This window comes from Hyla sarda, chromosome 6 (genome assembly GCF_029499605.1).
Source record: "Hyla sarda isolate aHylSar1 chromosome 6, aHylSar1.hap1, whole genome shotgun sequence".
Lineage (NCBI taxonomy): Eukaryota > Metazoa > Chordata > Amphibia > Anura > Hylidae > Hyla > Hyla sarda.
The window spans coordinates 72,357,820-72,596,431 of NC_079194.1; the positions used below are offsets into that span (position 1 = coordinate 72,357,820).

At 43.8% G+C, this 238,612-nt stretch overlaps 2 protein-coding genes across 2 annotated transcripts; both read right to left on the reverse strand.

The window, feature by feature from the left end:
* Positions 1 to 24,304: 24,304 nt before the first annotated feature.
* SSTR3 (somatostatin receptor 3) lies at positions 24,305 to 43,207 on the reverse strand. Its single transcript, XM_056524122.1, has 2 exons — positions 42,212 to 43,207; positions 24,305 to 27,303 (listed from the first exon to the last, which is right to left on the reverse strand). The coding sequence occupies exon 2, from the start codon at positions 26,830 to 26,832 to the stop codon at positions 25,624 to 25,626; it is 1,209 nt and encodes a 402-aa protein (XP_056380097.1). The 5' UTR covers positions 26,833 to 27,303; positions 42,212 to 43,207; the 3' UTR covers positions 24,305 to 25,623.
* Positions 43,208 to 43,344: 137 nt separating this feature from the next.
* Positions 43,345 to 153,690, reverse strand: RAC2 (Rac family small GTPase 2). Its single transcript, XM_056524123.1, has 7 exons — positions 153,606 to 153,690; positions 100,159 to 100,230; positions 97,493 to 97,610; positions 94,583 to 94,645; positions 82,062 to 82,221; positions 74,609 to 74,741; positions 43,345 to 43,501 (listed from the first exon to the last, which is right to left on the reverse strand). Exons 1-6 carry the CDS (start codon positions 153,638 to 153,640, stop codon positions 74,611 to 74,613), a joined length of 579 nt encoding a protein of 192 aa, XP_056380098.1. The 5' UTR covers positions 153,641 to 153,690; the 3' UTR covers positions 43,345 to 43,501; positions 74,609 to 74,610.
* Between the last annotated feature and the right edge of the window lie 84,922 nt (positions 153,691 to 238,612).

A 238,612-nucleotide genomic window follows, 5' to 3' on the forward strand; every position in this document is an offset into this window, starting at 1 on the left:
ATATTTGCGAATATAGCACAATATATTCGCAATTACGAATATATATATATATATATTTTTTTTTTCACAGTACACATCACCGTGATCATCCCTCTCTGCTTCCAGCTTGTGTGGTGTAAAGAAGGCTCTAATACTACTGTGTGAGACTGGCGTGCAAATTTTCGCATATGCACATTTTTGTATATGCTAGTTTTCACATATGCAAATGTTTGAATATGCGAAAATAAAACGCCAATATTACGAATATGCAAATTTAGCGAATATATGAAGAATATTAATCCATATATTTGCGAAATATCGCGAATTCGAATATGGCCTATGCCGCTCAACACTAGGGGTGACTCCGTGATGCAGGTAAATCATAACAAAGCAATCTGCTCCATGGAAATCAATAGCGCTGTGCTTTCCATCTATGTGGATAATTGTCAATATTTACTACTACTGTGAATTCTGCCTTAGTTTCCATACAACTGTTCAGGTTCCAGGATCTTATGTGTAAACGTATGATTCTGATGTCCCAGGGTTTATATACCTCGTATCGCTTGTAAGTATATTTAATGATACTGATCCTGCAATGCTGTTTGGGGTTGGTAACTGAATTACTGTACAGAGTGGTAATAAATACCAGCCGCTAAAAGCCACTTATTGACACAGCAATGCTAGTGCAAACAACTGTGTGTGCGCAGCAACACAAGTAGTGCGGAATAATTGTGTCACCAGGCAAGGGCAGCTGTTAAATGATAGTATTATGTGCGTAATGTTCACAGTTGCCAAACATTCTAATGTAATTTACTGGGACACTTTGCTGCTGGGCAGATGCATCTTTGAATTGCATCATGTCAGGAACATCTAGGTGCTAAACTGCAATACCCAAATAAATAAAGAAAGTGGGGGGCTTTGTAAATGTATTGTTTCTTTACTTACTTTTAAGGAAAGTCTAACCTAAAAATAATTTTTTTGTAACCTACATTAGTCCAAAATTCTGCCCTAATTTCCTGATGTGTTTGTAGGGAAATGAGCTCAATTTTTCCCATACCAAGATTCACATCCCCAATATACTGAGTCAAATAATAAACACCTTTGTAGAGCGTCGGTGTATAGACAACAGCTATGTCTCCAAACCCCCCTTTACATACTGTATGAATGCTTGGCCAAGCCTTTATATGTTCTGAATTGAGAGAGCACTGTTGCCAAATTCTTTTGCCAGTGCTTTATTTCCCTCAAAACAAAAGAGTTAGGCAGTGGGAAGTCAACATTTCTGAAACTTCTGTGGAATAGAACAAATAAAACATACTCACCAAGCCCCATTTCCCCACTGCTCCTGTGCACCTTTGTATGGTCCCCCTGATCTTCTATCCAAGCACTTGCCGGCTCATCCTATCACTGGTCACAGACATGTCCCATCTCAGCCAGTGATTGGCTGAGCCAGCTTGTCTCAGAAGCAGGAAAAAAGGAGATGAATGGGGAATCAGAATGAGGGGAGGTGTGGGACTGGGGCTAGATAAGTGTTTTTTTTTTTTCTCCCTGCATCATATTATTAAAAAAAAAAAAAAAAAAAGGCTGGTTAATCCCTTTAAGCCCCTTCTCCTTCTGGTTGGAGATACAAGTGACTGTACCACCATTATAGAATCAGTAGGAGACAGTAGGAGAGCGCAGTGGAAGTAAAGAAGCTCATGACTGCAGGATCAGAGTATTGGTTTGTAGTCTGTAACCATGGAAACACATAGGTCTTCTTAGGAGTTGTCTGCATAAAATGTTTAAAAAACATATGTTTGCAAACTAGACTATTTACACTCATTTCAATGTTTTGTTTTAAATGAGCAATAATTGTCTATAAAGGTATACCTGTACATCAATAATTGTCTATAGAGGTATACCTGTACATCAATTATTGTCTATAGAGGTATACCTGTACATCAATAATTGTCTATAATGGTATACCTGTACATCAATAATTGTCTATAATGGTATACCTGTACATCAATAATTGTCTATAATGGTATACCCGTACATCAATAATTGTCTATAATGGTATACCTGTACATCAATAATTGTCTATAATAATATACCTGTACATCAATAATTGTCTATAATGGTATACCTGTACATCAATTATTGTCTATAATGATATACCTGTACATCAATAATTGTCTATAATGGTATACCTGTACATCAATAATTGTCTATAAAGGTATACCTGTACATCAATAATTGTCTATAATGGTATACCTGTACATCATTAATTGTCTATAAAGGTATACCTGTACATCAATAATTGTCTATAAAGGTATACCTGTACATCAATATTTGTCTATAAAGGTATACCTGTACATCAATAATTGTCCATAAAGGTATACCTGTACATCAATAATTGTCTATAAAGGTATACCTGTACATCAATAATTGTCTATAATGGTATACCTGTACATCAATAATTGTCTATAATGGTATACCCGTACATCAATAATTGTCTATAATGGTATACCTGTACATCAATAATTGTCTATAAAGGTATACCTGTACATCAATAATTGTCTATAATGGTATACCTGTACATCATTAATTGTCTATAAAGGTATACCTGTACATCAATAATTGTCTATAAAGGTATACCTGTACATCAATAGTTGTCTATAATGGTATACCTGTACATCAATAATTGTCTATAAAGGTATACCTGTACATAAATATTTGTCTATAAAGGTATACCTGTACATCAATAATTGTCTATAAAGGTATACCTGTACATCAATATTTGTCTATAAAGGTATACCTGTACATCAATAATTGTCTATAAAGGTATACCTGTACATCAATAATTGTCTATAATGGTATACCTGTACATCAATAATTGTCTATAAAGGTATACCTGTACATCAATAATTGTCTTTAAAGGTATACCTGTACATCAATAATTGTCTATAATGGTATACCTGTACATCAATAATTGTCTATAAAGGTATACCTGTACATCAATAATTGTCTTTAATGGTATACCTGTACATCAATATTTGTCTATAAAGGTATACCTGTACATCAATAATTGTCTATAAAGGTATACCTGTACATCAATAATTGTCTATAATGGTATACCTGTACATCAATAATTGTCTATAAAGGTATACCTGTACATCAATAATTGTCTTTAATGGTATACCTGTACATCAATAATTGTCTATAAAGGTATACCTGTACATCAATAATTGTCTATAATGGTATACTTGTACATCAATAATTGTCTATAATGGTATACCTGTACATCAATAATTGTCTATAAAGGTATACCCGTACATCAATATTTGTCTATAAAGGTATACCTGTACATCAATATTTGTCTATAAAGGTATACCTGTACATCAATAGTTGTCTATAATGGTATACCTGTACATCAATAATTGTCTATAATGATATACCTGTACATCAATAATTGTCTATAATGATATACCTGTACATCAATAATTGTCTATAAAGGTATACCTGTACCTCAATAATTGTCTATAAAGGTATACCTGTACATCAATAATTGTCTATAATGGTATACCTGTACATCAATAATTTTCTATAAAGGTATACCGGTACATCAATAATTGTCGATAATGGTATACCTGTACATCAATAATTGTCTATAATGGTATACCTGTACATCAATAATTTTCTATAAAGGTATACCGGTACAGCAATAATTGTCTACAATGGTATACCTGTACATCAATAATTTTCTATAAAGGTATACCGGTACATCAATAATTGTCTATAATGATATACCTGTACATCAATAATTGTCTATAATGATATACCTGTACATCAATAATTGTCTATAAAGGTATACCTGTACATCAATAATTGTCTATAAAGGTATACCCGTACATCAATAATTGTCTATAAAGGTATACATGTACATCAATAATTGCCTATAATGGTATACCTGTACATAAATAATTGTCTATAATGGTATACCTGTACATCAATAGTTGTCTATAATGATATACCTGTACATCAATAATTGTCTATAAAGGTATAACTGTACATCAATATTTGTCTATAAAGGTATACCTGTACATCAATAATTGTCTATAATGGTATACCTGTACATCAATAATTGTCTATAAAGGTATACCTGTGCATCATTAATTGTCTATAAAGGTATACCTGTACATCAATAATTGTCTATAAAGGTATACCTGTACATCAATAATTGTCTATAATGGTATACCTGTACATCAATAATTGTCTAAAGTGATATACCCGTACATCAATAATTGTCTATAATGGTATACCTGTACATCAATTTTGTCTATAAATGTATACCTGTACATCAATAATTGTCTATAAAGGTATACCTGTACATCAATAGTTGTCTATAATGGTATACCTGTACATCAATAATTGTCTATAAAGGTATACCTGTACATCAATAGTTGTCTATAAAGGTATACCTGTACATCAATAATTGTCTATAAAGGTATACCTGTACATCAATAATTGTCTATAAAGGTATACCTGTACATCAATAATTGTCTATAAAGGTATACCTGTACATCAATAATTGTCTATAAAGGTATACCTATACATCAATAATTGTCTATAAAGGTATACCTGTACATCAATAATTGTCTATAATGGTATACCTGTACATCAATAATTGTCCATAAAGGTATACCTGTACATCAATAATTGTCTATAATGGTATACTTGTACATCAATAATTGTCTATAATGGTATACCTGTACATCAATAATTGTCTATAAAGGTATACATGTACATCAATAATTGTCTATAATGGTATACCTGTACATAAATAATTGTCTATAATGGTATACCTGTACATCAATAGTTGTCTATAATGATATACCTGTACATCAATAATTGTCTATAAAGGTATAACTGTACATCAATATTTGTCTATAAAGGTATACCTGTACATCAATAATTGTCTATAATGGTATACCTGTACATCAATAATTGTCTATAAAGGTATACCTGTACATCAATAATTGTCTATAAAGGTATACCTTTACATCAATAATTGTCTATAAAGGTATACCTGTACATCAATAATTGTCTATAAAGGTATACCCGTACATCAATAATTGTCTATAATGGTATACCTGTACATCAATTTTGTCTATAAATGTATACCTGTACATCAATAATTGTCTATAAAGGTATACCTGTACATCAATAGTTGTCTATAATGGTATACCTGTACATCAATAATTGTCTATAAAGGTATACCTGTACATCAATATTTGTCTGCAAAGGTATACCTGTACATCAATAATTGTCTATAAAGGTATACCTGTACATCAATAATTGTCTATAAAGGTATACCTGTACATCAATAATTGTCTATAAAGGTATACCTATACATCAATAATTGTCTATAAAGGTATACCTGTACATCAATAATTGTCTATAATGGTATACCTGTACATCAATAATTGTCCATAAAGGTATACCTGTACATCAATAATTGTCTATAATGGTATACTTATACATCAATAATTGTCTATAATGGTATACCTGTACATCAATAATTGTCTATAATGGTATACCTGTACATCAATAATTGTCTATAAAGGTATACCTGTACATCAATATTTGTCTGCAAAGGTATAACTGTACATCAATATTTGTCTATAAAGGTATACCTGTACATCAATAATTGTCTATAATGGTATACGTGTACATCAATAATTGTCTATAAAGGTATACCTGTACATCAATAATTGTCTATAAAGGTATACCTTTACATCAATAATTGTCTATAAAGGTATACCTGTACATCAATAATTGTCTATAAAGGTATACCCGTACATCAATAATTGTCTATAATGGTATACCTGTACATCAATTTTGTCTATAAATGTATACCTGTACATCAATAATTGTCTATAAAGGTATACCTGTACATCAATAGTTGTCTATAATGGTATACCTGTACATCAATAATTGTCTATAAAGGTATACCTTTACATCAATATTTGTCTATAATGGTATACCTGTACATCAATAATTGTCCATAAAGGTATACCTGTACATCAATAATTGTCTATAATGGTATACTTGTACATCAATAATTGTCTATAATGGTATACCTGTACATCAATAATTGTCTATAAAGGTATACATGTACATCAATAATTGTCTATAATGGTATACCTGTACATAAATAATTGTCTATAATGGTATACCTGTACATCAATAGTTGTCTATAATGATATACCTGTACATCAATAATTGTCTATAAAGGTATAACTGTACATCAATATTTGTCTATAAAGGTATACCTGTACATCAATAATTGTCTATAATGGTATACCTGTACATCAATAATTGTCTATAAAGGTATACCTGTACATCAATAATTGTCTATAAAGGTATACCTTTACATCAATAATTGTCTATAAAGGTATACCTGTACATCAATAATTGTCTATAAAGGTATACCCGTACATCAATAATTATCTATAATGGTATACCTGTACATCAATTTTGTCTATAAATGTATACCTGTACATCAATAATTGTCTATAAAGGTATACCTGTACATCAATAGTTGTCTATAATGGTATACCTGTACATCAATAATTGTCTATAAAGGTATACCTGTACATCAATATGTGTCTGCAAAGGTATACCTGTACATCAATAATTGTCTATAAAGGTATACCTGTACATCAATAATTGTCTATAAAGGTATACCTGTACATCAATAATTGTCTATAAAGGTATACCTATACATCAATAATTGTCTATAAAGGTATACCTGTACATCAATAATTGTCTATAATGGTATACCTGTACATCAATAATTGTCAATAAAGGTATACCTGTACATCAATAATTGTCTATAATGGTATACTTATACATCAATAATTGTCTATAATGGTATACCTGTACATCAATAATTGTCTATAATGGTATACCTGTACATCAATAATTGTCTATAAAGGTATACCTGTACATCAATATTTGTCTGCAAAGGTATAACTGTACATCAATATTTGTCTATAAAGGTATACCTGTACATCAATAATTGTCTATAATGGTATACCTGTACATCAATAATTGTCTATAAAGGTATACCTGTACATCAATAATTGTCTATAAAGGTATACCTTTACATCAATAATTGTCTATAAAGGTATACCTGTACATCAATAATTGTCTATAAAGGTATACCCGTACATCAATAATTGTCTATAATGGTATACCTGTACATCAATTTTGTCTATAAATGTATACCTGTACATCAATAATTGTCTATAAAGGTATACCTGTACATCAATAGTTGTCTATAATGGTATACCTGTACATCAATAATTGTCTATAAAGGTATACCTTTACATCAATATTTGTCTGCAAAGGTATACCTGTACATCAATAATTGTCTATAAAGGTATACCTGTACATCAATAATTGTCTATAAAGGTATACCTGTACATCAATAATTGTCTATAAAGGTATACCTATACATCAATAATTGTCTATAAAGGTATACCTGTACATCAATAATTGTCTATAATGGTATACCTGTACATCAATAATTGTCTATAATGGTATACTTGTACATCAATAATTGTCTATAATGGTATACCTGTACATCAATATTTGTCTATAAAGGTATACCTGTACATCAATAGTTGTCTATAATGGTATACCTGTACATCAATAATTGTCTATAATGATATACCTGTACATCAATAATTGTCTATAATGATATACCTGTACATTAATAATTGTCTATAAAGGTATACCTGTACCTCAATAATTGTCTATAAAGGTATACCTGTACATCAATAATTGTCTATAATGGTATACCTGTACATCAATAATTTTCTATAAAGGTATACCGGTACATCAATAATTGTCGATAATGGTATACCTGTACATCAATAATTGTCTATAATGGTATACCTGTACATCAATAATTTTCTATAAAGGTATACCGGTACATCAATAATTGTCTACAATGGTATACCTGTACATCAATAATTTTCTATAAAGGTATACCGGTACATCAATAATTGTCTATAATGATATACCTGTACATCAATAATTGTCTATAATGATATACCTGTACATCAATAATTGTCTATAAAGGTATACCTGTACATCAATAATTGTCTATAAAGGTATACCCGTACATCAATAATTGTCTATAAAGGTATACATGTACATCAATAATTGTCTATAATGGTATACCTGTACATAAATAATTGTCTATAATGGTATACCTGTACATCAATAGTTGTCTATAATGATATACCTGTACATCAATAATTGTCTATAAAGGTATAACTGTACATCAATATTTGTCTATAAAGGTATACCTGTACATCAATAATTGTCTATAATGGTATACCTGTACATCAATAATTGTCTATAAAGGTATACCTGTGCATCATTAATTGTCTATAAAGGTATACCTGTACATCAATAATTGTCTATAAAGGTATACCTGTACATCAATAATTGTCTATAATGGTATACCTGTACATCAATAATTGTCTAAAGTGATATACCCGTACATCAATAATTGTCTATAATGGTATACCTGTACATCAATTTTGTCTATAAATGTATACCTGTACATCAATAATTGTCTATGAAGGTATACCTGTACATCAATAGTTGTCTATAATGGTATACCTGTACATCAATAATTGTCTATAAAGGTATACCTGTACATCAATATTTGTCTATAAAGGTATACCTGTACATCAATAATTGTCTATAAAGGTATACCTGTACATCAATAATTGTCTATAAAGGTATACCTGTACATCAATAATTGTCTATAAAGGTATACCTGTACATCAATAATTGTCTATAAAGGTATACCTATACATCAATAATTGTCTATAAAGGTATACCTGTACATCAATAATTGTCTATAATGGTATACCTGTACATCAATAATTGTCCATAAAGGTATACCTGTACATCAATAATTGTCTATAATGGTATACTTGTACATCAATAATTGTCTATAATGGTATACCTGTACATCAATAATTGTCTATAAAGGTATACATGTACATCAATAATTGTCTATAATGGTATACCTGTACATAAATAATTGTCTATAATGGTATACCTGTACATCAATAGTTGTCTATAATGATATACCTGTACATCAATAATTGTCTATAAAGGTATAACTGTACATCAATATTTGTCTATAAAGGTATACCTGTACATCAATAATTGTCTATAATGGTATACCTGTACATCAATAATTGTCTATAAAGGTATACCTGTACATCAATAATTGTCTATAAAGGTATACCTTTACATCAATAATTGTCTATAAAGGTATACCTGTACATCAATAATTGTCTATAAAGGTATACCCGTACATCAATAATTGTCTATAATGGTATACCTGTACATCAATTTTGTCTATAAATGTATACCTGTACATCAATAATTGTCTATAAAGGTATACCTGTACATCAATAGTTGTCTATAATGGTATACCTGTACATCAATAATTGTCTATAAAGGTATACCTGTACATCAATATTTGTCTGCAAAGGTATACCTGTACATCAATAATTGTCTATAAAGGTATAATTGTACATCAATAATTGTCTATAAAGGTATACCTGTACATCAATAATTGTCTATAAAGGTATACCTATACATCAATAATTGTCTATAAAGGTATACCTGTACATCAATAATTGTCTATAATGGTATACCTGTACATCAATAATTGTCCATAAAGGTATACCTGTACATCAGTAATTGTCTATAATGGTATACTTGTATATCAATAATTGTCTATAATGGTATACCTGTACATCAATAATTGTCTATAATGGTATACCTGTACATCAATAATTGTCTATAAAGGTATACCTGTACATCAATATTTGTCTGCAAAGGTGTAACTGTACATCAATATTTGTCTATAAAGGTATACCTGTACATCAATAATTGTCTATAATGGTATACCTGTACATCAATAATTGTCTATAAAGGTATACCTGTACATCAATAATTGTCTATAAAGGTATACCTTTACATCAATAATTGTCTATAAAGGTATACCTGTACATCAATAATTGTCTATAAAGGTATACCCGTACATCAATAATTGTCTATAATGGTATACCTGTACATCAATTTTGTCTATAAATGTATACCTGTACATCAATAATTGTCTATAAAGGTATACCTGTACATCAATAGTTGTCTATAATGGTATACCTGTACATCAATAATTGTCTATAAAGGTATACCTGTACATCAATATTTGTCTGCAAAGGTATACCTGTACATCAATAATTGTCTATAAAGGTATACCTGTACATCAATAATTGTCTATAAAGGTATACCTGTACATCAATAATTGTCTATAAAGGTATACCTGTACATCAATAATTGTCTATAAAGGTATACCTATACATCAATAATTGTCTATAAAGGTATACCTGTACATCAATAATTGTCTATAATGGTATACCTGTACATCAATAATTGTCCATAAAGGTATACCTGTACATCAATAATTGTCTATAATGGTATACTTGTACATCAATAATTGTCTATAATGGTATACCTGTACATCAATAATTGTCTATAAAGGTATACCGGTACATCAATAATTGTCTATAAAGGTATACCTGTACATCAATTATTGTCTATAATGGTATACCCGTACATCAATATTTGTCTATAAAGGTATACCTGTACATCAATAATTGTCTATAAAGGTATACCTGTACATCAATAATTGTCTATAAAGGTATACCTGTACATCAATAATTGTCTATAATGGTATACCCGTACATCAATATTTGTCTATAAAGGTATACCTGTACATCAATAATTGTCTATAAAGGTATACCTGTACATCAATAGTTGTCTATAATGGTACACCTGTACATCAATAATTGTCTATAATGATATACCTGTACATCAATAATTGTCTATAAAGGTATACCTGTACATCAATTATTGTCTATAATGGTATACCCGTACATCAATATTTGTCTATAAAGGTATACCTGTACATCAATAGTTGTCTATAATGGTATACCTGTACATCAATAATTGTCTATAATGATATACCTGTACATCAATAATTGTCTATAATGATATACCTGTACATCAATAATTGTCTATAAAGGTATACCTGTACATCAATAATTGTCTATAAAGGTATACCTGTACATCAATAATTGTCTATAATGGTATACCTGTACATCAATAATTTTCTATAAAGGTATACCGGTACATCAATAATTGTCTATAATGGTATACCTGTACATCAATAATTGTTTATAATGATATACCTGTACATCAATAATTGTCTATAAAGGTATACCTGTACATCAATAATTGTCTATAAAGGTATACCCGTACATCAATAATTGTCTATAAAGGTATACCTGTACATCAATAGTTGTCTATAATGGTATACCTGTACATCAATATTTGTCTATAAAGGTATACCTGTACATCAATATTTGTCTATAAAGGTATACCTGTACATCAATATTTGTCTATAAAGGTATACCTGTACATCAATAATTGTCTATAATGGTATACTTGTACATCAATAATTGTCTATAATGGTATACCTGTACATCAATAATTGTCTATAAAGGTATACCGTTACATCAATATTTGTCTATAAAGGTATACCTGTACATCAATAATTGTCTATAAAGGTATACCTGTACATCAATAATTGTCTATAAAGGTATACCTGTACATCAATAATTTTCTATAAAGGTATACCTGTACATCAATAATTGTCTATAATGGTATACCTGTACATCAATAATTGTCTATAAAGGTATACCTGTACATCAATAATTGTCTATAATGGTATACTTGTACATCAATAATTGTCTATAATGGTATACCTGTACATCAATAATTGTCTATAATGGTATACCTGTACATCAATAATTGTCTATAAAGGTATACCTGTACATCAATAATTGTCTATAATGGTATACTTGTACATCAATAATTGTCTATAATGGTATACCTGTACATCAATAATTGTCTATAAAGGTATACCGTTACATCAATATTTGTCTATAAAGGTATACCTGTACATCAATAATTGTCTATAAAGGTATACCTGTACATCAATAATTGTCTATAAAGGTATACCTGTACATCAATAATTTTCTATAAAGGTATACCTGTACATCAATAATTGTCTATAATGGTATACCTGTACATCAATAATTGTCTATAAAGGTATACCTGTACATCAATAATTGTCTATAATGGTATACTTGTACATCAATAATTGTCTATAATGGTATACCTGTACATCAATAGTTGTCTATAAAGGTATACCTGTACATCAATAATTGTCTATAAAGGTATACCGGTACATCAATAATTGTCTATAAAGGTATACCTGTACATCAATTATTGTTTATAATGGTATACCCGTACATCAATATTTGTCTATAAAGGTATACCTGTACATCAATAATTGTCTATAAAGGTATACCTGTACATCAATAGTTGTCTATAATGGTATACCTGTACATCAATAATTGTCTATAATGATATACCTGTACATCAATAATTGTCTATAATGATATACCTGTACATCAATAATTGTCTATAAAGGTATACCTGTACATCAATAATTGTCCATATAGGTATACCTGTACATCAATAATTGTCTATAATCGTATACCTGTACATCAATAATTTTCTATAAAGGTATACCGGTACATCAATAATTGTCTATAATGGTATACCTGTACATCAATAATTGTCTATAATGGTATACCTGTACATCAATAATTTTCTATAAAGGTATACCGGTACATCAATAATTGTCTATAATGGTATACCTGTACATCAATAATTGTCTATAAAGGTATACCTGTACATCAATAATTTTCTATAAAGGTATACCTGTACATCAATAATTGTCTATAATGGTATACCTGTACATGAATAATTATCTATAATGGTATACCTGTACATCAATAATTGTCTATAAAGGTATACCTGTACATCAATAATTGTCTATAATGGTATACCTGTACATCAATAATTGTCTATAATGATATACCTGTACATCAATAATTGTCTATAAAGGTATACCTGTACATCAATAATTGTCTATAAAGGTATACCTGTACATCAATAATTGTCTATAATGATATACCTGTACATCAATAATTGTCTATAAAGGTATACCGGTACATCAATAATTGTCTATAATGGTATACCTGTACATCAATAATTTTCTATAAAGGTACAGTATACATTATATCATTGTGTTATGATAGATCTGGATTGGAGCTATACACAAAAATAGGATATTTTCAAGGGTGTTTCATTTTGAAATGATGATGTTGGTTAAGTAACTAAAAACTAAGAAACTATAAAGCTGAAAGAATTAGATGGAAAAAGCTGTTATACTCCAAAATAAATGACAGATATCCGTATCTAGATGTAGTGGCCCCTATCGTGAGGGCTGGTGTCTATCTGTCATACAATTTAGGTCTGGATTTCCCTTTGATGCATCATTATGCAGGTACCTTCATGCTTTTATAGGAAACATTGTATGCATACTTCATCATTGCTGCTCCGTTCCTTATAAAGGAACATTCATCTCACCATAGGGACAGTGACACTTATTTATAGCCGCTGTACTTTATTGCTTTTGTTACAACAGATGTAGGTTGTATCCCAGGGAGATCTAATCGATCACTGTAGGTGCACAGATGGAAACTGCAATACTGAAGAAACCCAGAATATGTTAGGATCAGGATTAGGGATGAGCGAATCAAATCTGACTAATCCGAATTCGTTGAGAATTTCCCGAAAAATTTGATTTGCAACGAATGCAAATATCGCCTTAATTTGATCACGCAAATCGCTTCATTATACTCCATTTAGTGCGGTCCAGGCTCCAGGGCATCTATAATGGCAGATCCACATGTGAGGACATGGGGCAAGGAATCCTGGGAAGGCGGGAACAAGGGTCGGCGGTATGACCTTGAATCCCATGCAGCATGCAGCCTATCAGCAACCAGCCACCCCTGTGATGTCACAGACCTATATAATCGTCAGTATCTTGCGGTCAGTCACTTCAGCCCTTTATTGCAGAGATATAGAGAGAGGGAGAGACAGCAGTGTGTGTTGTACAGAAAAGCATTTTTTACAGCAGCGATTCACCTCAAGCCCAAATCCAGCCTAGAAGCACTGATAGGGAAGAAAGTGAGATTGAGAGAGAAATTACAATTTTTGGTTATAAGTATATCCTTATATGTAGTCTGAATACCTGAGCCTGCACACCAACACCAAGGTTTCTCAAGTGGCACAGGACCTAATACTAAACCTACCTGTGCCGAATGGGCAATACCAGGGGCCAGTGGGAAATTACAGCAGCATTAGGTCCGACTCAAAGCCTGATCCCAGTTCACTCCAATGCGGCTAAGCACACATACAGTGGGAGGAGGGAGGAAGGCTATGAGCCCCACCCAAATAACAGTGTGGATATTTATCTGGTGCAGGATGCCATTGTGGCCCTTGTAGTCTGCTGTAGGCATCCCCCATTGTATGCATTTTATGCTGGGGTTGTCCTTAGCAACGGACCACAAGGGCAGGATCTGCTCCCCCAGCATAAATGCACAACTGCATTTGGGGTTGAGCACCTCCGGGCATTTGAGACCACATTTTTTTAAATTTGTTGTTTAAATCTTATATTGGAGTTGTATAAACTCCTCATTTAATGTACCTTAATCACTATTGTAGGCAGCATTAAGGTCCACCTGGGAGGCCGGCAACATATCAGCCAATTGGGTGGGGCTTACAGTCTGGCTCCCTCCTCCCATTGCATATGTGCCCAGCCACACTGGAGGTAAACTGGGAGCAGGCTGTGAGTCAGACCTAATGCCGCTGTAATTGCCCACTGGCCCCTGGTATTGCCCATACGGCACAGATAGGTTTAGTGCTAGGTCCTGTGCCACTTGAGAAACCTTGGCATTGTGGTAGGAATATTGATGAGCTGGGTGGCACTGCAGCCAGCAGCACTGACGTCAGCGTACTAGTGCCAGTTAGCACCTCATTTGCATATACAAAAAATAGAAGATTATGGCCGAACGGCGCCGCAGGTCCGGGCACGGTAAGGATCAAACTGATCAGTGTCACCCGCACTACCAGCCAGTACCGCTGGTTAGTGGGGTGGGGGGAGAAAGCTGACAGTTTTCCTTTAAAAAGCCAGACTAGTCTTCTGAAAGCATATCCTTCACACGGATGACAGCTGTGCTCTGCAGGACAAATGGTACATTTGGATTCTGTCAATTATTATTAAATACATGTATCTTCTAACCCTAGACTGGAGATCCCGGATGAGAGATAGAAAACATGTACCAGCCTCTGTGACAATGAAAGGTATGATAAAATAAATATTAAAGGGGTACTCCGGTGGAAATTTTCTTTTTAAATCAACTAGTGCCTGAAAATTAAACATATTTGTAAATTACTTCTATTTAAAATCTTAATCCTTCCAGTACTTATCAGCAACTGTATGCTCCACAGAAAGTTATTTTCTTTTTGAATTTCCTTTCTGTCTGACCATAGTGCTCTCTGCAGACATCTCTGTCTATGTCAGGAACAGTCCAGAGCAGGAACAAATCCCCCTAGCAAATCTCTCCTACTCTGGACAGTTCCTAACATGTACAGAGGTGTCAGCAGAGAGCACTGTGGACAGACAGAAAAAAAAAAAAAAAAAAAAAAAAAAAAAAAAGAACTTCCAATGTATTATACAGCAGCTAAGTACTGGAAAGATTAAGATTTTTAAATAGAAGTAATTTACAAATCTTTCTGGCACCAGTTGAGTTAAAAAAAATAGTTTTCCACTGGAGTACCCCTTTAAGTCTGTTAGGCTTGTGTATTAGGAGCCAGCTTGTAAAACAATTATAAGATTATTGTTTTTTAATGCTTTTTAAACATTTAAAGGAGTAGGTTTACTGTATAATGAAAAGTAATGCAAAACACTTTCTGTATAATTTTCTTGTGGTTTTCAATATCTCAGCTGGCTGTCAATTAATATACACTTTCATTGTGTTTTTTGAGTGGATATCATTCTGTCCTGGTCAATACTCCTATTAAATGACAGAATTAAGAGATCTTTAAAACAGGAAATATTTCAAAAAATTGCATGACAAAATGTATTAGTATATGCAAATTATCACTCGTTCAGAGGGAAAGTAGCTTGCCCTCTAGAGCAGCGGAACCGAGGTCCAGATCCAGACCGCAGCCGCCAGTCATCCAGACCACCCACCGGTTCTCCTCTCATTCATTTGTATGGGTTTCTCTAAGACACCGATACAAATGAATATCCGCAGCCCGCAGCAAGGGAACACTCTGCTTCCTGCCCGGCCACCCGGCGCTTCTCCTATGATGCAGGCTGTGCATCATGGAAGTTGTAGTTTTCAGCAGCTTAAGAGTCACAGTAGCACAATTTATGTGGAGGCATGGTAGCATCAATAATTGTGGGGGCACAGGGGCATCAATAATTGGGGGGCACAGTGGCATCATTCATTTTGGGGGCACAGTGGCATCATTCATTGTGGGGGCACGGTGGCATGAATAATTGTGGGGCACGGTGGCATGAATAACTGTGGGGGGGCATGGTGGCATCAATAAATGTGGGTGTACTGTGGCATCATTCATTGTAGAGGCACAGTGGCATCATTCATTGTTGGGACAGAGTGGCATCATTCATTGCTTTATGGTACAGTGTTTGTCAAAATTATATTTGGGAACATAGCGTGTGGCAGTAATATACCAGGGATATAGCATATGGCAGTAATATATTCAGGGTTATAGCATGTGGCAGTAATATACCAGGGGCACAGTGTGCAGCAGTGATATATTCAGAGGCACAGTGTGCGGCAGTAATATATTCAGGGGCATAGCGTGCGGCAGTAACATACCAGGGGCACAGCGTGCGGCAGTATTATATTCAGGAGCACAGTATGTGGCAGTATTATATTCAGAGGGTACGGTGTGTGGTAGTATTATATTCAGGGGCACAGCGTGTGACAGTATTATATTCAGAGGCTACAGTGTGTGGTAGTATTATATTTAGGGGCACAGCATGTGGCAGTATTGTATTCAGAGGTACAACATGTGGAAGTATTATATTCAGAGGGTAGAGTGTGTGGTAGTATTATATTGAGGGGCACAGCATGTGACAGTATTATATTCAAGGGTACAGCATGTGGCAGTATTATATTCAGGGGCATAGCATGTGGCAGTAATATATTCAGAGGGTACAGTGTGTGGTAGTATTATATTCAGGGGCACAGCATGTGGCAGTATTGTATTCGGAGGGTAGAGTGTGTGGTAGTATATTCAGGGGGTACAGTGTGTGGTAGTATTATATTCAGGGGTACAGCATGTGGCAGTATTATATTCAGGGGCATAGCGTGTGGCAGTAATATATTCAGAGGGTACAGTGTGTGGTAGTATTATATTCAGGGGATACAGTGTGTGGTAGTATTGTATTCAGGGGTACAGCATGTGGCAGTATTATATTCAGGGGCACATCGTGTGGCAGTATTGTATTCAGAGGGTAGAGTGTGTGGTAGTATTATATTTAGGGGGTACAGTGTGTGGTAGTATTGTATTCAGGGGTACAGCATGTGGCAGTATTATATTCAGGGGCACAGCGTGTGTCAGCATTATATTCAGGGGCACACAGCGTGTGGCAGTATTATATTCAGGGGCACAGCGTGTGGCAGCATTATATTCAGGGGCACAGCTTGTGGCAGTATTATATTCAGGGATACACAATGCGGCAGTATTATACCAGTGGCAGACCTGAGTATGCAGACCCTCACTAAAAATAGTTTAGTACCCCTGCTCTGGAGTCACCTTATGGAGTTTGGAGAAGTTTTGCTTTTAAGAACTTTAAAATATGTCTGAGGATTTTAAGTGAAATCAGATTATCATCCACAAGGAAGAGTTACCCCTCTGAAGAAAGGTTTTTGGGGGTTCTTGCTCCTTGTCAGTTCTGAGTAGGACGCTGATTGCCTACAGAGAGGCCTTTGTCGTGGGACTAAAGGTTCCTACTTGTAGAGAAGTCAAAATCGGCATGTAAAGTCTTAAGGGCGTTGTGATGCCTCACTGGAAAAAAGCAAAAAATCCTCCTACAAAAGAAGGAGAGCTTGTGAGATCTTTGGTGCTCTCCTCCAGGAGAAACGTTATCCCTGCGGTCCTACCCTATTAGCATAGCCCACCATTCATAGACCTAAAATCAAATAGAAATAGCATAGTGCTTTGTTTTCTTAAAGGGGTACTCCGGTGAAAACCTTTTTTCTTTTAAATCAACTGGTGGCAGAAAGTTAAACATATTTGTAAATTACTTCTATTAAAAAATCTTAATCCTTCCTGTACTTATTAGCTGCTGAATACTACAAAGGAAATTCTTTTCTTTTTGGAATGCTCTCTGATGACATAACAAGCACAGTTCTCTCTGCTGACGTTATAATAATAATAATGCTTTATTTATTGTTGTCCTTAGTGGGATTTGAACCCAAGTCCCCAGCACTGCAAGGCAGCAGTGCTAACCACTGAGCCACCATGCTGCCCTTAGCGTTCATCTGCTATGCATGGTTGCTAAAATGGACAGAGATGTCAGCAGAGAGCACTTTGCTCGTGATGTCATCAGTGTTCCAAAAAGAAAGGAATTTCCTCTGTAGCATTCAGCAGCTAATAAGTACTGGAAGGATTAATATTTTTTAATAGAAGTAATTTACAAATATGTTTAACTTTCTGCCACCAGTTGATTTAAAAGAAAAAAGGTTATCACAGGAGTACCCCTTTAAGAGAGAAAATTACAACATTCAGACATGTTGCTTTTCCAGGAGGATGTGAAAATGTATGTGTCTCCAGCCATGAATCTCATTTTTGCTTTTGGATGCTATTTAGACCTTATGATAAATTGGGACAAATATGTTCTTCTTCCTTTGGATCCAATGACTCCAGCAACTACCACAAAAGTGCATCTGACACATTATTTAACCATCAGTTTGAGGAATCTGGAAGTCATATAATGGGACATTTCAAGTTCACAATGGCTTTTCTTAGCCGTATAATTTCAACATACAGTACTGAGGGATACCCCAGGAAACCATAGGTGAGGCAGAGGCTAAAGAGAGATTGAAAGCATTTTAATTCACCATATTTTGACTCTTTTTGCACCAAAATACAGGAACACATGCCCTGTGACAGATTTGTTTTTTACCAATGAGACAGGAAAAATGCAAAGCATGTTAATGATGGTAATTGTCTAATAAAAAAAAAAGTGTCAAGGAGCTGCTTAAGTGCCACCCTGTGGCACACCTCCTGGTTTGCCCTTACCTTCTAGCTCCTCCTTAATCTAGTACAGAGGTGTGCCAGGTTATGACACTTGAACAGCTTAGGCCTGCCTCCTTGACACCGGGTTTAGAAATAAAAATGTTCTTTTAAAGGTTTGGAAACCACTATTAGTTACAGGAAAGGTACAGTTTGCTTTTATACCTTAACAGCTATACAATGGTGTCTGCAGCTCAATGCAGAAAATACAGCTGACAGATTCCCTTGCATTTGTGTAATATATTATTACCTCTGTAGTGGAGCTACATGGGTATTAAACGCTTGCTGAATTGTTCAATCACAGATTATTGATGATCTTTGGGCTTCCTACCTGTGATCATTTTATTGTCAGTAAACCCTGCTAAAATAAAGGGAGAGTTCTAAGTAGAGAATAGAATTGTTTTAAATAAATCTAAATCTCTTTTGCCATAAAGATAAATAGGTCTAAACTGATACATCATGTGAAATAAACATTTTTGCAAATACAAATGATTGTCATAAATCAATTTTTTAAAGGCTGTCTTACCAATATAGGCTAGCTTCTCTTTTGGTTTTTTGCTTGTTGCCTTGGGATATGTCATGTAGGCGATTTTGCCTTCTGGTCAGGCATGCTCAGTCAGTTCTTCTCACAGCCAAATAGACAGAAACATATACAGCTGCTGCACTGCATAAAGTTCATTTACTTACTAATGTATATGGGAATGTGGCTGAATTTTCAATTACCAGGATGATGTAAATATACATTATGTACTGCTATAGCTTCTATACTACAAGCTGTAACACTAAATTTACTTGGCAGGAGGGAAGGGAGGAGGATATTACTCACTATAACAACACTCTGTAAGGAGAGCTTTACTATTATGAAAATGACCTTCTTCTGATGGATAACTCACATTATGCAACACAGGAAGGAGCACTAATGGCTGCTGGGAAATAAAGTTTAAAGCAAATAATGTGACAGTCATGGTGCTTCTTTTCACTAACTTTTTTTCAATGTTATCAGGAAAGCTGGGACAGCACTTCATCAGGGAAGGTAAACAGAGACACCAAAGTGAACTGCAGTGTCGGACCTGGGTTGCGCAAGGGCAGTATGCTGTGTTTTATTATTTTAGCTAACAGGCCCTAATTTATGTTCCATAAAATTTCATAACCCCTTTAAATGGGCTTAGCTGCAATGCCAGATGCAACCCATGGACTGAGGGTAATGTGGTTGCTTTGAGAAAAAATAAAACACCCTTTTTTAATAACAGACATCTCCTTTAAATGGGTATTCCCATCTTAACTTAAATAGTTTCTTTTTTTTAAATACATCAATTAAACAAATTAGCATTCTTCATTTTAACAGCTCATTGTCTAGGTGCAGACCACCACTCAACCAGTGTTAAAGCTGGTGTGTGTGTGTATATATATATACGTATATGTATATGTATAGGACTTACCCTAAAGAGACATTTCTTCAATATGGACTGTGATCTTGATGTGGGGGAAGGAACGTCTGGGAATATTAGTGAGGATTTACATGCAATAGCAGACAGCTCAGACTACAGAGCGAATACTGTTTGTAGTAGTTTTCAAGATCAGAACCTTTTATTGCATTTATCTAGCATGTGTCTGGAAAGTGGGATTGATGATGATACTCTTGAGAAATCATACCGCTCTGCCAACCCTGGTTTCTATCCTGTGGCCTCCTGTGTGGAGGCCCTGGATAGATTCCAAGAGTTGGTAGAGCGGGATCTAGTGAAATTAAGGGATAGGACTTCTTCTGTTAAAACTTATGACAACCTTAATAAATGTGAACGTAAAGCATTGAAAGACATTATGGATAATAAGTCCATTGTTATACGCAATGCCGATAAAGGCGGAAACGTTATTGTCTTGGACGCAGGTCTATATAAAAAACTTAATACAGAAATCCTATCCGATACAGACACTTACTTGAAGCTTAGAGGTGACCCCACTAAATCTTTTTAAACAGAACTTAAAAAAACGCTTAAGGAGGGTGTTGCCTTGGGAGCTATAGATGACAAATTGGAAGAATACCTCTTTGTAGCCAATCCCATCACACCGGTGTTTCACTCACTCCCCAAGGTGCACCTCCCCTGAGGCATTGGGTCCCTTGTGGAGCGCCTTGGGGAGTGGGTGGACCACTATCTCCAACCTCTAACAAAAATCACCCCCACCTTTATCCAGGATACGAAGCATGTCATTAATATCTTGGATGGAGTACAATGGAACCAGGGGTTGTCATGGGCAACGTGCGATGTTATTGGCTTGTATCCATCCATCCCTTGGAATAAGGGATTGGAGGCGTTAACCACACATATGGAAAGATTTAGTACATACTCCCCTGGTCTGAGGGAATTTATCACCATCGCCACGGAATTTTTGCTTAGGCATAACTATTTCGTGTTCGATGGTGATTTCTACCTTCAGACCAGGGGAGCTTCAATGGGAGCGAAATACTCCCCCTCCTTTGCGAACATTTTTATGTTCCAGTGGGAACAGATGTTCGTTTTCAACATTGACAACCCTTTTAGTAGCCACATACATTGGATCGGACGATTCATAGATGATCTCCTTATAATTTGGGGAGGGTCAGAGGAACAGTTCAAACAATTTGTAAAATATGTAGGCAGAAATGAACTCAACCTTAGATTCACCTACCATTTTGATAAAAAGGAGATTAATTTCCTGGACATCACAGTGGTGGGTGAAGGAGACCATATAGAAATACTCCCGTACAGAAAGGAGACAGCTACCAACTCGATACTGCTGGCTTCATCCTGCCACCCCAAACATGTCCTGGATAACATTCCCTTTGGGGAATTGTGTAGAGTGAAACGGAATTGTTCCAGTGACAGTAAATTTAGGGTGGCAGCATCAGAACTACATACTAGGTTTAAAAATAGAGGATACAGTGAGCATACCATTGACTTAGCTCAGGAGAAAGTCAGTGGTATCACCAGAAAGGAGTTAGTCACCTACTCTAGGAGAAAGCAACCAAGGAGAGGAGGATACAATATGGAGGGGATGGTAGGTAAAAACAAAAATAAATGTGTCACTAAACCTTATTTCGTAACACCATATAGCGTAAACTTTGGACAAATCAAGGGCATCATCAAAAAATACATACCAGTATTGGAATCTGATTCGATACTAAAAGAAATAGTGTCGGAGGGCATAGAAATAGTATCCAAAAAGGGCCCCTCAATAGGCTCAAAAATATCGCCCAGCTTGTTCCAGAGTAACAAATCGTCTAGTAGCAAACACAATTGGCTAAAAACTGTGGGAAATAGAAAATGTGGACACACAAGATGTCTCACGTGTGACCACATGGTAAACACTGACACGGTGACATCTTGCTCCACAGGTAACCTATATAAATTACGGGACTTCACAAATTGTAATACCAAGTCTATTGTCTATGTAGCCACCTGCACCATCTGCAAGATACAGTATGTAGGTTGTTCTAGCAATTCTCTAAAAATGAGGTTTAGAAAACATGTCTCTGATGCTAAAAGCAATATCACAGGTATGTCGATGTTATCCCGTCATTTTAGGGAGGCACACGGAGGAGATGTGACGGGTCTACGGGTATCTGGGGTAGAAAAGGTTATTTTGGGTCCGAGGGGAGGAGACCTTAGGAATAAACTTTATAACAGGGAGGCATATTGGATATTCCTCCTTGGTACGAGGCATCCCCTCGGTTTAAATAAAAGACTAGACTTAGCTCTCACCTGCCCTTAAACCCCAAATAGATAGTCATATTTAAATGTACTACCAACATAACTGAGAATGATACATATACATACTAGTAATCAAAAATAAACAAATAATAATAAAAAAATAATAACAAATAAAAAACGAAAAATATGATACTCTAGTTACTGTTCTTGCAGATGAGTGCTTTTACCTGGCTTTTCTCAAAATAAGTTATGAATCTATGATGTAAATGTTTACACTGTTTTTTAGAATAATTCTATTGTAACAACAAATGTTTTGGGCGCATCCAGGTGTGAACTTGTTCCAAAAAATTGGTGTTTCCCAATCCGATACTCCAGCTCCATGTTTTGTATGAGAACGATTTTATTATGATGTGTGTGGTCATGTGACCGCTATCTTGTGTATTTTAAGACGTTCATTGTGGTTATTTGTTACCTACGACTAAGCACTTCGGTGCGAAACGCGTCAGGCTTCTGTGTACTGCGTTATGCTGAAATAAAGTTCTGAGTTTTTACCTGCATACTACAGTCTTGTGCCGGACTATCTTCTTTGCTGCTATATATATATATATATATATATATAGAAGAAAAAGTCTTGTCCACAGCACTAAAATTCATGAAAAAAATGTGTGTTTTATTCCATAAAAGGTGTCAATACAACAGCGACGTTTCAGTCAGCTCAACCTGACCTTTCTCAAGCATGAGGTTGAGCTGACTGAAACGTTGCTGTTGTATTGACACCTTTTATGGAATAAAACACACATTTTTTTCATGAATTTTGGTGCTGTGGACAAGACTTTTTCTTCTGTTTGAAAGATGATCCCCTAACCAAGGATCCAGGAGCTGCGTGCACCCCCCTACGATATTTTTCTTCCATTGGTTGTGCTGTTCTTCTTCTACTACTATATATATATATATATATATATATATATATATATATATATATATGTGTGTGTGTATGTGCGTATGTGTGTGTGTGTGTATATATACACATATACACACACAGACACACACATCAGCCTGACCATCAATTTTACAGTGGAGTGGTAGACACCTAGACACCTAGCTGTTAAGGAAAGGATCAGGAAAAGGAGGCAATTCTTTCATGGAGATGCAAACTAATTAAAATCTTCAAGTTTTTGAGCAACTCAATGCTACCTTCTAGAGATTCTTCAAAACACATATTACTGATTCACTGCAAACCCTATAGTGGTCAATTAATTTTGCCATCTCCCTTTAACTTCTGTCCTTGTCCTCTGAATTGCCTCTTTCAATATTTGCATACTTAATGCATTGATGGTCAGCTGCATTCAATAAGATCTCAACAAACCAGGAGATTTTAATAAACTCTCCTCCACTTGTCCACAGAACGTATTCTCATAATTAGTGAAATCAGATTAGAACACAATAAACTATTTGTCCGGCTTTAGAAACCATATTTACTTTTCCAGGCACAAGGAAAACACTGACTGCTTAGGCCAAAGAGAAATGTCATGGGTCCTTATATTGACAGATTGCGTTTATGCGCCACAGAAATTCTTTCCTGTTTTGCAGCTAACTCATAGATTTCGGCCATGTGTTCTGGGTGGATAAAAATGGAGGCCAAATATTTTTTTGACAAGTGCAAAATAATTATCGATCTTTCCATCTCCTTTCTATCAATGTGAGAAAAATGCATTCATGTCATTGCTTGGCAAACTTTTTTTTAATTATGACAACTTTTTGTTTCTTTTTTAAAGTGGATTTCATTATGTAGAATATTCTACTGGCAGTAAGTGGAAAAAAAACACAAGATAAAAGAACATGAGAGGGGGTAGAGTGTGAATAGAGCTGGTGCTTTCTGCTAATAAACAGGCTTTTGCTGTAGCACAGATTCAAAACATATTATTAGTATTATTATTTTTTTATTTTTTACTTGCTCATTACCTTTTATAAATGCAGCATTAAATACAGAAAAAGTCACATTTCGGCAACATTGATCTCTGTTTGTAGCTTCTCCAAGTAGAAATGTTACAATGTTTGTTGTAGATAGACTATAACACAATGGTATGGGATTTTATGCGAAAGTTCTTTGGCTCTTTTACATCTCTGTCCCGCAGAGGTAACAATCTAAGACTCGCTAAAAATGTTATTCGCTGTCAGAAATTTATAAGCATAATCTTTTCTTTTTGCAGGCTTCTGATTCCTTTCATCCCTTCATCTCAAATGCTTGAACGTTCCGTCAAATACTTAAGAATACGATAAAATGGGATTATGTTTCAAGATGGTTTGCAAAGACCAGTTTGAAATTTAAAAATAAACTTTGGAAATTAATCCCAAATTGAATGTTCCAACATTTTGCTGATACAATTACTTATTTATAATGCGTAAGATTCTTTCTGAAGTTATGATTTCAAATGAACTGTTTCGAAAAGATAAAGTCCCAAGAGATTGTAGCTTTTACATTAGGTCATGTCATATTTGAAGGATTTGGAATAGCTTTTTACCACTTCAGACTCCAAGAAATATTGGTTGGCCAGAGAGTGGACATTCACAAATAACAAATGCCCAACATATTTTCTTTTTCAGAAGTGCCTAGTTCCTCCGATATAGTATTTTGCGAAGAAGGGCCAGCATCTTGCTGCAGTGATTCTTCAACTGCGGCTATCTGCCCATTCTCAGCCACCCCAATCACTTTTGGACTTTTTCTTTCTTCAGAGAAACCAGTAACTCTAGTCACTTCCACTTTTGCCCTGTTATCACTTCCATTCAGAACTGCATCTGCTACCCTCATGGAGGTCCTACAGAGAACACGTCTCAAGCCCCGCTGGAATGGACGAGCAAGTAGGGCATAAATAATGGGATTCAGACAGCTGTTAGCATATGAAAGAGCTACAACAAAAGAGAAAAGTCCGGCAAGCCTAGGATCTTCAGGTAGAGGCCATAGGAGGTTGATGATGTTTAAAGCATAAAATGGTAACCAACATAGTATGAAGGCAGTTACTGCAAGGGCAACCATCTTGGTAACTTTACGTTCAGGTCCCTGGCGCCGAGCTGGAGCCACTCTAACTCGATTACCAGATGATCTTAGCTGGGCCACAATAAGTATGTGACAAATACAGATGACAAGCAATGGGCAGAAAAATCCAAGTGCAGTAGTGTACAGGATAAAGCCAGTCCTCCATGCTTTCTCTGGCTCAGGCCAAGCAATATAACACATACCTGAATCTTTTGGAACGCCAGCAAACAAAACTACTGGGAGTACAACCAAAAAGGAGAGAATCCATACGGTGACATTGATACATTTTGCTACTTTGGGTCTTCTCCATTTTGCTGACTGTATAGGTCGAACAACAGCTAAGTATCTGTCTATGCTCAGCACAGTTAGGCAAAAAATGCTTGTAAATTGATTTACAGAATCCAGTGTCATTACTATTGTACAAACAGGTGAGCCAAAGGGCCAGTAAGATAGGGCATTTTGGGCAGCCAGAAAAGGAAGGCCCAACATAAAAAGATCATCAGCCAAAGCCAAATTTAAGATATAAAGAGCAGTTACTGAATTTGGTCCAGCAGGGCTTCTCCATGCCAGGTATATCACCAGGGTGTTACCCCACAACCCAACCGCACATACAACTAGGTAGACTAAAGGGATAAGTAAACCAGGAGCTCTATTTGGTGTAGAAGAGACATTGGCATACAGCGTTGTATTAATGTCAGCATAAGAAATTGAAAAGAAGCTTGTAGGAGATGTTGGAGTCATATTTGCAGGGAGATCAGAACATGTTTCTATTAAGAGTTCCTTTTGGCACCTTATGGGCACTTTAATATCTCTCCAACTCTTTGAGAAGTATTTACATATGTTGATGCAAGTTGCCACCTCATATTTTATAAATAGGAAAATGATAATGTAAAGGCATTAAGAATTTAGAAAAGGCTTTTGGTACTTGTTTTACTTATCTTCTTTAGATGTATTTTATATAGTCAAGTATATTTCTCTTTGGTTGGGCTTTGGCGTCTCTTAATTTTATTAGGTAGATAGAGCTTACTCTTATATCTCGTACATAATGATGCATTTGGTGACTTTCATTTACTTTATGGTTAAACGTTTAGTAAACCACCTGGTAAGCTATATCTGTCAGGAGTATTTCTTGTTTGAAGGTAGTCTCTTCAGTCAGGTAACTTTTCTATTGCTGCCTCTTTGCCAGGCACAACTTTCGCTGGAAAATCTGGGCTGTGACAAAAAAAAAAAAAATAATAATAATATATTATTGTTATTATTATTTAAGTACTAATTCTAAATTCCAATTCCATGCTAATAACTTGCCAGATTTCTGATGAATAAATAAAAAAATAAAATAAATCTGGTGAAATATAGTACCCAGTATAAGTCCAACATTTCACATTGGTATGTTTAACCTGTGTGATCGAAGCCTTCTCCAGGTGTATGGGAGCCCTTTGGCAAGAGATTAAGAGATTTAATTGGCATATATCATGTTTACCCAGATCACTATGGGCTCACTGCATCATTTTCAGGCACATGACTTTTAAAAAACAAAAAAGACAACATAATGTCATGTCAACAAAGGAATAAATAGTAGTGTCTCAGGGATTAGTCTAGAGACACATTTTTATGGGAATATACATATAAAAGGATGACTAAGGCCCTACAGGCCAAAACGCATCGTGTTACTTGAGTCCTTGTTGTTTCCCATGGCAACTGTATTTTCTTAATAAAAACGTTACTGTTCTACGAGTTGGCGCTGGACATTCTCTTCTTTTGTGTGTTACGTGTCCAAGTCCAGTCCGGGCGCATATGCAGGGGTGAGCTGGAATACACTGCCTTTACCTGACATATAAAAGGAGTATGAAATGAAAATCAATCTGCATAAATACAAAGTACAGGAAACAACATAGATTTTCATGTACTAGTCCTTTAAGAAAAAATGTTTTTGTTTCAAAATGTTGTCTTTCTTAAATGTTTGAATATGGGGTAAGGTGGGTGTGAACTTTATTCCAAAAAGGGGTGTAAATCCTAGGCTCCACAGGAATGAGCCTGATTCATGCCTCATCAGCGCAGAGTGCAGAGCCCATTTTACTCCCCCTCAGCCTGAAATTCACACCTCCCTGAGCCTGATTTACACCCATCAGCCTTATTCACACCCACCTGACCCCAGATAAAAAAAACATCAGCGTGTTTATTGTTTGAAACTGAAAAAAGCTCTAAAATGACTAGTACCTAAAAATCTACGTATGTTGTTCACTGTACTTTGTGTTTACGCATATTGATATTTCCACTTTGTACTCATTTTATGTGAATATAATCAAATTAATTTGTCTATAGCATAACCTCTGACATGCTACCTATCTATTTCTCTGCTGATGCGACTTATTATCTTATAATCTTTTTATGTTGTGTTTTTTAAAATCTAATGAATTTTAATAAATATATATTACATACAATGTGTTGGCAGAGAAAAATTATTTGATCCATCATGGCTGCCAAATATTCTGAATACTATGAATAGTCCCTGGCCCTGTCTTATATGAAGGATAGCCTTATGCTTATCCCATGCATGCTTAAATTCCTTTACTGTATTTGCAGTGACCACTTATGCAGGAAGGCTATTCCATGCATCCACTACTCTCTCAGTAAAGTCATACTTCCTCATATTACTTTTTACCCCTAAATGACCATGGATGTAAATTTTTACGTCCGTGACCGGCTCCCGATATGTGAAGCGTGCTCAGGAGCTGAGCACGCTTCATACCTGGCAGGTAGCGGTTGCTATCAGCCACCAGGACCCGCGGCTAATACCGGACATTGCCAATCGTGCGGATGTCTGGTATTGACTCTTTAGATGGTGCGATCAAAGTTGATTGCGGCAACCAAAACAGTTGGCAGTTAGCTCAGTGGGCGGTGAAATTGCGGCATCCCGGACATCTGAGAGGACAGCGGGAGGCTCCTTACCTTTCTCCTCACTGTCCAATCGGCATTCTATTGCTCCATGCCTGAGATCCAGGCTGGAGCAGCAGAGAACCGATAACAGTGATCAATGCTATGCTATGGCATAGCATTGATCAGTGTATGACAGTGATTCCCAACTGGGGTGCTGCGGGCTCCAGAGGGGAACATTTTTTGAAATGTAAATTTCCCTACTGGCGGAAGCGTCAGCATCATGCGTTGAGAGAGGTCAGCGTCAGCATCATCCGTCAGAGAGGTTCCTTTGTCGGGCAGAGAAGCGTCCACGTCACTGCAGCGACGGCGCTTCCCCGGTATCCCGCGTACCTTACAGAGCACATTCCAGCACACAAGTGAGGGGTTGGGGAAAATGGCACAAGGGAAGGGGATTAAATTGTAAGCAGGGCAGAGACAGAAGCAGGGAGGGGGTTTGATGGAAAGCAGGGGCGAAAGCAGGGGCAAAAGCAGGGGAGGTTGAATGAAAGCGGGAGGTTTGAATGAAAGCAAGGGGGTTGAATGAAAGCAGGGGATTTGAATGAAAGCATGGGGGGTTTAATGAAAGAGGGGGGTTTGAATGGAAGCAGGGGGGGTTTAATGAACACAGAGACAGAATCAGGGGTGGTTGAATGAAAGCAGGGGCAGAAGAAGGGGGGGTTTGAATGAAAGCAGGGGCAGAAGTGGGGGGCGGTTTGAATGAAAGCAGGGCAGAAGCTGGGTGTTTGAATGAAAGCAGGGGCAGAAGCAGGGGGGAATGAAAGCAGGAGCAGAAGCAGGGGGGGTTGAATGAAAGCAGGAGCAGAAGCAGGGGGGTTTAAATGAAAGCAGGGGCAGAAGCACGGGGGGGTTGAATGAAAGCGAGGCAGAAATGAAGGGAGTTTGAATGAAAGCCGGGGCAGAAACGGGGGGGGGGGGGTTGAATGAAAGCAGGGTCAGAAGCAGGGGGGTTTGAATGGAAGCAGGGGCAGAAACAGGGGGATGAATGGAAGCAGGACAGGAGCGGTGGGGTGAATGGAAGCAGGGGCAGAATAGGTGGGGTGAATGGAAGCAGAGGCTGGAGCGGTCGGGTGAATGGAAGCAGGAGCGATTGGAAGTGGAAGCAGGGGAAGGGCCAGTGGGGTGAATGGAAGCAGGAGCGGTGGGGGGAATGGAAGCAGAGGCAGGAGCGGTGGGGTGAATGGAAGCAGGAGCGGTGGGGTGAATGGAAGCAGGGGCAGAATCGATTGGGTGAATGGAAGCAGGGGCCGGAGCCGTGAGGGAATGGAAGCAGGTGTGGTGGGGTGAATGGAAGCAGGAACAGTGGGGGGAATGGAAGCAGGGGCAGGAGCGGTGGGGTGAATGGAAGCAGGGGCAGGAGCGGTGGGGTGAATGGAAACAGGGGCAGGAGCAGTGGGGTGAATGGAAGCAGGGGCAGGAGCGGTGAGGTAAATAAAAGCAGAGGCATGAGCAGTGGGGTGAATGGAAGCAGGAGTGATGGGGTGAATGGAAGCAGAGGCAGGAGCGGTGGGGTGAATGTAAGCAGAGGCAGGAGCGGTGGGGTGAATGGAAGCTGGGCCAGGAGCGGTCGGGTTAATGGAAGCAGGGGCAGGAGAGGTGAGGTGAATGAAATCAGGGGCATGAGCGGTGGGGTGAATGGAAGCTGGGTGGTTTACGGAAGCAGGGGGCTGGATGGAAGGAGGGGCAGGAGCGGTAGGGAAGCAGGGGCAGGAGCAGGGGGGGTGAATGGAAGCAGGATTTATTATAAAAACAGGGGCAGAAGCGGGGGTGGGGTTTGAATGTAAACAGGGGCGGGGTTTGAATGGAAGCAAGGGGGTGTTTGAATGGAAGCAGGGGTGGGTGGTTCGGTGGCTGCGGGTGAATGGAAGCAGGGGTGGGTGGTTGGGTGGCTGCGGGTGAATGGAATCAGTGGCAGGGGTGGATGGGTGGCTGCAGGGTGAATGGAAGCAGTGGGTGGCTGAGGGGTGAATGGAAGCAGTGGGTGGCTGAGGGGTGAATGGAAGCTATGGCAGGGGGGATAAAGGCAATGGAGCTAGGAGGCTGGAAGCAACGTGGGTGGGTGGCTGGAGGCATTTGGGTGGAAGGCTAAAGGCGTGAGTGCGTGGGTGGCTGGGGGCACTGTGTGTGTGAGGCTGCTGGAGGCACTGTGTGTGTATGTGTGTGTGTGTGTGTGAGTGAGAGGCTGCTGGCGACATTGTGTGCATGTTTCAGGCTGCTGGGGGCATTGTGTGTGTGTGTGTGTGTGTGTTTGAGGGTGAGGCTGTTAAGTACATTGTGTGCATGTGTGAGGCTGCTGGGGGCATTGTGTGTGTGTGTGTGTGTGTGTGAGGGTGAGGCTGCTGGGGACTAGAGATGTTGTGAATTGTTCGCCGGCGGGCGAACATATGTGAAGTTCGATTTGCCCCCTATACTTTAACATTGCGGTAAACTTTGACCCTGTGATTCAGAGTCAGCAGACACATTACAGCCAATCAGCAGCAGTCCCTCCCTTCCAGACCCTCCTACCTCCTGCACGGATGCCATTTTACCTTCATTTGGCATGCTGCAGGCTTAGAGAGTGGAGGGACCGAGAAGCTGCTCCTGCTGTAATAGGGAAAGCGATAGCTAGGTTGCTGCTATGTGGTGTATTCAGGGTCCACTTTACTCCTAAAGCACTAGTCTAACATCTGCTTTAAGGACAGCACCCAAAAAAGCCCTTTTTAGGGCTCAAATATCAGTCCGTTTGTCTTGCAACAACTGGAGGCACCCTGGTTGGGAGGGAACCGCTGGTTAAAAGGGGTACTCCAGTGTAAAACTTAAGTTCCTTCAAACAACTAACTACAGTATTAAAAGGACTATAAGTTCAGTCCGTGTGTCTTGCAACAGCAGGAGGCACCCTGGTTGGGAGGGGACCGCTGGTTAAAAGGGGTACTCCAGTGTAAAACTTAATTTCCTTCAAGCAACTAACTACAGTATTAAAAGGGCTATAAGTTCAGTCCGTGTGTCTTGCAAAAGCTGGAGGCACCCTGGTTGGGAGGGAACCGCTGGTTAAAAGGGGTACTCCGGTGTAAAACTTAATTTCCTTCAAGCAACTAACTACAGTATTAAAAGGGCTATAAGTTCAGTTCGTGTGTCTTGCAACTGCTGGAGGCACTCTGATTGGGGACCTCTGCTTAAAAGGGTAACTCCGCTGGCAACCTTTTTTGCTCATTGTCACACTAGTGCAAATCACATTTGGTGGGACAGTTGTTCAAATAAAAAAAAATATGTATACCTTTTTTGGCTGTGAAATAAAACCAGTGCTGCCTAAAGGGGGGCTCTAACTATATGCTGCCTAATATGGGGGAATCTATGTGCTGCCTAAAGGGGGATCTAAATATGTGCTGCCTAAAGGGGGCTCTATGTGCTGCCTAAAGGGAGACTCTAACTATGTGCTGCCTAATATGGGGGAATCTATGTGCTGCCTAAAGGGGGGCTCTAACTATGTGCTGCCTAACATGGGGGAATCTATGTGCTGCCTAAAGGGGGGATCTAACTATGTGATGCCTAAAGTGGGGATCTAACTATGTGCTGCCTAAAGGGAGACTCTACCTATGTGCTGCCTAAAGGGGGGCTCTAACTATGTACTGCCTAATATGGGGAATCTATGTGCTGCCTAAAGGGGGGATCTAACTACGTGATGCCTAAAGGGGGGCTCTATGTGCTGCCCAAAGGGGGCTAAAGCACGTTATTCCAAAGAATTTAGGAATAATAGGTGATTTATGCCCTTTATGGATTAAAACCAGACTCTGCATCAACTACATCATTTTCCATGGGAGTTTTGCCATGGATCCCCCTCCAGCATGCCACAGTCCAGGTATTTGTCCCCTTGAAACAACTTCTAAATCCCTATTGTGGCCAGAAAGAGTCCCTGTGGGTTTTAAAATTCATGTGGAAGTCCGCGTTCGCCGCTCGCGAACCGAAAATGTTATGTTTGCGACATCACTACTGGGGACATTGTGTGCATGTTTCAGGCTGCTGGGGACGTTTTGTGTGTGTGTGTGTGTGACAGTGGCCTTCACCTTAGCCCAAACTTTCATGCACTTGTCCCTAATCTCCAAATCTTCTAGAGCAGTAATGGTGAACCTTTTTGAGCCTGAGTGCCCAAACCGTAATGCACGCCAACTTTTTCCCCCCAAAGTGCCAGCACAGCAATTAAATCAGAATACTGAGGTTTAAGGTTTGAAAAAAACAACTTAGTTAGGCAGTATGTTCCCCCACATTAGGTTGTAGTTCCCCCACATTAGGTAGGATGTATGAGTAGAAGAAAAACCCGGTTCCAAGGCACGATCCACAAAGTCAGTCATATGGTGGTGATCAATAAAGTATTTATTTAGCCAGGGTGCAACGCATTTCGGGGCATGGGATCCCCTTCGTCAGGCAAATAGGCATAACATCATGTACAACAGACTGGTTCATTTTAAATAGACCTATTTGCCGCCAAACCGATGTGGCTCCGTCCAGTGGGCGTGGCCTCAGTGGGCGGACCTACAGCGCCAAAAGCCAATAGCAGTAAAATAGTAATAAATACAAACATTAAAAGTCATTACCGCATAAAACATATACACTGAATTTTAAAGGAAGAAAAAGGCGCACGCCGCCGAGCCTACGGCGCATGCGCTAGGATCCAAGGATAACAGATAGATGACGGCCGGAGTGTAAGTAGCGTACGGCACATGCGCCTGCCCGCAGCGGGTAGATATCAGAGCGCACGCGCACCCGGACCAGGACTTTTAATGTTTGTATTTATTACTATTTTACTGCTATTGGCTTTTGGCACTGTAGGTCCGCCCACTGAGGCCACGCCCACTGGGCGGAGCCACATCAGTTTGGCGCCAAATAGGTCTATTTAAAATGAACCAGTCTGTTGTACATGATGTTATGCCTATTTGCCTGACGAAGGGGATCCCATGCCCCGAAACGCGTTGCACCCTGGCTAAATAAATACTTTATTGATCACCACCATATGACTGACTTTGTGGATCGCGCCTTGGAACGGGTTTTTCTTCTACTCATACATCCTGCTACTGATCGGTCTGCTTTTCGCTGGATCCGATACCGGGAGGCTGCACCACTATCCTTTACGCGCTTGTGTAGTTGTGTCATTTACACACCCGTGCTAGGTGAGAGGACCACTGAAACAATTGTGTATCCTACATCCACCTACATCTACACTGCTTAGAACATACTGCCCTATGAGGAGCTCTACTTTTGTTTTATAGATATATGAAGTCTCACATTAGGTAGTCAGTATAGTTCCCCCGCATTAGGTTGGCAGTATAGTTCCCCCACATTAGGTTGTAGTTCCCCCACATTAGGTTGGCAGTATGTTCCCCCCACATTAGGTTGCAGATCCTCCACATTAGGTTGCAGTCTCTCACATTAGGTTGTAGTTCCCTCACATTAGGTTGTAGTTCCTCCACATTAGGTTGTTGTTCCCCCACATTAGGTAGGCAGTATGCTCCCCCACATTAGGTTGCCAGTATGTTCCCCCACATTAGGTTGCAGTCCCCCCCCCATTAGGTTGCAGTTCCCCCAGATTATGTTGGCAGTATGTTCCTCCACATTAGGTTGGCAGTATGTTCCCCCACATTAGGTTGTAGTTTCCCCACATTAGGTGCAGTATAGTTCTCCCACAGACATGCAGCCTTCAGCCATATACAATGCATGGCTGGAGGCTGTATGTCTGTGTACTGCCTCACAGTGCTCCGTCCTCCGCAGTGGTCACAATCTACTGCTATGGCAACAGGTCATAGCAGTAGGTCCCGGGACCGGAGGAGAGGTGGTCAGAGCATTAAAGCTGAAGTGTAGCTGGTAAATTACCATGCCCTCCTCCTCGATGCTATAATGCTCCGCTCCTCCGTTCCTATGGGCGCACGCATGGGACGTCACTGACATCCCTGCGTGCGCTACCTACCGGCTGCCCCTGCATTGTTTAAATTTAACGCGGGGCCGCAGAAAGGTAACCGGACATCCTTGTGTCACGAAAAGATCTTTCAGGACACAGGAATGTCCCGGTTTGCCCCACCTTGCGAACTATGGCCGCGTGCCCACACAGGGGGCTCGGCGTGCTAACTGTGGCACTTGTGCCATAGGTTCGCCATGACTGTTCTAGAGTGATTTCCCATTAAGTTAACATTTGGATCTGGAAAATGTATGTCATTTAGGGCCATGAAAAGGCTTAACAAACATATCTTATGGGGTGTGGGGCCAAGTTAGAAATTCTTAGTGAGACCACAGAGATGACTACTACAAAAAGAAAGAACCTGTGATATTTGCTATAAATGGGTCCCATGCAAGGAGAGTTTGTCTAAAATCTCCCTAGGTGTCTGCCAGTGTTTACCCAAGTGAATACACTGACCAATTTAAAGAATTCCTCCATATCTAAAAATATCAATTGTCCCTACCTTACAGGAATTTGGGAATGCCAGCTCCTTACTCTTCAGATGATTTAAATGGTTCCAAAGTAGGCGAGAATAGACAAGAAGGTTTGCAGGTGAGACTTGGGTTTGGGTCTGAATATTACATTTTCCTCATTACAGTTTATATTCAGTTTATAAAATGAATAAACTTTATAATTTCCAAAATGGAAGTCCTAAATATTACAGCCTCATCTGCAAACAATGTTCTCTTCCCTTTCTTATTCTTATTAATAGTAATAGTACAAATCCATATTCTCCAAATAACAGGCAAGGGGTTTTAGGGTCAAGTTAAAGAGGAGGTGGGACAAGGCATACCCCTGCTTGGTTCCCTTATGAAGGAGGAAAGTGTCATAGAGTATCTTGGTTATGCAATTTTGCTCAAGAAGGTTTTTCTTAAAGGAGAACTCCGGTGGGAAAAAAATATTTTTTAGATCAACTGGTGCCAGAAAGTTAAAAAGATTTGTAAATGACTTCTATTTAAAAATCTTAACACTTCTAGTACTTATCAGCTGCTGTATGCTACATAGAAATTTGTGAAGTTCTTTTTAGTCTGACAACAGTGCTCTCTGCTGACACCTCTGTCTATGTCAGGAACTGTCCAGAACATCAGAGGTTTTCTATGGGGATTTTCTTCTAATCTGGACAGTTCCTGACATGGACAGAGGGGTCAGCAGAGAGCACTGTTGTCAGACAGAAAAAAATTCACACATTTCTCTGTTTTATATAGCAGTTAATAACTACTGGAATGATTATTAAGTACTATATAAGATTTTTTATTAGAATAAATTTACAAATCTGTTCAACTTTCTGGCACCAGTTGATTTGAAAACATTTGTTTTCTACTTGTTTCCACTGGAGTTCCCCTTTAAGGTTCCCTTAAAAGGTCTAGAAAAGTCCTGTTATACTCAATTTATGCAGCACCATACCAAACTATTCTCTTGCACATTATTAAAGGGGTACTCCGCTCCTCAGCATTTGGAACAAACTGTTCCAAATGCTGGAGCTGGCGCCGGGAGCTTGTGACCTCATAGCCCCACCCCCTCCTGATGTCACGCCCCATCCCCTCAAACGCTGATCAGCAGAGTACCTCTTTAAATGTTTTTTTCCAGTGTCAAGCACCAAAGCAAATTCCTGCCTTCAAATGGTGCTGTACCCTATCCACGATAGTGAGAACTCTTATATTTGTTACCGCTGAGCAGTTCCTGAAGAAACACATTTAGGACTCCCATATATGTTGTCTGAAACCAACCCATAAAAATCTTCGATGCAGTTTTATATGCTGATTTATTAATGATATCAGATGATAGGGATAGAGTGACACTTTATGAGTTTTTTTTAAAGAAGTCGGGAACATCTGTGGAATGGAGTGGCAGGTTATAGTACTTGACTAAGGTATTCCAAATCTGATCAACTAAGACTTTAAAAAGCTTCCCAGAATCGCCATCTGGCCCTGGCCCTTTGTTATTATGTAGGTGTTGAATTGCATGTTTAACTCCTTCAGGACGAAGGGCGTACATGTACACCCTACGCCCGGTCCCGTTGTTTAAAAAGGGGTCACACCGCTACCCCGCATCACACCGGGTCGGTCCCGGCTGCTAACGATAGCCGGGACCCTGGGCTGATAGCAAAGTTGATCGCCATGTCTAAAAATGAAAGTAAACGCTTCCTGGCAGCTCAGTAGGGCTGATCGGGACATCGCAATAAAATTGCGATGTCCCGATCAGCTAGGACGTGAGTGGAGACCCCCTTACCTTGCTCCGTCATGCCCGATCGGCGTTTGATTGCTCCAAGCCTGAGCTACAGGCTTGAGCAATCGAGACCCTTTCTCGCTGATCCATGCAAAGCTATGGCTTTGCAGGGATCAGGGTGAAAGATCAGTGTGTGCAGTGTTATAGCCCCCTATGGGAGCTATAGCACTGCAAAAAAAGTGAAAAAAAAAAAGTTAACAAAGGTCATTTAACCCCTTCCCTAATAAAAGTATCCCATAAAAAAAAACTGTGTAAATAAAAATAAACATATGTGGTATCGCCGCATGTGAAAATGTCTGAACTATAAAAATATATTGTTAATTAAACCGCACAGTCAATGGCGTACGCGCAAAAAAATTCCAAAGTCCAAAATAGCGTATTTTTGGTCACATTTTATATCATTAAAAAAATGAATAAAAAGCGATCAAAAAGTCTGATCAATACAAAAATGGTACCGATAAAATCTTCATAACACGGTGCAAAAAATTAGTCCTCACACCGGCCCGTACGCGGAAAAATAAAAAAGTTATAGGGGTTAGAAAATGAGATCACTGCATAGAAACGGAAGCCCCCAAAATTACAAAATTAAATTTTTTCTTCAATTTTGTCGCACAATGAATTTTTTTTCCATTTTACCGTGAATTTTTGGGGTAAAATGACTAATTTCACTGCAAAGTAGAATTGGTGGCGCAAAAAATAAGCCATCATATGAAATTTTATGTGCAAATTTGAAAACGTTATGATTTTTAGAAGGTGATGAGGAAAAAATGAAAATGCAAAAATGGGAAAACCCTGCATCCTTAAGGGGTTAACCTCAGTAAAGTTCTAGAGAAATATAGGGTAAAGTAAAATTATCAAGACTTTTTGTAGACTTTTATGTTATCTGATCCCTCAGTGAGCTGATGTGTCACTGGACAGATTTGACTTCTTTTGCAGAGAGATTTGAGTGGGAGGCAGGGGGATGCAAGAAATGGATAAGTAAATAAAGAAGCACTTTTCTCTGATAAAATATATTGCATTATTACTTTACATTAAGTTTCTTACATTTACTTGTACTATGATTTATGCATAATGTGATGAAAGTACTGTGCCTATTTAATTCCTCCTACAAGCTAATACATTTTTTTTATATATATTTTAGTTACAGAAATGTTTTAGGTGGAATATTTAATATTATTCTGTTATCTTACATATCCCACAGAAATACGAGGAAGTTAACATTGGTGGTGCTCTGTGAAATTAGTGGTGGTGCTCTGTTAATTCTAATAATATTTTTGCTATAGGAATAGGTTAGGGTCCTAGCTCATGTTGATTTAATTTTGCCATAACTTTATAACAAGTAAGATAGTAACAAAATCCTTAAAGGGATACTCCGGTGGAAATTTTTTTATAAATCAACTGGTGCCAGAAGATTTGTAAATTACTTCTGTTAAAAAATATTTACCCTTCCAGTACTTTTTAGCAGCTGGATGCTTCAGAGGAATTTCTTTCTTTTTGAATTTCTTTTTTGGCTTGTCCACAATGCTCTCTGCTGACACCTCTGTCAGTGTCAGGAACTGTCCAGAGCAGCATAGGTTTGTCTGGACAGTTCCTGATATGGGCATCAGGTGTCAGCAGAGAGCACTGTGGACAAGATTAAAAAAAAAAACATTCAAAAAGAAAATTATTTCTTCTGTAGCATACAGCTGCTAAACAGTACTCGAAGGGTAAATATTTTTACATAGAAGTCATTTACAAATCTGTTTAACTTTTTAGCATCAGTTGATTTAAAATATATATTGATTTTCCACCGGGGTACCCCTTAAGGACAGTTGAGTTGGGATGCAGCAGCCAGATGTTTAGAGCCTCTGAAAACAAGGCAATGTGAGGATTACAGTACCAAGACAGGTTATCATAAAACTTGTTTTTTTTTAGTTTGGCAAAAAGACTTCTTACGGGTGATCTGATCATAACGTACAAATACAGTGGTCCCTCAACTTACAATGTTCTCAAGTTACAATATTTCCAGCATACAAGTACTTTTCTGGACCATTGTAACTTGAAACCTCAACATACAATGCTATGGAAAGTCCAGATCTGGGAAACGTGTCAATGGCTGGAAGAAGCGACCAATCAGAATGGGCATTTCACTGGTAAAACACCTGTATTACTGAAATGCATGCACTGACTGACTGCCTGGTAGCGCCCCCTACAGTACAGGGAAGTACTACATGTTCTGTACTACTCTTTACCTGTGCCAGGGTTAGCTGCTCCTTTGGATAACAGGTGCAGGCGGCTCCATTTTACATTTTTTTATGACACTGTGTGTACTGTACAGGACCCTGAAGAAGCTCCTGTCCTCTACATAGACACTGATTACAGCTCCCAGCAGATCTTTCTTACTTTTCTATGTAAGGACTTCCTTTATCTGTATTAGTTATCTATTTTTTTTTATCCTAATTTTTTCCTATTTTTGGATAACATTTTGGGGTTTCAGAGCCAACAAACACGTTTCCTTAGAGTTATGGTCTCAATATACAATGGTGTTAACATACAATGGTTGTCCCAAAACCAAGTAATGATGTAACTTGAAAGACCACTGTATAGAAATGGACAGTAGAGAGATCTTTCTAGTGGCCGGTAACCATGACAAGGGGACATCCTCTACGTCTAGAGAAAAGAAGGCTTCACCATCATCACAGATAGAGATTCTTAACTGTAAGAGCAATGAGCTTATGGAACTCCCTGCCACGTGATGTTGTTATGGTTAATGATTTGAACAAGGCCAATAGGGTCCTGCAAGCTTTCCATTAAAAATATAACATTACAAGCTATGGTTATTAGATTTCTGGAGGTTAGACATTGATTCAAGAATTCATTCTGATTGCCAAATTTTCCCCTAGTAGGAGCCAATTGGTATCTATCTGCATAAGACTTTTTTTGTGCCTTCCCCTGGATTATTTTAGTAAATTTAACTATGATACTTACATAATAATAGGACCAATAGGGTGTACTCCAGTCAGTTACTTGTCTTAGACTCTAATGCAGATTTGTGTTTATATTTCATACTGCATGCAAATTTTTTATTTTAAATCCAATATTTATCAATCTCCCTAAAACCAAAACAGTTTTTGCCCATTGCAACCAATCACAGCTCGGCTTTCATTTTACCAGAGATCATTAAGCTATGAAAGCTGAGTTGTGATTGGTTGTTATGGGTTGTTTTGGTTTCAGGCAGAATGATAAATCTGGGTCTTGGAGTCATCTATGACTTACGTGTAGAGTGAATAAAACATTTTATGTGAACATGTCAAGGATGGGTTAACAAAAAATAATCTGGCCGTTCACTAAATGACATGTGACAGCTCCATGGGCCAAACTTTTTCACAAAAATGGCCATCTTCTTGGGTTATGTTGGTTGCTATAGAAATGATCTTAGTAATTATATGATGGCGTTGTGAATTTCAATGGTAAATTATTAAAAAGAGAGAGTAGTATTCTCAAATAATAGCTTTTATAGAGGGTCTGGCTGCCAACTATGACCATATCAAGGACTGTATTTTAAGCTGGGATTTTCATGATCAGACTTGAAAATGTCATAATGGAATTCTTTTCCTTCTAGGTTTTTTTTTTTAGATATAAACTGGGATTGTTTTACATCACAAATTTCTAAAATTTCCAGATGAATACCCCCCCCCCCTCCTCCCTTTCTTTTAAATACTCCCATATGTGAGGGGTTTAAAGTCAGTGTTTTTGCCTTTTATATTAAGGCAACAGTGATATAATATTTTCAAAAAACATACCACACACTCTCTAGTACAAAGCACAATGGTGAAAATCCTTTAATCCAGTAGTGCAAGTATAATAAATGGGCACTTGGTTCGTATAATTTGAAAGAAGTAAATGTCTTATACTTTTCTATGTCCATCCACAATCCATCTCGTAAAACTCAGGCCCCATTGATGCTAAACTATTTATTTTAATTCTATACTTCAAAACATTTTTTTTGCAGTTTTTTCTACGAAGTCTAGTTTCCAGAGTACAGGTTATAAGTCATATTGGTATATTGTGATACTGGAAGGGTTAATACATTATATACATATATCCATACATTTTCTTTTTTTCTTTTTAATCTTTATCAGTAACTTGACATGAATTGCTATGTCCTATTCTCTGTGCCACTGTGTGACCGGACACTGATAATGAACTTCCTGACTTGCATTAACTCTTGTAGATTTGAGGACCTTATGTCCTTGTATAGAGACGTAGAGAAGAAGAGAATGATCAACATTGTCCTATGAATTGACATAAGCAAATACGTACAGTACATAATGTCATAGGGGAAAAGATAAAGACACAAAAAAGAACAATATACACTGTAAAGAAAAATCAAGGACAGTGACTAAGAGAGTACTGGGTGACGCAGAAACCCTGAGCAGTGTAGGTGAAGGAACAAAGTAACACACAACGTACCCTTGAAATACAATGGAGGGCGATGTAATGAGGTTCATGTACAACTTCATCAATCATACAAAGCCTATACACAGTCATTACACACTGTCCATACCGGTCTAAGTAGAGAGGCAAAGTCTATTCTGCACAGACATGAAGGTGACAACAGACAGGGGCAGATATTAACTTCCCAATAAACACATTCACTTAACAGGTAGTTTAATGCTATAAGCGAATGACAGAAATAAAGGGTGTGATGCCGTTTGTTGTGTCTCGGAAAACAATGAAATGCGTTAATACAAGTTAATAAGAACAGAAGGACAAAGATAGCTCGCCCTCGACTTTTCCATGCAGATGCACTGTGTAAAACAGCATAAACAATAATAGTCTGACACATATATATATATGCATATCATTCATGGTAAGGAGATTCCGTGCAGAATAGAGTTCTTCGCAGAAACATGCATAGTTACATCGATCTCAGGTGTTTCCTTGGCAGACAGGTAAATCTCTTAGGTTTATATCCCCCAGTGCAGGCTGATGTCTGCTTAACAGGTACATACCTACCTGTTCTAGCACTCAAGCCTCTTTGTATGGGACTAGAGACCAGCAGCCAGTTGTACGTCTCTATAGGTAGAGCAGATCTAGGTGTTGCTTGCAGCTCAGGACGACTTCGACAAGTCAGTCTCCCAGGTACAAGTGCGGATCTCAGGTGCTTGCTGCTTCTTTTTTCTCTCTTACAATCCCTACTCCTTTTTGCCCCCCTCTCTTTTAACCTGTTCAGTCTCCCTATCCATCTGTCTCTATCTCTCCGTATCAAGAATTTGTCTGTCAGTGGCATACAGGTTGCAAACCAATCAGGGGCTGAGAAGGTGGAGAGAGGGGGGAGTGAGTGGGAGTGAGGGAGAGAGAGAGCTATAAATACATAAGGGGAGAGAGGGATGGACAGAGCAAAAGACAGAATTTTAAAAGGAAATAAAGAAATTGGACAAAAATAATCAAGAATGCTATAGAGAACCTTTCCCCCTTTTATTTAATTTATTTTCTGCACATTGTAGCATTTATTGCCTTCATTTATAAGACACAATCTTTGCAAGCGGTGCTCATCCCTGCAACGAAAAAAAAGACTATTTGGTGAAAGCAGGATCCCATATCTGCCACCCTTTAAGTGCTAGAGACTCTCTCCGATTTGCCTGTTTCAGAGTGTCTCATTAAGTGGCAAACAATGGGTTAATGAGAGTCATACTGTGACCTCCCCCCCCCCTCCTTTTTACTGCGTCATTCCTCGCACTCATTCTCTGCCTCATTCATTTTTCCGCATGCATCCGTCGTACCCCATTCATCCCCTCTCCTCTGCTAACCCTTGCGCGCTGAACAGTCACATACCGATGCACCCGCATTCTACACAGTCACGTCAGACATCCCGGTGGACTGCAGACATATCATCACATATACTGTTCCCTCCTCATCTCACGGTCCGGCGAGCGAAATAATACGAATGTGAACGGAATAACGTCAGCCGACTTTATTAGACCCCTTAAAGTCAAATAAAGTCTTCACTCTAAGGCGTCTCATGTACAGGTATATACTATAAAGCAAATCCTATAAGACGTATTATTTCAATTCTTAACATACAGGAAAACTAATTTGGGGAAAGGTTTGAGGGGATCGACTGTAGAAGAAAAGCCCTTAATAATATAGGACAATGTGTTGGACAGAAGCAAGGACCACGTCTGTGTTTAGGAAGGGTGGGTGGGGGTCACAGGCAATAGGGAGGCCAAGCAAACAGAAGTGTTTGGCGTAAGGGACTACGTCATCGTCTTCACATACGAGCTGGGGATTCCTTTTTCTGCAATCCTGTGCAAAACAAAAGAAAGACAATTAGGGAAACAGCGCGGCTGAAGCCATATGAGCAGCAGGGGCTGCGTACGGTAGACGCTGTGCCCTCTGTATCTTATGTCACATGGGGAACGATGCCGGTGACAGGCAGTCATTCCTGAATCATTAGCATTTTGATAGCAAGGGCTGCATATCTGAATAATAAGAGAAAGGAAGGTATAAAAAAAATAAATAAATAAACACATAGAGATAGATAGGAAACAACCAACAATTGGGATTAAATTATAGTCTGATTGATAGATTAGAGCAGGGTTTTTAAACCAGTGCGCCTCCAGCTGTTGCAAAACTACAACTCCCAGCATGATGAGGTTTCAGGATGAAGACAACTTCGCTTCTTTACATCTGTAGAGCTGGAGGGTGCAATGCATTACATTGTGTACTGTTACATAAAGGACAGCGGTCCGGGCATGCTGGGATTTATAGTTTTGCAACAGCTGGAGGCACTTTTTTTTTGGGGGGGGGGACACTGTATTAGAGAATAGAAATTGTATCATAATTAGGTTTCTGGATGGAGACAACATCACTTCTTTGCATCTGTAGTGGTGGGTGCAATGCATTACATTGTGTACTGTTGCAAAACTACAACTCCCAGCATGCTGGGGGTTTTAGTTTTGCAACAGCTGGAGGCACACTGGTTGGAAAACACGGTATTAGAGAATATCAACTGCATCATGAGGTTTCAGGATGGAGACAACTTCACTTACTTCACTTGGGTACAGTGCATTACACTGTGTACTGTTGGAAAACTACAGCTCCCAGCATGCCTAGACAGCCAACAGCTGTACAGTTGTAGTCTTGCAACAGCTGGAGGCTCACTGGTTGGGAAGCATGGTATTAGAGAATATCAACTGCATCATGAGGTTTCAGGATGGAGACAACTTCACTTACTTCACTTGGGTACAGTGCATTACATTGTGTATTATTGGAAAACTACAGCTCCCAGCATGCCTGGACATCCAACAGCTGTACAGTTGTAGTTTTGCAACAGCTGGAGGCTCACTGGTTGGGAAACACTTTATTAAAGAAGAATAGAAATTGCATTATTAGATTTCAGGATGAAGACAAATTCACTTTTTTGCATCTGTAGAGTTGGTGGGTACAATGCATTTCATTGTGTACTGTTGCAAAACTACAACTTTTAGCACATTGTGCTGCCTGGGCCCAGGAGTAAATTGCTGCCCCCACCCAAAAAATAAATAAGTGTATATATATATATATATATATATATATATATATATATATATATATACTTTGCCATTGCATATCAGGAGGACATGATAAAAAAATGCAATTCTGTGGTTTTGTGTATATATATATATATATATATATATATTAACTTTCATGCCATTTAGCGAACAGGATTAATTATGTTATATTTTAATAGTTTGGACAATTACGCATGCAGCAATACCTAACATGTTTATTTTTATTATGTTTACATGTTTTTTATATGGAAAATGAGTAACGGGGGTGACTTGAACTTTTAATATGGAAGGGGTTAATGTGTATTTTTATTTTTTATTTTAAACCCTTATTAAACTTTTTTTCCTTTAACACTTTATTGGTCCCTTAGGGGACTTTTAGGAGGAATCAGTAGATTCCTCATACAGATCAATGAAGTTCCATAGAACCTTATTGATCTGTGTGTTCTGCAATCATTTGGTAGAGCCTGGTGCAGTTACGCTCTATCAAATGCAGAGCCAGGACTGGGACTGAAGGAGAGGTAAGCCCTCTGGCTACCTTCACAGTGGATCGCAAACCACCCCCACTAGACCACTAGGGATAGTTTAAAGGAGAACTGTGGCGCAACACTTTTCACTTTCCCTGGGCTGCAAAAACTAAAAAAACTAACAAACTGTTTAACTGTTTAACTGTTGCACCGATATCGGTGTCCCTGTCCTCCAGTGCTGGTCTGCTTCCTGCTTCTTGGATTCAGTGACTCATACTGCGCTCAGCAGGAAGAAGGCAGGGCCCAAGCTACTTACATGACAGTGCGCTCAGCAGGAAGAAGGCGGGGCCCGAGCTACTTACATGACAGTGCACTCAGCCCATTACCTGCTGAGGCGGGACAACGCTGCGGCCGGTGAAACACTAAGCGCAGTGTGACGATTCAAGCCCAGGAAGCAGACTAGCACCGGAGGAACGGGGCACTGATATAGGCTCAACAGGGGAACGTAGGAAGGTGAGTTAAAGTTTTTTTTTTTAAGTTTTTGCACCACAGTTCTCCTTTAAATCTCCCTTTAGTCTGTCAAAGCTGACAATGGCGATTTAAAGGGTCATTAGCCAACTGTGGCGACCGCTGCATGCTGGCTATTAGCGGCAGCCCCCAGCTATTGAAAACAACTGGGGGTCACCAGGTATGGAGCAGGCTCGAGTCAGGAGCCCGCTCCATACACCCTGAGTAGCACCATGACGGACTAGGTCCATCATGGGTCGCAAAGAATTAAAAAATCTTCTCGGGGTGGCAATTTGCCGCCCCTGTGAAGCTGCCGCCTGGCTCCAATGGACCCAGGGGGACCCATTGTAGGGCCAGCCCTAACTCTAAGCCTTTGGCTGTCCGGGCATGCTGGGAGCTGTAGTTTTGCGACAGCTGGAGGCACCCTGGTTGGAAAACACTGTATTAGAGTATATCAATTGCATCATGAGGTTTCAGGGTAGAGACAACTAGTGGGTGCAATGTATTACATTGCGTAAAAACAGTTGAAAAACAGCTGCAGGCACAGCTGGAGGCACACTGGTTGGAAGACACTGTATTAGAGAACAATTTATTTGGTTTCAGGATGAATACAACTTCACTTTTCCGCCTCTGTAGAGATGGTGGATGAAGTGCATTACATTGTGGACAGGCTATGACAGCATGTTGTCTATCATCACATCATGACAGTCTCTGTGAGCAACACATTGATAGACACATTGACGTGGAGCCTTTGACTGGGGTTGTTATTGAATCACTCCAAAGAGAAGGATTCCAAGAAATACATCATATAAGGACATTGCTTGCTTTGCAGTTCTATAATGTAACTGCTGCAGTCCCTATAGGAGTGAGAATTCCATCCAGTTCCATCTTAAATTCCTTATGTAATGTAGAGTCACTTCTTACAGTATCTCGTGTTCTGGAGTATATGATGTGTCCATTCAATACACAGAAGGCCTCTTGACATCAAGAGGTATCATGTAATACTTCAATTCTTCTGAGAGGGACATGAATTGCTCTGACGGCATTAGATATTGGTCCATGTAGTATATCTAGTCATTCTAGAGATCTTACATAAAAAGTACAACAGTTATTTACATGGATATGTATTACTGGTGGCCCCAGTGGAAAAATTTTACATGGAGGACCTTCTTCCTTTTTAAGAGCGGCCTCGACTCAAACCAGAAATATAATATAGTTCTCATCCAAAGCAGCTCTGACCAACAGAGGCATGGACTCCACAAGGTCTCTGAAAGTGTCCAATTGTATCTTGTAGTAGATCCTTTTCCCATCAAGTTTTATATTTTTGCAAAAAAAACAACAACTTTGTGAACTGGGAATCAAATAAGCCTCAAAACACGCGTGTAACCCTTCCAGCGTCACCTAGGAATATTCAAGTTTTAGGGTAAGGTCACACGTAACGGATCTGCAGCGTATTTTACGCTGCAGATCCGCTGGTTGCCCGACCCATAGTGTGCCTCCAGCTGCCCCCTGGCCTGCTCGCATTGGCAATCTGCCCCTCTGAGCAGCCACACATTTGGGAGTTGCAACAGGATTGGTGTCCTTTTTTTTGTATGAAAAGCCAAATATTGTCCTTTTTTGGGGGATCATGGGTTGTGTAGGTATAGGCCTGGCTGGAAGAAGCAGCAACACAGGTGATGGTGGATAGGTGCTAGTTGTGCCAGCAGACAACAGGCTGCAATGGATTGGTTGTAGTTGTAGTAGCCTGCAGACAGCAGGCAGTGGTGGACTAGTGGGAGTTGTAGTGTCCAGTGGACAGCAGGCAGTGGTAGACTGGTGGGAGTTGTAGTATCCAGCAGACAGCAGTGGACTGCTGGAAGTTATAGAACCCAGCAAACAGCTGACAGTGGGGGACTGGTGGAAGTTGTAGTAGTCAGCAAACAGCATGCAGTTGTGGACTATTGGAAGTTGTAGCAGCCAGCAGACAGGACAGCAAGCAGTGTTGGACTTGTGGGAGTTTTAGTAACCAGTGGACAGCAGGCACTGGTGGACTGGTGGGAGGTGTAGTATCCAGTGGACAGGACAGTAGGCAGTGGTAAAGTGGTAGGAGTTGTAGTTGCCAGCAGACAGCAGGGGTGGTGGTATTGTCTAATCAGTGGCACCTGGCATATAAGTTTTAAATTCCTCACTGATCCCTGCCTGATTGAAACATGAGTTTTTCCACATTGCTGGCAGAAAATCTTGTTCACTTAGGGTGAGGCTGCCTGCTGTGCTGAACACTCTCTCTGATGCTACAATAGAGGGTGAAAAAAACAGAACACCCATCGCAAACTAGGCAAGTTCTGGCCAACAAATCCATGGGATCTGGGCTTAGGTGCTTTTCAGAGAAAGTGTACATCCCTTTGGTGATGATTCATGTCAAGGTGGAATACTGGATGTAAAAACGTTGTCATCATGCATTCCAATGTGAAGATTCCGTTGCTGCTGCTCATGCCTCTTACAGGGGTAGTGCTCTCCGAGGAAGTGGAGCATTGACCAAAGGCAACACATTCCAAAGACTGACTAGCCTCACATTACTCCTCCTTATGACTAATGCTAAATGATAAGGAATTTACTGACAGCGTGCTGAATGTCATATTGCCAGACTTTTCCTCCTCCTGAGATGACCGAGAATGAGTCACCTAGTCCACACAGGACTTCTTTATTTCCTGAGACCACACAACACCCTGGAAGATAGTGACAACTTTTCCTTGCTGATGCTGATGCTACTATTACCATAAGACATCGGGTTGCTTCTGCTAACTGTACTAGGCCTGGGCAAATGGGTGGTGCTCAGTGCCCAGTGCCGAAAGAGCTGCTACTGCGACCGGCAGAGACCTGCAGAGACATTTTTTTTTATTTTTTTATTAAAAACATTTGGAGGTTCTTGTTATGTTTTGGGGTGATTTGGCAATTACCAAGTCAAATGGCAGAGAAACTGCCAGTCAACTTTCTTTCTCAATGTGTAATGCATATTTATGTAAAACCCAGGTAGAAATACTATATGTTTGATTAAACCCAGAAAACAAACATAACTAGGCATATTACACATTTACTTTAGTTTACTATAAACTATGTGGCCCAGATTTATCAAACTGTGTGAGAGAAAAAGTGGAGTGATTTTCCTATGACAACCAAGCTGTGATTGGCTGTTATGGGAAAATCACTCTTTTATTTCTGTGACACAGTTTGATACATCTGGGCCTGTGTGTATCTATGTTATTATACAGGTCAGCATAATGCTTTGCTTAGCTTGCTTTGTATTGTAATGTGATAGCAGTGTTCTGCTGTGACACTGCTGGGATCTGTAGTGCACCAACTGGACACAGTAATGCTGGTGACAGATCACTGTTTGAGGTCAGCCCATTGATCGACGTCATGCCCAGCTTGCTTTCTATTGGATTTGTGAAGATTTTCTGGGATCAGTAGTTTCTGTGCACTGTCTGCACATCTTTCTTTCCAAGATGATGCCCGCAGTGCATAGGGTTTTATAAGCCTCTTAAACCCACCTCTATGGTTGGCCTGGAAGCTGCATGTCACATACTGCAAGCAATAATTGAAAAACCTTGGGTCATGTTATCTTGCTGCTAGAAGCACTACCTTGACTTTACCAATGTGTCCCTAGTACTTCCTCCAATCATTTAGGTGGCAGAATGTCATGTTTTCCTCATCCCTTCTGCTAATAATAGCCCTGATGCCAGGCTTGCTCGAGCTGAGCAAGACCCGGTTCACTGGACTTGTTTCGCTAATCTCTAACAAATATATATGTATATGTGGAGCGGTGGTCTGCAACCTTGGCAGTGAGCTGTCAACAAAAGGAGGAAAGAAGCAGGAATGTCAGAAGAAGGATGCAAATTTGCTACATAATTGTATTTGCTAAATATTTATCTTGGCATGCTTTACAAGTTAAACTATGTTAAAGATGGGAAAGCCTCTTTAAGTACTGTAACTTGTGAGGTGCGGCCTCCATGTGTCAAAATGGGGGCTGGGGTTGTATTTGGTCTGCAACAAAGTTTAGGAAGTTAGTACACAACAAAGTATGATTGCAGGGATCATTTAGGACAAAAAACAAAACCATGAGGTAGAGGCCAATGTTTCTCCTCTTAGGGTAAACAATTCCTTACAGGCTGCAAATCTGGCAATCCTTTTATATACCTGGCAGCAGCTTCCTCCTCACCCATAACTCATACTTATGTTCTAAATAAATAGATTTATTTATTATATCTATTTTCTCATGACAGACACACACACACACACACACACACACACAGTAGTATACTGTATGATATCAATTATCTATTACACACCAATCACAGTTGTTCTGGTGGCTCCTTGTACTTAAAGGGGTACTCCTCCCCTAGACATCTTATCCCCTAGCGAAAGGATAAGGGATAAGAAGTCTGATCATGGGGGGTCCTTGCCAGCAACCGGGCGTTCTGAACATTTCGCCATGACGGCCCCCTCCATTCATGTCTATGGAAGGGGGAGGGGGCGTGTCGCTTGACCACAGCCACCACGCCCCGTCCCATATACATGAATGGAGGGGACGTGACAGCTGTGGTCCCCAGTAATCCAGCACGGAGCAGATCAGACATTTTATCCCCTATCCTTTGGATAGGTGATAAGAAGTTTTGGGGTGGAGTACCCCTTTAACAGAGTCACCGAATGGTAGAACCTACTATTGAACATTATAGTGATGCATTGTATTGATTGTATTAAAGATGGAATAGTGATGTCCTAAGTTAGCCAAACGGTGTGGGCCAAAGAACAATTGTCCTGGCAGCCCACCCTATAATCTAGCCATAACTATAAGTGCCAACATTCTAGAAGGAACTCCAGGTGGTAACCAATCACAGCTCAGGTATCATTTTATCAGAGCAATTTAAGAATTAAAAATGTGATTGGTTTCTTGGGAAAATTCAGAAAGTTTTTGTCTTAGATAGATAGATAAATCTGGGCCAATATTTTTTTTTTATCTCTTTACAATGCCAATTTAGGTAGAAGTCATACTACTGGAACAGAGACACATCCATGTGGATGAGCACTGAGACTGGTATTTACTATTCATTACACTGTTATATATGTATGTTATGGGAAACAATATATGCACATGGAATCCATATTACCCCTGATTTGTTCTGTCCGCTGTTATATTCCCAACTAATGTCTATATTCATCTATATTCATCTTAATCTCTAAAAAGAAGCTATGCAGTCCTGGCACTTGGTCCTTATGTTTCAATAACATAGGAATACAATGTACATCTTTTCATGCATGTTTGCATTAGAAATGTTAATTCATGGCAAGACCTTTAGCTATAGCTTTTGCATCACCTGAATCATGCTGGAGCAGAGCTGTAATCCAAGACTATCTCATTAGTGATCTTTTCTAGGTTATCTTACCCGGCTTCAAGCAGGTATATGTATATGCCAAATTTGATGTATTTAAAATATATTCGTGAAAAGGTTCTCCATTATAGAAAATCCTATAAAATCCAATAATTTGCTAGGAGCTACCATTCATGGTCTGACTACAGAGATCCCCGACGATCCTATGAATAAAGGGGCCACAGTGCTGATCCATATCATTTTAGTAATAGTCCATGATATTCAACAATGAAAATACCCTAATAACTGTAATCTAAAAGCTAGGGACACCTTTGGCATGGAAAAGTTTTTTTTTTTTTTTTACTAGTGCAACATTTCTAACCCAAGGTAGCAACTAAGATTCATTCTGTAATCTTAATTCTTTCATTCATTTTCGGCCTCCCTGATATGCAGTTTGCAACCTTCTCCTAGTTTCAGTCTTTCCTCACATTGGTTTGTTCACAGAAATACAAGCCGAATGTTAGATCAATGTGTCGGAAGGCTACACTTTTTTGTGGGCGTTCTGCTTTCTCTCTACACTTGTACACAATCTATGTGATTCTCCCCTGCAAGGTACCTGGTGCATGCTTTCCTCGCTATCTACAGCCTGTGTAAGTTGTTCTCCATGTATGCTCCCCCAACACTCCACACTTTGAGCTGCTGTAAACAATATTCTACTCTTCCATTCTGCTATCTCTAACAATGAGAGAAGGGTAGAGGGTAGAACAGAACCCATTACACAGCTCTCTTCAAATGAATATGCACAAAGAAGAGTACGCTGTCGGCACTGGTTATTCCCCCCCTACAACAAGCTTAGGCTGCTCCGGGATCCCAATTAGGCAAACACCCTCCGTATTGCTTGCATCTATGCGGTGCTCAGTGGTCAATAGTATAGTACTAAGCGAAACACTCACTGTAAGACGAACAGAACTCCACGGCACTCGCTGGTTGATGCTTGAAAAAAACCTTTATTCCAAAATGCTTGACACACAGGAGAGGGCAGAAAGTGACGGGACGTAGTCTTTCTGCCCCCTCCTGTGTGTCAAGCATTTTGGAATAAAGGTTTTTTCAAGCATCAACCAGCGAGTGCCGTGGAGTTCTGTTCGTCTTACAGTGAGAGTCTCTTCAAATGAATACCAGATGGATGACATAGACTTCACAACATCAAAATGGTAGGCCATTTTTGATGAAGACTCTTTAGAAAGCTGCTTACTTTTGCTTTCAAGAAACAATTCTCCCCATGACATGTAGACGTAGAAAAAATCTAATAAACCAGTAAAGCTGTATGCACTCTTCTATGAGTGTAGTAGTAATCATATTCTAATAAAGAAAGCAAGTGCCACCTTTGGAACCATATTTACTAATGCTATCGTATGTGTCGGGAACAATGAACTATGGGGAGGGGGGGGGGGGGTATTCATCATTGTAGGTGTGAGTGAATGTTACGCCGAGCGCTCCGGGTCCCCGCTCCTCCCCGGAGCGCTCGCAACATCCTCGCTACTGCAGCGCCCCGGTCAGATCCACTGACCGGGTGCGCTGCGATACCGCCTCCAGCCGGGATGCGATTCGCGATGCGGGTGGCGCCCGCTCGCGATGCGCACCCCGGCTCCCGTACCTGACTTGCTCTCCGTCGGTCCTGTCCCGGCGCGCGTGGCCCCGCTCCCTAGGGCGCGCGCGCCGGGTCTCTGCGATTTAAAGGGCCACTGCGCCACTGATTGGCGCAGTTGTTCTAATTAGTGTGTTCACCTGTGCACTCCCTATGTATACCTCACTTCCCCTGCACTCCCTCGCCGGATCTTGTTGCCATCGTGCCAGTGAAAGCGTTTCCTTGTGTGTTCCTAGCCTGTGTTCCAGATCTCCTGCCGTTGCCCCTGACTACGATCCTTGCTGCCTGCCCCGACCTTCTGCTACGTCCGACCTTGCTCTTGTCTACTCCCTTGTACCGCGCCTATCTTCAGCAGTCAGAGAGGTTGAGCCGTTGCTAGTGGATACGACCTGGTTACTACCGCCGCTGCAAGACCATCCCGCTTTGCGGCGGGCTCTGGTGAATACCAGTAGTAACTTAGAACCGGTCCACTAGCACGGTCCACGCCAATCCCTCTCTGGCACAGAGGATCCACCTCCTGCCAGCCGGCAGCGTGACAGTAGATCCGGCCATGGATCCCGCTGAAGTTCCACTGCCAGTTGTCGCCGACCTCACCACGGTGGTCGCCCAGCAGTCACAACAGATAGCGCAACAAGGCCATCAGCTGTCTCAACTGACCGTGATGCTACAGCAGCTACTACCACAGCTTCAGCAATCATCTCCTCCGCCAGCTCCTGCACCTCCTCCGCAGCGAGTGGCCGCTTCCGGCCTACGACTATCCTTGCCGGATAAATTTGATGGGGACTCTAAGTTTTGCCGTGGCTTTCTTTCACAATGTTCCCTGCACTTGGAGATGATGTCGGACCAGTTTCCTACTGAAAGGTCTAAGGTGGCTTTCGTAGTCAGCCTTCTGTCTGGGAAAGCTCTGTCATGGGCCACACCGCTCTGGGACCGCAATGACCCCGTCACTGCCTCTGTACACTCCTTCTTCTCGGAAATTCGAAGTGTCTTTGAGGAACCTGCCCGAGCCTCTTCTGCTGAGACTGCCCTGCTGAACCTGGTCCAGGGTAATTCTTCCGTTGGCGAGTACGCCATACAATTCCGTACTCTTGCTTCCGAATTATCCTGGAATAATGAGGCCCTCTGCGCGACCTTTAAAAAAGGCCTATCCAGCAACATTAAAGATGTTCTGGCCGCACGAGAAATTCCTGCTAACCTGCATGAACTCATTCATCTAGCCACTCGCATTGACATGCGTTTTTCCGAAAGGCGTCAGGAACTCCGCCAGGATATGGACTTTGTTCGCACGAGGCGTTTTTTCTCCCCGGCTCCTCTCTCCTCTGGTCCTCTGCAATCCGTTCCTGTGCCTCCCGCCGTGGAGGCTATGCAAGTTGACCGGTCTCGCTTGACACCTCAAGAGAGGACACGACGCCGCATGGAGAATCTTTGCCTGTACTGTGCCGGTACCGAACACTTCCTGAAGGATTGTCCTATCCGTCCTCCCCGCCTGGAAAGACGTACGCTGACTCCGCACAAAGGTGAGACAGTTCTTGATGTCAACTCTGCTTCTCCACGCCTTACTGTGCCTGTGCGGATATCTGCCTCTACCTTCTCCTTCCTACTATGGCCTTCTTGGATTCCGGATCTGCAGGAAATTTTATTTTGGCCTCTCTCATCAACAGGTTCAACATCCCGGTGACCAGTCTCGCCAGACCCCTCTACATCAATTGTGTTAACAATGAAAGATTGGACTGTACCGTATGTTACCGCACGGAGCCCCTCCTAATGTGCATCGGACCTCATCACGAAAAAATTGAGTTTTTGGTCCTCTCCAATTGCACTTCCGAAATTCTCCTTGGACTACCATGGCTTCAACGCCATTCCCCAACCCTTGATTGGTCCACAGGAGAGATCAAGAGCTGGGGTACTTCTTGTTTCAAGGACTGTCTTAAACCGGTTCCCAGTACTTCCTGCCGTGACCCTGTGGTTCCCCCTGTAACCGGTCTCCCTAAGGCTTATATGGACTATGCTGATGTATTTTGCAAAAAACAAGCTGAGACTTTACCTCCTCACAGGCCTTATGACTGTCCTATTGACCTCCTCCCGGGCACTACTCCACCCCGGGGCAGAATTTATCCTCTGTCCGCCCCAGAGACTCTTGCTATGTCTGAATACATCCAGGAAAATTTAAAAAAGGGGTTTATCCGCAAATCCTCCTCTCCTGCCGGAGCTGGATTTTTCTTTGTGTCCAAAAAAGATGGCTCCCTACGTCCTTGCATTGATTACCGCGGACTTAATAAAATCACGGTAAAGAACCGCTACCCCCTACCTCTTATCTCAGAACTCTTTGATCGCCTTCAAGGTGCCCACATCTTTACCAAACTGGACTTAAGAGGTGCTTATAATCTCATCCGCATCAGGGAGGGGGACGAATGGAAAACTGCATTTTACACTAGAGATGGACACTTTGAGTATCTGGTCATGCCCTTTGGCCTGTGCAACGCTCCTGCCGTCTTCCAAGACTTTGTTAATGAAATTTTTCGTGATCTCTTATATTCCTGTGTTGTTGTGTATCTGGACGATATTCTGATTTTTTCTGCCAACTTAGAAGAACACCGCCAGCATGTCCGCATGGTTCTTCAGAGACTTCGAGACAATCAACTTTATGCCAAAATGGAGAAATGTCTGTTTGAATGTCAATCTCTTCCTTTCCTAGGATACTTGGTCTCTGGCCAGGGACTACAAATGGACCCAGATAAACTCTCTGCCGTCTTAGATTGGCCACGCCCCTCCGGACTCCGTGCTATCCAACGTTTTTTGGGGTTCGCCAATTATTACAGACAATTTATTCCACATTTTTCCACTATTGTGGCTCCTATCGTGGCTTTAACCAAGAAGAATGCCAATCCTAAGTCCTGGTCTCCTCAAGCGGAAGACGCATTTAAACGGCTCAAGTCTGCCTTTTCTTCTGCTCCCGTGCTCTCCAGACCTGACCGATCTAAACCCTTCCTATTGGAGGTTGATGCCTCCTCAGTGGGAGCTGGAGCGGTCCTTCTACAAAAAAATTCTTCCGGGCATGCTGTTACTTGTGGTTTTTTTTCTAGGACCTTCTCTCCGGCGGAGAGGAACTACTCCATCGGGGATCGAGAACTACTGGCCATTAAATTGGCACTTGAGGAATGGAGGCATCTGCTGGAGGGATCAAAATTTCCAGTTATCATTTACACCGATCACAAGAATCTCTCCTATCTCCAGTCTGCCCAACGGCTGAATCCTCGCCAGGCCAGGTGGTCTCTGTTCTTTGCCCGTTTTAACTTTGAAATTCATTTTCGCCCTGCCGACAAGAACATTAGGGCCGATGCTCTCTCTCGTTCCTCGGATGCCTCGGAAGTAGAGCTCTCTCCGCAACACATCATTCCTCCTGACTGTCTGATCTCCACTTCTCCAGCCTCCATCAGGCAAACTCCTCCAGGGAAGACCTTCGTTTCTCCACGCCAACGCCTCGGGATTCTCAAATGGGGTCACTCCTCCCACCTCGCTGGCCATGCGGGCATCAAAAAGTCCTTGCAACTCATCTCTCGCTTCTATTGGTGGCCGACTCTGGAGACGGATGTTGTTGATTTTGTGCGGGCCTGTACTGTCTGTGCCCGGGATAAGACTCCTCGTCAGAAGCCTGCTGGTCTCCTTCATCCTCTGCCTGTCCCCGAACAGCCTTGGTCTCTGATTGGTATGGACTTTATTACAGACTTACCCCCATCCCGTGGCAACACTGTTGTTTGGGTGGTCGTTGATCGATTTTCCAAGATGGCACATTTTATTCCTCTTCCTGGTCTTCCTTCAGCGCCTCAGTTGGCAAAACAATTTTTTGTACACATTTTTCGTCTTCACGGTTTGCCCACGCAGATCGTCTCGGATAGAGGCGTCCAATTCGTGTCAAAATTCTGGAGGGCTCTCTGTAAACAACTCAAGATTAAATTAAACTTCTCTTCTGCTTATCATCCTCAATCCAATGGGCAAGTAGAAAGAATTAACCAGGTCCTGGGTGACTATTTACGGCATTTTGTTTCCTCCCGCCAGGATGACTGGGCAGATCTTCTACCATGGGCCGAATTCTCGTACAACTTCAGAGTTTCTGAATCTTCTTCCAAATCCCCATTTTTCGTGGTGTACGGCCGTCACCCTCTTCCCCCCCTCCCTACTCCCTTGCCCTCTGGTTTGCCCGCTGTGGATGAAGTAACTCGTGATCTTTCCACCATATGGAAAGAGACCCAAAATTCTCTTTTACAGGCTTCATCTCGCATGAAAAAGTTTGCCGATAAGAAAAGAAGAGCTCCCCCCATTTTTTCTCCCGGAGACAAGGTATGGCTCTCCGCTAAATATGTCCGCTTCCGTGTCCCCAGCTACAAACTGGGACCACGCTATCTTGGTCCTTTCAAAATCTTGTGTCAAATTAATCCTATCTCTTACAAACTTCTTCTTCCTCCTTCTCTTCGTATTCCTAATGCCTTTCATGTCTCTCTTCTTAAACCACTCATCATCAACCGTTTCTCTCCCAAACTTGTTTCTCCCACTCCTGTTTCCGGTTCTTCTGACATCTTCTCCGTGAAGGAGATACTGGCCTCCAAGACGGTCAGAGGGAAAACATTTTTTTGGGTTGATTGGGAGGGCTGTGGTCCTGAAGAGAGATCCTGGGAACCTGAGGACAATATCCTAGACAAAAGTCTGGTCCTCAGGTTCTCAGGCTCCAAGAAGAGGGGGAGACCCAAGGGGGGGGGTACTGTTACGCCGAGCGCTCCGGGTCCCCGCTCCTCCCCGGAGCGCTCGCAACATCCTCGCTACTGCAGCGCCCCGGTCAGATCCACTGACCGGGTGCGCTGCGATACCGCCTCCAGCCGGGATGCGATTCGGGATGCGGGTGGCGCCCGCTCGCGATGCGCACCCCGGCTCCCGTACCTGACTCGCTCTCCGTCGGTCCTGTCCCGGCGCGTGCGGCCCCGCTCCCTAGGGCGCGCGCGCGCCGGGTCTCTGCGATTTAAAGGGCCACTGCGCCACTGATTGGCGCAGTTGTTCTAATTAGTGTGTTCACCTGTGCACTCCCTATGTATACCTCACTTCCCCTGCACTCCCTCGCCGGATCTTGTTGCCATCGTGCCAGTGAAAGCGTTTCCTTGTGTGTTCCTAGCCTGTGTTCCAGACCTCCTGCCGTTGCCCCTGACTACGATCCTTGCTGCCTGCCCCGACCTTCTGCTACGTCCGACCTTGCTCTTGTCTACTCCCTTGTACCGCGCCTATCTTCAGCAGTCAGAGAGGTTGAGCCGTTGCTAGTGGATACGACCTGGTTACTACCGCCGCTGCAAGACCATCCCGCTTTGCGGCGGGCTCTGGTGAATACCAGTAGTAACTTAGAACCGGTCCACTAGCACGGTCCACGCCAATCCCTCTCTGGCACAGAGGATCCACCTCCTGCCAGCCGGCAGCGTGACAGTGAAGCATTTTTCCACACCTTTATTTTGTGTTCTGGTAATGTGTAATGGCACCAAATATATTAAATGGTCGCAGGGCATTTGATACATTTTGTACAGGTCACATTTTCTGAAATTTCACTCTTTACATACACCAAAAAACTGAGCTAAGTCTTGGCTGGTGTAGTTTTGCGACTTTTTGGTGGTTTTTGTGACTTTTTTTGCGAATTTTTAAAAACTTTGCAGTTGATAAATTCATTACCACTGCACAAGACTAACCTTAACAGCTGGATCGCTAAAAATAGCCTGAGGTGCAGCGCTGCACCAAATCTGTAACAAATATACACACAACAACAGCTCTAAAGACATTGATAAATGCCCCCATATATCCTTCCACACTGCAAAAGCCTGTTAGGAAATATGCCACCGTTACTGAACACTGAACACAACATTGGTTACAGAAAAGTTGTTGAAAGCATTGATTCTGTACATTAACCTCACTGATGGTTATTGCACATATGGTGTTTGGATGAAAATTAGTTCTATGGATTTAAAGGGAATCTGTCATCAGGGTCACCGTCACTAACCTGTTGGTACAGGCTTATACCTTTGGTTACCATTGACACCTTGATTGTTTGGAGTGTAAACAAGTCAATTATTCCATTTACAACAAGTTGTATTAATGAATAAGAATGTAGTGAATCCGTTCTCATCTTTCATCCTTTTGGATGCAGCGGGAATAGAGAGGTTGGGGCCAAGTATTAAAAATCAAATGGGGCCTCCTACCTAGTGGTAGATCAAAGTATACCACCACACATCCAAAGGCCTTGTTCACATGGCATAAAATGTGTGGAATGTCCACAAGGAAAACATGTCCGGACATTCCACACGTTTTAATAATCTGGTGGGCACTAGGACAGCTTGAAAATGCTCCGTCTCATAGATGCAATGCATTTCCGGAATCAGGATTTCCGTGGCAGATGTTTCCACCATGTGAGCTCTGTGTGGGACCGCTCCTGCTGCATTTTTGACCATTACCACTCACTCCCGCAAGGTATGTGTTCCACTCCCCCAACATCCTCTGCGCTGCACTGACGAGTGATGCCCCTGACGTCATGCCGTGGAGCAGGGGGGACGTTACTCATCATTGCAGTGCGGAGGATGTCTGCCCCTGCCCCTGAGCCTTCGGGAGCCCAAAGGACATGCTGGAAGTTTTAACAGCTGGAGTCACATTGGTTGGTAAAAAATGGCCCAAAGACTAATTTAAGGAATGAGAACACTTGGAAAGCAGAACAACTTTTACCTGACTTAGGGTGGGTTCACACTACGTTTTCTCCCATACGGGAGCGCATACGGCAGGGGGAGCTAAAACCTCGCGCTCCCGTATGCCTTCGTATGCGCTCCCGTATGTCATTCATTTCAATGAGCCGGCCGGAGTGAAACGTTCGGTCCGGTCGGCTCATTTTTGCGCCGTATGCGCTTTTACAACTGGACCTAAAACTGTGGTCAACCACGGTTTGAGGTCCAGTCGTAAAAGCGCATATGGCGCAAAAATGAGCCGACCGGACGTTTCACTCCGGCCGGCTCATTGAAATGAATGACAGACGGGAGCGCATACGAAGGCATACGGGAGCGCAAGGTTTTAGCTCCCCCCTGCCGTATGCGCTCCCGTATGGGGAAAAACATAGTGTGAACCCAGCCTTATTGAATCAACAGCCAATTCATCAGCTTCTGATTCGCTGAATCCTACTATAGATTCACTTATCTCTAAGAAAATTGCCCCCTAAAGCAAGAATTACCATTAAATATAGATCCTTGAGTTGACTTCTTTGGTTACGACATTTCTTAGATATATCTGTCGATATTCATTGGGTCAAACAGTATGGCTATTATCCAGCTGTCCTATAGGTTTAAATGGCAACTCTTATGCAGCACTACATGACTGTTTGGGTGTCAGAGAGAGCTTGAAGGAAATTTCCATTAAAAAAAAATAAAATAAAATAAGAAACCGTTGAATAGAATTTTTATTCATTTACATTTTTTTTTGTTTATTTTTTATTGTAATTGGTAAACACGCTTGTAAAACGATTATGTTAGCCGTAGTTAGATTCGGCGGATTGAAATGATGGCACCTGTGCTGTGCAAGCGTCACTATTTCATTTTGTCAATAAACAGCAATAAGCCGTACTGTGTACTACACAAGGCGCATACTAAAGCCGGCGGAGTCAGGGACACAGAGACTCTGCATGTTATCTCAAGCTGCAGTGCTTGCTGAACAATTTAGACTTCAATGATCAAAATGAGTTTAGATATAAAGTGGAGTATGCACTATTTATCTGGATGCTACATGACACTGTTTATCTGGACACTGTTACCTTATTTATCTGGACATTTCATGCCCTAAACAAGCACTCTATGGCGCTGCAGAAGAGCTTAACAGAGAATGTATAAATAACACACGAGACTGACGGTATTATATAGAGCTTAGTAGGGCAAAATAAAGAGAAATGAAAACCTTTGACTTTTCTGTTAACAGGCAAAAGAAAAAAAAAACACTTAACAAAGATGCTAAACATTTAGATACCTGGTATATGTGTATACACACATATATATATATATATATATATATATATATATGTATATATATATATATATTATAATAAATTATAAAAAAATATATATATTATACCTGATGTCTGATAATATATATATACACACACACATATATATATATATATATATATATATATATATATACCGGTATATATCTATAATGTTATGCAGAGCTGCAGACAGAAACATGCAAATAACACCTACATATGAACAGCAGACAACACAGCGTCATCCATCAGCTTTAAATGAATCAGTAACCAGGTAACTGCTTCACGTAGTTCAATGTCAGATTCACCTCTAAAGTGTCATTCTACTTACATGCGAAAATCCTGTACTGTGGTCTGTAGCCAAAATGCTTTCCACAATGCACTTTAACATTTATTATGGGTATATGTGTAGCACAGTGTTTCCCAACCAGTGTGCCTCCAGCCAGGGACGTGCACACATAGGGCTCAAAGGGGGCTTGAGCCCCTGCCCTTTTTCATCCATGCCTCTTTAATGCCCTTTTTTATTTTTGCAAAACTGCAGCACTGTAGACAAAGGGAGTCGGCTCACTCTACAGCGGGGCCCAAGTCCGGGCAGTGCAGCAGCCGACACTACCACCACGACTGAAACACAATCCTTCCAGAGGCCACTCATTGTACTGCCCTGCCAAAGGCCTGGCAGCGCAACAGCTAGTGAAAACCAGACCCTGACCTCCTATGCCCCCCTTGCCCCCCCCCCCCCCGAAAATGCTTCCACTGTCCACAAAGGTGCCGAAAACCAAGCCGCGCAACACTGCTCCGCCCCCACAAAGTCTGGTCCCTCAGCATCAGCAGCGGTGTCCTGCAGGGGCTGTCTGGGTATGTCACATGACTCCCCCAGCGGGATTAGAGTGAAGGAGTACTGTCTGCCTTCTTGAAGTGAGGAGTCTCCACTGGCTGGTTAGTGTCTGCCCTGGTCATAGTTTTTAATTAGTGTGCAACCTTCAGTATACAAAGAATAAAGCACTACAACTATTGTTGTGTTTTCTTCCTTTGCATACTGGGGATTGTAGTGTTATGTTCCTTTACTGTTGGGGTTGGGTAGGAGAGGAGGGTAGGAGAGGAGTCGGGGGAATGTTGAGGAGATCAAGCATATAATGGCCTTTAACAGCCGTTGGCTGTCCTGGCATGCTGGGAGTTGTAGTTTTGCAACAGCTGGAGGCATCCTGGTTTGGAAACACTGAATCAAGCATTCCCAGAACAAAATAAAAGAATAGAACTACAGAAGTTAACCCCTTAAGTAGTGGGCCATTTTTCATTTTTGCACTTTAGTTTTTTCTTCTCACATTCTAAAAATCAGAACACTTAAAATTTTCCACCTACAGACCCATAAGAGGGCTTGTTTTTTGCACTACCAATTTAACTTTGTAATGACATCAATCATTTCACCACAAAATCTACGTCAAAACCATAAAATGTTTTTTGTAACTTTTGGGGGCCGCTGGGGACCCTCGCATTCCCAGTAGCTGCACCCCGCTATCATCATAGCACAGAGGTAAATCTCTGTGCGTGATGACGGGGCGATACAGGGGCCGGAGCAACAAGACGTCACGGCTCCGGCCCCTCCTGATGTCACGTCCCGTCCCCTCAATACAAGTCTATGGAAGGGTGTGTGGCGGCTGTCACGTCCCTTCCCATAGACTTACATTAAGGGGGTGGGGCAAGCCGGGACGTCTTGGTGCTCCAGCCCCTGTATCGCCCCGTCATCACGCACAGAGATTTTCCTTTGTGCTGTGATGACGGCAGGTGCCACTACTGAGAACGCGGGGGATCAGACATCTTATCCCCTATCCTTTGGATAGGGGATAAGATGTGTATGGGCGGAGTACCCCTTTAACTTTTTTTTACTTTTTTACAGCATTTTTTAGTCCCCATAGGGGGCTATACATGTAATCTTCTGATTGCATACACTGTTCAGTGCCATAGCATAACATTGATTAGTCTTATTGGCGCTCTGCTGCTCCAGCCTTGATCTCAGGCATGGAGCAGCAGATCGCCGATCAGACAGAGAGGAGGCAGGAAGGCACCCTCCCCCCCATCCTCTTAGCTGTTTGGGAAGCTGCGAGTTCACAATGGCGTCCCCAACAGCCCGACTGAGCTGCCGGGAACATAGTTACATAGTTACATAGTTAGTATGGTTGAAAAAAGACATACGTCCATCAAGTCCAACCAGGGAACCATTTGCTTTCACTTTAGATGCGGCGATCAACTTTTTCGATCGGTGATGTCCGGCATTAGACTCGAGTCCGGGTACGTGATAGCTGCCATGATCACCCGGCTATGACGAGGGGTCAGCACGTGACCTGCGTCATAGTAGGGGAGCGGGACCAAGGCATACAGGTACACCCTTGGTTCCCAAGTCTCATGCCCGACAGTACAGAAAACGTATCCCCTACAATGTGTGGCAGTTTTTTTATTTAGGGTAAAGTGTGTGGCAGTAATATATTTAGGGTACAGTGTCTGGCAGGATTATAATGATTATTGTCTTCATACAGAGGATGAGGATCTAGTGACAAAGTGAGGAGCCTATGATGTGCAGGTGTAAGATTCTGCATAGAAGATGGAGCTGGAAGAAGACCTGTCCTTTGGACCTGATGAGGAAGAAAAGGAAAGACAACAGAGAAGACATCACTCAGGTCACTGATATCATTGTGTATTCTCCTGACTGTCCCATCACTGCTGTAGTCACTTGTAAGTCCTGCAGTGATGATGGGTAAACTGTACCCCAATCTGTAGTACCCCAGCTGTTACAAAACTACAACTCCCAAATGTCTGGGCTCTCCAGACATAATGGGAGTTTTAGCTTTTCAACAGCCGGAGAGCCACTTGAACCAAGGTGATCGGTGGGGGTCCCAGCAGTCGGACCCCCACCAAAAAAATGGGAAGCTTATTCTAAAATGCTGGACCTATTTTTGGTCCCAGTCTGGCCTTTGCCTAGAGGTGGTAGAGGGCCCCGAGGCAATTTTTTTCATCAGGGCCCTGTGGTTTCTAGCTACGCCACTGCTGGTGGGTTCTGTCAGGCTGATTGGGACCTTCATCGGTTGATGCTAACTTGATGGCCAGATGGTCCCTTGGGAATTGTGGTGTGTTAACATAAGTAAGGTTTTTATAGTGCCCTTTTTTTTATTTGAGCCCCTGTCCTCCAAAAGGTCTGTGCACGTTCCTGCCTCCAGCTGTTGCAAAACTACAACTCCCAGCATGCCCGGACAGCCTACGGCTGTCTGGGCATGCTGGGAGTTGTAGTTTTGCAACAGCTGGAGGCACACTGGTTGGGAAACACATGGTGTAGCAACAGGGGCAGGATCAGACTCTACCACCAGACAACCAGAGGAGAATCCATTGGCTTAGGCACTGAAACAACAATGGATTCCAAAGGTCTAGTAGAAAACAGTCTAATTTGGAGTTGACCAGGGAACCTTTTATATGAAACTAAGATCTATTGTATGTGCAATGATAACAAATCCTATAATAAAATTAACGGCAACTGTGCATGTTTTGTATAGATGGAGGGTGGATCCAAGGAACTGCAGTCTGACACTGGTTAGGTTAAAGAGTACCTGTCTCGAAAAATAATTTTGATATGTTTCACATTAATGCATTTGGAACACTTTCCTAAATGCATATAAATTTAAAAAAATTATATTTTATAGTGAATTTTATGTTTGAAAAAGCTACCACTAGGGGTCTCCATAGATGGACCGGCCGCAAATTTTTTATAGATTTTGGACTCATGCCTGGCATGAGTCCGAAATCTCAGACTGCAGCCGGGACACGTGACGGGCACAGCGCTGCTGCCTGCCTGTCAACCAGACAGGCGGGAGCACATGATGTGCGCACAGCAGAGCGCGCTCCTGACATGGCCAGGCACGTCATAAGGCTCCTCCTGCCTGAGAAGGAGAGCCAGCGCGTGCTGGCCATATGTCAGTGCAGCGCTGCTCTGAATGAGGATCGGGTCTGCCCTCCATATCTCTGATCGAGGTCTTCTAAAGCCAACAAAAGAAAATTACAGTAAGTGAGGGCTAATGTTGTTCACATGGGCATATAAGTTTGGACATTAGTGTTTCACAAATAGGGTGCCTTCAGCTGCTAGTAGTAATTTTGCAACCGCTGGAGGCACCATGGTTGTGAAACACTGATATATATGTACAGTACAGACCAAAATTTTGGACACACCTTCCCATTCAAAAAGTTTTCTCTATTTTCATGACTATGAAAATTGTAGATTCACACTGAAGGCATCAAACTATGAATTAACACATGTGGAATTATAGACATAACAAAAAAGTGTGAAACAACTGAAAATATGTCATATTCTAGGTGGAAAATGTCCCCAAGTGCAGTCACAAAAAAGAAACTGGCTCACATGCGGACCGCCCCAGGAAAGGAAGGCCCAGAGTCACCTCTGTGGCGGAGGATAAGTTAATCCGAGTCACCAGCCTCAGAAGTCGCAGGTTAACAGCAGCTCAAATTAGAGACCAGGTCAATGCCACACAGAGATCTAGCAGCAGACACATCTCTAGAACAACTGCTAAGAGGAGACTGTGTGAATCAGGCCTTCATGGTAAAATATCTGCTAGGAAACCACTGCTAAGGACAGGCAACAAGCAGAAGAGACTTGTTTTGGCTAAAGAACACAAGGAATGGACATTAGACCAGTGGAAATCTGTGCTTTGGTCTGATGAGTCCAAATTTGAGATCTTTGGTTCCAACCACCGTGTCTTTGTGCGATGCAGAAATGGTGAACGGATGGACTCTACATGCCTGGTTACCACCATGAAGCATGGAGGAAGAGGTGTGATGGGGTGGGGGTGCTTTGCTGGTGACACTGTTGGGGATTTAGTAAAAATTGAAGGCATACTGAACCAGCATGGCTACCACAGCATCTTGCAGCGGCATGCTATTCCATCTGGTTTGCGTACAGTTGGACCATCATTTATTTTTCAACAGGACAATGACCCCGAACACACATCCAGGCTGTGTAAGGGCTATTTGACCAAGAAGGAGAGTGATGGGGTGCTGCGCCAGATGACCTGGCCTCCACAGTCACCAGACCTGAACCCAATGAAGGCAAAAGGGCCAACAAGTGCTAAGCATCTCTGGGAACTCCTTCAAGACTGTTGGAAGACCATTTCAGGTGACTACCTCTTGAAGCTCATCAAGAGAATGCCAAGAGTGTGCAAAGCAGTAATCAAAGCAAAAGGTGGCTAATTTGAAGAACCTAGAATATGACATATTTTCAGTTGTTTCACACTTTTTTGTTATGTCTATAATTCCACATGTGTTAATTCATAGTTTGATGCCTTCAGTGTGAATCTACAATTTTCATAGTCATGAAAATAGAGAAAACTCTTTGAATGAGAAGGTGTGTCCAAACTATTGGTCTGTACTGTATATATACAGTGACCCCCCGACCTACGATGGCCCCGAAATATGATCAAATCGACATACGATGGCCTCTCAGAGGCCATCGCATGTCGATGTCAGCATCAACATACGATGCTTTTTTATGTCGGGCCATCGCATTAAGTGCTATCCGGCAGCGCAAAATGCTTAAGCTGCCGCCGGATAGCAGCTTAATGTTCCCCGTGTGGTGCGGTGAATATTACTTACCCCTTCACGATGCTCCAGGGTTCCCTCCGGGTCCAGCGCTGTTCCTCCGGTGTCTTCTCGGCCTCTCTGGTGACGTCACTATGCTGTTGCGCACGCCGTCCCGTCATCCAACAGGAACGGCGTACGCAGCGTTCGTAATGACGTCGCTACGCAGGCCCAGTAAGGCCTTTTGGAAGACAGCGGAGGACCGGAGAAGACAGCGGAGGACCAGAGAAGACCAGGAGAGCCCAGCGGAGGCCCATCGGGAGCAGCGGGGATACCATCGGGAGCGGCGGGACACGGTCTGGAGCGGCGGGGACAGGTGAGTACAGCTTCCTATACTTAACATTGCACGAATCCCTCAACATAAAATGGATTCGACAAACGATGGCTCGTGTGGAACGAATTACCATCGTATGTTGAGGGACCACTGTATATATATATATATATATATATATATATATATATATATATATTTATGTGTATATATATATATATATATATATATATATATATATATATATATATGCCGAGAGGGATCGCAGGAAGAGGAGCGGAAGTGAGTTCGGCCAGGCTTCAGATAACGTTGTGCCTGCCTGGTAACTCCCTCTTCCTCCCTCGCACATAGCAGAAGAACTGAGCAGCCATAGTGAGGGGGAAAAAGGTATTTATGAGCATTTTAAAGTAGAAATAAAGGCAGGGATAGCATTAGTGAGGGACGGTCAGGGACAGGTGGGGGGGAGGGGGTGTATCAGGGACAGTTTAGTTGATGACAGGTACTCTTTAAGATTACATATGCACCAGTGTGTTTAGTTTTTGTGCTGGCTATTCCTTTGTGTTTTTTACATACAGTATGATCAAAGCCAATTTTGAAGGCAACTTTTTTTGTTTTTTTTAATTCCCCCTTTCCAAAAGTAATAACTTTTAATTTTTTCATTGACATAGGCATATCAAAGCTATTTTTATTGCCACCATTTAATGTACCATATGTCACATCAAGTAGGGACCGGTGATGACCTGAATTTACCCCAACCACTATCTCTGTCTGTTTGGATGATCCCCAATAAATGGTGGACCCAAACAGTCCCTACACTTAGCTAGGAGCAAAGGGCGAAAAGGTAGGTCAGATAGGCCAGATTAGTAACACATGGACAGTCAAGGGGTCAATCAGAGACAAGCCAGAAAGTTAAAACCAAGAGGTCAGTTCAGTACATAAAAGCAATTTATTTTTCTTTTATAATGTTCATATGTTTATAATAGAAAAGGTTTTATTTTTAACTTTTATAACTTTGCATTTTTGTTTTTAGTCAGTTGAACATTTTATTTAAAAGGAACCTGTCATTTTAATGCTGCCTGACCCACAAACCATTGGGGTGGTCCTGGGTGGCTTCTCTCTGTCCCACCAATCTTGATTGATTGTTCTCTTTTTTCAACCCAAACAGGGAGAGATCTATCAATCAAAGCTAGTGGGGCAGGAAGGAGCTGTCGAGGGCCACCTCAATGACATTTTTAACACACACACACACACAGGAGTACTAGTATAACCGACTTGGGGGCCTTCATAGGACCCCAGCTGCCATGACAAACCAACAGCTGGCCACCTTAAACATGTTGTGGGGAATCAGTTAAGTAACATAGGGGGCCCCTCCATCTGTCTAACTCAGGGGTCCTCAAACTTTTTAAACAGGGGGCCAGTTCACGGTCCCTTAGACAGTTGGAGGGCTGGACTATAGTTAAAAAAAAAGTTGTAGTTCCCCCCACATTAGGTTGTAGTTCCCCCCGCATTAGGTGCAGGATAGTTCCCCCACATTAGGTGCAGGATAGTTCCCCCACATTAGTTTGTAGTTCCCCACATTAGGTTCAGTATAGTTCCCCCATTACGTTGGCAGTATAGTTCCCCCCACATTAGGTGCACGATAGTCCCCCCACATTAGGTGCAACATAGTCCCCCACATTAGGCTGGCATTATAGTTCCCCCATATTAGGTGCAATATAGTCCTCCACGTAACGTTGGCAGTATGTTCTCCCACATTACATTAGCAGTATAGTCCCCCACATTATGTTGGCAGTATAGTTCCCCCCACATAAGGTGCAATATAGTCCCCCCTCATTAGGTGCAATATAGTCCCCCACATTAGGCTGGCAGTATAGTCCCCCCTCAATAGGTGCAATATAGTCCCCCACATTAGGCTGGCAGTATAGTTCCCCCACATTAGGTGCAATATAGTCCCCCACCTTAGGCTGGCAGTATAGTTCCCCCACATTAGGTGCAATATAGTCCCCCACCTTAGGCTGGCAGTATAGTTCCCCCACATTAGGTGCAATATAGTCCCCCACATTTGGCTGGCAGTATAGTCCCCCCACATTAGGCTGGCAGTTTGTTCCCCCACATTAGGTTGGCAGTATAGTACCCCTCATTATGTTGGCAGTATAGTTCCCCCCACATAAGGTGCAATATAGTCCTCGCCATTAGGCTGGCAGTGTGTTTGTATGATAAATCAGGAGAGGAACCTACAGGAAACAAACTATAATGCACAGACTTACACCTTTTCTGTGTTTTCCACCCACTCGTAGTCTTGTCTTACGAAATACTGACCAAATCACTGCCGTTTGAAATTGGCCTGAGGACCTGTATTTTATTAGCCCATCTGTAATGTATTTCTGTTACGGTAATCACTGCCCTAATGAGCATTTTGAGTAATAGTAAAATAGTAGTGACATATAAGAATCCCTGTGACTACCCTCCCGGCACTGTAAACAGAATACAGACACCTGTCCCCATCAATACAGAGAATAGATGGTGTGATGTGATGCTCTCTCTCTATTGACAGAATACAGATGAATGAATTTAATTTCCCTGCGCTCTCTTGTTACTCGCTGCTGTCTGTGATGGCAATGCTTCATGTAACAGAAGCAGAACTGGGAATTACCATAATACAACTGCCTGAAATACAAGTTATCCATTTTTGTTAAACCTTTTCTTAAAGAGGACCTGTGGTGAACCCCAACAAATTGAGAATTTTTCAATAAATAGCATTTGGTATAAACCCTTCTTTTCCTGAGATATGAGGGTTTATAGTTTGTCTGACTATTCAGGTAATCAGTCAGATGGGCGTGAACTTAATTTGAATAATGGGAGTGATGGGTGATGGGTAGGATTATACAGTCAGGGGGTGTATGTTGTACATTTAGGGGTGTTTATATGTAATATATACCCTCTAATACATACCCCAATATTAAAATTAAGTTCACGCCAATCTGACGTGAATTTCATGAATAATTTCATGAATTGTCAGATTAACTGTAAATCATCCTATCTCAGCAATGGAAGGGTGTATCAAGAAACTGTGAAAATGTATATGATCATGAAACCGTCATCTATGAATCAGAAAGGAGAGTCAGTGAGGTAGCATTGTGGGGCGGGGGCCACAGGAGCAGTTGCCCCATTTGCACAATTCTTTGGAGTGCAAAATCTGTGCAAAAGTCTGATTCATACAGTTTATGAATTACTGCTATTTAATGTAAAAGAGCAAGCAGTCTAGAGATAGCCAGGACTCAGAGTGTACATTTGTGTACATTTTGTAGTGCACTAGGCCAATAGTGTAGTATGCCATTTAAAGAAGTGTAGAGTAGTGAACCACCAATCATGTTGACAGCTGCTACTGGAGGGTATAGGGGTCACTCTGGAAAAGGCAGGTAAACTGGTGACTTAGTGAGGGGTTATATATAAAATGACTAGGGGAAAAGCAGGGCTCAAGTCCTGCAGGAATACATTGGAACTGCGTTCCTACACTGTTCCCATTAGGCAGGACCAGCTCTTGAGTGGAATATGTGGGTGCGTTCCCACACTTTTTTTCCCCCAGGACTTGACTACTGGAGGAGGGTATAGGGGTAATATGGTAAAGGGCAAGGTACAGGTCTATTTTAGGGATGGTATAATGGTTATATGTGGACGGAAATCAGGGGAGAGGAGTGGCTTGGGAAAGGGCAGAGAACAAGATAACTTGAGGAAGGACTGGGGTCAGATGGTTGATGTGAAGAATGATGGGGTCTAGATTTAAAAAAAGGCAGATGGAGGAGGGGGTTGTAGAGGTATAGATCGATTTTCGGTTGGATAGGATGGTAAGACATTAAAGCGGTACTCCAGCATTTAAAAATGAATCCCCTGTCCATATGCTAAGGAGTAAGTGTCTGATCCCCGATCTCTGGGAACCCCCACCCTTGGCTATCTCCAAAAATCTCCTCACAGCATGAAGCACGGGGTCGCATGCATGCATTGCACTGAAAATACCTGCGTACCATATAGTATTATATAGTTGACATATAATACTACATAAAGCTGCTCCGGAGGAAATGTTAGTTTGTTAGTTTTTTTTAGGAAATAACTGGGGATTAGAGAAGCCAGACATGCAATATTTATAATCCTATAACAAAATAAGTTGACTTACTCTACCGATGAGGGGATTCAGGCTTTTGAAAACTAACTTAATCGCTATATTATAAAAAGTTATGCAATCTTCTCATGCTCTGCTCCAGTATATCAGTGTAAGACTGTATAAGTTAAGCCAGGCGTCAGCCCAAACCTGTCACCTGTCCTGGACTTGATATCTATTACTTACATTAGACTGGACAACGCTATTTAAGAACTGTCAAGAAAATAAGACTCACATTACACAAGTGAAGGACAGGACACTTTGAAAAGTTTTGTGAATTCTTTATATTATGCAGGTGCAAGCGGGGCTGAACGTGATGAGAATTTATTGGAGGAAAAGCATGTGAATATCTACTGCCATGCCTCACTGGGTTGAATGCAAAGGAACCCTCTGTAAGTGCTCTACTGCCCAGGACAGCATTATATTCCTACTTCACCCCCATTCCGGCTACCAGAAATTATGGGTGGTTGTGCTGCAAATCTGTAGTGATTCCATGGTAAAATTCATGTGCAACATGCAGATTTTGCCGTGGATTATGCTGCGGATTTATTGAGCGTTTTACTCCAGCACATTGAAGAGGTGAGATCTATGGTGAAAATGAATCCTCAAATTTATACAAAAACGGAGGCTCAACCAATAAATGTCACCAAAGGGAGCTGCCTCAGTGTTGAAAAGCACAAAAAAAGAAAAGAAAACACTATCAAAACATGGCCACACTAGATATTGTAACAGAAAATACATATTTAACACACAGTGTCCACATACTATAGTCTATTGCTCCTGAGGGGTTGTTTTATATTGTTTACCATTATTTTTGTTATCATGCATTGATTCCACCACTTCTCAGGAGATATTATGTTGCCTTATTGTTTAGACGACACATTGCCTTATCATAACTGCCATGACTAAGAGCTGTATATACGGTAGCTTAAAATGCAGTGGCCTTTCACTTTTTTATTTCTTTTTTTAGTTTTTTTCTCCTTATTTCATCTTTTAATGCATATCCAATAAATGGCAATGTTTTTTTTTTTTTTTACCTTATTGGGAGCTGAAAGGAATGTTCTTCCCCTAAACCTGTCTTGTCTATAGGATGCGGCAGATGTGCAGTTGAGTTCTTCAACAGCGATACACCTCTGTTTGCCCTTGAAGCATATCTATATTGGGTGGTGAGCTGGGATACATTTTCTTCATTTTTTCTATTTGCTGTTCTAATGACTGAAAGCATCAGGCACCTATTATACTGTTGGCGTTATTATACCTGCAGTTGGGCCGAGACTTATGGCAGCAATACGGACTCAAACTTATGGCCCTATTTGCTGTTAACGTTATGCAATTGACTTTGAATATATCAAACTACAGTTGCAGCTATTAATGTAAATCTGAATGATTAATACTCTGATTATAAAGACTGGGGGGGCTCTATCTAACAAACCATTACAAGGCTTTGGCAAGAAATAATATGTGCAGTTGTTTATTTTGTTCCACTATGCTGGCTTCTCTAGGAAAAAGACCATGAACGAAAGTAAAAAAGTAAAAAAAAAAAGTGCTCAAACCCCTTGACAAATCAGAGACAGACTGTCATGAAAAAAGAGGAAAAGGCATAAACAAGATACCAGACTATCTACATCCACAAAGGGGTAGGAGCAAATGCTCTGATAACACAGATGATGCCCTGATGGCAGTCAACATTAACACTGAAGATTTGGTTTTTTAAGCCTCAGATAAGAGTCAGTATGCAACCTCACGGGATTTTCCTTAGGGGGAATCATATACTGGAAAAGATCCTCTAAAATGTTAAAAAGCTAAATATGTTAGTAAAGATCAGAGTGTACTTGACTTTTGCTCAAGCTAAGATAATCTGAAATTAAAGGAACACTCCAAGCTATATTTCCCTCCCAGGATAAGTGTGGTGCATGTAAACAGCTGCCCTGCCCCTCCTCACTTAAACAGCTGCCCTGCTCCCTCCTTGGGTAAACAGCTGCCCTACTCCCTCCTCAGATAAACATCTGCCCTGCTCCCTCCTTGGGTAAACAGCTGCCCTTCTTCCTCCTCTTACCGGGGGCTCTGTTTTCAGAATAGGATACCGGCACTGGTCCCTGCAATATTGCCGATTCACACAAAGCGACTTCTGATCCACATACATACCCCTGTGTGAATTGGTTGGTCACGCAGGAGCGCAGCGAAGGCAAGAAGTGATGTCCTATGAGGAAAATAAAGCGCCCTCACCATGCTTATACCGGCAGTGGAATATGAAAGCATTTTTTTTCTCTCCATCAAAATTGAGAATTTTGTTCCAATATAGTCCATTGGACTTTTAGCACCACTGCCGATGAACTGTTAGGAGCCATAGCGATAGTGTATGACACAACACTACAATACCTTGCACTGCTGCTACAAAATATATGGCTTTTGCAAGTACAAACCATCCTGAAACTAATATAAACAAAGAGGAGTCTGCCACACCTGCATGAGCTCCATGGCCCTTCACCAATCCTGTGTTCATTAACTTTCCTAAAGCCATGCAAGTGCTTCATAAAATTTGGCCACATAGTTTACTTTACATGCTGATTTTTTGCCATTATCATCAAAAATGTGGCCACACTTTTTTTTTTCTGGTTCCATTTTGGCCAAATTTTACGAGGTGTGAACCTGGCCTAAGGGTAGGACATTTAGAGGTGGGAGTCCCAGAGCAGAATTAGATATAGAGAGATGGTGTGAGACCACTGAAACGTTGCACCTTATTTGTCTTGCTGAAGATGGAATAAAACACCTTGATTTACACTGTTAGCTGTGTGCTGTGGTCCTTTTTCTTTTTATTGAAGCTTGGAGTCTCTAAACAAGGCCCCTATGACTGCGGGCACCTACAGATTTCAATTTTCTTTAACTTTTGGATGTGCTGCTTTTCATGGATTTCTAGATAGATATATATATAGATAGATAGAGAGAAAAAAAATAATGCAGCACTACTCATCCAATCCTTATGTGAAGGGTGCCAGCATCCCAGACCCGACCAAGGTCCACCCAGATACATGTACAATGGTGCAGCATGGCAAGAGTGCTGTACTATAGTATATGTAGATACATAGTATTGAATGGTGGTTGTAGGTGCTGGGTGGTGGTTGCTTCCTAGATCCCAATGGTGATGGATGTACCATGGACACCCTAAGTGCAGAATTGTAGTCAAAGCCTTTAGAAGGCAGGATTATTCATGTAGTCGGCCACATGAATGATGACTTAACACAGGATAATGTGCAGCCGTTAATGATTTTATTGGGTGCACAGAAGATTCAATCAACCAACATACAAGCATTTGCTGATAGCTGGCCCTTTACACCAGTTGATCATTCGACACATAAGTGTTCCTTGTAGTTGACAATAAACCTGTGTAGGGTTCACACTAGATTTAGATTATCCGATCATTGGATTCGGATGGGCAGAGTGAAAACCGGGCCCCGATCTCATTCATTTGAGTGAGCCAACTGGAGTCATATAGTGACTCTGGTCGGCTAATTTTTGCCCCGTATCCGGTTTTCTGACCAGACCTAAAACCGTGGTATGCCACGATTTTAGGTCCGGTCAAGAAACTGGATACAGGGCAAAAATGAATTCAAATGAATGATATTGGGGCCGGCTGGGATACAGGAGCACCCAGTTTTCACTCCCCCAGCCAGATGCGGTGTCTGGATCATCAAAATGTAGTTTGAACCCCACTTAAAAGATCTTTCGTATACTGATTCATATAGGATGACAAAAAATAGTCTAAAATGTAACACTGAATGATAGCTCTGAGTTTAGCTCACCTTTACAGCAGGACACAACCATGTTTCTTAGGCCGGGAGGGTGGCGGACATAACACCGCTCTGATAGCCTCATCAAACACCGTCTTAAGACCCCGCTGTGTGAGTGCTGAGCACTCGAGATACTTCACAGACTCTGTAGACACAAAGAAACAAAACATAAAAAAAGAGCAAGTGGAAAATACAGATTTTGGATAATAAAAGGAATACAGAGAGGCACAAAACAGATAAAGGGAATAACAAGAACCAAGGACAGTGCAGGTATATACTGTACGTGAGCAGGGTAGACAGCAGCCTGTGGATTATTTATTATGGAGCCAAGGCTATTTAGCGAGTTTACATTCAGACCTTGTCTTTGCTCAACCAAAAACAAGATTGTTATCCATTCTTCTTTACAGAATCATTATTCTTTTTTCTCCCTTTCCCACAGCTCGCTTTCATGAATCTTTTTTCCATGTCAACGATATCAAGAGGACATGTAAGGTTTATATAACCCTGCTACAGCTTAGATACTTAATCTATGGCACATTTACCCATAGAGGCATCACTGATACATTTATAGCGGTATTTTTGCAGTTTCAGCAAATAAATGTTATTTATTGTGCAATGAAAGGGAATACAATTTTCCAATATGCTTTTTGTGCTAATTCCTTATTGTTTACAAGATCTCATGGACCCGGCTCCATACATGACAGGGCTCTGATATCTGTGCATGGCAACCTAAACATGTGGTGTACAAAATTTCCATGTGTAAAATCCATAGCATTTACAGTAGCAGCAATGTGGATGAGTTTTAAGTTATGTCATTTACACGCTTCAGGAAATCTCAGCACATAACACCTTCAGGACTGGGACGATTTAAATTTGTTTGGTTTTGTTGAAGAAAAAATACATCAATTTTTCAACTTTTGGGGGGTTTCGTTTTTACGCCATGAACATTAAGGTAAAACACAGTGGGGGAGATTCATCAAACCCTATCCAGAGGAAAAGTTGCTAAGTGGCCCATAGTCACCAATCAGATCACTTCTTTCATTTTTCAGAGGCCTCTTCAAAAATGAAAGAAGCGATCTGATTGGTTGCTATGGGAAACGCAGCAACTTTTCCTCTGGACAGGTTTTGATAAATCTCCCCCAGTATCTTTTTTTCCGTGGGTCAATACAATTACAACAATACCCATATTTACTAGAGATGAGCGAGCCAAGCATGTCGAACCTGGTCTCGGCTCAGAACTTTGTCTAAATAAGGTTTGACCATAAGAACTGTGCCAGGATCGGCTTGCACCAGCCTGGCAATGGTTCTATTAGAGAAGGGATAAGGAACACATTGCATTTTGCCACCATTTCAGCTTAGCATGAGGAAATAAGAACACTGAGATGATGTCAGGGTAGCCCAGAATACTTTGCAGCTAGCAGCAAGATCATATGACCGCAGGGTAGCCAATGATTGCTTGCATACAGCTCCCAGACCAATCGGGAGAGAGCAACAGCATAGGTGTGGGTCTAAGAGACTGAAGAAAGCTTTCATACGACAATACAAAGAAATTTGAGCCAATCATTGTGCAGTGAGCTGACCTCAGTGGCCTGCATGACTGTGTACAGTTGCTGCACTACAAATACCAGCAATGTGACTGCAGAATGAGCGCATAGAAAGCTATCACACTACTACACATCATGAAAGAATTGTGCAGTTGGTTGACCTGTATTTTAACCAAAAACTGCATTTCTACTGTTGAGAGGATATGTGGAATAGACCTTTTACAGCAAGTTACCTATATTTTCTGGGTTTAATAAAAACAGAGCATATCCAGCTGGGTGTAACACAAATACACATTTATAGCGCTAAGAGTGAAAGTTGACTGGCAGTTTCTCTGCCACTTGGTGAGTGACAAATCACCTCAATATAAAAATGACCTTTTCATATTTTTCAATAAAAAAAAAATTGTCCGGTCAAAAAATGGTTGGATGAAGACAGGGTAGAGGGAAGGGCACCCCTGCAATGTGTTCTACCAGTAAGCATGTTGGTGACAGTACTAGCTCTGAGGCCACCACCCTTTTGCCCAGGCCCAGTACAGGAGCAATCAGATGCCTTGTGGTAGTAGTACAGCACCAGCAAGAAAAAGTTATTCATGTCTTTCAGTGTTGTGTAGTTTTGGAGGATAATAAGGCCATCATGGCCTGGTGTGTATACAGTCACCACAGCAATAGGAAAAGTCTGACGATATGACATTGAGCCAGGTGTCAGTGGAATTCTCATCGTCTAAAGATACATGGCACAGTGGAAATGTCCTTCCTAGGCTAATTGTTACATCATCTCTGTCTTTGCTACCTCCCCCCCCAGTGGGGCCCCCCAGTGCTAAGCAGAAGATAGCATCAGCCACCAGGAGGAGTTGTGTGAGGACAGTCAGCCTTTGGAGTGTATTGTAAAGGTGGTGGAGGTGGAAGCAGTGGCCAAGCATAGCACTAGTGAGACTGGTGGTGTTAGGCCTGATGGGTATACTGTAAGGCATCATGGTGGACATGCTGAGGGGGAGAAAGGAGACTTCTTCGCCCCGGAAGAAGCCTCCATAAGTGGCGAAACGTTGGGCAGTGGCATCCTGCACTTGGTCTGCATTGTCTGGTAATGTTATTTCACACTATGTGATTACTGTTTACTAACTTTGTTTGAGTTAACCCCTGGGTGGGTACCAACTATCCCGTTTCCCTCATTATTGGTTTTCCTTGGTGATCAAGGTTGTATATATCCGGGGATTATATTGGGATTCTGGACTGCTGGACTCCATTTCTTCGGTTTTCACTGTCAGTTTTTCCTGGCTTTTAAGGCTATTTTCTTGTCTGTGACTGTTTTTAATGATTTGTATTGAAATAAACTTTTTCTATCTTTGATTCATTATACGCTGGTTCTCCGTGTATTTATACTACGTTTTGCGTATGTTCTGTGACTTCCAAAGGGTCCCTTTTTTTTTGTTTTTAAATAAAAAAGTAAGGCAAAGCCAGGGTCCGAGTTTAACACTCAAGCTCAGTAAGTACATAGGGGAAGATTTATCAAACCCTGTGTAGAGGAAGAATGGTGCAGTCGCCCATAGCAACCAATATATTCCTTCTTAGATTCATACAAGGGCAACTGCACCACTCTTCCTTTACACCGGTTTTGATAAATCTCCCTCATAGAACGGCAAGGCCTGGCTACAAGTATGACAAGTCCACCACTGCCTGCTGTCAACTGGCTACAACTAGCACTAGTCCATCACCCATGTTTCTGCTATTACCAGCCAGGCCTACACATACACAACCCATGATCCCCAAAAAGGGATAATGTTTTTGGCTTTTTATGCAAAAGCTATTTTTTTCTTTATCATTTTGGGTCAAGAATCCTGTTGTGACTCCCAAAAGGGAGAATTTTTGGAAAGCTTGGAAAAAGCCATTGCATCTTCTTCTCTAGCCAGCCACAAAAACTATTGCAAGTCCCAAAAGGGAGAATTTTTTATATATATTTTTTCAACTTTTCAATGTTAACAAAAGCTATTTCTTCTTCACTATTTTGGGGTGCCAATTTGGCTGCAACTCCAAAATGGTAGAATTTTTCGAACGCTTGGAAAAAACCATTGCGTGTTCTGAACTTTTTATTTCACCCCCAGAGAACTATTTTAAGCAATCATTCGGTTGCCTTCACTGTTTAATAGCATGGCATTGATCAGTGATATCGGTGCTCTGCTTTTACAGTCTGCCTGAGGCCTGGTTGGGCCAAATCAAAATTATGCCAAATCAATTCACTCAACTCTATAAGCAGAGTATAGATTATGTGTGAAACACCAGTGTTATTGCATAATATCTGAAAATAACAATACAGTTTATGTTGGCTTTTATTTTCTGCTGCATTTCCCTCCAGCCTTATAGTATATTATGTCAGTGATAAAACAGAGATTTAAGCATTCTGCTGTAAATTTACATCTCCCATGTGAGTGCTATGTATAATTAACAAGAGATGTCAAAACCACAAAATTGGGAAAGGATAAGCAGATGTCGTAAGTCATATAAATCTACTACCCGTTAATTATCATATAGTCAGTTTGTGCGGCAGAATGCCTCCCGAACACCAATTATAACCCAAGTGTCTCACAACTAGTTCACAGGACAATGTGACGGCTTGGCATTTGAGCTCTTTGGAAAGTGAATATTATTTATAGAACACAAGATACGTATGGTGAATACATTGTTATACTGGCAGTATAGTAAAATTAAATAATTACAGTTGAATAACTAAAACTTTTTCTGCACTTTTACACTTATTTTTTGGGTATGTTGTCTTGCAAGGCCTATGTGGCTGCCATGATACCGTAAATAGTAAACATATGAACAATCAAATGACAATACACTATAACAAATTAAAGGGGTTTTCCAGGAAAAAAAAACTTATATATATATATATATATATATATATATATATATATATAAATTTTTCCTGGAAAACCCCTTTAATATATATATATATATATATATATATATATATATATATATATATATATATATAACCAGTTCAACAAAACAGCAGCACACCGGAATAGATGAAAGGGTGTCAAGGCTTTATTCATCAGATGCCACAATGTTTCAACCATCTCACACGGTCTTTGTCCACGTGAGACAGTTGAAACGTTGTGGCATCTGATGAATAAAGCCTGACACGCTTTCATCTACTCTGGTGTGCTGCTGTTTTGTTGAACTGGTTATCTGTGGGGGCCCTTGACCCAGGCCCGACCAGCTTGCACCTGGCTCCGGAAATTTAAGCAGATTTGTAAATTACTTCTATTGAAAAATCTTAATCCTTTCAGTACTTATGAGCTACTGAAGTTGAGTTGTTCTTTTCTGTCTAAGTGCTCTCTCATGACACCTATCTCGGGAACTGTCCAGTGTAGAAGCAAGTCCCCATAGCAAACCTCTTCTACTCTGTGCAGTTCCCGAGACAAGCAGAGATGTCAGCAGAGAGCAATGTTGCCAGACAGAAAACAACAACTCAACTTCAGCAGCTCCTTATTGGAAGAATTAAGATTTTTTAATAGAAGCAATTTACAAATCTGTTTAACTTTCTGGAGCCAGTTGATTTATAAAAAAAAATCCCCCTTTAACATTGCAGTGTAGTGTATAAGAGATCAACAATTCCATAATGCAGTTGACCAGGGAGACTAAAAAAGCAAGAAAAAAATTTGAAAATGACCCATATACCCCAGAATGGTATCAATAAATACTAGTGCTCACTGTGCAAAAGTAAGGTCTCACAGAGCTCTGTAGGGGGTAATGATCTTCTTACACCTAGACCTGTAACCACAACAAGGGGCATCCTCTACGTCTACAATAAAGAAGGTTTAACCATTATCACACATGGGGCTTCTTTACTGCAAGAGCAATGAGACTACAGAACCCTCTGCTACATGATGTTGTGATGGTTGATAAATGCATAATATTACAAGTTAAGGCTACTAGATTTTTGGAAATAGAACACTGATTCAGGGATATTTTCTTATTGTCTCATTTGAAATCAAGAGGGAGTTTTTTTTTTACCAAGCATGACGCAAATGGCATCTATCACATTGAGTTGTTGCCCCTGTCCAACCTCTTCCCCCCCCCCCTCATGCCATTTTGAGAACATATGTAGCAGTAAAAGCCCTGCGCCTGTCTACCTTTCTTGACCAGTAGAAAGCATTACTTACCTTGTATCTATCCCTAATCCTATATTCTCTAATTCTCTACCTATTTTATCTATAGAAAGGACTCCTACCAAATGTATCTTGTAAACACTTTTATATGTCTGTACCACACTGTCCTTTTGTGCTTGTTACAATAAATTTACTCAATATTGTGTTATGTAGAGTGTTTAGGAAATTGACAGTGCTTTTTAAATACCGTATATACTCGAGTATAAGCCGACCCGAGTATAAGCCGAGACCCCTAATTTCAACCCAAAATCCCAGGAAAAGTTATTGACTCGAGTATAAGCCTAGGGTGGGAAATACCTCATCCCCCCCTGTCATCATCCAGACCCGTCATTAACATCCTCATCATCCCCTTGTCATCATCCCACACATCCCCCCTTCATCATCCCCTTGTCATCATCCCACACATCCCCTTATCATCCCACACATCCCCCCTTCATCATCCCCTTGTCATCATCCCACACATCCCCCCTTCATCATCCCCTTGTCATCATCCCACACATCCCCCCTTCATCATCCCCTTGTCATCATCCCACACATCCCCTTATCCCACACATCCCCCCTTCATCATCCCCTTGTCATCATCCCACACATCCCCTTATCCCACACATCCCCCCTTCATCATCCCCTTGTCATCATCCCACACATCCCCCCTTCATCATCCCCTTGTAATCATCCCACACCCCCCCCCCCCCTTCATCATCCCCACCCCCCTTCATCATCCCCACACCCCCCCCCCCCTTCATCATCCTCTTCTCATCATTCGCCCTCAGTGGTCTTCAACCTGCGGACCTCCAGAGGTTTCAAAACTACAACTCCCAGCAAGCCCGGGCAGCCATCGGCTGTCCGGGCTTGCTGGGAGTTGTAGTTTTGAAACCTCCGGAGGTCCGCAGGTTGAAGACCACTGCGGCCTTCAACCTGCGGACCTCCAGAGGTTTCAAAACTACAACTCCCAGCAAGCCCGGGCAGCCATCGGCTGTCCGGGCTTGCTGGGAGTTGTAGTTTTGAAACCTCCGGAGGTCCGCAGGTTGAAGACCACTGCGGCCTTCAACATCATCCAGCCCCCTCTCACCCCCTTTAGTTCTGAGTACTCACCTCCGCTCGGCGCTGGTCCGGTCCTGCAGGGCTGTCCGGTAAGGAGGTGGTCCGGTGAGGAGGTGGTCCGGGCTGCTATCTTCACCGGGGGCGCCTCTTCTCCGCGCTTCCGGCCCGGAATAGAGCCGTTGCCTTGACAGCGACGTATCTGCGTCGTTGTCAAGGCAACGTGACTATTCTGAGGCCGGGCCCGAAGCGCTTAGAAGAGGCCTCCCCGGTGAAGATAGCAGCCCGGACCACCTCCTCACCGGACCACCTCCTTACCGGACAGCCCTGCAGGACCGGACCAGCGCCGAGCGGAGGTGAGTACTCAGAACTAAAGGGGGTGAGAGGGGGCTGGATGATGTTGAAGGCCGCAGTGGTCTTCAACCTGCGGACCTCCGGAGGTTTCAAAACTACAACTCCCAGCAAGCCCGGACAGCCGATGGCTGCCCGGGCTTGCTGGGAGTTGTAGTTTTGAAACCTCTGGAGGTCCGCAGGTTGAAGACCACTGCGGGTGGGGGAGTTCACTCGAGTATAAGCCGAGGGGGGTGTTTTCAGCACGAAAAATCGTGCTGAAAAACTCGGCCTATACTCGAGTATATACGGTAAATATTTTTTACCATTTCTGTTAAAGACAGGATGTTCATTCAGTCCACCCTCAGAGCCGAAACTTACCAATCTCCTTGGCTAGAGCCAAGCCCTGTGGGTATGAAATTGGGGCCAACTTCTTTTCTTTAAGCTTCTCGATAGTTTCTTTGTCATCACGTAGATCAAGCTTGGTTCCAACAAGGATTATTGGGGTGCTTGGGCAATGGTGTCTGACTTCTGGAAACCACTGCAAAGGATAAAAACAGTTAATCTGCTAACTTTTCCTCTGGACAGGTTTTGATAAATCTCCCCCCGAGTGTTGCTACACAGTGATTGAAGTGCTTATTATTAGGCCTCCATACTTGAATCCAACCATTGTCTAATACCAAATTACCCCAGATTACTGGTCTGCATCAGTCTAGGTTTCTGGCTCACAACACTACTGCAAACAAAGGTAACACCAATTTATTTATTTATTTATTTATTTATTTATTTATTTATTTATTTTTTTAATACTATTTTTGCTAAGTGCCTGGAAGTGGTTTAAGCAGAAACAGGAGAGTGTCATGAAGGTGCTACCTGTGTTCGGATGGTGGACAAGGAAACTGTGGTAGCTGCTTAAGCTTATCAGCAGGTCAAATGATCCTCTCTACTGGGGGTCTGTTTGGACCATCCAAAGCCTGTTCCCCTTTTGTGTGCCCTCACATAACCCCTGACATCCTAACAGCATGGTTAGAAAAGCCTAAATGATGGGCAAATCTTTAAAAAAATATTCTGCTTCTCTTATTCCAGTGATGAGACCACTCTTAAAATCTTTCTACAAGACAAAATGTCTGTATAAAATGAGTGCATTTTAGCGGCATATCTAGCAATCAATGGTTATCTCACAAAAAGTACACTACTCAAAAGTAGTCTCTGGGAGCCGTTTTTATAGGGAAGCTGAGAAACCACTTTTACACCCTCTTGTGGTAAGATCCACTGTGTAATCAGATAACACCTGTAATCATTTACAGTTCTGCATGACAAGTTTTCTAACAATCTGTTGCTGGGTGCATTCATTTTTTTCTTGTCAATAAGTGTCTATGTATTCACCATAAAGTAACAATTCTGGACAACTTCTCTTATGGTTCTGTGCTGTCTCGATCTTTTGTTATTCCTACTAAAAATGTATGACTAAATAGGCAACTTGGTGTAACCATTAGGGTGTCCCTACACTGCCTGGTAATGTCAGCTGTGATTGGATGGTCTCAGACAATGTAGGGACACGTCCCTATCTGGTAACACCTCATTGGCTATTTAGTGGCTGAATTCTTATACAGAAAATGCTGAAATTTGTTTTTTTGTCTTAGCTAGTTTATGAGCTTGACATCATACCTCCAGATGAAACTATTTATCTGTCATGTCACAACTCTCTAGCCACTGCAAGACTACACATTTGTCATCCATTAGTAGTTAAGCAAATGCTCCAAGGAAATATTAAAATTCAACATTCATTTAACCCAGTAATAGCACCGACTGCAGGGTTTCTATCGGCTCAATAAAAGCATGGATTTCAATGTCTCCTTGAAGTGCCGACTGACCTGTTAAATCTTATTTTTATGATGGTGCCATATGTTTCTTTGTTGTTCATGTGGACAGAGCAAACAGCATCTCAAAGGAATCCACTCATTTTAATAGAGCCAATAAATGGGCTGATAAAACATCAGAGCCAAATAAAAAGAAAACCTTAATATCTATTAGGAGAAGTAATTTATGGCTATGCTCTGAATATATGTCCTTAACATTGCTGAAAACATGTATGCCCAGGGGTGGACATATCGCCTCTGCAGTCGGTTCAGCTGCATAGGTGCCCAGCATGTGAGGGGGCCTGCCGCCCTTCCCTGCGCCGCCACTGCGCGTACTTTCGACAGTTAATCTGCAGCCGGCTGACCCTGGTCTGATGAGGGACATCGCGCAAGTGACATCCCTGTGCAGACCCGCGTAGGAGGACGTCAGTAACGTCACTCGTCAGGCTGCCGCCAGAGAGGAGAAGTGCTGCGCAGGCCAGGTAAGTGTGTCTATGTGTGTGTCTGTGTGTGTGTCTGTCTGTGTGTTGGGGGGGAGGGGGATATGTTACCTAATGTGGGGAAACTGCTACCTAATTAGGGAAATCTATGCTACCTAATGTGGGGAAACTATGCTACCTAATGTAAGGGAACTATGCTACCTAATGTGAGGGAGCTATGCTACCTAATGTGGGGAATCTATGCTACCTAATGTTGGGAAACTATGCTACCTAATGTGGGGAAACTATGCTACCTAATGTGGGGAAACTATGCTACCTAATGTGGGGAAACTAGGCTACCTAATGTGGGGAATCTATGCTACCTTTTGTGGGGAAACTGCTACCTAATGTGGGAAATCTATGCTACCTAATATGGGGAATCTATGCTACCTAATGTGGGGAAACTATGCTACCTAATGTGGGGGGCAAGGAAAATTGCAGTAAAGCGATCTTTACTGTGGCAACCACTAGAAAGGCAGAACTGCAACTCCCAGCATGCCCAGACAGCCATTGGCTGCCTGGGCATGCTGGGAGTTGTAGTTTTGCAACATCTGGAGGGTCACAGTTTGGAGACACCTGTTACAGTGGTGCCCAAACGGTAGCCCTCCGGATGTCGCCAAACTACAACTCTCAGCATGCCTAGACTGCCACAGGCTGTAACATCTGTCCCTTCAGATTTTGCAATTTTCATGAAATTTTTGCTCTACTTTGAAGCCCTCTAATTTTTTCAAAAAGTAAAAATTTGTCCACTTTATGATGCCAACATAAAGTGGACATATTGTATTTGTGAATAAAAATAAAATTTATTTGGAATATCCATTTTCCTTACAAGCAGGGAGCTTCAAAGTCAGAAAAATGCTAAATTTTCTAAATTTTCATGACATTTGGGGATTTTTCACCAAAAAAGGATGCGACGAAAGTAACAACGAAAATTTACCACCAAAATAAAGTAGAATATGTCACGAAAAAAAATCTCAGAATCAGAATATTTTCTAAAAGTGTTTTAGAGTTATTAATGCGTAAAGTGACGGTGGTCAGAATTGCGAAAAAGGGCTCAGTCCTTAAGGGGAAAAAGGGCTGCGTCCTTAAGGTGTTAAAGCATTGCTGGCAAAAATATATTTTTTTAATTAGATTTATTTTAAAAAGTTAAAATATCATCAATTTCTCCATTAAGTCATTTCAGTCAATGGAATATATGTTTTTCACCATTAAGTCCAAATTCTTTTTTTCCATGTCTTGACATTTACCTTAAAATCAATGGGATGACTGATGAAAATAATGAATTCGGGTTGTTCAGCTGTCCATACCCAAGTGACTTTGTCCAAGTGACTTAAATGTTAGAGATCTGTATGGGATGACTGATCAGGGCAGAAAAACAGTGCGTGCTGGGCCATTTTTAGTGTAGGACAAAAAGTACAGCTACATATGGCCTGTGGTATGAGCATTTCAATCTAATCTTATCTTTAACATGCTACTGCCCGTCCCACAGAAAGTGCTGCCACTGTCAGTGTAGGCCATGTAGTGTGTGACCCATGAGCTTTCCCTCTCAGATACAGATTGATATGGGGTCTTGTCCCTGGAGCTTGTAGAGTCCATAGTACCCAACATCCAGGTCAGTTCAGATGGCATCTAACCAGGCTCACTGGTAGGTCCTATTGCAAGGACTGCAATGGGGTATCTGTTGCAGGCATTCTGGCATCCTCAAATGGCATGAAAATTAGGGAAAAACTGTGTGCCTGGAACTTTATGACCTGGCTTTTCATGGCTGAGCAGCTGTTTACAAGCCTTACGTCATCTGGCACAATGCCAATCTATAGTTAAAGGGGTACTCCCCTGCCCCAGAATTCGGAACATTTTGTTCCAAATGCTTGGAGTGGGTGGCTGGGGGTAGTGACATCATGTCCCCCCCCCCCCTCGTGATGTCACACTACACCCCCTCAATGCAAGTCTATGGGAGGGGGTATGGCGACCTGCATTGAGGGTGTGTGGCCATGATGTCACAAGGGGTGTGGCCATGATGTCACGACCCCAACTGCCCGCCTGCACAGAGATCGTGGGAGGCCCCAGTGGCAGGACCCCAGTGATTAGACATCCTATACCCCATCCTTTAGATAGGGGATAAGATGTCTAGGGGTGGAGTACCCCTTTAAAACCCATTTTGTGGAGTAACGTTAGACACATCTCTACCTGACAGTCTGATGGATGGTGAAGGGACATCTTAATGCTTCAGCATACTAAGACAATTTGGACAATTGAACACTGGTTGAAGTTTAGAAGAACCTGGTTGCCCACATTGCCCTCAATGCATTTCACATCTGTCTGTCCTTGGTTTATGAAGGCAATGACTGGTCCATTTTTCAGATCTGTATAGGATCTGTATAAGACGGTGGGTAAATGTGAACAATCTCTAACTGAAGACCTCCCCCAGAAATCAGGTAGAAAATATAACTAAGTAGTTTTATTGTTGTCTCTGGAATAGCCAAAAACTACCATATTATAATGTCATCCACCTGTAAAAATATTTTATACTGAGATGAAATGAAAGCATCTAAGTAGATTTGGGCTGTCAAGGATAAGCCATTATTAGAGACTTTTCTATGTAAAGCTAAGGGGTAAATGAGAAATGATTCTGTGCCTCCTCATGGCTGGAGGCAATATTCTTTACTGAATTATTAAAAGCTGTAAATTTGGTAATGTTGAAAAGCGGATTACAATTTCAACTATTTCTGTATCACCTGACCAAAATAGGAGATGAGCATGGCTCTGTGAAGAATTATCCAATAAGATGGTGCAGACAGCTGCAGCCAATAACAATCGATAAGACTAATAATCCCGTATAGTGGTCAATAGAAAATGAAAATACAGTCATGTCTGGATGCTGTAGGATGCAGAACACATTTGCTGCTCTGCAATTTCCTTGAAATTAAGGTCTCAAAAAAGGTCAAAATTTTATCCTCCTATAATTATTAGGAAATGTCAGCTATATAAAGCCACACAAAACTCAGATATGAAAAGTTTTATCTAGGACATTTAAAAAAAAAATGTTGTCTATATCTATATTTCCTACACAATACTTTGGTGTTCGAGCAATTTTTTATTTTTTTTGCTTTATATAATCATTTTGTTGCACTGTATTAAAGGGGTACTCCACTGGCCAGCGTTCGGAACTAAATGTTCCGAACGCTGTTTTCACTCTGCGGGGGTCAGCCACGCGCCTTGTGATATGACGGTCACGCCCCCTCAATGCAAGTCTATGGGACTTTCATTGAGGGGGGGTGACCATGATATCACAAGGAGCGTGGCCGACCCTCTCAGAGTGAAAACAGCATTGGTAACATTTTGTTTCGAATGCTGGCCAGTGGAGTACCCTTTTAAGCACAGAAGTTATATAAAAATTCCTTTTTACAGATGACTTGTATACCCTGGAAGAAGCCAAAAGAGGCAATTGGGCGAACCCAAGTTCCAGCTATTAACCCCTTAAGGACCAAGGACGTACCGGTACGTCCTTGGTCCTGCTCTCCTGATATAACGCGGGGTTACACAGTAACCCCACATCATATCACGGCGGGCCCAGCGTCATAGTGAAGCCGGGACCTGCCTCTAATAGCGTGCAGCGCCGATCGCGGCTAAAAGCGAAAGTGAAAGTTGCCGGCTAGCTCAGTCGGGCTGTTCGGGATAGCCGCGGCTAATCGCGGCATCCCGAACAGCTTACAGGACAGCTGGAGGATCCCTACCTGCCTCCTCTCTGTCCGATTGCCGAATGACTGCTCAGTGCCTGAGATCCAGGCATGAGCAGTCATGTGGCAGAATCGTCGATCACTGGTTTCCTATGAGAAACCAGTGATCAATGATGAAGATCAGTGTGTGCAGTGTTATAGCTCCCTATGGGACCTATAAAACTGCAAAAAAAAAAGTGAATAAAGATCATTTAACTCCTCCCCTATTAAAAGTTTGAATCACCCCCCTTTTCCAATAAAAAAAAACACAGTGTAAATAAAAATAAACATATATGGTATCACCGCGTGCGGAAATGTCCGATTTATAAAAATATATCATTAATTAAACCGCTCGGTCAATGGCGTGTGCGCAAAAAAATTCCAAAGTACAAAATAGTGCAATTTTGGTAACTTTTTACATCATTTAAAAATGAATAAAAGGCGATCAATAAGTCCTATCAATGCAAAAATGGTACCGTTAAAAACTTCAGATCACGGCGCAAAAAATGAGCCCTCATACCGCCCCATACACGGAAAAATTAAAAAGTTATAGGGGTCAGAAGATGACAATTTTAAACGTATTAATTTTCCTGCATGTAGTTATGATTTTTTCCAGAAGTCCGACAAAATCAAACCTATATAAGTAAAATGTACTACGTAGAAAATCAAACCTATATAAGTAAAATGTACTACGTAGAAACGGAAGCCCCCAAAAGTTACAAAACAGCGTTTTTTTTTTCAATTCTGTCGCACAATGATTTTTTTTTCCATTTCACCGTAGATTTTTGGGCAAAATGACTGACGTCATTACAAAGTAGAATTGGTGGCGCAAAAAATAAGCCATCATATGGATTTTTTGGTGCAAAATTGAAAGAGTTATGATTTTTTTAAAGGCAAGGAGCAAAAAACGAAAATGCAAAAACGGAAAACCCCCCGGTCCTTAAGGGGTTAAATAAGGTCATCGACCTTTTCTGTGAACTTGTATAGCAGTGTAGGTGACATGGGTCATGCCTAAAAAGTGACAAACACCTGCTGGATATTCAATGGGGAGCTGCTGTGAGACTGTACCTTGGCAAATGTTTAGTTTTTATACCGGACCAGAGCAGGTGGTGCTGAAAATTCTCTTGGACCTTGTAGCAAAACATCAAGGAGCAACAACCCAATTTAAAAGTAAGCTTGAAGCCCAAATTAGAATCTCTTAGTAAAGCTGTAACTGTGTTTTTATTAAAATACTAGCTGAGTACCCGGCGTTGCCTGGTTTTTCCTTCCTAATCCTTGTTGGGGAAGAAAATCAACAAAGGAGGAAGCTTTTGACTTCATATCTTATCCTTATATATTGTTTTCATATCCCAACCCCATATCCCGTCCCCATATCCCGACCTCCTGTCTTGACCTCCTATCCCAACCTCCTGTCCTGACCTTCTGTCCCATCCTCATGTCCCGACCACATGTCCCGACCACATGTCCCGACCTCATATCCCGACCTCATATGCCTTCCTCATGTGCCATCCTCATATCCTGTCCTCAGGTGGGACTGATTTTTGATGAAGATATTGTAAGCTGAAAATAGAAGGGGATGTGGCTTTGTGGGACTGGTCGTGATTTGCAAGCCAGACCGATGCACAAAAAGGGTAGAAATTAAAAGGGGTGGGGCTTAAACAGTGGGTGTGTCTTTGTGAGATGGGGTGTGGCTTGCCAGCCAGACTGACACATTCACCAGGAGATGCAGAGCAGAGCTTGTGGAGTAAGGTACTGGAACTCCCATATACTTGCATGGGGCTTGAAACAAAAACCATCTTTTATATAAGGGTGTATTTGGGGGTGAATTTCACTATCATATATTTAAATTTCACATATAAGTAATATGTGTACCAGGTGCTATTGAAATATCTCCAGCCGTACGGAAGTTATGTGGGAACATACATTTCCTGTAGATTTGCATGGGACTTTAAACAAAAACCCTGACCCTCACAAATGGGGGGGGGGGGTAGTTAAGGGTTAAATTAACTATCCTACATTTTAAGTGGACATATAAGTAACATATGACCGAGTATTATCGAAATATCTCCAGCCGTTTTGAAGTTACGCAGTAACATATATTTCCCATAGACTTTTATGGGACTTTAAACAAAACCCTGATCCTGGTGGCAAATGGGGGTGAGTAAGAAACCTATCCTATGTTTGTTGTTGACATATTAGCAACATGTGTGCCAAGTTTCATGTTAATATACCGTTTGGATGTGATGCTGAAAAATACACACACACACACTGAGTTTTATATATATACTAGCTGAGTAGCCGGCGGTGCCCGGTTTTTCCCTCCTAATCCTTGTTGGGGAGGAAAATAAACAAAGGAGGAAGTTTTTGACTTCATATCCCATCCTCATATATTTATAAACCTAAACACAAGAACCACTTGGAGTCACTTAAATATAAAATGCAAAAGTTTTTATTGATATGCATTAAAAGAACCATCCGGTTTCAAAGAGGGGAAAAGGGGGAGGGGAAACAGCATTACAAAGTTACAGCGAAATCAACGCCACATCTGCCAATCAAGATGATAATAGGTGGGCATATATGTTTCATTAAAGTGCAGGTGATATAATTGGCAGCAATATGGGACAATGAATTAAAGTAGTTAAACACAATATAGTATCAAAGTGAAAGTGCCATATGGATAAGGTGCTATAAATCATAAAGCATCAGTTTAGTGTCAGTATTTCCTGACCTTAATACTTTCAGGTTATCCTCATATCTCAACCTCATATCCTTTCTTCAAATTCCTTCCTTATATCCAATCCTTATATCCCGTCCTCATATCCCGACCTCATATCCCGTCCTCCTATCCCATCTTCCTATCCCGACCTCATATCCACACCTCACATCCCGTCCTCATATCCCGACCTCATATCCCATCCTCATATCCTGACCTCATATCCTGTCCTCATGTCCCGTCCTCCTATCTCGACCTCATATCCCATCCTCATATCCGGACCTCATACCCCGTCCTCATATGCTGTTCCCATATCACAACCTCATTGCCTGTCCTCATATCCCGAGCTCATTTCCCGTCCTCATATCCTGTCCTTATGTCCCATCCTCAAATCCTGTCCTCAGGTGGGACTGATTTGTGATGAAGATATTGTAAGCTGAAAATAGAACGGTATGTTGCTTTGTGGGACTGGGAATGATTTGCAAGCCAGTCCGCCCCTAGTCGCCTCTATTATAGTGGAAAGATTCCTAATTTATCCATAGAATAATGTATATAGTATTATTTCTGCATATAAATGGTTAATTACTTGTTTCCATGGTGTCGCAGGGCCTTCGGGTCATGTGATGCGTTCCAAGCCTCATTCTGGAGGCGTGCCAGGCCTCACTTTGGTATCTCTAGCCTCATTTTGGGTTTTACAATTTATATAGATCCTGTGATGTGAGCAATCCCATGACACCATGTAAAGTGAATGGCAGACGTTCAGACCAATCAAAATCGTCACGCCCCCTGCCCAAATAAGGGAGCAGCGGCCATCTCTTTCTCCTGGCTCTTGATGAGAGAAGACCTATGTCTCAGTAATCGCAGTGAGTTAGGCCTGAGCCTTGCGGCAATGGCTGAATGATCTAAATTATAGAGTGTATCATCCCCTATGCACTCTGCAGTATCATCGGACTCAATCTTTCCCCTAAATCCGGACGGATCTGCCCATCATTCCCTAAATTCAGAGACTATAAGTTTCATGCAAGGTCCGCAACTTCTGCCAGTCGCTAAGCAACCTAAGAACTGTTATATGAGACTGTTACTACATAACGGATATTGCAAGCACTGCAGTAAAGTTATTCAAGTTCAAGTTAAATCTGCTTGTGGACCTTTAGTCATTTCATTGCACCTATCGCTTCTGGGAAGGGCGGCTATAGGCCGGAACATAGATTCAGTATACCAGCCCTCACCCTGGCGTCATGAGTGACTGGGTTAATATTAACCCCTCCTATACCAACATCATACCATCCCTATCATACACCCCCTAAGGGCTACCACACATGTGACCAAGTATTATCAGAATATCTCCAGCCGTTTTGAAGTTATGCAGTAACATATATTTCCCATAGACTTGTATGGGACTTTAAATGAAAACCCTGACCCTGGAAAATGGGGGTAAGTAAGGGTTAAATTACCTATCCTATGTTTGTTGTTGACATATAAGTAACATGTGTGCCAAGTTTCATGCTATTATCTTTAGCCGTTTGGGCGTGATGCTGGAACATACACACACATATACTGTATACACACACACGTTGGCCCTCATTTACTAAAGTCCAACCGACTCTCTTTTTCTCGGTTATTGCACCTAAATTTTAGTTTAGTCTGTGCGACTATTTATGGGACCAAATTTAACGCCCGACACTTTAGAAACCACAAAAATGGGCGTGTCCCGACAAAAACAAAAAAATTAGTTTGCCTCACAATAACCGACAGCCAAGAGGCCGAGTGAAATTCCAAAAATGGAGTGATTTCTAACAAGGGACTGTTTGCCATTGTGTTTTGTGTGAAAGTAACTCTTTTATGAATAAAATATTGAATGCTTTTGTGATAGTTAATGTTTATATATTTTTTTGTCTTTTTAACACATTTGCAATATTAGGTTTAAATCAATTTAACACCCAAGCTGATAAACAAGGACAATTGTTGTAATGTTTGAAAAATTATAACACATGAATACTTTTGATTCATGGAAACATTTTTAAACAAACAAGTCTAAACCATTTTGACTCCCACAATTAATTTCTTTAGCTCGGAGTTTGTGCCACACAATTGACTAGTGCAACACAAAAAAACGTGTGACACACACAAAAAAAAAAAAAAAATGAAATGTGCGACAGAATAATAAATAAGCCTGAAAAAAAAAAGACGAGTGATATTGAAATCACTCCAGAATAAAAACTCCAATCTTAGTAAATCAGGGCCATTGAGTTTTATATACTGTATATAGATAGATGTAAAGAAATTACCGGGAGAAGCACATATTAACATGTTTCACTCCCTGGTTGGCCGCAAACTCATCCAGTTGCAATGGGCAGGCTTCATAGATATCCAATGGAGCTGAACAGAGATCGGGGTCAGAGCCCTGACAGAAATCCCAGCAATATTTAGAGATTGGTCAGGGACTGAACACTCAGATCAAAACGGTTGACATGTCAAAAGTTTATCTAAATGACGGGGACACATAAACACTTGTTAAAGGGGTACTCTGCTGCCCTGGCATTAGGAACATTTTGTTCTGAATGATTGGAGTGGAGCGGCAGGGTCCTGATGTCACGGCCACTTCCCTCATGATGTCACGCCCCCTCAATGCAAGTCTATGAGAGGGGCGTGGCTGTGATGTCACAACCCCGCCGCCAGCACCAGCATTCTAAATGAATGCCAGGTGCGGCACAGAGATCGTGGGGGTTCCAGCAGTGGGACCCCCGCGATCAGACATCTTATCCTCTATACTTTGGATAGGGAATAAGATGTCTAGGGGCGGAGTACCCCTTTAACCCCTTAAGGACTCAGGGTTTTTCCGTTTTTGCACTTTCGTTTTTTCCTCCTTACCTTTTAAAAATCATAACCCTTTAAATTTTCCACCTAAAAATCCATATTATGGCTTATTTTTGGCGTCGCCAATTCTACTTTGCAGTGACATTAGTCATTTTACCCAAAAATGCACGGCGAAACGGAAAAAAAAATCATTGTGCGACAAAATCGAAAAAAAAACGCCATTTTGTAACTTTTGGGGGCTTCCGTTTCTATGCAGTGCATATTTCGGTAAAAATTACACCTTATCATTATTCTGTAGGTCCATACGGTTAAAATGATACCCTACTTATATAGGTTTGATTTTGTCGCACTTCTGGAAAAAATCATAACTACATGCAGGAAAATTTATACGTTTAAAAATGTCATCTTCTGACCCCTATAACTTTTTTATTTTTCCACGTACGGGGCGGTAAGAGGACTCATTTTTTGCGCCGTGATCTGAAGTTTTTATCGGTATGATTTTTGTTTTGATCGGACTTTTTGATCACTTTTTATTCATTTTTTAATGTTATAAAAAGTGACCAAAATACACTTTTTTGGACTTTGGAATTTTTTTGCGCGTACGCCATTGACCGTACGGCTTAATTAATGATATATTTTTATAGTTCGGACATTTACGCACGCGGCGATACCACATATGTTTATTTATTTATTTTTTTACACTGTTTTATTTTTTTTATGGGAAAAGGGGGGTGATTCAAACTTTTATTAGGGAAGGGGTTAAATGAACTTTATTAACACTTTTTTTTTACTTTTTTTTTGCAGTGTTATAGGTCCCATAGGGACCTATAACACTGCAGACACTGATCGCTCATCCTGATCACAGGCGTGTATTAACACGCCTGTGATCAGCTTTATTGGCGCTTGACTGCTCCTGCCTGGATCTCAGGCACGGAGCAGTCATTCGTCGATCGGACACCGAGGAGGCAGGTAAGAGCCCTCCCAGTGTCCGATCAGCTGTTCGGGACGCCGCGATTTCACCGCGGCGGTCCCGAACAGCCCGACTGAGCAGCCGGGATACTTTCAGTTTCACTTTAGAAGCGGCGGTCAGCTTTGACCGCCGCTTCTAAAGGGTTAATACCGCACATCGCCGCGATCGGCGATGTGTGGTATTAGCCGCGGGTCCCGGCCGTTGATTAGCGCCGGGACCGACGTGATATGATGCGGGATCGCGGCGCAATCCCGCTTCATATCGCGGGAGCCGGCGCAGGACGTAAATATACGTCCTGCGTCGTTAAGGGGTTAATACATTAAAAAATAAAGGTATAAAGGTTCTTACCTTTGCCCGCACATTTTCAAAGGATGCTGGACTCACCAAGGAAAAACATATTAGGAAAACATCCTACAAAAACAAAATACACATGAACTGAGGTTGACATTGATGAGATTATCCTGTAAGAGTCAAGTAAACATATCAGAATGATCTGCACCCAAGTTGTTACTTCAAAGGGGGAGGGTTACTGACTTTAAGGGGTTGTCTCATCAGGGACAACATATTCCCCAATGCGATTGCTGCAGAGATCAGCTGATCGGTTCAAGTGTACCTGTCATCAACAAAAACTTTTCATATAATGTAGATAATACTATTATATGTATATTTGTAATATACATTGGTTAAAAATATGTATATTTTTGTCCCTGCAGCTATAGCCTGTGTGTCTTTATGAGGAGTCCAAATACAGGAAGTGAGGGTAGACAAGCAAGGCTCTGTGCAGTGAGGACAAGCAAGGTTATGTGCACTGAGGACAAGCAGGTCTCTGTACACTGAGGACAAGCAGGGCTCTGTGCACTGAAGACAAGCAGGGCTCTGTGCACTGAGGACAAGCAGGGCTCTGTACACTCAGGACAAGCAGGGCGCTGTGCAGTGAGGACAAGCAGGGCTCTGTACACTGAGGACAAGCAGGGCTCTGTGCATTGAGGACAAGCAGGGCTCTGTGCACTGAGGACAAGCAGGGCTCTATACACTGAGGACAAGCAGGGCTCTGTACACTGAGGACAAGCAGGGCTCTGTGCAGTGAGGACAAGCAGGACTCTGTGCTGAGAGGACAAGCAAGGTTATGTGCAGTGAGGACAAGCAGGTCTCTGTGCACTGAAGACAAGCAGGGCTCTGTGCAGTGAGGACAAGCAAGGTTATGTGCACTGAGGACAAACAGGTCTCTGTACACTCAGGACAAGCAGGGCGCTGTGCAGTGAGGACAAGCAGGGCTCTGTACACTGAGGACAAGCAGGGCTCTGTGCATTGAGGACAAGCAGGGCTCTGTGCACTGAGGACAAGCAGGGCTCTATACACTGAGGACAAGCAGGGCTCTGTACACTGAGGACAAGCAGGGCTCTGTGCAGTGAGGACAAGCAGGGCTCTGTGCTGAGAGGACAAGCAAGGTTATGTGCACTGAGGACAAGCAGGGCTCTGTGCAGTGAAGACAAGCAAGGTTATGTGCATTGAGGACAAGCAGGTCTCTGTAGACTGAGGACAAGCAGGGCTCTGTGCAGTGAGGACAAGCAGGGCTCTGTACACTGAAGACAAGCAGGGCTCTGTGCAGTGAGGACAAGCAAGGTTATGTGCACTGAGGACAAGCAGGTCTCTGTACACTGAGGACAAGCAGGGCTCTGTGCACTAAAGACAAGCAGGGCTCTGTGCACTGAGGACAAGCAGGGCGCTGTACACTGAGGACAAGCAGGGCTCTGTGCAGTGAAGACAAGCAAGGTTATGTGCATTGAGGACAAGCAGGTCTCTGTACACTGAGGACAAGCAGGGCTCTGTGCACTGAAGACAAGCAGGGCTCTGTGCACTGAGGACAAGCAGGGCTCTGTACACTGAGGACAAGCAGGGCTCTGTGCAGTGAAGACAAGCAAGGTTATGTGCATTGAGGACAAGCAGGTCTCTGTACACTGAGGACAAGCAGGGCTCTGTGCACTGAAGACAAGCAGGGCTCTGTGCACTGAGGACAAGCAGGGCTCTGTACACTGAGGACAAGCAGGGCTCTGTGCAGTGAGGACAAGCAGAGCTCTGTACACTGAGGACAAGCAGGGCTCTGTACATCGAGGACAAGCAGGGCTCTGTGCACTGAGGACAAGCAGGGCTCTGTACACTGAGGACAAGCAGGGCTCTGTACATCGAGGACAAGCAGGTCTCTGTACAATGAGGACAAGCAGGGCTCTGTGCACTGAGGACAAGCAAGGTTGTGTGCACTGAGGACAAGCAGGGCACTGTGCACTGAGGACAAGCAGGGCTCTGATCAGTGAGGACAAGCAGGGCTATGCACAATGAGGACAAGCAGGGCTCTATACACTGAGGACAAGCAGGGCTCTGTGTGCTGAGGACAAGCAGGACTCTGTGCACTGAGGACAAGCGGGGCTCTGTGCAGTGAGGACAATCAAGGTTGTGTGCACTGAGGACAAGCAGGGCTCTATACACTGAGGACAAGCAGGGCTCTGTGCAGTGAGGACAAGCAGGGCTCTACACTGAGGACAAGCAGGGCTCTGTACACTGAGGACAAGCAGGGCTCTGTACACTGAGGACAAGTAGGGCTCTTTGCATTGAGGACAAGCAGGGCTCTGTACACTGAGGACAAGCAGGGCTCTGTACACTGAGGACAAGCAGGTCTCTGTGCAGTGAGGACAAGCAGGGCTCTGTACACTGAGGACAAGCAGGGCTCTATACACTGAGGACAAGCAGGGCTCTGTACACTGAGGACAAGCAGGGCTCTGTACACTGAGGACAAGCAGGGCTCTGTACACTGAGGACAAGCAGGGCTCTGTACATCGAGGACAAGCAGGTCTCTGTACAATGAGGACAAGCAGGGATCTGTGCAGTGAGGACAAGCAGGGCTCTGTGCACTGAGGAAAAGCAGGGCTCTATACACTGAGGACAAGCAGGTCTCTGTACAATGAGGACAAGCAGGGCTCTGTGCAGTGAGGACAAGCAGGGCTCTGTGCACTGAGGACAAGCAGGGCTCTATACACTGAGGACAAGCAGGGCTCTGTGCAGTGAGGACAAGCAGGGCTCTGTGCACTGAGGACAAGCAGGGCTCTATACACTGAGGACAAGCAGGGCTCTGTACACTGAGGACAAGCAGGGCTCTGTGCAGTGAGGACAAGCAGGGCTCTGTACACTGAGGACAAGCAGGGCTCTGTACACTGAGGAATAGCAGGGCTCTGTACATTTTATTTCCTATTAGAAAATACTTACCGTCTGGGGATAAGAAAGTGGCCTTAGACGATCATAGTCCTCCTGTCCTGCTGTATCCCATAATCCCAGGTTCACTGGCTTACTGTCCACCATAACATTAGCTGAATAGTTATCAAACCTGTTAAAGAATGGAAGAAGTTACTTATTCATCTTTTATTCCGATTCTTGGAAAATTATTGGTAATAATAACTATCAAGAAATGCAATAATTCAGAAATGTAATATTCTTGAGACATTTGCCATTCTTTGTATAGACTTTGCACCAGTTTGCAACAAATTTTCAAAAAATGTTTTGTCTTGTTTGCACCCTCCTCAGTCAAATGGGGCATGGCCACTAAATAAGTATGAGGAAGGGGACAGGGCTTAAATTGCTAATACACAAAACACCATCTATGCGTAAATGCCACATTGGGCCACATAGACTACCCTCTCCAAAAATAGAGGCAAATTACAATAGTAGAATATGTACTCTTCATTGGAAAACAAACTTACATATCATTAAAATCAGACACAGACGATAAGGCACGAAGGTGCACATACATAAAATGGGGGTGAGGATGGTATCCGGAATATCATGAGGTACAGGATAATAATATCAATACAATGGACATACAGTGTGAATAGATGCTGATAGAAGCAGCACTCACAGGTGAAAATCAAGATGGTATCTGGCACACACTGTTAACAGATCATGGTATAAAACGGAGATAGAGAAACAGGCAATACTGAGTATGTTTCTGCTACTGCTTCGTAAGGAAGGTGTCCTGATGAAGCAGTAGCAAAAAACGTACATTCGGGGTAAGGAGATGAGGTGGTTTCAGGCAGGATGCAAGGCAGGAATCTTTTATAATGTGACCTATGTGAGGTTTTGTTAGTACTCAGTATTGCCTGATTCTCTATCTCTAAGGGTATGGGATTCATGAATGGTAGTAGCTTAGTAACAATGAGGACCCACTGAGGTGCTGGGCAAGATCAATAAAAGTAACCAGTGCAAACCCACAAGTTGTCATTGGGGCAGGATGCAGCAGGGAGTAGTCTCTCTGACAGGCATAGCAGCCTAGTAGGATGGGCAATTGCTCACAGCCACTCTGGCACATCCTGACTTTGGGGGAACCTTGGACAGATATCCAGATCCCCAGCCCTAGTGCGAGGAATGCTAAGAAAAAAGATGGGCTACTGTCGTGAACTGCAGAGTTCTGTGTCATCTAAGTGTGAAGCTCCCCTTACATGCAGCTTTAAAGGGGTACTCCGTTGCTTGACATCTTATCCCCTATCCAAAGGATAAAGGACAAGATGTCTGATTGCCGCGGTCCCGCTGCTTGGCCCCGCAATCTCCCACAGCACCTGGCATTCTAAACAAATGCCAGGTTCCTGCGGCAGTGGTCGTGATGTCACTCCCTCCATTCATGTCTATGGGAGGGGGCATGTCAGCAGATGCTCCCTCCCATAGACATGAATGGAGGGGGCGTGGTGTGACATCATTCGGGGGGCGTGGCTGTGATGTCACAATCATGGTTTCCATCTCCGAGCATTCTGAACAAAATGTTCAGAATGCTGGAGCACAGGAGTACCCCTTTAACACACAGTAGAAAGCAAAACAGTCAGCTCCTGATTACAGCCCAGTGGATAATACTGTACATAATATACTACAGAAAAATTCTACTCTTCGTGTTTTTGGTGTCTTAAATGTACTTGCAGCATAGGTGGTGATAAATTGTGAAAGTACTGAAAAGAGACTTAAACTCCACATGATGCGGTACACTGGGAGATTTGTGCTAGTCTAGGTTATTGTCAATGTACATTGGGTACATTTGCAGCCTCATTGCCATCTACATTGGATGATTTAAAGTCATTATGTTATTTTGTGTCAGAATGACATAGTTACATGTGATTGATGACCTGTCCTCAGGATAGGCCATTACTATATGATCGGTGACATGATAACAGCACAGACCAGCAGATGTTGGGCAGATCTTCTTTACCCGGATGTGAATGGAGTCGGAAGCGCACAGCACTGTGTATTAGTGGCCATGCTAGGTTATTGCAGCTTAGCTCCCATTCAAGTGAACAGCAGTAACCCAGCATGGCCACTACATAATGTACGGAGCTGTGTGCTTACCGCTCCATTCACTGTGTACACATGGGCACAGCGGTTCAGCTGTTGGCCTGTGTCGGGTGTTGGCACTTCACTGATCATATAGTAATAGCTTAGCCTGAGGGTAAGCCATCAATCACAAAGTCCCCCCAAAAAACTTTTAAAATGATTATCTTATTAGGACACTCCTTTTTACACTGAAGACAATTCATAAAAGGAAAAGTTTAGTGCTGGGTTAAATTTCTGAATTTTTACCAATAATCATCCTATTAAAGGGGTATTCCAGGTTTATACATCCTATCCCCTATACCCCACGACCTTCACACACCCTCCCATAGACATGAGTGAAGGGGGCGTGGTGTGACATCAGGAGGGGGCATCACCATGATGTAACGTCCCCGTCTTGGAAGCAGTGCCCGGCACAGAATGCTGGGGGCTGCACTGAGATTGTGGGGGTCACCAGTGGTGGGACTTCTGTCATCATACCTCTTATCCCCTATCCTTTGGATAGGGGATAAGATATATAAACCCAGAATACCTCTTTAAACTAGTGAGAAAAAGGTTTTACTTACACCGTCGGGATATATTCTCCAGGGAAAGCATTGGTTGTATAACTGATGAGCAGACATGTTTTTCCCACCGCTCTGTAAGAGAAAAATAAAGACATCATGTGACTTTTCTATGTAGAGAAACATATATTTTGTGATTTAGCTCATTCATTGAACAAACTTTATTTTGACTGGTGAAGATCCCACCTATGGGAACTCATCCAATAAGCAGACTGAAGGCTCAGTGCCAGTGCAGCAGCATCCCCATCATTGTTTTCATGGTCACAAAGACTCATCATTCAAATGGCTATGCCTGGCACTAGAGCTCATTGCACTTGTTTGACTGAAAATTATTTTGCCGCATCTACTTCTTAAACTGATGGCAGAACAAATATTCGAGGGTACTGTACTGTGTAATGCGCCCATATATTGTATAGAACTTTCTAGAAATGGGGTAGGTCCTTGCTCAGTCAACAATCCCCTCTATAGCTAGGAGAATGTGTAGAGTGGGAGCCTGCACAAAGCCTTGGGTCCATGGACCTGAAGTCCAGCGAATAGTTACAGATACCCAGGTTTACAATCCTAAACAAAAGGTTTACTAAATACAAACATCCTTCAGAAGTAAAAATAATTATACTGGTCAAGAGAACCTAGCATCTTCTAGCTAGCAAGTCTGAGAATACAAGAGCCTTTCTTCAAATGACATGAAAAGTATACGGTTAGGCCTGGTCAATTAGCTATGGCTAGTGAGGCTACAAAAGGCAGCCAGCCTTCACCCTATAGCTGGGAATTGTAGAAAAATGGAGAAACTTTGAATAATAGTGTTATTCTGCCTAGAGCCAATAAGTGAAGCAGGCTGTGCTTTTTTTTTTAGAGAAGACTAGATGGGACTGTGAGTAACTGCAACCACTTACCTTTTATAGCTGAGTGAAGATGTTAATCTTAGGGACACCCTATATACATATATAGCTACTGAGCTAACCTCAGGGTGTACCTATGCTATTGGCTTGAGTGCTACTTATCAAGATTGTAGAATAGCTTTCACATAGGTCAGGAATAAGTGCAGTCCTGAGCTCACTTACAGTCACTTTACCTGCCTATTTAAGTATCTGCCCTAGGCATTGAATCCTCAACTGGGCGGATACTCAAGTAAGCAGGGAGAGTGGATGTGGGTGAGCTCAGGGCTGCACTTATCGCTGCCCTATGTGACACTAACACACGTCTCCTGGTTCATGCATAGTCACAGCAACGCATGATGCTTCAGCCAAACACAGGAAAATTAACCCTTAATTAAAGGGGTGCTCCACTGGCCAGAGTTCGTAAGTAAATGTTCCTAACACTGTTTTCGTGCTGCGGGGATCGGCCATGCCCACTCGTGATGCCACAGCCCCACCCACTCAATGCAAGTCTATGGGAGGGGGCGTGATGGGTTACTTCTGGACACTGGCCAGTGGAGTACCCCTTTAAGTCGGAACCAGATCTACTCATTTCAATAGCTGTCTGACATGATTATATGGCTGACAATATCTCTCCTGATCCCTTCATACAAATGATGAACATTCAGTTTGGCCCAGCAGTTATGTTTTCTGAGTGGAAAGAAGAAGGGTATACGCCTGCCAGTGTCTTCTATTGGTGGCTTATCTATTAAATCTAATGATGTGGCAGTGTAAATCAAACATGTCTGATCCTTATTTCCCCTGACATTTTATGACATGGGGAGTCAGGAGCACACATTAGACATAATCCTACAAGGACAATAAACATAGAAAGTGGGCTCAACCAAAGAGTCAAAAGTGAGTGCTTCCCAATGTTTTTAAAATTACAAAAATAACAAAAAAAGAAGAGAAAGAAAAACACTCTATATTGGTGCACATCATAACAATATCGATATTAATATGGTGCATGCCAATTTAGAACAATCCTACAAGGAGACTATCTCATTGAATTATTGTTCTAAATTGGGAGGATCCGATCAAAATGTATAAATTTGCTCCTGTCATCTAAGAACAGGAAACTACAATTCACATAGGTTCACCAAAACTGGAAAATGGAAGCCTAGAAGAACGTTGCCAGGTCAGATGAGTCAATTCCAGTTGAGACATTCCGATAGCAAGGTCATTTGGCATAAACAACATAAAAGCATGGATCCATCCTGCCTTATATCAACAGTTCAGGCTGGTGGTGGTGTAATGGTGTGCTGGGCATTTTGTTGGCACACTTTGGGCCCCTAAGTACCAATTAATCATTGTATTAATGCATGTTTAAAGGGGTACTCTGGCCCTGAGACATCTTATCCCCTATCCAAAGGATAGGGGATAAGATGTCTCACCGCGGGGGTCTCACCATTGGGGACCCCCGCAATCTTGTATTCGCCACCCACCTGTTTGAGCTTCATGCCGCGGTGCCAGCTCATACACAGCCGTGTGGCGACCATGGGCCCGGAGTATCGTGACATCACCCGGCTGTTTGTGAGCTGGCACCGCGGCATGCAGCTCAAACAGGTGGGTGGCGAATACAAGATTGCGGGGGTCCCCAGCGGCGGGACCCCTGCGGTGAGACATCTTAAGATGTCTCATGGCTAGAGTATCCCTTTAAATGCGACAGCCTACCCGAGTATTGTGCGGAATAAGTCACATGTATATTACCCAGGTAAACCCATTGGAAATGCAGGAGAAAAATTATCCTCATTGACATAATCTGCATCCAAAAATGTTATTTAAAGGGGTAGTCCAGTGGTGAAAAACTTATCCCCTATCCTAAGGATAGGGGATAAGTTTGAGATCGCGGGGGGTCCGACCGCTGGGGCCCCCTGCGATCTCTCTGTACGGGGCCCCGGCTCTCCGCCGAGATAGCGGGTGTCGACCCCCGCACGAGGCGGCGGCCGACACGCCCCCTCAATACATCTCTATGGCAGAGCCGGAGATTGCCGAAGGCAGCGCTTCGGCTCTGCCATAGAGTTGTATTGAGGGGGCGTGTCGGCCGCCGCCTCGTGCGGAGGTCGACACGCCCCCTTCCAGCGGGCTGTCGGGGCTCCGTACAGGAGATCGCGGGGGGCCCCAGGGGTCGGACCCCCCGCGATCTGCAACTTATCCCCTATCCTTAGGATAGGGGATAAGTTGCTCACCACTGAATCACCACTGGACTACTCCTTTAAGTTGTGAAAACACGCTGCAGAAATCTGAGACTTTTTGCTATGTATTTTGTGCTGAATTTTCTCCTGAGAGTGTGAACATAGCCTTAAAGTGATTTTCTGTTGTTTACTATTCCAAACAGACACAGACATGGTGAGAGGCGAGATTTCCGGATGCTGGAAACGCTGCGTGATAACCATTGTGCAAACTATCAGTTTTTATTACACTGCCATTTAAGAGAGGAAAACTCCAGGGCTTACATTTGCCGAATATATTTCTTTTTGTAGGTGAAATTTTCTTTTAATTTCTTTAGGCTAAATAGAAATTTTAGAAAAAAGAAACTGCAAAATAGATTCGGCATTTACTCCATTCACTGTTAACAAAATAGAGGAAAAAAAGAATAACCGTTGTCATGTGTCAGCAGAGAGCGAAATAAGATCAGATGAAGGAAACGGATAAGATAAGATAAGTGTTTATCATAACAGCAAGGAGCATTGAATTAGTAGATCACATCACTTTCCAATAGAATATAAATTAAGAATTTCACGGAAGTATAATAACACATACTTATATGTATATACTCGAGTATAAGCCAAGTTTTTCAGCAAGATTTTTCGTGCTGAAAACGCCCCCCTTGGCTTATACTCGAGTGAACTCTCCGCCTATCAATCCCTTCATCAATGGTCTTCAACCTGCGGACCTCCAGAAGTTGCTAAACTACAACTCCCAGCATGCCCGGACAGCCATCGGCTGTCCGGGCATGCTGGGTGTTGTAGTTTTGAAACCTCTGGAGGTCCGCAGGTTGAAGACCATTGCGGCCTTCGTCATCATCCAGCCCACCTCCCCTCCTTTGTTTTGTACTCACCTCCCCTCGGCGGGAAGTTAGGGTGAGCTGGTCCGGGCCATCTATGCTGCAGGGTCCGTCCGGTGGGGATGATTAGTCATTGCGGGCTGTTCCATTTTCACCGGGGGGCCTCTTCTCCGCGCTTTGGGCTCGGCCCCGGAGTAGTGACGTTGCCTTGACGACGACACACAGGGACGTTGCGCATTAACTTCCCTGTACGTCGTCGTCAAGGCAACGTCGCTACTCCGGGCCCAAAGCGCGTAGAAGAGGCCCCCCCCCCCGGTGAAAACGGACAGCCCGCAACGACTAATCATCCCCACCGGACGGTCCCTGTAGCATAGATGGCCCGGACCAGCTCACCCTAACTTCCCGCCGAGGGGAGGTGAGAGGTGAGTACAAAACAAAAGGGGAGGGGGGCTGGATGATGACGGAGGCCGCAGTGGTCTTCAACCTGCGGACCTCCAGACTTTTCAAAACTACAACTCCCAGCATGCCTGGACAGCCGATGGCTGTCCAGGCATGCTGGGCGTTGTAGTTTTGCAACATCTGTGTCACGATGCCGGCTGGCAGGAGGTGGATCCTCTGTGCCAGAGAGGGATTGGCGAGGACCGCGCTAGTGGACCGGTTCTAAGCCACTACAGGTTTTCACCAGAGCCCGCCGCAAAGCGGGATGGTCTTGCTGCGGCGGTAGTGACCAGGTCGTATCCACTAGCAACGGCTCACCTCTCTGGCTGCTGAAGATACTGAAGAAAGGCGAGGTACAAGGGAGTGGGCAGTAGCAAGGTCGGACGTAGCAGAAGGTCGGGGGCAGGCGGCAAGGTTCGTAGTCAGGGGAGATAGCAAAGGTACTGGTACACAGGCTATAAAACACACAATACGCTTTCACAAGGCACAAGGGCAACAAGATCCGGCAAGGGAGTGCAAGGGAGGAGACTAGATATAGCCAGGGAACAGGTGGGAACCAATTAAGCTAATTGGGCCAGGCACCAATCATTGGTGCACTGGCCCTTTAAGTCTCAGGGAGCTGGCGCGCGCGCGCCCTAGAGAGCGGAGCCGCGCGCGCCAGCACATGACAGCAGGGGACGGGAACGGGTAAGTGACCTGGGATGCGATTCGCGAGCGGGCGCGTCCCGCTGTGCGAATCGCATCCCCAACGGCCATGACAGAGCAGCGCTCCCGGTCAGCGGGACTGACCGGGGAGCTGCAGGGAAAGAGACGCCGTGAGCGCTCCGGGGAGGAGCGGGGACCCGGAGCGCTAGGCGTAACAATCTGGAAGTCCGCAGGTTGAAGACCACTGATGAAGGGATTGACAGGCGGTGATGATGAAGGGGGGGATGATGACGGGGTCTAGATGATTACATGGGGGGATGATGTATTTCCCACCCAAGGCTTATAGTCGAGTCAATAACTTTTCCTGGGTTTTTGGGGGAAAATTAGGGGCCTCGGCTTATATTCGGGTCGGCTTATACTTGAGTATATACGGTAATAAAACACCGGAAACAAGAGCACATAGAGAGAAACAGGAAGTTGAAGTAAGATCTGTAATATTTACGGACACGCAGTGACAGGGAGTTTTTATGGACCACAAGAGATGACAGGTGGTGACATGATGTAAAATTCTATAAATTCACATCAGAGGGATCAGACGCTGAGGTCCATTATTAATACTTCCTATTTTGTATGTATGATTTTAATCTTATAGGGAACCTAAAATAGTCTGGGATCTGGACGAAAACATCAAAAAGTAGAACTTTTTTTGCTAGAAGCCCTTTTCCATATGAAATAGTGTGCAACATAACCTCTATTTAGGGCCATCTTGTTCATCCTATTTCTATATGCTCTTTAAAAGGGTACTCCACCCCTAGACATCTTACCCCTATCCAAAGGATAGGGAATAAGATGTCTAATCTCGGCTGCGGCATCCCAGACATCAGGTGCATGGAGTAACTTCGCTCCATGTCGGATGACTGGCAATGTGGGGTTGATGCTTGTGAAGGCCCCTCCCATAGACTTGCATTGAGGGGGTGTGGCCGTGGCTGTGATGTCATGAGCCTCTGGCACTGCACCCGCCACTCTAATTGAATGCCGGGTGCAGCAGGGAGATCGCGGGGGTCCTGCTGCTGGGACTTTAAATAGGGTTTAATATGTCTAGGGGTGGAGTACCCTTTTAAGTCTTGAGCTTTAAGCACATAACCATATTACAGATCTGTGTGGATTGGTCCATATTACAGCAACCGTAGACTGGTCTCCCCCCAGAAGTGATGTGAATATATATCTCCAATATATAAGAAAATAAGAAGATCTGGTGAGTGCCGTCTTTTTATCTCTGTCTTTGAAGTTTGGACCATATGGACTGAGCACCACATATTATTTTCTGTAAAGTATGACTGCAACTTGTAGCACACTTTAGTACCTACCCCGAGTTTAGCAGAAGTGCCGAACACACCATTTCTCCTCATCTGTATAGACTGCTATGGGCCTATCTTGTAGTTGTGTGCCTTCAGTTTTACATAGAGTTAGAGTATGTTTACATGACTACAATCTGCACAGATTTGGAAGAGGAATCATTGCTGATATCAGTGTGTCTGGGAATGAAATAGGTAATGACTTTGGCTGTCCACTTTCTGAACATATAGAAAGTCTATGGAGCTGTTTTTTTGCAGAGAGGCAAGCAAAGCAGCAAGCTTTCCCCTTCAACAGATACATCAAGTTTCATCAACAGGTAACCAAGGTGGGTGAGGACTTCAGGGGTATCCCATACACATTGAACTGGATTTTTCTTTTTAGGGTTCTTGAAGGCAATGACATCATTGCTCTCCCAATTTCCAATTCAATTAAACCATTAAAGGGGTATTCCAGGCAAAACCTTTTTTTATATATATCAACTGGCTCTGGAAAGTTTAACAGATTTGTAAATTACTTCTATTAAAAAATCTTAATCCTTCCAATAGTTATTAGCTTCTGAAGTTTTCTGTCTAACTGCTCAATGATGATGTCATGTCCCGGGAGCTGTGCATGATGGGAGAATATCCCTTGCATGATGGGTGAAAAGGGATATTCCCCATAGGAACTGCACAGCTCCCGGGACGTGAGTCATCAGAGAGCAGTTAGACAGAAAACATCAACTCAACTTCAGAAGCTAATAACTATTGGAAGGATTAAGATTTTTTAATAGAAGTAATTTACAAATCTGTTTAACTTTCCGGAGCCAGTTGATATATATATATATATATATATATATATATATATATATATATATATATATATATATATAAAAAAGTTTTGGCCTGGAATACCCCTTTAATGTGCTATACAGTGGAGCATTTGTCCAACGAAGGGAGTCCCTTGTACCTCAGGAAACTAATCCTGATCTATTTAACCATAAAAACAAGCACCCCTGATTCCACCTGCCACTGTCCTATATGTTTCACCAGTTTAGGATTATCAGGGAGACGTCTGCTGTTTGGGCATCAGACTCAGTCGTTGCAGTAGTCCCTCTTAGTTTGAAGTTCATGTTCCTGTAGGGACAATTTGTGTTACTGTACAGTGTCCTTACACAAGGCATTGCCACCAGGTTCGATGGTTCTTTGGCCATGTACACATTTTGGTCAATGGGGTCCATGGCCTTGGCCTGTTATACTTCTCACCTCAAGGCTGAAGTAAACACCTGGCTCTTCATCGGCTACAATCTTTTAAGCTACAATTGTCTAACCCTCAACATATGCATTTTCAACAGACTTTAAATGGAATAGGATTTAAAAATGTTCCATAAATGGAAATTTAAACATAACTATATAGTATATAGGTGGCACAGAAGTGCCAGTATACTCCATATGCAGAGGACATATCCAGTGGCTGGAAGCTGCCATAGTGAAAAAACTCCGAAGTGTTGATAGTTTTTCTATATAAGGCTGAGCTATAGATACTCTAGTGTCCAGGAGATATTGTTCAGGGGCCCGTAAAAATTCCTATGATGTCATTTCCCTACATCAACAGGTTGTTTTATATCATAAAGGAAACCTGTCCTCCAGTTCATGCAGCCTGAGCCAAGAGTCATCGGGGCAGTCCCCATGGCTTCTCCCTGACACACCAGTCTTGATTGATAGATGTCTCCCTATACCAAAGCATGGAGAGATCTAATAATTAACCTCCATTGGGTGGGGAGAGGACCCCCCAGATGACTGAGCATGAAAGTGATGACAGGTCACCTTTATGGTGGGGTCCCACATGCCGTATTTTGCTGCATATTTTCCTACCCATTGAAGTCAATGGCTTGCAAAATACGCAGCTGATTTTGCTACTCATTGATTTCCATGGGTAGGAAGATACGCAGCAGCAAATATTCAGCAAAATATGGCACGTGTGACCCCACCATTTTCTATGTACCTTTATTTAACTGTACAACTCTACAGCATTAATTTTATTTTGCTAAATTGCAGCAGTCAGTAATGGAAGGATTTAACCCCTTCCCGGCCTATGACATACCTGTACGTCATGGGTGGCAAGGTGTTCCCGACCCATGACATACAGGTACGTCATGGACATTACTGCCGCTACTCGCGGCATCCCGCAGCGCCCGGAAAGATGGTGGCTATCACTGATAGCCAGCCATCTTACCGTGCGACCATGGGGGGGGTTTCGTCCCCCACCCCCCCCCCCAGCGATCGCTGCTATCAGCTCGTCAAATCTGACTAGCTGATAGCAGCGTTTCGCTATCAGAATATTTAGCAGCGCGGTGTGTGAGTTCCGATCACGGGGATCGGGACACACGCCGCTCTGCTAAGTGTCCCTGACCCGTCCCCCGGCGTCACTTACCCGTCGGAGCGGTGTCCCGAGCGGTCCCGGCGTCCTCCATGCGGTCCCAGCGTCCTCCGTGCGGTCCCGGCTGCGCTGCGTCCCGGAGGTGAGTTTCCGGCAGCAGTGCGGCATCTTCATTGGCAGCAGTGAGATCGCCGTAAAGCGATCTCACTGCTGCCTCTGAGGGTTTCAAAACTGCAACTCCCAGCATGCCCAGACAGCCTTTGGCTTTCTGGGCATGCTGGGAGTTGTAGTTTTGCAACATCTGGAGGTCCTCAGTTTGGAGACCACTGTATAATGGTCTCCAATCTGTGCTCTTCCAGATGTTGCATAACTACAAATCTCAGCATGCTCAGTCTGTCCAGGCATGCTGGGAGTTGTAGTTCTCTAACATCTGGAAGAGCACAGATTGGAGACCATTATACAGTGGTCTCCAAACTGTGGACCTCCAGATGTTGCAAAACTACAACTCCCAGCATGCCCAGACTGCCCAAGCATGCTGGAAGTTGTAGTTCGGCAACATCTGATCCTTCAGATATTGCCGAACTACAACTTCCAGCATGCCTTGGCAGTCTGAGCATGCTGGGAGTTGTAGTTTTGCAACAACTGGAGGCACACTAGTTGGGAAACATTGTCCGTTTCCTACCTCAGTGCCTCCAGCTGTTGCAATTGTTGCAAAACTATAACTCCCAGCATGCACTGACAGACCATGCATGCTGGGAGTTGTAGTTTTGCAACAGCTGGAGGCACACTGGTTTGGAAACACTAAGTTTGGTTGCAAAACACTTGAAAGTTTATTACTTAACTTAGTGTTTCCAAACCAGTGTTCCTCCAGCTGTTGCAAAACTACAACTCCCAGCATGCACGGACAGCCAAAGGGCATGCTCGGAGTTTGCAACAGCTGGATGCCCCCTCCCCCCAATGTGAATGTACAGGGTACACTCACATGGGCGGAGGTTTACAGTGAGTGCTGCAAGTTTGAGATGGCGCAAATTTTGCGCTGCAGCTCAAACTTCCAGCGGCAAACTTGCTGTGAACCTCTGCCCATGTGACTGTACCCTAAAAACACTACACTACACTGACACTAACCTAAAATAAAAAGTAAAAAACACTACATATACACATACCCCTACACAGCCCCCCTCCCCCAAAAAGATGAAAAACGTCTGGTACGCTACTGTTTCCAAAACGGAGCCTCCAGCTGTTGCAAAATAATAACTCCCAGTATTGCCGGACAGCCATTGACTGTCCAGGCATGCTGGGAGTTTTGCAACAGCTGGAGGCACCCTGTTTGGGAATCACTGGCGTAGAATACCCCTATGTCCACCCCTATGCAAATCCCTAATTCAGGCCTCAAATGCGCATGGCGCTCTCTCACTTTGGAGCCCTGTCGTATTTCAGGGCAACAGTTTTGGGACACATATGGGGTATCGCCGTACTCGGGAGAAATTGCCTTACAAATTTTGGGGGGCTTTTCTTCTTTAACCCCTTATGAAAAGGTGAAGTTGGGGTCTACACCAGCATGTTTCATTTATGGGGTATTTCTAATATGAAGATCCTTAAAATCCACTTCCAACCTGAACTGGGCCCTGAAAAATTACGATTTTGAAAATCTTGAGAAAAATTGGAAAATTGCTGCGGAACTTTGAAGCCCTCTGGTGTCTTCCAAAAGTAAAAACTTGTCAATTTTTAATGCAAACACAAAGTAGACATATTGTATATGTGAATCAATATGTAATTTATTTGGAATATCCATTTTCCTTTCAAGCAGAGACTTTCAAAGTTAGAAAAATGCTAAATTTTCAAAATTTGCATGAAATTTTTAGATTTTTTACCAAGAAAGGATACAAATATCAGTGAAATTTTACCGATAACATAAAGTAGAATATGTCACGAAAAAACAATCTTGGAATCAGAATGATAAGTAAAAGCATTCCAAAGTTATTAATGTTTAAAGTGACAGTGGTCAGATTTTCAAAAAATGCCCAGGTCATGAAGGTGAAAATGGGCTGGGTCATGAAGGGGTTAAGTTTGTAGCTCCCAATGTTACTATTCTTAACCCCTTAAGGACACAGGGTTTTTCCGTTTCTGCATTTTCATTTTTTCCTCATCACCTTCTAAAAATCTTTCACTTTTGCACCTACAGACTCATATGATGGCTTTTTTTGCACCCCCATTTCTACTTTGTAATGAAATCAGTCATTTTACTAAAAAATCTATGGCGAAACAAAAAAAAATTGTGCGACAAAATTGAAAAAAAAAAAACACGCCATTTTGTAACTTTTAGGGGCTTTCGTTTCTACGCAGTGCATCCACCTTATCTTTATTCTGTAGGTCCATACGATTAAAATGATACCCTACTTATATAGGTTTGATTTTGTCGTACTTCTGGAAAAAATCATAACTACATGCAAGAAAATTAATACGTTTTACAAAATGTCCTATTCTGACCCCTATAAGTTTTTTTATTTTTCCGCATATGGGGATGTATGAAGGGCTAATTTTTTCACCGTGATCTGAAGTTTTTATTTTCACCATTTTCGTTTTGATTGGACTTTTTGATAAGTTTTTTAATGGCATAAATGTGACCAAAAATATGTTATTTTGGACTTTGGAATTTTTTTGCATGTACGCCATTGACCGTGCGGTTCAATTAATGATATATTTTTATAGTTTGGACATTTACGCACACGGCTATTCCACATCTGTTTATATTTATTTTTATTTACGCATTTTTTTTATGGGAAAAGGGGGGTGATTCAAACTTTTATTAGGAAAGGAGTTAAATCATCTTTGTTATTTTTTGTCACTTTTTTTTTTGCAGTGTTATAGCCCCCATAGGGAACTATAACATGCTTTACACTGATTGTCAACACTGATTAAAGGAGTACTCCGATGCACCACCCAAAACATGCCACAATGTAGCCCATGAAATTACCTTTTAAACGACCCCTCATTCATGTAAAATGGCCCAGCCGTTCTTCTGTTATTGCCCCCCGAAGTTTCTGGTACTTCCGGGTTCTCTTCCTTGCCCGCAATGTAAAAAACGACTTCTCCCAGCATGCCCGCTCCTGACTTCCGGACAGCTCCTGCCCTCCCCCTGTAGCTCCCCTGCTCGGCCCCTTCCCGAAATTTTAATATTTCACGCCCCCTCCTCTCCCACTTATTTCCCTATCTCCGCCTCACAAAAAGCGTCCTCCTCACATGGTCGCCGAGCTCCAATGAGCTTTCGGCCGCCGCTGCCTGTTGGTATGTGAATAAGAGTAGATAGTACGCAAGCGTGAAACGAAGCTTGCTGATTGGCCCATGTAATTTTCCTATTCTTTTGATATAGTGAGCCTTGCGCATGCGCCGGACGTAAGCGCTGATTGGCGGTCAGCGCTGCGATAGGCGTTTGCTGAGCTGAGCCTATGGCAGCTCAGCTCAGCGCATAGATGAATAAATTAGTGATGGGGGCGTCGCAGACTCCAGGCTGGGAGGCCGGCACAGCCCGCAGTGACTCATGGGAGCGATGAGTCACCGGGCTAAGATGGCGGCGGATCGGGAGGAAAATGAAGTCGAACGTCATCAAAGGACCCAGCTTCCGGTGGAACAGAAAAAAGAAGATAACTCCCTGAAGAGGCCAATATTGAAAACGAAAGTACATAGGTAAGTAATATAACTTTGCTTAATGCTTCATTTGCCCCCTAAAAACTGTGCTTCGGAGTACTCCTTTAATGCTATGCCATAGCATAGTATTGATCAGTGTTTTTGGCGCTTGACTGCTCCTGCCTGGATCTCAGCCACGGAGAAGTCATTCAGCAAATGGACAACGAGGAGGATGGTAGGGACCCTCCTCGTGTCTGTACAGCTGATCGAGACACGGCGGTTTCACTGCGGTGGTCCCGATAAGCCCAACTGAGCTGCTGGGAATGCTTCTTTTTTTAAATTTAGACACAGTGATCAACTGTGATCGCTGCGTCTGAAGGGTTAGTAAGGGCCTCACCACGATCGTGATGTCCGGTATTAGCCACGGGTCCCAGCTATTGTCAGCCGCCAGGACCGACCCGATATGACGCGGGGTCACCGGGCGGTAGCCCATGCAGGGCATAAATATATGTCCTGTGTCGTTAAGGGGTTAAAGGGGTAGTTCGCTGCTAGACATTTTATCCCCTATCCAAAGGATAGAGGATAAGATGTGTGATCGCGAGACTCCCACCATCTCCACGCAGCACCCGGCGTTCTGAATAAACACCGAGTTTTGGCTGCCTAGCCCCCTCCCATAGACATATATATATATATATATATATATATATAGAGAGAGAGAGAGAGAGAGAGAGAGAGAGAGAGAGAGAGAGAGAGAGAGAGAGGGGAGTGGCCAGACATCATGACTACTGTGACTGCAATGCTGCACATCTTTTTATTTTTTTGGTGAATGATGTTAGCTGAAAGTCAACAGGGATTCTTTGAAATTTTTTTGTAGTTTTCCAAAATCCCAGCATGTTGACACTACGGTGTCATTTTAGATTTCTTCTGCCATAGAAGTCTATAGGAGCAAAACACACCATGTGGGTTTAGCATTTGCGCTTTTTTCTGGCTCCTATTATAAAAGAATCACATGACTTGTCATAATAAAAATGCAGGGGAAATGCAGGGGAAAAAATAGTACAGACCAAAACCCACTATTTTTGAAAAAATGCCACAAGAACTAACAGCACCATTTTTCTTTCTTTTTTTGGCTTTTTTTTTTTTCAGGCTGAAAATACGCCCGAATAAAAATCTTAGTCTTAGAATAATTTTTTCAGACTTACATTTCTGTAAATACTCAGCTTTTTGTCAGAAGCAGCTTGATTCACGAGCATTCTGTAGTAGGTGATTTCCATTCAATTTCTAGTCAGTGCTTCATGCAAATATCCCCAAATTTAGGCTATACATAGTATTCCTTTGAATCTTTTGAATTATGAAAAGCTTTTATGTGTAGAAATAAATTGTGATCTGCAGATCTATAAGGTTGCTTATGCAGCAGAAGAAATGTGCCCATAAAATACTTTGAATTTCGACAATTGCAGCGTATAGAATCCAAATGGGAAACATAAGCCTCTGCTGCCTCCTTCTGTCTGGTTACATATTCCTGTACTCGTGCAGCAGGTACATTAGACTGGACAAATAATTCCTTACTTCAATAGCAATAGTGATGCACTTGTTTGGCGCTTGTATCTGGTTGTACGTTTGCATTTGTAGGAAGGACTAAGGTATTGTGAATGGTAGTTTGCATAATGAGGCCGATGGATCATGGACAATGACAATCTCTCTGGATGAACAAGAGATGCTTTGTAGCATTCGATGCAGCAAAGCTAAAATCTAGATATGAAAATAGAATGCATATGACTCAACATTGCCCAATCTTTCTACCTAAACATTGTGGGAAAGGAAAAGCAACCATGATGCTCCTGTCCTCCTATCTCATACTCATATCCTGTCCTCATATCTTTTCCTCATATCCCGATCTCATATCCCATCCTCAAATGCCAGTCTCTAGTCCTTTTATCCAGTCCTCATATCCGGTCCTCATATCCTGCACTTATATGCTGACCTCATATCCTGACCTCATATCCCAACCTCATATCCGACCTCATATCCCATCCTCATATCCTGTCCTCATATCCTGTCCTCATATCCTGTCCTCATATCCTGCCACTATATCTAATCCTCATATTACATCCTCCAATCCTGTCTTCATACACCATATTTATAGCTTGTCCCCATGTCCTGTCCTCATAAAATTCAATCCTTATCTCCCAATCTCATATCTAGCCCTTATATCCCGTCCTCATATCCTCTCCTCATATCCCGACCTCATATCCCATCCTCATATCCTGACCTCATATCCCATCCTCATATCCCGTCCTCATATCCTCATAGGTAGGTAGATAGATATATAGCACCTGTATGTACAGCAGCGCACCCAGGGAGTATCCAGGGAAAATCAACAGAGCTTTATTTGCCCATGTTCACAGTGCATCATTTCAACTGTATCACAACACCTTTATCAAGCATGGTGCTTCGTGAAGACGATGTGATACCATTGAAACGTTGCACGGTGAACATGGGCAAATAAAGCTCTGTTGATTTTCACTGAATACTACCTGGGTGCGCTGCTGTACCTACATGTGCTGAATATATGGACGTGTTCTGCGACTGGGACTATGCATCTTTCTTCCTGCACCCCTATACCTGAATTGTTACTGCTGCAGTTGTGCTGCCTATCCTGCAGTGATAGATAGATAGATAGATAGATAGATAGATAGATAGATAGATAGGGGAGATAGGTAGAAAAAGTGTGCATTTTAATGGGGCTTAATGCAGATTTATTTACCACATTGTCATTTTTCCTATTTCTTTGCCTTCATTTCTGAGATACTATATAAAGCTCATCCCTACAGACAATCTGTTAGAACATACCTCCGTATTCAGAATCACTATATTTAGATGTATTGGGATGATTAGTTGCCAAATTATGCCCCCCTAGACTCAACACAATGTGGTACAATGGCACAAGTGTCAAAACTGATGCAAACAGCATTCATAAGCAATCGATGCATCCACCTACATGCCTGTGATTTGCATTATAAAAAGAAGCAATTGCATCATTTACATTTTGCTCATGTCTGGGCTCCGAGGTGCATGAAACTGGTGTGATTATTGTCGAATACACAATGCAGAGGCTTATTGAGCAGATTATCTGTACGCACTACAACTTCGTCTTACAAATTGGCTCACGGCTACATTAAAGGGGTAGGCCAGTTTTGTATAAATAAACAGTGCATTGTGATGTTTGCTCCTTTTTTAATATGCATTTTATTCCAATAGGTTATGATTTGCTTTTAATAAGGGTGGCTCCACTGGATCAGGTTTGCCACTGCGACATGTCTACTACTGTTCAATAGGAAATTGTATGACCCATCCTAACAGAGCGTCTTAGTTGTTTCTGTGGTCAAACATTCTACATTAACCCCACAAGTGTTTAGGAGGTGACAACTTTGTTTAAAAGAAGAAAAAAAAGCCAAACCCACAGTTATTACCCCTCCCTGAAATATGGGGTATATTAACCCCTTAAGGACTCAGGGTTTTTCAGTTTTTGCACTTTCGTTTTTTCCTCCTTACCTTTTAAAAATCATAACCCTTTCAATTTTCCACCTAAAAATCCATATTATGGCTTATTTTTTGCGTCGCCTATTCTACTTTGCAGTGACATTAGTCATTTTACCCAAAAATGCACGTCGAAACGGAAAAAAAATAATTGTGCGACAAAATCGAAGAAAATACGCCATTTTGTAAATTTTTGGGGCTTCCGTTTCTACGCAGTGCATATTTCGGTAAAAATTACACCTTATCATTATTCTGTAGGTCCATACGGTTAAAATGATACCCTACTTATATAGGTTTGATTTTGTCGCACTTCTGGAAAAAATCATAACTACATGCAGGAAAAAAATGTTTAAAAATGTCCTCTTCTGACCCCTATAACTTTTTTATTTTTCCACATACAGGGCGGTATGAGGACTCATTTTTTGCGCCGTGATCTGAAGTTTTTATCGGTACGATTTCTTGATCGGACTTTTTGATCACTTTTTATTCATTTTTTTATGGTATAAAAAGTGACCAAAATACGCTTTTTTTGACTTTGGAATTTTTTTGCGTGTACGCCATTGACCATGCGGTTTAATTAATGATATATTTTTAGAGTTCGGACATTTACGCACGCGGCGATACCACATATGTTTATTTATTTTTTTTTTTTTACACTGTTATTTTTTTTATGGGAAAAGGGGGGCGATTCAAACTTTTATTAGGGAAGGGGTTATATGACCTTTATTAACACTTTTTTTTTGCAGTGTTATAGGTCCCATAGGGACCTATAACACTGCACACACTGATCTTTTACACAGCTCACAGGCGTGTATTAACACGCCTGTGATCAGTGTTATCGGCGCTTGACTGCTCCTGCCTGGATCTCAGGCACGGAGCAGTCATTCGCCGATCGGACACCGAGGAGGCAGGTAAGGGCCCTCCCGGTGTCCTGTAAGCTGTTTGGGACGCCGCGATTTCACCGCGGCGGTCCCGAACAGCCCGACTGAGCAGACGGGTCACTTTCACTTTCACTTTAGAAGCGGCGGTCAGCTTTGACCGCCGCTTCTAAAGGGTTAATACCGCACATCGCCGCAATCGGCGATGTGTGGTATTAGCCGCGGGTCCTGGCCGTTGATAATCGATGGGACCGACGCGATATCATGCAGGATCGCGGCGCAATCCCGCTTCATATCGCGGGAGCCGGCGCAGGATGTAAATATACGTCCTGCATCATTAAGGGCTTAAAGATAATTAAACATTAGGTAATAGAAGGTAACAAAATAAATTGGAAGTGAAAAGCAGAGTTTTTAAGGCAGTTACTGCATGAAAAAAAAACTAAACGCAACTGCAACGCAACATGTGGTTTCACCCTAAAGGAACATTTCAGAAGAACCAGTTGCTAAAATAGCTAGTAGCATCGCCCCCACTAGAGATGGGCGAACTTTTGAAAAATTAGATTCGGACGATTTGACTAATTTTCCGAAATTTTTTTGTTCGGGTCGTATTTATTCGTGGCAAATCTGTATTAAAAACGGCCTCCTATCTCGACCTCCTAACTCAACCTCCTATCCCGACCATCCAGTCCTCCTATCTCGACCTCCCATCCCGTCCTCATATCTCGACCTGTAATATGTGTACCAGGTGTTGAAATATCTCCAACCGTACGGAAGTTATGTGAGAACATACATTTCCCATTGATTTGCATGGGACGTTAAACAAAAACCCGGACCCTCACAAATGGGGGTAGTTAAGGGTTAAATGAACTATCCTATATTTTAAGTTGACATATAAGTAACATGTGACCAAGTATTATCCAAATATCTCCAGCCGTTTGGAAGTTATGCAGTAACATATATTTCCCATAGACTTGTGAGACTTTAAACAAAAACCCTGACCCTGGCAAATGGACGTGAGTAAGGGTTAAATCACCTATCCTATGTTTGTTGTTGACATAAAAGTAACATGTGTGCCAAGTTTCATGTTAATATCTTTAGCCGTTTGGAAGTTTTTGTGGAACATACATACATACACACACAAACACGTTGAGTTTTATGTATATAGATTCCAAAGTTTAATGTCTCGGTGTTTCCTTTGAAATAATACTGTATGACTAAAAAACCCAATCTAACAAGGAGTCACATGGCGGCACAATGACAGAGCCTAAAGGTGGTAGCAGCATGAAGAGACCATAATCTGGCAGAATGACACAGCCTGGAATTAGCTAAAAAGGATAAGAGAGCGCTCCAATGTGAAAGTATGCACAGGCCCTTGATAAAGGTAATCAGACAAGCTAGAGGCACAACACTCGAATAGCTTCATGACTGCAGATCCTGGCTGGGTGTGCAGTAGAGGATGGTTCCTTTGTGGGCTGCAGCTGGCTTCCTCTGCTCACATCAATGAGTAGTGTTGAGCGGCATAGGCCATATTCGAATTTGCGAATATTCGCGAATATATGGACGAATATTCGTCATATATTCGCGAATATTCGCATATTCGTAATAGTCTCGATTTATTTTCGCATATGCGAAAATTCGCACATGCGAAAATTAACATATGCAAAATTTAGCATATACCTTAATTAACATAAGCAAAAATGCGCATATGCGAAGATTCGCATATGCAAATTTTCACATATGCGCAATTGCGCACACCGGTCTCACACAGTAGTATTAGAGCCTTCTTTACACAACACAAGCTGGAAGCAGAAAGGGATGATCACTGTGATGTGTACTGTGAAAAAAAAAATTAAGTTAAAAAAAAAAACGAATATTCGTAATTACGAATATATAGTGCTATATTCGCGAATATTCGCGAATTCGTGAATATGCAATATTCGCGAATAAAATTTGCATTGCGAATATTCGCGAGCAACACTATCAATGAGCATGTAGTTGCAAGATAGAAGGCATGTTGGAAAAACACGGTGGGTGAGGAAGGATTAAAGCGCTGTCCCGGAACCAAGGTAAGAGAAAGACTTTATTTTAAAGTTAAACATGTAACGCGTTTCAAGGGCGAGCTGCCCTCTTAATCAGACATGTCTGATGAATAGGGCAGCTCTCCCTTGAAACGCGTTAAATGTTTAATTTTAAAAGAAATAAAAAGTATTTCTCTTACCTTGGATCCGGGACAGCCTGGAATTGGAATTTAAGGTAATGTCCCAGGCCCAGCAGCATCACTATACCATTTAGTTGCTGATTGACACAGCCTAGAGCAGGCAGCAGCATGAGTAGACACTAGGGATTCACAATCCCTAAGATTAAAAGATGAATTTTAAAATTGAAATTGAAGAATTTTGTTAGCTCGTGCTACCATAAAATATTTGTAGGTAATGTCCCAGGCCCAGCAGCATCAGGAAACCATATATTGGCTGAATGATAAAGCCTGGGGGTGGCAAAAGCATGAGGAGACCAAATGGTGTCTGAATGGCACAGCCTGGAGGTGCCTGAACCATGAGGAGACCATATATTGTCTAAATGGCACAGCCTGGAGTTGGCTGAAGCATGAGGAGACCATATAGTGTCTAAATGGCACAGCCTGGAGTTGGCTTAAGCATGATGAGACCATATAGTGGCTGAATGACACAGCCTGTAGTTGGCAGAAGCATGAGGAGACCATTAAAATTTAACATTTTCAAATTTAAATTTTTTTAATTTAAATTTAGGATTTTGACATTTAAATTTTAGCAAACACTCCCAAATTTTAGTGTCCCGGGCCCGGCGTGTGGGTACAAAGAACCAAATCTAACAAGGAGTCACATGTCATATGGTTAACAATACTGGAAGTTGTACAGCTCCACTCATAGCCCACTGAGTACACCTGTGCCTTGGACCCGCCGGCACCGCCCCGGCTTCAAGACAGAATCCAATACTAAAAAAAAATGTCCAGCACCAGGTGATCAGATGCAAATTCTTGGCTCTTTATTGGGATCAACAGGATACAAAAAACATGATAAAAACCTATGACGCATTTCACGCAAAGATGCGCTTAGTCATAGAATGGTTTCTTAGTACAATCGACATGTTAAAATACTCTTGACATTCAGTCACATGACACCTTTTAAAATTGACAGCTGGAAAACATGGTCCGGACTCTATACCGGCATTGCAATCGTATACATGTATACATTCTGTACAGTGGGAACAGAAAGCATATGGACAGGTATACAAAAAAGATACACATAATATCAATATACAGTAATTAGATCTTTGATTTAATCCCTGTGGATGAATCGTTTTAAGTGAGAACATCCAAAATGTTTCTCTGTTTAATAGGTGCCTCCTCATATCTCCACCCCGGGTTTTCTAAAGATTTTTTTTCTATACCTTTTACTCTGACTGAATTAGTATTGCCTTCATGCACCTCACAAAAAAAATGCCTTGTTAAAGCTGAAACCCCTACTTTTACACCTTTCATATCTGAAAGATGTCTTCTGATATGAAGCAAAGACAGATCCCTCCAGGACAGCACAGGATAAAGCTGGCGCACAAGACTTCAAGGTAAAAACAGATTTATTTTACCCGGTATGCAACGCGTTTCGCTGGATAACCAGCTTCATCAGGCATGGTTATCTGTTAATCTGGTTAATCTGTTTTTACCATGAAGTCTTGTTCGCCAGCTCTATCCTGTGCTGTCCTGGAGGGATCTGTCTTTGCTTCACTTCGTGTTGCCAGGAGCGGCTGCCGAGTTTCGCCCGCATAGGGTTTATACCTACAACATTGTTGTACTTGGTCGCAGTACAACCTACATCGGTGAGCAATATTGCTTAAATTGTACCTTATTTATTTACGGTATCACACTAGGAGCGCCGTCTCCCTTTGTCTATAGTCTTCTGATACGGACCTTCAATTGGTTGCTAGTAGATCCCACATACTGCACTTGACATGCAATACATGAAGCCAAATACACTACATATTCCGTGTTGCAATTGATGTAACTTTTTATAGGGTACGTTACATTGGTAACATATAACGTGAACTGATTGGATTTTTCCATATATCCACAAGTGATACATCTCATATGTCCACATCCTACATTACCAATGTACTTCAACCATTGTGTATTTTTGTAAGCAGAACTACTTTTCCTTTTGTACATACTGGGCAAGAGTACAGAGCCTATAGTTGGTCCTCTTCTAGGGACTACGTTCACACCTGGTGCGATATCTTTCCTCAAAACCGCATCCACCTCCAACACAGGTAAGTATTTAGAGATGATGCATTTTGTGGCTGCAAATAGCATACTATATGCTGTAACAAATGATGGTTTCTTGCTCAGTTTGTTTCTACCTTCATTGCTTTGAACTTTTATTAGGGTGTTTCTTTCTTTCTCGTTAGCTTTGTGTATTTCTCCCAGTCTTTTATTAAGTTCTTTTGATTCCTGTAGGAATGTTTCATTTTGTGTACAATTCCTTTTTAATCTACAGAGTTTCCCATATGGTATATTTTTGGTAACGTGTTTGGAATGACATGAAGTTGTTAATAAAATGGAGTTGGTGGCTGTTTCTTTGCGATAGGGACTAAAAATTACTTTGTAATTACTTGTGGACAAGGTGACATCCAAAAAATTAATTTTTTTCCTTATCAATATGAGAAGTGAATTGTAAATTTAGATTGTTACATTGTTGTTGATATAATCTATAAATGCATTATATATGCAGGTCGTCTATGAAATGACCCGTCCATTAAATGCACTCAAAAAAAGGAGTGTCTGATGTAAAAATATATTGTATTTCCCAAAATATCATCAAGATATTTGCCAATGATGGTGAATATTTTGCCCCCATTGGGGCTCCCCTGGTCTGAAGGAAAAATTTCTCATCAAACATAAAAAAAATATGATTTAACAAAAATTCCACCGTTAACATGAGGTATTCCTTCAGACCAGGGGAGTAAGAACTGTAATTATTTAAACAAAAGTATAAGGCATCCATTCCCTTGTTCCAGGGAATGGAAGGGTACAAGGCAATCTAGTGACCCACGAATAATTGTCATTCCATTAAAAATGTTCTTACATATAGTGATGGTATGGCTGGAGTCTCTAATGTATGTTGGGGTAATTTTTGTGAGGGGTTGCAGATAGAAATCTACCCATTCTCCCAATCTCTCCACAAGACCACCATTTTTCGTAATGAATGGAAGACTGGCATTACTGGATTTTCAACAAACAAATATTTCTCCAATTTTTCATTTAACACTCCCAGGATTACTCCTTCTCTTAATATCTTTTTTAATTTGATTTTTAACCCATTCCGTGGGATTCCCTTTCAATGGTTTATATACTTTTACATCTTTGAGCATATCCTGGTTTCCTACAGGAATAAAAATATCTTAATAAAAGATTGGGAGAAAGGGGAAACACTAAAAGGAATTTAGACAGTGACATACAGAAAGCTAAAGAGAGAGACAGAAACCTCCTAATAAAAGTTCAAAGCAATGCAGGTAGAAACCCAAACAAACTAAGCAATAAACCATCATTTGTTACAGCATACAGTATGCAATTTTCAGCCATAAAACGCATCATCTCTAAATACTTACCTGTGTTGGAGGTGGATGCGGTTTTGAGGAAAGTTATCGCACCAGTTGTGAACACAGTCCCTAGAAGAGGACCGACTATAGGCTCTGTACTCTCGCCAAGCATGTACAAAAGGAAAAGTAGTTCTGCTCAGGAAAATACACAATGGTTGAAGTACATTGGTAATGTAAGATGTGGACATATGAGATGTATCACTTGTGGATATATGGAAAAATCCAATCAGTTCACGGCATATGTTACCAATGTAACGTACCCTATAAAAAGTTACATCAATTGCAACACGGAATATGTAGTGTATTTGGCTTCATGTATTGCATGTCGAGTGCAGTATGTGGGATCTACTAGCAACCAATTGAAGGTCCGTATCAGAAGACATCTTTCAGATATGAAAGGTGTAAAAGTAGGGGTTTCAGCTTTGACAAGACATTTTTGTGAGGTCCATGAAGGAAATACTAATTCACTCAGAGTAAAAGGTATAGAAAAAATTAACAAAAAACACCAGGGTGGAGATATGAGGAGGCACCTATTAAATAGAGAAACATTTTGGATGTTCTCACTTAAAACCATCCATCCACAGGGATTAAATCAAAGATTGGATCTAATTACTGTATAGTGATATTATGTGTATCTTTTTTGTATACCTGTCCATATGTGTTTTGTTCCCATTGTGCAAAATGTATACATGTATACGATTGCAATGCCGGTATAGAGTCCGGACCATGTTTTCCAGCTGTCAATTTTAAAAGGTGTCATGTGACTGAATGTCAAGAGTATTTTAACATGTTGATTGTACTAAGAAACCATTCTATGACTAAGCGCATCATTGCATGAAACGGGTCAGAGGTTTTTATCATGTTGTTTGTATCCTGTTGATCCCAATATAGAGCCAAGAGTTTGCATCTGATCACCTAGTGCTAGACATTCGTTCTTGTATTACATGTCACATGGTGGTACAATGACAAAGCCTGGAGGTGGCACCATTCACTGGAGGTGAAATTTAAGATTTTGAAATTGAAATTTAAGCTTTTGAAATTGAAATTTCCGCTAACACTCCCAAGATTTAGTGTCCTGGGCCCCGGTGTATGGTTACAAAGGACCAAATCTAAAAAGGAGTCACATGTCACATGGCTGCACAATGAAAGAGCCTGGAGGTGGCATCAGTATGAGGAGACCATATAATGGCTGAATGACCGCCTGGAGTTTGTGGCAGCATGAGGAGACCATATAGTGTCTGAATGGCACAGCCTGGAGGTGGCTAAAGCATGAGTAGACAATAGGGCTTCACAATCCCTAAGATTAAAAGATGAATTTTAAAATTGAAATTGAAGATTTATGGTAGCTAGGGCTACCATAAAATATTTTTAGGTAATGTCCTAGGCCCAGCTGCATCAGTAAACCATATAGTATCTGAATAGCACAGCCTGGAGTTGTCTGAGGCATGATGAGACCATATAGTGGCTGAATGAGACAGCCTGGAGGTGGCGGCAGCAGCATCAGGAGTCCTGAAAGTGACCCTAATGCAGAGGAATAGCTGAAACTGGGGACTAGCACCTTAATTATGTTTTGCAGTATCCATGGCAGCACAGTGAGAGAGCCTGGAAGTGGTAGCATAAGCATGAGGAAACCATAGAGCAGCACAATTAGAGAGCCAGGAGGTGGCAGCTTCAGCATGAGGAGACCATAGAGCAGAACAATTAGAGAGCCTGGAGGTGGTAGCATCAGCATGAGAAGACCATATGGTGGCACAATGACAGTGCCTGGAGGTGGTAGCATCAGCATGAGGAGACCATAGAGCAGCACAATGAGAAAGCCTGGAGGTGGCAGCTTCAGCATGAGGAGACCATAGAGCAGAACAATTAGAGAGCCTGGAGGTGGCAGCATCAGCATGAGGAGACCATATGGTGACACAATGACAGAGCCTGGAGGTGGTAGCATCAGCATGAGGAGACCATATGGTGGCACAATGACAGAGCTTGGAGGCGGTAGCATCAGCATGAGGAGACCATAGAGCAGCACAATGAGAAAGCCTGGAGGTGGCAGCATCAGCATGAGGAGACAATAGAGCAATACAATTAGAGAGCCTGGAGGTGGCAGCAGCAGCATGAGGAGACCATATAGTGGCACAATGATAGAGCCTGGAGGTGGTAGCATCAGCATGAGGAGACCATATGGTGGCCCAATGACAGAGCGTGGAGGTAGTAGCATTAGCATAAGGAGACCATCGAGCAGCAGAATTAGAGAGCCTGAAGGTGGCAGCATCAGCATGAGGAGACCATATGGCGGCACAATGACAGAGCCTGGAGGTGGTAGCAGCATCATGAGGACCATGCCAACTGAGAAACCCACCAACTGTTGATGGTGGGTGTTGGATGTCACTTGGGATGAAATGGATGACCGAGTGAACCGATCAATCACGGCTGCTAGGTTGCTGGTCGCGACACGACTGCTAGCTGACACTAGGAGCTCAGACCTCTCACTGCGACTCCTGCTGGCCCACACCCCTACTCTTCTGCGACCTCGGCCTGCGCCTGATGAATTTAGGCCTCTGCCACTCCTCTGTGAACGTCCTGGAACTACTCTGCCTGACATACTTATTGCGTATATGAGGGGAGTACAATACGCTTCACTACGCTTAAAACAGTATTTGTCTAGAACAGCAGCAGGTGTGTACTATTGGCTGTCTTTTCACAGTATCTAGCCCTTGACAGATTAACAGGTACAAAATAGCACATTACTTAGATGTAGGTATGTGGTATGCACTTATGAGGGCAGAAAATGTGCTACAGTACACTTAAAGGAGTTCTCTAAGCTAAAACTTTTAACCCCCGCTGTGCCCGGGCTGTAAAACTATACATAATAACCTTTCACTTACCTGCCTACGATCCCCCGTTGTTCCGATATTGCAGTCCGGTTCTCCGGTCCCGGTCTCTTCCACTTCCTACGGGTCGGTGACTTCACTCTGCGTTCAGCGGCCGCAACGGGACATTGCTGCGGTCGCTGATAGGCTGAGCGCAGAGTGAAGTCACCGACCCGCAGGAAGTGGAAGAAACCGGGACCAGAGAACGGGACGGCGATATTGGAACAACGGGGGATCGTAGGCAGGTAAGTGAAAGGTTATTATGTATAGTTTTACAGCCCGGGCACAGCCGGGGTTAAAAGTCTTAGCTTAGAGAGCTCCTTTAAAAAAGTATCTGAGTACAACACCAGCCCGTGAGTACTTTTGCCTGGACTTTCACAGCCCTTGACAGATTAACAGGTACAAAATAGTACATTATTTAGATGTACGTATGTGGTATGGTCTTCTGAGGGCAGAAAAATGCTCTACAGTACGCTTAAAAAAGCACTGGGGTAAAACACCAGCCGGTGATTTCTTTTGGCTGGACTTTCACAGTATCAAGGCCCTTGACAGATTAACAGGTAAAAAATAGTACACTACTTAGATGTAGATATGTGGTATGCACTTATGAGGGCAGAAAAATGTGATACAGTACGCTAAACGTATTGGAGTAAAACACCAGCCGGTGATTACTTTTGGCTGTACTTTCACAGTATGCAGGCCCTTGACAGATTAACAGGTACAAAATAGTGCACCATTTAGATGTAGGTATGTGGTATGCACTTATGAGGGCAGAAAAATGTGCTACTGTACGCTTCAGAAATTATTTGAGTCAAACACCAGCTGGTGATTACTTTTGGCTGTCCTTTCACAGTATGTAGGCCCTTGACAGATTAACAGGTACAAAATAGTACACCACTTAGATGTAGGTATGTGGTATGCACTTAAAAGGGTAACAAAATGCGCTACAGTATGCTTATAAATACGTATTTTTGCACAACACCAGCAGTGCTGCAGCACACAGTCGCTGTGTACTAAACCAAAAAATTGCACTCCCTCACAGACTATTAGGAATGAACTGCTAGGTATTATACCGTCTACAGACTAGCATAACCAGCAGATCTGTTGTGGAACAAAGACACAGAATTTTGCAGAAAAATTATTCCTGCCTCCTCTGCTAAGGTTTATGAAGTTGAGGCAGCTTGTAGAAATTTATGAGGTAACACACATCTCTCTGCCCCTCTCTGTAATACATTGCTGTAGTAAGTGACTGGGAGGTTACTGGCTGCAGTAAAAATCCTTTTCAGTGAAAAAAAAAAAACACTGCCCACTGTCTACCAGAACGCTGATGTGACTAGGAGGTGAAACGCTGCTGTAATAAGCTTTTTTGCGTAACACACACACAGGCTGTGCGTCTTATCTCTCTGCAGTGTAATGAATGAAGTGACGAGCCGCAATATGGCTGCCGATTATATAGGGCTTTGATATCACAGGGGTGACTGGCTGCTGATAGGCTGCATCCTGCATGTGATTCAGGGTCAACCCGCCTACCTGCCTTCCTGCTTTGCCATCCCGCCTTCCCAGCATTCCTTGCCTCATATACTGGCATGTGAATCTGCCATTTTAGATGCCTTGGAGCCTGAACAGCATTAAATGGAGTTTAATGAAGCAATTTGTGCGATAGAATAGCAGCGATATTCACATTCCTTGCAAATCAAATCTTTCATGAAATTCGTAACTAATTCAGGTTTGTCAGCTTCAATTCGCTCATCTCTAGCCCCCACCATATCATTTCAAGGGTTAGGGACCCTACACTGCCCCTATATAGTAGTTAGCCCCCTTTTGTGCCCCTGTATAGTAGCAGGACCCTCTGTGTCCCCTATATAGTAGCAGGTCCCCTGTCAGTGTCCTCTTTATAAAAGCAGCCCCCCTCTGTGCCCCATTTACAGTAGAATGCCCCCTCTGTTCCCTCTTTATATTAGAAGGCCTCCTGTGTGTCCCCTTTACAATAGCATGCCCCCTCAGTGCCCTGTTTACAGTAGAAGACACTTGTGAAATAGAGGGGGAGGTGAAGAAAAGTCTGTTATCTGCCATTGGGAACTGCATAGAGTCTGTACCTTAAAGAGTTAATCTTGTCCGGTGTCCCCCGCTCGCGCGAGCGGTCACAGCTCTGCCCCCCGCCAGTCCCCAGTGGTGACGCTTCTTCAATACAGCGAGGAAGAACCAAAGAGCCGCCCTGTGTTGCACAGGGGAAGATTTTGCTGACCGGACAAAAACCGGAAGTTCCCTTGGCGCAGCCATATTGGAGGCTCCAGCTGCTGAGCTCATCTCCGGCTGGCAATCACAAAGCCCACACTGCATCAAAGACTCTGCAAACACCAACAATCATCAGTACCCAGTCTCCGGTGCCCGAATCTGTCACTACTGTCACACTACTGTCTGCAAGTTTGGTCGCAAGACTGTTCATCACAGGGTACCTGCAAAATAGAGGGGGAGTGTCCTCTGTAATACCCCCATCAGTCAAATAGAGCCGATGCAGCACTTCAACAGCCATCTTAAAGGGGAACACACCTTATTCTTCTTAAAGGAGTACTCCAGAATAGGAAAATTGTACTCCATACTGCCAGCAGTAAAAAAAAATAAACAGGTACATAACTTTCTTCGCTCCCCCCGTGCCTCCGGTAACCCACTCCGGACTCCACCGCGATCCTCTTCCTGGTTGCCGGTGGTTGGCGAGTCATACCGTTGGGGCCGAAAATGTCACACTGCCACTCAGCCTATCGCCGGCCGAGTCAGGACTTCGCTGCGGCAGGTGATTGGTGTGGTATGACTCGCCGACCACTGGCAACCAGGAAGGGGATCGCGGCGGAGACCCGAGTGGATTACCGGAGGCACCGGGGGAGCAAAGGAAAGTATGTATCTTTTTATATTTATTTACTGCTGGCAGTATGGAGTACAATTTTCCTATTCTGGAGTACTCTTTTAAAGTGACAGCGCACTCAAAAAGCAACGGGATGTCTGAACCCAGCCCCACAGATCAACCGGGTGCCAGCGCCCCTTAATCTCCAGCAGCAAGGTCATCACCTGCTCCAGTAGCCAGGGTCCTGCCCCCCTTGCCTCCAGTCAACATTAGTGATGAGCAGCAGGGACCATATTTGAATTCACCATATTTCAAGAATATATTGACGATTATTCAACCTGCTAGTTTTATCGCTATCTACTGAAGAAGGGGTCAGCTATCTATGCACAGTACCCTGAAACGCGTCTAAGTTTTATGAACTGAGCACTAAAAGGATGCGCTGCTATTCATCTGAGTACCGGCTTTACTAACTATAAGATATATGTCTGCCTCACCTGATCCTTGTCTGGGAGCACCGTCGGGAAGCCACGGGTCTCCTGCCGGAATCTCCTGCTGGAACAAACAACTAAAGCTGCCTCGTGGGAGATTGCTCTTCACAATATACATGGAACTGACAGCTGCCCGAATTTGGGAGAATAACTACAACAGCCGCAGGACGCTTTACTGCGTCCGTCGCAGTACGAGGCCTGCGGCAGGAGGATTATTGCCCGAATCTGAGAGAGCGACTTTGGCGCCCACATTACACAACAGCCGCAGGATGTTTTACTGGGTCCCTCGCAGCAGGAGCGGCCATAGGATTGGTGAGATATCATGTAACAACTATACAGGCGGTTATTCTCAGTTATTTTGCAAGTTTATTTCAACTATTTACACAGTAACACTATATATCATCTTTGTGGATTACCAGAGATCCAAACTATTAGTTACAACATCAATACTTGAAAAATTAACAGCAGTGATTAATCTATAATTATTATTCTACCATTAGGGCCCAATGGTAGATAAAAACATTATCAGTGTATAATTTATGTTTTTTATGTATGTTTTTTTTTCCAAATTTTTACAAACATTTATTTTTTATTTTATATGTGAATTGTTTAAATAAATCTCTATGAAATTGAAGCACGGCTGAAGAGTCTATTAAGTCACTAACCTTGTTTTGAGAAGTACTATTGTTGTTTTCAGGTTCCTGTAACGTTCAAGAAAAGCGCCTGGTGGACTCAACAAGAACTCCTCTAACCAATTGCGTAAGTGTACGTGCCCGGCTTACAGCCGTGATCCTTTACTGAGAACTCTAAAAGTACTAGAACTGTGGAGCAGTACTCCAAAAGTATATATTCAGAGTAATATATTTTGTTTATTCCTTTTTGCACAGGTGACTGGAAATATTTTTGTTGTTGTATTGTTTAAGGCACATTGTAATAAATGTATATAACATGTTTGTACCAAAAATGTCAGATGTTTCCTGTTTTTGTCCCAGCCTGGTACAGAGAGTAATAGTATGTAGTGAGGGTGTGATGAGGGCAGATGGAATGACCCTAGGTGTAGATGGCATTAAAGGGGTACTCCGGTGCTTACACATCTTTTCCCCTATCCAAAGGATAGGGGATAAGATGCCTCATCACGGGAGTCCCGCCGCTGGGGACCCCCGGGATCTTGCACGCGGCACCCCGTTTGTAATCAGTCCCCGGAGCATGTTGGCTCCGGGTCTGATTAGGGGCGACCAACGGGCCGGCGACGTGTGACGTCATGCCTCTGCCCCCGTGTGACCTCACGCTCCGCCTCTCAATACAGCCTACGGGAGTGGGTGTGATAGCTTTCACGGCCCCTCCCGTAGGCTTGCATTGAGGGGCGGAGCGTGACGTTACACAGGGGCGGAGGCGTGACGTCACACGCCGCCGGCCCGGTGGTCGCACATAATCACAATTACAAACGGGGTGCCGCGTGCAGGATCCCGGGGGTCCCCATCGGTGGGACTCCCGCGATCAGGCATCTTATCCCCTATCCTTTGAATAGGGAATAAGATGTGTAAGCACCGGAGTACCCCTTTAACCCCTAAGGACTCTCCATCTTTTACAATCTGGAAGGCATATGTTGATAATATGGAGTTGGGTGAAACATGTGGGCAAAATTTAACATAAATCTGTGTTTTTTCTTGCCTCAAGCCTCAGCAGTGGGAGGGGCTTAACCTCTTCAGGACACAGGGCATATGGATACGCCCTGCATTCCGAGTCCTTAACCCCTTAAGGACAATGGACGTACTCCTACGCCCCCATTTCCGAGTCCTTAAGGACCGAGGACGTAGGAGTACGTCCTGTCCTTTCCCGGCCCCCTGCCGCTAGCCGGAGGGGAGCCGGTGCCCGATGCCTGCTGAAATCGTTCAGCAGGCATCGCGGCATATCGCCCAGGGGGGTCATTATGCCCCCCCATGTCGGCGATGGCCGCAGATCGCTGGACAATTCAGTCCAGCGATCTGCGGCGATTCCGGGTCAATCGGGTCTCCAGTGACCCGGTGACCCGGAATTACTGGCTGATCGGGGACGTCAGAGACGGCCCCGAACAGCCAGAGCCTGCAGGGGTGAGGTGGCACTGGTGCCACCTCACGATCGCCCTGATTCGTCGGCCGGATTAACGGCCAACGAATCAGGGCGCCTGCTGCGGGTGTCACTCCCGCACCCGCTCCGCCCCTCTTCCGGAGGACGTGAGCGGGTGCGGGACGTGCACCCCTGGTGCTGGGGACCCCGATCCCCGGCGTTAATGTTGGGATCGGGGCCCCAGGAGCGACGACGGCGGCGGCGGCGAGACTGACCTGTGCGGCGATCAAGCAGCAGCAGGAGGTGAGTGACAGCCTCCTGCTGTTGCTTAGCAACAGCTCCCAGCATGCAAAAAGGGCATGCTGGGAGCTGTAGTTATGCAACAGGAGGAGGCAGACCACCACAACTCCCAGCATGCACTTATGGGCTTTTGCAACAGCTGGAGGCACATTCTTTCTATGGAAAAGTGTACCTTCAGCTGTTGTGTAACTACAACTTCCAGCTTGCACAAACAGCTTAAGGGCATGCTGGGAGTTGTAGTGGTGCATCTGCTGGTTGCACAACTACAACTTCCAGCATGCCCGTTGGCTGTCGGTGACTGCTGAGAGTTGTAGTTTTGCAACAGCTGAAGGCACACTGAGTTAAGTAGCAAACCATTGTGTCTCCAGCTGTTGCATAACTACAATCCCCAGCATCCCCAGCCAAAGTAGTATGCCTCCGGCTGTTGCATAACTACAACACCCAGCATGCCCTTCCGCTGTCCGTACATGCTGGGGGTTGTAGCTTTTGCAACAGCTGAAGGCACACTGGTTGCAAAACACTGAGTTTGTTGTCAAACTCGGTGTTTCACAACCTGTGTGTCTCCAGCTGTTGCAAAACTACAACTCCCAGCATGCACTGATAGACCGTACATGCTGGGAGTTGTAGTTTTGCAACAGCTGGATGTCCCCCCCCCCCCCCCAATGTGAATGTACAGGGTACACTCACATGGGCGGAGGATTACAGTAAGTATCCGGCTGCAAGTTTGAGCTGCAGCAAATTTTCTGTCGCAGCTCAAACTGCCAGCGAGAAACTACTGTGAACCCCCGCCCATGCGACTGTACCCTAAAAACACTACACTTACACTAAATAAAATAAAAAGTAAAAAAACACTACATATACACATACCCCTACAATAAAAATTAAAAACGTCTGGTACGCCACCGTTTCCAAAACGGAGCCTCCAGCTGTTGCAAAACTACAACTCCCAGCATGCACTGATAGACCGTACATGCTGGGAGTTGTAGTTTTGCAACAGCTGGATGTTCCCCCCCCCCCAATGTGAACGTACAGGGTACACTCACATGGGCGGAGGATTACAGTAAGTATCCGGCTGCAAGTTTGAGCTGAGGCAAATTTTCTGCCGCTGCTCAAACTGCCAGCGAAAAAATACTGTGAACCCCCCGCCTGTGCGACTGTACCCTAAAAACACTACACTACACTAACACACAATAAAATAAAAAGTAAAAAACACTACGTATACACATACCCCTACACAGCCCCCCTCCCCTCCCCAATAAAAATGAAAAACGTCTGGTACGCCACTGTTTCCAAAACGGAGCCTCCAGCTGTTGCAAAACAACTACTCCCAGTATTACCAGATAGCCACTGACTGTCCAGGCATGCTGGGACTTTTACAACAGCTGGAGGCACCCTATTTGGGAATCACTGGTGTAGAATACCCCTATGTCCACCCCTATGCAATCCCTAATTTAGGCCTCAAATGCGCATGGCGCTCTCACTTTGGAGCCCTGTCGTATTTCAAGGCAACTGTTAAGGGTCACATATGGGGTATCGCCGTACTCGGGAGAAATTGTGTTACAAATTATGGGGGGTATTTTCTGCTATTACCCTTTTTAAAAATCAAAATTTTTTGGGAAACCAACATTTTAGGTAAAATTTTATTTTATTTTTTACATATGCAAAAGTTGTGAATCACCTGTGGGGTATTAAGGTTCACATTACCCCTTGTTACGTTCCCCGAGGGGTCTAGTTTCCAAAATGGTATGCCATGTGTTTTTTTTTTTGCTGTCCTGGCACCATAGGGGCTTCCTAAATGCGGCATGCCCCCAGAGCAAAATTTGCTTTCAAAAAGCCAAATGTGACTCCTTCTCTTCTGAGACCTGTAGTGCGCCAGCAGAGCACTTTTCACCCCCATATGGGGTGTTTTCTGAATCGGGAGAAATTGGGCTTCAAATTTTGGGGGGTATTTTCTGCTATTACCCTTTTTAAAAATGTAAAAATTTTGGGAAACCAAGCATTTTAGGTAAATTTTTTTTTTTTTTTTAACATATGCAAAAGTCGTGAAACACCTGTAGGGTATTAAGGTTCACTTTACCCCTTTTTACGTTCCCCGAGGGGTCTGGTTTCCAAAATGGTATGCCATGTGTTTTTTTTTTGCGGTTCTGGCACCATAGGGGCTTCCTAAATGCGGCATGCCCCCAGAGCAAAATTTGCTTTCAAAAAGCCAAATGTGACTCCTTCTCTTCTGAGACCTGTAGTGTGCCAGCAGAGCACTTTTCACCCCCATATGGGGTGTTTTCTGAATCGGGAGAAATTGGGCTTCAAATTTTGGGGGGTATTTTCTGCTATTATCCTTTTTAAAAATGTAACATTTTTGGGAAACCAAGCATTTTAGGTAAAACATTTTTTATTTTTTTTTACATATGCAAAAGTCGTGAATCACCTGTGGGGTATTAAGGTTCACTTTACCCCTTGTTACGTTCCCTGAGGGGTCTAGTTTCCAAAATGGTATACCATGTGGTTTTTGTTTGCTGTCCTGGCACCATAGCGGCTTCCTAAAGGTGACATGCCCCCCAAAAACCATTTGACGCTCCTTCCCTTCTGAGCCCTCTACTGCGCCCGCCGAACAATTAACATAGACATATGAGGTATGTGCTTACTGGAGAGAAATTGGGTTTCAAATACAAGTAAAAATTTTCTCCTTTTTACCCCTTGCAAAAATTCAAAAATTGGGTCTACAAGAACATGCGAGTGTAAAAAATGAAGATTGTGAATTTTCTCCTTCACTTTTCTGCTATTCCTGTGAAACACCTAAAGGGTTAATACACTTATTGAATGTCATTTTGAATACTTTGGGGGGTGTAGTTTTTATAATGGGGTCATTTATGGGGTATTTCTAATATGAAGACCCTTCAAATCCACTTCAAACCTGAACTGGTCCATGAAAAATAGCGAGTTTGAAAATTTTGTGAAAAATTTCCAAATTGCTGCTGAACTTTGAAGCCCTCTGGTGTCTTCCAAAAGTAAAAACTCATAAATTTTATGATGCAAACATAAAGTAGACATATTGTATATGTGAACCCAAAAATGTTTTATTTTGAATATCCATTTTCCTTACAAGCAGAGAGCTTCAAAGTTAGAAAAATTCAAAATTTTCATTTTTTTCATCAAATTTTGGGATTTTTCACCAAGAAAGGATGCAAGTTACGATAAAATTTTACCACTGAGTTAAAGTAGAATATGTCAAGAAAAAACAATCTCGGAATCAGAATGATAACTAAAAGCATTTTAGAGTTATTAATGTTTAAAGTGACAGTGGTCAGAATTGCAAAAAACGCTCCGGTCCTTAAGGTATAAAATGGCCTGGTCCTTAAGGGGTTAAGGACCGAGGGCGTATCCATACGCCCGTGGGAAATCCGGTCCCCACCGCTAGCCGGTTGGGGACCGGAGCCGGATGCCTGCTGAAATCATTCAGCAGGCGCCCCGGCACATCGCCCAGGGGGGTCCTGAGACCCCCCCCATGTCGGCGATCGGAGAAAATCGCATGTCAATTCAGACATGCGATTTTCTCCAATTCCAGGCTGATCGGATCTCTGGTGACCCGATCACCCGGAAAATATGGCTGATCGGAGTTGTCAGCAACTCCTATCCCCTGCCATTAGTCAGAATGGAGTTCTGACCAATGGCAGCGCAGGACAGTTCTGCCCACCCCTGAATGTCGAGGGGATCTGGGAAGAAGATTGAGGAAGTACCTGCAGGAGAAGATGCCTGGGGACTTGGGATCTTCGCTGGAGCCTGCTGGATCCTTGCTCAGGTAGGCAATCGACGGTGGGGGGGGGGGGGAATTGAAAGTGAAAGTAAAACGATCTTTACTGTGGCAACCACTAGGAAGGCCAAACTGCAACTCCCAGCATGCTGGGCTGTCTGGGCATGCTGGGAGTTGTAGTTTTGCAACATCTGGTGGGTCACAGTTTGGAGACCACTGTTACAGTGGTGCCCAAATGGTAGCCCCCAGATGTTGCCAAACTACAACTCTCAGCATGCCTCGACTGCCCAGGCATGCTGGGAGTTGTAGTTCTGTAACATCTGTCCCTTCAGATTTAGCAATTTTCATGACATTTTTGAAAATTGCTGCTCTACTTTGAAGCCCTCTAATTTTTTCAAAAAGCTAAAATATGTCCATTTTATGATGCCAACATAAAGTGGACATATTGTATTTGTGAACAAAAATAAAATTGATTGTGAATATCCATTTTCCTTAGAGAGCTTCAAAGTTAGAAAAATGCAAAATTTTCAAAATTTTCATGAAATTTTGTGATTTTTCACCAAAAAGGATGCAATTAACGCCGAAAATTTACCACCAAAATAAAGTAGAATATGTCCCGAAAAAACTCTCTCAGAATTTAGAATATTCAGTGAAAGTGTTTTCGCGTTATTCATTCGTAAAGTGACGGTGGTCAGAATTGCGAAAAAGGGCTCAGTCCTTCAGGTGAAAAAGGGCTGCGTCCTTAAAGGGAACCAATCATCAGATTTTACCCTATATAACGCTTGGCAAAGTGTAATATAGGGTAAAATCTTTATTTTCACCATTCCCGTGGGATGCTCCTGCCCCCAGGAATGGTGAAGATATGAAGTTATAAACTAGTCACTGCCGCCACCGTAAGTAGTCACCTGGGCGGGGAGCTCTTCTCACCAACTCACGTTTTTCGGACGGGAGCGACGCCCCCTCCGCTTGATTGACGGGCAGCGTCATCACTCGGCTCCGTCTGTTCAGTGAGTGGAACAATGACGCGGCCCATCAATCAAGCGGAGGGGGCATCGCTCCCGGCCGAAGAACGGGAGTTGGTGAGAAGAGTTCCCCGCCCAGGTGACTACTTACGACGGCGGCGGTGACTAGTTTATAACTTCATATCTTCACCATCCCTGGGGGCAGGAGCCAAGCATTACATAGGGTAAAATCTGATGATTGGTAAGGGTCAGGTTAATACATGTTTTAGTAGTTTGTTGGATTGTAAAATGTCAAATTATGTAATTTTGTATTTATAAGTAAATAAAAATAAAATAAATAAATAAATTACTAAGTAATAAGCTTGTGATGTACAAGGCCCTGTGGCAGCTCTTACCTCTGCTACGCTCATCATTAAAGGAGATATATCATGCTGAAAAACATATCCCCTATTTAAAGGATAGGAGATAAGTTCTAGATCGTGGGGGGGGGGGGGGTCCGATCGCTGGGATCCCCTGCATTCTCCTGTACAGGGCCCTGCATGTGCGTAAAAGCCCTTATTTTTCGACTTTTGGCTTCAAGTGATCTTGTAAAAGTCCATTTCAATCTTCACTTTGCAGTGGTAACACAGAGAGCTGCAAACTTCTCCGAAACACTGCAAATCTACTCCAGACCTGGCTTACAAAACTGCATTTGAAGAGCACTTTCAAAAAAATTGCACAAAAATTTTGACTTTTTTGTACAGAAAAGTTGCAAAGAAGAGGAGGAATAATATAAAATGATGTTTTGATGTGATTTATTGTTGTGTGATTGATATATTTGTGCTTATGTGCGCCTAATTTATGAACCCCCCTGCGATAGTATGATAAATAAATTGCACAAAAGCAAAACCAAAGCAAAAATAAGACTTCAAAACACACTTTCAAAAGACAACAATGATAAATCTCTCTCACTGTCCTTAGATAATAAGTAACATTCTGTCAGAGATAACACTGAAAAAAAGAGAAGTCTCTGTAGAAAGATCAATAGTAAAACAGGAACTACCCTGAAAAGAAAACCTGAATGTGGGTAAAGCTCTCCTGTTCCATGACTAGATCATCTACCAAGACCAGTGGCCAAGTGTCGCAAAACTACAAGTCCTATTAGACCATGCATGTGAAGGTTCAGGTAAACCCATGCATACAGTCCTTCGTACAGAACACATTTTTGTTCCTCTAGAACATACAACCACTGGAACCATCCAGCCTGGTTGTGGTGTCCAGATGTGGTTGGGCTTGCAAAGAGTGCACTGTTTTATTCTGTTTCCGTAACTTCCATAGAAGTTAATAAGAGTTGCAGAAACAGTATAGCACCACTAAAGCATTGTATATGCTAGTGGGGAGAGAGCTTACGCACACTTTGGATTATGCTCATGTGGACTTCGTCCAGCCGTGTATTCCATCTCTTATGCCCTTTGGGGCCATAGTCCGAAATGCCTCTACTGCACAGTTCCCATCAGGGGTGTATCTACAAATAGGCCTACAAGGTACCGGCCTAGGGTGACGTGGCAGAAATTCCACCCCATGATTTGCCACTGTTTAGATGTAAAGAAATTAACTTTTCATTTTGTAAAAATTAGTGACTGGTTAGGGGGTTAAGTAACTTTAGTCAGGCCTACAGCAGAACAAAACCAAAATATACCAGTGGGTCCATCTATTGTGAAAAAATGCTAAAAAATCTTTCTAAATGACGAAATACCGTACTGTACTCACTCCATAGAGTAATCACCTATAAAACATGATAAAAAACAATATTACAGTAGAATCTCCCGGGGGCGTTCAATCTCCCCTTATCCCTCCTCTGTATCATTTCATCCCCCCCTTTATACCATGTGCCACCTTATTCCTCTTGTGCCAAATCATCCCTTCCATTCTAAACTCCTGTGCCACATAATTTCCCCTTGATACCCCTGAGCCATTTTAATTCCCCTATTATTACCCTCTGTGTAAATTCATCACCCCCCTGATTAGGAAGGGGCACAGGTGGATAAAGGGGGGAAGAAATGGCACAGGTGGTGGTAAAGAGGGGTAATGAATTAACACAGAGGGTAATAAATAGGGAATCAAGAGGAAATTATGTGGCACAGGGGGTAATGAAGGGGGGATGATTTGGCACAGGGGAAATAAAGTAGCCCGGGGGTATCAGAGAATGAGGGGGTGAACGATGTGGCCAGCGGACGTACAGAAACAGGAGACCACTGTTTAAACATCGGTCTTCTGCTTCTGTGCTGGGGCTTCTGCAGAGGGGTGCAGCGGGGGCCTGGGCCCCTTACTGGGGTATTGGATGTACCACTGATGGCGGCCCTGTGTACAAGGTAGGGCCGGCACATAAGCCTGATTGTCCCCTATTGGGAGTGTTTTGTCCCCTATTGTACCTGAAAATAGAAAAAAGAGACCGACAGGAGGCGCCTTGTGCGTTACTACTATAACAATTGATGGTAATATGATAGATGTCGTCGCTAGGCAGGAATTGTCCTTAGGTAATGGCCGCTTACCAGAAGCAAATAGGAAAATTGCATATAAACCCACAAAAGGGTTTCCCAAGCGGTGGAGAGCCAGTTGTGGAGCCCAGGTCACAGGAGAAGGAGTAATCCAATTCTGATAAGAATCAATGTGTGGAGTAGAGAAAAACGACCCTTTCAAAGGCGCTGCTGGTTCAAGTAAGAAGTGGATCCAAGCCAGGAGTGTTATAAAACACCATAGTGGTTTATTGAGTAAACAAAAAACAATAAAACATACAGGGATTATGCGTTTTGGAGGAGACCCCCCCCTTCCTCAGATCAGTCTCTGGTCAGAATACCCCGTTAAGGACCACAGGTTTTCTTTCATTTTTGCACTATTGTTTTTTCCATGCTTTCATCTTAAAGACCCATATGAAAGCTTTTTTTTTTTTCGCCACCAATTTTACTTTGTAATGACAAAAAAATATATATTTGTGGACATGACACCTTATCTTTATTCTGTAGGTCCATATGATTAAAATGACACCCAACTTATATAGATTTGATTCTTTTTTACTTCTGTAAAAAAATTATAACGTTTTGCACGAAAATTGGTACGTTTACAAATGTCCTCTTCTGACCTCTATAACTTTTTTATTTTTCCGTATACGGCGATGTGTGAGGGCTCATTTTTGTTTTGATGGGACCTTTTGAACACTTTTTTAAAAATTTTTTAGGGTATACAAAGTGACCAAAAATATGCAATTTTGGACTTTGGTATTTTTTTTACGTGTACACCATTGACCGTGTGGTTTAATTAACATATTTTTATAATTCGGACATTTGGGCATGCGGTGATACCACATACAGCATGTTTATTTTTATTATGTTTACATCTTTTTTATATGGAATTTGGGAAAAGGGGTGAGATTTAAGCTTTTAACCCCTTAAGGCCTCAGCCCATTTGGACCTTAACCCCTTAAGGACGGAGCCCATTTTCACCTCTAGGACGAAGCCCTTTTTTGCAAATCTGACCACTGTCACTTTAAACATTAATAACTCTGGAATGCTTTTAGTTATCATTCTGATTCTGAGATTGTTTTTTCGTGACATATTCTACTTTAAAATAGTGGTACATTTTTGTGGTAACTTGCATCCTTTCTTGGTGAAAAATCCCAAAATTTGATGAAAAAATTAAAAATTTAGCATTTTTCTAACTTTGAAGCTCTCTGCTTGTAAGGGAAATCGATATTCCCCCAAAATTTTTTTGGGGATTCACATATACAATATGTCTACTTTATGATTGCATCATAAAATTGACGAGTTTTTACTTTTGGAAGACACCAGAGGGCTTCAAAGTTCAGCAGCAATTTTCCAATTTTTCACAAAATTTTCAAACTCGCAGTTTTTCAGGGACCGGTTCAGGTTTGAAGTGGATTTGAAGGGTCTTCATATTAGAAATACACCATAAATGACCCCATTATAAAAACTGCACCCCCCAAAGTATTCAAAATGACATTCAGTAAATGTTTTAACCCTTTAGGTGTTTCACAGGAAAAGCAGCAAACTGAAGGAGAAAATTCAAAATCTTCATTTTTTACACTCGCATGTTCTTGTAGACCCAATTTTTGAATTTTTACAAGGGGTAAAAGGAGAAAATGTATACTTATATTTGTAGCCCTATTTCTCTCGAGTAAGCACATACCTCATATGTCTATGTAAAGTGTTCGACGGGCGCAGTAGAGGGCTCAGAAGCGAAGGAGCGACAAGGGAATTTTAGAGAGTACATTTTTCTGAAATGGTTTTTGGGAGCATGTCGCATTTAGGAAGCCCCTATGGTGCCAGAACAGCAAAAAAAAAAAAAAAAAACACATGGCATACCATTTTGGAAACTAGACCCCTTGAGGAACATAACAAGGGATAAAGTGAGCCTTAATACCCCACAGGTGTTTCACGACTTTTGCATATGTAAAAAAAAAATAAAAAATTTTCACTAAAATGTTGCTTTTCCCCCAAGTTTCAAATTTTTTAAATGGTTAATAGCAAAAAAGACCCCCCAAAATTTGTAACCCCATCTCTTCTGAGTATGGAGGAACCCCATAAGTGGACCTGAAGTGCACTGCGGGCGAACTACAATGCTCAGAAGGGAAGGCATCATATTTGGCTTTTTGAGAGCAAATTTTGCTCGGGGGGCATGTCGCATTTAGGAAGCCCCTATGGTGCCAGAATAGCAAAATAACCCCCGCATGGCATACCATTTTGGAAACTAGACCCCTCACAGAATGTAATGAGGGGTACAGTGAGCATTTACCCCCCACTGGTGTCTGACAGATCTTTGGAACAGTGGGCTGTGCAAAATGTTTCATTTTCACGGACCAAATTTCTCCCGAGTACGGCGATACCCCATATGTGACCCTATTCTGTTGCCTTAAAATACGACAGGGCTCCAAAGTGAGAGCGCCATGCGCATTTAAGGCCTGAATTAGGGACTTGCATAGGGGTGGACATAGGGGTATTCTATGCAAGTGATTCCCAACCAGGGTGCCTCCAGCTGTTGCTAAACTCCCAGCATGCTTGGACAGTCAATTGCTGTCCAGAAATGCTGGGAGTTTTTGTTTTGCAACAGCTGGAGGCTCCATCTTAGAAACACTGCCATACAATACGTTTTTCATTTTTATTGGGGAGGGGGGTGGTGGGGGGGCAGTGTACGTGTGTGTATATGTAGTGTTTTACTCTTTATTTTATGTTAGTGTAGTGTAGTGTTTTTAGGCTACATTCACACTGGCGGCAGATTACACTGAGTCTCCCGCTAGGAGTTTGAGCTGCGGCGGAAAATTTGCCGCAGCTCAAATTTGTAGCGGGGAACTCACTGTAATCTGCCGCCAGTGTCAATGTAGCCTGTACATTCAAACGGGAGGGGGGTCAAAACTACAACTCCCAGCATGCACTGACAGACCATGCATGCTGGAAGTTGCAGTTTTGCAACAGCTGGAGGCACACTGGCTGGAAAACCTTGAGTTAGGTTCTATGACCTAACTCAGTATTTTCCAACCAGTGTGCCTCCAGCTGTTGCAAAACTGCAACTCCCAGCATGTACTGATTGCGGAAGGGCATGCTGGGAGATGCAGTTATGCAATGGCTGGAGGCACGCAAGTACAACTCCCAGCATGCCAAGACAGCCTTATGCTTTTCCTGAATGCTGGGAGTTGTAGTTTTGCAAGATTTAGATGGGTTCAAGTTGTAAATCACTGTCCAGTGGTCTCAAAACTGTGGCCCTCCAGATGTTGCAAAACTACAACTCGCAGCATGCCCAGACAGCAAACTGCTGTCTGGGCATGCTGAGAGTTGTAGTTTTGCAACATCTGGAGGGCTACAGTTTGAGACCACTTAGTGATCTACAACCTGAACCCCTCTAAATATTGCAAAACTACAAGTCCCTGCATGCCCACACAGCAAACAGCTGTCTGGGCATGCTGGGAGTTGTAGTTTTGCAACATCTGGAGGGCCACGGTTTAGAGACCACTGTAAACTGTGGCCCTCCGGATGTTGCTAGGCAACAACTCACCTAGCAGGACCTGGAAGCCGCCGCCGCCGCACGTGGGGGATCCCCGCATAGAGGATCGCGCTCCGGGATCCGGGATCCAGGTAGGGACCTTCGGCGCCGACCTTCCCTGGACGGTTCCCCCGTTTTGCCCGGACACCGATAGGTGGGCAAAGCGGGGGAACCGAACTTTAACCCCCCCTCCCCCGGTCTGCTATCGGTCGGTTGCTCGGCCGACCAATAGCAGGGATAGGAGGGGTGGCACCCCTGCCACCAAACTCCTATCCCTTTAGGGGGATCGCGGGTGTCTCGGACACCTACGATCCCTCTTATTTTCCGGGTCACCGGGTCACCAGTGACCCGTATGACCCGGAATCGCGGTCGCGGTCATGGTGAGGTCTCAGGACCCCCCTCGGCGATGTGCCGGGATGCCTGCTGTTAGATAACAGCAGTCATCCCGGCCCGATCACCGCTACCGGTGACGCGGCGCTCCCGGAACCCCGCGACGTACATGTACGTCGCCGCGCGCCAAGTGACACTTCGCGGCGCCGTACATGTACGTCGCTCGTCGTGAAGGGGTTAAGGACCCTTCAAAAAATCATAACTCTTTTATATTTTCATCCACAGACTAGTATGTGGGCTTGTTTTTTGTGCGACCAGTTGTCCGTTTTAATGCCATCACTCACTTTACCATAAAATGTATGGCACAACCAAAAAAATACTATTTGTGTGGGGAAATTAAAAAGAAAACCGCAATTTTGCAAATTTTGGAAGGTTTTGTTTTCACGCCGTACAATTTATGGTAAAAATGACATGTGTTTTTTATTCTCTGGGTCAATACGATTAAAATGATACCCATGATTATACACTTTTGTATTACTTTTGCGCTCAGGTAATTATGCCACCGGGGATGGGGGTAGGCAACGGGGCAGCGGCGCCGGCAATGGGTACCGCTGCCCCTTCTCTCCCCCTGGCTGTCGGCGCCGCTTCTCTCCCCCTGGCTATCGGCGCCGGCACCGATAGTCAGGGGGACAGAACGGGCAGCGGCGCCGATAACCAGGGGGTGAGAAGGGCCGACAGCAGCGCTCTAGACCCCAGGGAAGTCAGGGGGAGAGAAGCGGGCAGCGACGGCCTCTCTCCCCCTGCCTTTCCTGGGGGTGTATCGGCGTATAACACGCACACAGACTTTAGGCTAAAAATTTTAGCCTAAAAAGTGCGTGTTATACGCCGATAAATACGGTAAGTGGTGGTATAAGGGCTCATTTTTTGCGCCGTGATCTGTACTTTTTATTAATACCATATTTGCTTATACAAAACTTTTATTACATTTTGTATTAATTTTTTTTGGAATAAAATGTTCTAAAAAAAAGAAGCTATTTTGGACTTTTTTTTTTTTACGTCCACGCCGTTCCCCATACGGGATCATTTACATTTTATTTTAATTGTACAGATATTTACGCACGCAGGGATACCAAATATGTATATAAAATATTTTTTTTTTTACACTTTTTGGGAGTAAAATAGGGAAAATGGGACAATTTACGTTTTTATTGGGGGAGGGGTTTTTTCAAATTTTTTTACTTTTTTTACTTTTATTTTTACACTCTTATAGTCCCCATAGGGGACTATTCATAGCAACCATTCAATTGCTAATCCTGTTCAGTGCTATGTATAGGACACAGCACTGATCAGGGTTATCGGTCATCTTCTGCTCTGGTCTGCGGGAAGGCAGATAAGAGCAGAAGACTCCCGGAAGACAGCCGAGGCAGGTGAAGGGACCTCCCTCTGCCGTGCAGGAGGATCGGATCGCCGCGGCAGCGCTGCGGGCGATCCGATCATCCTGTTAAGTGATCGCGATGCTGCAGATGCCGTGATCTCTATTGATCACGGCATTTGAGGGGTTAATGGCGAACATCCGCTGGATCGCGGGTGTCTGCCATTACCGGCGGGTCCCTGGCTGCGATCCACAGCCGGAACCTGCCGCGCATGATGCCGGCATCGCTCCGATGCCCGTGGTTATGCTCAGGATGTAAATGTACGTCCTGGTGCGTTAAGTACCACATCACCAGGACGTACATTTACGGGATTAATAGGTGTTTTTTTTACTTTTATTCAACTTTTTTTTTAACCTTAGGGGAATGTTAGGAGGAATCATTACGTAGAACTACATGAATCTGTGTGGCTTTATCAATCCGAGAGCTGGGACCAGGAAGAAAGGAAGTGGAGGGGGACATCCACCCCACTGGACCACCAGGGAGTGCTTAAAGTCCCTTTAGATGCAGAAGTCAGCCTTGACAGTTGTGATCTAAAGGTTTAATAGCCGACCGCGGCAATCGCAGCATGTTGGCTATTAATGGCGGCCCTCAGCTACAGGAATAAGCTGAAGGCTGCCCAGTAGACTGTTTGCCATCTTAGGATGAGCCAGCTCATCCTTAGACAGCAACCGGTTAAATAAGGTATTGATATTACCAGTTTAAGGATGACTAAAATGTAATGTGTATTTTCATGTGAATATGCTTATCATATAAACAACACATGAAATGTTTATGACTCTCTTAAAATAAGTATCTGTGTAACAGATAACACTTTAACGCTGACAATGATTCTCACAATACTAAAGGAGGTCAGCACCACTTCCTCCATCAGCCTGGGTGTGGTAGTTTGGTGGTGTTTGCTCTTTTTTATGCCAGTCTGCCTTGCTCTTATGTTTAGAAGAAGTCATGATGAGTAATAGACCATTCAGAAGCAATGTCACGGAACTTTCCAAAAGATGAGGAAAAAATGACCGCCACCGTGACCCCAAAAAAGAGAAGTGATGTTATGTAAATGCTTTTCCTGACTATTTCAAAATTATGGTAGTATTGGTTAATTGTTTCTTTATCATATTTAATTTTTTTTGTAGCAAACCCTACCAGCTTAGATCTCGTATCAGTTAAGTGGCATATTTTAGTTCCATTTTTTTTTTTTTTTATCTTTTTATCGCTCTCTCTGCTCAAATTTGGTTTTAGATCCTCTGTTAAAAGTAGTGCAAACTTTAATGCAATAAATTCTGGGGAATACTGGCAAAGTGGCTTAAAGGTAGCCTTTTTAAAGAGTACCTGTCACCAAACTAAACATTTAATGTATCGTTCCTTATGTAATTATTAAACACTTTGCTATTAACTTGCTGTTAAAATTCTCAACCTTTATAAGTTTTTAATGTGATTGAAAAAACAGCCACTAGGTGGCTCTGTTCTGTTCCCTGCACAAGTCAAACAGATAGCATGGTCTCCTCCCGACCTGACAGGAGACCAAACTCAAGAAGTGTGAGCGGGGCATGGTGAGGCACAGCTCTCGCAGGCTTCAGTGACGCTGTGCCTGTTGGGGTACACCCACTTTCTCCTGCCGGGAGCTTACACAATAGCCCTGATTTACTAAGAATGGAGTGTTTATCTTGGAGTTATTTCAGGTATACTCCGAGTATTCTTCTCCCTGATTTACTAATCTGTCACCCGTCTCTATATTTTTTTTCTGTTGCAGGGAAGTTATCTGTCGCCCTTATCTGTTTTTTTTTGTATCGCACAGAGTTATTAAGCAGGGGAGCAGGCGGCATGCTCCTCCCCAGCCATATACAGTGTACTTTTACTTTTATTTTTAAATTCCCCTCCGAGAGCCTTGAATGGCCGGTACTGAGGAGCCATTCAGGGCTCCAGGTGGGTTTTCAAATAGAAGCACTGCGGTGGGGAAATATATATAGAATCGCTGGGGGGAATGTATATGTCTGGCTCCCCACAGCTTCTATATATCTTGCCCCCTGCTGCGCTATATGTCTTGTCCCCCGGCAGCATATATGTATAAATACATTCCCCCTGGCAGCGCATGTGTATATATACATTACCCGCAGCACATGTGTGTATATATATATATATATATATATATATATATATATATATATATTCCCCCACAGCGCTATCATATGCCCCCACAGTGCATGTATATATATATATGTATGTATATATATATATATATTCCCCCCACAGCGCTATCATATGCCCCCCGCAGCGCATGTACATATATATATATATATATATATATATATATATATATATATATGCCCCTGGCAGCGCTATGATTGACAAGCATTCTATTAGCAGCACATCTGGCCGACAAAGCTCCCGGCAGCGCTATGATTGACAAGCATTCTATTAGCAATGCCGGGTAGCCGGCTGCCCGATGCGCTGCTTAAAGAAAAGTTGTCATTCATAGCGCTGTGGCGGCATATGTGTATAGATGCGCTGTGGGGGCCAAATAACGCTATATATCTGGCCCCCACAGCGCTTCTATATCCATATGCCTCTGCAGTGCTTTGAATGACAAGTATTCTTTTAGAAGCGCATCGGGCAGCCGGGAAGATGCGTTGCTAATAGAATGCTTGTCAATCATTGCGCTGCCGGGAGCTTATGATTGCGCTGCGGGGTGTGTATATATATATATATATATATATATATATATATATATATATATATATATATATGTATATTAGGGATGTAAGAAAAACCTATTTGTGCGATTATCGCGATTTTTCATTTGGCGATACTGAATCGATTCAAAATCTTGTGTGGAATTTGTATCTCCTGACGCCCGGGACATGCTGTTCCGGGTGCCAGGCAGACCTGACGCGGCGTCGCTCTAGGTGTATGGAGCGGGCTCCCGACTCCTGCCAGCTCCGTACTCTGCGGCCCCCGACTGATTTCAGTAGCCAGGGTGTGCTGATGCATCACCGCCGCTAATATCCAGCATGAGGTGCTCAGCAGTCTGTATGGAGCGGGCTCCAGACTCTTGCCCCCTCTATACTCTGCAGCCCCAGGCTGTTTTCAGTAGCCGGGGCCACCGTTAGTAGCCAGCATGCGGCGATCGCCGCGGCTGGCTATTGACCGTTAGATCGCCGCTGTCAGCGGCGTCTAAAGGGATCTGTGAATACTCCCTGGTGGGCTAGTGGGGTGGATCACCCCCCCGCAGCGCGAACGCAGGCGGGCGATCCACTGTGGAGGTAAGCCAGAGGGTTGACCTCTGCTTCCTGCTGTCCTGTGGCTCTGTCATTGAAACAGCCTGGCTTGACTAGGCTCTATCAATGGATCGCAGATCAATGGAGTTCAATAGAACTCTATTCATCTGTCTGAGGAATCTAATGATTCCTCCTAAAAGTCTAATAAAGTGTATAAAAAAAAAAGTTTTAATAAAAGTGTAAAAGACATTGTTTTTAAGACAGAATTGGGATATATCATGATATATCGTCTCGTAGACAGAATCGGGATATATTGCGATATATCGTATCATCATACGTGTATTGCGATACGTATCGTATGGCCAAATTCTTACTGATTCACACCGCTAATATATAAACACATGCGCTGCAGGAGGCATATGATAGCGCTGAGGGGGGAATATATATATATATATACATGCGCTGTGGGGGGCATATGATAGCGCGGGGGGTATATATGTATATACATGCGGTGGGTATATGATAGCGCTGCCCAGGACAAGACATTTAGCACAGCAGGGGGCAAGATATATAGAAGCTGTGGTGGGCCAGATATATACCCCCCCACCAGCGATTCTGTATATCTTTCCCCACCACAGCTCTTCTATTTGAGAACTCCGCCAGGAGACCTGAATGGCTCCTCAGTACCGGCCATTCACCGTTCCTGGCGGGGAATTTAAAAACGAAAGTAAAATACATCGTACATCGCTGGCGAATACACACCTATCGGGTCGGTCCCGCGGCTAATACAGGACATCATCGATCGCGGTGATGCCCTGTATTAACCCTTCAGACGCGGCGATCAAAGCTGACCGCCGCGTCTGAAGCGTAAGTGACACAAACCCGGCTGCTCAGTCGGGCTGTTCGGGACCGCTGTGGTGAAATTGCGGCGTCCCGAACAGCTTACAGGACACCAGGAGGGACCTTACCTGCCTCCTCGGTGTCTGCTCCGGGCCGGTATCCCCTGCATGGCCGGCGCTCTCCTTCGACGTCATCACGTCGTCGCGCACGCCGTCCCTTCATCCAATAGGAGCGGTGTGCGTAGTGACGTGATGATGGCGACTGAGAGCGTGGATCCCGGGTAAGAAGACTTCCGGAGCGTCGGGGACACCACGGGGACCTGGCGACAGCGATGGAGCGACATCCAGGGCAGCAGTGATGGGTCAGGAGCGGCGGGGACACGTGAGTATTACCTCCTACCAGTGGTCTTCAACCTGCGGACCTCCAGATGTTGCAAAACTACAACTCCCAGCATGCCCGGACAGCCAACGGCTGTCCGGGCATGCTGGGAGTTGTAGTTTTGCAACATCTGGAGGTCCGCAGGTTGAAGATCACTGTTGGGTTCAGAATCTTTTTTTTTCTAGATTTTGCACCTTTAAAATTGGGTGCGTCTTATATGCCGGTGCGTCCTATAGGGCGAAAAATACAGTAAATAAATAAATACAGTAAATAAAGCAGATGGCTTAAAACTAAGGTCTACATGATCATATTAAAGTATCTCATAACTTGGCACTCCTCAAGGGTCAACAGAAATGTTCATGGTGATCCAGGTGGTTACTAGGACACAACTTTTAAATTCAGATTTGTTAGCAAATCTCAGGTCAGGGCTGTCCACTTCTTTTAATAAAGACCTATGCAGCCTGAAGAGTAAGTTCTACTTTCTACAGCCTATGTGATCCTTTCCAGTAAACGGACTTTTCTGTGTTTACTTCCCTATCTACAGCTTGTGTGAGCTACTCTCCAAGGCTTCTCTCCCCCCTGTCCAGGAAAACATCTGAGCTGGTGTGTAACCTGCTGCTTTCTCTAACACTGAGGGCGCAGAATGCCCATCTGATGGATGTAGCATATCTGTTTCTGAGTTGCAGCCAAATGGTAGGACAATTTTAATTAAGGTTATTTGGAAAAAATTTTAAAAGCATTTTCCATCAATTTCTGATTAGTGGGGGCTGTCACCAGGCACCCCCATGATCAGTTGTTTGTCAGAGCTACGACGCTTACATACACAATGAACAGAGTAAAAAGCAGACAGCTCTGTACTTTGTGCAGACCATTCTGGCCTTAAGGACTCAGACAATTTTATTTTTACGTTTTCGGTTTTTTTTTTCCTCGCCTTCAAAAAATCATAACTCTTTTATATTTTCATCCACAGACTAGTATGAGGGCTTGTTATTTGTGCAACCAGTTGTCTGTTGTAATGACATCACTCGCTTTACCATAAAATGTGTGGCGCAACAAAAAAAAATTACTATTTGTGTGGGGAAATTAAAAAGAAAACCACAATTTAGCACATTTTGGAAGGTTTCATTTTCACGCCGTACAATTTATGATATGTGTTCTTTAGTCTTTGGGTCAATACTGTATTGATCATGGCATCTAAGGGGTTAATCCGGTGTTCGCGGTCATGTATAGGACGTAAATGTACGTCCTCGTGCGTTAAGTACCACCGCACCAGGATGTACATCTACATCCTGCGTCGTTAAGGGGTTAAAGTAATTTCTTTTCAAAACCAACTTCCTGTCTGTCTCAAGTTTGAGTGTGGTTCTGCAAATGAGTTCCATTGAAGTAAATGGAGTCAAGTTGTAATAACACACACAACCTGGGGACAGACAGGAAGCGGTTTTGGAAAGAAATTATCTTTTTTTTTTTCTATTCCTGCATAACCCCTTTCAGTTATTATTCAGGATTTGAAAAACAGAGTTAATTTCTTCTAAAAACAGCGCCCCACCTGTCCTTAGGTTGTGTGTGGCATTACATCTTGGCTCTATTTACTTTAAAAGAACTAAGCTGCAATACCACACACAACCTGAGGACAGCTGTGGTGCTGTTTTAAAAAGAAATTAGCTCTCTTTTTAATGCTTTAACGCAGTTCCTAACCCAACACTGCACAATGTACAGAGCTTTTCTGCTGCAATCACTTTTTACTGTGTGTATTCGCGAATATAGCACTAAATATTCGTAATTACGAATATTTATTTATTTTTGTCACAGTCCACATCACAGTGATCATCCCTCTCTGCTTCCAGCTTGTGTGGTCTAAAGAAGGTTCTAATACTACTGTGTGAGACTGGCGTGCGAATTTTCGCATATGGGAAAAGTTGCATATGCTAATTTTCGCATATGAGAATTTTCGCTTACGCAAATTTTCGCATATGCAAATTTTCGCTCATGGAAATTTTCAATTATGCTAATATGCAAATATTACGAATATGCAAATTTAGCGAATATATGAAGAATATTCGTCCATATATTCGCGAAATATCGCAAATTCGAATATGGCCTATGCTGCTCAACACTCCTAATGACATGGTATGAGGAAGGAAAATACTGAATAACTCGGAGGCACAAGAAACAGGTTTCAGAAGTCGCACACCACAAGGAAGAGAAGGGGGATTTTCATCTTTCGGTATTTATAGTATCCAGGATGGCAAATTGCATTGGCAACAACTGAAAGAATGGCATCAGGTGATAAATGTCTGTATCTACATGGAGTCATCATCTAGAGCAGTGGTCTTCAACCTGCGGACCTCCAGATGTTTCAAAACTACAACTCCCAGCATGCCCGGACAGCCGATGGCTGTCCGGGCATGCTGGGAGTTGTAGTTTTGCAACATCTCGAGGTCCGCAGGTTGAAAACCACTGATCTAGAGTGTTATGTGTATTATTGATGGTTTGTTTGATAACATGTAAAAGGGGTACTCCGGTGGAAAACTTTTTTTTTTTTTTTTTAATCAACTGATGTCGGAAAGTTAAACATATTTGTAAATTACTTCTATTAAAAAATCGTAATCCTTCCAGTACTTATCAGCCACTGTATACTATAGAGGAAATTCTTTTCTTTTTGAGTTTCTTTTCTGTCACGACCACAGTGCTCTCTGTTGACACCTCTGTCCATGTCAGGAACTGTCCAGAGCAGGAGAAAATCCCCATAGCAAACCTATCCTGCTCTGGAGAGTTCCTAAAATGGACAGAGGTGTCAGCAGAGAGCACTGTGGGCGTGACAGAAAAGAAATCCAAAAAGAAAAGAACTTCCTCTGTAGTATATAGCAGCTGATAAGTACTGGAAGGATTAAGAATTTTTAATAGAAGTAATTTACAAATCTTAATGCAAAAAAGAAAGGGGATGTGCAGCTCACAATTAACTAGCTGAGGTAAGGAGGTTGTACACCTACACCTAGTGTTGGGTAATATAGTAAAAATTAAACATAAACCAACGCCTCCAAGCTAGTATCAGAAAAACTGATGCATAAATATAACTGGTTAAATAAATTAAATTAAGACCGTGCTTCAGGTAAATCCTCAGGTAAATGTGTGCTCAATAGGTATCGGTGATACAATAAAATTCATTAGAAAATATCTAGACGAGTTTCAGGGCACTTGTAAATAAAAACGTCCCTTTCCTCAGTAGGCATATATACAAGTGCCCTGAAACGCGTGTAGGTGTTTTCTAACAAATTTTATTATATCACCGATACCTATTGAGCACACATTTACCTGAGGACTTCCAGACTAGCCCGGAAGCAGCCAATGGTTCTTATCCAGCCAGCCGTATTATCCTGATCCAGCATCCAGGTAATCTTGCCGATTGCCTGTGACGTCACACGCCATAGGATGCCACGAGGTCCGTATCCAGAAACCGCTTGTTGCCATCTATCAGCGAGCACCTTGGGAGCAGCATAATTCCAATTACATCTCGGTCTGTGGCAGACAGACCGCCGCGGTAACGCATGCCAGCGTTGTACACCACCCAAGTATTGCGGACCTCACCTATTGTCCTAAGTAGACCACGGCTGAGCCATCCACCAGGCTGGTAACTATATCTCTATCTTATCATCATATCAGGACTTTAAATACGGGACTCTAAATACGGGAAATTCTATCATTGTCTGGATTATCAGATACCGGATTACCGGAAAAACTCATCTTCTCTATGAAAATAGTGCTAGATATCGGTGTTTATTAAGTTGTGATATTATTTTATATTACCTCTGCACAAGGGCCCTGTGCTATGTCGTTTAATTTACTTTGATTTGCTTATATTTTTATTATAATAAATGTTATACTATTTGCATTAATTGAAGCACGGTCTTAATTTAATTTATTTATCCACTTATATTTATGTATCAGTTTTTCTGATACTAGCTTTGAGGCGTTGGTTTATGTTTAATTTACAAATCTGTTTAACTTTCTGGCACCAGTTGATCTAAAAAAAAAAAAAAAAAAGTTTTCCACTGGAGTACCCCTTTAAGACAAACAGTGGCATTGGAAGAACATATGCTGAACGTTGGTTCCCAGGTACATAGATGATATTATGTGCATTCTACATTAAAGGGGTACTCCGGTGAAAACCTTTTTTCTTTTAAATCAACTGGTGGCAGAAAGTTAAACATATTTGTAAATTACTTCTATTAAAAAATCTTAATCCTTCCAGTACTTATTAGCTGCTGAATACTACAGAGGAAATTCTTTTCTTTTTGGAATGCTCTCTGATGACATCACAAGCACAGTTCTCTCTGCTGACGTTATTATAATAATAATAACACTTTATTTATTGTTGTCCTTAGTGGGATTTGAACCCAGGTCCCCAGCACGCCAAAGCAGCAGTGCTAACCACTGAGCCACCATGCTGCCCCTAGCATACATCTGCTATGCACGGTTCCTAAAATGGACAGAGATGTCAGCAGAGAGCACTGTGCTCGTGATGCCATCAGTGTTCCAAAAAGAAAGGAATTTCCTCTGTAGCATTCATCAGCTAATAAGTACTGGAAGGATTAAGATTTTTTAATAGAAGTAATTTACAAAAATGTTTTTTATCTTTCTGCCACCAGTTGATTTAAAAGAAAAAAGGTTTTCACCGGAGTACCCCTTTAAGTCTTAGAAGGAAGGCAGTACATCCGGTACTGCATGATAAGTCCCAAAGCACACTAAGATCAGCGGGTAGAAGCAGCATCAGATCTGCACCTCCTGGTACTACACAGTCTCAGAAGATAAACACAATAGAACAGTAGATGTAGAATAAAGATAGCACTCACCATATAGCGGAAATACATGACTTTAATCTTTCTCTGCGGTGCATAAGACAGACAGAACAGGGAGCAGCTACAGAAAGCTGGGGCTTTTGCACAACTCTCGCTTTCTGTATCTGCTCCCTGCTCTGTCTGTCTTATGCACCGAAGATGTAGATTAAAGTCATGTATTTCCGCTATATGGTAAGTACCGTCCTTGTTCTACCATCTACTGCAATCTACATTAACACGGGTGACCAGATCCGTCCTCTGATCCACCATTGTTCCCGAAAGAATCACTGGAACGGCCATTGGTATCAACATGACCAGTCAAAGAGTAAGTTAAATAAAGTTTTAATAAAAGTTTTAATTTCCCTTTACTGAGCTCCCAACATAAGGCTAAAGCCTATATCTGTATGTAGTCTACCAATAGGTTTAGATAAGACTGATGTTCTACAGAGGAGCTTCAGCTTTTTCACTAATGGTAATGATAAGGAATCCATGAATAATATGCATTATGAAGTTTTCATTCAATTGCCTCGTATTTTCTATAGAAAATGATTAAATTGATTAAAAATAGAAAAGCATAGAGGACTGTTCTAAAAGGGCCGGCAATGATGAAAGTCATAGCATAAACCACATATACAGGAATTATGTTGCATTGCAAATAGTTAAACCTACTAAGTCAAGTGTACCTGAGGTGCTCAGCTTTGCCAGTCTATACCTATCACAACTTATGAGACTGCATAGATATATGAAATATTTCCATACATACCCGTCTCCCACCACAACACACTTTATGGCCTGCATGGCTGGCTAGAGATGTGATCTTGTCTTCTTTTCACTTGTCACTGAAAAAAAAAGGAACTTAAAAGATAGAGAGAGGAGGAGGAGGAGGAGGATGATGTCTACACAGAGAACAGACCACAAGTGCTCAGTGCTGTAGAACAGGAAACGATATTTCCCCAACTATACAGGAACTAAAAGTTGTAACTTGTAACCATTGAACTGCCAAATAACTGTCATGTAAAATGCCGTCTAGTTTACTCTTCACAGGTAAACTCCTTGTAGGTGGCATCTGAAATATCCCTTGAAGATCTTGGTTACTATTGTCCATTTGAATCTATAGACCTTGTGGCCTAAACAATAATAGGGGACATGTAATCACAGAAAGATAAGCGTAGCGACTCACCCTTTGGTAGAAAGTTGTCAGCTGCAGATTTGTCGCTTCGGTGGCATCCGATAACAAAATGGAGGTAGGAGCGGGGAGGCAGAAGATGTTACGGGGAATCAGGCGTCGGGCCACAGCCGTATCGCACCGGGTCACAGCCGTATCGCCCCAGGGGCCTGACGAAGCACCAAACGATACGGCTGTGGCCCGACACCTGATTCCCCCGTAACATCTTCTGCCTCCCCGCTCCTACCTCCATTTGGTTATCGGATGCCACCGGAGTGACACATCTGCAGCTGACAACTTTCTACCAAAGGGTGAGTCGCTACGCTTATCTTTCTGTGATTACATTTTCCATGCTTACTTCTATAGCGTCTAGCACCGCCCGTAGAAACCCAGACCGTTGGAACACCTATTGCTATTTCACGAAATCACCACTGTTTTATTAAGTGTCAGTGCCGGATTCCTCTCTCTCTTGTGGTTATCATAATAATAGGGGATATCTGGCAGCAGGAAAGTTTCTTTGCAAACATTGAAGCCAAATGACTTGTGTCTCTTAATCCATTGTAGTAACATTTGTATACATTTCTTGAAGTACATTATATTGATTCTATTGGACTGCAGAAAGCAAGGGCCTCCCTCACTACACCCTACACAGAGTTGTGAAAACTGCAAAAAGTCGTCAGTTTTTGCGCAAAATTTATTTGTCCAAAAATGTTTGACTTTTATTCAATAGAAAACTGGAACATACATAGCATAATACATTCCTGCCTTTATTCCCCTTGATGAAGATGTTCGGAACCAAACAAGGTGTTCTGCTATCTTTGAGTCTTTATGTGTTTTATATTATACAGTATATTGCCTCCAGTATTAGGCCGTGTTAACATTGAGGGGCATTTACTAATCTTTTACTATGTAGTCTGGTTTTTACCCTGTTTTTTTCTACTTCATTTTTGACTATGTGCGACAAATTTACTAAATTGTTGCATGGCGTTACTAAATTTGTCACACATAGGCAAAAGTGGGAAATTTACTTCATGTAGTAGAAAAAATAGTCCGTTCCTTTTTCCTCCTGTCTGAATAGGTTTGGCTGCTAGGTTTCCTTCTGGATCTTTTATTTATTTTTTTTAGCTTTTTCACCACATCTAAATAATTCAATAACTAAATTGTAGTCATGGCTCAGAATAGTGGTAAACGGCGTTTAGTGTGTGTGTGTGTGTGTGTGTGTGTGTTTATTACATTTTTTTAACACAGTTTTTTCTCCCTAAATGTACTTACACTTTTTTTTTTTTTGTTACTTCTTCTACAGATCTGTGTATCCAGTGGACTCCTTCGGATTCGGTGGACTACTTCGACGACCAGCGTTTTTCTTTGCTTGATGTTAATAAAATGGTTAACAAGGGCTTGTGGGGGAGTTTTTTTTTGTAATAAATTTTTTTTTAAACCTGTTGTGTTTTTTTTTTTTTTTTACTTTACTAGACAGGCTTAGTAGTGGAAGCTGTCTTATAGACGGAGTCCATTACTAAGCCGGGCTTAGCGTTAGCCACAAAAACAGCTACCGCTTACCCCCAATTATTACTCCGGTACCCAACGCCACAGGGGTGCCGGGAAGAGCCGGTACCAACAGGCCCGGAGTGTCAAAAATTGCGCTCCTGGGCCTAGGCGGTAACAGGCTGGCGTTATTTAGGCTGGGGAGGGCCAGTAACAATGGTCCTCGCCCACCCTGGTAACGTCAGGCTGTTACTGTTTGGTTGGTATTTGGCTGAGAATAAAAATAGGGGGGACCCTATGTGTTTTTTTTAAATATTTAATTATTTATTTTAAAAAAAAACGCATAGGGTCCCCCCTATTTTCATTCTCAGCCAAATACCAACCAAACAGTAACAGCCTGACGTTACCAGGGTGGGCGAGGAGCATTGTTAATGGCCCTCCCCAGCCTAAATAACGCCAGCCTGTTACTGCCTAGGCCCAGGAGCGCCATTTTTGATGCTCCAGGCCTGTTGGTACTGGCTCTTCCCGGCACCCCTGTGGCGTTGGGTACCGGGGTAATAATTGGGGGTTAGCGCTAGCTTTTTTTGTGGCTAACGCTAAGCCCAGCTTAGTAATGGACTCCGTCTATCTATACAGCTTCCACTACTAAGCCTGCCTAGTAAAGTAAGGAAAAAACAGAACAGGTTTTAAAAAATTTTCATTACAAAAAACACTCCCCCACAAGCCTCGTTAACCATTTTATTAAAATGAAACAAAGAAAAACGCTGGTCATCGAAGTAGTCCACCGAATCCGAAGGAGTCCACAGGATACACCGATCTGAAATGATAAGAAAAAAAATGGGTTAGTACATTTATTATCACCTGCTCACACATCTCCCGCCCCGCATGACTACAACTGCCAGCATGCCCTTACAGTAAGGACATGCTGGGAGTTGTAGTTGTGTGGTGCAGGAGATGTGTGGGCAAGTGACAAGCTTGTCCCCTGCCCCCAGCTGCAGGACTACAACTCCCAGCATGCCCTTACAGTAAGGTGGGGCGGAGGCCGGGCACAGCGTTTCCCAACCTGGGAGTTGTAGTTTTGCAACATCTGGAGGCACCCTGGTTGGGAAACACTGTTTTAGGCCAGTGTTTCCCAACTAGGGTGCCTCCAGCTGTTGCAAAACTACAACTCCCAGCATGCCCGGACAGCCTTCGGCTGTCCAGGCATGCTGGGAGTTGTAGTCTTGCAACATCTGGAGGCACCCTGGTTGGGAAACACTATTTTAGGCCAGTGTTTCCCAACAAGGGTGCCTCCAGATGTTGCAAAACTACAACTCCCAGCATGCCTGGACAGCCAAAGGGTGTCCAGGCATGCTGGGAGTTGTAGTCTTGCAACATCTGGAGGTACCCTGGTTGGGAAACACTGTTTTAGGGCTTGGGCAACTTACCGGCTTCTGTAGGATCCAGCGCCGCACGACAGTGCCGCCCGTTGATCTCCGTCACCGATCGTCGCTGGAGCCTCGGAAGGGTAAGTGAACGTCTTTGCCGGTCCCCTTCAGCTGTTTTAGTTTTTCAACAGCTGGTGGACTACAGTTTACAGACCACAAATCAGTGGTCTGCAAACTGCGGCCCTCCAGCTGTTGCAAAACTACAACACCCAGCATGCCTGGACAGCCAAAGCCTTTGGCTGTCAGGGCAGGAGCCTGGGCTGACATTACAGTGCAACCGCCCGGGTTCCTCATACTGCTTCTCCGCTACCCTCACTTATGGGGACACTGATATCCCCCCCCCCCCTTGTCTCCCGCCCGCGCCGCTCAGCTCCCGCTGCTACAAGACTACAACTCCCAGCATGTCCTCACTGTAAGGGCATGCTGGGACTTGTAGTCTTGCAACAGTTAGCAGACAGATGGGAGTTGTGTGGCGCTGGCAGGTGAGAGGGGGGGGATGTAAATCACTGCAGTGTCCCGGTAGCACAGTGAGGGTAGCGGGGAGAAAGTATGTCGGAGCCCGGGCGGCAGTAGCTTTTCCTGCTCCATGTTGGAACTGGAGTTGGAGTAAATTTAGTAAATGTTTACGGCCGTTGCGACAGTTTATTGCACAACTGCAGCTGTCTCAGTTAATAAATACCTGACCACTGCAAGTCAAAAATGAAAACTTGCGTAAATGAAGAGAGAAAAAAGATTTGACTTTCTAGCTCTTGCTAGAGAAAGTCGCATGAAAAATAGGGTAGGCGCAATTGCGACAATTTTGCGCCAAAAATAGTCAGAAAAAAATGACTAAACCCCTTAGTAAATGCCCCTCATTATGATTATGCCCACCATGGCACATTAATGTCAAATGGGATACCAAGGTATATCTTGTTTTCTTTTCTTCTCCCAGTCAGGAGAAAACTCAGCTTGAACAGTCCCAAATAGTACAGAATGTTTTGCACACCCAGAATGAGCCTTTGCCTCCACTACTCGTATGTGTTGATCAGCTCTGGATAGTTTGGGCTGGATACAAGCTGACTTCAAAGGACGAAATGACTCCAATGCGTGGTGTTCTGCACTTTGTAGTCCAAGTACAACCACATTTATGTTCAGGAAATGATCCTATGGAGTCACTAACTCGTTTGGGCCATTTGAGTCACTAGGACCCGGACCTGTCTGTGCTTGTACACAGCAGGAAGTTCTGAAATATCCAAACTATTCAGAGCTGGACAACACGTACTGACGAGAAGTGTAGACAAAAGTGGCCTCCACATTCTGTACTATTTGGGACTTTCCAAACTGAGTGTCTGTCCTGACTGGGAGAAGAAAAGTAAAAGATTGAGTTAGCATTCTCCAAAAATCAGGTATCACCATCCCTTCATTTGGCCAGGTATAGCACCTTGTATCCACCCTGCAGTTTATTATTATGAATAATGATAATAATAATAATAATAATAATAATAATAATATATATATATATATATATATATATATATATATATATATTGTTTTATTTCAATATCATGGACACATTAAGGGTCATTTATCAAAGGCCACAAATCAAATTGTAAGGATAGAAAGACAGGCGCTCCATAGAGTAGTAACGTAAAGATCCCGGGGTGAGATAAATATATACCCGTATTTATCGGCGTATAACACGCACTGCCATTTTGACAGGTAAATTTAAGTAAAAAAAATAAATTGTAAAATAAATGACTTGGACTAAATGCCACATCATCCACCCAACTTTGTTTTCTTCTGCACCTCAGTTTGGTCCCGTCCTCTCCAGTGCCACATCATTCCTCCCCTTTTATCAGTCCCTGTGCCACATTTACCCTTCTCATTGCCACCCCCCATGTCTCATCATCCCCCCATGTCTCATCATTTCCCCAGTCATAGACCACCACTAGCCATACAGACATTAAGCATTTAGTGCCTCCCCCCACCATCATTTCCCCCTGTCTCATCATCCCCCCACCCTGTCTCATCATGTCCCCCATCTTTCCCCCATCATCATTTCCCCTTCTCATCATCCCCCACCCTGTCTCATCATGTCCCCCCATCTTTCCCCCCTCATCATTTCCCCTTCTCATCATCCCCCACCCTGTCTCATCATGTCCCCCATCTTTCCCCCCTCATCATTTCCCCTTCTCATCATCCCCCGCTCTGTCTCATCATGTTCCCCATCATCCCCCTCATCATTTCCCCCTGTCTAATCATCCCCCCCATCTTGTTCCTCCTATGCCAGTGGTCTTCAACCTGCTGACCTCCAGATGTTGCAAAACTACAACTCCCAGCATGCCCGGACAGCCAGCCGCAGGTTGAAGACCACTGTTATGCTATTCTTCCCCTTTCCTTACCTGGCTGCGCTTCGGATGTCTTGCGGGCTGCGGTCAGTGAAGCAGAGGAGCAACGTCCTCTCCCGGCTCCTCTGCGCGGCATCAGGGATGTCATTTTTTGGCGGCGACTACAGGAAATGAAAAGTGACGTCACTGATGCTGTGCAGAGAAGCCGGCAGAGGACGTCCCTCATCTGCTTCACTGACCGCAGCCCGCAAGGCCCCCCGCCTGACCTGACCTGCCGAAGCGCAGACAGGTAAGGAAAATAAACAAAACTGGAAAGGGGGAATGATATGGGAGGTAAGAAAAATGAAAAGTAAAACTGTCACTTGTTTTCTCCCACACTATCCACAGGTACTGGTGATTAAAAGGTAGGGCAGATCCGGACAAGGTAGGACTCATTTTAATCAGCGTCTCCTGCACTATCCACCAGTACCTGTGGATAGTGCGGGATAAGACAAGTGACAGTTTTCCAGAGCGGGGAGTAGACGCCGCTGGTCACTGATTTAAAGTGGCCACGGCCGTGCTGCTAATACTTAACAAGCAGCTGCTGCTGCAGCCGCTTTAAATCACTGACCAGAAGATTTATCGGCGTATAACATGCAGACTTTTTGCCTTAAATTAAAGTTTTAAAAGTGCGTGTTATACGCCAATAAATACGGTAAATTACTTGCTCACCCTGGGTGGTTGTGCAACTTCATACACAACAATGATGTAAGCATAGAGTAGTATAAGGTCGTCCGCTGCCCTCCGGTAAATCTATGGCAGTAAAGGATATGGCTTCAAAGGAACCCGGCTCCACGGCGCTGAACAACCACAACAGGTGAACGGTTAAAAGGAGTTTAATAACCAGAATGCAACGCGTAACACGTTGCATCCAAAAATAGGTAAACACCTATCACGCCCCCTCCCATAGGCTTGCATTGAGGGGCGGAGCGTGACATCACACGGGGGCGGGGAGTGACGTCACACGCCGTCGGCCCTGTGGTCGCCGGTAATCAGACCCGGAGCGAACACGCTCTGGGGACTGATTATAACGGGGTGCTGCGTGCAAGATCATGGGGGTCCCCAGCGGCGGGACTCCCGCGATCAGGCATCTTATCCCCTATCCTTTGGATAGGGGATAAGATGTCTAAGCACTGGAGTACCCCTTTAAGGGGTTGAAAATGAAAGAAGCAAGCTGATTGGTTGCTATGAGCAACTTTTCTCTGCCAGGTTTTGAAAAATCTCCCTCTAGCGTATAGTAACTAGAAATGTTTGTTTATATAGTTAATGAGAGAAGTTCAGCCAAAAATAGAAAGTAACTAATACACTAAGATGATGCAACCAGATCATCATATAAATAATCTACTGGTTGCCAGTAGTGAGACTGGTCGCAGCCAGGTTGTCATAGTAACATGATTCGAAACAGCTGAAGATCCAGGAAACGATGTAAATGAAAAGAAATATGTCTGCACAGCTATGAAGACCAGGAGCCACCAGGCAAAGCATTAGCTCTGAGAAGCATTGAGAAGTTTTCATTCTTGGGAAATGGTGGGTACGGATCAGGTCGGGCCTTGCAATAACAACATAAATATCAACATAAAAAAAAACAAAGATGAGTGAGAAAAAGTGGATCACTGCAACCAAAGTAATAAAAATAAAATGGGTTAACGTTAAATAAAAAAACTAAGCCCATGTACAATTAAAACATAAATATATATAAATATACATAAAAAATACATCATCAAAATGATAAGACCAGCGAACAGTTGGAAAGCTATAGGCTGCTAAGGGTAACTTTGCACCATATGTGTAAGGTCACGTTCATATAACGGAAACTTGGGCAGTCTTCTCCTGAATCGGCGTTTAATGTCCGTGGCAATTTGTGTCATTCCATTTACTACAGCGTAGTGCCGAGACTTCTTTGGCGGAAAATTTGTGTGGTGTTCCAGCACCAAAGGCTGTCCTGTGGCTTCGGACTTCCTCGGGCAGACCTGCAGCACAGGTGTTGGTCCCACTAAAGGACTGGTTATCACTGTTATCCTGTTAAAGTAATTTATCAAATGGTTAATATATTTTTTTCATAAGCATTATGTTATGTGTTATTTATATATGTTTTCTACCTTTTAGAGAAGAGCTGTGTAAGCCCATGTGACCCTGCCTGCCAATGGGAACCCCTAAATTCTTGCCCATATAGTGTAGTGGGGGAGGAGTTACCCTAGTTCCTGTGTGAGCTCAAGCTGAGCACAAGTGTGGTAAAAGTGTGAGGTGTGTGGAGAAACTCTGAGGGAAGGCCCAGAACAAAATATATCTCTTCAAGTCTTATCCTCCCTGCAAGGATCCCCTGCACATAGGAAATTCATGCCTGGCAGAGAAAGCTACCAGACCTTTACAGAACCCTAGCTACCTGGACCAATCTTCAATCCTCTCTCAAGTCAGTATCAATCTATTGGGTGAAAAGCACCACAAGTCCTAGCAAGGCAGCAGGGCTCCTAAGGGGTTACTCTGCATTGTCTCCACTCTGTACCATACTGTCTGTATATCAACATCTGCATCCTGCTCAGTACAGACAGTTATCCATAACCTGACATCGGTGTGTTCCTTTACTCCCCTTGTCTGGCCCAGGAGAAGCTGTCTCCAACCTTGGACCGTGTATAGGCTAACGGTGCCCTGGCATCACAAATTGATAACTTATTTCCTAGTACCCCTGTGGCTACCACATTTCCATGAAAATTGAACATGTGTAACCCTTAAGGACGGACCCATTTTTTACCTTAATGACCATGCTCTTTTATTTTTTTAATTTGATTAGGTCTCTTTAAATGGTAATAACTTTAGAACACTTTTTCTGAGTGGAGCGATTCTGAGCTTGTTTTTTCGTGTCATATTGTACTTTACATGTGGTAGCCCAGTACAGGAGTTACACCCCTGTACCCTTGCTGTCCTGTCAGGCAGACTCCATTCCGTGACCCCTGTCCCCCTGTACCTATATTCCCTGTCTAGTGTTAAACACCCATGTTATATATTGCAGTGTACAAAATTCATCATGTACCTTTAAGTACTGTTATCCTGTGATTGTAACCAAGGAAGGTGTCAGTGAGCAGGTGACTATAGGGTGACCTATGGGACCCCTCCAAAGTCTCCCCCATATAAACCCTGGGTGTAGCTAGTTCTGTCTTTTTAGTGCTGAGTTGCAGCAAGGTCAAGTCTGGAGAGAGTGTCTGGTATCCTAAAGAGGCCTAAAGTCTACCACGCAGCCACAAATCCACAAGTCCACTACCCCACAGGTGAAAGTCAAAACCTGGCAAGCTACAGATGGGGTGAAGTCAGTCTAGTCAGTCTCAGTCAAGTCAGTCCAAGTCCATCTGTCTCAAGTCAGCGTGGCCCTGCATCAAATTGTCCAAGTCCACTATAAGTCCCAGCAAGCCCTGTGGTCTCTGAATTCACTGGTCACCTCCTTGGGCCTAGCCAAGCTGTATAAACTGTTCCATCTGTCTGACTCAGTAAAGCTGCCGTTGTTCCATAACTTGGCGTCGGAGTCATTATTTGCCCCAGTGCCTAGCCCAGGATGTGTCACACTGCTTTTTCTGTCTATTGTTACCTACCTATTAAGCACTGAGCACCACCGGAGGACCTGCAGCTGTTGTCAGGATTGGACTGCCCACTTAACAGTGGTTTCAAGGTAGTGCCGACATTATTTCTTTTTTTGTTTTTTAATATAATGGCTGAATGACACAGCGCGGAGGTGGCGGCAGCATGAGGAGAACATATGGTGGCTGAATGACACAGCCTGGAGTTGGCGGCAGCATGAGGAGACCACATAGTGGCTGAATGACACAGCCCAGAGTTGGCGGCAGCATATAGTGGTTGAATGACACAGCCTGAAGTTTGCTGCTGCATGAGGAAAACATATAGTGGCTGAATGACACAGCCTGGAGGTGGCGGAAGCATGAGGAGACCATATAGTGGCTGAATGACACAGCCTGGAGTTGACGGCAGCATGAAGAGACCATGTTGTGGCTGAATGATACAGCCTGGAGGTGGCGGAAGCATGAGGAGACCATAAAGTGGCTGAATGACACAGCCTGGAGTTGGCGGCATCATATAGTGGCTGAATGACACAGCCTGGAGGTGGCAGCAGCATGAGGAGAACATTTGGTGGCACTATGAGACAGCTTGGAGCTGGCATCAGCATGAGGAGAAAATATGGTGGCAGAATGAGACAGCCTAGAGTTGGAAGTAGCAGCATCAGGAGTCCTGAAAATGACCCAGTGACAGAGTGGTGCTGTCGGTGGCAATACCAGTACTCGGTGACGAAGAAGGGTGAAAAAAGGAGAACTTGGCATCAGATGTGTGGCATCAGGCAGGTGGCAGGATCAGAATAGTAGCTGAACCAGGTAGGCAGAAGAAAACGATCTCTTTTGTAAAAGTGTTAGTGTGCACAAGTAAGTATTGAGGATATGCATTACATAAAACATAACTTTATATAATATTCTTAGGATAAAATATATGTACCCCAAATTTTTTTTTAATCAAACAAAAGTAAAGGTGTGCAAAAAACACCATGTGCCACCTACACCACCAAGTATTGATGTGATGCAAGACCTCTAAAAGGTGGAAGGGAACAACGTATGTTCCATTGTAACCGGTGGGGGTAAAAATTTCCCCTGTAAGGCCCTACTCTCGCATTATTAATTCCCTCCTTGGCAAGTGCTACTTGCCCTAAAAAGGGTGGCCCCACACAAGAACCAATCCCTATTTCCACCTAAAAACACTGAGAAATGGCAGTGCCTGTAGGTGGAAATAGGGAGAGGTTCCTATCTGAGGCCGCCCTTGTTAGGGCGAGTAACACTTGCCGCAAAGGGAATTAATAGTGCAAGAGTAGGGCCTTACAGGAGAAATGTTTGCCCCCCACCTGTTAATATGGACCATACGTTATTCCCTTCCCCCTTTTAGAGATCTTTGCATCACATCAATACTTGGTGGTGTAGGTGGCCCATGGTGTTTTTTGCACACCTTTACTTTTTAAAAATTTTTTTTAATGTGGGTCCATATATTTTATCCTAAGCATATTATTAAAAGTTAAGTTTTACATAATGCATATCCTCAATACTTACTTGTGCACACTAACACTTTTACAAAAGAGATCGTTTTCTTCTGCCTACCTGGTTCAGCTACTATTCTGATCCTGCCACCTGCCTGATGCCACACATCTGATGCCAAGTTCTCCTTTTTTCACCCTTCTTCGTCACCGAGTACTGGTATTGCCACCGACAGCACCACTCTGTCACTGGGTCATTTTCAGGACTCCTGATGCTGCTACTTCCACCTCTAGGCTGTCTCATTCTGCCACCATATTTTCTCCTCATGCTGATGCCAGCTCCAAGCTGTCTCCAAGCTGTAATGCGGAGGAATATCTGTAACTGGGAGCAGTGCCTTAAATCTGTTTGGCACTATCCATATTTGTGAAGTGTTGGTGTGGCACCATGGTCAATCTACTCTGATGCATCAGGCATTGGTGGGTGGAAATCCTGGCTGATCCATGCCTGATTCCTCTTCACAAAGGTCAGTCTCTCCACATTTTTCGTGGACAGACGAGTTCGCCTTGGGGTGTCTATGGCCCCCACTGCACTAAACACCCACTCTGATGGCACACTACTGGCCTGGCCGGACAGCTTTTCCAGGACAAACTCTGCTAGTTGTGGCCAAAAATCAAGTTTGGCTGCACAGAAGTCCAGCGGATTTTCAAGGTATGCCACCACCTGCTGGTTCAGGTCCTGCTCCAGGTCTACCTGCTGCTTATGAGTTGCTTCATTATGCGGGTGAAGAAGGCTACTCATCAGCGACTGTAGACTCAGGCTGCTGCTGATGGAGCTGGTACTGCTCCTGCCACCCCACCCCTTCCCAGCAGCTATGGCAGTGGAAGGTGAGCGCAGTAGGCCCCCCGAGTCAGACCTGCGAGAGGATGGACGATGGTGCAGATAGGCATTGGTCAACTGACTACGTAGGATGTCTCTGTAGTAGGTCAGTTTGTCCTCCCTCTCAGTGGGTGCCAGTTGCGAGTGTCCAATAAGGTGGAGAGCCAGAAGTCACCCGCTGCTGAATGGTGACAATTCAGCGGTCACTACGCAAGCAACTGAGTATGCATTGTGCCATTTGTGCAAGTGACTCGGAGGGACTCCCTGCCTCCATCTCCACTGCATACTGCTACAGTGTGTCTGGGTCCTCTGTCTTGCCTTCCTCATAACCCTCTAGCTCCTCTAGCTGCTCCTCCTCTCCTGTGAGATGACTAGAAAAACCGCCCATCTCGCAAAACCTAAACTGTACTCCACTGTGCCCCTCCTCCTCCAGTTCAACCCCCACAGGGCTCATGTGGCCGTGGAATGTAGGCACCATGTCTCCTTTTGCCCTGACCAGCCATTGTTTCCAACACGTGTTGTTCATCCCATATTCCTGGTGACTGACTAATAATGTGGCTTCCTCAAAGAGCCTGAGCAAATGGCAGTTTTCATCTCGTTTCTGCCACTGGTTCACATTGAAGTTACACAGGTGAGTCCCCCTATCCAGTTGGATCAAGAAATCAGTGATGGCTTTTCTCTGTTCGTTTAGTCGGTCCAACATATGGAGGGTGGAATTCCAATGCGTGGAAACGTCGCAAATCAGACTTTGTTGGGGGATGCCGTTCTGATGCTACGGCTCAAGGAGGGTGTTCTTTGCAGTGTACGAGTGGCTGAAGTGCATGCAAAGTTTCCTTCCCATTGTTAGGATGTCTTGCAGATGGGGGGAACACTTCAGGAACCCCTTGACAACCAGATTGAACATGTGTGCCATGCCGGGCGCATGTCTCAGGCTTCCTTGTTGCAGCGCGGACAAGATGATTCTTCCCATTGTCGAGAAGCCATCAGTTCTCTGAAAGGTGCAGAGTCCACCACTTGAAAAGGGAGGGACTGCAGCACCAGCAATTTGGACAGGAGCACATTCAGCTTCTGCGCCGTTGGATGAGTGTGCGCATACTGTTGTCTCTTGGACATGGCTTCGCCGATGGATTGCTGGCGGAATGACTGACTCGATGTACGAGGAGCAGGAGCATCTGGAGCGACAGACACAACGTTCCCTTCAGCTGGGGTGGTGGAGCTTTGGCTGGCTTAACAGGGAGTGGCGTGACACTGGGGGATGCATCAGGCTGGACCACCACATCGGGACCACAGTTCTCCCAGGCCGCTTTATGGTGATGCTGCATATGTTAAAGCAGGGCCGTGGTGCCAACATTGGGACCCTGGCCATGCTTCACCTTCTGCCGACACATCTTGCATGTGGCCAGGTTAACATCCTCCGGATGCTTGATGAAAAACTGCCACACCCTGCCAAGTAGCTGATTTTCCCACCAACAGTCCGCACTAATTGACTGCTACTGCCGCCAACTCCAGGCACCCCTGTACCATTATCTCCCGGGAAGGTAGGCTGCCGCGAAGCAGGTGGTCTACCCCGGGCACGTTTGGCTCCAGACTTTCCTATTCTGCCACCATGCTGACTGCCAACCATGCTTCCACCTTGCTGGCTCAGCTGCTGCCTCATGGGCAACCTGCAACCCTCTTCTCCTGATGACGATGAAGCCCCTTCTGCACCCGGCTCCCATGTGCGATCGGCTTCATCATCATTGAGTTGTGTCTTCACATCACTGATGTCCTCCTCAGGTTCATCAAAATTGTCTGCTTCAGGAGCCTGAAAGCTGGCAACACCCCCTCCCATGCCCCTCTCCTCATCACTACTTGCCCGCCTAGCGGAGGAAGCGGCGCATGTCTCCTCCACTTCTTGGCTGGGCAGTAGCTGCTGACTGTCCTCTAGTAGATCGTCCTCACTGAATAGTGGAGCTGAACCCACAGCATAAGATACTTCTGTGGGGGAGGGAACAACATAGGACAGAAACTGCTCCCGGGCCATGCCAACTGAGGGATGTGTCTGAGGAACCCACTGACTGTTGACTTGGGGTGTCAGATGTCACTTGTGATTAAGTGGATGACTGTGTTAACCAATCGATGACAGCAGATGGGTTGCTGGTCGAGAAACGACCGCTAGGTGATACCGGGATCTCATGCCTCTCGCAGAGGCTCCTGCTGCCACTCGCCCCTAGTCTGCTGCGACCTCTGCCTGATGAATTTAGGCCTCTGCCACTCCTCTGTGCACGTCCTTGCACTTCTCTGCGTGACATACTTAGTGTGTATATGAGGCGGAGTACAATACGCTCCACTATGCTTAAAACAGTATTTGTCTACAACACCAGCAGTTGTGTACTTTTGCCTGGCCTTTCACAGTATCTAGGCCCTTAACACTTTAACAGGAACAAAATAGCACATCACTTAGATGTACGTATTTGGAATGCAGTTATAAGGGGAGGAAAATGTGCTCCAGTACGCTTAAAACAGTATTTGCCTACAATACCTGCAGGTGTGTACTTTTGTCTGGCCTTTCACAGTATCTAGGTCCTTAACACTTTAACAGGAACAAAATAGTACATCACTTAAAAGTACGTATGTGGTATGCACTTATGAGGGGAGGACAATGCGCTCCAGTACGCTTAAAATAGTATTCGTCCACAAAACCAGCAGTTTTGTACTTTTGCCTTGCCTTTCACAGTATCTAGGCCCTGAAGACTTTAACAGGAACAAAATTGTACACCACTTAAATGTACACACAGGTTACACTTAATAGAGGACAATATGCTTTTAGTGCTCTGCTTACCCTAACACGCTGACTACTATTAGCTTTTCAGTTGTTGTACACACCAGTGCTGCAGCACACAGTCTCTGTGTACTACACCCAAAATTGCACTCTCAATCTCACTTCCTTCACTATCATTGTTCTAGGCTGGATTTGGGCTTGAGGTGAATCGCTGCTGTAAAAAAAAACACACTGCTCTCTGTCCCTCTCTGCAATAGAACGCTGATGTGACTGGGAGGTGAATCGCTGCTGTAAAAATGCTTTTCTGTGCAACACACACTGCTGTCTCTCCCTCTCTCTCTCTGCAATAAAAGGCTGAAGTGACTGGCCGCATGATACTGCCGATTATATAGGGCTGTGACATCACAGGGCTGGCTGGCTGCTGATAGGCTGCATGTTGCATGTGATTAAGGATCATCCCGCCTACCCACCTTCTTGTCTTCCCAGGATTCCTTGCCCCATGTCCTCACATGTGGATACGCCATTTTAGATACCCTGGAGCCTGGGCCGCACTAAATGGAGATTAATGAAGCTATTAACGCAATCAAATTGCGGTGATATTTGCATTTATTGCAAATCAAATTTTTCTGAAATTCGTAATGAATTCAGATTCCACAGATTAGATTCACTCATCCCTAATTTATATAGTTAAAGAACATTTTTGGGTTAGTTTTACTCGCTTTGGCAATGAGTCTGTCTCTTTTGCGGATTTTATCTGCTTTTTTATATTATATTTTATATTTTTCATATTTTACATTTTTCTCTATAGCTTTTTAATGCTTCTTCACTGTTGTCCTGTTTTAGTAGTTTAAATGCTTTATTTTTGTCATTTATTGCCCCTTAACATTTTTCTTCATCCGTACTGGTTTTCTTTTATTCCCATAAGGTATATACATTTTACAGTGAGAATTTAAGATATTTTTCAAAGTCTCCCATTTAGTGTCAGTCTTCTTGTTTTTGAGGACATTATCCCATTTTAGATTGTTAAGGGCTTCTCTGAGTTGATCAAACTTTGCCTTCCTAAAGTTCATTGTTTTTGTGGCCCCTCGAGAGGTTCCCTTATTGAAGAACAAGTTATAATGTATTATATTATGATCACTATTTCCTAGGTGTCCTTCTATTTGCACATTAGTTACTCTGTCAGGTCTGTTGGTTAATATTAAGTCCAGTAGGGCGCCCCCTCTGGTCGGGCCCTGCACCATTTGTGACAGATAGCTTTAGCTATAATCAGAAACCTGTTTCTTTTATGTGATTCACAGGTCTCAGTCTCCCAGTTTATATCAGGATAGTCCCCCATTATTATCACATCATTCTGATTTGCTGCCTTGTTTACTTGCCTCAGTAATTGATGTTCTGACTCTTCCATTATTCCATTCTACCCCAGAGAGTACTTGCTCAGTGAGCAGGAGACTCCCCTCCAAGTTGTCAATGCGTCTCAGTGTTGCCAGCTGCTCCTCATGATCCAGGTTCTGGGCTTCCAAATGAACAACTCGCACACATCTTGCACAACAACATGCACTCTCAAACTGCTGTTCAAGCATTGCGTACATTGAGTAAGATGTACACCGGACTGCCTTTTCCAACATGGAGGCCATACTAGATTTGGGGATTGCAAAAATTAACATAAAAAAAAATAAAATATAAAAATATTTCAATTAAACTCCCTGAATTTAAAGTCCCTTAATTTTAAGTCCCTCTCACTTTTATACTTACACTCACTTGTATACTTCACACTCTTGTATACACTCACACAATCACTAGCTCAGAAAATCGCTTAGTATACTTTCTTTTATAGTTACCAGACACCACCTCTCTCTTCCACTGCCAGGAAGTGAATGCAGTGCTGGGATCCTCATCTTCAACATTATCAAGGACAGTACCTGCATGGACAGTTTGCATGGAATTTCTTACTACAGAAACGTACTGATAGCTTAAAGGGGTACTCGGTTGCTCGGCGTTTGGAACAAAATGTTCAGAAAGCTTAGAGCCGGGGTCGGGGGCTCGTGACATCATAAGCCCTCAGCACCAGGGCTGGTGGGAGGATTTTTGCCGCCCTAGGCGAAAGTTAATTTTGCCGCTCCCTTGACTCCGCCCACTGGCTCCGCCCTTTGACACGCCCCATCTTACAACTGCGGTGACACACTGTAACAAACATCCTCATGTAATCTCCTTACTACTGGGTTGACATACTGTAACACACCTCCTCCTCATGTAATCTCCTTACTACTGGGGTGACACACTGTAACAAACCTCCTCCTCATGTAATCTCCTTACTACTGGGGTGACACACTAACAAACCTCCTTCTCAAGTAATCTCCTTACTACTGTGGTGAAACACTGTAACAAACCTCCTCATGTAATCTCCTAACTACTGGGATGACACACTGTAACAAACCTCCTCCTCCTCCTCATGTAATCTGCTTACTACTGGGGTGACACACTGTAACAAACCTCCTAATGTAATCTCATTATTACTGGGAGGTAGTATGTGTAAAACTACAACTCTCAGCATACCCAGACATCTATTGGGCCTCTGGGCATGCTGGGAGTAGTAGTTTTGCTACATCCTGGCACCCAGGTTGGGAAAAATTGCCTCAGAAGTTACAGGACAAGGAGTAAAGATGTCAATAAGGAGTTATAGGTACATGATACTTTATGCACCAGGGCATACCTCCTCACCTCCACCTCCACCTCCATCGGGTGCCTCCCGATTTAGAAAAAAACTACAACTCCCAGCATGCTTAGAAAGCCTTTGGCTGTCTGGGCATTCTTGGAGTTCTAGTTTTGCTATATATAGTGAGGAGGTGGTGACACCAGGTTCAATGCAGTTTCATTGAGATACCTGGTGTCCTGCATGACACGGGTGAGGTGGTGTAACCGCCGATGGGCCCATGGGTAGGGTAAGTGGCGCTCCGCTCTTCCTCGGCACGTTTCAAAACGCCGGCCCGCCTGTTCTTCCTGCTCCTCAGAGCAGTTATTGCAGGCGGGCGTTTGTCTATTAAAAAAAAAATATTTTAAAACACAGGAAATATCTGTCTATCACTGAGATAAAAGATAGATAGAAGATATATCGATAGATTTAAGATAGATAGATATGATAGAGAGAGATGAGATAGATGATAGATATGAGATAGATAGATAAATAGATATGAGATAGATAGATAGATAGATATACAGACAAAGAATAAGTCAGCCAGCCCTTTAGTTGATACCAAACTATTATATGGACCTGGCCTGCAGGTGCACGCTACTAGGCTAAATATACAGCAACAGAAGAATGCAGCAGCACACTGCCAGCACAAGGATATAGGTGAAACATGAACATGCAGTTAAAACATAGAGAGCTATACAGCTATGGTGTAATAGATGCAAACGTGAAACTATGAAATAGTGAGGCACTTAGCTCGCAAATTTGTCTCCGCCGGCGGTCAAATAGCTTGGACCGTCCCACTGCGATAAGGTTGCTAGATAGATAGATAGGAGATAGATATTAGATAGATAGATAGATAGAAAGATAGATAGATATGAAATAGATAGATATGAGATAGACAGATATGAGATAGACAGATATGAGATAGATAGATATGAGATAGATATGAGATAGATAGATATGAGATAGATATGAGAGAGAGAGAGAGAGAGAGAGAGAGATATGAGATATGCAAAATACCCAAAATACCCAAAATATGAGATATGCAAAAAAGTAGATATGAGATAGATAGATATGAGATAGATAGATAGATAGATATGAGATAGATACCGTATATACTCGAGTATAAGCCGACCCGAGTATAAGCCGAGACCCCTAATTTCAACCCAAAATCCCAGGAAAAGTTATTGACTCGAGTATAAGCCTAGGGTGGGAAATACCTCATCCCCCCCTGTCATCATCCAGACCCGTCATTAACATCCTCATCATCATCCCCTTGTCATCATCCCACACATCCCCCCTTCATCATCCCCTTGTCATCATCCCACACATCCCCTTATCATCCCACACATCCCCCCTTCATCATCCCCTTGTCATCATCCCACACATCCCCTTATCATCCCACACATCCCCCCTTCATCATCCCACACATCCCCCCTTCATCATCCCCTTGTCATCATCCCACACATCCCCTTATCCCACACATCCCCCCTTCATCATCCCCTTGTCATCATCCCACACATCCCCTTATCCCACACATCCCCCCTTCATCATCCCCTTGTCATCATCCCACACATCCCCTTATCATCCCACACATCCCCCCTTCATCATCCCCTTGTCATCATCCCACACATCCCCTTATCATCCCACACATCCCCCCTTCATCATCCCCTTGTAATCATCCCACCCCCCCCCCCCCTTCATCATCCCCACCCCCCTTCATCATCCCCACACCCCCCCCCCCTTCATCATCCTCTTCTCATCATTCGCCCTCAGTGGTCTTCAACCTGCGGACCTCCAGAGGTTTCAAAACTACAACTCCCAGCAAGCCCGGGCAGCCATCGGCTGTCCGGGCTTGCTGGGAGTTGTAGTTTTGAAACCTCCGGAGGTCCGCAGGTTGAAGACCACTGCGGCCTTCAACATGCGGACCTCCAGAGGTTTCAAAACTACAACTCCCAGCAAGCCCGGGCAGCCATCGGCTGTCCGGGCTTGCTGGGAGTTGTAGTTTTGAAACCTCCGGAGGTCCGCAGGTTGAAGACCACTGCGGCCTTCAACATGCGGACCTCCAGAGGTTTCAAAACTACAACTCCCAGCAAGCCCGGGCAGCCATCGGCTGTCCGGGCTTGCTGGGAGTTGTAGTTTTGAAACCTCCGGAGGTCCGCAGGTTGAAGACCACTGCGGCCTTCAACATCATCCAGCCCCCTCTCACCCCCTTTAGTTCTGAGTACTCACCTCCGCTCGGCGCTGGTCCGGTCCTGCAGGGCTGTCCGGTAAGGAGGTGGTCCGGTGAGGAGGTGGTCCGGGCTGCTATCTTCACCGGGGGCGCCTCTTCTCCGCGCTTCCGGCCCGGAATAGAGCCGTTGCCTAGACAACGACGCATCTGCGTCGTTGTCAAGGCAACGTGACTATTCTGAGGCCGGGCCCGAAGCGCTTAGAAGAGGCCTCCCCGGTGAAGATAGCAGCCCGGACCACCTCCTCACCGGACCACCTCCTTACCGGACAGCCCTGCAGGACCGGACCAGCGCCGAGCGGAGGTGAGTACTCAGAACTAAAGGGGGTGAGAGGGGGCTGGATGATGTTGAAGGCCGCAGTGGTCTTCAACCTGCGGACCTCCGGAGGTTTCAAAACTACAACTCCCAGCAAGCCCGGACAGCCGATGGCTGCCCTGGCTTGCTGGGAGTTGTAGTTTTGAAACCTCTGGAAGTCCGCAGGTTGAAGACCACTGCGGGTGGGGGAGTTCACTCGAGTATAAGCCGAGGGGGGTGTTTTCAGCACGAAAAATCGTGCTGAAAAACTCGGCTTATACTCGAGTATATACGGTAGATAGATAGATATGAGAGATAGATATCCAATAAAAACAGCACCTCCAGAAATGTATAGAAAAAAAGAAATCGGGGTGCCTGCATATTCTGAACCTCGGTCCACTGGTTCCTCAATGCATACAAAAATATAGAAGCAGCACACCACAGGTAGACTTCAAAGGAACGGTGAGTTTATTCCATGATGTGAGAGACTACGTTTCTCCAGCCTCACGCTGGCTTTCTCAAGATAGATAGATAGATATGAGATAGATAGATAGATAGATAGATATGAGATATATAGATAGATAGATATGAGATATATAGATAGATAGATATGAGAAAGATACATAGATATGAGATAGATATGAGATATATAGATAGATAGATAAATAGATATGAGATAGATAGATAGATAGATAGATAGATAGATATGAGATAGATAGATATGAGACAGATAGATATGAGATAGATAGATTGATGATAGATAGATAATATACATATGTATAGATCAATACTTCTCAAATAGGGAGCCTCCAGCTGTTGCAAAACTATAACTTTCAGCATGCCTGGACAGCCAAAGGCATATTGGGAGTTAAAGTTTTGCAACAGCTGGAGGCACCCTGGTTGGGAAACCCTGAAATATAAGATAGATAGGAAATATATAGGAGAAAGATAGATATAGATAGATAGAGGGAAGGGGACAAAGTGCTGTTTAGGCGTCAGTGGGCAGTAAATGGGCAATTTCTCAATGTTTCCTCAGCAGGGCGCCTCCAGCTGTTGCAAAACTGGACAGGCAGAGGCATGCTGGTAGTTGTAGTTTTGGCACAGCTGGAGGAACCCTGCTGAGGAAACATTGAGAAATTGCCCATTTACTGCCCACTGACTCCTAAACAGCACTTTGTCACCTTCCCTCTTACCCCCAAGAAATTTACCTTGTAGATGGTGGCCTCAGCGCGGGCAGGTGTAGGAGTGCACGCCGCTGTGGAGCAGGAAGCAAAGCATGTGCTCCTGCTCCAATAGCATTGCAGCCTGGGAGGAAGGGGAGGGGGAAGGGGAGGAGCATCACTCACCTCCCAGAGAGTCAGTGCGGCCGAGCTGCTGCACTAAAAGTCTCAGGCTTAATATTTTATAGTAAGATGGTGCCCCTTTGATGTTGATTTGTACGCTTGGAGGAGTGCAGCGCTTCATGCCACCCTCCTCCAAGATAAGAAGCACAAGGGGGTGAGCGCTCTCTGATCTCTGGTGAAGTTTTTTTTGCGGAGGTCAGAGCTGCGCCCCCCAAGAGAGGCCGCCTACTTGTCTACTTTGTCTTTAGGCAAAACCGGCCCTGCTCAGCACCGGCTCTAAGCTCTTTGAACATTTTGTTCAGAATGCTGAGCAGCCGAGTACCCCTTTAACCTGTTGGGGACCACCGGCATATGGGTACGCCCTTGCACCTGGATACTCGTCAGATCCCAAAAAAATATTTTTTATATATCACTCAATGCCTAATCCTGAACATGTACATCTAATTTTTATGTGCCTAGCACCTTTATTTATTTTTTATTACATTTGAATTTAGCTCACTAGTCTAAATTCCTCTCAAAGGGAGGGGGCGTGGCCTCAATGTGCAGGTCTCCGCCCCCCTCCCCTAGCATTAGCAAAACTACAACTCCCAGCTTGTCCTCACTGACAGTAGCGGGACACAAGCTGACAGTGGGAGGATTTTTCCTCCAGCTGTGAGCCCTGCGCTCACAGCTGTCAATCAAGGAAGTGTGTCCATGAGATAGGTGGTGATGCATGGACACAGCAGGACTAGTATGTGTCCAAGCAGGCAGGGGGGGGGCAGTTGTTTGACAGGCTTTTTCAGTATGAAGCACTGAAAATTTTCTAATGAAAGCAATTGCAAAACCTATTGGTTTTGCACACTTTACAACATATCAAAAGTTTTTGCATCTGACAGTGCCCATTTAATGACCAAGGGCGTACCTGTATGCCCGTGGGAATTTCAATCCCCGCCACTAGCCGGACGGGGATCGGACCAGGATCTGACCGGGATGCCTGCGGAAATCATTCAGCAGGCATCCCGTGCAAATGTCCTGAGACCCCCCCCCCCACCAAAAGGTCCTGAGACCCCCCCCCGCCCCCCCATGTCGGCAATTCAGATCAGCGATTTGCGGTGATTCCGGGCTGATCGGGTCTCTGATGACCTGATAGCCCAGAAAATAGGGATGATCAGAGCTGTCAGAGACAGCCCCAATCATCCTGAAGGATAGGAGCGAGGTGGCAGGGGTGCCACCTCCTCCTATCCCCTCCGATTGGCCGGTCAGGACTGGCCGGCAAATCGTAGGCCAGGGGCGGGGGTAAAAGTTCATTTCCCCCACTCTGCCCACCCCTAAATGTCGGGGCAGAGCGGGGGAAAGATGGTGGCGATGGTGCGGCGGATCCTGCGGCAGTTACCTCCGATCACAGCGCGGGGACTAGGGACCAGGACTGGCAGCTGACATGATTCAGCAGTCAAGTTGCGGCGGTGGTGTCAGATGCAGCTGTGAAGATCGCCGTAAAGTGATCTTCACTGCTGTATCTAGGAGTTTCAAAACTACAACTCCCAGCATGCCCAGACAGCCTTTGGCTGTCTGGGCATGCTGGGAGTTGTAGTTTTGCAACATCTGGAGGGCCACAGTCTGGAGGGCCACTGTCTTTCCAGATGTTGCAAAACTACAACTCTAAGCATACCCAGACAGTCCAGGCATTCTGTGAGTTGTAGTTCTGTAACATCTGACCCTTCAGATGTTGTAGAACTACAACTCCCAGCATGCCTGGACAGTCTCTGCATTCTGGGAGTTGTAGTTTTGCAACAACTGAAAACTGTAGTTTTGCAACAACTGGAAGGGCACTGTTTGGAGATCACCATACAGTGGTGTCCAAAGTGTAGCACTCCAGATGTCAATTCAAAGCATGCTGAGACTGTCCAGGCATGCTGGGAGTTGTAGTTCGGCAAGATCTGGCCCAACTACAACTCCCAGCATGCCCGGGAAGTCTGAACATGCTTGGAGTTGATGTTTTGCAACATCTGGAGGGCTACAGTTTGGAGAGCACTACACAGTGGTCTCCAAACTGTTCTCCCCCAGTTGTTCCATAACTACAACTCCCAACATGCCCTTCGGGTGTCTGGGCATGCTGGGAGCTGTAGTATTGCAACAACTGGAGGCACACTGGTTGGGTAACATTGTCTATTTCCTAACTCAGTGTTTCCCAACCCGTGTGCCTCATGCTATTGCAAAACTATAACTATTAGCATGCACTAACAGACCATGCATGCTAGGAGTTGTAGTTTTGCAACAGCTGGAGGCACATGTGTTGGGAAACACTGAGTTAGGAAACAGACAGTGGTGCGGAAACACTGCTGTAGTCTGTTACGTAAATCAGTGTTTCCCAATCCCAACCAGTGTGCCTCTAGCTGTTGCATAACTACAACTCCCAGAATGCACGGTATGTGAGTGCATGCTGGGAGTTGTAGTTTTGACCCCCCCCCCCCCCACTTGGATGTACAGGGTACATTCACATGGGTGGGGGTTTACAGCAAGTTTGAGATGCAGCAAATTTTCCACTGCAGTGGGAAACTTGTAAACCCCCACCAGTGTGAATGTACCCTAAAAACACTACACTACACTAACCCTAAATAAAGAGTAAAACACTACATATACACTACACCCTTACACTGTCGACACCCCCTCCCCACACACACACACACTATAAATTAAAAACATATTGAACGTCAGTTTTTTCCAAAACGGAGCCTCCAGCTGTTGCAAAATAACAACTCCCAGTATTCCTGGACATGCACTCTCTCACTTCAGAGCCCTGTTGCATTTCAAGGCAACAGTTTAGGACCTCACATGGGGTATCTCCGTACTCGTGAGAAATTACGATACAAATTTTTTGTGGCTTTTTCTCCTTTTACACCTTATGAAAAGGTAAAGTTGGGGTCTACACCAGCATGTTAGTGTAAAATGTTTTTTATTTTTTACACTAAAATGCTGGTGTTGCCCCATACGTAAAATTTTCATAAGTGGTAAAAGGAAAAAAGATCCCCAAAATGTATAACACAATTTCTCACAAGTACGGAAATACCCCATATGTGGGTGTAAAATGCTCTGGGGGTGCACAACAATGCTCAGGAGTGAGAGCACCATGTACATTTGAGTGACTGGTCACTTGCACAGGGGGGCTGTTGGTTACAGCGGTTCTGACATAAACGCAAAAAATAAATACCCACATGTGACCCCATTTTGGAAACTGCACCCCTAAAGGAACGAAACAAGGGGGGCAGTGAGCCTTAAAACCCCACAGGTGACTGACAGATTTTTTGAACAGTGGTAATTTTTCATTTGCACAGCCCACTGTTACAAAGATCTGTCAAACGCCAGTGGGGTGTAAATGCTCACTGCATCCCTTGTTACGTTCCTTGACGGGTGTAGTTTCCCAAATAGTGTGCCATGTGGGGTGTTTTTCGCTTTTCTGGCACCATGTGGGCTTCCTAAATGAGACAAAAAACATTTCAGCAGAATTTGCATTCCAAAAGCCCATTGTCGCTCCTTCCCTTCTGAGCCCTCTAGTGCACCTACAAAGCACTTTACATCCACATATGATATATTTCCTTACTCAAGAGAAATTGGTTTTCAAATTTTGGGGGACATTTTCACCTATTACCCCTTGTGAAAATGAAAAATTTGGGGTAACATAAGCCTTTTAGTGAAAAAAATTACATTTTTCATTTTCACGTCCAACTTTATTGAAAATTCCTCAAACACCTGTGAGGTGTTAAGGCTCATTTTACCACTTGTTACGTTCCTTGAAGGGTGTTGTTTCCCAAGTAGTATACCATGTGGGATGTTTTTCACTTTTCTGGCACCATTGGGGCTTCTTAAATGTGACATGCCCCCCAAAAAAACATTTCAGCAAAATTTGCTCTCCAAAATCCCATTGTCGCTCCTTCCCTTCTGAGCCCTCTAGTGCGCACACAAAGCACTTTACATCCACCTATGAGATATTTCCTTACTCGAGAGAAATAGTGTTACAAATTTTGGAGGGATTTTTCTCCTTTTACCCCTTGTAAAAATAAAAAATATGGGTCTACAAGAACATGTTAGTGTAAAAAAAATGAAGATTTAGAATTTTTGCCTCCACTTTGCTGCTATTCCTTTGAAACACCTAAAGGGTGACATAAAGTAGACATATTTTATATGTGAATCAATACATAATTTATTTGGTATGTCTATTTTCCTTACAAGCAGAGCTTCAAATTATTCATGAAATTTTGGAAGTAGTGATGGAAATTTACCACTAACATAAAGTAGAATATGTCACAAAAAAATTATCTCGGAATCAAATTCATTAGTACAAGCATCATAGAGCTATTAATGCTTAAAATGACAGTGGTTAGATGTGCAAAAAATTCTCTGGTCCTTAGGGTTAAAATGGGCTCGGTCCCCAAGGGGTTAAGTTGGAATTTAGTTTGTGAACTCCAATGGAGACTGGGACTAAGCCATGAAAGTCTCTATGGTGCTGAGGAATATGTTGGCGCTATATAAATTAGCAAAAACGCTAAAAAAAACACCAAGCCTAAAATCCACTATTTTTGAAAAAAAACAAAACTCACAAAGAAACCACATCTTGCAATTGCAAAATGACAGGGCAGTTTTTTGTTGCATTTTTTTTTTTTTCAAATTAAAAAAAATGTCAGAAAAAAAAAGCAAAAAATAACAAGTGGAAAGTTAGCCTCACACAACTGGACCTTGCACAGATTCCATTGGGATTAAAAATAACCTTTTGCCAACATGACCTTCATTTATTGAATGCTCATTGTACTGTATGATCAACATGATACATAACCTGATTAAAAAATCTATGTAACTCGACGGTCTCTCACTACATGAGCAGAATCTAAGGGAAAAAAACAATCATTCAGTGGTTTCTGTCTTTTTAAATTGATGTTATTTTTTATTTTACAAAGAAGAGTTTCCATTGATAGATCAATGTTCTACAAAATTTAATAAAGTCTGACATGCCGGATTACATACAATTGGCTTCAGCTAATCCCTGCTGATATTTAGCTGTCTGCATCGTCCCTTTATAATTAACACCAGATAGAACACACAGTACAATGACTCCCAACCTCCTCCTTCGTCATTTCTGATTAAAAAGCAAAACTCATTGTTAGAGATGAGTGAATCGAGGCTGACGAACCCAAATTCGTTACGAATTTCATGAAATATTCGATGTGCAACGAATGCGAATATCGCCGCGATTCTATAGCGCGAATCGCTTCATTAACCCTTTAACGACAAACAACATATATTTACGTTCTTGGCCGGCTCCCGCGATATAACACGGGGTCACGCGGTGACCCCCTGTCATATCAGGGGGGTCCCGGCATGTAACTGAAGCCGGGACCCGGGGCTAATAGCGTGCAGCAGCGATCGTAGGGCTGCACGCTATTAACCCTTTCGACGCGGCGTTCAAAGTTGAACGTCACGTCTAAAAACGAAAGTGAAAGCTTCCCGTCTGCTCAATGGGGCTGATCGGGGCCACCGCAGTGAAAATGCAGTGTCCCGATCAGCTGGGACACGCGCGGAGGTCCTCTTACCTTCCTCCTGAATGTCCGTTCGGCGATTGATTGCTCCAAGCCTGACATGCAGGCTTGAGCAATCAACCGCCGATAACACTGATCAATGCAAAGCTATGGCTTTGCAGTGAACAGTGTATAAGATCAGTGTGTGCAGTCTTATAGCCCCCTATGGGAGTTATAACACTGCAAAAAAATGTCATTTAACCCTTTACCTAATAAAAGTCCAAATCACCCCCTTTTTCCCATTAAAAAATAAACATGTAAATAAAAATAAATATAAACATATGTGGTATCGCCGCATGCGTAAATGTCCGAACTATAAAAATATATCAATAATTAAACCGCATGGTCAATGGCGTACGTGCAAAAAAATTCAAAAGTCCAAAATAATGTATTTTTGGTCACTTTTTATATCATGAAAAAATGAATAAAAAGCGATCAAAACGTCCACTCAATACAAAAATGGTACCTCTAAAAACTTCCGATCACAGCGCAAAAAATGAGCCCTCATACCACCCCATACGCGGTAAAATAAAAAAGTTATAGGGGTCAGAAGATGACAATTTTAAACGTATTCATTTTTCTGCATGTAGTTATGATTTTTTTTACAGAAGTACGACAAAATCAAACGTATATAAGTAGGGTATCATTTTAATTGTATGGACCTACAGAATAAAGATAAGGTGTCATTTTTACCGAAAAATACACCGCGTAGAAATTGAAGCCCCCAAAAGTTACAAAATGGCATTTTTTCTTCAATTACATCTCACAATGATTTTTTTTCCCTTTTGCCGTAGATCTTTGGGTAAAATGACTGATGTCACTGCAAAGTAGAATTGGTGGCGCAAAAAATAAGCCATCATATAGATTTTTAGGTGCAAAATTGAAAGGGTTATGATTTTTAAAAGGTGAGGAGGAAAAAACGAAAGTGCAAAAATGGAATAACCCTTGGTCCTTAAGGGGTTAAACTGCATTTTACAGCATTCCAGGCTAAAGGAGACCTAAAATGGTGGATCCACATGGCACTACATGGGGCAGGGGATTATGGGAGGGCGGTAAAGTACGGCGGGAAGGGAGGTAGGCGGGATCACCCTGAGTGACATGATTGATACAGCCTATCAGCATTCATTCACCCCTGTGAGGAAGATGTATTAGACAACAGTCAGCAGCTACTGCCCAGCCAAGAAGTGGAGAAGACATCTACCGCTTCCTACGCTAGCGGGCAATTATTGATGAGGAGGGTGACATGGGAGGTGGTGTTTCCAGCATTCAGGGTCCTGAATCATACACTGTTGAGGAGGACATCAGTGACATGCAGACAGAACCTGATGATGATGATGAAGCCGATCGCATTTGGGAGCCGGGTGCAGAGGGGGCTTCATCAGCAGCAGCAGAAGAGGGTTGCAGGTTGCCGTGAGGCAGTAGATGAGCCAGCAAAGTGGTAGCATGGTTGGCAGTCAGCATAGTGGCAGAAGTGGAAATTCAGGAGCCAAACATGCTCGGGGTAGGCCACCTGCTTCGCGGCAGTCTACCTTCCCGGGAGGTAGTGGAACAGGGGTTCCTGGAGACGGCGGCAGTAGCAGTGAAGTATTGCACACTGTTGGTGGTAAAATCAGATACTTGGTGGTCTGGCAGTATTTCATCAAGCATCCGGAGGAAGTTAACACAGCCACATGTAAGATATGTCGGCAGAAGGTGAAGCATGGACAGGGTAGCAATGTTGGCATCACGGCCCTGCGTCAACATATGATGCGCCACCATAAAGCGGCCTGGGACAACCGTGGCTCAGATGTGGGGGTCCAGCCAGCCGCATCACCCAGTGGCACGCCACTCCCTCTCTCAGCCAGCCAAGGGTCCACCACCTCAGGTGAAGGGAGCTGTGTGTCATACCCTCCTTCTGTCACTCCAGATGCTTCTGCTCCTCCAACAATCCATAGGCGAAGCCATGTCCAAGAGACAACAGTATGCGCCCACTCTTCCAATGGCGCAGAAGCTGAATGTCCTCCTTTAAAAGTTGCTGGTGCTGCGGTCCCTCCCTTTTCAAGTGGTGGACTCTGCACCTTTCAGAGAATTGATGGCTTGTGCCGAGCCGAGGTGGAGAGTCCCAAGTCGTCATTTCTTTGCGAAGAAGGCAGTACCAGCCCTGCATAATTTTGTACAAGAGAAGGTGTGCCAGTCCTTGAGCCTGTCGGTGTGTTCAAAAGTGCACGGCAGCGCCGATGTGTGGAGCTGTAACTACGGGCAGGGACAATACATGTCTTTTCCGGCCCACTGGGTAAATGTGGTTCCTGCACAGCCACAACAGCAACTTTAAGGTCACACCGCTTCCTCCTCCACGCTCTCACTTTCAGGCAGTTGGTCCTGTGACAGTGTGCGACTCCACCTTGTACTCGGCCTACACTGCACGTACAAATCTCAGTGGCCCTTCATCGTACCATGTGTGTAGGGCACGGCGGTGTCACGCTGTTCTTCAGCAAACGGAGTCACACAGACGAGGAACTGCTAAAATTCATTCGTCGAGAAATCGGAGTATGGCTTACTCCACGAAAACTGGAAATGGGAACCATGGTGACCGACAACGGGAAGAACATTGTGTCCACGCTGCGACAAGGAAGTGTAAAACATGCGCCCTGCATGGCACACGTGTTGAATCTGGTTGTCAAGCACTTCCTGAAGTCTTCACCCCATTTGCAAGACATCCTAACAATGGGAAGGAAACTGTGCATGCACTTCAGCCACTAATACACCGCAAAGCACACCCTCCATGAGCTGCAGCGTCAGAGCTGTATCCCACAACATAGTCTTATTTGTGATGTTGCCACATGTTGGAATTCCACCCTCCATATGTTGGACAGACTATACAAACAAAGAAAAGCCATCACCGATTTCTTGATGATCCAAGCAGATAGAAGTACTCCCCTGTGTAACTTCAATGTGAACCAGTGGCAGTGACACCTGCCGTTTGCTGAGGCCCTTTGAGGCAGCCACATTATTTGTAAGTCACCTGGATTAGGGGATCAACAATGTAATTCCACTCCTACATTGCCTACAACAAATGATTGAAATGATGGCTGGTCACAGCAATGGAGACGTTGCACCTACATCTCACGGCTACATGAGCCCTGTGGGGGCTGAACTGGAGGAGGAGGATGAGGGGCAGAGTGGAGCACAGTTTAGGTTTGATGAGATGGGTGGTGTTTCTAGTCATCGGACAGGAGAGGAGGAGCATGATCAGCTAGAGGAGCTAGAAGGTTATTATGAGGAAGGCGAGATAGAGAACCCAGACACACCGTGGCAGTATGCAGTGGAGATGGAGACAGGGAGTCCCTCTGAGTCACTGGTGCAAATGACACGATGCATGCTCAGTTGCTTGCGTAGTGACCCCCGAATTGTCAGAATTCGTCAGCAGGATGACTTCTGGCTCTCCACCTTATTGGACCTTTTTTAAACCCACCGAGAGGGAGGACAAACTGACCTACTACAGAGAGATCCTACTTAGTCAGTTGGCCGATGCCAATCGGCGACATGGTCCATCCACTTGCAGGTCTGACTCGGAGGGCATTCTGTGCTCACCTTCCACTGCCATGGCTGCTGGGGAGGGGAGGGGTGGCAGGAGCAGTACAAGCTCCATTATCAACAGCCTAAGTCTACAGTCGCTGATCCTCACCTGCATAGTGAAGCAACTCATCAGCAGTAAGTAGACCGGGAGCAGGACCTGAACCAGCAGGTGGTGGCATACCTTGATATAGCCATGCTAACAAACCTTGAAAATCCGCTGGACTTCTGGGCAGCCAAACTTGATTTATGGCCGCAACTAGCAGAGTTTGCCCTGGAAAAGCTGTCCTGCCAGGCCAGTAGTCTGCCATCAGAGCGGGTGTTTAGTGCGGCCAGGGCCATAGTCACCCCAAGGTGAACTTGTCTATCCACAAAAAATGTGGATGAGACTGACCTTTGTGAAGATGAATCAGGCATGGATCAGCCACGTTTTCCACCTACCAATGCCAGATGCCTCAGAGTAGACTGACCATGCTTCTACACCAACACTTCACATTTATGGCCATGAAACCCTCTTGGGTTATCAATTAGGGTTATGAAACCCTCTTGGGTACTGCAAATGCCTGCTCCTGACTGATCCTGTGTCTTTCAGGAACTCCTTGCCTCACTGATGCTTCTGGCCTTGGGCCTTTAATTTTTGGATGTTTGCACTAGCTACATACATGCTTAATTGAAATTTCAAAATTGATCGTGCAATGTAAGTGGCTATGAAAGCCTCTTGGGTACTGCTGATGCCTGCTCCTGACTGCTCCTGAGTCTTTCAGGAACTACTTGCCTTCATGATGCTTCTGGGCTTGGGCCTTTAATTTTTGGATTTTTGGAATAGATACAGACATGCTTCATTTAAATTTCAAAATTTATGGTACAATGTATGGGGTTATCAAACCCTATTGGGTACTGTTTTTTTTCAAAATTTATTAATATTTTGTCAAAAAAAACCTTGAAATTTCGAGAGTACTAACCATTACACCATGGAACGCTTGTTGTGTGTGATTTTTTAATAAAAATTTTCAAAAATAATACGGTGAGGGATGAACTCTGCTTCTTTATTTCAGAAAACATTACTTTAGAGAAGAATGTCTTTTATTTGGTCCACCGTCCTGCATTATAGAGTTGTTCATAAGTTGTTTTGCAACTTACTATATGTTTTCCTTTGCCATCATAATGTTATTTCACAGAAGGAACTACTGGCATAGCATTTTATTTATCTGATACAGTAATACTGGTAATGCTAGAACTGTCTTCAGGAGTAACTGGGTAGGACATAGTAAGTTTGTAAGGAGTCGAAAGTGAAATTTTCGTAGCTGAATTGCCATTTACTTTGGCCTGCTGGGAATCTTGCACAAACGCTCCATTAATCATCACTTGAGTTGATTCTGTAAGACATTTTCTGTCTGTAGTTGGGCACTGTACCTCGGCAACTTTCAAAATGTTAAAGGAATCTTCTGTCTGTAAAATCTGACTGCTTATACTTTCAACCTGTTTAGGATTTACCTCTTTGCCATTAACAGTAAGGTGTTCCTGTACACTGCAGGATTTTGCCATATTTTTGCTCTTTCAGATTTTGCCACAAGCTGCAGAGATTTTTTAACTGTCTTATGTGCCTTTTTATGTGCAGTATAGCTCGGTGTAATCTTTTGGATATGCGCTTGTTCTTACACAAAGTTATTTCGTCAGACAACATACCTAAAACAACTTTAATATTTTCTTCTGACTGAGAGAACTATTGAATTCTTCTAGTACACCTTTTAAGCACTGAAGTTTCCCTTTTTTTATTCAGTCTATTCAATATTGTGGGAATATCAATTTTGTGCAAGGCTTTATTTGATTGAATTGGGCTACAGGTGACTGCGGTGTCATGTGACTCAACACTGTTGTCCACTTTTAATGAGAGTGTCTCAAGGTTGTCATTTTTACTTTCTATTAAAATTGGAGTGTCTGTCTGAATTTCTGAGATATAATCTGCTATCAGGTGATCTTGAGTTAAATAATTCAAATCCTCGAATGAGTTACATGTTGCCTGTTGGGATCGACCAATTTCCTATTTGTGTGATCCATATTGGCTTCCCATTGCTTCAGCCATGTTACGCCGAGCGCTCCGGGTCCCTGCTCCTCCCCAGAGCGCTCACGGCGTCTCTCTCCCTGCAGCGCCCCGGTCAGACCCGCTGACCGGGAGCGCTGCACTGACATTGCCGGCGGGGATGCGATTCGCATAGCGGGACGTGCCCGCTCGCGAATCGCATCCCAAGTCACTTACCCGTCCCGGTCCCCGGCTGTCATGTGCTGGCGCGCGCGGCTCCGCTCTCTAGGGCGCGCGCGCGCCAGCTCTCTGAGACTTAAAGGGCCAGTGCACCAATGATTGGTGCCTGGCCCAATTAGCCTAATTAGCTTCCACCTGCTCCCTGGCTATATCACCTCACTTCCCCTGCACTTCCTGGCCGGATCTTGTTGTCTTGTGCCAGTGAAAGCGTTTAGTGTTGTCCAAGCCTGTGTTACCTGATCTCCTGCTATCCATATTGACTACGATCCTTGCCGCCTGCCCCGACCTTCTGCTACGTCAAACCTTGCCTCTGCCTAGTCCTTCTGTCCCACGCCTTCTCAGCAGTCAGCGAGGTTGAGCTGTTGCTAGTGGATACGACCTGGTTGCTACCGCCACAGCAAGACCATCCCGCTTTGCGGCGGGCTTTGGTGAACACCAGTAGCCTCTTAGAACCGGTCCACCGGCACGGTCCGCGCCAATCCCACGCTGACACAGTGGATCCACAACCTGTTAGCCGAATCGTGACAGTAGATCCGGCCATGGATCCCGCAGAGGTGCCGCTGCCAAGTCTCGCTGACCTTACCACGGTGGTCGCTCAGCAATCGCAGCAAATTGCCCAACAAGGACAGCAGCTGTTGCAGTTGACCGCCACGTTACAGCAACTTCTGCCTCTGCTACAGCAGCAACCATCTCCTCCGCCAGCTCCTGCACCTCCTCCGCAGCGAGTGGCCGCTCCTAGCCTCCGCTTGTCCCTGCCGGACAAATTTGATGGGGACTCTAGACTCTGCCGTGGATTTTTGTCTCAATGTTCCCTGCATATGGAGATGTTGTCGAACCTATTTCCTACAGAACGGTCTAAGGTGGCGTTCGTAGTGAGCCTTCTTTCTGGAAAGGCCTTGTCTTGGGCCACACTGCTCTGGGACCGCAATGATCCTGCCACAGCCACAATCCAGTCCTTCTTCGCTGAAGTCCGTAGTGTCTTCGAGGAACCAGCCCGAGCTTCTTCTGCCGAGACTGCCCTGCTGAACCTGGTCCAGGGTAATTCTTCAGTAGGCGAGTACGCCATCCAATTTTGTACTCTCGCTTCCGAATTATCTTGGAATGACGACGCTCTCTGCGGGACCTTTAAAAAAGGCCTATCCAGTAACATCAAGGATGTGCTGACCGCACGAGAGATTCCTGCCAACCTGCAAGAACTTATCCATTTGGCCACCCGCATTGACATGCGTTTTTCTGAGAGACACCAGGAGCTCCGCCAGGAAAAAGACCTAGATCTCTGGGCACCTCTCCCACAGTATCCTTTGCAATCTATGCCTGTGCCTCCCGCCGAGGAGGCCATGCAAGTGGATCGGTCTCGCCTGACCCAGGAAGAGAGGAATCGCCGTAGGGAAGAAAATCTTTGTCTGTACTGTGCCAGTACCGAACATTTCTAGGTGGATTGCCCTATTCGTCCTCCACGTCTAGGAAACGCACGCACGCACCCAGCTCACGTGGGTGTGGCGTCTCTTGGTTCGAAGTCTGCTTCTCCACGTCTCACGGTGCCCGTGCGAATTTCTCCTTCTGCCAACTCCTCCCTCTCAGCTGTGGCCTGCTTGGACTCTGGTGCCTCTGGGAATTTTATTCTGGATTCTTTGGTGAAAAAGTTCTGCATCCCAGTGACCCGTCTCGTCAAGCCGCTCTACATTTCTGCGGTCAACGGAGTTAGATTGGATTGCACCGTGCGTTACCGCACAAAACCCCTTTAATGTGCATTGGACCCCATCACGAAAAAATTAAATTTTTCGTCCTTCCCAACTGCACCTCCGAAGTCCTCCTCGGTCTGCCATGGCTCCAGCTTCATTCTCCCACCCTTGACTGGACCACCGGGGAGATCAAGAATTGGGGCTCTGCTTGCCACAAATGCCTCTCCTCTCCTCCCAGTCCCGTCAGGCAAGCCTCAGTGCCTCCTCCTACACCTGGTCTCCCCAAGGCTTATCAGGACTGTGCCTTGCCTCCTCTTGGCCCCCATCCTGGTGACACCCTGCCCCGTGCCAAGCTTCACCATCTGCCCTCCCTCCCCATTCCCACTCCTGCTGTACTGCCTGCCTTTGAGGAAACCCTACTATCACTCCCGGTGTCCTCGTCCCATGTGAAGCAGTTGCCGGACAAAAAAAGGGGGAGACCTAAGGGGGGGGGTACTGTTACGGCGAGCGCTCCGGGTCCCTGCTCCTCCCCGGAGCGCTCACGGCGTCTCTCTCCCTGCAGCGCCCCCGTCAGACCCGCTGACCGGGAGCGCTGCACTGACATTGCCAGCGGGGATGCGATTCGCATAGCGGGACGCGCCCGCTCGCGAATCGCATCCCAAGTCACTTACCCGTCCCGGTCCCCGGCTGTCATGTGCTGGCGCGCGCGGCTCCGCTCTCTAGGGCGCGCGCGCGCCAGCTCTCTGAGACTTAAAGGGCCAGTGCACCAATGATTGGTGCCTGGCCCAATTAGCCTAATTAGCTTCCACCTGCTCCCTGGCTATATCACCTCACTTCCCCTGCACTTCCTGGCCGGATTTTGTTGCCTTGTGCCAGTGAAAGCGTTTAGTGTTGTCCAAGTCTGTGTTACCTGATCTCCTGCTATCCATATTGACTACGAACCTTGCCGCCTGCCCCGACCTTCTGCTACATCTGACCTTGCCTCTGCCTAGTCCTTCTGTCCCACGCCTTCTCAGCAGTCAGCGAGGTTGAGCCGTTGCTAGTGGATACGACCTGGTTGCTACCGCCGCAGCAAGACCATCCCGATTTGCGGCGGGCTTTGGTGAACACCAGTAGCCTCTTAGAACCGGTCCACCGGCACGGTCCGCGCCAATCCCTCGCTGACACAGTGGATCCACAACCTGTTAGCCGAATCGTGACAAGCCACCTCAAGGATGTGGCATTCAGACACCATATAGTCTAGAATATGCTATCAGGTGATCTTGAGTTAAATAATTCAAATCCTCAAATTAATAATTACATGTTGCTTCTTTGGACGGACCAATTTCCTATTTGTGTGATCCATAGTGGCTTCCCATTGCTTCAGCCACCTCAAGGATGTGGCATTAAGACACCATATAGTCTTGAATCTGCTATCAGGTGCTCTTGAGTTAAATAATTAAAATCCTCAAATGAATTACATGTTGCTTCTTGGATGGACCAATTTCCTATCTGTGTGATCCATATTGGCTTCACATTGCTTCTGCCACCTCCAGGCTGTGCCTTTCAGACACCATATAGTCTCCTCATACTGATGCCACCTCCAGGCTCTGTCATTGTGCCACCATGTGACATGTGGCTCCTTGTTCGATTTGGTCCTTCGTAGCCACACACTGGGTCCCGGGACACTTAAACTTGATATTTTTATATTTAAGCCTTCTTATGTACGCATCCTCCTGCCAGATCCAGGCTGTGTCTTTCAGCAACTAGATTGTTTTGGGATGCAGCTGGGCCTGTGCCTAATATGTTTGGATGTTAGCACTACGTAACTTGAGTGCTTTATAGAAATTTCGACATTGATATTTCAATGTTATTGCTTATTAAATTTCCCGGTGTACTGCAGATGCCTATTCCTGTTTGTTTCAGGAACTAATTTACTTAATGCTGCTTCTGGCCTTGGCTCTCAAATGTTTGGATATTTAGCACTAGCTGAAAACATGCTTAATTAAAATTTCAACATTGATCTTGCAATGTAAAGGGGTTATGAAACCCTCGGGTGTACTGCTGATGCCTGCCCCTGACTGCTTCTGTGTCTTTCAGGAACTACTTGACTTATTGATGCTTCTGGGCTTGGGCCTTACATTTTTGGATGTTTCGCATGAGCTAAATACATGCTTAATAGAAATTTCAACATTGATCTTTCAATGTAAGAAGTTATGAAACGAAACCCTCTTAGGTACTTCTGATGCCTGCTCTTGACTGCTCCTGTGTCTTTCAGGAATTAATTGGCTTACTGATGCTTCAGGGCTTGGGCCTTAAATTTATTGATGTTTTGCACTAGCTTACATACATGCTTAATTGAGATTTCAACATTGATCTTTTAATCTTAGGGGTTATGAAATCCTCTTGTGTTCTGCTGAAGCCTTTTCCTGGCTGTGTCTTTCAGGAACTACTTGGCTTACTGATGCTTCTGGGCTTGGGCCTTACATTTTTGGATGGTAGCACTACCTAACGTGCATCTTCAATAGAGATTTCAACATTCACCTTTTACTTTTAGGGGTTGTGAACCCATCTTGGGTACTCACTCTGTTTCCTGCTCCACTCTGTCTGCCCGTTGGTCCTGTGACAGTTTTTGACTCCATCTCCTCATTCTCCACCATGTCCTCAGCCTCCACTGCCCAGACAGGTCTCAGTGGCCCTTCAGCATACCATGTGCACAGGGCATGGCGGTGTCAAATGGTTTGCCTTGGCGAAAAGTGTTGGAAACAATAGCTGGTCAGGGCAATGGAGACATTGCGCCTACATCTCACGGCCAAAAGAGCCCTGTTGGGGCTTGTTATATGTGGCCCTTTGTACACACAAACCGGGGTCCGGGACACTAAAACTTGGGAGTTAAAAGTTAAATTTCAAAATCTTAAATTTAAATAAAAAAATCATACATTTCAATGGTCTCCTCATGCTTCAGCCAACTCCAGGCTTTCTCATTCAGGCAATATATGGTTTACTGATACTGCTGCTGGGCCCAGGTCTGGAAATAAAAATGTTGTTATGGTAGGTAGCACTAGCTATCCAAAATCTTCATTTTAAATTAAAAAAATTCTTGTGTTTTATCTTGGGGATTGTGAAGCCCTGGGGTCTCCTCATGCTTATGCCAACTCCAGGCTGTGTCATTCTGGCAAGATATGGTTTACTGATACTGCTGCTGGGCCTGGGTCTGGGACTGAAAATTTTGTTATGGCAGCACTAGCTATCCAAAATCTTCATTTAAAATTTCTAAAATTCTTGTATTTTTTCTTGGGGATTGTGAAGCCCTGGGGTCTCCTCACGCTTCAGCCAACTCCAGGCCGTGTCATTTGGCAATATATGGTTTACTGATACTGCTGCTGGGCCTGGGTCTGGGAATAAACATTTTGTTAAGGTAGGTAGCACTAGCTATCCAAAATCTTTGGTTTAAATTTCTGAATTCATCTTTTAATGTTAGGGATTGTGAAGGCCTAGTGTCTACTCATGCTGCTGCCAACTCCTAGCTGTGCCATTCAGCCACTATATGTCTCCTCATGCTGCCAACACCTCCACGCTGTGTCATTCAGCCACTATATGGTCTCCTCATGCTGCGAACACCTCCATGCTGTGTCATTCAGCCACTATATGGTCTCCTCATGCTTCAGCCTCATCCAAGCTGTGTCATACAGCCACTATATGGTCTCCTCATGCTGCCACCACCTCCCTGCTGTGTCATTCAGCCACTATATGGTCTCCTCATGCTGCCAACACCTCCACACTGTGTCATACAGCCACTATATGGTCTCCTCATGCTGCCACCACCTCCCTGCTGTGTCATTCAGCCACTATATGGTCTCCTTATGCTGCCAACACCACCATGCTGTGTCATTCAGCCACTATATGGTCTCCTCATGCTGCCAACACTTCCACGCTGTGTCATTCAGCTACTATATGGTTTCCTCATGCTGCCAACACCTCCACGCCGAGTCATTCAGCCACTATATGGTCTCCTCATGCTGCCACCACCTCAACGCTGTGTCATTCAGCCACTATATGGTCTCCTCATGCTGCCAATGCCTCCGCGCTGTGTCATTCAGCCACTATATGGTCTCCTCATACTGATGCCACCTCCAGGCTCTGTCATTGTGCCACTCTGTGGCAGTGATTCTAAAAGCAATGCCGGTAATCTGCATGTTATTCTGAATAACAGTATTATTTCACTATCCCAGCAAAGTGTTCTACACCCCTATTGAGTCTCTCTGTAGGCCAGAAATAGCCGTTTTTAATATAGATTTGCCGCAAATAAATTCGGATCGAAACAAATTTTTTGGAAAAATTTGGCGAATCGCCCGAATCAAATTTTTCAAAATTTTTCACTCATCTCTAATAAATATGTTTAAAATGTAATAGAAAATACAGCCAATAGGTGGCTCTGTTCTGTTCCCTGCCAGAATTAATACAGTGAGTTTGGTCACCTTCCGGCCTGGCAGGAGACCAAACTCAGGAAAGGTTTCTCTGCTCTGAGCTTGATTGAAAGCTGCACAGAGCCTCACTGAAACATGCATAGAGCCTCACTGGAAGCTGCACAGAGCCTGAGGTCTTCTATTCATCACAGCGCTGCAACCATGTGAGGGTGGAAGTGGTCCCCCAGCAGGCTTCAGTGATGTCATGCCTGCTGGGAAATGCCCACTTTCTCCTGCTGGGAGATTGTACAATGTGAGCAAGGTATGATACACAGCTTATTAAAGCTTTTTTTTTTAGGGTGGGAGGAGTGGTAGGAGTAGTTAGGGAACACAGCCTGAGTTAGTTAGAAAAGTTTATTTGGTGACAGGTGCTCTTTAGCGTGTACCCATCATTTCCTGAAAAATGAAATCAATAGTATGATCTTGAAAGGCCTCGGTCTGAATCAAGATACATCATAAAAAGGGTAAAAAGGAGCAGAGCTTCTCACAGGGCAGTATGTTCTCCAAAGTGTAGAAAATAGGCGCAACTAACTATTCCCTTGCATAGAACTGCTCACCTTATTGGATTGTATATTAGACACAATCACTTATGCAGGCAAAATACAGATGGTGCAGCCTCCCAGGTATCGGCAACAGAGTCATCCAGCCATATCATAGAAAAAAGAATAATCCTGGGTTCATGACGCAATCCACCAGATGGCTCGTGAAGTTGGTATTTATTCATTAAACCATATTAATATATATACTATTGAGTTACCAACCCCAAGAGCCATCTGGTAAATTGCGCCAAAAAGCTAATATTTTTCCTTTTTTTCTGATTCTCATAGACTGAATCAAATCAGGGTTTGAAGAACATTCCAATTTTGTCACAGACTGCCCCCAAGTTGTTATACTCTTTCTTGTTGCTATCTACTTATGATGTGCTGGCACTTTAAAGGATCACTCCGCCCCAGGGCATCTTATTCCCTATCCAAAAGATAGGGGATATGATGTCTGATCGTGGGGGTCCCACCGCTGGGGACCCCCATGATCTCATATGCGGCACCCCAGACATCCAGTGCACGGAGCAAACTTCGCTCCGTGCCAGATGACTGGCGATGCAGGGCAGAGGCCTGTGAAATCACGGGGGTCCTTTGGATAGGGGGATAAGATGTCTAGGGGTGGAGTACCCCTTTAAAGAAGATGTGCAGTGAAAAAAAATGCATCCAATATCTGCAGGCTCTGCTCCAGGAAATGACATTTCGCACACAGCACGTCAGTTGGTCGAAACACGCCCCCTCCATTCAGCTCTATTCGAGAGGCAGAGACAAAGCATTCATCGGTTATGGAGGGGGCGTGTTTTTCGACCAAGTGATGTACTGGGTACAAAAATGCACATTGGCAGAGCAGAACCGGGGCAGGGCTGGGCGCTGTGTGGGAGATCGTGGGGGGTCCCACAACATGTTTTTTTTTACAGGACATCATCTTTAAAGGGGTACTCTGCTCCTAAACATCTTAGGGGATAAGATGTCTGATTGTGTGACGGTTTGTGACATCATGGCTCCGCCCCTTGTGACATCACGCCCTGCCCCCTTAATGCAAGTCTATGGGAGGGGGCGTGTCAACATTCAGACCCCCTCCCATAGACTTGCATTAAGGAGGCGGGACATGATGTCATGAGGGGGTGGAACCATGACATTACGAACCTCCGGTCCCTGTATCGTGAGTCATCAGCCACGGAGCAAGCGTAGCTCTGGAGGGCTGATGACTCGGGGGCTGCAGGAGAGATCACGGGGGTCCCCACCAGCGGGACCCCTGCGATCAGACATCTTATCCCCTATCCTTGGATAGGGGATAAGATGTCTAGGGGCGGAGTACCCCTTTATGGCAATCATGTCAAAATGATGCATTGTTTCCAAAATCCAGGCAGAACCATTGCATTTTGCCATGATTTTGTGGGTACTGCTGCTACAAAAACTAAACAAAAAAAAACCCTGATTTAATCCCAAAGTGTAACTAAACAGTAGTATAATACCTATTTTGATTGCTACCAGTAACTTATATTGACTAACTGGTGCCCAGCTTACCTGGGAAACAATTATATATATGGCTCTTCAGGAGAAGGGAAAGCTGAGGGGAGGGGTGTTTTGTGAATCCTATATTGCACACTGCTTGCCACCCAGCTTTCCCAGTCTGCTGAAGAGACTATTTATATGGTAAATCATCCATATTGAAGATCTTCAGGGGACTGGAAAATCTGGGTGGCACACAGTACATAATGCAGGGCTCACAGTGCTTTCCCAGTGTTCTGAAAATACATATCTATCTGGTAAAGCATCTATTAGAGATGAGCAAATGTTTGAAAAATTTGACTTGGCCGATTTGCCGAATTTTCCCCCAAAATTAGTTTCGCTCCGAATTTATTTGTGGTGAATCTCTATCAAAAACGGCTATTTCTGGCCTACAGAGAGCCTCAATAGTGGTGTAGAACACTTTGCCTTGTCGTAACACGCATAGGGAGTGTGCTGTGTTAGTGAAATAATACTGTTATTCAGTATGACATGCAGATTACAGGCAGGCATTGCTATTAGAATCACTGCCACACAGCGTCTGGATGTGGCAGCAGGGTTGGGAGAACATACGGCATTACCATTGAAGAGATTAAAGAGATATTTTTATGTAATTTTTATTTAATTTAAATTGAATTTATTTTAATTTTTTTAAATCCTTCTTTGAGGACCCATTCTGGTGAGCATCGAGCTGGGGGTGAGCTACCACCTGTTTTATTTTATTTATTTATATAGCGCCTACAGGTTCCAGCCTCTGCCTCTCAGTGACCCCCCCCCCCCCAACTGCCTTACTCTATGTGGAGCAGCCAATGTTTCATTCAATCAGTTATGGCTCATTGTTATCGCTCCTACCTGTTTCATTGTATTCTTGTGGTAATTCCACAGGTAATATATAACGACGACGACCATAGGGCCTCAGTCTTAAAAATATTATATCAATTTTTTTATTTAAGATTTTGATTAGATTCACAAGTTTTATGTCCCTGTGCTCGAAGCATTTACTTTGAATTAATACTGTATGATTACAAAACCCAATATAACAAGGAGTCACATGGCGGCACAATAACAGAGCCTAGAGGTGGCAGCAGCCCGACGAGACCATAGGGCCTCACAATAGAAAAGATTAAAGATACTTTGTAAAATTTACATTGACGTTTTCAGAAAGATTAAAACTTTAAAAGTTTAATTTAAGGTGCCAACCGCATGAGGAGACCATATGGTGGCACAATGACACAGCCTGGAGGTAACAGCATCATGAAGAGATCATAATGTGGCAGAATGATACAGCCTGGAATTGGCAGCAGCAGGAGGAGACCATATAATGGCAGAACGACCCAGCCTGGAGGTGGCAACAGCCTGACGAGACCATAGAGCCTCATAATCGAAAAGATTAAATATATTTTTTTAAATTTAAATTGAAGATTTCAATTAGATTAACATACATTTTTTTAATTAGTGTGCCAGCAGCATGAAGAGACCACATGACCACGGTGGGTCTGGGTCCTCTGTCTCATCTTTCTCATCACCCTGTATCTCCACAGCCTGCTCCTGCTCCTCCTCTCCTGTATAAAAACCACCCATATGGCAAAACCTTGCCTGTGCTCCACTGTCCCCCTCCTCCTCCTCCTCCAGTTCAGCCCCCACAAGGCTCATGTGGCTTTGAGATGTAGGCGCCACATCTCCAGTGCCCTGACCAGCCATCATTTCCAACACATGTTGTAGGATATGAAGCAGTGGAATTACATTGTTTATCCCGTAATCCTGGTGACTGACTAATAATGTGACTTCCTCAAAGGGCCTGAGCAAACGGCAGGTGTCACATGTGAGCTGCCACTGGTTGACATTGAAGTTACACAGGGGAGTCCTTCTATCTGCTTGGATCATTAAGAAATTGGTGTTAGCTTTTCTCTGTTCGTATAGTCGGTCAAACATATGGAGGGTGGAATTCCAACGGAGGGAAACGTGGCATATCAAACTATGTTGGGGGATGCCGTTCTAAAGCTGCAGCTCAAGGAGGGTGTGTTTTGTAGTGTACGAGTGGCTAAAGTGCATGCAAAGTTTTCTTCCCATTGTTCGGATGTCTTGCAGATGGGGGGGAACACTTCAGGAACTGCTTGCCTTGCAGGATGCATGTCTTAGGCTTCCTTGAAGCAGCACAGACAAGATGTTCTTCCTGCTGTTGGTCACCATGGTTTCCATTTCCAGTTTTCATGGAGTAAGCCATGATTCGATCTCTTGATGAATTACTTTTAGCAGTTCCTCCCCTGTGTGACTCCGTTTTCCAAGGCAAACCATGTGAACAACAGCATGAATTTTTATGTAATGTGCCAGCAGCATGAGGAGACCGTATGGCTGCACAATGACACAGCCTGGAGATGGCAGGATGACCAAGCCTGGAGGTGGCAGCAGCAAGAGGAGACCATAGGGCCTCACAATTGGAAATATTAAAGATATATTTTATAATTTAAATTGAATATTTAAATAGATTAACATAATTTTTTTATGTAATGTGCCAGCAGCATGAGGAGACCACATGGCGGCACAATGACAAAGCCTGGAAGTGGCACCAGCATGAGGAGACCAAAATGTGGCAGAATGACCAAGCCTGGAGGTGGCAGCAGCAGGAGGAGACCATATGGTGACAGAATGACACAGCCTGAAGGTGGCGGTAGCCAGAAGAGACCAAAGGGCCTCACAATTCAAAAGGTTAAAGATATTTTTTTAAATTCCGTGTGGCCATGTTAACATTCTCTGGATACTTGATGAAAAACTGACACACCACAGAGTAGCTGATTTTCGCCCAACAGTCCTCACTGACTGACTGCTACTTCTGCTGACTCCAGGGACTCCTGTTCCACTACCTCCTGGACAGGTAGGCTGCCGCGACGCAGGTGGTCTACCCTGGGCACATTTGGCTTCAGACTTCCCACTGCTGCCACCATGCTGACTCCCAACCATGCTACCACCTTGCTGGCTCAACTGCTGCCTAACAGGCAACCTGCCACCCTCTTTGCCTGATGATGATGAAGCCCCTTCTGCACCCAGCTCCCAAGTGTGATCGGCTTCATCATCATCGAGTTGTGTCTACACGTCACTGATGTCCTCCTCAGGTTCCTCAACAGTGCATTCTTCAGAAGCCTGAATGCTCCCAACACCACCTACCACACTACTCTCCTCATCACTAATTGCCCGCCTAGCGGAGGAAGCGCGGATGTCTCCTCCACTTCTTGGCTGGGAAGTAGCTGCTGACTGTCCTTTAGTAGATCGTCCTACCTAAAAAGTGGAGCTGAACCCACAGCATAGGATACTTCTATGGGGAAGGGAACAGAATAGGACAGAGTCAATGGAAGGACAGAGACTGCTCCCGGGCCATGTCAACTGATGGTTGTGTCTGAGGAACCCACCCACTGTTGACTGGGGGTGTCAGATGTCACTTGTGATGAAGTGGATGACCGAGTTAACCAGTCAATGACAGCAGATGGGTTGCTGGACAAGACAATACTGCTAGCTGACACCAGGAGCTCAGGCCTCTTGCTCCGACTCCTGCTGCCACTCGCCCCTAGTCTGCTGCGGCCCTTGCCTGCGCCTGATGAATTTAGGCCTCTGCCACTCCTCTGTGCATGTCCTGGCACTTCTCTGTGTAACATACTTAGTGCGTATATGAGGGGAGTACAATACGCTCCACTATGCTTAAAAAAGGATTTGTGTACAATTGCAGCAGGTGTGTACTTTTGGTTGGCCTTTCACAGTAACTAGAAACTTAGGACTATAACAGGAACAAAATGGTACACCACTTAGATGTACGTACGTGGTATGCACTTATAAGGGAAGTACAATGTGCTCCACTATGCTTAAAACAGTATTTGCCTACAATAGTGTTGAGCATGAATATTCGTAATGCAAATTTTTATCGCGGATATTGGCACTTCGCGATTTTGCGAATATTTAGAATATAGTGCTATATATTCGTAATGACAGATATTCATTTTTTTGTTTGTTTTTTATATGCAAATTTTTATGCAAATTTTCCTTGCACATTTTTCGCATGAAAAAAAAAGGGATCGAACATAAGGAATATGTTAATTTCACAAACATAGGACGAATAATCGTCAATATATTTGCAAAATATCACAAATTCAAATATAGCCCCTGCCGCTCATTACTAGTCTACAACAGAGGCAGGTGTGTACTTTTGGCTGGCCTTTCACAGTAACTAGGCCCATAGAACTATAACAGGAAGAAAATGGTACACCACTTAGATGTACGTACGTGGTATGTACTTATGAGGGAAGTACAATGTGCTCCACTATGCTTAAAACAGTATTTGTCTACAACAGCAGCAGGTGTGTACTTTTGGCTGGCCTTTCACAGTAACTAAGCCCTTAAGACTTTAACAGGAACAAATTGATACACCACTTAAATGTACATACGTGGTATGCACATATGAGGGGAGTACAATTTCCTTCACTACGCTTAAAAGAGTATTTGTCTATAACAGCAGAAGGTGTGTACTTTTGACTGGCCTTTCACAGTAACTAAGACTTTAACAGGAGCAAAATGGTACACCACCTATGTACGCACAGGTTACACTTAATAGAGGACAGTACGCTCGACTACTCAACCAGTATTAGGCAGGTGAGTATAGTGCTCTGCTCACCCTAAATGGCTGGCTATTATTAGCTTGTTGTTGTTGTGCACACTAGTGCTGCAGCACACAGTCGCTGTGTACTGCACTCAAAATTGCACTCTCACTCAATCTCTCTCCCTTCCCTATCAGTGCTTCTAGGCTGGATTTGGGCTTGAGGTGAATAGCTGCTGTAAAAATGCATTTCTGTGCACCACACACTGCTCTCTGTCCCTCTCTCTCATAGAACGCTGATGTGACTGGCTGCAAGATGGTTGCCGATTCTATAGAGCTGTGACATCACAGGGGTGGCTGGCTGCTGATAGGCTGCATTCTGCATGTGATTCAGGGTCATCACGCCTACCTGCCTTGCCGCCTTCCCAGGGTTCCTTGCCCCATATACTGACATGTGGAGGCACCATCTTAGATGCACTGGAGCCTGGACCGCACTAAATGAAGTTTAATGAAGCGATTTGTGCAATTGAATCGCGGCAATATTCGCATTCGTTGCAAAGCGAATCCCTCCTGAAATTCGTAATGAATTCGGATTTGTCAAATTCGATTCGCTCATCCCTAGCAGCTATATTGGAGCTCTGTGGGATAATGGGAAAGACAAGTGACGTGCATACAAAGAGATTCCCAGGAAGCATTCACAGTGTCCTGAAGCCCCAGTCCGGGCATGCTGGAAGTTGTAGTTTTGCAACAGCTGGAGGCACAATGTTTGGGAAAACACTGCTCTAAACACTACATGGTTTATGCTGCAAAGGGTGACAGTGGATGATGTATTCAAATTCTTATGTGAATGTTGCTTTTCTTTTGATATCTGAACTTCAAAGTCTATAGCCGACATGTATAATTGTCTTTAGACTGTTTTTTTGTGTCTAGGAAGGCGCAAAAAAAGGCGCAAGCCGGCTTTATTTGCACATTTTTTGCGCCTTTTGGTTTACACATTTCTGCTGATTTTGAGTTGCAATCCACTGATTTTTGCAATACACATGATATAGAAGGGTTTTATCAACTGCGCCTTTTTGTGAAAAGGCACAAAAAAGGTGCAAAGCCACAGAAAAGTCTCTAAAACTACACCAGCCCAGACTTAGCTTTGCTTTTTGGTGTATGTGAAAAGAGAAGTTTCAGAAAATGTGACCTGCACAAAATGTATCAAATGATCTGTGACCATTTAATAAATTTGGTTCTCCTCCACATTACCAGCACACAAAAAAAGGTGTAGAAAAATGCTTCACTTACACTACAATGATAAATGCCGGCCTATACCTCTATTGCCCCTCCATCTGTTAAAAAAAAGGAAAAAGCCCCCAGTATATTGTTTTGATGTATCTTAAGACTGTATGCCCCATCCTATTGTACAATGTGTATATTTTGCTCTTCGCTTCCATGATTCATTTGTAGACATGTCTGATGAAGGGGCCTCTGTGCTCTTAAAGCCTTTAAAATTCATTTTCTGGTTAGCTACTAAAGTCACAGATAATATTTTAGTTGTTTTTTTTTTATACATAATTACTTATGATCATATAGAACTACCTAGCTAACATGGCACCACGTCATATTTTTACTATACAATATTTATGGCCTGGAAAAAAATCCATTTTTTTTCATGTGATGCTTCTAATGACCACCAGGGGTCCTACTTTACAAAGAAATATAGCATTTTTGCTTGGTAATGTCACTGAGAATTCATCTTGCTTTTAGCTCAATTGATCTATCTACAGTATTAAAAAATACTATAGATATATATATATGTCTATCTATATGCAAAATCATAGAACTAATAATCATAGAACTAATATGGCTACTCCAAACTACTGTATAGATAGATAATAGATAGATAGATAGATAGATAGATAGATAGATACAGTAGATAGATAGATATGAGATAGATAGAAAGATAGATATGAGATAGATAGATAGATAGATAGATAGATAGATAGATAGATAGACAGAAATGCAGAGAAGAGGGAGAACAGCACTGGGTCCCAGCTATTTAGTGCAGGTGATCGCCCGGATAACCAGTCCAGTATATCGACATCCACATACTAATTGGTCACAGCACAAAAGCAGCACACTCCAAAGTAAAGCAAGCTGTTGTCTTTTTATTTGTTCCCAGCAGTGCAACGTTTCGACAAAGGCTAACATATAGCCAAAACGTTGCACTGCTGGTAACAAATAAAAAGACAACAGCTTGCTTTACTTTGGAGTCTGCTGCTTTTGTGCTGTGACCAATTAGTATGTAGATAGATAGATAGATAGATAGGGGATATATTTCCCTACCTTGGAGTACCCCTTTAATAATTAAATTCAGGTGTGTCATTTAGTCCCATTGTAATGGATGTCTAAAATCCTTCACCTATCATTGCAGTCGTCTTTACAAACATTTGTGATAGAATGGGTTCTTCTAAAGCGCTCACTGAATTACCCCATGGCACTACAATAGTAGCCACCAGTACAACAAATCAGTTTATGAATTTTCCTTCTTCCTAGCTTTTTCACCATCAATTATAATTGTAACGACATCAGTCATTTTATCAAAAAATCTACAGCGAAACGGGTAAAAAAATCATTGTGCGACAAAATTGAAGAAAAAACACAATTTTGTAACTTTTGGGGGCTTCCCTTTCTACGCAGTGCATATTTCGGTAAAAAAAATGACACCATCTTTATTCTGTAGGCCCATACAGTTAAAATGATACCCTACTTATATAGGTTTGATTTTGTCGTACTTTTGGAAAAAATCATAACTACATGCACAAAAATGAATACATTTAAAATTGTCCTCTTCTGACCCCTATAACTTTTTTATTTTTCTGCATACGGGGTGGTATGAGGGATCATATTTTGCGCCGTGATCTGAATTTTTAATCAGTACCATTTTTGTTTTGATCTGACTTATTGATCGCTTTTTATAAAAAAAATTTATGGTATAAAAAGTGACCAAAAATACCCCATTTGAATTTTTTGGGGCGCGTACGCTATTGACCGTGCGGTTCAATTTACAATATATTTTTATAATTCAGACATTTACACACGCGGCAATGCCACATATGTTAATTTTTATAATGTTTTTATATTTTTTTATGGAAAAGGGGGGTGATTTAAACTTTTATTAAGGAAGGGGTTAATGTGTTTGTTTTTTTTTTTTTACTTTTATTAAACTTTTTTTTTTTACACTTTATTAGTCCCTTTTAGGAGGAATCCTTTGATTCCACATACAGATCAATGTGTTTCCATAGAATCACATTGATCTGTGTGATCTGCACTCCATTGATAAAGGCTGGCCTGCCAGGCTTTAACAATGCGAGAGCCAGGACAGCTGCAGCAGCAGAGGTAAGCCCTCCGGCTACCTCCACAGTGGATCGTCCCCCCGCGATCGTGCTGCGGGGGGCGATCTACCCCACTGGACCACCAGGGAGTGTTCACAGGGTTCTTTAAACGCCGCTGGCAACTTTGACAGCGGCGATCTAAAGGGTTTATAGCCGGCCGCGGCGATCACCGCATGTTGCCAATTAATGCCGGCCCTCAGCTATAAGAATCAGCTGAGGGCCGGACGGTACGACGCTGTATCGAGTCGGAAGCCCGCGTCACACCCTCTTAACGGCCATTGGAAGAGTATACACGTCCATGGTCGTTAACCAGTTAATCAGTTATGGTTCATTGTTATCGCTCCAAGCTGTTTCTTTGGATTCTTGTGTTAATTCCACAGGTAATATGACGTAGACGACTATAGGGCAGTCTTGAAAAGATTACATCAATTTTTTTCTTTTATTTAAATTTAAGATTTATATTAGATTCCCAAGTTTAATGTCCCAGTGTTTCCTTTGAACTAATACTGTATGACCACAAAACCCAATCTAACAATGAGTCATATGGCGGAAAAATGACAGAGCCTGATGCTGGCGGCAGCATGAGTGGACAATAGGGCTTTACAATCCCTAAGATTAAAAGATGAATTTTAAAATTGAAATGGAAGATTTATAGTAGCTGGTGCTACCATAAAATATTTTTAGGTAATGTCTCAGGCACAGCAGCATCAGTAAACCATATAGTGGCTGAATGGCACAGCCTGGAGCTGGTGGCAGCATGAGTAGACAATAGGGCTTCACAATATTAAGATTAAAAGATTAATTTTAAAATTGATAGATTTTGAAATTGAAATTTAAGATTACACTCCCAAGTTTTAATGTCTGGACCTCGGTGTGTGGTTACAAAGAACCAAATCTAACAAGGAGTCACATGTCAAATGGCGGCACAATGACAGAGCCTGGAGGTGGCATCAGTATGAGACCATATAGTGGCTGAATGACAGCCTGGAGTTTGTGGCAGCATTAGGAGGCCATATAGTGGCTGAATGACACAGCCTGGAGTTGGCTGAAGCATGAGGAGACCATATAGTGGCTGAATGGCACAGACTGGACTTGGCTGAAGCATGAGGAGACCATATAGTGGCTGAATGGCACAGCCTGGAGTTGGCGGCAGCATGAGGAGACCATATAGTGGCTGAATGGCACAGCCTGGAGTTGGCTGAAGCATGAGGAGACCATATAGTGGCTGAATGGCACCGCCTGTAGGTGGTGAAGCATGAGGATACCATATAGTGGCCAAATGGCACAGCCTGGAGTTGGCTGAAGCATGAGGAGGCGATATAGTGACTGAATGAGAAAGCCTGGAGGTGGCAGCAGTAGCATCAGGAGTCCTGAAAGTGACCCGGTGACAGAGTGGTGTGGTGGGTGGCAATACCAGTACCCGGTGACGAAGGTGCGTGAAAAAAGGTCTGATGCAGAGGAATGTTTGTAACTGGGAAGCAGCGCCTTAAATCTGTTTGGCACTATCCATATTTGTGAAGTGTTGGTGTGGCACCATGGTCAATCTACTCTGACGCATCAGACATTGGTGGGTGAAAATGCTGGCTGATTCATGCCTGATTCATCTTCACAAAGGTCAGTCTCTCCACATTTTTCGTGGACAGACGAGTTCTCCTTGGAGTGACTATGGCCCCCGCCGCACTAAACACCCGCTCTGATGACACACTACTGACCGGGCAGGACAGCTTTTCCAGGGCAAACTCTGCTAGTTGCGGCCACAAATCAAGTTTGGCTGCCCAGAAGTCCAGCGGATCTTCAAGGTGTGTTGGCATGGTCATGTCAAGGTATGCCACCACCTGCTGGTTCAGGTCCTGCTCCCGGTCTACCTGCTAATGAGTTGGTTCACTATACATAGTTACATAGTTAGTACGGTCGAAAAAAGACATATGTCCATCAAGTTCAACCAGGGAATTAAGGGGTAGGGGTGTGGCGCGATATTGGGGAAGGGATGAGATTTTATATTTCTTCATAAGCATTAATCTTATTTTGTTCCAGGAATGTATCTAATCCTGTTTTAAAGCTGTTAATTGTTCCTGCTGTGACCAGTTCCTGAGGTAGACCGTTCCATAAATTCACAGTCCTCACGGTAAAGAAGGCGTGTCGCCCCTTGAGACTAAACTTTTTTTTTTTTTTTTTTTTTTTTTTTTCTCCACTATGCTGGTGAAGAAAGGTACTCATCAGCAACTGTAGACTCAGGCTGCTGATGATGGAGCTGGTACTGCTCCTGCCACCCCACCCCTCCCCAGCAGCCATGGCATTGGAAGGTGAGCGCAGAGGGCCCCCCGAGTCAGACCTGTGAGAGGATGGATGATGGCGCAGTTAGTCATTGACCAACTGACTATGTAGGATGACTCTGTAGTAGGTCAGTTTGTCCTCCTTCTCAGTGGGTGTGAAAAAGGCCCCCATTTTGCGCCGGTAGCGAGGGTCCAATAAGGTGGAGAGCCAGAAGTCATCCCGCTGCCGAAAGGTGACAATTCGGCTGTCACTACGCAAGCAAGTAAGCATGCATCATGCCGTTTGTGCAAGTGACTAGGAGGGACTCCCTTGCTCCATCTCCACTGCATACTGCCACGGTGTGTCTGGGTCCTCTGTCTTGCCTTCCTCATAATCCTCTAGCTCCTCTGGCTGCTCCTGCTCCTCCTCTCCTGTCAGATTACTAGAAAACCCACCCATTTGGTGAAACCTAAACTGTGCTCCACTGTGCACCTCCCCCTCCTCCTCCTTCTCCAGTTCAGCCCATACAGGGATCATGTGGCTGTGAGATGTAGGCACCAGGCCTCCATTGCCCTGACCAGCCATCGTCTCCAACACGTGTTGTATGAAATGAAGCAGTGGAAGGACGTTGTTTATCCTGTAATCCTGGCGACTGATTAATAATGTGGCTTCCTCAAAAGGGCCTGAGCAAATGGCAGGTGTCACGTATGAGCTGCCACCGGTTGACATTGAAGTTACACAGGGGAGTACCCCTATCTGCTTGGATCATCAAGAAATCGGTGATGGCTTTTCTCTGTTCGTATAGTCGGTCCAACATGTGGAGGGTGGAATTCCAACGTGTGGCAACGTCGCAAATCAGACTATGTTGGGGGGGACACCGTTCTGACGCTGCAGCTCAAGAAGGGTGTGCTTTGCAGTGTACGAATGGCTGAAGTGCATGCAAAGTTTACTTCTCATTGTTAGGATGTCTTGCAAATGGGGGAACACTTCAGCATCTGCTTGACAACCAGAATGAACACGTGTGCCATGCAGGGTGCATGGCTCAGCCTTCCCAGTCGCAGCGCAGAAAACATGTTCTTCCCGTTGTCATTCACCATGGTTCCCACTTCCACTTTTAGTGGAGTAAGCCATGCTCCGATTTCTTTACAAATTACTTTTAGCAGTTCCTCCAATGTGACTTTGTTCGCCAAGCAAACCTTGTGAAGAACAGCGTGAAACTGCTGATTAGGAGGTGCATTTGCACACTGTCACAGGACCAACCGCCTGAGAGTGTGGGGGAGGAAGCAGCGTGACCTGTCCAAGTTGGTGTTGTGGCTGTGCAGGAACCACATTCATCCAGTGAGCTGTAAAGGACATGTATTGTCCCAACCATAGTTACAGCTCCAGACGTTGGCACTGCAGTGTATTCTGGTACACACCGACAGGCTCAAGGACTGGCCCACCTACTCTACCACAAAATTGTGCGGGGATGGTACTGACTTCTTCGCAAAGAAATGACGGCTTGGCACTCTCCACCTCGGCTCGGCACAAGCAGTCAGTTCTCTAAAAGGTGTACCACTTGAAAAGGGAGGGACTGCAGCACCAGCAACTTGGACAGGAGCGCATTCAGCTTCTGCGCCATTGGATGAGTGGGCGTATACTGTTGTCTCTTGGACATGGCTTCGCCTATTGATTGTTGGCGGAATAGCTGACTGAAAGTAGAAGGAACAGGAGCATCTGGACTGACGGAAATAGGGTATGACACAAAGCTCCCTTCGGTTGAGGTGGTGGAGCCATGGCTGGCTGAAAGAGGGAGCGGAGTGCCACTAGGTGATGCAGCAGGTTGGTCCACTACATCGGAGCCGTGGTTCTCCCAGGCCACTTTATGGTGGTGAAGCATATGTTGACGTAGGGCCGTGTTGCCAACATTGGGACCTTCTGCCGATATATCTTGCATGTGGCTTTGTGAACCTCCTCCGGATGCTAGATGAAGAACTGCCACACTGCCGAATAGCTGATTTTTTTTCACCAACAGTCCGAACTAATTGACTGCTACTGCCGCCGTCTCTAGGATCCCCTGTTCCACTACCTCCAGGGAAGGTAGGCTGCCGCGAAGCAGGTGGTCTCCCCAGGCACGTTTGGCTCCAGAATTTCCACTTCTGCCACCATGCTGACTGCCAACCATGCGACCACCTTGCTGGCTAAGCTGCTGCCTCATGGGCAACCTGCAACTCTTTTTTCCTGATGATGATGAAGCCCCTTCTGCACCCGGCTCCCAATTGTGACCGGCTTCATCATCATCCTCAACAACAAGTGTCTGCACATCACTGATATCCTCCTCAGGTTCCTCAACAGTGTCTGCTTCAGGACTCTGAACGCTGGCAACACTGCCTCCCACGTCATTCTAATCATCACTACTTGCCCGCCTAGAGTTGGAAGCAGCAGATGTCTCCTCCACTTCTTGGCTGTCCAGTAGCTGCTGACTGTCCTCTATTATATCATCCTCACTGAATAGTGGAGCTGAACCCACAGCATATGATACTTCTTTAGGGGAGGGAACAGCATAGAACAGAGGCAATGAGAGGACAGAGACTGCTTTTGGGCAATGCCAACTGAGGGTTGTGTCTGAGGAACCCACCGACTGTTGACTGGAGGTAGCAGATGTCACTTGTGATGAAGTGGATGACCGTGTTGACCAATTGATGATGGCAGATGGGTTGCTGGTAGAGACACGACCACTAGCTGATAACGGGAGCTCAGGCCTCTCGCTAATACTCCTGCTGCCCAAGTCTGCTGCCGCCTCTGCCTGATGGATTTAGGCCTCTGCCACTCCTCTGTGCACATCCTGGCACTTCTCTGCCTCACATACGCTTCACTATGGTTAAAACAGTATCTGTCTACAACAGCAGCCGGTTATTACTTTTACGTATGTGGTATGCTCTTATGAGGGCAGAAAAATACGCTATAGTACACTTAAAAAAGAATCTGAGTTTTTTTTCTCTCTCTCTTCACTCTGCCTGTAGGGGGAGGGGTAGAGTGGACACAGGTGTATAAATTTTAGGTTGGGACAGTTTCTGAGCGTGCTCTGCTTTGAGTGGGCTCTGTAAGAGTGAAACTGAAAGAGAGTTAGAAAACTGACATATCTGCTGTGCGTTTAGGAGTGTATCTTGATAACTTGTGAACTGGAGTGATTTTGTGTGAATATTTCAACTTGCACATAGAGGGTTCACTGCTACTAGTTTAAACAGACTTTAACCTTTTTTTTTTCTCTCTGATCACTCTGCCTGTAGGGGGAGGGGTAGAATGGACACAGGTGTACAAATTTTAGGTTGGGACACAGTTTCTGAGCGTACTCTGTTTTGAGTGGGCTCTGTAAGAATGAAACTGAAAGAGAGTTAGAAAACTGAGAGTTTGAAAGCAGGAGTTTGAGATCGCTGTGAGTGTTACTTTAATAAACACTGTAGAGTCTTCAACTCGAAAAGGTCTACTAAATCCCCATAACTAGTATGGCCTCCATGTTGGAAAATGTTGTCCGGTGTACATCCTGTTCAATGTATGCAATCCTTGAATAACAGTTTGAGAGTGCATATTGTTGTGCGAGATGTGTGCTAGTTTTTCGTTTGGAAGCCCAGATCCTGGATCTAGAGGAGCGACTGGCAACATTGAGAAGCACTGACAACATGGAGAGGAGTCTCCTGCTCACTGAGCAAGTACTCTCTGGGGTAGAGGTGGGGGAGGATAGTGGGTCAGAGGTTCAGGACAGTCAGGCAGTTAGCTGGGTTACAGGTAGAAAACGGGGTAGAGGGAAAAGTGTCAGGGAGGCTAGCCCTGAACTGACACACCTCAACAAATTTGCCCTGTTGGCGGATGAGGGGGATGCCATTTCAGAGCTAGCAGTTCTGCAGCAGGACTCTGCCTCTGACTGCCAGGGGAGTGTCTGCTCCAGTAAAGAGGGAAGGATGAGTGCAGGGCAGGCTAGACAGGTACTGGTAGTGGGAGACTCAATTATTAGGGGACAGACAGGGCAATCTGTCACAAAGACTGGGATCGACGAACAGTGTGTTGTCTTCCTGGCGCTTGAGTTCGGCACATCGCGAATCGGGTTGACAGGTTGCTGGGTGGGGCTGGAGAGGACCCAGCAGTCATGGTACATATTGGCACCAATGACAAAGTAAGAGGTAGATGGAGTGTCCTTAAAAATGATTTCAGGGACTTAGGCCGCAAGCTTAAGGCAAGGGCCTCCAAGGTAATATTTTCTGAAATATTACCTGTACCACGAGCCACACCAGAGAGGCAGCGGGAGATCAGGGAGGTAAACAAGTGGCTCAGAAGCTGGTGTAGGAAGGAGGGGTTTGGGTTCATGGAGAACTGAGCTGACTTCGCTGTCGGTTACCGGCTCTACTGTAGGGACGGGCTGCACCTCAATGGGGAGGGTGCAGCTGTGCTCGGGGAGAAGATGGCTAGAAGGGTGGAGGATTGTTTAAACTAGGGACTGGGGGAGGGAACCTATAACACAGAGGAGGAAGACAGTGTAGATAGAGAGGGGGGACTTAGTAATGTACCTGGGTGTGGAGCGGAGGGAGGGGTTAGAATAGTTAATACGGATAGGCTTAAAAAAAACATACAAACATACACCATTGAATTGCATGATAACTAATGCCAGAAGTCTGTCCAATAAAACTGATGAACTGGAGTGGTTGATGTCTGAGGAAAATTATGACATAGCGGGTATAACAGAGACTTGGTTGGATGATACCTGTGACTGGGCGGTCAACATACAGGGTTATAGTCTATTCAGGAAGGATCGTACAAAACGGAAAGGGGGAGGAGTTTGTCTGTATGTGAAATCAAGTCTCAAGGCCGCACTGCGGGACCATATATGGGAGGGGGACGAGAATGTGGAGGCATTATGGGTAGAAATATATGGAGATAAAAATAAAAAAAATTCTGATTGGGGTTTGTCATAAGCCACCAAACATAATGGAAGAGCCAGAAGATCAATTAATGAGGCAAATAAACAAGGCAGCAAATCAAAATGATGTGGTAATAATGGGGGACTTTAACTATCCTGATATAAACTGGGAGACTGAGACCTGTCAATCTCATAAAGGAAACAGATTTCTGACTATAACTAAAGACAATTATCTGTCCCAAATGGTGCAGAGCCCAACCAGAGGGGGCGCCCTACTGGACTTAATATTAACCAACACACCTGACAGAATAACTAATGTGCAGGTAAAAGGACACCTGGGAAATAGTGATCATAATATAATACATTATAACTTGTTCTTCAAAAAGGGAATCTCTCGAGGGGTCACAAATAGTGTTGCTCGCGAATATTCGCAAATCGAATATTATTCGCGAATATCGCATATTCGCGAATTCGCGAATTTCGCGAATATAGCGCTATATATTCGTAATTACGAATATTCGTTTTTTTTTTTTTTTTTTTTTTTTTTTCTTCACAGTACACATCACAGTGATCATCCCTCTCTGCTTCCAGCTTGTGTAGTGTAAAGAAGGCTCTAATACTACTGTGTGAGACTGGCGTGCGAAAATTCGCATATGCGAATTTTCGTATATGCGAATTTTACCTTATGCTAACTTTGTATATGCTAATTTTCACATCTGTAAATTTTCGCATACGCGAATTTTCGCACATGCGAAAATAAAACGAGGGTATAACGAATATGCGAATATTCGCGAATATATGACGAATATTCGTCCATATATTCGCGAATATTCGCGAATTCGAATATGGCCTATGCCGCTCAACACTAGTCACAAAAACATTGAACTTTAGGAAGGCAAAGTTTGATCAGCTCAGAGAAGCCCTTAACAATATAAAATGGGATATTGTCCTCAAAAACAGGAATACTGTCACGAATCGGCTTCCAGGTAGTGGATCCTCTGTGTCAGCGAGGGATTGGCGTGGACCGTGCTAGTGGACCGGTTCTAAGAGGCTACTGGTGTTCACCAGAGCCCGCCGCAAAGCGGGATGGTCTTGCTGCGGCAGTAGCAACCAGGTCGTATCCACTAGCAACGGCTCTACCTCGCTGACTGCTGAGAAGGCGTGGGACAGAAGGACTAGGCAGAGGCAAGGTCAGACGTAGCAGAAGGTCGGGGGCAGGCGGCAAGGTTCGTAGTCAGGATGGGTAGCAGAAGTTCAGGTACACAGGCTTTGGACACACTAAACGCTTTCACTGGCACAAGGCAACAAGATCCGGCAAGGGAGTGCAAGGGAGGAGACTAGATAAAGGCAGGGAGCAGGTGGGAACCAATTAAGCTAATTGGGCCAGGCACCAATCATTGGTGCACTGGCCCTTTAAGTCTCAGAGAGCTGGCGCGCGCGCGCCCTAGAGAGCGGAGCCGCGCGCGCCAGCACATGACAGCAGGGGACCGGGACGGGTAAGTGACCTGGGATGCGATTCGCGAGCGGGCGCGTCCCGCTGTGCGAATCGCATCCCCAACGGCCAAAACAGTGCAGCGCTCCCGGTCAGCGGGACTGACCGGGGCGCTGCAGGGAGAAAGACGCCGTGAGCGCTCCGGGGAGGAGCGGGGACCCGGAGCGCTAGGCGTAACAGTACCCCCCCCCCTTAGGTCTCCCCTTCTCTTTGTCCGGTAACTGCCTCCCCTGGGATGAGGACACCGGGAAAGAATGGAGGGTTTCCTCAACGGCAGGCAGTACAGCAGGAGTGGGAATGGGGAGGGAGGGCAGAGGGCGAGGCCTGGCACGGGGCAGTGTGACACCAGGACGGGGGCCATGGGGAGGCACAGAGGCTTGCCTGATGGGACTGGGAGGGGGGGAGAGGCACTTCCTGTGGCAGGCAGAGTCCCAGTTCCTGATCTCCCCGGTGGTCCAATCAATGGTGGGGGAATGAAGCCGGAGCCAAGGCAGACCGAGGAGGACCTCAGAGGTACAGTTGGGGAGAATGAAGAACTCAATCTTTTCGTGGTGGGGTCCGATAGACATCAGGAGGGGTTCTGTGCGGTAACGCACGGTGCAGTCCAATCTGGCTCCGTTGACCGCGGAAATGTAGAGCGGTTTGACGAGACGGGTCACCGGGATGCTGAATCTATTAACAAAGGACTCCAACATAAAATTCCCGGAGGCACCAGAGTCCAAGCAGGCCACGGCTGAGAGGGAGGAGTTGGTTGTAGGAGAAATCCGCACGGGCACCGTGAGACGTGGAGAAGAAGACTTAGAACCAAAAGATGCAACACCCACGTGAGCTGGGTGCGTGCGTGCGTTTCCCAGGCGTGGAGGACGGATAGGGCAATCCACCAAGAAATGTTCAGTACTGGCACAGTACAGACAGAGATTTTCTTCTCTACGGCGATTCCTCTCTTCCTGGGTCAGGCGAGACCGATCCACTTGCATGGCCTCCTCGGCGGGAGGCCCAGGCGAAGACTGCAAAGGATGCTGTGGGAGAGGTGCCCAGAGATCTAAGTCTTTTTCCTGGCGGAGCTCTTGGTGTCGTTCAGAAAAACGCATGTCAATGCGGGTAGCCAAATGGATGAGTTCTTGGAGGTTGGCAGGAATCTCTCGTGCGGCCAGCACATCCTTGATGCGACTGGATAGGCCTTTTTTAAAGGTCGCGCAGAGAGCCTCATTATTCCAGGATAGTTCAGAAGCAAAAGTACGGAATTGTATGGCGTACTCGCCAACGGAAGAATTACCCTGGACCAGGTTCAGCAAGGCAGTCTCAGCAGAAGAGGCTCGGGCAGGTTCCTCAAAGACACTTCGGACTTCAGCAAAGAAGGACTGGACTGTGGCTGTGGCAGGATCATTGCGGTCCCAGAGCGGTGTGGCCCAAGACAAGGCCTTTCCTGAAAGAAGGCTTACTACGAACGCCACCTTAGACCGTTCTGTAGGAAACAAGTCTGACAACATCTCCATATGCAGGGAACACTGAGACAAAAATCCACGGCAGAGTCTGGAGTCCCCATCAAATTTGTCCGGCAGGGACAAGCGGAGGTTAGGAGCGGCCACTCGCTGCGGAGGAGGTGCAGGAGCTGGCGGAGGAGATGGTTGCTGCTGTAGCAGAGGCAGAATTTGCTGTAACATGGCGGTCAACTGCGACAGCTGCTGTCCTTGTTGGGCAATCTGCTGCGATTGCTGAGCGACCACCGTGGGAAGATCAGCGAGACTTGGCAGCGGCACCTCAGCGGGATCCATGGCCGGATCTACTGTCACGAATCGGCTTCCAGGTAGTGGATCCTCTGTGTCAGCGAGGGATTGGCGTGGACCGTGCTAGTGGACCGGTTCTAAGAGGCTACTGGTGTTCACCAGAGCCCGCCGCAAAGCGGGATGGTCTTGCTGCGGCAGTAGCAACCAGGTCGTATCCACTAGCAACGGCTCTACCTCGCTGACTGCTGAGAAGGCGTGGGACAGAAGGACTAGGCAGAGGCAAGGTCAGACGTAGCAGAAGGTCGGGGGCAGGCGGCAAGGTTCGTAGTCAGGATGGGTAGCAGAAGTTCAGGTACACAGGCTTTGGACACACTAAACGCTTTCACTGGCACAAGGCAACAAGATCCGGCAAGGGAGTGCAAGGGAGGAGACTAGATAAAGGCAGGGAGCAGGTGGGAACCAATTAAGCTAATTGGGCCAGGCACCAATCATTGGTGCACTGGCCCTTTAAGTCTCAGAGAGCTGGCGCGCGCGCGCCCTAGAGAGCGGAGCCGCGCACGCCAGCACATGACAGCAGGGGACCGGGACGGGTAAGTGACCTGGGATGCGATTCGCGAGCGGGCGCGTCCCGCTGTGCGAATCGCATCCCCAACGGCCAAAACAGTGCAGCGCTCCCGGTCAGCGGGACTGACCGGGGCGCTGCAGGGAGAAAGACGCCGTGAGCGCTCCGGGGAGGAGCGGGGACCCGGAGCGCTAGGCGTAACAAATACTGACACTAAATGGGAGACTTTTAGAGATATCTTAAATTATCACTGTAATAAATATATACCTTATGGGAATAAAAGGGTCAGAAATAAAAGAAAACCAATATTAATGAATAAAAACATTAAAGGGGCAATAAAGGACAAAAATAAAGCATTTAAAATACTAAAACAGGACAGCAGTGAAGAAGCATTAAAAAGCTATAGAGAAAAATGTAAAATATTTAAAAAACAAATAAAAGCCGCAAAAATAAATACAGAAAGACTCATTGCCAAAGAGAGTAAAACTGACCCCAAAATGTTCTTTAACTATATTAATAGCAAAAAGGTCAAAAATGAAAGTGTGGGCCCCTTAAAAAATGATGAGGAAGAAATTATAAACGGGGATCAGAAAAAAGCAAATATATTAAACACATTCTTCTCCACTGTATTCACCGAGGAAAATTAAATGCCAGGTGAAATACAGTGTGATAAGGTAAAATCCCCAGTACAGGTCACCTGTCTAAGGCTGTCTAAGACTGACGTCATGCACCGCGCCGTGCAGCGCATAGCAACGACGAAGGGGACGCACGCCGGAGGCCTGCAGCAGCGCGGACCCGACCCAGGTAATTATGCCACCGGGGATGGGGGGAGGCAACGGGGCAGCGGCGCTGGCAATGGGTGCCGCTGCCCCTTCTCTCCCCCTGGCTATCGGCGCCGGTACCGATAGTCAGGGGGACAGAACGGGCAGCAGCGCCGATAGCCAGGGGGTGAGAAGGGCCGGCAGCAGGGCTCTAGACCCCAGGGAAGGCAGGAGGAGAGAAGCGGGCAGCGACGGCCTCTCTCCCCCTGCCTTTCCTGGGGCGGTATCGGCGTATAACACGCACATAGACTTTAGGCTAAAAATTTTAGCCTAAAAAGTGTGTGTTATACGCCAATAAATACGGTATTTATACCCAGGACTGTATCTAAAACAAGGGTGAATCCTTTACGTTTAGAGGAAAGAAGGTTTCTACACCAGCACAGACGGGGGTTCTTTACTGTAAGAGCAGTGAGATTGTGGAATTCTCTCCCGAAGGAGGTGGTCATGGTGAACTCTGTAAAAGAGTTCAAAACGGGTCTGGATGAATTTTTGGAGAGTAATAACATTGCTGGTTATGTATATAAGATTTATAGGGACAGAACGTTGATCCAGGGATTCATTCTGATTGCCATATTTGGAGTCAGGAAGGAATTTTTACCTCTAGTATGAGGGTTTTTTGCCTTCCTCTGGATCAACTCAGTAGGGACTCAGTAGGGATATAGGTTGAACTTCATGGACTCTGGTCTTTTTTCAACCTCATGAACTATGTTACTATGTTACTATGTTACACCAGACGGTGATTACTTTTGCCTGGACTTTCTCAGTATCTAGGTCCTTGACAGATTAACAGGTACAAAATAGTACACTACCTAGATGTACAAATGTGATATGCACTTATGAGGGCAGGAAAGTGTGGTACAGTACGCTTAATAAAAAAATGTATTTTTGCATACACCAGCAGTACACAACAGTGCTGCAACACAAAAAAGCTGTGTACTAAACAAAAAATTGCACTCTGTCAAAGACTATTAGGAATGGACTGCCGGGTATTATACCGTCTACGGACAAGTATAACCAGCAGAATTGCGCTGAAAAATTATTCCTGCCTCCTCTGCTAAGGTTTATGAAGTTGAGGCAGCTTGTTGAAATGTATGAGGCAACACACAGCTATCTGCCCCTCTCTGTAATACAATTTTGAAGAAAGTGACTGGGAGGTTAATGGCTGCAGTAAAAATCCTTTTCAGTAATTTTTACTGCAGCCATTAACCAGAACGCTGATGTGACTAGGATGTGGAATGCTGCTGGAATGAGATTTTCTGTGTAACACATACACATCGATGTCTGTCCTATCTCTATGCAGTGTAGTGAATGACGAGCCGCAAAATGGCTGCCGAATATATAGGGCTGTGACATCACAGGGGTGACTGGCTGCTGATAGGCTGCATCCTGCATGTGATTCAGAGTCATCCCACCTACTTCCCTTACCGCCTTGCCTTCCCAGCGTTCCTTGCCCCATGTAGTGACATGTGGTTCTCCCATTTTAGTTGCCCTGGAGCCTGGACCGCAGTAAATGGAGCTTAATGAAGCGATTGGTGGATTAGAATCGCGGCGATGTTCGAATTTGTTGCAAATTGAATATTTAATGAAATTCATAAAAAGAATTAGGGTTTGTCAGCTTCGATTTGCTCATCTCTAGTTAGGACCTTCTGTGCGACAGCACACAGCATCTTGGCATTGGCCAGCATCAAGTTGTCAGGTGTGTGGCAGCAAACAGTGCCAAAGAGGTGTCTGGCCTACAGAACAAGAGCCAGAAGCATGGAGGTGTCTGAATATTGTGGACTGATTTGAAGTCCATATTATGGGGTGTGATATAGGGTCTGAATTTTGGGGTCTAGAATAATTAAGGCATCTGGGCTCAATTCAAGATGTTATCCAAACATTTTCATAACGGTTCAACAGTCCTGTAAAAGTCGAAGTGTTCTCACAAGGGGCCCATCATAACACAAACCAGGCCAGCACTCAACATTATAGTTTTCTGGCATTGTTTGTTTTCTCTCTCTCTTTACTGGTAGACATGTTGATTTTTTTATTATACTCAATCCATGGCATTTATAAGTCCTTTGGACTTGGGGAGAAGGGGGGATTCTACTAAAAACATGTCCTTGAATTTGTACTGATTATGCTTAAAGGGGTACTCCACCGGAAAACATCTTATCCCCTATCCTTTGTATGTCTGATCACGGGGGTCCCGCCACTGCAGCGGGCCTGCAGCAGCGACATCCAGAAAATGAAAGCTTGGAGCTTCCATGTTCGTGACGTCACGCCATACCCCCTCCATTCATGTCTATGGGAGGAGGTGTGATGGCTACGTAGTCATCAACGTAGTAGCCGTCACGCCTCCTCCCATAAACATAAATAGAGGAGGAGTGGCGGCTGTTGATGCCATCCATCCGGCACAGAGCAGAGTTTGCTCCATGCACCGGATGACCGGGGTGCCATAGCGAAGATCGTGGGGGTCCCCAGCGGCAGGACCCTCATGATTAGGAATCTTATCCTCTATCCTTTGGATAGGGGATGAGATGTTTTCCGGCAGAGTACCCTTTTAAAGGGATTGTCCGGGGAGCAGAAAAGATATTATCTGTTCTCCACTTCAGAGCTCACTTCTGCCCTCCTTATGTCTCGAAAGTACACTTTGCTAGACAAGAGGGGTCAAGCAAACATCGTGTGGGAAAGGCCATGCCTGTATTCAGTGTCCAATAGCTGCAGAACGTTGCCGCAACATCATCAACATCCTGCAGCTATCGGTCATTGAGTGCAGGCATGGTTTTGCCCACACAAGATGATTGTATCTGGCACTAGCCCCCTCTCCTTTTGGAAAGTAGACATTCGAGACTTGGTGAGGGCAGAAGTGAGCGCTGGGGAGAAGAACAGGTAAGACCTTTTCTTCTTGCGGAACAACCCCTTTAAAGAGGACTTATATTCAGGGTCTGACTTACTGAAGTGGACTGAAGCTTTAACACAATAATAGGCCCCCTAATACAAAAGGGATCTAAAAGTCTCATTCTGAGTTCACTTTGGATCCAATCACTTTCCACTATTTCTTATGAAATAGCTCAAAAATAATCTATTATACTTTTTCAATTATGTGTCCTGCTACAGATCCACAGTGCATGAAATGTATGCAGGGACTATATGGAAATTCATTGTTTGTAAGGGGAGAAGGGAAGTGACTGGAAAAGCTCACAAAGTAGACAGGCAGAGAAAGCTGAGTGTGCAGACTCTAATGAGAAAATGTGTGTTTAGCTTAAGCATAGTGAGTCACCAGAATACATATAATCTAGGGTATAGCAATCACTTTATCACAGTCTGGTATAGTATTAACTCAGGCTAAACACTAAACTCTGTTTATATCTGAAAATATGGGATACAACACATGTATTTGAGTTGGGTCTCATTTTTAGGGATTTAAAAGGGGTATTCCGGCTTTATACATCTTATCCCCTATCCAAAGGATAGGGGATGAGATGTATGATCACAGGGGTCCCGCTGCTGGGGACCCCAGGATCTCGGTGCAGCCCCCGACATTTTGTAATACACAGACATACAATACATTACATAGACAATACATACAGCCTCCAGCCATACACTGTATATGGTTGTAGGCTGTATGACTGTGGGAGAACATACTGCCAACCTAATGTGGGGGGACTATACTGCCAGCCTAATGTGGGGGCACTATACTGCCAGCCTAATGTGGGGGAACATACTGACAACCTAATGTGGGGGAACTATACTGCCAACCTAATGTGGGGGAACTATACTGCCAACCTAATGTGGGGGAACTATACTGCCAACCTAATGTGGGGGAACTATACTGCCAGCCTAATGTGGGGGAACTATACTGCCAACCTAATGTGGGGAGATATACTGTCAACCTAATGTCGGGGGAACTATACTGCCAACCTAATGTGGGGGGACTATGCTGCCAACCTAATGTGGGGGGAACTATAATGCCAACCTAATGTGTGGGGAACTATACTGCCTACCTAATGTGGGGGAACTATACTACCAACCTAATGTGGGGGAACATACTGCCAACCTAATGTGGGGGAACTATACTGCCAACCTAATGTGGGGGAACTATACTGCCAACCTACCTAATGTGGGGAGATATACTGTCAACCTAATGTGGGGGGAACTATACTGCCAGCCTAATGTGGGGGGACTATACTACCAACCTAATGTGGGGGGACTATACTGCCAGCCTAATGTGGAGGAACATACTGCCAACCTAATGTGGGGGAACTATACTGCCAACCTAATGTGGGGGAACTATACTGCCAACCTAATATGGGGGAACTATACTGCCAACCTAATGTGGGGGGACTATACTGCCAACCTAATGTGGGGGAACTATACTGCCAACCTAATGTGGGGGAACTATACTGCCAACCTAATGTGGGGGGAACTATACTGCCAAACTAATGTGGGGGGGAACTATACTGCCAACCTAATGTGGGGGGAACTATAGTGCCAAACTAATGTGGGGGAAACTATACTGCCAACCTAATGTGGGGGGAACTATACTGCCAACCTAATGTGGGGGAACTATACTGCCAACCTAATGTGGGGGAACATACTGCCAACCTAATGTGGGGGAACTATACTGCCAAACTAATGTGGGGGGGAAATGTGCTGCCAACTTAATATGGGGGGAGGAACTATGCTGCGTACTTAAAGGGGTAGTCCACTGCCCCAGTGTTCGGAACATTTTCAGCAGACATGGGGCGGGTGAGGCGGGGGAAGGGGGTGGCAACAGCTGGAGGCACGAAATAGGTCAGGTCACCGGAAGATCAACAGATGTTTCCGGCACGGAAATTCCATTTTCTGTGTCCGCACAGAATGCATGGCTATCTATGAGACGGCGCATTCCTGTGCGGTCCTAGTGCCAGCATATTATGTCGGTGCCCTGCAGTTTGCGGAATATCTGCACAGAGATTCTCCATGTGGACATTCCGTCTGTGAACTTAGCCTTATAGTATATTTGGGTGCTATTACTGATTGAGAAGATCACTGTTTAACTGTGTGCGGTGACTATTTCTGTATAAAGAACAAGATGACAGTATTAGGTTAGGGCTACATGGCAAAAATGGGTCGCACAGTCAAAGATCGCCATGATGTTCTCCTTGAATCGTGCTGAATCTCAGCTAATGTAAATAAATGTGGTCACACAGAGAAATCCAGCACAAATCAGTTCTTGCTCTTTTGGGGGGGGGGGGTTATTAAACCCTTAAAACAGCATCATAAAATGTATGGCTTTCTGTGACCCTGTGGTTTCCTGTGACCATACATTTTATGATGCTGTTTTGGGCTGGATTTCTCTACGTGTGCCCTTACAAGTTGCTGTTGCTCCACAGCTGTCCGTGCACTTCGTTCTGTTCTTGCAAAGGGGGGAGCTGAACTGATCTGCACTACATGTTGTCACATTGTGACCCCCAAATTACCATAGCCACAAATTCATCCTGGATGGAATTATTAAGTTTCACATGTTGTAGTCACAGCCATTTGTGGTTTTCAGCTCAATCTCATTTACTCACAATTCAGGGGGCGCAACATAGTGATCTTTGGTCATACAATCTGTGGGCCCCATTTTTCATTTTTGCCCAGGGGCACACTTAGTCTGAAACCGGCCCTGTAGATATGAGATAGATAGATTAGTATACAGCAGCAGCGGGTGCAGGCACTCTAGAACCTTGGCTCTCCAGTTCACCACAATAAAACGGATAAGTGTTAAGCTCTTGCAGCTGTGTTTGTGGGAGGGGCAGTGGCTCTATAAATACCACCTCCTACCTTCATTCGGTGCGTACGTGGTGTTTTGAAGTGCTCCTGTTTACAGTCACTTCTGCTAACCCGTGCGTTCCCTGGCTTTTTGTCTTCATGACTCCCGGCTCGTTGGTTTACTTTCACTTTCGCTTCACGCGGCTCTCCGGTAAGTGCCGACTTCGGCACCTCGTTTTCTTACTCTCACTGGGAAGGGCTCTAGTCTGTACAGCACTGCGGCCGCACTCCGGCTCCCACCAGGATGCCGGCGGCAGCGGCGCTTGTGTGCGGCGGGGTCAGGCAAGCCTGAACTCGGCACCTCGTATGTGCATGTCAGTCATGGGGGAGAGCGCAGGATCACGTTGCCACGCGGTGGGATCCGGGGTGCGCCGGGCAGGAGTGAGTGGCACACTCCCGTGTGTCCTGCTGCTGCCCCGGCTGCTGCGCACCTCTTTGTCCCGAGTAGCGGCGGGTGAGGTCGGGACTGGCATCTCACAGCTCCACACAGTTCTTTGTTTTATTTTGTAGGGTGTCACCCTACCTGCTGCCAAGGGCATAGGATGTGAACAGCTCCAGAGCCGTAGGTTGGTTTCAGGCATGTTATGTCATGTGTAATTGATTGGCCAGGTGCAAAAATAAAACTGGTTTCTGGCATATGTAAACTGACCGTTCCTGACATGTCCGCAGTACACTCTTAGGGTCGGGGTTTTTTGTTTTGGTGGCTTGGTACTGACACGTTCTCAGAGCAGGCTGCCTTAAGTCACACGTTCCCTCACGTTTTACTCAAGTATTTCAAAGCTAGCACGCTGCCCACTTTTCTGACTCTTCTTCAGATCAGTCTCAGTCCCCAAAAACACAGCAGCACACGTTTGTTACTGACCCATCTTCAGAGCAATGCCACACAGTCGACTGGTTCTGACTCTTCTTCAGAGCAGTCTCAGGGTCTGGGTGGTGCACAGTACCATGGGTCACGCCCACATCCACAGAGAAGACCATGCAAACAACTAATTTGATTCATTTCTCAAATAGTCTGGGTAGGGGTATCAATGCACATGCTTGTTGCTGACACATATTCAGAGCACGCCACGTAGTCTACTGTTCCTGACTCTTCTTCAGAACAGTCTCAGTTCTTTTGTACTGTATCGCATGCTTGTTACTGACACATCTTCAGAGCAGGCCTCGTAATTCCGCTGTTCCTGACTCGTCTTCAGAACAGTCTCAGTACTTATACTACAGAGTCACGTACTTGTTATTTCATACGTTCCCGGAGCAGCCAACGCAAACCACTGTTCCTGACCAATTTCTCAGAATAGTCTTTAGGTAGGGGTAGCAACATTACACGCCTGTTGCTGACACGTTCTCAGAGCAGGCCATATGGTTGATTGTCCCTCACTTGTCCACAGCAGTCTCAGGGGCCGGTGCAGTGCTTCACGTTGCTCACCGACTTGCCCACAGAGCTGTTGCAATGACGGTGACATCAACTTCAGGCTTGTTTACTGGCACATATTCAGAGCAAGGTTACACGCTCGACTGTCAATGACCCATCGCTCGCACCACCGTCGGCTTGTGACTCTCCTTTAGACCTGTAGTGTTATTAACCCACTTTAAAACTAGTACGATGGGACAGATGTACGACACCTGCAGTATGAACTAGGTAGTCATAAATGTAACCAGGTTTCATGTTTGTCTTTGTTTAGTCGTTTTCAGAGGACGGGCTTATCACAGCTCGTTGGTTGTCCAGGCCTTCCGAGGTCAGAGTACAGGTGCGACATTTATCACGTTCTTGCAGTCTTTTCACCTAGTTAATATCCGGTAGAGCGGCAGACAGGCTCATGGTTGCCGGGAGCCATTCCCCAAGCGGCCGAGTCTCGTCTGTTCTTCACTTCACGTTTCTCACCAGCACAGTAGCTCACAGGGGTGGTAGTCGCCACTTTCACGGTGCTGGTCACGCACAAGCACTGCCACGTTTCAAACACTCGGGTGACCCATCAGCTGGAGCCTGGGGGCAAGCCACAAGTGGTTCCTAGCTAGTGCACAGTATACAATCTGGTGCGGTCTAGACCACTCACGTCACAACAGTTCCGGCACTCCAATGGTCGGCAGGTGGTAGTCATCCCGGCTTCTGGTGCTCCGGGTCACGGTTTTGTGGGGTCCTCTCGGGCGGTTTATAAATTTACCGTTGGTTTGTTTTCTGCAGCATACAGGAGCCTTTGTCTCGGCCAGTACTCAAAGCTGAGATACAAGGTGCGTACCGGTTGCTTAGGGGTTCGGTTCAATTGATGTTTCTGCTTACTTACGTTGACAAACACCGGCACCCATTTACTTGCCCCCGACAGGTTGGGCCACAATGTCGCATTGCTCAGACATCCAGGACACCATGTCTTTGCCTGAAACTCCTGTCAGGAGCTCTGAGAGGGATAGCGGGCACGCTTACCGTAACTGGACTTTCCCCCGGCTGATGGAGGAGCTGCGCAAAAAGGGAGTGGCCTATCCTGCATGCACCAGGAAGGCAGAATTGTATAAACTGCTCATGGCAGAGTCTGCAGCTGGTCCCAGCCAGGTTGCAGGGACCTCAGTGGCAGAGCCCACCCCGGTGGCCCAACTTCAGGACATGATGAACACTGTACTCAACACCATGGCTGTCTTCCAGGCCAGGCTAGAAGCCATGGACTGCAGCAGGGCACAGGCTGTCCAGGCGGCAGCCCCGGCTATCATGGAGCCCGCGGCTCAGCCGGACCCCGAACCTTGCATGCAGATAGTGCCAGTGGCTTCGGGCTCTCAGCCTTCCTTCCTAGGTAGGATGCTGGAAGCCCCTCGAGTTGACTCAGTGCATTTTGTTAGTGTGAACATTCGCATAGAGATATTGGAGGGCAGGGACGTAAACTTGGCGTCCCTGTTGATCACCACTCACGATCTAACGGAAGCAAGAGTAGTTTCCTGTGGGGAGCTATCCGTGACTTTCAGGAGTAAAGATGTGAGACTAAACCGCAAATTGACGATCCCAGAATTCATCATTGCGTTTAGTATGTATCGCGACATCATGTGCTCAGCCAGACCAGAGCAGAGAAAGCAGTTGGACATGTACCTCCTAAACGTGACAGATCTGGGGTACAGATACGGCGGTATGGCTTACTACGACTACCACAAGTCCTTCACGGCCAAAGCAGCCGCCTCCTTCGCTCAACACAATTACACCTCTGAATGGTCTCGGATCGATACAGAGTTATTCTGTATGCACTTCGCGGGCTTGAGGGCCCCGTCTTGTTCGGTGTGTCAGTCGATCTCCCACACAGCAGCATGGTGCGACCAGTCTCAAAATGATGACCCTGTGGGTAGAGGTACTGGCACGGGGACAAGCCTGGCACCTAAGAGTTCTGCAAGCGCTGACAAATTGGGCAGGCCAGTGAGATATCTAGGCAAGAATCAAATTTGTAATAATTTTAACTTGTCATCTTGCAACTACAACCAATGCAGGTTACTCCACGTGTGCTTCCCCTGTTTCCGAGCCCCTCTGCAGTCGATTTGTCCTCAGAAGTCCTCCCAGTCCTGACTAGGCATGGTCCAGGTCACGGCGCTGGGCAGGATTCTTGGGGCTCACCACGACCAGGCGCTTGGCTGTCAAAAATTGACATTATGGATGCTTTCAAGTTGCTCCCAGTTATGCAAGAATTGTGGCCTTGGTACAGCATCAAATGGCTGGATTCTTATTATTTTGCAGTAAAACTCACTTTCGGATCAAAGAGTAGTCCCTGGCTCTTTGACCAGCTGGCAATTGCTCTACACTTTTACAGGTTTTAGGAGGCAAGAACATTTTGCACTACCTGGATGATTTCCTCATAATCGAACCCCCGGCATATGCCCTTATCAACTAGAAGAAAGCCTCTGAGTATTCAAGCAGTTGGGCATCCCTGTGTCTCCCAAGAAGGTTGAGGGACCGGCTAGTTCTTTAACCTTCTTGGACAGGGCAAAGATGAAGGCCAGGCTTCCCCAGGAGAAGCTGGATAGGATTAGGGCGGTCATTCTCAAATTCACCAGGTCACGGGTCACTACCAGCGTAGAGCTGCAGAGCTTGCTGGGTATGCTAGCGTTTGCCATGAGCATTATACCACAAGGCCATTCCTTCGTTTCTAGACTCCTGGAACTTTTGCCGACAGCGCCCAGTCAGGACAGCATGGTACAGGTGGGGCATGAGGCAGTAGCTGACTTATGTGGCAAGAGTTCCTCAGCAGTTGGAACGGGGTGTCGTTTTTCAGGCACGAAATATCAAACACATCGTCCAGGGTTTTTTCTGATGCCTCGTCTACAGTTGGATTGGCGGCCATATACGACACTCACTGGGTAGCAGGGGAATGGCCAATCCAAGTAAGTGGCATCCCGGGTATTTCAACCTGCTCCGCACTCTTTGAAATTTACCCCATTGTAGCAGCAGCAACAATATGGGGTGCGGATTGGTCTCGACTCTTGGTGACACAGTATTCATCATTAACAAGGGTAGGTCCAAATCTAGCCAGATTATGCGATTCCTCAGGAGATTAGTTTGGCTTTCACTACAACATGATTTCCAGTTCACAGCCCACTTCATCGAAGGGGTCCGCAACGTTGTAGCAGACGCATTGTCTCATGCTAAGTTTCATACTTTTTTCCAGGTCGCTCCAGGGGCGGATCCTGTGGGGACTCCAGTGCCCCCCTTCCATTCGCTAACAATAGGCTGAGCCAATATAGACGAATAGCCAACACACTCATCGCAGGTTCTCTTTCAGTCAGGACGAAAAGATGTTATCAAGTGGCTTGGGACGCTTACCAGAAGTTCCTGAACTCACATCCAGAGGATGCTGCAGAGTACATATCTTCCCTGTTTTGTTTTGTTTTGTGGGGTTTTGCCACTCCACCTTGCATTTGTCCCTCTGTACAATCATAACATACTTAGCGGGCATTCAACATTTTATAGCCATTCAACATCCCGGCAGGCCCTCGCTGTTTTCAGCCCATCCCATCAAGGCCATCCTAAGGGGCATCAGCAACATTTCTGTCACCAGAACCCCTACCCGTATACCAATATCCGGGGAGCTATTTAGAGGCATGTCAGACATGCTAGACAGGTACCCTTTTGGGTTCCTGTTGAGTCTGGTCATTAAAGGGGTATTCCAGGCAAAAACTTTTTTTTATATATCAACTGGCTCCGGAAAGTTAAACAGATTTGTAAATTAGGAAAAGAATATATAACCAATCCTTCTAGGATTTTACCCCAAAGGGTACACAATGAATTCCAAATGAATAGAGATGCTTCAATTAATAAAAAATGTATTAAACATATATAAAACAATTAAATAAAATTACTATAATCCTGGCACAGATATATTATAGGTGAAAGTCCACTGGGCCCTAGTGGTGTTAATCGCCTAAAAGGTAATAATGGAAGACTTTATATTCTGGCAACCATAAAATGTATAATAAATAGTACTGGAAGTTCCAGTCTGGAAAATATTGTGTCCTTTTTTGGTGCAGCTGATACAAAAAGTCTTTGCAGTAAATGTAAAAGCAGAAATAGCCTTTGTAATAGATGATATAATAAATGATATATTAGATAATGTATCCAATAGATGGTTACTTGTTTCAGTCTTTTTAGTAACCATCTATTGGATACATTATCTAATATATCATTTATTATATCATCTATTACAAAGGCTATTTCTGCTTTTACATTTACTGCAAAGACTTTTTGTATCAGCTGCACCAAAAAGGACACAATATTTTCCAGACTGGAACTTCCAGTACTATTTATTATACATTTTATGGTTGCCAGAATATAAAGTCTTCCATTATTACCTTTTAGGCGATTAACACCACTAGGGCCCAGTGGACTTTCACCTATTATATATCTGTGCCAGGGTTATAGTAATTTTATTTAGTTGTTTTATATATGTTTAATAATTTTTTTATTAATTGAAGCATCTCTATTAATTTGGAATTCATTGTGTACCCTTCGGGGTAAAATCCTAGAAGGATTGGTTATATATTCTTTTCCTATATTTTATTCCCGGCCGTTGAGGTTTCGGCATATAACCAACCACATCCTCAGATTTTTGATTTGTGAGCTGCACACATTCTTGCTTTTTTTAGATTTGTAAATTACTTCTATTAAAAAATCTTAATCCTTCCAATAGTTAATAGCTTCTGAAGTTTTCTGTCTAACTGCTCATTTATGATGTCACGTCCCTGGAGCTGTGCATGATGGGAAAATATCCCAATAGGAACTGCACAGCTCCCGGGACATGAGTCATCAGAGAGCAGTTAGAAAGAAAACAACAACTCAACTTCAGAAGCTAATAACTATTGGAAGGATTAAGATTTTTTAATCGAAGTAATTTACAAATCTGTTTAACTTTCCGGAGCCAGTTGATATATAAAAAAAAGTTTTGGCCTGGAATACCCCTTTAAGGCCGCAATTTACCTGGCGTTCTACAGGTTCCTCAGACCCGCGGAATTTGCCCGTGTAACAGGCAACAGCAACGTTTTACTCAGAGCCCATCTAGTTAGCGCAGGCAACTCATATGTTCTCAAGCTTGCGTCAACTAAGACCTCCAGGTGTGAAGTACAGGTCAAATACTTCCCGACGGGGCACAAATGGTGCCCTGTAGCAGCACTGAGGCAACTACTGATGGCCACCGAGAGTGGCCTTGCTTCTAGTCCCCTACTTCCTGTCAAGGGTGCACCTTTGTCAGCCAACGGTTTCATCAAGTATGTCCCCTCACTAGCCGCGGCACTAGGGCAGGATCCCAAGGTAATATCAGGGCACTCATTTAGAATGGGGGCCGCCTCCGCAGCCTCCCGTCACAAGTTTCCGGCCCATCTCATTAAGAGCATGGGAAGGTGGAACTTCTTCTGTTTTGCTCGCTATATCCCTAACCCCCAGGCCGAGATAGCGGACATTTTCACTTACTTAGCTCTGTAAATAATCCGCACATATATTCAATAAAAGGTTTTTCATCTTCCTAGCTGTGTGTTCTTTGCCCTCTATAGGCTTGCCCTCGACTACGGTTTTGGCACACCACAGACCGATAGGTAAGGTTGCTAGAACAGCTTCGGTAAGTACGTAACGCATTAAGCCACGACCACAAGTGTTAAGCTCTTGCAGCTGTGTTTGTGGGAGGGGCGGTGACTCTATAAATACCACCTCCTACCTTCATTCGGGGCGTACGTGGTGTTTTGAACGCCCACCCAACCCTTCCTTATATTTATCAACTCCATAAGGGGCATGCCCTCTATAGGCGTGCCCCCGACTACGGTTTTGGCACACCACAGACCGATAGGTAAGGTTGCTAGAACTGCTTCGGTAAGTATGTAATGCATTATAGCCACGACCACAAATGCAGCACACAGTATACGTCAAAAATCATGTCGTTTATTCCAGTCTGCTGCATCATGGAATAAACTACACAATTTTCTAAGTATACTGGTGTGCTGCATTTATCTGTTTTATTTAGATAGATAGTGGAGATATGAGGTAGTTAGGCTAGGTAGTGAATGTGTGATGCATTGGTTTGGGTGGGAGGTAGGTGGTAAAATATGGGTCTCCCTTTTTCCCACCCCTGAGCCCCCTTTTTTACACGCCCAGAACTTAGTATTTCACAGCCCCTTTTGAAATAAAATGTATGCCCGTCAGACCATTCAGGGAAAAATGCAGATAGTCAATGGAATAGAAGTAGGCAACAAAATAAAAACGAGAAAAAAAGAGAAGAAATTAAATTGAAGCAGCAATCGTCACCAATCCAATGTAACTTTATTCCAAGAAGGTGTAACACAAAGGCAACAATTGTTTCGATAGTATAGCTACTTCAGAAGAGGCTGTATATGATAATAAGCATATGATAATAAATGGTTTATGATGATAAGTATATGATAATAAATGGTATAAAGTAATAAATTACTTAATATCAGTATGAGTGATTTGTTGCCCTTAAAACTGCACAGCAGATGCTTATTTGAAGTAGTTGTGTTTCCATTGTTCAGGATTTTGGTACATGGGGTTGTACCAATAGTTTTTCAACCCAACATACCGTATAATTTTGGTATTTGATATTGCTGCATAGAAAGTAAACAGGCAGTAAAGACTATTAAAGCACAAGTAAGAACATAATGAAATTAAATTGTGGCAGCTCTTGTATGTAGTCCAACAGTAAAAAGAATTTTTGCAAAAAGGAGAAATGCATATGTCTTATACTGATCATATAGTGTTGTCATAAGCAGATACATATATTGTTTAGCAAAGCTTCCAATTTGCAGTTTACTAAATAGACACGGTTGTTTAGAAAAACTTTGCATAGATAAATAGTACAAGCGAATATTCAGTCACGCTATGGCGATATTGTTTAGTTCTGGTATGGCAGTGTTATTAAGTCACGGAATGGTGGTATTGTTCTTTTCTGGTATGACCTTTTTATGTACTTATGGTTTGGCGTTTTTTTCTGTCTTTGTATGGTAGTGTTATTCAGTCACGTTTGTTCTGTTCTTGCATGGCAGCGTTATTCAGCCACGGTATAGCGGTACAGTACTGTCCTGGTATGGCATTGTATTCAGTCACTGTATGGTGGTTTTGTTCACACCTAAAAATATTTTTTTTTGACCAAGGCCCAGACCCCCAGGGTAAAAGGTGGGGGCAAAAGGAGGTTTTGTGTAGGGTGAGAAAAATCCTTGCACCAGCCCAGACATAGAAGTGCAGGATCTCCTCCTCTGTGTGTACAGTGTATAGAGACATAGATGTGCAGGATGTCCTCCTCTGTGTGTACAGCGTATAGAGACATAGAAGTGCTGGATCTCCTCCTATGTGTGTACAGTGTATAGAGACATAGAAGTGCAGGATCTCCTCCTCTATGTGTACAGTGTATAGAGACATAGAAGTGCAGGATGTCCTCCTCTGTGTGTACAGCGTATAGAGACATAGAAGTGCAGGATCTCCTCCTCTGTGTGTACAGTGTATAGAGACATAGAAGTGCTGGATCTCCTCCTATGTGTGTACAGTGTATAGAGACATAGAAGTACAGGATCTCCTCCTGTGTGTATATAGAGACATAGAAGTGCGGGATCTCTTCCTCCGTGTGTACAGTATATAGAGGCATAGAAGTGCAGGATCTCCTCCTCTGTGTGTACATTGTAAAGAGATATAGAAGTGCAGGATATCTTCCTCTGTGTGTATAGTGTATGGAGACATAGAAGTGCAGTATCTTCTCCTCTGTGTGTACAGTGTATATAGAGACATAGAAGTGCAGGATCTCCTCCTCTGTGTGTATACAGTGTATAGAGACATAGAAGTGCAGGATCTCCTCCTCTGTGTCTACAGTGTATAGAGACATAGAAGTGCAGGATCTCCTCCTCTGTGTGTATACAGTGTATAGAGACATAGAAGTGCAGGATCTCCTCCTCTGTGTCTACAGTGTATAGAAACATAGAAGTGCAGGATCTCCTCCTCTGTGTGTACAGTGTATAGAGACATAGAAGTACAGGATCTCCTCTGTGTGTACAGTATATAGAGGCATAGAAGTTCAGGATCTCCTCCTCTGTGTGCACATTGTATAGAGATATAGAAGTGCAGGATATCTTCCTCTGTGTGTACAGTGTATAGAGACATAGAAGTGCAGGATCTCCTCTCTGTGTGTACAGTGTATAGAGACATAGAAGTGCAGTATCTTCTCCTCTGTGCGTACAGTGTATATAGAGACATAGAAGTGCAGGATCTCCTCCTCTGTGTGTATACAGTGTATAGAGATATAGAAGTGCAGGATCTCCTACTCTGGGTGTACAGTGTATAGAGACATAGAAGTGCAGGATCTCCTCCTCTGTGCGTGCAGTGTATAGAGACATAGAAGTGCAGGATCTCCTCCTATGTGTACAGTGTATGGAGACATAGAAGTGCAGGATCTCCTCCTCTGTTTGTGCATTGTATAGATATATAGAAGTGCAGGATCTCCTCCTCTGTGTGTACAGTGTATAGAGACATAGAAGTGCAGTATCTTCTCCTCTGTGTGTACAGTGTATATAGAGACATAGAAGTGCAGGATCTCCTCCTCTGTGTGTATACAGTGTATAGAGACATAGAAGTGCAGAATCTCCTCCTCTGTGCGTGCAGTGTATAGAGACATAGAAGTACAGGATCTCCTCCTCTGTGTGTACAGTATATAGAGACATAGAAGTGCAGGATCTCCTCCTCTGTGTGTACAGTGTATAGAGACATAGAAGTACAGGATCTCCTCTGTGTGTACAGTATATAGAGGCATAGAAGTTCAGGATCTCCTCCTCTGTGTGCACATTGTATAGAGATATAGAAGTGCAGGATGTCTTCCTCTGTGTGTACAGTGTATAGAGACATAGAAGTGCAGGATCTCCTCTCTGTGTGTACAGTGTATAGAGAGATAGAAGTGCAGTATCTTCTCCTCTGTGTGTATACAGTCTATAGAGACATAGAAGTGCAGGATCTCCTCCTCTGTGTGTATACAGTGTATAGAGATATAGAAGTTCAGGATCTCCTACTCTGGGTGTACAGTGTATAGAAACATAGACGTGCAGGATCTCCTCCTCTGTGCGTGCAGTGTATAGAGACATAGAAGTGCAGGATCTCCTTCTATGTGTACAGTGTAAGGAGACATAGAAGTGCAGGATCTCCTCCTCTGTTTGGACATTGTATAGATATATAGAAGTGCAGGATCTCCTCCTCTGTGTGTACAATGTATAGAGATATGGAAGTGCGGGATCTCCTCCTCTATGTGTGCAGTATATAGAGACATAGAAGTGCAGGATCTCCTCCTCTGTGCGTGTAGTGTAGAGTGACATGCAAGTGCAGTATCTCCTCCTCTGTGTGTACAGTGTATAGATACATATTTGATGTCCAAGTACATGACATGGTCTTGTACTACCCTTAGTCCCTGTCAGGTTGAGTCCCTCAGTGACCTGGGGGCTCCTCTGCAAGGTCTCCCCTTGCTGGTTTTATAAAGGTGTGTGTGTCATTTTAATGCCTAGACAGGATCCCTATGTATAGGTAGTATAAAGGACCTGTGGTAGGTCTCAAGGACCTGTGTAAGTCTGTAACATGTTATGTCATGCAGTCACATGATTTGTTGTCACATGTTCTCCCAGTGAGTACCAGCTTAACCTATGACCCGAAGCTTGACCAATCGGCTTTAGTCCAGACCCCGACTATATAAAAGGCCGGCCATTACAATTTCTGAGAGAACAGACAACTTTTGCGTCACGCAACAGGATACGGGTGTGTGCCTTAACCACTCAGCCACCCAGTCAAGTCAGGACCAGCACTTGAGGAAGTCTGCACATGGCCCACCTTCTGAGAAGGCGACGATGACTTCGCCTGAGGTTGAGGACCGGCCCTCAGGAGAGCAGATCTCAGGTCCGAACCCAGAACAATCTAAGTTAGGACTCTCACTATACATCACCCCCCCCCCCCCTGCCCCTATGTAGCTGTCATCATAGATGGAATTCAGTTAGAAGCATTAATTGACACAGGGTCACATGTGTTTACCATATCTAAAAGCATTTTCTACTAGAATTGGAATGTTGATTCATTGTGTTAACCTGATGATGTTGATTTCAGGGTAATGGGAGGTAATGGGAAACCAGTCCCCAGACATGGATACTGGGAGCACACCATTCAGTTAGGGAACCATATGCTTTAAGGGCAAAGAGTAATTGTAACTGATGTGTCTGATAAGGGGTCTGCAGAAATCATACTAGGGATAAATATCATGAGACACTGTTTCACTGACATAGTAGATTCTTTGCATGCCTCTCTCACCTACATGTCCCCCTCAGGCCAGCTGGCTACGCAGCACCACTTAAAGGTTCTTCAAGCGGAAAAGTTTGTCAATCAACGAGGAGAAGTTTGCAAAGTCCGGATTCAAGATATCAGGTCGGTGTCCTTACAACCTAACACAAAGACTATCCTATGGTGCCGTGCACGCCCTAGAGTGAGAAACCAAGACTATCAAGCCCTATTAAAACCTATAAAGTCGGAAGATCATCCATTAGTTTGAGCTGCGAGAAGCTTAGTCACAGTTGTCAACGGGAGAGTTCCAGTTCATCTAGTCAATTTGTCCAGTGTGGCTACAGTCTTACCAAAGTACACGACAGTAGCTCATGGAACCAGTATCTTCTGGAACCAAGTGATGTTTTGTCCGAGCGCAAAGTGGCTCGGCAATGAGCAGCTCAAGTAGCCTCAAGTTCTACAGGAAGACCCTCTGAGCCCTGGTGGACGCAACTGCAGGTGGGAGACCACCCCCAAGATCAAGTTAACGGAGTCATTGATGTAGCCAAAAGGTACCAAGAAGCATTAAGTAAACACCCGACGGACTTTGGACATACGTCCATGATTCAGCATCGGATTTTAACCGGTGACAAGCCACCTATCAAGGAGAGGCATCGTCCGGTCGCACCAGGCATGTACCAAACTGTTAAGAAGATGTTCGTCGAATTGAAGGATGCAGACGTCATTCAAGAAAGTCAGAGCCCCTGGGCAGCACCCATGGTACTAGTCAAAAAGAAGGAAGGGACCATACGCTTCTGTGTCAACTATAGGAAACTGAATGATATTACGCATAAGGACGCTAACCCTCTCCCAAGAATCTCTCACCGCCCACAGGTCGGCCGCATACTTCTCCACCTTGGACCTAACCAGTGGGTATTGGCAAGTGCCTATGGCTGTGGAAGACCGAGAGAAGACAGCCTTCGTAACCCCCATGGGATTTTTCAAGTTCAAGAGTATGCCGTTCGGGCTGTGCAATGCCCCTGCTACATTCTAGCGGTTGATAGGGCGATTCTTTGGCCATTTTAACTTCCAGAGTGTCCTGCTGTATCTCGATGATGTCATCGTCTACTCTAAGTCCTACCAGGAGCATCTTGGTGTCTCCCAAGTATTGATTAAACATGGACTAAAGATCAAGCTGTCCAAATGCTATCTGCTTAAACCTCAGGTGCATTACCTAGGTCATGTTATCAGCGCTGAGGGAGTCCAGCCTAATCCTGACCCCGCGCACGGTGAAGGATGTCCGGAGCTTTCTGGGATTTGCCGGTTATTACCACCGCTTCATTCCTCACTTCGCCCAGATTGCAGATCCCCTTCCAGCTCTCTTGCGGGGCACAGAGTAGTGATGAGCGGCATAGGCCACATTCATATTTGCGATATTTCGCAAATATATGGACGAATATTTCTCATATATTCGCGCAATACGCATATTCGTTATATATTTTTTTGTGCATATGCGAAAATGTAAGCCCTCCCTTCTTTAATGGTATAGGGGACTGTGACTAGTGCATTAACTCTGTGATTTTTTGCCAATTGAAACCAAAAGGCCCATTGTGGGTTATGGGGATATCATGGCATGTTAAACAGAAAGATAAGCAGGACTGTCTCGGTAGCACAATGGAATGGGAGACCATCACTGGTTGAGTGTTACAATATTGGGGTTAAAGTTTACTTTTCTGGAAAAGCTGCTGAGTTGCTCATAGCAACCAATCAGATTGCTTCTCTCATTTTTGAAAAGGCCTCTGAAAAATGAAAGAAGCGATCTGATTGGTTGCTATGGGCAACTCAGAAACTTTTCCTCTGGACAGGTTTTGATAAATCTCCCTCTATGGGGGAGATTCATCAAAACCAGTGTAGAGGAAGAGTTGGACAGTGGCCCATAGCAACCAATCAGATTGCTTCTTTCATTTTTGAAAAGGCCCCTGAAAAAATGAAGGAAGCAATCTGATTGCTTGCTATGGGCAACTCAGAAACTTTTCCAGGAAAGTTAAATTTTACCCCAACACTGTAACACTCTGTCCCACCCCAGAACTTGGACCAGTGGTGGTCTCCCATTTCACAGTGCTGCCGAGACAGTCCTGCTCATCTTACTGTTTTACATGCCATGAGATCTCCATAGACCATAATGGGCCTATTGCTTTCAATGGGCAGAAAAATCACAGAGTTAATGCACTAGTCACAGTTCCCTACCTATACCATTAAAGAAGGGAGGGCTCAATATTCGCGCATATGCGCATACATTTTCGCATATGCGCATAAAAAACAATATTCGTAATTACGTATATATAGTGCTATATTCGCAAAATTCGCGAATATGTGATATTCGCGATTAAAATTCAAATTGCGAATATTCGCAAGCAACACTAGCACAGAGAAGGAGAACTACAGTGGGAAGCTACCTGTGGATTGGACCAAGCCGCAAGAGACAGCATTCCAAGCCCTGAAACACCAGTTCACAGCACCACACATCCTGGTGTACCCAGACTACACTTGGACATGGATGCCAGCTTCGAAGGGTTAGGGGCGGTCCTATCCCAAGTCCTGGAAGGACAAGAGCTGGTGATAGCCTATGCCAGTCGTAATCTGCGGGGAGCCGAGAAGAATGATGCCAATTACAGCTCCTTCAAGTTGGAACTCCTAGCCTTCGTATGGGCTGTTACTGAGAAGTTTAGGGATTATTTGGCTGCCACACCGTTCACTGTCTATGCCGATAATAATCCACTGGACCACCTGAACACTGCAAAACTGGGTGCCATTGAACAGCGATGGGCCTCAAGGCTTTCCAATTATGATTTCACCATCAAGTTCAGAAGTGGCAAGTCGAATCTTAATGTCGATGTACAGTCTCGGATGGCCCCCGGTGAAGAACCACCTGTCGAAGATGAATGGGAAGACATGGAGATGCCCCCATTCTACCAGAATTCAGAATTCTGCGACCATCCTCAAAGAGGGCGAATCTAGGTCCAAGAAGGTCCAGGAAGACTTATACACCTGAAGGACTCTGCAAGACGAAAGTTGGACTACCTTCAAATGAAAAAGGTGCCAACCCATCAACGCCGGGCTCAGAGCAACTATGAATTGAAGCGTCTGTGGCGACAAAGGAAATGGCTGTTCGTGCACAGTGGACTGTTGTACCGAAACTCTTTGGATCCGGTGTCGGGTGAAAGACTTAATCAGATCCTGGTTCCCCGAAGGGATGCGGCGATGGTCCTCAATGCCTACCATGATCAGTCGGGACACTTTGGGGTCCACAAGACCGAAGCTACTGTCAGACTGAGGTTCTACTGGATTAGGATGCGCAGTGACATCGAAAAATGGTGCAGTGAGTGTGCCATCTGCAAAGTCACCAAGAACAGTCACAAGGATGCCAGAGCACCTCTCTATTCCATCCAGAGTTAAAGGCCAAACCAGTTGGTCGCCCTGGACCATATCAAGTTGTCTTCTACCCGGTCCGGATATTCTTCTGCTCTCACCATGGTGGATCACTACTCCAAGTGGGTTGTAGTCATACCAGTCAAAGATCTTACAGCCAAAACCACAGCCCAGATGTTCTACTCCCATCTGGTACAAATTCTCGGATGTCCAGAGTCTGTCCTCACCGACCGATGAACCGCCTTTGAGGCCCAACTCTTCCAAGAGTTATGTCAATTTTATGCCTGCAAAAAACTCAGGACAACTGCTTATCACCCTCAAGCGAATGGGCTCTGTGAAAGAATTAACCAAGTCTTCATCCACATGCTGCGAGCAGCGTCTGTGTCCAGAAATGAAGAATGGCCCCATTTGTTACCAGAGCTGTTGGAGATTTATAACAATACTGTACACTGTTCCATCAGGCACCCTCCATTCTATTGGATGATGGGTCGACATGGCCAGCTACCTAAAGATAGGACGTTTGGACTCCAAGCTCCTTTCAATAATTCTCCACAAGCTTCTAAGGAGTGGGTCTCAGATTACCAGAAAAGGACCCAGGAAGCAAAGGAAATCCTCAACAGAAAAATGGGTGAGGCTCAACAGAGGCAGCAGCAAGATTAAAACCATCATGCCTCCGCCAAACCTCTCCAGATAGGTGACAAGGTTTGGCTGAAAAAATTCCCGAGAACCCACAAACTGGACTCCATCTGGGAAACGGAGCCCTATATGGTGACTGCAGTACCCTATCCCGATGCAGATGTGTATGCAATCCAGAAGTCAGGGTACGAGCCTCAAGTTGTTCACTGCAACCGAGTCAAGTTGTGTCACAAAGATGATTTGCCAGTGCTACCGCAGCCTCCTTCACTCCCAGTCAAACCTGTGAAGGAGTATGTGCCCAGAGGAGAAATTCAACCGTACATGGATGATCCCATGTTCCCTCTGGACCGAGCTGCAGTCTTTGGGTTCATACCAGCCTGTGTGCCTGAACACCCAACACTAGTCACTACACCGGCTCAAGTTCTGTCACCGTTGGCGCAAGAGTATACTCCAATTTCCAGATCGCATACCTCACCCATGTTAGAACCCCCAATTTCAAGTGTCAGTCCTGTCAGTCAAGTATCATCACTTATTTCAGCTACCGAATGGGAAGAAACTGTCACCTGCCCAGCTGAGTCAAGAGCTCCTGAAGAGATTGCTGTTCCTGAGTCTAAAGAAATGGTGCTGCATAGGTCCCAACGGTCCATGCAAAGGCAGATACCCTCTAGATACAAAGATTAAAATACGCATAGTTCAGTATACCTAAGTCAAGTATACCTCAATCACCTAAAGTAGAGCTGTATCACTCATATTACACAGTCTACTAACAGTAATATGTTAAATGTGTAAAATGTCATATGCTCTTGTGTTCGTGTGCAGGATACTTTCCTGGCCAGAAAGTGCTCCAGAAACTAACCAAAAAGTATGTAGTCAGTAAAAGGTAACGTGAATGTCAAAATGTAATCTATATTCATTGTCCAGCATAAATATGTCTAGAGTAACCAGTAATAATATTGTTCTGGGAGATGTGTTTTATGCCAAGGGACCCCGGTAGCCAAGGCATTGGGCAAAGAGCCTCTGGCAACCCAATCCGCCAATGTGTAATTCATAGTCATAAGTCTTGTCATATATACAATGTCTAGTATATAGCCTAGTCATGTACAGTATATCATATGCATAGTCAAAATGTCATGTTATGTTTAGTAAACAGTTATGCAAGTCAGTAAATGAATAGTCCAGTTGTTATGTGCATTGTCAATGTCCTTATAAGTACAGTAAATGCATATGTACAGGTTATATAACATCATCAATCCTGTTCAACCACAAAACAGAGCATGTATGTACAATTTATACAAAAACTCTAATGTTATTCGTTACTTCACTAGCCTGAAATGGATGTTTGTGCAAAAAAGCCTCAGGACTGCATCTGGCCCCGTGACCACTTTGTCTCTTAACCATGACAGAACCTATGTCGAGGACAACTTATGTTAAGGGGGTTTGTGATGTCCCAGTACAGGACATGGTCCTGTACTACCCTTAGGCCCTTTCAGGTTGAGTCCCTCAGTGACCTGGGGGCTCCCCTGCAAGGTCTCTCCTGTTGGTTTTATAAAGGTGTGTGTGTTTCACTTTAATGCCTAGACAGGATCCCTATGTATAGGTAGTATAGAGGACCTATGGGAGGTCTCAAGGACCTGTGTGAGTCTGTCAAATGTTCTGTTATGCCCCAGCTTAACCTATGACCCACATCTTGACCATTTGGCTTTAGTCCAGCCCCCCACTATATAATGGGGCAGTCATTACAATTTCTGAGAGAACAGATTCCATCTGCTACTGAGCACAGCAACCACCAGAGATCTCAGTGCAAGTGATCAGCATCTGCAAGACCCCAAAAGCTACAGTCATTCCAGTAAGTTTCAAGTCTATGTCTGCTGTCACTGAAACTAGTCAATTCCTGCACATAATGAAATCAAGTCTAATTTCAAGTCAAGTTATCTATAAGTATAATAGTCCAGCAACCTCTGGCCACCTCTCTGGGAATTCTGGTCTTAACTGTGAAGATAATTACACCTGTATTCTGCTCAGTAAAGCCTCTGTTTGACCATAACTGGTTGTGGACTCTTATTTCACTTCTAGCAATTGGGATAGCGGAAAATCTGAGCGTGTGGTGTTCCGGAACCCGAAAAACTTGATGGCATCACGAACACATGTACAGTGTTTAGAGACAAAGAAGTGCAGGATGTCCTCCTCTGTGTGTACAGCGTAAAGAGACATAGAAGTGCAGGATCTTCTCCTCTGTGTGTACAGTGTATAGAGACATAGAAGTACAGGATCTCCTCCTCTGTGTGTACAGTGTATAGAGACATAGAAGTGCAGGATCTCCTCCTCTGTGTGTACAGTATATAGAGACATAGAAGTGCAGGATCTCCTCCTCTGTGTGTACAGTGTATAGAGACATAGAAGTGCAGGATCTCCTCCTCTGTGTGTACAGTATATAGAGACATAGAAGTGCAGGATCTCCTCCTCTGTGTGTACAGTATATAGAGACATAGAAGTGCAGGATCTCCTCCTCTGTGTGTACAGTATATAGAGACATAGAAGTGCAGGATCTCCTCCTCTGTGTGTACAGTATATAGAGACATAGAAGTGCAGGATCTCCTCCTCTGTGTGTACAGTATATAGAGACATAGAAGTGCAGGATCTCCTCCTCTGTGTGTAAAGTGTATAGAGACATAGAAGTGCAGGAAATATTGCTGCTTCTCATGTACACACAGGGCAGTTTATCCTGAAAAGTCACTAAAAACAACAGGCTTTAAGGCATTGTTCTCTATTAAAGAGACAAAAGCCTTTTACACATTACAGGAAGTGAAATTGGAATATATTGTGAGCTCCAACAGTGACAGAGACTGGTGTGAATGATGAAATGAAATAAAGCACTGAGAAATATGTAGGTGTCATAGCAATAAGTAATTCATGCTTCACTGGGAGTTCTGGGAAGAAGGATAGGCAACGTAGCTCCCTGGTGCCATCTTTTGGAGACTTAAAGGGAAGATATATCCACAAGATGGCACCAGAGAGCTACTTCAACCTACTTCACGGCTATCCTTCAACCCCTACTACAGTGCTGTAACAGGTTATATTTTGTCAAAATGTATCAATATTGTGTGGCACAGACTATTGTTTATTACAAAAATGTCAACTTTACAAAAAGTTAGTCTCCTCGCTCCATTCAAAATGATTTGTTCATACATATAATAATCATACAAGTCCAGCACAGGTGTAATGCAATCTGACACTGCTCTTATCAGGTACGTGAGTCTCAACACTTCCCTTCACTGGTTTGGTATCCTAATCCTACAGTAGTAA

Bases quoted from the DNA above. Each gene is read 5' to 3' on its own strand.
- SSTR3 (XM_056524122.1), bottom strand. From the start codon at position 26,832: ATGACTCCAACATCTCCTACAAGCTTCTTTTCAATTTCTTATGCTGAC.
- RAC2 (XM_056524123.1), bottom strand. From the start codon at position 153,640: ATGCAGGCCATAAAGTGTGTTGTGGTGGGAGACGG. The intron at 94,646-97,492 runs GTAAGTATTTTC...TTGTTTTTGTAG, and splicing joins CACTTTCTTATCCCCAGACG to GATGTTTTCCTAATATGTTT. The intron at 82,222-94,582 runs GTAAGAACCTTT...TATCCTTTGCAG, and splicing joins TTGAAAATGTGCGGGCAAAG to TGGTTTCCAGAAGTCAGACA.